We start from the raw sequence: 241,488 nt of genomic DNA, 5'->3' as shown, positions 1-241,488 counted from the left end.
TGAATGCTTTGTTCTGATATAAATCTCCATATTTTGTAGATTACATGGGAAATATTTCAGACCCAAAACTTTGGGCTGCCTGGGCTAAAACAGAGAGGTGGGAAACAGGTGGATAATCAGTTTAGTAGCACTTGTGCCTTGCCGTTTAACCTGGCCTGTTCCCCAAAGTAGTGAGCCTTGTCATCATGGCTGAGGTAGAGAATGAAACAAGCCCAAGTTCATGGGCTCTGCCCCTCATCCAAAACTACCTTCCCCACGGTAAGCGAACTTAGTGTTGCCATTTCTTCCTAACCTCTGCCTGTTGACTCTCTCCATGACGCCGCTGTAAGACCCCAAGGTGCAAGAGTTGGGTCTTGGCCTTCTTTTGCCTGGCTACTAGGGCTCAAGGAATGCCAAGGCAGGTGTCAGATCCGAGATCCCGTCCAGCAGCTGTTAGCAGCTGGGTTCATGCGGATTTTATTAGAGGGTTGTTGCCCAGTGAGGCACAGAAGACTGGAGGGGAAGGGGCGTTGGCAAAGGGCAGGGCGGATTACCAGAGTCAGGAAGGAGAGCAGAGTCACCCGGGCTTAAGCAGCCTTCCAGATGTTTCCAGTCACGGGCTCTCTGTGCAGACAGGGCAGAAGCAGAAGCCCTAGTGAACAGATCCTGGAGCACAGCCAAGGACCTAAGTGGCTTTGTTCCTCGCCCCTTTGAGCAGCATTCTCCAAAGGAGGCCTGCTGCAGGAAGTTTTTGGAGCTTAATGTTCTCTTCCAGGCCAGCAGGGACCACATCTCACTGATTTAATAAAGGCCTGCTGGGCAGTGGTGCCAAACCACAGACAGGCTGCCTCCTAACAAGGACTGGCCAGTCTGCCCGTGCTCCTCGAAGAGACCAGAATCTGAACATTCTAAAACCTCATACATCGAAGTTGGAAGGGACTGAAAAGGACCTGATTAGGCTGTTTATTTTCATTGCAGGGGAAATTTATGATGCCTGGCGTGGCGTCAAGTGCTTGTAACCCCAGCACTTTAGAGGCTGAGACAGGAGGACTGCTGAGAGTTCAAGGCCAGCCTGAGCTACAAGAAACAAAAACGGGCTGGGGAGATGACTCAGTGGTCAAGGGCACTGCCTGCTTTTCTAGGGGACCTGGGTTTGATTCCTAGCACCCACGTGGTGACTCATTACCATCTGTAACTCCAGTTCTAAAGAATCCAGTGTCCTCTTCTGGTCATGGCATGCATATGGTACCCAGACATCCATGCAGGCAAAATGCCCATACACATAAGATAATTTTTTTAATCTAAAAATAAAAATAGCAGACAGAGCAAGGAAAAAGTGGGGAAAAGGAGGAAAGAAAGGAAATAGCCCTTGGTCCTGGAAATTGTCTATATGTGGGAAGCTTTGAAAATAAGATGGCACAGTTAGATTCTCTAGAATATCTTACAAAGTGGCCAGTGAGGTGGCTCAGTGGGTTAAAGCGCTCACTGTGCAAGCCTGACAACCTGAGTGTGATCCCCGGATCCCACAGGGAAGGAGAGAGCCAGTTCCTCAGACTTGCCCTCTTCACACATCGCCGCCAGCAGTCAGAAGGTCCTTACAGAGTGTTCCGTTAACACTGTAATGTAGCTCTCTGTAGACACAGAGGGCTGAAGAGATGCCTTAATGGTAAGCGTGCTTGTTGCTCTTGCAAAGGACCTGGGTTTCATTCTCAGCACCTCCGTGGTGGCTCATAAGCACCTGCAGCTGCATTTCGAGGGGATCTGATGCCCTCTTCTGACTTCCATGGGCACCAGGCACACATGTATGCACAGGTACACATGCATACATGCAGGCCAAACACTCATATACATAAGAAATAAACTACAAACCAGTCCTGGCAACATGCATCTATAATCCCCAGTGGCCTTTCCCGGCTACTTACAGTGTGCCAAGCTTCAGCTGCTCTTCATGACTCCTTCATAGCCTTAAAACCCATGTGCTGACCCCAAGGAGACAATTCTCAGAAGATTTGCCTCTACGTTGGTCTTTTCTTAAACGCAACAGGTTCTTCAGCACGAACTGACCAGAACCACAGATTCTTAATTCAGAATAGCTCACAGCTCCCATAGTCTTTGAGGAACTTTCAAACTTCCCTCTGATACCTCATGAGCTAGACCTCCACCATCCTCCCTGCTCTTAGTATTATCTTCTAAGTTCCTGTATATCTTAGGGTTTCTATTGCTACGATGAAACACCATGACCAAAAGCAAGTTGGGGAGGAGAGGGTTTATTTGGCTTACTCTTCCTCGTAGTCCATCACTGAAGGAAGTTGGGACAGGCATAGTACACATACATGAAGTGAAAATAAACAAACCTTTAAAAAAGAAAAAAATAAGCAAATGGTTTCTGGGTTTATTAGCAGGCAGGAAAACTATTTCTGGTAACAGTATTTTTCTTTCTTTTAATATATTATTATTATTAATTACTACTACTACTACTTTTGAGACAGGGTCTCAAATCCCAGGCTGTCCTCAAACTCATTATATCTAAGTATGACTTTGAGCTTTTTTTTTGAGACAAGATCTCACTATGAGCCTTTTGACTAGCCTGGAATTTGCAATGTACGCATGACTGGACTTGAACTCACAAAGATCTACCTGGATCTGCCTCCAGTGTTGGGATTAACCAGTTCTTTGTCCAGTGTTTGTGGTGCCAGCACTCTCTCAACAGAGCTTCACCCCACACCCTGTGTAGAGAATGAACATTAAGTGTTGCAAAAAAATGGCAACAAGGTGAGATGTGTGTTAATTAGCTGGGTTAAAGCATTACACAATTAGTGTGTGTGTGTGTGTGTGTGTGTGTGTCTGTGTACTTTAAAGCAACACATTGTGTATCTGAGTGATGGTGGTACACGCTTTTAATCCCAGCACTCAGGAGCCAGAGGGAGTCTGGCCAGCCTGGTTTACAAAGCAAGTACAGGACAACCAGAGCTGTTACACAGAGAAACACTGTTTCAAACAACAACAACAACAACAACAAAAAGCATCGCGTTGTAATAATAGATATATAAACTTACCTGGAAATTTAGAAAATAAGTTTTGGTTGAGGAAACAGAATGATAACTGTCCTTTTATTTCTACTTTATGAGTTTTCCAAGTTTTCTAAAATGCTGATACCTTTGTATAAATCATAGCTTTTAAAAGTTTTGTTTCTATTTATTGTGGCTATTAGTAAAAGGCTTGTTTTATTTACTTTACTTTTTATTCTTGACTTTTTGAAAGAATACAAATTAAATTTTTTAAAGATGTATGTGTTTTTATTTCCTGTGTAAAGAGTTTTGCCTGAATGTGTGTGTACCACCTGTGTGCAGTGCCCAAGAAGGCCAGAAGAGGGCAGTGGATCCCCTGGAAGTGACACTCAGAGGTTGAGCGCTGAGTGTGGGCACTAGGAATTGAGCCTGGGTTCTCTGGAGCAGCCAGTGCTCTTAACCACTGAGCATCTATCTCTTCAGTTCGTTTTTTTTTTTTTTTTTTTTTTTTTTTTTTAGCTTTTTGAGACAAATCTCTTAACTATGTAGCCCAAGTTGTCCTCAAACACACAGTCCTCCTGCCTCAGCTTGCTGGGCGCTGTGAATACAGGCATGTGACACCACACAAGCTTAAAAGGCATGTTCTTGAGAAGAGAGGCTGTTCCTGTAAGAAAGACAAAACTGGTTTGGGTATGAGTAGAAAATGTTCAAAGTATGGCAAATTGTTTACAAGCAGATATAGTTTTTATAAGTATGAAGCTTTGGGGGTTGGAGAGGTGGCTCAGAGGTTAAGAGCACTGGCTGCTCTTCCAGAGGACCCTTCCTGAGTTCAATTCCCAGCACCCACATGGTGGCTCACAACCATCTGTAATGAGATCTGGTGCCCTCTTCTGGCATGCAGACATACATGCAGGCAGAACATTGTATACATAATAAATAAATAAATAAATAAATAAACAAATAAATCTTTTTCAAAAGATGTATGAAGCTTCAAAGGGCTGAGAAAGAGGAAAAGAAGGACCAAAGACAATGGAATTTTTTTCAATTAGAAAGGGACATTCACGTTAGCTATTCCTTCCCCGGCATCAGATCAAGCTTTATGCAGAAACAAAAGATGGGTAAAATGTGTTGTTATAAGGCTAAAATAATAACAGGTGAAAAGGCTGGAACCAGAGTTCTAGTTTCTGTTTATTCTAGAATGAACAGTCTCACTCTGGTCCAGGCTGACCTTAAATTGGAGGTGATCCTCCTGCTTTGGTATCCTGAGTGCTGGGGTTCATGGCATATGCCACCATACCTGGATTGGAGGCTTTAAAAGAACAATCGAGACATAATTTATATATATGAGTTATCAAATTTTTTGTGAGACAGAGAAGGTCTTATTACAAAGCCTTGGGTTGCCTGGAACTCACTTGTAGACTAGGCTGGCCTTGAACTCACAGAGATCCACCTACCTCTACCTTCCAAGTGCTAGGATTAAAAGCTTGTACCACGATCCTGGGTAGTACATCATTTTGAAAAGAATAATTTAGTAGTTTTTCTTTATTCACACGGATGTGTAATCATCACCACTACCTAATTTTAGAAGATTCTCAACACTCAAAAAAAGAAACTATCATACCTCTGAGGAAGCATCCTCGTGTTTTCTCTGCCGCCACTTACCCTACTTCCTGCCTGTAGATTTCCCTGTTCTCAGCATTTCATGTAAGTGGGATCCTGCAGCCAAGCATGGTGGTGCAGACCTGTAACCCCAGCACTGGGGGTGAGGGGGTACAGGAAGAAGGAACAGGAGTTCAAGGTCATCCTCAGAAGCTAGCAAGTCTAAGGCCAGCCTGGGCTACTTGAGACCCCTCCCAAAAAAACAATAAGTACATAAGGTGAATCACATAATTTGTGACTTTCATATCTTGCTTTTTTCACTTAACATGTGTTCAAGGTTTACTCATGTTATAATAATGTTAACTCATTCCACTTTTATGATCATAGCTTTGTTGAAATATAATTCATATACCATTTGAAACACTCATTTTAAAGTGTACACACTGAAGGGTTTTAATATATTAATTGAGTTATGGAATTACAATTTTAGATTTTTTTGAAACAGGGTTTCTCTGTGTAGCCCTGACTGTCCTGGAACTCACTTTGTAGACCAGGATGACCTTGTACTCACAGGGATCCACCTGCTTCTCTCTCCACCACCACCAGGTTAATCACCAGGCACAATTTTAGAGCATTTTAATCACCTACAATACAAAAAAACAAGAACCCATAACCATCAGCAATCAAGCAGTTTCTCTCAAACCTTAGGCAAGCACCAATCTACTTTCAGTCCCTTACAGATTTGCCTATTCTAGATTCACTATGTGGTAGATTTACACAATTTGTAGTCTTTTATGACTAGTATTTTCAGGGGTCATTCATTTTGTAGCATGATTTAATGCTTCATATTCCATAATTTTTCTGTTCCTTATTAAGTCGACCCAATTTGAGTTGTTCCCTTTTTTTTTTAGCTATTATTTTATTGGTTTTTTTGAAATAGGATTTCTCTGTGTAACAGTTCTGGCTGTCCTGGAACTTGCTTTGTAGACCAGGCTGGCCCCGAATTCACTGAGATCCGCCTGCCTCTGCCTCCCAAGTGCTGGGATTAAAGACATGTGCCACTGGGGCTGGAGAGATGGCTCAGCAGTTAAGAGCATTGCCTGCTCTTCCAAAGGTCCTGAGTTCAATTCCCAGAAACCACATGGTGGCTCACAACCATCTGTAATGGGGTCTGGTGCCCTCTTCTGGCCTGCAGGCATACACAGACAGAATAATGTATACATAATAAATAAATAAATATTTAAAAAAAAAGACATGTGCCACTACTGCCTGGCTTTTTAAGCTATTATTAAAAATTGTATTTCTTTGGGTATAACTAAATGTAGAGTTGTAGTATCAGGAGGTAGCTATGTCTAGCCTCTGAGTACTCCCAGACTGCTTTTAAAGTGGCTGTGCTTCTTACAGGCCCACCAGTGATGTCTGAGGACTGGGATATCTACAGAGCCTCTCCAACATCTGTTCTGTTTTAGTCAGTGTTCGGTTGCTGTGAGGAGACACCATGACCACAGCAACTTTTACAAAGGAAAACATTTCATTGGGGCTGGCTTACAGTTCAGAGGTTCAGTCCATCATTGTCATGGCAGGAAGCATGGCAGCATGCAGGTAGACACGGTGCTGGAGAGGTAGCTGAGAGTTCTACATCTGGATCAGCAGGCAGCAGGAAGAGACAGTGAGCCACCAGTCCTGGCTTGAGCTTCTGAACTCCCCCCCCCAGTGACACAATTCCTCTAACAAGGCCACATGTCCTAACTGCTTCAAATAATGCCACTCCCTATGAACCTTTTGGAGATTTACATGTATGTTTTAGTGTGTGGTCTAAGGTAATGGAGATTTACACATATGTTTTCTTTTCAGTACTAGGGATTGAATCCAGGACCTCATGTGTGCTGAGATGCTCTGCCACTGAGATGCATACCCAGCCCTCCTTTTATATTGTGTTGGAGGAAAGGTCTCACTAAACTGTCCAGGCTGGTTGTGAACCCACTGTAACCCAGGCAGGCCTTCATGTGTGATTCCACTGTCTCCTCCTAAGTAGCTGGGATTGCAGACCTTCATCACCAGCACCAGCTCTTCTAGGAGTTTAAAGTTTTAGTTGTGTTTGGGCCTGTCATGCATTTTGAACTAACTTTTTACGTGATAAGAAGTAGAGGGTCCAGCACCAGTCATACTTTGTATGTGATTATTCTGCTGTCTTGGCACTATTGTTAAAAAAATGATTCCTGGGGGGTTGGAGAGATGGCTCAGAGGTTAAGAGCACTGGCTGCTCTTCCAGAGGTCCCGAGTTCAATTCCCAGCAACCACATGGTGGCTCACAACCATCTGTAATGAGATCTGGCACTGTATCCTGGAAAGTGTATATATAATAAATAAATTAATTTAAAAAAATGATTCCTGATCTTGCCAGTACTCTGAAGGCATAAGCAGGTGGATATCTGGGAGTCTGAGGCCAGCATGGTCTACAGTGCAAGTTCCAGGACAGCCAGAGCTGTTTAATAAAAAGACTCTATTTTAAGTAGAAATCCTAACGTGGGTGTGTTATGCAGGGTACGCAGGGTGGGCACTGGGGGTTGCTCGTGCACCACAGTGCACACGCAGAGGTCAGAGGGCAATTGTGGAATCAGATTTTTCCTTCCACCTTTATGAGGGTTCGAGGGATTGAACTCAGTCTGTCAGGCTTGCATAGCACACACCCACGTAGTGAGAAGACAGCTCACCTTCCCTAGATGATGTCTATCTTTTTGTTTTGTTTTGATTGTTTTGTTTTTCTAGACAGGGTCTCAGGCTCTTGCTGTCCTGGAACTCACTATGTAGATCAGAGATCTGCCTACCTCTGCCGCCTGTGTGCTGGGATTAAAGGCATGCACTGCCGCATCTGATAATATATGTCTATCTTAATACTAGTGCTAGTATCACATTGTCTTTCTTATTATAGGTTTATAATAAGCATTGAAATTGAAAAGTGTGACTCCTCCAGCTTTGTTCTTTCTCAAAATTGTCTTGGTTATTCTGTGCTCCCTACATTTCCCTATGTATTTTATCTATTTATTCATTTGTTTATTTTTGATACAGCATCTCACTTTGTAGCTCCGGCTGGCCTGGAATTTACAAGGTTGGCCTTGACCTCACAGAGATCTACTTACCTCTGCCTCTCAAGTACTGGGACTAAATTAAGGAGAAGCCACAACATCTGGCTTCCTATGAATTTTAGATCAGTTTGTTGATTTCCACAGATAATTTGGCTGGGATAATTTGGCTGGAATTTAGGTTAGTGGAGTATTGCGATCTTCATAGTAGTAAATATTACAATATACACCTATGTCTTCACTTCTATGTTACCTTTAATGTCTTTCAGCAATGCATAGTTGCCAATGTATAGCCTTACATTTCTTTTGCTTATTCCTTTAAAAATATTTTAAGTCAGACATAGAGGCTGATGCTAAGTCAGGCTCATGCCTCTAATTCTGGCACTTAGGAGGCTGAAGCAGAATTGCTTCAATTTCAAGGCTAAGACAGACTATATCGTGAGTTTGAGGTAAGCTTGTGGTACAGTAAGTAAATTATGATCACTGAATAACAATTTTAATTGAAAATAAGTTGAGTTTTGCCTTTGATTTTTCTAAGAAACTTATACAAAAAAGTTTACAGTTTGCTAAGACAGTATTTTAAGGTAAGTTTAAGGTAAGCACTTTAAGCCTAACCCTACAGGGACCATAAAGTTCTAGTCTAATTTCCAAGCTATGGCTGGAAAATGTAGGGCCAAGGCAGAATCGTCAATGGTCAGTGTAAGTCCCAAGTCCCAGTCTCTGGCCTCCATCTTTGGAGGCCCTGTCCCTGTGCCCAACAAGCCTTAACCCCTCCCCAGAGGAGGGTCAAGACAGCCCAGCAAAATCTTGACTAAACCTGAATATTTTTTAATTTGGTTTGTTGTGATTTGGCTTGATTGGGATTTTTGCGTCGGTAGAGAGCTCGCATTAGGAAAATTCCTAACATCTTGGAGGTCCCACCATGTAGGGTAGCCTTTCTATGTGGCCATAGGCCACGTGTCGAAAGCCCCCTAGTCCACAATGTGAGCTCTCCACGCCACGCTAAAACCGGCTCTTGGTGAGTCCCTTTTTCTTTTTCATTATCTTATAATGTCTTTATTCTTTTTTTTCTCAGTTTTTTTATTGATATTTATTGAGCTCTACAGTTTTCTCTGCTCCCCTCCCTGCCTCTCCCCTCCCCCCTTCAACCCTCTCCCAAGGTCCCCATGCTCCCAATTTACTAAGGAGATCTTGTCTTTTTATACTTTCTACATCCCGTGTAGATTAGATCTATGTAAGTCTCTCTTAGTGTTCGCATTGTTGTCTAGGTTCTCTGGGATTGTGGTTTGTAGGCTGGCTTTCTTTGCTTTATGTTTAAAAACCACCTATGAGTGAGTACATGTGATAACTGTCTTTCTGTGTCTGGGTTACTTCACTCAAAATAATGTTTTCTAGCTCTATCCATTTGCCTGCAAAATTCAAGCTGTCATTTTTTTCTGCTGTGTAGTACTCCATTGTGTAAATGTAACACATTTTCCTTATCCATTCTTTGGTCGAGGGGCATTTAGGTTGTTTTCAGGTTCTGGCTATGACAAACAAAGCTGCTATGAACATAGTTGAGCACATGTCCTTGTGGCACAATTGAGTATCCTTTGGATATATACCCCAAAGTGGTATTACTGGGTCTTGAGGAAGGTTGTTTCCTAATTTTCTGAGAAATCACCACACTGACATCCAAAGGGGCTGTACCAACTTGCATTCCCACCAGCAATGCAGGAGTGTTCCCTTTTCCCCATAACCTCTCCAGCATAAGTTGTCATCAGTGTTTTTGATCTTGGCCATTCTTACAGGTGTAAAATGGAATCTCAGAGTTGTTTTGATTTGCATTTCTCTGATGGCTAAGGATGCTGAGCATTTCCTTAAGTGTCTTTCAGCCATTTTAGATTCCTCTGTTGATAATTCTCTGTTTAGGTCTGTACTCCATTTTTTTATTGGATTATGTGATCTTTTGGTGTCCAATTTCTTGAGTTCTTTGTATATTTTGGAGATTAGACCTCTGTCTGATGTGGGGTTAGTGAAGATCTTTTCCCATTCTGTAGGCTGTCATTTTGTCTTGTTGACCATGTCCTTTGCTTACAGAAGCTTTTCAGTTTCAGGAGGTCACATTTATTAATTGTTTCTCTCAGTGTCTGTGCTACTGGGGTTATATTTAGGAAGTGTTTCCCTATGCCAATGTGTTCAAGTGTACTTCTCACTTTCTCTTCTATGAGTTTCAGTGTGGCTGGCTTTATGTTGAGGTCTTTGATCCATTTGAACTTGAGTTTTGTGCATGGTGATAGATACAGGTTCTATTTTCATTCTTCTACATGCTGATATCCAGTTATGCCAGCACCACTTGTTAAATATGCCTCATTTTTTCCATTTGATAGTTTTTGCTTCTTTGTCAAAGATCAAGTGTTTGAAGATTTGTGGATTGACATCCGGGTCTTCTGTTCGGTTCCATTGGTTCTCCTGTCTGTTCTTATGCCAATACCAGGCTGTTGTCAGTACTGTATCTCTGTAGTAGAGTTTGAAGTCAGGGATTGTGATGCCTCTTATATTGTACAGGATTGTTTTGCCTATCCTGGGTTTTTTGCTTTTCCTTATGAAGTTAAGTACCATTCTTTCGAGGTCTTTGAATAATTTTGCTGGGATTTTGATGGGCATTGTGTTGAATCTGTGAGTCCCTTTTTCTTGTCTATGATATAGTGTTTTGGGGGGACCCATTCGTACTTACTTTTGTCAATTATCAGACTCTTGTGGATGCCGTGGGTGTAATAGATTATTAAAAATTGCTGAGGATCCCTGGCGGTGGCAGTCAGCAGGCCCTGAGAGCAGCCGGTTCTAGACAGGGACGGCACATGAGACCTCGCGGCAGGTCTCTGAAGGTGGCTGGTCAGTGGTGAGCCATGTGGCGGCAGCAGGCAAGAGACAGACGGATAGACATACCATGCAGAGTGAGGTTGGATATTTATTTAGTGGTTTTGGAAGGGAAGGGAGAGGGGAGAAGAACAGAGAGGAAGAGAGAGAGAAAGAAAGAGAGAGAGAGGAGACCAAATTTCCCCTCCAAGAGCTGGAAAAGAGCGAAGACCTGCCTGCCTCAGGGGATGGGGGAGGGAGTGGGTGTGGCTTGTCTCTTAAAAAGATAGAACAGTCATTATAGTGGGCCCAAGCCAAGAGTTTGATCTCAGCTCAGCAACTAGATGGGCAAGACTGGTCTGAGACAGACTTTGTTTGCTTTAGGGACGCCTAGCATTCAATTTCCCTGACCCCGTTAGGCCTAAGAGCTATTTTAGCAGATGCGCTGTAATAGACTTAGGCCACGCGGTTGGACATGGACTTTAAAATAGGCACTTGCAGTTCAACGCCAGATCTGCTGTCACCCCTAGGATGCCTCTTACAAAATCTTTATAAATTGGGGCTGTCCAATACAAATTGACAGAGCTTACATATGTCCATGGTTTTTTGGCTCTGCGCTCTCACCCTTCCCTTAGTAGCCAGTGTCTTGCGGCACTGGTCTTGGTAGCTAAGGCCGCAATGCCTCCAAATTCCCGGCCATCCGGGACAATTCCAGCTGGACAATGCAGCCAGAGGCACTGGCCCCTCCCCTCCTCCCTCAAGCCCACACTACCCAACCCCCTTCTAGGGAGCAACATTCTCCACATTTCTCTCCTTCCCTGTCTACCCCCTCCCTGCTAATCTGGAAGTTCAAGGTCAACTTCCACCTTACCCACCTTCCTCCTCTCCTCCCCCTCTTACCTCATCTCCCCACCCTTGGACCCCTTCTGCGCACTGGGGAAGCCCCTCCCAATTCTCCCCAGTCTCCTCTTGTACCAGATCCCACCATAACTCTGCCCTTCTCTGCCCTCTCTGGGAGGTGGCAGAAGTCAATGGCATTATGAAAGTTCATGTTCCCTTTTCTCTTCCAGAGCTCTCTCAGATAGATCTCTCGGCTAGGTTCCTTTTCTACAAATCCTTCTGCTTATATCAAAGAGTTTTGTTATTTGTCCCAGACCTACAATCTAACTTGGCATGACTATTACGTCATCCAAGCTTCTACTCTCACTCCTGAAGAGTGAAATAGAATTCAGGTAGCAGCTAGGCAATATGCAGACCAGACTCTTTTGATAGAGAGTACGGTCCCTGTGGGAGAAGTGGCTGTGCAGGCCAACCTGGTCAAAGCGGCCAACAGAGGCGGGATATCATGGTTCGTTGTCTCCTTCAGGGTATGGAAATGGTCTCTGAAAAAGTAGTTAATTTTGACAAACGCTGAGAGGTTACACAGCTAGCAGATGAAATCCAGCTGTTTTTTAAAATCAGTTACAAGGGACCATGGTCCAATATACCAGGCCCTCATGTCATCCATGTTGAACTCTTGTCATCTTAGCCTTTGGTCTGACTCAGTTCTTTACTAACTTGAGGACTGGAGGGTGGTGCCAACTTCTTCCGGCTGCCCCCTTGGGGCTGTATGTAGGTAGGCAGTCAGAACTTTCCATAACCCTCATTCCACTCGGCCTTGTGTAATCTAGAGTGGTTAAGGCACCTGGGAGAGAGAACGCAAAGACACAGAGCATGACATCACAACTTTCCACATCCTTTGGCCTGAGCACCCCAGGGACAGGGCGGCCTTCTGAGTCCTTCCCGTATCTCCTCCAATGCCACTGAGGGTTTGCCACCCGAAGCTGAATAGCTCCCCTCTTATCAAGCTGCTGGAAAGATCCTTGGGCTTGCTGAAGTAAATGATTAGCTCGAAGATTAAAAACACAGCCTGTGCCTTGGAGCTGGGGTGTACCCTGTGGGGGTTGTGCGCCGAAGCCCTGGGAGCCAAACAATGGAAGGAAAGGAAACCACCCAGTGGCCACTGCATTTTCCTTCAAGGCTAAGTCTGAGCAGACCTCTCCTGGCAAGGGATAGTTGTACAGTTGTCCCCAGGATAGGAGGCAGTGTTTCTTCAAATGCTTTTCAAACTATACTTATATGTACCTGAGATTTTGGACGAAACAGAGGCGTGAGAAGGAGCAGATCTTAGAAGGCTTGAACACCAACCGGAGCTTGGATTCCCCCCACCCCACAAGAGACAGGATTGAACTTTGGATAGCTCTCCTTGACTGCTGAGTGGGTTGGATGAGATCAGACATGTTTGGGGTGGTATGGTTGTAGACTTGTGTGGGTTTGACTCGAAGGCCTACCAGCGGAATGTCGCAACAAGGCCTGAAGTGGGGAATGTTGCTGGAATCCTAGAGGTCAGACTCTAGGGATCCTGACAAATCTGACTCCAAAACAGAGAAACTGTGAAAGGCAGGAAAGGAATTTCCATCAGCGTAACTATACTAGGAAGACAAGGCGGGCAATGTCTTCAGCCCTGGTATTAGAGGTGCTCGCTCCTGGATTATGTTCGAAAGGGTCAGAATCCAGAGCAAGAGGAGTGCATTTAATCAACCTTGGTCCAACTGTGGTCTGGTTGATCATTATCTCAGGGTTGGTCTGGCAGGCCTTGTTCAGTTGCCTGGGGTAGGGGTGGCTTTGATCCTTGTCACAGATGTTTATGGGGGCTGTGTTCCTGGAATCCACCAGATTGTGAGAGAATGACTGGGTGCAAAGGAAACAGGTGCACAAAGGGGGCATCGACCAAACTTTCCTTCTGTCTTTTTAGTTAGCCCATTGCACACCTGGAGGGCCAAGGGAAGAGTCAATGCTTTTAGCAAACCGCCCTTTAAGCCTTTGTTCAACAGGGGCCAGATGGAGAGGCCAGTCTCACCCTGGATTTGGGGAAGAAGGGTCCCGGGTGCTTGTGGAGGAGAACCAGCAGAATGCTTGCTCTGAGAGCAGGAATCAGAGACACTTTACTCAGAAGTGGGGAATGACGGCCAAAATTCTCTTAGAAAACTCACTTGGCTAAAGCTTAACCCATTCATAACCTATCCCAAAGTCCCCGTCAGTGGCCATTCAGGTTCTCCCCATTACCTCTAGAGAAGGGGGTTCCAGATTACTGTTTGTCACCCCCACAGACACGTAAACAGCAGCCTAGGTACAGGGAGAGACCAGCGAGTACAGGCCTTGTGGAGCAACATTAGGCTTTTAGAACCAATGCACAGGGAGAGAGACAAATTTGGACTGCACAAGAGGTGCTGGCAGGGGTGTGGGGGGACAGGACAAGGCCAGAAGGGGCTGGAGAGGTGGTTCAGCAGTTAAGAGCATTTGTTGCTCTTACAGAGAACTGAGTCCGATTCCCGGCACCCACATGATGGCTCACAACCATCCATAATGCTAGTTCCAGAGGATCTGTTGCTCTTTTCTCACCTCTGCAAGCACATGCAGGCAAGACACTCATATGCATAAAATAAGTCTTTAAAAATCCCAGCCGGGCGGTGGTGGTGCACGCCATTCATCCCAGCCCTTGGGAGGCAGAAGCAGGTGGATCTCTGTGAGTTTGAGGCCAGCCTGGTTTACCGAGTGAGTTCCAGGACAGGCTCCAAAGCTACACAGAGAAACCCTGTCTGGAAAAACCAAAATAAATAAGTAAATAAATGAATAAATAAAAACCCAAAGAACCCTTGTTTTTAAACAAGAAAACAACAAGCACCACAAGAGCCATCTTTTATTGAGCACCTGCTTTGTGCCAGGCACTTTCTGTACATCTGTGCTTGTTATTAAAATGGCCTCGGAGGTAGGCATCGTCATCACTTTCACAGAGGCTCAGCAGGGTTGAGCGGCTTATTCAAGGTCGCCCAGCTGATTGGCAAATAAAGACCAACTGGGGAAGTAGCTCACTGGAAGAGAGCTTGCTTAGTATGCTTGGGGCTCTGGGTTCTGTCTTCAACACCGCCAATGAAAAGGGACAAAAGAATTGGCACTGGAGAAGGACATCTGTGGGAACCCTGAAGCTCAGGGCTTCTCACCCAGGCACAGGCGCTGTTGTCAGATCCACTGAGGGAAGCTGAGAGGTGGTCCTCGGGGTCCACCTTCTCTGGCAAGCCGCTCCCCCAGACTTAGCCAGAGTCAGGAAAACCTGACTGGAATTGATCTTAGAACAGGAGAATTTCTGAGATGAAAGACCTTCCCGATACAGGTGTTGGCAGGAGTCAGTGTAATGCCATTCATGTGCCAAACACATCACGACCAGAGGCCACACCTGAGCATGTGTGCAGAGTGAGACAGCTATGTAATTTTTTTTTCTTCTTTGAAACAGGGTTTCTCTGTGTAGCCCTGGCTGTCCTGGAACTCATTCTGTAGAACAGGATGGCCTTGGGTTCACAGAGATCCACCTGCCTCTGCCTCCCGAGTACTGGGATTAAAGGCATGTGCCACCACCCGGCTGACAGTTAAGTAATTGTTAAGGGCTGTTTATTTCCTTTTACAACATGACCTAGGGATTGAATTTAGGTTGTCAGGCTCGCCAGTAAGTGCCTTCACCTACTGGAGTCACCTTCTCAGGCCTGCTCTAGTGTTTTGAATCCTTAAACTTGGCTGGCGTCCTCCGAGGGAAACCATCTGGGAAGGGGCTAGCTCAAGAATCGAAGTCTTGAGTTTGCCCCTGGATCCTCTTCTCTCTAGGCTTATCCAGCCACAGGGATATTCCGTTCATTCTGTGGATTAGAGACCCCACGGTGGCGCTCTCTCTCTCTCTCTCTCTCTCTCTCTCTCTCTCTCTCTCACACACACACACACACACACACACATACGCACACGCACACACACACAGACAGACATAAGTATGTGCACACATACACATAGACACAGGTTCTTGAATTAAGGCATTGAGTCCGGCCTGCATGGCCCTGCAAATCTGCCCACTAGGCACTTGCAGCCCAGGGCTGGGTCCAAGGTTGAGTTCAGAATATACACAAACAGGTTAGTGCAGTGTTGAGTCTGTTCACAGAGACAATTAGTTCAGGCTGAGCCCAGCTCTCCTGCTGCCTGGGAAGAGACCTTTTGCTTCCTTGTCAGCTGGCCAAACCAAACGTCTGTATCTTTTCTTCCCCAGATGGAGTAGGACCAGGTCAATCACTGTTCAGGTGTGTGTTAGCAGCTCAGGGCCTCGCTGCTGTCGTCAAGAAGATACACTTTCTTTTTTTGTTTTGTTTGTTTTTTTTCCAAGACGGGGTTTCTCTGTGTAGCCCTGGCTTGTCCTGGAACTCATTCTGTAGAACAGGATGGCCTTTAACTCGGAGATCTGCCTACCTCTGCTTCCCAAGTGCCAGGATTAAAGGCAGGTGCCACCACCGCCCAGCTAAAGGTACACTTTCTAAATATGGTAGGAAACTATTTGGGAACTTTCAAAGAGAATCGGTTCCTCATCTCAGAGGACAAAGGCCAGGGGGAGAAGAGGTTTCTCTGTGTGCTTTTAAAACCAGACCCTGTGTAACAGAAAGAACAGACCTCTGTCCTGAGTTCTCTGGCCTCCGACCCAGGGAAGAGGTTTTTGAAGACTGGAGTCAATGTCGGGGTGGGGTGGGGCTGTTAGGATTGTGCACTGGGGCAGGGGGTTGTTCCAGCACTTCCAACTGTTGGCTGGAGCACTTTTAAGTCAGTGCCCACTTCCTAGGAGGAACATAAGTGGGAACTTCCTGAGGGTGCACCATTTAGGTATGGTAAAGGATTAAAACTCTGCATGAAGGCTGGGATTAGGGCTGTGGGATTCCTACTAGGTCTCGAAGTGGGTCAGGACGCCCAGGTGAAATATGCGACCTCATCCAGGTCAACCGGGTAATCCGTGAGCAGCACCGGTGTCTTGTCAAAAAGTTCACCCTTGTAGCTGCGCCACTTGCCGGCGGGCAGATAGACGTCACGCTCCTGCTTACCAGGCTCCAGCACCGGCGCCACCAGCAGCGTATCCCCGATAAGGAACTGCGAGTCGATGCGGTGAGCCGTTTCATCCCCCGGTGCGATCCACCATAGGGGGCGCACGATGGGGTCACCAGTGTCGGTGACCTCACCAGCGAGCTCGAGCAGCAGTGGTGCCACGAGTGAGGCGCGCAGAGCGGCGAACTTGTGTGCGATGGCTACCACTTCTGCGTCGTACTGCCAGGGCGGGATTGAAAACTGCATGGCAGGCATGAAGGCCGCCACCTCCAGCCAGCGCACGTAGAGTTCGCGCTCCGGCCCCAGCCCATCCTGGCGGCCGGCTGTGCGCTCTGGCACCGCGTTACCACCCACCATATCGGGCAGGATGAACGGATAGCCCAGCATACTGACCGTGAGCACGGCAGGGATAAGAGAGCGCAGCCCCAGGTCGTAGCCCCATACCGAGTCGCGGTCCACCAGGCGGAAGAAACAGGAGATGTTTTGTGACTGGTACCCGACGCGGACCTCGGCTAGCGAGAAGAAGGGCAGCGCCATCTCGGTGTACCGTCTGCTCCACACACTGGGGTCGGGCAGAGGCCTGTAGGTGCTGAAGTCCCGGGGCAGGTAGCTGACCTCACCCGCATCGAACTTAAAGGATTCCACGTTGTAGCGTGAGCGCAGGCGCCGTAGATGTCCCTGGAACCAGTCTCGGGCCTCTGGGCGCGTGAAGTCCAGCACTGCTCCAATGCCGTTCCACCAGCGCACCAGCGCTGGCAGCCGGCCCGTGGGCTCGCGCACGAACAGCTCACGCTCCACGCCCTCGCCGAAGCGCGACGAGTTGTAGTTGACAAACGGATGCACCCAAAGTGTGACGCGGAATCCAGCCTCTCGCAGGCGGTGGAACATGTCAGTGGCATTGGGGAACTTGCCCTCGTCGAAATCGAAGTCGCCATAGGCGGGTGTGTACATGTCATCGATTTCCAGGTGGCTGCTGTTGAAGCGGTGCTGACGGATCTGCTGGGCGAATTGCAGCACCTTGTTCTGGTCCACGGCGCGCCCATACAGCGCCCACGTGGACCAAATGGGGTCTCGGAAGGCCTCTGCTGCTGGTACCCTGGATGGCTTGTTGAAGTAACGCCGAACCATGTACTTATGGATGGAGGTGACATCTGAGCCCACGCACACGCGATAGCTAAGCTCTGGCGCTGCAGTACGGCCAGCTGGTGGCTTGTAAGACGTGTCATGGTAGCGTGCCTGCAGCCGCATCGAACGCTCCGTGCTGTTCCAACCCAGGTGGAAGGGCACGGAGTCATTAACTTTGATGGCGGCCGCGCGTGAAGATAACCAGTAGCGCTCGAGGATGCCCCCGAAGGCGGCGTCAGAAGAGTAGACGTCGCTCGTGACAAATGGCTGCGGCTCCTGCTGGCCATCCAGGCGGATAGGCCAGTGTTGCGTCCTCATCTCTGCGCCGCCATACCAGTGTGCCGCAGCATCTCCCAGAAACATGGCGTGCTCCACAGCACGCCCCGGTGTAGCTTCCTCCCAGCGCACACGGTAGCACATGACAGTGTCCTTGGGTTTTACAGTCTGGATGAAGAAGTACAACGGGCGCTCGTCGACCGTTCGGGAGCAGCCAAGCCGGGCACCTTCCCGGCTACAGGAGTCCAGGTCCAGCTCACCTGAACGGAAGGCCAGGCGGAAGACTTGCTCACCCTTCTGGTTACGGATGGAGAAGCCGCCAGGATTGAGGTCCAGCAGCTCTGCGCGCAGGCGTTCGGCTTTGCGTAGCGAGGCGCTGTAGTAACACCAGGCCACAACCGCCGCCAGCACCAGCAGTAGTCCCAACACCGCCGAGCCCAGCAGAGGCCTCAGTTCTTTGGTGGGCTTGGGTTTGGCAGGTGAAAAATTGTCAGGCAGGAAAGTGTACATGGCTGCTGCTGGGGTGACTTCGAGGCTTTTAGGGCCTGCGTTGCTACTAGGTCGGTGTCGCCGGTAGGCCTGGCTCTTCTCCCCAAGGTTCTGGGACATTAGTCCCCAGCTAAGGGAGGAACCACCGCACCATGCCCATCTGAATCTGGCCTGCTGGAGTCTGCAAAGGGGAGAGAGAGGACACTGAGCTTTCTCTTCCAGCGTATTTCCATTTCTGCAGCCTAGTAGAGGGGCCTAAGAGCTTGACAAACGGCAAAGGCGGGGTCTTGTCCAGGACAGTCGGTGGCTTACCCTCTTTCCTCTCAGGCCCCACTGCTTGCCAAATCGGTGAGAACTCTGTGAATGGGGAGAACAGTGTGAATTGGAGCATGCTTCTTCTGCCTTTTCCCTGAGAAGCGGGGCTCTGTCCAGGATCACAGCGGAAGCAGGCAGCCCCTGAAGAAGGAGCACTCAAGAAGCCCTGGCTAAGAAGAGGGCCTACTCTATCACATGTGAGGCCACGGTAAGAGGGGGCAGATGGTCCAGCCAATCCCTTGAGACCTTTAACAGGGCAGCCAGTATGCTGGCTTCCCTGTCTCTAGGGAGGCAATGACAAGAGGGACGGGGACAGCTCTGTCATGGAATTTGATCTTGAGTCCAGCTAGATAGCTATCTGGAAATTAAAGAGAGCACTCACAGAGACTGGTTTGGAGGAGGGTGGGCCTGGAGTCCAGCATTAGGACTGGGGCAGGAGCTTGGCCAAGGATCTTGCTTCTCTGATCGGCCCCTCTTTGCCCACAATCTCTACCTGGCTCTAAGCCACTACCATCAAGCCCATTTCTCTGCTCATCTCTCTTCTCTGCTCCCAGGAGAGCAAGCAAGCTTTGTACTCAAGGCTCAAGACCTGATGGGGTTCCGGTTACATTTCTATGCAGTCCAGACAAGTGGCCCTGACTTTGGGTTCCTTCTGTCCTAACTTCTGGACAGCTGGAATTACAAGCATACGTCACCACATTTGAGCTCAGTTCCTCTCTGATTCCATGTAGAGCCAGGCCTATCCCAAGCCTACCAAGCTCATTCCCGAGCCTAAACCCTCAAGTCACCTCCTTTGGGAGATTTCAGCCATCTAGCCTGATAACCTCTTCCTTAGCCTATCAGCTCTTCAGGGAACAAGTACCCATCACCACACATAGAAATGTTCACATGAGAGATGGCTCGGTGGTTAAGAGCACTGACTGCTTTTCTAGAGGACCCGGGTTCAATTCCCAGCACCCATATGGCAGCTCACAGCTGTCTGAAGATCCAGTTCCAGGGGATCTGACACCTTCACACCAATGCACATAAAATAAAGTTAAACAAACCATAAAAATATTTAAAAAATAAAAAATAAATGTTCACATGATATGTCTGCAGGAAAATTTAGGCTTGGGGGACAGTTTGTCTCACCCTTCTGCTAAGGCCACTAAGTCTTCCTGTCTCAACCCTCAAGGGCAGAGTCCAACAAAGAAGCAGCACCTGCTACATGCAAACACAGGCAGACAGACACACTACCAGCCAGAGGGTTGCTGAACTCCCCAGCTGGGGAGGGGGGGAGAGACTGGCAGATGGTAATTATCCGCTTCCCAGATGCCAATGTCTGTCTGTCTGTCTCCAGTGACTTCCAAGGGGAAAAACTATCCAGGCTCTTCTACTCACCCAGCTCTCCCAGGGGCAGGAGAGTACTTAACTTCCAGGGGATCCAGGGTTCGAATCCCACCACTCACACAGCTGCTCACGACTGTCTGTAACTCCAGTCCCAAGGGATCTGATGCCCTTTTCTGGCTTCTGCAAACATGGTGCACATACAGTCTGGCAAATACCCATACACACAAAATAAAAATAAACGAGTCTTAAAAACAAAGTCAGGTGCAGAGCAGAATGTTGACCCTGGAAGACAATGCTCAGCGTCATTCTTCTCTTTTATTTTTTTCCTCTCTTTTTTGTTTCTTTTGAGACAGGGTTTCTCTGTGTAACAGTCCTAGCTGTCCTGGAACTCTCTTTGTAGACCAGGCTGGCCTGAGAGATGCACCTGCCTCTGCCTCCCTCTGCTGGGATTACAATTTTTATCCCCCACAATCTTTCATCTCTCCAATCACTGCCCAACCCCAGCCTGGAAGAGCCTCTTATTTCCTCTCTGCCTACACAAGTTAGAGCGCCCTAGCCTCCCGGAGGGAGCACTGTTGATCCTCTTACAAATCTAAGTGGAACCAAGGCTACATTTTGGGTACTAAGGGATTAAAGGAGAGGGGCTGGTTCGAAACAGGAAAGTCTCCCTCAACTTCAAAACATCCATATTAAGTTGGCCTTCTCTTATGACCCCTGGAGGCCTGAAAAGCTCACTTTGATGGCCTCAAAGGCCCTTTCAACACTTGGGTTCTGAGAAACAATGTTTAGAATTATTAGGTTCTTTGATAAAGGAGCCCACAGATTTAAGTACCCACTTTGATGGGGCCTCACTGTGTTCTTCCAGAGGAACCAGTAGTATCTGATACCATTAACACGGTGAGCTATTGTGTCCCTTTTACAGACGGGAAAACAGGGCTTGTCAGTAATCACCCAGATAACGACTCTCCTGGGATCCGAAATCCTGCCTCCACCTTCCATAATGAGAGATGGGCGTGGACCAGTGAGGCCGGTCTTCTCAAGGGCTGCTGTAGCTTCTGCTTGCCGCAGGCAGATCAGGAAGATGTTAGGGGGCGAAAGGGGCAATTTAATGGCATCTGGTATTGCAGCTGTCGGGGAGGAACTCTGTGGTTCCAATCTTAGTGGCGTTCAAGACCCCTGTAATCTGTCGCGTCTGCCATCTGGCCAAACACAGGCTAAAGCTAGCAGGTGGGATGGGCCTCCCTATAGGCTCAGCCTAAGAAGCCTCTTCCCGCTCGCTTCACACTCAACCGCAGATTTGGCTGCAAGCCCCTAGCTTACAGTTTAAGGGCGAGGACCCAGCTCAGCCCAACTGAGCCACTTAAGGCCGAGTCCTTTGTCGGACACTATTGGGAGAGGAGTGGAAATGTCAAAGGTAATTCGATCCTGCCCATCTCCCTCCCCTGCTCAGGGACAGGATCCGCAAGGATCAAGTGACTGCACCCCACACAGCCTGGAATACTTCACACCCACCCTTGGCGCCACACCCAACACGGCCCAAAGGGGCAGAGGAAGGTCAAAGGACCGGTCGCCCGCTGGGAACCGCTGGCCTAAGGAGGGGCTCAGGTGTCCAGGGTCGCTCTACCAACGAGAGAAAGTTCAGGAACTGTGCTCCTCAGGCAGCTCGGCACCCTTCGGCCTCAACGTCTTCCCACTGGGCTCACTCACCGCACTGACCACCACACGTAAGAAGGGGAGAAGCGATCCACCGGCAGATTCTCTCCACGCTAGCAGAAGTTGAGCAGCCACAGACCCTGCGGGTTGCTGCTAGCTGGGCAATGTTGAGCCCCTCCTGCGCCCCGCCCTCGGGCTACCCGGCCACGCCCAGTCGTCCAATGTGGCTTCAGGCCTGGGACTCCAGCCCCACCCCTGTCGCCCGGCCCCTCCCCCCACAGTCTCTTGAAGCTCCGAGGGCCTTGCCGGAACTTTCTTCACACCGCCCGAGCTCTGCCCTTTGGGCCCGCCTTTAGATTGGTGCCTCGGGTTCCACCTCCCGCCTCAAGCACCGCCCAGCAATGAGCTGGCCACCCGCTAGCCTGATTTATCCCCAGGCCTTATGGGAGATGTAGTTCTAAAGGAAGAAGGAGTTGCTGAATGTTGGGGTTCTTGCAACTCCAGACTAGGCTTGCTATGTGTATGAGGGCACCTCAAGGTGAGGGGCAGAGGTAGCTGTGGTGGTTTGAGGATGACTCCCATAGGCTCAAATATTGTGACTGCATAGGTACCTTAGGTACCTAGGTACTGTTTGATAGGATTACAAGGATTAGGGGGCATGACTTTGTTGGAGTAAGAACGGCCTTGTTGGCGGAAGTGTGCCACTCGGGGCGGGCTTTGAGGTTTCAAAAGCCCATTCCAAGCCTTGAGTCTTTCTGATTGTAGCCCAGAAAGTCTCATCAGAACTCTCAGCTACTTCTCCAGCTCCATGTCTGCCTGTTGCCATGCTTCCCCAATGATAATGGACTAACCTCTGAAACTGTAAGCAAGCCTCCAATTAAATGCTTTCTCTAATAAGAGTTGCTGTGGTCATGGTGTCTCTTCCCAGCGGTCTTTGGGAATCCATCATTCCCTCTAAATTTGGGCAGATGGATACTTTAACGAACTAGTGCAGGGCAAGGGATGGGAAGCAGGCAAAGGCACTTGCCACCGTCAGCTGACCCAAGTTTGATCCCTGGAACCCACGGAGTGGAAGGAGAGAGCTGACTCCACACGGCACATATAATAAGTGGAAGAACAGGTATCACAATTCCTACTGCTCACCACTAATACCCCAGTCACAAGCTTCACAGGGGGAAGACCCAAACAGCCCGTGTTCTAAGCCTTCAGTTCTCACGGGACCAGACCAACTATGTCCCTGTTTCTGCTCAGTGTGTGGCAGTGCCCACTCTCTGACCCATAACGTGTAGCTCCTGCTCTCAGTGACAACCTTAGTTAGAAAGGTCTGTGCTGGCTGGGAGATAATGGCACACTCCTTTAATACCGGCACTCAGGAGGTAGACACAGGTGGATCTCCATGAGTTCAAGGCCAGTCTGGTCTATAAAGAGAGTTCCAGGACAGTTACACAGAGAAACCCTGCCCTGAAAAACAAAACAACACAAAAAGCTGGTGCTGTGCCCATACCCTTTTCCTTAAAGCAAGCAGTGGGGCAAGAGAAGATTCTAGAACACCCCACCCTCTGCTCCCTTGTAGGACAGAGAAACGTGTTACAACGGGAAGTTTCTTGATCACGAGTCTTTCCAAAAATGATGTTCTGTAGCTCTTAGACTGGGCAGGAGAGGGTGGCAAAGGTGTCTGAGCAGAGGGAGCCTTTGGGAGGTGAACGGAGTCTGTTTATGGGTACATTGGGGGAAATGTCGGCTAGAGGGTCTTCAACGTTGATGGAGCTACATGCCTAGCTGGGCTCAAGCTCTGAGGTGATGGGGAGGAGGACATCAGCAGGGTTACTTCTGTATCAGGAGGGCACTTAGGGGTGTCCTGAGGTGACTGGAAAGGGGGGGAGGTTCACATCCAGATCTTTCTAGGTAAGGACACAGGAAGCAGTCTTTGCGGTGAAGAGTTTATTGCTCCACCGTCTTCCTTGACCTGGCCAAAGCGTTACCAGGAATGATAGACAGGATAGGTCTCAGACACAAACTCAGGGTGGACAACATAGTTGTTTCTCTGGGGACCACCAGTTTTCTTGAAGTGGCTTGTGTCCCATCTGCAAGGAGAGACGAACCTGACTCCAATTCTCCATATTAACCTTATCTCAACATTTCACCTCTAACCTCCGTTCTCCTGTTGATTTTCTGATATCCAAGACATACCTTCTCAACCTTGACTTTTATCCTTTATATAAAACCCTGAACCCAATTCCATTGACTTTAAGTCCACTGCCAAATCAAGCCCTCGTTGATGTCTTCTGGTCTCTCGCAACCGTTGACTTCCCCATGGCACTAGCGCCCCCTGGCGTTAAATTTCCTGTCTGAGCACCTCAACATGCATTTCCCACCCCAACTAGTCTCCCCGCTCATCCCCCACCGCCACTAAAGGCACTGTCTCCAGCGTACAAGTGAATGCGCCAAACTTACTTAAGGTTGGGAAATGGGTAGTATGACGGCGGGGGAGTTGTAACAGCACATTGCATTCCGGGCCGGTGAACGTAGGGCGAGACACTCCTAGTGAAGGAAGAAAGAGCAGGGAGAGGTCTGGCTTTTTGATATCCTCATAGCCCAGTAGTCCAGACTAAGAACGTGGATACAGTATCAGTCCTGTGGTTCCTTCTTTGGCCCTTCATAAACCCATTACAGCAGGGCCTCTGAGAAGGCTCCAGGAAGTCCCCTCCGCACCAAGGCCTGGCTTTTGCTGCCAGGAGTCTGGAGAGGATCAGATACAGCCTTTGAGGATCCAGCACGCCCCCGCCCCTTCCGTGAGACCGCGAGTTCTTCAACTCAAGTAGGTAGCATTTCTAGGCCTTCTAAAGGCTGAGACGCTCCCCATACCCACACTCCTTCTGAGGGAAAAGATTCAATTTTTGACAATGAATCAGGCTTGAGGAGGGGTAGGAGATCATCATAGAATTAGGGAGAGCGTTCTGGGCCTTTCTGTAAAGCTCTAAACAGTCACAGACTTGAAAGTTTCTCCCCAGACCCAACTGGTATTGTCTGCTGTGTCTGGATGCAGTGCTCCTCTGTGCGCATAGCATTTAGCACTCAAGGAAGCCAGGAACCCTATGGGAAAGCAGTAACCACTTCCTTTCTCCCGATGATGAACCTGCCCCCTGCTGACGGTGCTCCCAGACCCAGGCTAGAACCTCTGCCTCCAGTCCCAGGAGTCCAGTATGGGCCAGGGCCCATGAATGTGAAAAAGATTGCGGCTGGTGTGAGGGCTTTAGAATCCCTCTTAAACTGTTTTTGCTGGATCTCGAGAGTACAAACACTTATCAGGTTGACCTTGAGCACGCTAGGAAGGGACAGGATTGAGGACTTGGGGTAACCTTCACGCTTGTTTTCCGCCTTAGCTGTTTGCTTGTGCCCTGGGGATGGGGGCCTGGCGTGTTAACAACAGAGCCAGAATGAGGCAGAATGCGGGACTCTAGGGGGGCAGGGCTCGTTTGTGAGTGGAGCCCGGCCAAGGCGGGCGGATCCCTGCGAACCTTACAGTCGGCTCCTCGGAACACAAAGGCCGCAGGCGGCGTTCTCTGCTAGGCTCCCCGATGGTGCAGTAGTCCATCCCGCGCAGACAGTAGTGGCGGCCGGAGCAAGGGCTTTGGTATCCTTGGAATGGCAGGCGGCCCGGCAGAGGGTCCATGCACCCGCAGCGGGGCGCAATCTGTGGCAGAGTCCGGTTCCGGGACAGCGAATTCAGCATGTTCACTACTACCTCGCGCTCTGAGCCCAGAGTCCAGGATACCCAAAGACAGGGTCAGAGGGACGAGGGGAAAGCAGGATCAGCGTCCGAGGGAGAGACAAAACAGGGACAGACTCACAACTACACCCTCTCTTGGTCCGCCATATCCCCTTCCTGCCATCTGGCTTTCTCCTTCGCAGTCAGTAAGCCTGCCCAACCCGCCGTTTACCGTAGGCGTTGAGGCGCTCCGGCTTAGGAGGGTACTCCAACGGCATTCCTCGCACTACCGTCTCCATCCCGGCATCCTGGAAGCGGTACACAGTCTACCTTAAGCTCTGTCACGAGACAAGTTGCTTCTTTTTTTTGGGGGGGGGGGGGCTGTCTTCCCTGAATGCCCAGACTGTCTTCAGGCGGCGCAGTCTCCCCTCCTCAGCAATTCCCCCATTCTTAGGGGTTGTTTGGAGTTGTTGCTGGGCAACGCATTTGCTCCGCCTACGCCGGCAGGGTGAAGGTGAGGATGCTAGAACCCGAGTCAGGGGTGAGTGGTAGAGGTGCTTTTAGGCCTGGGACTCTGACAACTCTACTTTATCATTTGCCCATATGCCCTCTGTGTCTGGGCGTCTCTATAATTGGGGGCTCTAGTTAATATTGCTTGTTCATCAGAATCTCTTGGGGGAACTTGGGCGGGGGTGGGGGAATCCGATTCACGAGAAAGTTCTCTTTCAAAAGGGTTCAGCCAGCTTTCAGCCTCCCATTAAACTGGGCTACTCTGGATTTCAGTTTGCCTTACATGGCTTGAAACAGGCCTGGAGACTCCATTTTCTTTGAAGTCTCGTCTTGCTGTTGAGCAGTCTCGTCTTTCTCCTATCCTTGTTCCCATCACAATGGAGGGGGAAAGTGGGGCAGGAAGGACCTACTTCTTTACTGACTCGAGGGTAGCAATGGCGTCACAGTAGCCAGACCAGATGAGGCAGGGCTACTTGGCAAACTTCAAAAACGGTCAAGGAGTGCACAGTAACCATGCCGCCACCAAGCTGGGTCAGAGACTGGAACCCAGGGGTCTATCCCAGGCCAACTCCTGGCCGCCATTGTTAGCTAAAAAATAAAAACCCCAATTTTATTGATGGAGAAGAGTCTCCACCGTGTGGAGATGGTGTGCGTGTGTGGGTGCATGCCTGCGTGCGTGCGTGCATACGTGCGTGCGTGTCCCAGACCTCAGGTAGCTGTGGTCGGAACAGTAGGTACCTTAGGCAGTCGGGGGAGACAGGTGGTGTACTTGTTCCAGTAGTTGCTGTAAGGTCCTGTCCTCCATGTGTTGTAGCGGTCATTGTCCAGGTAGCTTGAACAGCATTTGTCCTCTTCATCATAGGAGTGGAGGCGTCAGGGTTACTTCTCAGTCCACCCAGAGCCCAGGACCGTCTAGATGTTTCTGATCTCTCTCACAAAGCTGACCCTCACTGACCCGGGTTCCCAAGTCCAGACCTGCAGATCCCCTACCAATTGGTTATTCACTTTGGAGGCCGGATCTTACCAGGTAGCCAGGAGTTCTGTGTAGCTCAGGCTCCTTCCTCACCTTCCCTAGTCCTAGTGATGGGATTACAGGCCTGGAACACCATGCCACTGTCTACCATTTCTGTGTTTGGTTTGGTTTTGCCATTGAGCTGCAGAAAATGTCTCACCTAAGGGATGCTCTCGAGCAAAGTATGTATCCATTGGGCTATAATCTTCCAGACCGACTGCACCCTCTTTGTATCAGCCAGCCTGGAAATGGGGCCTCCCCTCCCTCTAGCATGTCCAGGTCCCAAGGTCTTCCTAGTCAACCTTAAAGCTACTTGAACTTCTTCCCTCTTCCTCTATGATCTCACTCCTTTATCCTTGTGTTGCCTTCACCAGGAGACAAAAATAATGTCATGGTTAGAGGTGCACTGCGGTGCAGTGCCTGGCTTCAAGTTTCAGCGCGGCAGGGGAAAAAGGTGCAGGATTTGTTGTGAAGTCTAGATGAGTTAATCTATACAAAAGTTTTAGAAAAATGCTGAACATAGTGGCTCCTGCCTGTAGTTCCAACGGGCTGAGGCAGGAAAATTGCTTTGAGTTCAAGGCCAGCCTGGACTATATAATAATATCCTGATTAAAAACACCAAAACAAAGAGACAAAAAGTCCGGACGAACCCAGGCCTGAGGAGGTGGAGGCAGAAAGATCAAGAGTTTAAGGTCCTCCTGGGCTACAGATGGAGTTCAAGGTCAGCTCTGGGCTACCTGAGACCCTGTCTAAAGAAGAGCAGCAGGGAACGAGAAGGAGGAGAAAAGAAGTAAATGAATGCTTGGCACATAGAAAGCTGTTGGGGTTAGCCTACATGTCTCCGCACTCCATCTTTGAATGCTTGGCACATAGAAAGCTGTTGGGGTTAGCCTACATGTCTCCTCACTCCATCTTTGAATGCTTGGCACATAGAAAGCTGTTGGGGTTAGCCTACATGTCTCCGCGCTCCATCTTTGAATGCTTGGCACATAGAAAGCTGTTGGGGTTAGCCTACATGTCTCCGCGCTCCATCTTTGAAGTCCTACAATCTAACATCAGTGTAGAAGTTACGACCCTTTCCCCCGAGCAAAATTTAAAACAAGATACTATTTATTCTAGTCCAAAGCCTTTTAGTACTGCTTCATCTTTTAACCATGTCCTACAAGGCTCTCTATGGTCTGCCCCCGCAAGTCTGAAGGACAGAGACAGATGAGGGACAGGGTGAATAAGAACTCTGGCCTGATGGTGCATTCCTGTAACCCCAGCGTTTGTGGGGCTTAGGTTGGAGGCTCACCTAGGGTTCGAGGCCAGCCTGGATGACACTGTGTATTTTAGGCTAGCCTGGGCTACAGAAGAACCAATGAGTAAAGGTATTTGCTACCAAGCCTGACAATCTGAGTTCAATCCCTGGGACTCGTGTGGTAGAAGGACAGAACAGATTCCGCAAAGTTGACCTCTGACCTCCACATATGGACGGTGATGTGTCTTGTCCCCCATACACGCATATGAAACCGATACATGTAATAAAAATATTTTTAAAGAATGAGCATGGTGACACAGCTCGTAACCCTAGCACTCAGGAGGCAGAGGCAGGCAGATTGCTATGGGTTCCAGACAGCTTGGTCAACATATCCAGTTCTGCACCGGCCATGGGTACATAGTGGGACACTGCTTCAAAACCAAGCCAAATCAAACCAAAACCAAAGCCAAAATTAACCAAACCAAAACCAAAATAACCCAAGCTCTAGAAAATCATAAAAGAAATCCAAGAAGAACAGCTGCCTGAGGGGAGGGAGGAGAGTGTTAAATTTTTAAAAAATATTTATTTATTATGTATACAATATTCCGTCTGTATGTATGCCTGCAGGCCAGAAGAGGGCACCAGACCCCATACAGATGGTTGTAAGCCACCATGTGGTTGCTGGGAATTGAACTCAGGACCTTTGGAAGAGGAGGCAATGTTCTTAACCTCTGAACCATTTCTCCAGCCCCTGAGAGTGTTAAATTTGCTGTTCTAAACCAGGGGATTTAGCATACTGAGTTTGAGGTGTTTGAACATCCAGGTCAAAGTGCAAGAGAGTGGGATACTAATGAGATTTACAAGGACAGTAACTACAGCCATGGACCGGCAGCGGGTGTGAGCACTGACTGCTCTTCCAGGGGACCCAGGTTCAATTTCCAGCACCCGCATGGAAGCTTATACCTGTCTGTAACTCCAGTTCCAGGGGATCTAACATCCTCACATAGACATACATGCAGGCAAAACATCAATGCCCAGAAAATAAAAATAAATAAATCATTTAAAAAAGTAATTAAAGCCATGTATGGATTACATAAAATGGCCTCAGGGGAGACAATGTGGGTAAAGGTGCTTGTACAGAAAGCCTGGTTTGAACTCCACCCCTGGAGCCCACTTAAAGGTGAGAATAGAATCCGGTTGCCCTGACCGCCAGATGTGCCGTGGCATATTTCTCCACTAGCTCTGCCTGCAAGTCAAAGATGGCGGCTCTGGATAGCACCCCAAGGAAGCTCCCATTTCCACACTGAGTGTGCTGGAGACAGGGAAGTTGAAGAAGGAGGTTATTTCAGGGAGAGCGTGGTCAGAAGAGTGGAATGCAGGACCCGTCTCAGAGGCTAAATCCTGAAGGTTCCCACGGGTGTGATAATCTCACACGCAAGTACAAGTTCAGTGTTCCAGGCTCCCAGTGTCAACTGGGAATTATCAATTTATCCAACAAAGCTTGGAAATAAATGTACCAATAAAGTCCACGATAGAGAGGGTACAGCTGTGAAGAAGACAACATTTTGTCCTTTTGAAATAGACAGGGAGACAGATCCTAAACATGTAGCCAGGGGAGAAAGGTGTTTTTTAAGAAACGATGTGAGTCTAGACTATGTCTCTGTGAAAGAGCAGAGCAAGATAAAAAACTGTAGGTGGAAAGAAAATGCCCCGGGCTGTAGAAGGGCTGAGAGACAGGCAGCTGGAGAAAGCCAATGGAGAAGGCTGATTAAGGGGATGGAAGAGACAGGACCTGTAGGAGGCAAATCCTGTCCCCACCTTGCTGAGAGTGAGACTCCAGGCCTTGCCAATGATGTTTGTCTTTCCAATGGTATCTGGCCGTGTTCAAGTTGGTCTCAATCTGCTAGGCTCAAGTGATTGTCCTGCCTCAACCTCCTGCGTGCTGAGACCGGTACCTACTTGCCACCATGCCTGGCTAGATTCCAGCTCTATTTTGAGACTGCAAACTCCCAAAAAATATGGGTTTGAGTCTTCTCTAGGGTCAAGGACTGGACTAGGTGACGGTATCAGGGGGTTGATTAGGGAACTGGTCTAATTCATGAGTAAGAAGGTCAGGACAAAGATCAGGATCCAAACTGGGCTCAAGTTGAGGGTTATTGCCGGGGCAATGACCTAGGGTCAAATTAGGAAGAGGTTGAGAGCCTACCTTCATCTTGAGAGAGCCAGTATTTCTCAGGCAAGTAAGGGTGGCCGGATATGGAGTTCTTATAGGTGTAGTCCTGCGTAGCACATTTGACCATCTTCTGAAGAGCCTCGGGATCCACATGGCGGTGCATAGTCTGAGTCAGACCCTGGCAGGAGGGAGAGAGGAGGAGACATGCAGAGAGATCCCAAGCCTTGGAACCTCACTGCCGTTAGAGCTAGCCTTTCCTGAAAAGTTCGGCCTGCCTGGATTCCCACCTACTCCCAATACAAGAGGGATGAATTCTAGTGTCTCACTCGCCCTCCTGCAGAGACCTATTTTTGTTTTAATTTTAATTTTCTTTCTTTAAAAAAACTTATTTATTATTTCTTGTGCATCGGTGCCTTGCCTGCATGTATGTGTGTATGAAGGTGTTGGACCCCCTGGAGTTGGAGTTACAGACAGTTGTGAGTTGCCATGTGGGTGCTGGGACTTGGACCCAGATCCTCTGGAAGAGCAGCCAGTGTTCTTAACTTCTGAGCCATCTCTCCAGCCCTTAATTTTAATTTTCTGGGTATGAGTGTTTTGCCTACACGTGTGTACACGCATCACATAATGCAGGGTCTGAAGAGGCCAAAAGAGGGCACCAGAACTCCAAGAACTGGAGTTACAGGCATTGGCGAGTCACCATGTGAGTGCTGGGAACAGAATGTTTGCTCCACAAGGGTAGCTGGCATTCTTAACTGAGGAGCTGTTAACCTAGACAGAAGGCTGGCTTCCTGGGAACTGACTGCCCTATGCAGATTTCTGGGGCAGGGAGGACACCTAGCACCTTGAAGCCAAAGGATGGATTTGGTGGGACATCTGCTTTAACGTTTAGCACCCTGTCTCTACAAGACCCAAACACTGCCGTGGCTCTTTCTCTGACAATCTATGACCTTGAGACTCACTTTGTTCTGGTCATTATCTATCCTTGATAGTTTTTCCTGTTTTTCTGTTTGTCGTCTTCTTCTTCTTCTTCTTCTTCTTCTTCTTCTTCTTCTTCTTCTTCTTCTTCTTCTTCTTCTTCTTCTTCTTCTTCTTCTTCCTCTTCCTCTTCCTCTTCCTCTTCTTCTTCTTCTTCTTCTCCTTCTCCTCCTCCTCCTCTTTTTTCTTCCAAGTCAGGGTTTCTCTGTACTCTTAGAGCCTGTCCTGGAACTAGCTCTTGTAGACCAGGCTGACCTCGAACTCACAGAGATCCACCTGCCTCTGCCTCCCGAGTGCTGGGATTAAAGGCATGTGCCACCATCACCTGGATATTTTTTTTCCCAAGACTGGGTTTCTTTGTGCATCCCGGACTGTCCTGGAACTGTAGACCTTGATTCACCTTGATCCGCCTGCCTCTGCCTCCTGCGTCCTGGGCTTAATGGCCTGCGCCACCCTGCCCCCGCTTTTTTCCTTTTCTTATTCTTGTCTCTGGAGTCTTCTACTTATTGAAGTTTATTTCACCTCGGCCCAGCACTCCTTGTTTGGATAGGTCTATGAAAACCTGAATGAAGACTTCCTTTTGGGGTCCCTTGTCTTCAACTGAGGGCAGAAATCCAAATAAGGCATAGGTCCCATGTCCCATAGCCAGTCTGAAAAGCTAGCTGAGACCCTTGACCCTTTGATTTCAAAGGCAAAGACTTTTTATGTGTGTGTATGGCTGATGCCTGGTTGCTCCCAGAAAAGTCCTTAGTTCAGGACCTTGGGGGATAATGTGTGCCTAGCTGATGATGTTCTGCCATATCTGTGGGTGGAAGCAGCTTTATGTGCAAGGGAGCTATAGTTCAGCGCTTCCCTGAGCTTTATATACATAGTCTAGCTGCATTTAAACACACACACACAGATGTACATTCTTATATACACATACTAAATATTCTCCCTAAACCGTCAGACTCACTCACACACACACACACACACACACACACACAGAGAGAGAGAGAGAGAGAGAGAGAGAGAGAGAGAGAAGCAGCCATTCAGGGCTGGATCAGTGAAGTGTCAGCTGGGCAAGCATGGAGACCTGAGTTTTGGATTGTAAAAAAAAGCCAGGTGCAGTGAAGCATGCTTATTTTTTTTAAGATTTTATTTATTTATTTATTATGTATACAGTGTTCTGCCTCCATGTATGCTTGCATGCCAGAAGAGGACACTAGATCTCATTGTAGATGGTTGTAAGCCACCACCAGGTTGCTGGAATTGAACTCAGAACCTCTGGAAGAGCAGCCAATGTTTTTAACCTCTGAACCCTCTCTCCAGCCCGTGAAGGATGCTTATAACCCTCATGCTGAGAGCAGGGAGCAGAAAACAGGCAGATCCCTGTAGCTCATTGACCAGTGAGAACAGCTGAGTCTTTGAGTTCCATGTTCTGTGAAAGGCGCTGTCTCAAATAAGATAGCTAGATGGAGGTGCGAGAGAGATAGCTCAGTAGTTAAGTCCCTTGCTGTGTTTGAAGAGGACCTGGGTTCACTTCCCAGAACCCACATGGTGGTGGCTCAACAGGTGGAACCCCTCTTCTGACCTCCAGGGACTTGTGCACAGTGCACAGATGTGTGTACAAGCAAAACATGCTTTAAAAAAAAAGGAGAACAATTGAAGGAGACTCCCAGTATCAACTTCAGGCCTCCACTGGTACAGAACACACACACACACACACACACACACACACACACACACACACACAGAGAGAGAGAGAGAGAGAGAGAGAGAGAGAGAGAGAGAGAGAGAACCATTTAGAAGAACTCACAGGCATCAACCATTTTTCTGTTAGAGGTTTTCCTAAGATGTCTGTGGTCTTTGCTCACGTTCATAAATAGAAAGCTAAGAGAGTTTGTATCCGAGGCCTTGAGCGATCTTGCCCGGGTAACTGGCATGGCGCCCACCCCTAGTCCAACTGGACTGTTGCCTGCAGAGTCTAACACCAGTGTTCCTCACACCTTTCCTCTTGTGGGGATGGGATTCTTTGGGAAGGCTCCTTTAATCTTTGGCGTAGTGAAAAGACCCAGCTGTCAGTGCAGAGAGGGCTGCCGGGGGTTTTGACCGTCAATATACGGATGCGCATCTGCTTTCAAGATCCTTGCCAGGAAAAAGAGGACAGAAAAAAAAAGCCTGTGACTTTTCTAGAGACAGAGCCAGGCAGTCAGCCCGCAGCAAGGAATAAAAACGATGAGTAGGTTTAACTGCTTAAATGACTTTCAAATACCCATATTTTAGCCTTGGTCCTACTGCACCTTCAGTTCCAGAGAACCCCAGTGGCCTATCTCTGAGCCTTTCGGAATTCTGTATCCGAAAGATGTCGGCCGTCCCACTCCTGGCTTTCCGACCGCTTTCTCAGGTGTGCTGTGCTAGGCCAGTTGCTGCTCTCTGTCATTCTTCCCGCTTGCCAGGTTTTCTTGCCACTGGCGTTTTCTCACCGCCCTTGTGAAGCTGGGTCTTGGGTGTCTGTTTACTGTAGTTTCGGGCAGGGGTCAGAAGGCATGTGTGTTCAATTTTAACCCAGAGGATTATACTTCTTTATGTATTCTGTATACTAATCAGTTACATGTTGCAAATCTCTCAGTTTGTGGCTTTTTTTTCTTTAATGTGTCTTTGATGAACAGAAGTTCTTCATTTAAACCAGCTGAATTATTAATCTGTTTGATGGTTAATGCCTTTTATGGCTAAAGAAATCTGGCCATACTCTCAGATAATGGAAATGGTGTTCTGTGTTCTCTTCCGAAAGTTATATGGTATTACTTTCCATATTTAATCTGACAGGACTTTCATTTTGGGTGTGGTATTAGATATTAATTTTATTTCTATCCATATGAATCACTAGCTTTCTTATCAAGCAGTCTATTTTTCTTTCGTGGATTTGTCATGCCGCCCCAAGCTCGATGAATCCTTTTCCATAGTTTTATTGTCAACCATTTTTACTTAATATTGTTTCCGTATATGTATGAGTCTATTCTTGATGTATGCTCTTTTGTTTAACTCATCTATTTATGGTTTTGTATAACTTTTTAATTAACATATGTGATTAATATCTATTTGGAATTTTAAAAAGATTTATTTACTTATTCTGCCTGCATATACATGTCCAGGCCAGAAGAGGGCACCAGATCTCTTTATAGATGGTTATGAGCAACCATGTGGTTGCTGGGAATTGAACTCAGGACCCCTGTAAGAGCAGCCAGTGCTCTTAACCCCTGAGCCATCTCTCCAGCCCTTGGAAAATTCCTTATCATTTGTGTGTGTGTGTGTGCAACTGTGAATATATAGATGTTCGTGTGAAGGCCAAGGCAATGTCCAATGTCTTCCTTTATTAGTCTCTGCCTTACTTTTGAGACAGGGTCTCTCACTGGGCCCAGAGATCTGGTTGAGTGACTTGCCAAAGGGCCCCAGGGGTCCTCCTGCCTCAACTTCCCCAGCTATGGCATTACAGGCGTGAGTCACTGCACCTGGCTTTTTACACTGGGTGTTGGGAATTGAATTGACATCCTCATGCCTGTACAGCAACCACCTTACCAACGCAGCCGTCTCCCCAGTCCCACTTATCCTTCCTTCCTCCTTCCTTCCTTTCTTTTTCTTGTTTTTTTATTTTCAAGACAGGGTTTCCCTGTAGCTTTGGAGCCTGTCCTGGAACTTACTCTGTAGACCAGGCTGGCCTCGAACTTACAGAGATCCACCTGCCTCTGCCTCCTGCTTTCTTATCTTTTTTATCAGTGTTGGGGATGCAATCTAGGGCGCATCAAGCATGCTTGGCAAGTGTTCTACCACCAAGCGGCACCGCCAGCCTTGATTTGTCCTACGTCTTATTGTGAACATATGTTGATTTGTGGCACTTTGGATACCTGAAGACCTGCTGTGAGGGTATTTTCTCCCATAGAAGTTATACAGTGGTTTGTGTGTGTGTGTGTGTGTGTGTGTGCATGCAGGTGTGAAAGTGTGTGTGTGTGTGCAGGTTTGTGTTGCATGTATGCAGGTGTGTGTGTGCATGCATGTAGGTGTGATGTAGGTGGGTCTTCTATCTATCTGTTGTTTCATTGGTTAATTAATAAAGAAAACTGCTTGGCCTGATAGGTCAGAACATAGGTGGGTGGAGTAGACAGAACAGAATGCTGGGAGAAGGGAAGTGAGGCAGACGCCAAGGAGCCAGCGGCCAGGTCAGACATGCTGAATCTTTCCTGGTAAACCACCACCTTGTGGCGCTACACAGATTATTAGAAATGGGTTAATCAAGATGTGAGAGTTAGCCCATAAGGGGCTGAAACTAATGGGCCAGGCAGTGTTTAAAAGAATACAGTTTGTGTGTTATTTCCAGGGCTAATCTAGCCATGCGGGAGCCAGGTGGGATGAAAAACAGTCCTGCAGCTCATCACTACATAGGTATGTGTTATGTGTGTATGCAGGTGTGAGTATGTGTGTGCATGTAGGTGTGTGTCGTGTGTGTATGCAGGTGTGTGTTGTATGGACATGCGTGTGTGAGTATGTGTGTGCATGTAGGTGTGTGTGTATGCAGGTATGTGTTGTATGGACATGTGTGTGTGTGAGTATGTGTGTGCATGTAGGTGTGTGTGTATGCAGGTATGTGTTGTGTGTACATGCAAGTGTATGTGTGTGTATGCAAGTGTGTATTGTGTGTGTATGCAGGTATGTGTTGTGTGTACATGCAGGTGTATGTGTGTGTATGCAAGTGTGTATTGTGTGTGTATGCAGGTATGTGTTGTGTGTGTATGCAGGTGTGAGTATGTGTGTGTATGCAGGTGTGAAGGTGTGTGCAGGTGTGTATGCTGGCGAGTGTGTGTGTGTGAATGGGTGTGTGTGCGCATGGGTGTGTGTGTGAATATGCAAAGGTTCAGAAACACTGGACCTTGAATTTCAGTCTGGAGCCCCCAGATTTAGTTCCTCTGCTTTCCCTAGTTAAGCATACGCGTCTCACGTGGCGCTGGCACTGGCATTTGTTACCAGGCAATTCTGTCTTTCTTATCACTATATTTATCACTCGTGGTTGTTCAAAATAGAATAAAAATTAAAAATTAACTTCATGTGAGACTTAGGGCTTTATACAGGTATCCGTATGCAGCCCAATTTAGCTCAATTTGCCGTCTTCCAAGCTCCCCCTTCCTCCTTACTTTTTTCAGAGCACATTTGGACAAAAATACTTTATAAATTTCTATTCGTGAATTTCTTTTGTTACCACAAGCTCTAATTCCCACACACTCATTGTTCCTCTCCTGTCTCCAGACACAGAAGGGACTGTGATGCCCAGGCCTAGGGTCAGCCTCTTGGGCCTTCCAGGCTGTCTTACAGGTAGCCCCAGGGCATTTGCACTTACTGGTCACGTGGAACTTTCAGCTCTCTTTTAACTCTTTACCTGCTTTCCCCTTTTCTTTCTCATTCCAGCTGAAGGTCACCTTGAGAGAAAGGCCTTCTGTGACCCGTGGGAGTGGGCTTCCTCCATTTCCATTATGATGTTTATTTGCTGGACAGCATTTTGGACAACTTAGAAATTCTGTGGCTTTATTCTTGTTTATCATTACTCCCGCCCCACTGTAGTCCCACGAGAACAGGACCCTATACTATTTTCCACACTGCTGGAGGGTCGAGGCAGGAGGATTACTTGGGAAACGGAGCGAGTTCAGGGGCAGCCTGAGAAAGTAGGTTACTGAGCCCTCATATCAAACTTTAAGAAGCTGGGGCGATGGCTCAATGAGTAATAGCACCTGCTGTGTAGGCACGAGGGCCTGAGTTTGGATCCCCAGTATTCATGTAAACAAAAAGGATGCAAACAAAAAATACTTAAAAAACTAAATTGAAAAAATTTAATAGCTAGTGTTATAGTTCAGGGAGTAGAACACTTAGCATGCTTGACACCTGGATTTGATTTCCAGCACCACAAAATGAACAATGACACACACACAAAAGAATAAAGGCAGGTATGGTGATGCACATGCTACAATCCCAGCATTCGAGAGGCTGAGGCAGGAGGATGAGGAAAGTAAGGCAAGTTACACTACAAGTTTAAGGCCTGACTGTGTTATTAGACTCTGTCTTAATAAAGGTAAAGCAGTCACAGAATGGCTAGGCATGGGTCATGCCTGCAACCCCAGGCAACGTGGGAGGTTGAAGTAGGAGCATTGTCACAAGACGAAGGCCAGCCTAGGCTATACAGTGAGGCCTTGTCTCAACAAACAAACAAACAAACAAACACATAAATGAAAAAAAAATACCAAAAATAACTACAAACACAGGGACAGCGGCATGCCAGTTATCCAGATACACGATTGTATAACCATGCCACCCGAAACCTGTACTTACTGGGGTCACAAACTTGTTGGCTTCCCAGGCCCATAGAGGTGGGTCCTTATAGACCTCCTTGATGGAGGTAGGAGCCCTGTAGGAGTCACTGTAGGTGCTGATGGGGGTCTTGGTCTTCCGGGAGAAGAGGAACATGGTGGAGTCTCAGGGATGTTCTAGTGGGCTCTGCCTTTCAAGGACTCCTGCTGGACATCAGTGACCACCCCTTCCCGGAGATAGCCCACACCTCCAGCCTGGAAGGTGCCCCAGCTGCTGTGACCCCCTCCTTTTTGGGGAACTCTCAGTGTCCTTCCCCCTCGGCCTTCTTGCTTCCACCCCACCTAACTTCCTTTTCAGGATGGGCAGTGCCCATTGTGATATCACTTGCCTTGGCCGCATCCTTTCCTCCCTATGCCAGCCCCTTCCTGCCTTGAACCTTTCAAAACCCTCATTTCCCAAGAGTTCAGAAGGCCCCTAGAAAACTTTTAGGCCACACTTCTCACTGCTGAAGACAGGCAGAGGTTAGGAGGGGCTTGATGGACTAGGGCCACACACCAGGAACAAGCAGAGGGAGAGGGACAATGTGCATCCAGGGGGTCAGTTTCCTCCCTTCCTCGGCCCACACCCCAGGTAAGGAGCTCAGTCTGGCTTGTTTGATGCTTTTAATATCATTATTTGTGTTACACGATACACAACCAAGGATGATGGTCAATACTGCGATGGAAATGTTAAAAAAAATATTATACACGGCTCATGTCTTCCACAACCTTCTTGGAAATAAATTAGTGAGCTCGGAGAAACCTGGCTGGGTGGCAGCCACAGCCGAGGGTGGGGGAGTGTTAAGGCAGTATCTACAAGGGGTGGGGGAGCAGGGGCAAGCTAAGGCCCTGGCTCTTCCCCTTCAACTTCCAGACAGTGAGGGAGGGCACCTTGGACTCTCCTTGGATACAGAAGCTGCTGGCTGCCAGCTTCCTATCCCTACCCGCTGTGTATGAACCACCTCAGTCTAAAGCCCTTGCCTGCTAATGAACAAGTCTGTCCCATGGGGAGGGCGCTTCCCCGGTTCTCAGGGCCACAGACATCGAATGGGCCAGAATCCCACAGTTAGTTGGCAGCAGAGTCAACAGTCTAAAAGAGGAGGTACCCATGTTCTAGAAGGCGAGCCAAAGAGCCCAGTGGGGTGGGGTCGTAGGAGTTCTAGTTCTGGGGCCCAGAGGATGGGTGGTGGGGATGCTAACCAGGGTCAGGGAGGGGGCCACTATGGGCCTTGTGGCCTGGCACATACTTTCTCTGACTTGCCTCCTTTGGCATTTTCTCATTATCTAGTTAGGATCTCTGCACTAGGGGAGGTAAGCTGGGCAGGAGGTGTGGGGGTTGGAGAGCTATACTCTGACACTTTGGAGTGGCAGCCCCAGTGTGGTGTGGCATAGGAGAGGTGCTCTCCCTCCTAAGCCAACAGCCCCACCCCTCCCTCTCACCATGTCCGCTCTAGCTCCCACCTCCCAGGACTGGCACCCAGAGCGTGGTGTGTGCGTAGTAGCCATGACAGCGGAAACACCAGCTGTCTGGGGTGTCAGCAGGAGGCCTGAAGAAGCTACACTTCGGCCACTTTGGCTAGGTGAGAGGAGGCTGGTGGGGCATAGACCTAGCAGTCTGAGGCTGTCTGTGTTTCCAGTTGTCTTCACACGAGGGCAGGTCTATACTGCCCAGCCAGCAGAGAGCCACCATCCCCTCCTCACTGAGTTACATCCTCAGCTTTCCCTCCCCAGATCAGCCAGAACAGCAGAAACAACAGTATGCATGACACCCCGTACAGCTGCGCGCGCACACACACACACACACACACACACACACACACACACACACTTGCATGTGCTCCCATGTCTACACAGGCACACACCCTCAGAGACAGATCTCATGGCTCTCTGCAGAAATTCCTTCAGATATGAAAAAACTCTGTCACTAATGTCAACTATTTTTATTTTTCAGTTGAGAGAACTGAAGCCCTAGAGAAGCCTGGGAATTGCTTAAGAGCTCAGGGAGAGGGACCAGAACCCAGGCTTCTGACTGGCAGGCTATGCCCTCAGCCAACAGTATTCCCGAGCAGAGCTGCCTTTCACACAGTAAACAGACCATAGCCATTTCCCCACCACAGACACCCGCCAGGTTGACCTGGACAGACAGGTTCATCCAACACATACACATACATACACATACACACACATACATACACACACACACACACACACACACACACACACACACACACACACGCACACACTACCACATACATACAGCCACTTGGTGCATTGTATTCTCCTAAGCTTGCTCTTGAAGAGCCTTTCTGGAAGACAGCCTCCTTGACCTTGGGCTAACGTGAAATGGGGACAGGGCACTGGAGGCCAGCCTTATCTCCTGCTTCCAGCCTGGAACCAATAACCAGAAGACTGGAGGAGGGGGGGAGACGGGCAGAGAGACAGATGCATTGCTTAGTGGCGCTTGAGAACAGGTCATACCATCCCCGAACCTGGCCTCTCTCTAAGGCCCACTTTATGAAGCAGGGAAATGTGATGGAGGGAAGGGAGAAGGCAGTGGACAGCTCTGCCTAGCATCCCATCTGGAGATGAGGGGGAACACAAATAGGTATACGGGCTGGCACCGGGTTTGGGGAGAGGCGCTCTGAGGTGTTGAGAATTGTCCCCATTGCTTGGGGCCTTTTCTTCTCCAACCCCTTCCCTTCCTTTCCAGGCTGGGGTTGGGAAATTCATGGCTTCGCTGGCATGAGGCCAAACCCCTGGCCTTGTGATCCCTTCACCCGACTGCTTACAGTTGGCCTCCTGGCCTTTAGTGCTGCCCCGACTGCAGCTCTGGGAAGAGGTGGCAGGGTGCTTGGGTGTGGTCTCTCCCAAGTAACTGAGCAAACAGCGTCCCCCCTCCTCAGCCCCGGGGCTGGAGACAGACCCGGTTTTGGTTTCTCCGGCTCCATGAACACACAGAGGTACACGTCCTACCATAGGAGGAAGCAATGACTGTTACGAGGTTGGCGGCTGTAAGGAGCTCGGGGCTGTAAGGAGGGCCGGTGGGCCAGCTAGGTAGGGGTCGGCCCCCGTCACTTCCCACCTGGCCCGACTCGGCCCTGCCCCGTGCGCCGCGGCGACCCCGCCCGCTACTGAATGTGGCAGGCGGTGGAGGAAGTGGCCTGGCAGCACATGCAGGTGGGGTTCACGGACTTGGGGGGGATGAGATCTAGGTCCTCGTCGTCGGGGATCTCGTCTAACCGGTAGCCATCCTTCAGCAGCTGGATGTTCAAATCTTGGTTGATCTGCTGTAGAAAAGGTTCGAGTCAGTTGGAAGGGCAAAACCCTGGGCTGGGGCCGCCACTGCCACCCCGAGGCCACCGTGACGGCCCCTTTTCAACCCAGATTTATTTCAAACTCCAGCGTGACTTGCGTCTCATTTCCTCCAGGCAAGTCTCCCCCCCCCCCACACACACACATTAGTCGAAGGTCAACTTCTCACGTCCACGCTGGCCCTGTTCGGGATTTGCCTGATTTCAGGTCCACTCCTGCAAGTTGTTGCATGCATTTCACACCTGTTCTATTTTACAGCTCTGCTTTAATAACCCCGGGCTCACTGCAATTCTGGGTAGTGATTTCTTCCCAAGCTCCCCGAGTCCAGGCCCCGCCTTAAGTGGAGCCCCGTCCCCCACATGGCTTGGCCCCACCTGCGTGCCTTCTGCCCCTAGACAGCCCCAGCCTTGCTGTCTGGCTCCGGTTGTCTGTGGAGGCAAGGGGTGGAGCCTCACCTCCGCAGAGGAGTAGCCAGAAGAAGAGTATCTGGACATGTCGAAGTCATCATCGCTGACCATGGAGAAAAAAGGAGAGGAAGTGATTCAGGAAAATTAAATAGAAAATTCTCGGCATCTTTGCCATACCCGCCGTCCCCCAACAGTATGATTTAAATAATCCATGCTTATTATGCAAATATATGTTCGCAAAGACAGGTTTCCCAGTATGACCTTTAAATAAAGTGGCTTCTTAAATCCTTCAGGATAGAACTGCTCCCAATCTTTCTTTCCTCCTCGTCCTCTGTTTTTGTTTTGTTTTAACTTTTCTCTCCCTAGATTCAAATCATCCTGTTTGGATTTTTCTCAAAGTCTCTGGCTAGCCAGATGCTCCCCTGAAACAGGGTTCTTCTCACTCTAACCTCTCTATGCCCAGTCCAAAAACAAACAAACAAACAAACCTCCAAAACCCCACCCCTTGGGAAATTTCACCCATGGAGAGTTCTGGCAAAATGGCAGGTGTAGCCCGTACAACCCCATCTGTGCTCACACAGGATCATAGGCTTGCCCAGCTGCCCCCAGGCCCCATACACACCTGTCTGTGTCAAGAGCTACCAGTGGCTTCTCATCAGGGCTCTGGTCAAGCGAGGAGTAGCCTTTATTAGGGACGACCAGCCTGGGTAAAGAATTGGGGAGTTGGAGTGCCAGCTGGAGCATACAAACATGGCAGAGGATTTGATGGGGTCCCGTCCTCTCATTTTCCTCCCCCTCCCCTTGGATTCCTGGAGGAGGGGGAGACTGGAGCCCAGGTGCTGGCCGGTAGGGTCTCAGTGGGGCAAGGATGCCTACCTCGTCCGGGCCATCACATTGTTCTTCTTGGGTTGCTGGTTGACAGGGCTGCCCATGCTGCCGTTCTTCAGGGAACCCTTCCGGGCCAGCTCCCGCTGCTTCTCTGCAGGAGAATATGGGAGAGAAGCTGTGTCCTGCCCCAGGGCTACCAGGCCTTGCTGCCTGGCCGGTGGCCTGCTCTGGGCCTTTTCTTTCCAGCTGGCAGAGAGCCCGTGGCCCTCCAGGCACCTGATGCTTACGGACATGCACTTGGTCCTGCATAACTTGAGGCTGACAGTGGTGGGTGAAGAGAGGAGCTGAGTCCTGCTCTGGGACCACAGTTCCTGTGTTAGGCAGCCAGTGTGTGCTTGGTGTCAGGAAAGGCTAGAGAGATGTGCACAGACAGCTGGAGCCACCAGGGAGGCCTTTCTGGAGCAAGAAGGAAAGAATGACCCAGGCAGTGATGGCGCATGTCTTTAATCCCAGCACCCGGAGGCAGAGGCAGATGGTTCTCTGGGTTCAAGGCCAGCCTGGTCTACAGAATGAGCTCCAGGACAGCCAGGGCTACACAGAGAAACCCTGTTTCAAGCCCCCACCCCCCGAAGAAGGAAAGCATGTAGGAAAACAAATCAAGAAGTGAACATAACTGTGGATGGACTAGAGGGAGAGGAGGGAGAGCAGTGAAGTTGGGAAAGTAACCATTTACTCAGGTAATTTTCATTCAACAAGCACCAGAATCGCCAATTATGCACCAAGTATCCTAGCACAGGGATGGAAGGCTTCCAAGGGCTGTGAGCTCAGACCTCACAGAGACACACCCCCATCGCAGAAAACAAAACAACAAACAAACCTCAGAGCACACAAGCCTTGACTGTGGGACTAAGGCATTTGAGATTAATGCAGACGGAAAGGAGTTCGCTGAGGGTTTCAGAGTGGTAGGGACAGAAAGGGGTCAGTCAGGGAAGGGGCAGGAGGCTGGAGGAGCCCATCTGGCCTCTGAATAGCCTGCAAGCTCTCCCAGATGCCCACCTATGGGGCTGGGCATCTGGTGACCCACCTAGTGCTACATGACCACTATTACTATCAGGAGCTGCCTGGGTTCGGAAGGCTCAACCGCTCTTTCTTACTCATGTCAAGTAAAGCCAAGATCTAGGAAAGGGGCTTGTTCTATGACAGAAACATAGGGGAAAGTTGTCTCAAAAAAAAAAAAAAAAGCAGCCATGCAGTGGTGCCACATGCCTTCAATCCCAGCATATTCAGGAGGCAGAGTCAGTCGAATTTCTGAGTTCAAGACCAGCCTGGTCTACAGTCAGGGCTACACAGAAAAACCCCGCCATAAAAAGCAAAACAAAACAAAAACAAAATATATAAGTAAAAAAAAAACAAAAACAAAGCAAGAGCATAAGGATGGGAGGGTCATTACAGCACCCACGACTCACTTGAAATGTTCTCTGATTCCCACACCTCTGAGCTCTCATGCCCTACTGCCTGCCAAACTGTCTTTGCCTCTTCCTCTACATGGGATTTTTCCAACCTCTCCAGCAGGCAGTAACAGCCATTACCACATCCAGCCTCTAGGGGGTGCAATTTGCCATAAAGTTCTTGATTTTCTTTATCGCAAGTGAGACAGGTTGTGAATTTTCATGAGCTTTGGTGGTAATATAATGGTGAAGGAAAAAAGACGCTATTTTAAAAGCACGCTAAGTTCGCTTGAAATCATGAAAAAAGATAAAGACAATAAGCCAGCAAGGCTCAGACTACGGACTACTATGCAACCATTTAAAAGAACGAAGTCATTCTCCATAGGGGCTCTGAGACATTATGTAGCGGGAGGGGACACGGCTCACAAAATGTGTACAACGCAATGCCATTTGTGCTAAAGTACAAAATGAAGCTCTGAGAACCTGCAATGGTTGCCTCTGGAGAGAGAGAGAGCTTATATGCACTTAAAATACTTTTACTGTTGCATAAAACAACAGTAAACAAAACTGGCTGTACTCTGAATAGAACACCCTAGGAAGACAAGCAATTCCACTGAGAGAACTGCTGTTCTATTTAGAAATCGGCCTGGATGTGGTCTAAAAGCAAAGAAGTAATGTCTGTTTTAGTTGTATTTTTTTGAATAGACTAAAAGAATAGGCTCTGTGGAAAGGAGTCCTGGCTGCTGTGGAGGGAGAAGCATGTTGAAGAGATAAGAGGCTCAGTCTTCTTTTTTTTTTTTTTTTTGTTTTTCGAGACAGGGTTTCTCTGTGGTTTTGGAGCCTGTCCTGGAACTAGCTCTTGTAGACCAGGCTGGCCTCGAACTCACAGAGATCCTCCTGCCTCTGCCTCCCAAGTGCTGGGATTAAAGGCGTGCGCCACCACCGCCCGGCTGAGGCTCAGTCTTAACTGAGGAAGATTCCAAGCTTTGGGGGCAGCTGGAGCCTGAGGTCTGAGAAAGGCTGGAAGGACGGAGGATTGAGGGCAGCAATGCCCTGCATCCAGTGGGCATCTCTTTCGTGTGTGAGAGGCTATAATTTTTCTTCAGGAAGTCAAATTTTCAGTGGAAGTCTGCTGTCTGTAGTAGCCTTGGGTCAGTGAGATTTTGGTCTATGAAAGGGGAGGGGCAGTGTTCGGAAAGAGGGGTAAGAACTGCAGCCAGGGGAGCTGTGGATGCTGTGGGAGCCGGGTGACTTAGAAGCAGGACGTGGAACCTACCCTAAGAGAAAGGTGATAAAATATCTGGGAAGGAGCGGGTTCTGGAGTTCACTAAGAAAAGACAATCTCCCCAGACAGGAGCCACCCAGGTCCCTCAATCATAGCAGCAGCTCTATCTTGGGAGGCAGGTTCCTCCTGGGTGGCCCTCCTGCGTCCTGTCCTGGGGTTCCATGCTTTACACCTGCAGCCGTCCCTTGAGCACCTGGGGCTTCCAGCCTCAGAGCCCTCTCCGGAATTTCAGGACCATGCTGAACATCACTGTCTTCTTTGTCTTGCAAGACATAAGGTGCCTGGGAGTGCCAGTGACTTACTTGGAGGTTTAGTCTTGGAACCATCTAGCCTGAGATACTTTAATTGTAGCACCTTGCTGTAAACCCAGCCCGAGAGCATCTTGTTCACTTCCCACATCGCCCTCCTCCCCCAGACACACTCACCCAGCTTCACTTGGAGCGGGGATGGTTTGTAATTCATGGCTACTGACTCACCCTCCCGGGCGTCACAGTCTCCGTCTGAGATAGAGGTGGCGGCTGGGTCCTGCTGGAGAGAAAGTAGAGAGACAGGGAACCATTAGCATGTGATCTGGGGGGCGGGGGTTGCCCTGAACCCTGAAGCAAACCTTCTCAGCTGCCCTCTGAGTTTCAGCAGCAGGCCAGTCTCCAGGGAGAGAGAGGTAGACTCATTTTCTACCTTAGTAAAAAAGCCAGGATGTATGTCCTCCCCACACGCAGCTGCACCAGAAAGCCCACCCTTCCCCAAACCCAGAGGTCTTCCTCTACAAGTTCACCTACAGGCTCTCTGGCTCGCAGGCTTTTCAACATATTTCTCAGGAAAAGGGTCATCTAGGTCCCTCTGGCTTAAGGGTAGGTTAGGTCAGAGCAGGTCTTCCCTGAGAGGGCTCTTCTTTGTCTGTTTCCTCTTTGCAGGATCCAGACAACTGACCAATCCAGGCAAGACCCCATGAGCTGAGCCACTGACTAAGGAATAAATCCTTGTGAAGTTTTCAGATGAGCCCTAGGGAGTGTGCCCTGGGGGCTGGCTGGGGATGGTGGATGGGAAGACACATCAGCAGGTGGCCACGTGTGCTGCCCTGAAAGCAGAAGACAGGCTGTTGCTGCTGAGGTAGGCAATCACCCATTTTGAGTGTGCAGCCTTTGCAATCGTCCTACACAAGATCTCACTAGCCTCCAAGTCTGGATACACCCTGTGCTGCCCAGAGTCCTTAGCTAGCCTTGACATCTCTCCCAAGTGCCGTCCCTCTTGCATGAGACCCATCCTGTCTCATGTCGTCTATATACAGAGAAGTGGATGACCAACTTCTGTTTCTGTGGGGGAGATTAAAGATTTTATTCAGGTTAAGAAGTACTTGCACACAGATTTGAGATGTTTCTTTTTACAATAGGCAACCTGAGTTTTGTTGTAATTTTTCTAGAACACACAAAGATGAATATTTTTTCATAATTTCTGATTTATAATGGTCAAATTCACAATTTTAGAGGAAGCTAAAGATGAGCTTCTCTTGGGACGACCAACTCTTATTTTAAAATGCTTTTATTCTCAGGCCTGTAGACGTGGCTCAGTGGGTAAGAGCATTTGCTCTTGCAGAGGATCTGGATTTGATTTCACCCACATGGAGGTTTACAACCTTCTGATTTCTCTTCTGACCTCTGTGGCACGAGGCACACATGTGGTATATATACATACATGTAGGTAAAATACACAAGTAAAATCAAATAAATGTAAAAATGTTTTTATTCTTTGAGAACTTCATACAATGTATTTTGATCATATTCATCCCTACTCCTGCCAGATCCTCCCTTACCTCCTCACCCTTCCCTCAACTTTGTGGTACCTTCCTTCTTTCCTTTCCTTCCTTCCTTCCTTCCTTCCTTCCTTCCTTCCTTCCTTCCTTCCTTTCTTTTTAAAGATTTATTTATTATGCATACAGTGTTCTGCCTGCATGTATGCCTGCAGGCCCGAAGAGGGCACCAGATCTCATTCTAGATGGTTGTGAGTCACCATGTGGGTGCTGGGAATTGAGTTCAGGACCTCTGGAAGAGCAGCCAGTGCTCTTAACCTCTAAGCCGTCTCTCCAGCCCCATTCCTTTTCTTTTTTAATAACTCAGAAGTTCAATTTGTGCTGATCTTCTACTTCTGGGTGTGGGGCTGTCCACTGGAGCACAGTTGACCCACCAACAGCCACAGTCTTAAAAGAAAATTGACTCTTTCTCCCCTCCCCAGAAACCACAAGCAGCTTATACACCCCAGTTAGGGGTGCAGAATCAAGAGCCCTCTCCACTCCCGCTAGAATATCGATGGGTTTGATCTGTGCAGACTTGTGCAGGTAACCACTGCTGCTGTGACTTCACGGGTCTGGAAGACACTGTTTTGATCTGGTTCTTCCTGACTTTTGGCTCTTATAATCTTTCTGTTCCCTCTTCCTCAATGGCCCTTGAACATTGTGGGGCTGTGATAAAGGGTTCCATTTGTGGTTGGGCATGCCACTGACACTTATTCTCCGCACTTCGGCTGATTGTGGGTTTCTGAATTAAGTACCAGGAGGATCAATGCAATCTGGGTGCTACCATCTTTAGCCAGGGATTAAAGTGGCCAAGTTAAGGTCTGAGAACTGCAGCGGATCCATGCTGCCTGCTCTGTCCCCGAAGACACAGAAAGCAGATAGAAGGCTCCAGGACTGGCTCCAGAATCAGGTCCAGGGATCTGTGTAGCTCCTGGTGACCCATTTAAAATGAAGTGAGGTCTGGAGAAGTGGCTCAGTGGCTGAAGTGTTTGCTGTGCAAGCATGAGGACCTGGGTTCAAATCCCCAGAACTCAGGAAAAGCTGGGAGCACTGAGTGTCTGCAGTCTAGGGTTCCTACAGAGTGAGATGGAGGCAGAGACAGGAGACTCTCTAGGAGCTCACAGTCTAGCTGGCCTGGTATGCGCAGCAGTGAAAACGACAGGCAGGACTCTGACCTTAGCACGCATGCCAAGACGTGAGCACACCCGCTCTCACACACACGAGTATGTGCACACAAGCAGATCATATACGCATGAAAATAAAATAAAAATGGGCAGTGGGCATGAGCACTGACTTGTTACTACTGTGTGAAGGAAGAGTCGAGGTGTTTGGGAGGGAGATCTTGACCCATCTGTTCCTGGGTGGGCTAAGCTGCCACGGAGGCTTTCAAGTCCCTAAGGGAAGAGCCTGGATCTCTGCCTCAGTCTCCACCCCTTAGCCATGGGTGAGGTGAGAGGGTGACAGGAGCCCTGTGGCAGGTGGGGTACAGCAGCACCCACATCTCAGAAGTGCTTGCATCTCAGATAACTTCCCAGGTGGCAAACCTTCCCAATCCTCGTCCTCCTCGCTCTGCAGAACTCCTTGGGACACTCCTTTCAAACTGCACCTTGGAAAAGCTGACCTGCAGTGGCCCTTATCTCGGTTGCTACCCATAGAGGAGACTTGATGGCTGGACACCGCCATTACTCTTAGGCTGTAGGGTGAGCTCACCCCCCAGACATCTAGAGGGAGGGGTTTTCAGATGGAAAACCCTGTAAACCTGCAGGTGTTACCATGCCAGGGAAGATATGGCCCATTTCTAGGCTCCCTAGTCACAGTCCTTCATCCTTTCTGTAATCTTTGTCAGGAAGGACACAGCACGCACATCCATTGGAACTGGCTTCCTCGGGATGCTGTGCTCTCATGGTCTGTCTTTTGCTTCTGATCATTTCTGTGTTTATCCACACCTCTTTGTCTTCTCAGCAGGGCCCCACCCTTCTGACTCCATTTTCTCCTTGAAGAAATTTGATGCCTCCTGCAGTATGGATTGACATGTTATGTAGATGGCTTCTAAATGAGGCCTTTTAACATGTACCTGTTCCTTGACCCTCCCTCCTCGACCTGACACATGAGTGTTTGGTCTCACTGTGTTTTCCCTGAGGTTGATTTTAGAGAACCCCTAGGCAACTGAGGCTGAGGCATAGTGCCCCGGAACAGAGAGGTGCATCATTTTCTTCTCTGAGGTTGCAGGTATCAGAGGTACTATGTGAGGCAGAAAACCTAGGCTGAGGACTGGGGAGCTGTTGAGCAACTCTGGTTGGTGACCCCATCATGGCTCTCAAGACCCACTGGCAGTTCCTGCTAGTATTTGATCTTGAGTAAAGCTTTAGGATCAAAGCCCTGGGCTGAGAGGCTCCATGCCAAACTCCCCTACTCCAGCAGCGCCTCCGTCACTGCCCATGGTAGAAGGCCATTTAAGCGGCAACTACAAAGGTCTCTGGCACAGTGCCATCAAACGGTGGAGACTTTGAGTGTCTTCTCTGAGAAATGCAGGCAGTGCACCATGACCACTGCGTAGAGATTAAATGTAAATTATTCATGAACAGTAGTAGAGAAGACTCAGGCAGAAGGAAGCGTCTGGCTCCAAGAATCAGAGAGAATTTAAAATGCTCCCTAAGGACTTCCGACAGGCGTTAGCTAGATCCGGGAACTAGAGTGGGGATTAACAAGATTATTAATAAACACTCAGCAGAGACAGACCTGGAAATGCATCTCTAACAGCAATCCATGTCTCTACAACCATTCAAACAAATCCTCCAAAGGCTGCAGAGAAGATTAATAGCTCGGGCTATAGGCTAATGGCCAGCACAACATCAACACAGTCAGAGGAAGCGAAGGAGCCAGAAGCATCCTTAGAGTAAGTGTGGTCCAGCAATTTTCATTAGCTCTGGGTGGGGCTGGAATGTAAAAGGGGTGTACATGTAGGAATGGAAGGATCCTGGGTTCCCTTTAACCAAGGAAAGCCATGGGAATTTACTTCTATATTGACCTTTCTGCAAAATTTGGGCTAGCAAAATCATTTTGTTGCTTAAGAAAAACCCACTAACTAGAGCCCTGAGAGAAGGCTCAGTAGGTGAAGGTACATACCCCTGAGGCTCACAATACCTGGAATCCACATAGTGGAAGACAAGAACCAACTCTTGCAACCTGTTCTCTGACTTCCACATGTAAATAACTAAATAAATAAAATAAAAATAAAACGTTAAAAGTTCATTGATTTAATTCAATCTAGTCTTTTTTTTTTTTTTTTTTTTGGTTTTTCGAGACAGGGTTTCTCTGTGGCTTTGGAGCCTGTCCTGGAACTAACTCTGTAGACCAGGCTGGTCTCGAACTCACAGAGATCCGCCTGCCTCTGCCTCCCGAGTGCTGGGATTAAAGGCGTGAGCCACCATCGCCCGGCTCAATCTAGTCTTTTAAAATGCTTTATGGAAAGTACAGAAAACAACACTAGTGAGATCCTGGGTACCAATCTGTGCACATGTGTTTATGAGGGTGCATTCACTTATGCCTGTGTGCATAGAGAGGTGGAAGGGTCCATGCTGAGTGGCTGTTTCTACCGCTTTCTCACTGAATCTGGAGTTCTACAATTAGGCTAGACTGGCTGGCCAGTGAGCCCGGAGATCTGCCTGTTTTCACCACTTTGTTCCCCCAGCACTGGGGTCACGTCCAGCTTTTACATGGGTGCCGGGGTTTGAACTCAGGTACATACACTGGCACAGCAAACATTTTGCCCATGAGTCATCTCCCCACCCTCTATCAATTCTTTGTTTCTTAAAATAAGGAAAAATGAGCTGGACATGGTAGCGTGCTCCTTTAATCCCAGCACTCAGGAGGCAGAGGCAGGCAGATTTCTGAGTTGAGACCAGGCAGCCTGATCTACAGAGCAAGTTTCAGAACAGACAGGGACACACAGAAACCTTGTCTCAAAAAATAAACAAACAAAACAAAATATCCAAACCAAAACCAAAAACTGAAACAATGGCTCAGTATTAAGAGCACAGCTGTTCTAGAGGACCTGCGTTCAGCTGCTAGCATCCACACTAGGCAGATCCAAGGGATTCAATGCCTTCTTCTTTCCCCACCCCACAATAAATGAGCAAATAAAGGACACCTGGGCCCTCAGAGGAGCTGAGGGAACCAACGGCCTTGCTCAAAAGGAAGATGCTAAGGAGAGACTGACCGAGACTGGGAACAAAGACAGCCCTCTGGGAGGCTGCGCCTCCTGTGCGGCCACACATCTGCCTGCATGCAAGCCTCCACATGTGCATCACCTCTCTGGGGCTGTACTAACTCTTCAAGGCTCTCAGCTGCCTGGGCTGGTCACAGCTGGGGTAGCACAGCAAATAAAAATGTATACTGCGACCCAAGAGACCTATGGTGAGCTGAATAGATGTAGACCGAGCAAGAGTGGGCACAAAGGAAGAAACTCTGTCTTCAAGGTTCATAGGCAAGAGGGAAGGGCCTAGGGAGGTGGCAGGAAGGAGTGCTGTCCTGGATGATCATCTACAGCCTGCTCCAGAAGAACTCTGGATGGGAAAAAAAGCACAAGAGACCTGTGCTGTAATTTCTTGTGCAGGTTCATGAGCCCCTGAAACTCACAAGCACCCAGTAGACAGTGTAGCTGTGGCTGTCTCCTGGATATTCACGCTCTACCTCTCCTCCACCGGGAAAAGGCTTGGGTGCTGTGACTGAACTCTCAGTGCCAAGGGGATATCTGATGAAGGGAAGACGACCCACCCAATCCCACCCTTTGTCACACGGACTGAGACAGAGATTGCAGTGGCAAAAGATAGAGGCTGTGGGCTAGTGAGATGGTTTAGCAGGAAAGTGCTAGCCAAGAAATTCTGACAATCTGAGTTCAAATCCTGGAGCCCGCAGTGGAAGGAGAGAACCATTTCCCAAAAGTTGTCCTCTGACTTCCACATGAATACTATAGCATATATGTTCTCTCTCTCTCTCTCTCTCTCTCTCTCTCTCTCTCTCTCTCTCTCTCTCTCTCTCACACACACACACACACACACACACACACACACACACACACATATATACATACAGAACAAGACTCTGGAGGCACTGCTCCTGGGCTTAGATCCCAGCTCAGCCATTTACTAGTGGTATGATTTTGTTTCTTCAATTCTAAATTGAGATGGATATTAATATGTACATCCAAGACGCATGTGAGGATTTACCACTCACTGCAGTAAATGCTGAGCACCACATCTGCATTAACACAAAGATGTTATCTGTAGAAGCTCAGCGTGCTCTGGGAGTGTCCAGCAGCCCACAGCCAAAGCTCTGGCACCACACAGGTTGAGATGTGGCTTATATGTGGAGCCCTCCGTGGGAAGAACCACCTCCACAGGGTTGGGGAAGGCCTGGGGAAGAAGAAGAGCCTTCTGTCTTCTCTCACCAAGCTATATCTTCCTATTCATAACAACTCTGCAAGCATCATAGAGATAAACAGAAAATAGGCCCATCTTCAAGTGTCTGGTAATTACCAATCAAGGTAAAATGAGCATAAAAAGTAGAAGGTTTGGGTGTGGTGGCTACACCTTTAACCCCAGCACTATGGAGGCAGAGCAGGCGGATATCTATGAGCTCCAGGGCAGTCTTGTCTACACAGGGAATTCCAGGCCAACCAGGACTACATATTGAGACCTTGCCTCAAACAGGCAAGGAACAGGACTAAGGGTGAAATGGGAGTGACGTCAAAATACCAGCTTGGCAGTTCCTGGGAAGAACATTTAGGAACAATTGCGGAAGTTCAGAGCCTGCAGCTGGCAAGACGCTTTCCAGGAGCAGTCACTTCTGCGACAGCTGAATCCTAGAGGGCAGAAGTGAGGAGGGCAGGCTCAGAGCGCAGTGGAAGGTGGGTCTTGAGTTGGATTTTTTTCTTAGATGATAATGGGAAAAACAAAACCTAAGCACAGGAGCTTACTTGAACATGAACATACTTGACATAAAAAACCCTCGCCAGCAGCAGTGTGGGGGACATGTAGTCAGGGAATGAGACTGGAGGAAAGATGATTTGTGCAAAGGAAAGGCAGCAGAAGCAGAAGCCATAACAATACTCTGAAGCCCAGTGTGTATGAGAGAGTGTCTATACGCCTCTAGTTTTCTGTCTGGAGTATGTAGAAAAAATACTAATTACTCAGAAATGCAGGGGAGGGAGGGCACTGCCAGGGAAAATCAGGTTAGCTAATTTGGAGGTACATTGTGTTTGCGTATATCTTTTGGGAAACATATCACTAGGATTTGGGGTTTGGGAACTGGGGAGAAAGGCTGGTCATGACTGAGGCTTAGGGGAGGATAAATCTTTCTAGAGAGAACGGACAAAATGGAAAAGCTAAGAACCCAGGCTGAAGCCTCAAGGAGCAGACAACCTCAGGAACATGTGGAAGAGACTGGGTTGGAGCAGTGGGATGAGGCAGGAATACAGTGGGGAGCTGTAAAGTTTCAAGTGCCCCAAAAAGAAACTTGGTCCACAAGATAAAGACAAAATTTAGAAACAAGGATATCCTGGCACCCCTGGACACAGTTTCAGCTGAAGGACAGGAGCAGAGATCATGTTACAAGGGAGGAAACAGGGAAGTGGAGGTAGTGGGTAGAAGATATTTCAAGGAGCTGCACGGGAGAAGGAAGAGACAGGAATGGATGACAGCCACAGGAAACGTCAAAGTTGTAGGACTTCTCTAGGGCTGGGGACACACGACCACTGTCCTACACTAAAAAGAAAGAGTTAGGTATCTAAAAAGAGGTTGTAATGGGGCATAGTGAGGAGTCTGGAGTAGACAAAACCAGACCAGAAGAGAGAAGCTCTTTCAGAAAGGTCAAGGAAGTGCTGACATGGGGTGGGGTGGGGGGAATGCAGATAATTGGGTCAGAAAGGTCAGTGGAAAGTTGAGGAAGTTCATTCCAAAGGCCTGGCTGGGAACAGGAAGAGGCGAGCACCAAGAGGATGCTGGTGGCTGGTCAGAAGGAAAGGTCTGCTGACACTTCACCTTTGAGCGGTGTAATCCAGCCTGGGGGGATGAAAGGCGCTCTCCGAGGTGCTGAACAATGCTGCTTCTGTCTTGTGAACTGAGCGTGGATGGTTCAGGTAGAGGAAGTATTCAATTTCATTTTCCCCGCGGGGGAACGTAACCTCTGTCTTCATTTCCAAGCAGCAGTTCTCAGGAAGAAGGGAACTGAAATGGACTTCGAATGAAGAGTGAAGTAAGATGCACACAGCAACATCGTCTGACCGTTCTTCACAGCACATAATGAATTTTCCTCCAGTGTCAGAGGGAGCTGGAGAAGGAGGTGCTGAGTTAGGAATGCTAAATGGCCACCTCTGGAATAGAGTCATGTATCTCTGGGTGACATCAGAAAGGAAGAAAGACAAACTATCAAGACGTTGGGGTCAGCAAAGATAATGCTGATAAAAAAATAGAAAATCAGGGGAGGCCCCAGCTCAGGTCACTCTCTGGCAAGTAGGTGTGTTGATGGGAGGTGACCAGCTCAGTGATTGTCACAGTTTGTCCAGAGAGCAGTTCAACAGTCACCTGTGGCTTTAGCACTCTTGTTCAGGTCTACACACCTGCCACTCAGACAACCCTTGGCGGTGGGTAGAATTAGAAATATTAAGATATATTAGGTGGGAGAGCTAGCAAAAACACATTAGCTTCACTGGGTGTCCACCGCTAGGGAGAGGCCTTCTCTTGTTTTGTCTCCTATCTCCCCTCCAGAGCTAAGCAACTGGCTGGAGCTTCTATCTTTCTTTCTGGGACATAGGAAGGACTTTAGGGATCCCATTTATAGGGAAAGACTTTTCGTGGGTTACGGTCTCTGAGGAGGAGGGAAACACAAGGAAAATGATTTCTCATGTTTGGCTCTTACAAAGATGAGGGGAACAGAAAGGCTGGAGGCTTTTAAAGTCTGAGTCTGGGGTGAGGGCAGAGAGTCCCTAGCTCAGGGAGGCTTCTCTTACTAATTTAAGTCTCCAGACTCCTGAGTTTTTCCTCGAATAAAACATTTAATTCAAACAAAATTAATACATTGTCCACTCTCTTCTATTGTGGGTTACACACTGGCAGGGGAGTGCAGAAGGAAGTCCATACTACACATGTGCAGAGCACCTGGGGGTAAGGACACGCATACATTCATGCACACATGCATATATGCAAGCTCACAGGCACTAACAAAGGATTCTCATGTTAGATCTGAGATCTAGGAACTCATGTTGGTCATGGAAGTAAGAAGTGGGCTTTTTTGTTTTGTTTTTGAGACAGGGTTTCTCTGTGTAGCTTTGGAGCCTGACCTGGAACTATCTCTGTAAACCAGACTGGCCTCAAACTCACAGAGATCCTTCTGAGTATGGGGATTATGCCCATCTTTTAATTTAATTATATATATATATATATATATAGGTTTTTTGAGACAGGGTTTCTCTGTGGTTTTGGAGCCTGTCCTGGAACTAGCTCTTGTAGACCAGGCTGGTCTCGAACTCACAGAGATCCGCCTGCCTCTGCCTCTGCTGGGATTAAAGGCATGAGCCACCACCGCCCGGCTTAATTTTATATTTTTGAGACAGGTTCTCAAAAAAACCTGGGTAGTTCTAACTTGGTATTTCTTGGTATTGTTGTGTATCCCAACCTGGTTTCAAATACATAATAATCACCCTGCTTCAGCCTTCCAAGTACTGAGACTTCAGGAATGTGCCACTATACACACTGTCTCTTTCAATTGCCTAGTCCACTACCAAACACAAGCACCAGTAAACCTTGGTGTCTTTAAGAAATACTTTAAAATATCACACACACACACACACACACACACACACACACACACACACACACACGCCGCGCGTGAGTGTGTATGTGCTGGCATGCTCAGGTCAAAGGATGGCTTGCAGGAGTCAGTTCCTTCCTTATGGGTCCCAGGGATTGAACTCAGATCATCCAGCTTGGTACCAGCAAGTACCTGTCCCAGCTGAGCCATCTTGTAGGCTCAGGACTTAGCATTTATGGTATCTGTCATTTGGAGCATCAAAATGGAGGAGAGTGCTGCTGACCCCAAGCCTAATGCACCTGTGGGAAGCGGCGGCAAGTCCAAAGCAGTTTCCTCCTATAAAGTAATCAATGTGAATTTAAATTCTTCCTTCCTTCCTTCTGTCCTTCCTTCCTTCTTTCCTTTTGTGGGCATGGATGTTTGGTCTGTACCTGAGTCAGCGAACCACATTTGTGCTTGATGTCTGCAGAAGCCAGAAGAAAGCATTGGATTCCCTAGGATAGGAGTTATAGACAGTTGCTGAGTCACCATGTGGGTTCTGGGAATCAAACCTGGTCCTCTGGAAGAGTAGCCAGTGCTTTTAATCACTGAGCTATCTCTCTAGGCCCCAATGCTTAGTTTTTAAAAACTGCGCTTATCCCACCACTTTGAGGCAACATCTATTACCAATCTAGCATACTGGTGTCTTGTGTACACTACAGCTGGTAGCTCTCTAGAGCTTCCTCTTCTCTTCAAGCTGGAAGAGGGCGCAGGATAGGCTGCTTCTGTGTAATCCCACCTCTCTGGATATATGCTTGGATCAGACAGAGCCAGCCAGTTTCCTCGAGAACTGTGAAGTGGGATTAACCGAGAACACCTGTGGACAAGGACACACAGAAGAGCCCGTGTGAAGGGGAGACGGAAAGGGCTCCCAGGCCAGGCTCTGGACCCACAGCTGCCTTACCCTTGAGCACTTCACTGCAGAGCCATAGTGTTGGGGTGAAGGGTATTGCTTTGTGGTAGAGCACTTAGCAGGCTCAAAATCCTGGGTTCAACTCCCAATACTGCAAATAGAAGGAGGAAAAGGAAAGCCCTAAAGAAATTCTACTGTCTTTGTAGACTGGTCTTTTGTTCTGGGTAAACCAACTTCAGTTAAATTTTGTGTCTATAACCAAAAAGCACAAACTAACACACATGCATAACACATTTAAAGGAAAACAAGATGGGCTGGATTGCTCAGTGGTTAAGCATGTTTGCTGTTTTTGCAGGAGACCAGAGTTTGGTTCCCAGCACCCACATTCATTGGTGGCTCACTAATGTCTGTAACTCCAGCTCCTGTGGATCCAACACCCTCTTCCAGCCTGTACAGGCACAAGCATGGCCATGCAATACACATTTTAAAAAACCTAAAAAGAAAAGCACATGGTATGTTATATTCTGATTGCCGTTGTTACTATTGTTTTATTGAGACAGGCTGGCACTAAACTCAGGCTTCTACCTCAGTTTCCAGCAGCAACACTGTGCCAGGCCTATTCTGTATTTTATTTTATTTTGGCTATTCATTTATTGAGACAGGCTATTGCTATGTAGCTTAGACTAGCCTGAGCTGTAGCCCAGACTGGCCTCAAACCCATGATCCACCTATGTCTTCCTACAGCATGCTGGGATTACTGGCATGTATTGCTACACCTGGCCTATTTGGTATTTTAAACAATTAGTATCAGAGGGATGGAGAGCTGGTCCATGGGTGAAGTTCTTGCTGTGCAGGTATGAGGACCTAAGGTTGGGTCCCCAGTACACATATGAAAAGCAAGGCATGTGGCACATCCTGTAACTGAGTCCTGGGAAGGCAAGAGGGGTTCTGGGGGTTTTCTGGTCAAACAGTGAGCTCCAGGTTCAGTGAGAGTGGACCCTGTCTCAAAAAATATGGTAATGAGTGACAGAAGACACCTAACATCAACCTCCAGCACCCACATGCTCGGTCATGCACACATGCACACAATGTGTACACATGTACACATACAGCACACACAGATTAGTACTGCAACACAGTTCTCCATACTCTAGAACTGCTTTTGTTGCTCTCTGTTAAATGGCTGCATAAGTATCCACAGGGAGAGGGACAATAACTTTGTAATCCTTTGGGCTGACATTCAGGATGTTTGTAAAATTTCACTGTTACAAATGATGCATTTGGAACCATTTCATAAATAAAGTAAAATTACAAAGTCAAAAGCATGAATGTTTTTAAGATTTTATATATATATATATATATATATATATATATATATATATATATATATATCAAACCATTTTCCCAAAGGATTGTTCCAATTTACAATGCTCCTAGTCATGAGTGAGAATATGGTTGCTTTTTAATATTTTATTTCATACTGTGTGCCAGGGAATTCCAGGCCACCAAACCTAACCATCATCTTCCTAGAGCTTCAGCTCTCATTTTCCTCTTCTCTCTGGGGAATCTTCTTTCAAAGGATCACCTGCCAGACAAAATATTCCTGAGGCTACTAGTGGGGGGAAAAAGGAGGGACAGGTCTGTCACACTGCAGTTTGGGGAGGCCTAAGTGGATCACCAGTATTGCCTGGTAGCTAATCATAACACTTATGCCCATTGGGTCCTTGTTTGTGTCAGAACACTAGCTACAGGAACCATGGAGATGGCAGAGCCAGGAGGGCAACCTCACAAAGCGTCTCCTTTGCCTTCAGACTAGGGCTGGGAGAACTAAGCAGGCTGACCTGGAAGTTATTGAAGCTTGTGTGGCAGTTCCTATGTTAACATTAAAACAAGTGTGTGTGTGATGTGTGACTGCACATACACGGAAGTCAGAAGACAACTTTGTGGAATTGCTTCTCTCTTTTCACATGGGTTCTGAGGATGAAAGTCAGGTCACAGGGTTCATGCACAAGCACCTTTACCCACTGAGTCTTCTCGTCTGCCACACTTTCCCTTCTCTTCTCTTCCTTCTTTTCTTTTTTTAAACTTAAAATTATATGTATGGATATTTTACCTGCATGAGTGTCTGTGTACCACATGTATGCCTGGTTCCTAGAGAGGCCAGAAGAAGACAACAGATCCCCTGAAACTAGAATAACAGAGGATTGTGAGCAGCTGTTTGGGTGCTGGGAACCAGACCTTGGTCCTCTGGAAGAGCAGCCATTGCTCTTAACCACTGAGCCATTTCTCTAGTCCCCTTCTTTCTTTTCCTTTCTTTTCTTCTTCTTTTTTTCTTTTGAGACTGGTGCCATGTAGCCCATGCTGGTCTCAAACTCACTGTGCAGTTAAGAATGGCCTTGAACTTCGGATGCTCATGCCTTCCCCTACCAAGTACTTGAATTACAGCCATGCATGACCATGCTCAGGTCTTTCACATATTAGTTTTCAGTTCTATGGTGGATACTTGAAAGAAATGTAAAGTCTGGGGTCGGGGGATTACTTTTACTTATTTATTTTTGTGTGTATGTTTTCCATGTATCGTGTACGTGTGTGGGCACCTATGAGTGCATACACATGTGGAGGCTGGAAGTTGATATTGGTAACCACTTTTCACCTTATACATTGAGGAAGGGTCTTTGGCTAAACCTACAGCTCATCAATTTGACTAGTTTAGGTAGCCAGATTTTGCTGGGAGTTGTTCCTTTCCACCTCCCCAGTAATGGCATTACAGGCCTGCCTGTCATTCATGTTGGTGCTGGAGATGCAAACTCAGGATCTCTTGCCTGTGTAGCAAACACTTTACCTGCTGAGCCACCTCCTCAGCCAGTCAGTGTATTTTAAAGATCTAGCATCCTGTTCTTCATAGTTAGGCTGTACATCTTCCAGATCAATTTCCAGATCCTCATTCTCTCCTACCGGAGTGAAGCTGCTTACTCCAGCTTGGGCATGAGCACCACCCTCTCAGAGCATCTGTGATGATCTTAAGACCCACAGGAGCGAAGGGAGTCTAGTAACGCTCTCATGGAGGGAGAAAGTAGGTATGATGCTCATCATACCTTCCCAGTGCCACCCCACCCCAAGATTCCAATTGCCAGTCTATGAGGAAACAACCTACTGGGATGGGATGCGTTAGTGGTGCAGCTACCTGGGACTTACCCTTGGGATCTCAGTAGAGGCTCTGTTTACCAAGTTGGATGTTGGTATGTCAGTGGACTTCTCTAGCTGGGGTGTATAGACATTTATGTCTCCCCAGGAAAGAAAATCATGAAACACTCACCAGAAACCTGGAACCAGGACTCCTTGTTTGGGAGATGGAACAGCTGCTTGAGTTCAGCAGCTTTGGTCTGGGGAAATCTGAGTATAAAGGCCAGGAGGTAAGTGCCAGGAGCTCAGAGCTCTTGGTTCCTTCAGGGAAGCCTGGTTTGGCTTAGCCCTGACCTTCAGCCCTCCCCATGTATTATGGAGGCTCCCTCCTTGTCCTGGTTATGCTCTGATGTGATCTACAAGGTCTTTGAATACCATTTATTCCCACCCACTTCATTTCAACCTCTTTAGAGAAAGGTCACCTCACTTAATTAAAGAAGTATAGATACAAAGTTCCTTTAAAAAGGATTAACAATGGGTTAAAATGGTAAATGCTATGCTATGCATACTTTAACACACACACACACACACACACACACACACACACACACACACACACACACACACACACACAAATTACCAGCAGGATCTAGGCAGGAGAATATGCTGTCAGGGTGGGCAGTAAAGTAATAAGTAGTCCCTCCTCTTTTTAAATTCAGATTCAATCAACACAGATCTCTGGGGAATGAAACTTTCATAGAAGAAAAATGATTCTATGCGCAGGAGAGCTGGAGGGGACCCAGGGTTTGGAGATGAGGCCCATTTCCTTCCAGGATGTGGATTCAGGTTCTTCAAGGTAAAGCAAGAGGTACACACAAAAGACACTGCCCAGAACTGTCTCATGGCGGGGACTTGGACTTGGTCATGGGCAGGAGGTAATGAAGCTAGAGCAAGAGAAATGTCAGCAGACACTGGGGTGCCTGGGCAGAGTCACTTGAGGATCCTCCCCTGAACCTTGGCCCTAAATTTCACTAAAGGGGATTATTTCTTTCTCTTTCTTTCTTTCCCAGAGCTGAGGACTGAATCCAGGGCCTTACGCTTGTTAGGCAAGCACTCTAACACTGAGCTAAATCCCAAAACACTAAAGAGAATTTGTTGTTGTTGTTGACTAACCTTCTTTCTTCTCTTCCTCCTCCTCGACAGTATCTTACTGTGTAAGACTTGTCGTAAAGCCAACTTACAGCTCTAAAGCTTAACTCTGGCCAAATGCTCTGTTATTACTATTATTATTTCTTCTTTTCCTCCTCCTCCTCCTCCTTTTTCTTCTCCCATCCTTAAGAATGTGATGTTTCCTGAACAACAGCAATGGGTAGGACATGCTCCCTCCTGGGGCGACGAGACTGGGCCCTGGTTTTTGCCACGAAGTGATTTATTGGCTTATTTACTTCTTTCTGTTCACTCTTTTCTTTGCTCCTTTGCTCCCCTCTCTGCTATCCTGTTTGGTAGTGCTGGGAATCAAATGCAGGGCCTTGGAATGCTCCCTCTGAGTGCTATATTCCCACCAAGAATACGTTAGATGTGGGGTGAGAGTCAGGCATGGTGGTGCACACCTTTAATCCCAGCACTAGGGAGGCAGAGGCAGGGGGATCTGTGTGAGTTTAAGGCCAGCCTGGTCTACAGGGCTAGTTCTAGGACAGCCAGGGTCACACAATTAATGGCTAGTTATGCAGCTCTCAAGAAAAATAATCAACTGCCCAAGTAGATTGTCGTGGGGTCTCTGCTAAAGGGTCTTCTCAGACTCAAAGTGGACTGTAGCCTATTCTGGCTCACCCATCACTTCCTGGCTGATGTGACCCTGACTGAATAATTCAGGGGTGCAACCTCATGCCCAAGGCTCCCACAGGGAAAGACTCTTGAAAGAAAAACAATGTGTGCAATCCCTAAGCCTCTGTACAAGTAACACACCTCAGAGGATGCCTCTGCCCTGGCTGCATTCCTCTACCACAGTCCCACCCACCTGTGCAGAATTCGCCTCTTCTACATAGGTATGGCACCCCATGCAGTCCACATCCCTGTTATCCTAGGCCAGCAACATGAATATGTGCACAGATCACCTGGGAATTGGTGAGGTGCAGAGCCTAGTTCAGTAACTATGGACTGCAGCCCAGGGTCCACATTTCATTTCAGATCCCAGGGGACGGAAATGTTAGTACAGGGTTATGCTTTTGAATGGAAATGCTCTAGGTCAGGTCTCCCAATGTCCCCAGACAGTTTCACAAAGATTCCTGTACCCCAATCTTAGCCTGGTTACATTCTTTTTTGTTTGTTTGTGTGAGTGTTTTGAAGCAAGGTTTCTCTGTAGCTTTGGAGCCTGTCCTGGAACTAGCTCTTGTAGACCAGGCTGGCTTTGAACTCACAGAGATTCACCTGCCTCTGCTCCTGAGTGCTGGGATTAAAGGCATGCACCACCATTGCCCAGCCCCCTGGCTACATTCTTAGTGGTAAGAGGGGAACAATCATTTACAGAACAGGGGAGAGACTACTTAAGCTTGTACTGGGGAGGCAGCTTTCTGGTCTGGTCATGTGCAGAGTTGTTCAGAACAATTTGTCCCAGGCATGGCTATCTTAAAGTCAATGCATCCTTTAGTAACTATTACTACATTACTTTATGGCTATATGTACAGCCATGGTGCTGTATCTTTACCTGTATTTCATGTAACCCCTTCCCCCGAACCAAGTAAGGCCAACAATACCCATTTAAGAGTGACAATCAGGTTGTATTGAGCACTCATAGTCATACCTAGAAGATTATTTGAACCTAATTTGTCCATTTTTTTTGCCTCCAGAGGAATCAGATAAGATTACACGATTAATGCCATGCCAGAACTTACAGGGCAGTCGTCTGGAAGGTGGGCACCCAGTCCAATCAGGGCTTTTACTCTCAGCTGGCCCCTGAGGCCCTTCTTAGAAGATGACAGTGGATGATTTTCATCACTAACTTCCTTCTGAGTGAAATCTCTACAGGAAGAAAATATTGCCACCACCGAAGCAGTCCCTACCTCAAGACGAGGGGTGAGGTGGGAGACAGCGTGCAAGGGGAAGACACAGGGGATGGAGAAAGATGAGCCCAGGGCAGAAAAGCAGAGGCAAGCATAGGACAGGGCAGTGAAAGGGATGAAAAGGAGGCTAAGGGGATCCTTTGGCCCTGTCAGGTTGACATGGGCACAGCAGGGTGAGGAAAGGGTAAAGGTGACTGAGCTGGAGCAGAGAGACTAGAGGAGGAGCATCAAAGGAGGTGCAAGAGCTCGAGCCAGGCATGTCCACAGGTTAAAGAGTGTGAACATGAGGATGAGGGTGAAGAGCTAGGCAAGGATAATCAGTTTCCTTGCTGATCTGGGCGACTAAGAGAATGATAACACCACTGGATAAGAGAAAGACAGAAACGGGTTGGTTTGTGATGACTATGCAGGAGGGTGTACTTGTTTAAACATTTGAAGGGCTAGAGGAAAGAAGCCACCAGAACATCAACATACAAGGGATGGACAAAAGAAGATCTGGAGCCATGGAGAGAGGGGCAGGGACCAGGGAGAGGGCGGTGGCAAGGATGTTTGGGTTTTGAGAAGAATAACGGCAGACAGAGAGGAGCCAGGACCAGAGGGCTGTTGCCATAATGACAGGCCGAGTCTGGTAGAGAGGAGGGTCAGTCATCTGAAGATACCCATGACACACCATTCTAGGCTTGCTGACATTTTCATGAAAACTTTATTTCATCCTCAACAATTATGGATCTGATCCCTGCAAGGCTTCAAGGTTCCCACAGAGCGATGTCTTTCAGAAGGCACATTCAACCATGGCAGGTTCTGCTGATTCTTAGGAAGCGTGATATAAAAGCAAGGGATGCTGAGCAGGCTCTGGCCAATCTAGAGGTGGGAGCAAGTGGTGCAGGTGGGCATTTGACTCAATTCTGGAAATCCCAGAGTTCCCTGATAGCCTCTGGCCATGCTCTCCAGACTATAGCAAAAAGCAGCCAGCAATGGTCTGAACTTCTAGTTTTTGGGACAGGGAGCCGGTACAGACTTCAGGAGGGGCCTGGGAAGCCAAGACAGATAGAAATAGTAACTCAATTTTCCCAGAACGTGGAACACCAGCTTCAGCAATTATAAACAGCCACACAGAGGCTCAGCCTGGGAACCTGTGCTCTGGGAAGTGGGTATCATAATTTCTTACTTTTCAAACCCTCAATAACATCCTTCTGTAAGCACAAAATAAACAACAAACAAACAAATATAAAAAACAATCATGACTTTATTAATTCATCTTCAGGTGTAGTAGATTCAGTAAACAACATTTCCCCACTACAGCCAGAGAAATTTAGACCATGCAGCTAAAGCTAGGGGTACATCTTTGCCCTTCCATCTCTTCATCTAGACACTGAATTCAACAGTGAATGGGAAGGCACTAGGGTGAGGGAAGGCAGACCTGAGCTATGGCACAGGACTGGCAACCTCACTGAGGCTGAATTCTTCTCAAAACCTTGACGTTGGAGAGCAAATGCATTTGGGGAAACAATCATGTTTTAGACATGAACAGCTTGCATTTGCTATTCATAAAAACTGGCCTATAAATACTTCCCAAGTTGAATGAATGTATTATGACATTTGATGCTCTTGAAATAACTCAATAATCTAAAGACTTTCTGCTATGAGAGGAATGCTTGCTCTGTAGAATTAAATCTTGGTTACAATCAGGAAGGAGACCCCAAGAGTTACTGTGTTCCCTGGCAGAGAAACAATGCTTTCTTTACCCACTCTACAACCTGGTTTTAGTGAGAACTCTGGTTATGAGACCTTCATACCTGGGCTTCAAGGAAGCATAGAATATTTATTTCTGGGACTACTTTGGCTTTTAAACATACAAATATAAGTGTGGTACCTAGTATCTGGAATCCTGGCATTGGAGAGGCTGAGACAGGAGGATAGAAGCCTAGGTTACAGAGTGAGACCCTGTCTCAAAAATACCACAAAAACAGGCTGGAGAGATTGCTGAGTGGTTAGGGCACAGGCTGACTTCCCCCACCTCCACCCTTCAGAGGACTTGGGTTCAATTCCCAGTATCCATATGGTGCCTCACAACTATTTGTAACTCCAGATCTGGTGTCCTCTTCTGGCCTTGATGGGCACTGCATATAAATGGTACACAGACACACACACAGGTAAAACATCCATAGAAATAAAATAAAAATTTAAAAACCTTAAAAAAGACCATAGGAACTGATCTTTTACATATTAGTTTCTACTCTTTCCTTGCCCTGTCCATCTTGACCCCAGAGGAAACCTTTTGAGCACACTGTCACGAGTGCTTTTGTGCGATTCAGCGTTTCAGAGAGCAATTTCAGCTTGTTACATCTAGGTCCATTAAGATAGCTTCTCTCTTTACAGATAGAAGAACCGATAATTTATGGAGAGAACCCCAAATCCCAGGTGCCTGCCCACAGTAGACTCTGGGGTGCTCTGGATTCTGAGAGAGTTTTGCACCTCCACTCTGACTCCCTCTGGCCCTGCTCCAGCCGGCTGCAAACTGTGTGGATCCAGCTGCTTTGACAGGCTGATGCTATCTGCCTCGTGGTGCCTGGAGCACACAGATAGGAGCAGGCAATGGCGCCGTCTCACCGTATGCAGTAATGTAATTTAGTTTCTGAAATTCAAGTATAGACTCTCGAAAGCTGATGTTTTATTTTTTTTTTCAATCCTCCTCAGGAGGGAGTGGGCATGGCATGGAAGTCCCAGAGGAGCCATCGAAATAGCAAAAATGGCTTCTGTTGTGTGTTCATAAACAGTTCAAAGTGATGGAGAAAACATGCAGAGAGGATTTGCAGGGAAGGTAAGTGCCTGGTGTGTCTACCTCCTTCCTTCCTCAGCTGTGCTGCTATGGAGCCCACTCCACTGGAAGGCTTCCCAGGCTAGGACTAGGCCCTTTTCCACAGTCTGCCACGCTAGGATGCTCACCTGCCCCAGGACCCACACACAGCAGCGGGAGTGAAGGAATGACTCAGATGGGCTGAGAATGGTGGGGGGCTAAGGAGCAGAGCCGGCTTTCCCTTCAGGCTCCCCAGCCCTTGTACCATTCTTCCCTGGCTTGCTGTACTCTGTGTCACTAGTCTTGTTCCCAGTGGGCCACCCCAAACGCTCCCACCTCATATTCCTCTTTTTGGATCTTTCGTCCTCAGCCTCCACTGGAATGTTGTCTCTAGAAGCTCCCCATGGAAGTCAGGGTTAGACATTTCTGTAATATACTCACAATTCCCTCCCTCCTCATTTTCATGCACTTAACAAATGTTATTAAATGATTATTCATACAATTTATTTGTTTAATAAATGTTCCTGGAGGTGGGGACTATGTCTTTCTCCACGGTGTCTTTTCCCAGTGCCTGGTACAGAGAAGTGTGGGCTATAATCTGACAGCAGACAATGCAGGGTAAGGCAAGGGTCTGTTTGTGACAGGTGACAAAGGCTGGTAGCTAGGGCTTGACTAGTGGTGACCCAGACAAATGTTGCAACTGTGTATCCTCTTAGGGCTTTTCTTAGAGCTAAAAGCTGAAAAACTGCTTTCCAGGAAGTTAATTTGGAAAATAATCCCAGCAGGAGTCCCCAAGCACTTACTCATCTGCAGGCTAGGCCTAGTTAAACCCCTCAGAAGGGGGCTGGGAAATTGTTCAGGGGTTAGAACATTGACTGTTTTTTCAGAGGACCTGAGTTCAATTCCCAGCAACCACAGGGTGGCTCACAACCATCTGTTACTCCAGGACCAGGAGATACCCACTCCGGCCTCCTGGGGCACCAGACACGCATATGGTATACAGAAACATGTGCAGATAAAACATTTGTTACACATAAAGTTCAAGGCCAAGGTAGCAATTTAGCTCTAGATAACTTCTCCTGCGGACCAAATGAACAAGCCGAGACCTTTTTGGTGACCAAGGTCCAGCTCAGCTATTTATTTACAATTATTTACTTCCAGGAGCTAACAATTAAGGCTCTGTTTGCTTGAGGCAGGGTTTCATGTCACCCAATTCTCCTACCTCCCAAGTGCTGGGATCACAAACTGTGCAGCCACAACCAGCTTAAGTCTCAATTCTTGTTGGGTATTAGAGGAATGGACAAGCAGCTTGAAAACAAAACCACCGAAACCCCTTGGAGGGAAACAGGTGGGCTGCTCTGATCTGTCCATTCACAGTGCTTTTGGATAACCCAGGGTTACAGCCATGCTTATCAGCCAGACCCAGGACCTCTTGGGAGTTCAGCACCTGAACAGGAAGGCTCCTGTGAGAAACCTCCAGGACAGTAAGTCCGTCCTCCGGCTGTGGGTTCCAGCTTGCTGTGAACTGCACCAACTGAGGTCTGACAGGTCTCTTCACCCCCTGACAGTCCCGGCTAGCTTGGCTTCTGGCCCAGGCCAGAGTTCCAGAAAGAGCCCCAGGTAGAGTAAATGAGTTGTCCCAGGTCAATGCCAGATGGCAGCCTTGGTATTAGAATTCATGGGCCCTTCTTTCTAGCCAGCTGCTCCCTCCCTTGAGTCCTGCGCTGTTTCTTCTGAATGCTCAGGGTTGTATTCAATTTAGTGAGGTTTGTGGTCACATAATCACAGTTCCTAAATAAAACAATGAGTACAGAGCATTCGCCATGAGGAAGGAAAACACAGGGGCGCCTTTGCCCCTGAGAACAGACGGAGAGCGAGCTCTGGCTGAGTTAGGATTGTTCTACTTGAACAAAACCCAATACAAATGAATCTCTTGGGACTGGGCAAAGCCCTCATCTGCTCTTATTTCTTCTCTATGAATACTTGTTGAGAGAGCCTGTGCTCAGCCTCATGGTAAGAGCCTCTTGGAAACTGAAATGAGGTGTTTCCAAAAGCAAGATGGAGTAGGCTGAGGAACAGCTCAGGTCAGGGCATTGAACGTTTTCTTTTTACCAATCATCAGTGACTGCCCTGCCAGCGGCTCCATTTGCAGGAGCGCTATCTGAAAGCACTTCAGCTGGGGTGAGAGCAGCCTTCGTCATCCCAGCCTAAACTTCACTAGGCCCACTCACGTCTCTGTAAACAGCGAATGCTCTTTCTCTACCCGTCTTGTCCCACTGTGGCTGGTTGTGCTAGGCGTGAGGGCCAGCCTGCATGCATTTGGCTGTTGGGTAGGGAAAATCATTTCTATTATCTGGGCAGTTTCTTTGACCAGTACATTCGTTGAAGTATAAGTTAGGCAGTGACTGTGGGGTGTAACGGATCCCTCACCAAAGGATCCAGGAACCTGAGTGTTGACAAAAACAAGGTCTCTGGAGGAAAGGGTCTGCACAAGGCCAGAGCATGACTGGTTGAGAGGAACGGCCCCAGAGCATCTTTGCTGGGCCTCAGTGCGGGTGCATTCATGTTCTTACCTCCTTTGTTGGCCCATTCACTTGGCTGTGGGAGAGACAGGAAGGGGAACTTTCTACTAGAAAATCCAAGGCCCATAAATGGCTACCCTCTCACGCCCTCACATCCCTCAGTATCACTAGGAGAATGGGAGAGGACCCTTCCCATGATAGTGGTCAATCAAAGATCCACCTGTGGGCTCTGGGCCACATGCGTGGCCAGAGTGGGGTAGGCAGTCGGGGACCCACATTTCATTTCTGCTTCTACTTGCTGGATATGCTCCTCCCATTCATGCCAGTGCCCGTCCCCTAACAATGTCTTACATCAGATGTGTCCTCACTGCCAGGCTGCAGTGAGGTGGAAGCCATGGAAGACGCCTCTGTCAGACTCTGAAGCATTCTCAGTGTCTCTCTTAGTGTCCCTCTCTCATGCTCTGGTTAAAGAGGAGGGTACCAGGGATATTAAGAGATAGAGAACCCTTGTTCCCCTACTCCTACAGAGTCTTACAGCCATGAGGAATTTTGGTGTCAGATCCTGGCCATGGACAGCCCAGGAGATGGCATGATGTCTCTGAAACTTACTTCAGATGGTGACCTCAGGAGAGTTCAGTCAGGCTAGGAGTGTATTTGGGGAAGGTAGCAAAGGTGCTGATGCAGAGAGAGCCTTTGCACTCACAGAGATAGTCTTGGAAAGAGAAGAGGCCAGGCCCTTGAAGTGAAAGACATGTTGAGAAAGGCTATTCAAATTAGAATAAACACAGGGCCTTAATAATGTCAGTGTCCTACTCAGGAGACAGAGGCAGGTGAATCTCTGAGTTCAAGGCCATCCTGGTCTGCAGAGTGAGTTCCAGGACAGTCAGGACTACACATAGAAGTCCTGTCTCTAAAAAAACTAAATGAATGAATGAATGAATGAAATGGGTCTCCAGGCTTAGCCAGGAGAAGCAGGGCTTCTTTGGGAGCTATCCAGCGTTCTGAATCACCGCCTGAACACATGGGAGGATCTGGACAAGGCCTGCCTACTGTTAGTGGTGACCTTAAATGCCGCCAGTTCATCTTTGCCCACGGCTGACACCAGCTGCCTGCTTGCGTCCATGGCCTGCACATCTGAAGTTGCTCCAGAATGACTCCAATCACTCATGGCTCCAGCCTGGGCTTCACGCCAGAAGCTTGACTCTCTAGCCAGATTTAATAAGGGTTGAGATTCAGAATCTTAGTGTGTATGTGAAAAAAAAATGTTCCCAGTCTCTATGGACTTTCAGGACCAAACAAACCTTGTCCAAGGGCAAGGTGACTATAAGGAAGGGAGAAATTCTTCGTGTGGCACTCATTAGCTCCTCTCCTCTCTCTCCCCTCCATGACTACCACACACACACACACACACATACACACACGCATGCACACACACATACACAGATATCACACACATGCACGTGCACATTTCATACACGTGCACACACATGCGTGCACACACATGCACAATACACACCGCATACACACATGAACACACACACACAACACATGCACGCTCCCACAGTATCAATTTTCCCTTCTGCCATTTCAGAGAAGATAGTCTTTCTCTGTGCCTGCTTTGTTCTTGTCTTAGATATTACAGGAAGTTGGTGGAAGTACCCAATCTTAAATAACATGATATATTTTCCTAAATTCAAAAGGAATATAGTCATTTAAAAAGTCCAGGTAAGAAAAAAGTAGAAAAACTTTACATTTAATCACACCATCTAGAGTTGTGGTTCTCAACCTGTGGGTCTCAAACTCTTTGGGGTCAATCGACCCTTTTACAGTGCTTAGGCCCATCAAAAATGCAGTTATTTATATTACAATTCATAACAGTAGCAAAATTATATATATGAAATAGCAACAAAAATAGTCTTATATTTGGGGGTCACCACAACATGACAAACTGTATTAAAGGGTTGCAGCATTAGGAAGGTTGAAAACCACTGGTCTAGAGCTACCTACTGTTAATGTCCTGGCACACCCCTCTGTGTGTGTGCGTCAAGAGCAGAAGTATAGTGTAATGCTCAAAACAAGTGGTTTTGAATTAAGTCCTACTTCTGCCATTTACTTATCTGTGTGGCTTCCTCCACAGCTGCGGCTGAAGCCAGGCAGGTTCTCTGCCACTGAGCTGCAGCTCTCCAAGTCCCACTAACATGAACCTCACCATGACCTTTCTGGCTCTCCATTTCACCTTTAAACGAGGAACGTCATAGGACCTGTCTCAACGTTATGGGGAGGAGTGTTTGCCATAGTCTCTGCCACAGGGTGAGCAGTCGAAAAAGCATGTGCATGGTAGGTGTGTGTTAATCACATAAACACATGTGCACAGAGAAATCACACGGTATGCTGTTTAGTACCCATTCCAAAACCAGATGATTCTCTATCTCAAGCACAAGCAGCACAGGAAATGGATAAATCCACCCTATTTCACTTTCTGTCCAGTCCACAGAGGATGACCTGGGACTCAGGTAACAGACTAGACTCTCAACTAAGGAGGGAAAGCAATAGTCCTTAATACATGGCCTCTAGCTTTTAGCCTGAGTTCTTCCACAGCCAGGTGGCAGGGGCATCTCCTCTTCTTGAGCTTTGGGGCCCAGGCCTATGGCTCACTTGCTCTGGACACCATTTTTGCCTCTCTGTTTAGGAGTATCCATTCCTTCTTTTTCTAGGAGATTTTTTCCCCTTGAGATAGGGTTTCTCTCTGTAGCTCTGGCTGTCCTGGAACTCACTCTGTAGACCAGGCTGGCCACAAACTCACAGAGATCCTCCTGCCTCTGCCTCCTGAGTGCTAGGATGTGCTATCATGCCTGGCTCCTGGAACTTCCATGAGTCTATATTTGCTTAGATTGGGCAAGTGCTCCTGCACTCTGCTTTCTGGGCCCTTGACTCCTGTATCCACCTCCCCCACACCTCTCCTTGTCTTCTCTCACTTTTTTAAAAAAGATTTACCTTTATTATTTTTAGTTATACACATGTGTGTATGTACATATGAGTTCAGGTGCCTGTGGAGGCCAGAGGCCAGAGGCACTGTATCTCCTTGGAGCTGGGGTTATAGGCAGTTGAGAGGTGTCTGATGTGGGTGCTTGGAAATGAGCTCAGGTCCTCCTTAAGTTGAACACTGTAAGCCACCTCTCCAGCCCTTCTGATAACTCTTGGGGCCAGTTCCAAGCTCCTGGTTAAAAATCCAGGGACCCTTTCACTCCTGCCCACTGGATGTGAGAATTTATTACTGAACATGATTTGGGAGGGTATAGGGCAGCACAATGGATCCCTTAGGTGTGTAGGGTCTGCCACTTATCTAGAGGACGACAACTGAGAGTAAATGTGACTCCACAGTCATTAGGGATGAGCTGCTTTTCAGCTACTATGTCTTCAAGGTCATCTGGGTTAAACCTGAAGCAGGGCCTCAGTCACATGCTCCTTATTCTACCATGATGACCTGGCCACTGTGCCCTGGGCCTTCCCAAAGGCATCTGCACTCCTGTCTGAAGCCTGCGCTGGGGAAAGCAAAGGGACTCGATACATGACTAGGCAACAGAAAATTATCTTCAAGGTCCCTTAGGCTGTGTGCACCCCCAAGGAGGCTGTGTCTACAAACACTGCACACCGTGAGAAACAGCTTAATTTGCAGCAAAGTCAATGGTCTTTTCCTAGGAGAATGTCCCCCACTTCAGAATCACTGGAAGTGTTGATTAGATCTTTTTGGAAACTATTTTCTCTTCAGTTTTTGTTTGTTTATGGACTGTGTAGCCCAGCTTGGCCTGGAGCCTGCTATATAGTCTTCATTTTCCCTTTAGCTATCCTCATCTTGTTAAAGGCAGCCTTTTTTTTTCTAGCCAAATACACTAAAAAATGGTGGTGGAGATATTTTTGGCCTTATATTTTGGTTATGAGCCTAGCCTTTAACAGCTGAGTCATCTCTCCAACCCATAACTATAGTTATTTTGAAATAATTAAAAATGTTTAAAATGATATTCATTTGTTGATGGGGGTAGGCAGTGCGCTACAGTGCCCATGTGCAAGTCAGAGAACAACTTTCAGAAGCTGGTTCTCGCTTTTCGCCGTGTAAATCCTGGGGGTCAAACTCAACTCATCAAGCTTGGCGGCAAGGGCCTTCCCCTGCTGAGCCATCTTCAACAGTCCTGAAATAATTCTATATTTATACATTGGGATAATTCAGAGAGTTCACCGTCTAGTTTCCCCTGATGGGAACATCTAACGCAACTATGGTACACGATCAGCTCTAAAAGGCCAATACTAGAACACTGCTATTCACTTAGCTACAGATTTGATGGGAAGTTTTCCAGGTTTGTACTAGGTCCTTTTTCATTTTCAGCCTTTTCTTGATTTTTGAGGTCAAGAAAATGCCTGGCTAGGCATTTCCAAGAATGTCTTTTCAATTTGCCAAAAGTTTCTGTAAGAGCTGTTTTATTTCATTTGTTTGAGTCAGAGTGTATGCATGCCTAATGAGCATCCGTGCCTGAGGAGGTCAGAAGAGGTGCTGGGTCCCCCTCGAACTGTTGTAGATGGCTGTGGGTGCTGGGAACTGAATCTGGGTCCTCAGTTAACTCATCCTAATTGCTGAGTCATTTCTCCAGCCCCTGGAACCAGTTCAGGTTATGGAGTCTGGAGGAGAATACAATGGAGGTAACATGTACTTGTGATGGCACACTGGGAAGTACATGTCTCATTACCAGGGGGATTAACCTTAATCACTTAGGGTGGTACTCGACAGATCTCTCTATTGTAAAATTACTATTCCTGTCATATTGTTTTCTCCTCATCAAAAACAAGTCCAGACCATATATTCAAGGTGGAGAGAATTAAATTTCCTCTCCTAGAGAGAGGTGTGTCAAAGAAAGTGTGGATACATGTTTTAAACTGCCATAGCACCCAATAGTAAGAGTATCATATAACTATTCAAATATCTTGGTTCTCCTTAAAGGGTCACCCTCTAGATTTAGCAGTCAGTGAATCTTGACAGCAGCTATCGTTACTATGATGTTCCATGGTAATTTTATTTCCCTCATTGTCTACAAACATAAAATTTTAGCCGGTTGTCGATCGATGTGGTGCCCTCGCTCTGTGTTCATTCGGGCTGGAGGCCTAAGGAAAAAAAAAATTTTAGCCAGGTGGTGGTGGCGCATGCCTTTAATCCCAGCACTCGGGAGGCAGAGGCAGGCGGATCTCTGTGAGTTCAAGGCCAGCCTGGTCTACAAGAGCTAGTTCCAGGACAGGCACCAAAGCTACAGAGAAACCTTGTCTCAAAAAAAAAAAAAACTTTAATGAAATATATTTCATGAAATTATATATACATATGTATGTATGTATACATAACATATATAATCATAATTCTTCTAAAAGGAGTATTTGTACCTTCTCCTTTGTTTATTTAACCATGTACATGTATCAGTGTGGGTTAATATTTATCTTACTTGGGGGTTATAACCCAGTGCTATCACTATTTTCGTACAGGTTGCTCCTGTCTCTCTTAGACCCAACTGTGGGTCTTCTGGCAAATCAATTGGAAATGTAATGTAGCACTTTCTTCAAAATACTTAACATATATTTAAAGACAGGGACTTCCTGTATAGCTCAGGCTGGTCTTGAACTTAAGCTTTCCCTACTGTAGCCTCAAGTTCACCACCATGCTTGACTATATTTTTGTCTGTCTTTCTTTCTTTCTTTCTTTCTTTCTTTCTTTCTTTCTTTCTTTCTTTCTTTCTTTCTTTCTTTCTTTCTTCTCCAAGTCATCTTGTGCATTATTCTTTTTCAAAAAAGTATGTGTAAAATGGATAAAGCTAACAATAAACAAAAAGTGTGTGTGTGGTGTGTGTACACGCACGCATGTGTGAGCACATGTGCCATGGCATACATGCGGAAGTCAGAGGACGGCACCATGGAGTTGGTTCTTTGTTTCCACCCTTACAGATTCTGGGGATTGGGATCAGGACTCCAGGCTTCCATGGCCTGAGCTATCTCGTCCACATTCATTACTCTTAAACACTGTGCTGAGAATATAACACTGATTACAGTACTGCTTTGCTCAAGACCCTCCAATGGCTCGCACTACTTAGAAACTCATTGACCTGACACTCAATAGTTTTCACAGTACGATCCCAATTTGCCAATCAAGCTGTTTCCCCGATTGCTTATCTTTCTAAATCCTCTGTTCTCTTTGCCCCAGCTGCCGACCTGTGTGGATGACTTCCAATGACTATTTCTAGTTTGATTATATTACCTGAAGCCATTAAAAAAAACCTGTATTGGTTTCCTTATCTCAAAAAGGTAAGGCATGTTCACTGGGGAAACAAGGCAGTACAGAGCAGAGGACGTGAAGACAAGCTTGACTCCCTCCCCCTCCCTTCCCTGGCTTCAACATTTTTAGATATATAGATGTTTTAACTGTGTGCACGCTGTGCACTTCATACATGCATGCTTGCCCTCAGAGACAAAAAGAGGGTGTTGGATTCCCTGGAACTGGAGTTACAGCCAGTTGTGAGCTGCCATGTGGTTGCTGAGACTTTACCATGGGTCCTCTGGAAGAGCAGCCAGTGCTCTTAATTGCTGAGCTATCTCTCCAGTCCTCTTAGGTTGGTTTTAAGAAGTGAGCTTTCAAGATTGTTCACTATCTCTTATCTTCCTATTAAACTGTTACTTCATAATAAGAAGATGTGGAAGTATGTAGACATAAGAGCATAACACATAGCTGAAAAGATTACATTAAAAAATAGACATTTATCTTTGTATTGCAACTTATGTTTTCTCATTTAATCTCTGACAATCATAAGACATAGAAGTAGTATCTGTTATTTATTACTATTTTGCAGAGGAAAAAAATTAGGCTGCACGTAGTCCCCGAGCCAAGAGTAGTTACGTTTTCTGGTCCCTTCCCTACTTTGCCACATAAAAAGGCTGCACTGAAAACACAAGCAGAAAGGAGAACACCAAACACGTGATCATGGCTGTAGCTTGGGAGTCTGAAACTAAACTCTCCTCCTCGCCTTTCTTTGCTGGTGAAGGTGAAGCAGGGAATTAAGAGGCAAGAATATGTCTGTTCAGTGTTGAGCTTTTCATTTCCAAAGAAAAGCCTTGTCTCCTCACAGCCAGGCTCTGCAGAGTTTGAGAAGGCAGAGAGATGTGAACGGAGTGTGTTAGGTAAAAGCTGAGGGGCCCGGCAGGGACAAGACGGCCAGATGCGTAGCTGACAGGTAAGAGGTGACATTTCCACTCTCAATGCATTTAGTCAACTTGTCCACACAATACCTGATTCTACACACACGCGAGTGATGGAGAACAGCTCTAGTGCCTGTGTAGGGCCAGGAGAAAGAGTGCAATTTTTAGCATTTGTTACACAAAAGAGAAAAAGGAATTATAAAAAATAAGTTGATTTCTCTTAACAGAGTCCAGTACAAAGGTGAATGAGGAAGAAAGTGAAAGTTCTCATATGATTAGAACTGTTGCTGCTCTATACTTTCAGACTTTAAAATGTATAGTTATACCTATAGACTTAAGCACAGATGGAATCAGACTACCCGCATTTCATATGTATCTTATGAAGGCAACTTTCATGTTATATGCTTTTTTTAAATACTACAAAATCTTTGTGGTTTTTTAAAAAATTTATTTAACTTTATTTTATGTGGATTGGTGTGAAGGCATCAGATCCCCAGAAACTGGAGTTACAGGCAGTTGTTAGCTGGGAATTGAACCTGGGTCCTTTGGAAGAACAGCCAGTGCTCTTTACTGCTGAGCCATCTCTCCAGCCCCTGTTATATGCTTTTTATGCCAAGGAAAAATAGCTTATAAATATCTTTTCATCTAAAAAGTACTCATTATTAGTGTGTATGGTGTGTGGGGACACATGTGCCACAGTACATATGAAGAGGTCAGAGGCTGACTGTAGAATCGGTTCTCTCTTCCATCTTCACGTGGGCTCTGGGAATCAGACTGCAGTCAACCAGGATTATCTAGCAAGGGTCTTTACCTGTCGAGTCAGCTCATCTAGCTGGCTGACTTTTATTTTGAATTTGTTATGTAGCCAAAGCTGACCCCGAGCTCCTGATCCTCCTTCCTTGGTGTCCCAAGTACTAGAATTATAGGCATGGGCTTACCATGCCTGGCTCACCTCTCCCACAAGAAACTCCCTAGGTGTATACTGTGGGAAGGGTGTTCCATGATTTATTTAATCAGTCTCCATGGCCAAAGGCTTAGGCTCTTTGTTTGTTTTTAGAGGGGGTAAGTTGAGACAGAGTTTCAGTAGCCCTGGAGCTCACTATGCAGACCAGGCTGGCCTTGGAGTTCAGAGAAATCCTCCTGCCTCTGCATCCCAAATGCTAGGATAAAAGGTGTGCATCACCATGCCTAGCCTCTTTTCTTTTTAAAATTTCCTATTCTCACTGCGATAATGGTGCATCTATTGTAGGTATTATGTTGACTGCAACTATTTTAATGCTACATTATAAAATTATATACATATTTGTTTTCATGTTTTAAGGCAGTGTCTCAGCACAGAGCTCACTCTGACTTTGAACTTGTGGTCCTCCAGCTTCAGTCTCCAGAGTTCCAGGATTATAGGAATGGACTGTAACACCTAGATATATTTATTAAAAAACAATTATAATGCCTAGTAAAGGGAAGTCTTTATACATTTGCCTATTTTTCTAGTTTAACCACATTCCTAAAATAGGAATGAGGCTCCATTGTTAGTTGTCTATCCTCACCAACTCAGTTTGGGGGATGCTCTGGTTTAAATCAGGAAGACCAGTTGTTGTACGACTTCTGGCAAGTCCCTTTACTAATGCCTCTTTCATTTTATGGGTGCAGTATTAACTAGTTTGCAAGGCTGGTGTTAGAATGAAGGCAATAATGAATGCAGAATGCTTTATTTACAGCATGCTTGGCATGATCAACAAATGGGAGCTGGGTTTTATATTTATGCCACCTATTTCTCATTTTCATGTCTCCATCTAGTCTAAAGTATTCACCAGTTCCAACTTCCCTGCCACCAGAGAAGCCCTGGGGTGCTGGATAACTTGAGCTTTGCTGTAATCAAGGTATTGTCCTCTCACTGGGCCTGAATTTCCCAGGAATGCCTTAAAGCTAAGTTCCAGAGTGCCGTCTTTAGTGACTAAATCACAAAAAGACAAACACTCCTTTTTCCCCTCTCAATTATTTTTATTGGGATCTTAATCAGAGCTGTTTACTCCCTGGACAGTGCAGATCAGGCCGTTTAAACAGCTGGCCCTTCTTTTCTCTGAAGCAAGATGCTATATTATAGCCCGGTGGTGGCAAAGGGTCTATGGAAAACATATGGGGCGACAGACCCTGAACTGTATGAGCCTAGAACAGCAGCAGCCCAGGTTGAATCTCACCACCCATGCCCTTTCACAGCCGGGCTCCAAAGCCAGTTCTGCCAAGTACTCATTTATACAGCTGAAATTAGCCAGGACCCAGTGGCAACTCTGTGACATGCCAAAAGGGGGCAGTGTGGTACTACGGTTAAGAGAATGGGCTTTGAGGTTTGAACACCTGGGTCTGAAGTGGCTTGTCAATTTGCTGAGTGACCTTAGGTTTCGGTCCCTTCTCTGTAGATGAAGAGGGGACTCCTTCACAGGGTGGTAAAGGTTAAGTAAAATGTTGCAGGCATGGAAAACGCTCACCATTAGCAGGGCACATATTAAATATGGTGGAATGACACCGGTTACTATTACCCTCCACTCATTCGTTCAATCGGTATTCAGGGAAAGAATACTATGAGATGGGCACTTTGCAGGGGAATAATGTAAAAACAGAAATGGTCTCCGCCCTATGGAACTTAAAGCTCTATAGCAATAGAACAATTGTGCACACATTTCTCAAGTTACACCTGTGAAAAGTACAATAAGGAAAGCTGCTCCCAAGGCAAGTTTAGGAGATGAGTTGGAGTCAGCCCAGACAACAAAACATTCCAAAAGCAAAACTATGTGCAAAAGCCCTGAAGCAAAAGGAAGCAGACCTCAGAGAAAATGCAGAGGGCAGAATGCAGTTGGCGGAGAAGGCTATGGAAGAGGTGAGCTGAACAGGAAGGCTGCAGGCAGATGACTTGAAGCCTTGCAGGAGCTGCAGGTAGATGACCTGAGGCCTTGCAGGAGCTGCAGGTAGATGACCTGAGGCCTTGCAGGAGCTGCAGGTAGATGACCTGAGGCCTTGCAGGAGCTGCAGGTAGATGACCTGAGGCCTTGCAGGAGCTGCAGGCAGATGACCTGAGGCCTTGCAGGAGCTGCAGGTAGATGACCTGAGGCCTTGCAGGAGCTGCAGGTAGATGACCTGAGGCCTTGCAGGAGCTGCAGGTAGATGACCTGAGGCCTTGCAGGAGCTGCAGGCAGATGACCTGAAGCCTTGCAGGAGCTGCAGGTAGATGACTTGAGGCCTTGCAGGAGCTGCAGGTAGATGACTTGAGGCCTTGCAGGAGCTGCAGGCAGATGACCTGAAGCCTTGCAGGAGCTGCAGGTAGATGACCTGAGGCCTTGCAGGAGCTGCAGGTAGATGACCTGAGGCCTTGCAGGAGCTGCAGGTAGATGACCTGAGGCCTTGCAGGAGCTGCAGGTAGATGACCTGAGGCCTTGCAGGAGCTGCAGGCAGATGACCTGAGGCCTTGCAGGAGCTGCAGGCAGATGACCTGAGGCCTTGCAGGAGCTGCAGGTAGATGACCTGAGGCCTTGCAGGAGCTGCAGGTAGATGACCTGAGGCCTTGCAGGAGCTGCAGGTAGATGACCTGAGGCCTTGCAGGAGCTGCAGGCAGATGACCTGAAGCCTTGCAGGAGCTGCAGGTAGATGACTTGAGGCCTTGCAGGAGCTGCAGGTAGATGACTTGAGGCCTTGCAGGAGCTGCAGGCAGATGACCTGAAGCCTTGCAGGAGCTGCAGGTAGATGACTTGAGGCCTTGCAGGAGCTGCAACAGATGACCTGAGGCCTTGCAGGAGCTGCAACAGATGACCTGAGGCCTTGCAGGAGCTGCAGGTAGATGACTTGAGGCCTTGCAGGAGCTGCAACAGATGACCTGAGGCCTTGCAGGAGCTGCAACAGATGACCTGAGGCCTTGAAGGCCACTCAAGGACCCCAGTCTTTTTCTTTTGTTTTCAGACAAGCTCTCCTGCAGCCCAGACTAGCCTTGAATTTACTGTAGCTGAGGGTGACCTTGACTCCTGCCTCCTCCACCTTCTAGGTGTCAAGACTAGAGGTGCCCATTACCATTCCCTGCTCACGGATTGAATCTTTACAGGTGGGAGCAGAAGTTGGTGTGTAAGGGGTAACAGACTTCCCTGCTACCTAGCAACACACTTTTCTCTACGTCTCTTTGTGCTTTTTTAGGGAGTTTGGGAAGTTCAGGTAGGTCAGGTTTTACTGTATGTTCCAGGTTCACCTGGGAACACTGTGTAGTCTTGGCTGACTTCAGACATGAAGTAATTCTCTTGCTTCAGCCTCATGAGTACTGGGGATCACAAATGTGTGCCATCACATCTGGTTCTTGTTGATCGTTTCGTTATTTTGAGACAGAAGGTCTCGCTATGTGGATTAGGCTAGCCTTGAACTCACAATCCCACTTCAGCCTCCCAAGTGCTGGGGTCGCAGATGCATGTCATTTCAGATCAATGACAATCTCTCCTCAAGGGGTGAAAGAGATTGGGTTTCACATAATTCTTGCTGGGGCCATCCAGGAGAGGGGAGAAAATAATTAATCCATGCTGGTCCTCTCTTGGAGCAGAATATGGCCCTTCAGGTTCTCACTGTTCGAGGAAGAGTGAGGGCGGGGCATCCAAGCTGCCTCTTATCAAAAACCCTATAGTACTGGCCCTGTGAATCCGTTCTGCATATGTTGATTCAACCAAGCTTCAACTGAAAATAGTAGGCAGAAAATATCTGTACTGAACAGGTACACACTTTCCTCACTATTCCTTAAGCAATATAGTATAATAACGATTTATACCCAGCACGGTGGTGCACACCTTTAATCCCATCACTTAGGCAGATGCAGGTAAATCTCTGAGTTTCAGGTTAGCAGAGCTACATAGTAAGACATTGTCTCAAAATCAAAACAAATCAAACCAAACCAACAAAATAACTATTTACATGACATGTACATTGTGTTAGTCATTGCAAGGAACCTTGGGAGGATTTCAAGTGTACAGAGTGTATGCCACCCTAAGCTTCTTCCAATTTTGTTTTTCTTTGTTGTCCAGGCCAGTACTGAACTCAAGTACTCGAGCAATCCTTGAGACTCCAGGCACTGCCACCATGCTTGACTATCAAATTAGTAAGGGTCTTGCATATGCATGGGTTTGGTGAAGGGTGGGGACACTGGTCCTAGAGCCACAGATGCTGAGAAGTGACTGCAATAGGCTCTGATACATTGGACATAGTGACCAGAGGACTAAGAGCTGGGTGTAGAGTTGTAGGACTTCTGTGGGCAGGGACAGGGTCTGTAAGCAGCAGCTCCCAGCTCTGAGTTTCCCAGTGAAAGTGGTGCATCTGCTTTGTCTGGGGTGCATGAGCACACAGAACACAGTGTCCATAGTCTCTCCTCTGAGAAGAACCCAACAGGAGCGGCAATCATGGGAGGCACAGGGATGCCAAAGTACCAGAGGATGGCAACTATTCAGGCCCTCATAGGCATCTAAACTTGGCAGGAGAGAGGACATGAGTGTTGGAGTTGCCCTTCCCATGCCTCCCTCAACCTCGCCCAGCCTGTAAACAGGAAGCCAGGCTTGGGTCCTTGCCAGGGCCCAGGCTTGGGCAGGAAGCTGAGGAAACAAGGGTGGAAGACTCTCCTCAGTACAGAAGAGGGCTCCTGAGAAATTCCTGAGAAGAGGAAATGAAGCCAGCTCCCTGCAGAATGCTCCCTCAGGAGGAACAGCCCAAGCTGCTCACACTCCCCTGGGTGGGTCAGTCATGGCTCTAGCATGATTCAGAAAGCTGCTGCAGTGAGAACAGACCCAAGTCAGGAGCCTCCCCTCAGGGAAGCACAGGCCACCAGGGAAACAGATGGAGTCCACAGGCCTGAAGAGCTACTGAGCATCTTGGGCTGATGAGGAAGGAAATGATGGTGTGGATTAAGGACAGTGTGGAGAGTGCAGATGCAAAGGAGAGGGGGCCGGGGATACTAATGGGACGAGGAACTCCTAATGAAATAATGGACCAAGGCAATGACCACCAGGGACTGCTGAGAACATTAGGCAAACGGATGTTGAGGAACCTCTGTAATGGGTTGTAATCAGGCTAACTACCCCATCAATCAGTCTGAACACCACAAAAAGTAGGACAACTGTGTTGAGGACGATGTGCACGATCACACCTCAGTGAGGAGAGGGGAAACACACAGTGCATCTACCAAGCATTCTTCATAAAAGGTTAAATCTGAACCTGGTCTACTACTAGTTTGCAGACATGCAGGAGAGAAAACAGGATTAAAACCACCACAGGGATGCAATCAACAAAATCCAGAATGTAGGAGATGGTAACAACAAAAGATCACCAAACAGAGAAATTGTCAGAGAAGAAAAAGTAGAAGGAAGCTCTGTAGAGTAAAGAAACATCAACCAGGACTAGGGAAAAGCCCATGATGCCCAAGCCGGACATGCTGGGTTTGATCCTGGAGCCCAAGCCCAAGGAAAGATGGAAGGACAGAACTGACTCCACAAAGTTATTCTGATCTCCACATGTGTGCAATAAACAATAAAACTTAAAAAAAATCAGCTGGGCAGCGGTGGGCATCTTTAATTCCAGCACTAGGGAGGCAGAAGCGGATGTGCATCTCTGTGAGTTGGAGGCCAGCCTGGTCTACAGACCAGATTCTAGGACAGCCAGGACTACACAGAGAAACCTTGTCTTAAAACAAAACAAAACTGAAAACCAAACCAAACAAAATAAGCAAGCAAGAAAGGTCAACTGAATGCAATGAATGGACTAGTTTCAAACAAACCAACTAAAACTAAAACTTCATGATTTAAAAGAACTATTCTCAGATAATGTGAAAATATTATGGTCTGTTATACCTGACTTTACAAGAGAAACATATGCTATGCTGATGCTAAGCAAGAAAGAATTATTTTGAATTATGTGTGTGTGGGGGCCTGGATGAAGCAGTCTTGTGCTGGCAATTGTTGATGCTGATGTGTACCTGAGGGTTCATCTTACTTTCTTCTCTACTGTATACATGCTTGAAGGTTACTCTGACAAAATGTTGGAAAGAACTCAAAGTCAGCAGTCTGGGGCTGCCTCCTTCTTCAGCCCACTGACACGGGAGAGGGGATTTTCAAATGTTTCCTGAGCACTGACCTTCGTAAACTGAGCTAGCAGCAGGACAAGGTCTTTCTCCATCAACAGTGAGCTCTCCAGGATGGTGCCCCTGTGACAGCAGGACTCAGACATGGCACAGGGGAAGGTCAGGGTCTTGGCTCCCCTTCACAGCTCCCGTTGCACCTGCCCTCTCATGGGATTCCCCTCTGAGAAGAAAGCTCTTTTGTCTCGAGGCTGGCCTCACCATAGCCCCATCACCTCTTCACCCCATCCCACAGAAGTTGTCCTGGGAACCACTGATGGGAAAGCCAACACCTTCATCACCATCAAACCCGGACTAGAAGCGATAGAGGGATTTGCAGTTCATCCACACGTGCTTGATCTTATCCACTTTATAAGTAGCCTGAAAGAGGCCAGGAGGCCAGCCAGAAGTCAAATTGCAGATATGGCTAGGATGTACCCAGTTGACTTTCTGGCACTGTTGGTCATACCTCCTGCTCCAAGGCCAGCGCCCCTCACTAGCTCCTTAGGGTCTCCCTATAATTAAAGATACTCAAACTAGTTCCTCCCAAGGATGCTTCCTGAGATTGCTTCATTGTTGTATTTCAGAACCTCTAATCGGCATGAGGTTCTGGCTGAAGCTGATGGAGAGGTTGATAAGTGGCCCAATCTTGTGCCAATGTCTTTGACTTTCTCACTTATCTCCCTTCCTGCTACCACCTAATTCTTCCTCCTTTTCCCTAAAACACTAGCCGAACATCATGATCCCTGCTTGGCGTTTCTGAGCCTATGATCCCTTCTAAGCCAGGACTGGGAGCAGCAGACCAGCTGAGAGCAAGGAAGGTTTTTTGGAAGCTCGCATCTTCAGGGGACTCTTCTGGGGCCCACAGGAAGCTCAGTAGAGGCTCCCCTCAACAGCTCTGCAATCTACAAGAAAGTGGCTGGTGGCTTTCCCACCAAGAGTCAGACCTGCCTCAGAAAGGATGCCTGCCACATTTAGCTTCTGTGCTAAGACCATGAACCTGGCATGCTAAAGACAAGCTGTCCAGGATGGTATTCTTCCTTCCCTCTTCCCACCAAGACCTTGGGCCCCTTTCCCATCTCTAGGAGGATATAAGCAAGACAAACAATGCTGGACGACTCAGGTAAGGGCTCTTCATCAACAGTGCTCATTAAATATTAAATATCACCACACTATTAATAGCTCTCCCAGTGCCACAACAGAGCTGGCAGTGTGGTTAAAGGTTCACTACCAATGGGAGCAGGGCTACACTGGCCCTCCCACGTGCCCATTTCTGAAAACTTACCCAGTGCTGCAAAGGGAGAGGATGGAGAAAGGCCAGTTTGGAAGGAACTCAGTGGGAAGAAAAAGTCACTCCCTGTCAGAGCACCCCAGGACCTTCTTATCCTGCAGCCTGAGCTCAGATAGCACTTCCTCACAGGCGGCTCACCTGACACCCCATCTCACTGTTCTCATCCAAGCCACCTTTTCTTGTGTTTCTACCACTCACCTGCTTCTCACTGTGATTTTGGTTGTGTGCTTTAGCTGTTTAGGATCTGTTTCTCCCACTGGCTTGCCAGGTTTGCTTTCTTGATTACTCTATTCCCTACTTCTGGGGCAGTGTCTTGCATACAGCAGATGCTCAGAGGATGTGCTCTGAATATGAATGAATTCTTCAATCCATATATCCCCCTGAAACTCCCACAAATCTTCAATATGTACATCTCTGCTCCCTGGCTTCCACCTACTCATTCCTCAGAATCCCCCAACTCCTGTCTGCTCTTACTCATCCTTGAAACAAGCCAGCTGTCTTCTGTAATTCCATTTCACAAGAACAGGTTTCTTCATTTCTGGACTGTCAAGCCCTGGGAGCAGATGCTTCCTGCCAGTGAGATAGAGGAGGAGCTGGGGACAAGACTTGGGGACAGCACAGCTCACTGAAGTGGACACCCTGAGCCAGAATGTCATATATACCATTTTAGGTGCTAGGCTAGACAGAGGTTAGAGGCCTTGAGACTAGTTGACAGTACACAAGAATAGCCAGGGAAGGCTTCTTGGAGAAGCAGAGTTGTCCTGATTTTGAAGAATGAATAATATTGAGTAGTCAGAGATAAGAGAGAGTTCTTAAGAGGAGAATATTCTCCATGTACCAATAAAGAGAGGGCGTGGAGGGGCTTGCTGGTCCTGCATGGGGCTGGCATGAATGGAAGAAATGAAGAGCTCTGAGGGATGACGCTGGTTTAGAGGCCTCACGTGGTGCTTGATATAGAAAACTGAACTAGGCCTCAAGTTGTAAAGGGGATACCCTGGGCCTGGGACCAGGTTCTGGCCAGGCTAATGCTAGGCTGGCCCCTGGGAACAGCCAAGCCTATTCTCTGTCTTCAGACCCTGCATACAGGAGTACACAATGGACAGCAAGAACCCTCCCAACCCCTTCCCAGTGTGGGTCAAGTGCTTGGGAAATCCATTTCTTCTCTCTTAAAAAGGAATTTAGGGTAGGCCTAACACCTTATACAAAAATCCCACACCAGGGTGAAAGAAGGCATGCTTACATCTTGTTGAAAGAAAGAAAGGGAGGCCAGGAAAAGATGGAGCCTGGAGGACAGACCTCAAAATACAGAGATTAGCAGAAGCTCCTCACAGGAACCAAGTGCTGCTCATAGTGTCGGGAACATGACGGCCTCACTCAGCCAGGTTTCTGCTCCAGCACAATTCCTGCTGCTTATTTTGGAAAGAGCATGGCATTTTCCAAAGAGCAGTGTGTCTCCAGGTGTCTTGGCCTCTGGCCAGCTTAAGAGCCACTACCTCAGAGAAGAGAGGGATATGCACCCCTTTATGCTCCCATTCAATGGGGAAGGGAAGGGGTAGGCAGCCCTTCATGCTCCCATCCAGTGGCCCTGCATCTTCTGTGAGAAGTCACAGATAGCTTGAAATCCAACCTTCCTTTCCCAGTCCCAGTCAGTGAGGACTCGAAGCCTTAGTCATGTGCTCTGCTCTCTGAGACTGTTTCCCCACGGCCTGAACAGCTGCAGCTCTTTCAGCTGTTCTCACATGACATGATTTTGGTTCTTTTTGTCACTCTCTTGGATGATGAGAGCAAAGAATTCATGGTTTCAGACAATGCTGACCAGAGCAGAACAGGATAGAAGAGAACCATCTCCTCCTAGGATCTGACTCCATACTTCCATCCGTGTAAGCCAAGAGTAGTTAGCTTTCCTAGTGGCTTCTCGAATGGAAGACTTGTATTAACTTCCTGTCCTCTGAGGCACCAGCTCTCTTTGAAGGTCTACCTCACCAATCTAATCACACAGCCTTACCTTGATTCTACCTTGATGAACTCAGATAACTACCTTTCCGAGAATAATGGTTCTATTACATGCACTAGGAATGTAGGCACATGCTTGTAATCTAATACTTAGGAAGTTGAAGCAGGAGAATTATATGCCTTTGGGGTCAGCCTGGGCTACATAATGAGTTCCATGTCATCATGGGCTACAGAGTGAGGACCTGTTTTAAAAAAAAACAAAATAACAGAAAAGATTTACATCCCACAATTGATGTAGCTCTTGATAGTATGAAGCTGCCCTTCCACAGCCCCTGTGGCCCCTCACCTGACTGCCTGTCAGCCCATCTTATGATGAAGTTCCAGGTTTGCCTCCTGATTTTACACTGTGAACAAAAAGGCCACCATATTTCAAATATGCTCCAAGTTTGACACGACAAAAGGCAGAGCTATGGAAAGAGATCATGAACTACAGTGGTAGTCACGGTGATGTGGGCTGCTCAGATCCTACGGACAGGACTGTGTGGAAAACCTTCCAAGTATCCATTTGTGTGGCTAGGACAGCCGGGGTAGGGTGGAGTGGGGGGAGGGGGAGGTAGGGGATATGTCAGCAAAATCCTAGAAGGAAAACTAGGGTCTCCTTAGCCTGGAGTAAAACCAGGAAGATCCTGAGGCTAATAGGGGCTCTTTGTGCTCCTGTTAAGGGATTATTTCATTTTATGTGAGGCCAGCCCCTCATATTAATGAGATATCTGCCTCATTCTGCTTCGTTTTCCTTCTCATCTGCTTGGCAGAGTGAGGGTTCCACCTTCTCACCTAGCCCACCAATTCCCAAAGGACCATTAACTTTGCATATTCTTCAAGACCTAACGCTGCAGATCTGGTTAGGGAGCCGGGCTAGGAAAGGTCAATTTTCAGTTCGTAAGTACCTATGTGACAAGACTGCAGTCTCAGTGAGACAGCTTGCTGAGCAGGCTCCCAGCCCCAGAGTCTCCCTTTCCTGTGTTGTCTGCCCAGGATAATGATGATGATTAAGGGAAGCCAGGATGGTAGGGCAGAGCATCGAAAGTGCTATTCCTCCCACTGAAGACCATGACAGACATGGAAAGTCAATAATGTCACTCTTCCCATAATACCAGGACTCTTTCTCACGCTCTACCTACACATTGCCCCAGACAGACACTACAGTTCAGTCAGCATTGGACTTATCACCCATGCTTTGTGTCACATAGAGACCAAGAGGGTGTGACGTGGTTGTGCAGGAACACCCTTTGGGCTGACACGAGAGGCAGGGCACTTAATAAGGCTTCAGATAGGTCCCGGCACGTCTCTTAAAGCAGGGATTCATTTCTTGTTTTGATCCCAACAGCATTCTTCCTGACAAGACATTTGGACTATCATCTTTATTTTCCATACTGTCTCGCTGAACATAAAAGGACAAATCATAGCCCACAGGCCAAAAGAGAAACAGAACTAAGGCATAGGTAGCCAAGCTAGAACTAAAAGTAATGTTTAAAATGGTTAAAGCATACAAAATATAAATTATATCTCAATAAATTTGTAAAAGCAAACTACTCACAAAACTGAACAAAAGAAAAGTCATTTTTTTCCTCAAACCATGAAAAAAACAAGGGCTATGCACATGCTTCTCTACCAAAGATCACAAGGCCATAAGTCAGGCCCTGAGTCAAGCTGACAATATCCACTAGGCCTCACACTGGGTAAGATGGTGTGGCTTCTGAGAAAGGCTCAAAAGAACAGGAAAGAGGCCGGAGAGATGGCTCAGTGGTTAAAAGCACTTGCTATTCTTTTTTTTAATTAATTAATTTATTTATTCGTTATGTATACAATATTCTGTCTGTGTATATGTCTGCAGGCCAGAAAAGGGCACCAGACCTCATTACAGATGGTTGTGAGCCACCATGTGGTTGCCAGGAATTGAACTCAGGACCTTTGGAAGAGCAAGCAATGCTCTTAACCACTTGAGCCATTTCTCCAGCCCAGCACTTGCTATTCTTGTGGAAGTCCTGGGTTTGACTCCCAGAGAACACACAGTGGCTCACAATCACCTGAAACTCCAGTCTCAGGGGATTTGATGTCCTCTTCTGATCCCTGCAGGCAAACACATGGTACACAAGCCAAACACTCATAAACATAAGATAAACAGACTTTTAAAAATAATAATTAAAGAACAGAGAAGAATATACATTTAAAGTAGATCAGAACACAGACTCTTCTAAACCAGAGGCTAGAGACAATTGAATAAAACATGTTTGGCTTGATAAGATGTGAGTAGTATAACATTAAAAATAATGTTCTGGGCTGGGTGTGGTATACTCCTTCAGTCCCAACACCCGAGAGCAAAGGTAGGCAAACTGCTATGGTTTTTTTTTTGTGTGTGTGTGTTGGGGGGAGCGGGAAGTCAGCCAAGGCTACATAGTATGGGAAAGGTTGAACTTAACACAGTTGGAGATGCTGCCTTACAGCAGGACTTTGCAGGGTTTTTCAATGCTAGTGGATACTCTAGCAGGCCAGAGTAGGTAGTGATTTCCTAGGAATTTGGGTAAGAAGACTTTTTTATCTTAAGTATCCCAAAGGATCAATATTATTAACAAAATACTTTAGGAGATGCAGTTCTAAGTCTAAGTCATGGCTATCACTAGTTTCTTTATATATAATTAATATGGGAACTGTAAATAACTCACAGATTGACTGTAGTTATAATAAAAGTAACTATATATTGAAATATATAGATTCTCACTTCACAGTTTGTGTGTTATTTGGTTTTTTGTTTTTTTTCCATACAGTGCTGGTATATTGCCCATGCAGGCCTGGAGCTTGCTGTGTATTCCAAACAGAACTCAAACGCAAGATTCTCCTGCCTCAGCCTCCCTAGCATTAGCATTAAAGGTGTACACTCCATGCTCAGCAATTCAGTAAAAAATTTAATGGAATTTTGAGGATTTATTTCTTAAATTTTATTTATTTATTTATTTATTTATTTATTTATTTATTTATTTATTTATTTTGTGTGTGTGTGTCTGTCTGCTATGTGTGTGAAGATGCCCACAGTGGCCAGAAGAGGGCATTGGGACCCTTGGAGGAGGAGTTATAAGTAGTTTTGAGTCTACTTGATGAAAATGCTGGGAATTGAACTTGGGTCCTCTGGAAGAGCAACCAGTGCTCTTAACCAGTGAGCCATCTCTCCAGCCCCTTGGGTATGTTCGTGTGGGTCACATGTGCATGCCAGTGTGTATATACATTTGTGTGAGCACATCTGGAGGTCAGAGATAAATGTTGGTTTTTCCCTTACCACTTCCATTTTATTTTTGAGACAGGCTCATTTGCTGAACCTGGAGCTCACAGATTGCCTAGAGTGGCTGGTCAGTGGGCTCCAGGGATCACCTGTTTCTCTCCAGCGCTGGGACTACAGACCCATTCCACCAGCCTCCTTAGGAAACAATGGCTCCAGACTTCAACCAGACTCTGGGTATCTGCTTTGGTCTGATTCTCCATCCCCAGCTCTCTAGGGAGCTCCTTGTACCAGTTTCCCCACAGTCAGCTGAAAGGCACAGCACAGCTAAGCCCTTTCCGTGCACAAGGCTTGTCTTAGGTTTCTATTGCGGTGATGAACACCATGACCAGAGCAACTTGGGAGGAAAAGGCTTATTTCAGCTTGTAACTCTCAGGTCACTCTCGGTCTCCAAGAAAAGTCAGGGCAGGAACCTGGAGGCAGGCACTGAAGCAGAGGCCATGGAGGAGTGCTGCTTACTGGATTGCTCCTCATGGCTTGCTCTGCCTACTTTCTCTACTTTCTTATAGAACCCAGGACCATCTCTCCAGCGGTGGACCACCCACAATGGACTTGGTCCTCCCATATTGATCACAAGTTAAGAAAATGCCCCACAGACTTGCTTACACGCCAATCTCAGGGAGGCATTTCCTCAGTTGTGGTTTCCTACTCTCCAATAGCTTTAGCTTGTGTCAAGCTGATAAAAAACAAACAAAAAAAAACCCAAAACAAAAAATCAAAACCAAAACCAAAACAAACCAACAACAACAACAAAAAAAAACAGGACAAGGTTCCGTCTGCTCTCTCTTTGTGTGTGTGTGGTTATGTGCTTGTGTGAATGTATGTGGATGCCTGTGGAAGCCAGAAGATGTGGGATGCCCTAGAACTGGAGTTGCAGGTCATTGTGAGCCTCACACAACATGGGTGCTGGGAACTTAACTATGGGTCCTCTGAAGAGCCAAACATTCAAACCATGAAGCCATCTCTCCAACCTATCTTTCTTTGTTTTTTTGAGATAGAGTCTCATGTAGCCCAGGCTGGTCTCAAACTCATCATGTAGCCCAGGATGACCTCAAACTTTTGATCCTCCTGCTTCCCTTTCCCAAGTGCTGGAATTACAGGTGAGCATTACTACACCCAGTTTGTGCAGTGGTGAGGATGGAACCCAGGGTTTCCTGTTCAAGCGCTCTGCCAACTGAGGTACATAACTAGCCTTCCATCTGTCCTTTCTTGGAGGGCAGTGGGGCCCAGAAGCTAATGAGGTTCAAGGGAAGAAGTCTTTACCTTCCATTCCTATTCACACAGGGCTAGCAGCAGTGGGTTCTTGGGCCTGTGAATGAATACTTCGGCATCCCTTGGCTGCAAGGAGTAGTACCCGGGTTTCAAATCAATCCAGCTTGCAGGGTATGAAGTGCTTTAAGAAAAGGGAGGCATATATATGCCCTTTCATCTTGTGACTCTTGTGGATGATGCTGTGGTATGCACACATTCATGGTAGAATAAACCAGTGAAACAAAACCATAAATCTGACCAAACAGATGATAAGTCAGGCCAGAAACTTATACCAGGTCAGAGGATTGCAGATTACACTGGAATCTCAGTGCCTCGAAGGTGGAGGGAGGAGGATCCAAAGTTCAAGGTCACTGTTAGCTGTACTGTGATTTATATTCTTAGCTACACACAGAGGCAGAGGCTGGAAGATCAGGAGTTCAAGATCGTATATAGTAGAGGCAGGAATATCAGAAGTTCAAGATTGTCTATAGCGACTTACTGAGTCTGAGGCCACCCTGGGTAACATGGGATTCTGTCTAGAAAACAATAAAAATCCCACTATGGTTTCTTGCTGCCACCAACTCTGTACTGGGCAAAGTAGGCTGCAGGGGAGAAATATTCAGAGGAGCTTGTACTCGGGGGCCCTGTGAGGCTGGAGGACTCACTGTCAGAAATATTCAGAGGCGCTGTCTTGGGGACCCTATGAAGCTAGGGGCACTGTCATCATGTTTGGCTTTCTAGAACTCCTGAGTTCCCCATAATCTCAGGAGTCAAGCAAAGAAAAAGAGACGCAGTCTTTATTACAAGAAGTCCTTAAAGAGGGCCAGGCCTTCATATTTCCTGAGATGGTTAGTGGTGGTCCCTCCTCCATCCAAGTGTCCACATCCGAAACCATGGAGCTGCCTCTGCTTCCCTAGCTCTCCACCCATCTCTAAAGAGGCTCCATCTTCTGCCCTGGCATTTTATTCACACCTGTCCCCTCCCTCACCCTGCATCTGCTTTAGTTCAGCCTCATCCTCTTCACCCACCTCCCTACTGACATCTCACCCTCCAGCCTCACCTCCTCCAACCTCTCATTCACCACTAGAGTAACCTAAGCTCAGATCTGTTGCCCTTAGTTACAGCCTTTAATTCATCCCAAATGTACTCTGTATTTTTTTCTTCCATGTCTGGTGCCTGGAATTCTTGCCTTTTCTGCACCACATCAGACTTGTGTTCCTAATTCTCTTCGAAGAGCTGGTTAGCAGTGTTGACTCTGTGAAGTCCTCCCTTACCATTGGATAAGAGCCCCATCTTTGGGCACTGGGCCCTGCTTCTTGGTTCTCCTGTGGTGCTCATGGTGCCTCAAACAACCCTGCTCTGGGCATACTTCTACAATGAGAATCTACTTGTTGAGCCCAGCCCAGCATCTAGGTTCTTTCTTAGAATTTTTTTTTTTTGAGAAGGAGCTGTGTATGTAAAGACTAAGGTTCTGGCAAACCCAAACCCAGTTTTCCATAGAGGAAGATGGAGAGGGATGTCCTCTCTCCAGGAGCCACATGGACACACTGGGAGAATCCACCCTTAACTGAAAAGCCATCTGACTACAAGGCACATAGACCAGAGCAGACATATAGGCTAGTCTTCCAAAATGCTCATCTACTATCTTTGTGATGCTCTGTCTTCCACTTTCAGGATATGGCCCAGTCACTGAGTTGACGCCCTGGCAATCTCCATCCCTTAGACTCAACAGGTAACAGCAGTCTCAAACTCCTCTTTCAGCTCCAACAGCCAAAAAGTCAGAATGGCAGCATCCTCTCACTCTCAGGATCACCATGCACTGCTATTCATGCTGACATATACCTATAAACTTTCCTGTTATCATTTGAGCCCATCCTTCTCCTGGAGCTGTTACTAGTCTCTGCATCCTTTAAGTACCAGGGACTGAGCAGACATGTAGCAAACACTCATGAACTAAACAAATGAGTTAATGGGTAATCTGGTTTCAGTGAGGCCAGACTAGCATTCTCTCAAGCGTGCAAGGACCACGTCTGCTGCCATATGCCACTCTGTATCTTATGCCTCCAACTGCACAGGAGGCAGAGAGTTGCTTGATGAAATTAAGTACTCAAAAGCTCTATTTGTTTTTCTTGCAACAAATCTCTTCCAAGATGTAGACTGTGTGGCTGCACCAAACAGTTGAACAGACAACAGGCCAGAGGGCTGCCACTCATACCAATAACAGCCCAAATACTACTCAATTGCTCAACAGAGCCCTGGGAAGCAGGGAGTTCCCCAGGATCAGTGAGGTGTATGGCACAGCTGTCACACAAAATGGGTCATCCCAAAGTTTCTGAAAGACAGACACAGCAGGAGCAGAGCCCAGGGAATAGATCATCAAGAAGAGCTCCTGTCTCTTTCCTAAGGAGACAAGAAGAGACCCTGGGGAGCCCAGAGATAGGCTGGGACCTGGTTCAGCTGCTGAGATGCATCCAGGCCAATTAAATAATTGGCATGATAGGGAAAGAAGGGAAGCCACTCCTTTTGGGCAAACTCCCACCCCACACAGGAGGCTCAAGGCAGCTGTGGTAATAGCAGCAGCAACAACAAGGCAGGGATTTCTTCCTCTGCCTCCCACTAGCTGAGAGCTAATGCTTAAATTAGCACCTTGGAAACACCCAGATCTACTGGCTGCACCTTCTCTCTCAAGGGCTGCCACTCCCCCAAGCCTCTTTTTCAAGATGAGTTTCTCTTTCAAGTAAAAATAAAGAAAAAGATGCTTCTCCTAGGGGAGGGCTATTGTATGATGGGGCCCAAGACACAGGCCTCTGTCCATACATACAGGTCCTGAAAGGGGCAACGAAGCCAATAATGGAGCTTCCATTTTTTTCTTGGGGTCTAAGGAGGCAGACTTCACTCTGCTCTCAGGGAGCTCACTCATGGAATGAGCTAGAGAAATAAGCTTTTTACCGAACTGTGTGTTCCAGCAGGGCATGGCCCCATCTAAACTTATGTGGCTAATCACTGTATTCCTGATACCTTGTGTAGCATTTGAAACAGTGTAGATGGTCAAATTGGTAAATCAATTTTCTGAGTCAATATATCAGACGCCGTGGTATTCTTTGGAAGGGAGAATGAGGAACTATTGTTTGCTAGGTGGTGGTGGCACACACCTTTTATCCCAGCACTTGGGAGGCAGAGGCAGGTGGATCTCTGTGAGTTAGAGGCCAGCCTGGTCTACAAGAGCTGGTTCCAGGATAGGCTCCAAAAAGGAACTATTGTTTAAACATTAAATGAATAGTTTGTCTTCATTTTTGTAAATGGAAAACCAGTTCAAAGAGAATGAGAGACTTCCTAGAGGTCACTATAAATAACAGCAAAAAGTGGAAGACATCCCAAGTGCATCTGAGCCTGGGACCCTGCTTTTGATGGTCTTTCCCTAAGCACCCCACAAAATTGTTCTACCCTCTCCTTCTGTGGTGTGTACCTTGATTCCTTATGACCCAAATGAAGGTCCCTGGGGGAAAGGCTACACAAGGGTCTGCTGCTCTCAACAGAATAAAGGGCCCTTAAGGATTCTGGGGTGTCTCTAGACTTGAATATAGGAGCAGAGTCAAGAAACAGGGTCTATGACCCACAAGTGTTGGGCTATATTGTTATTTCTTTAAGATTCACTCAACCTCAACACAGTCTTCTCGTGCACACTACTCTAGCTTTCAAAAAAGGGTGTGAGCAGCTACAGCTATCCTAATGAGCACCCCCTCACCGCAAACTCCTCCTTCTTCAGGGCCACACAAACCAAAACAGCTCAGGAGTCTTCCACCCGTGATTAAGAATAATACCAGGGCCGGGCGGTGGTGGCGCACGCCTTTAATCCCAGCACTCGGGAGGCAGAGGCAGGCGGATCTGTGTGAGTTCGAGACCAGCCTGGTCTGCAAGAGCTAGTTCCAGGACAGGCTCCAAAACCACAGAGAAACCCTGTCTCGAAAAACCAAAAAAAAAAAAAAAAAAAAAAAAAAAAAAAAAAAAAAAAAAAAGAATAATACCAGGAAATAACCGTCACCAAGGATATCTGCACAAACCTGATGGCCTTACCCCTTCTTCTCTTTCTTGAACAGCTATTATCTCAGGAACCTCAGATGAGAAAAAAGAACCAACTCCTTTATTCGACTTACTAGAAGCTCCACCCCTTCACCCACCCTTCCACACAGGATTAGCTTAGATTAGCTTAGAACTGGAAGGGCATTCTAGTTTGGAAACAAGGTTAGCTGAATAGGGAGCCTATAAGCAAAGTTCTAACCCAATCAAGGTCCTTCTTTACGTTCATAGCACAGACTGCTCCCTGGGGGATTTTATGGTAGAGGAATCAATGTAGGAAAAAGTCCTTCAGGACCTCTCTCAGTTTAATGCTGTACACTTCTACAAAGCCCAATCTGTTCCAATATCACAAAATGTAGAAGCCATGAATCTCCAGCTAGATGCCAATTATCCAGCAAACTATGTGGCATGGGGATTGCCATAGCTCCCACCTTCCTACCTTGGTCCATCTTAGCTACTGTAATAGGCAAGTTACTTATCTAGGAAACCATAAAGCATACTGTCAATTGTGAAGCTGCAGACCCAAGAGAAGAACCTATTCTGGGCCACCCTGACTAACACCGAGGGAAGAGACCTAGGGAGCCCCGGAGCTTCAGAGGTGGAAGAGCAAAAGTCAGTGCCAGCAGAGAGCACGGAATCCACATCTTTTGGTTCCCAGCCTCTCCTGCCTCCTTTTAGCTCTTACAGCATGGGCCCCAAGGTGGGTGAAGTGAACGAATACAGCCTCAGCATTCTGCCCCTCCCCCTTCTCTAGTCCAGCTGGCTAGGCCTCTGACTTTCCTACCCATTTGCTGGCCCCAATGACAGCCAGGTAACCCTAGGGCAATGCCCAACAGGCATCATCTTCTTTAGGCCATGCCTCCACAAACCGGTATCACCCTCCCCCTTCCATCCCCTTGGCGCCGGCATCGATGACATCATTCCTGCCTGACTCCAGGACCGCGGACCCGAGGCAGGATCCCCCGCCCTGCAAAGACTCCAAGCACGTAGGCCTAAGATGACAAGGGCTCTTCCGAATTCCCAACCGGTCTGCACAGGCTGCTCCAGCGCAGCGCCACCTCCTATTCTGGAGGTATCTTAGTGTTCGCATGGACACCCTTGATCCTTGATGACATCTCGCCACCGCACACTCTTCCCCGATTCCAGATGCCCCCAGCTTGAACTGGGGGCGCTCCTCTCTCTCGAGAAGGGAATTCCCAGGGCCTGCACCGAACCTCTGCCCTCATCGGTGCCTGGTTCCCATTCAGCTTGCTATTTATATAAAGGACTGGAGGGCAGGCCTCTGCAAAAGCCTATTTGCAGTCCTCTTTAGACTGACTGATCTCCTGGCCTTCTCCCTCGCCCTGAGCATCACAGGCCTCGAAGGCTAAACGCCTTTCTTACCCACTCCCATCCCGATTCTCTGGGCCTGCTGCCAAAGCAAAGATGCCCTATGACACCCTCTAGATGCCCCCCCCCCCCACTAGCGGTGTGCGCTATCGGGCTTCTCTCTGTCCTATCCGACAGCGTTCTGCCTCCACTGACCGGGTCCTCCGCCCTTCCAGGTCCTTCGCTCTCACCGCAGGTAGTCTCCCACGGTTTTCTCGCTCTGCAAGACTCCCTCCCCCGGCACTGCGTTTTCAGGGCTCCCCCTGCCTTATCAGATGGCGCTCCCCTCGCACAATCCCCACGGCCTAGTTCCTTCCCTCCCCTCCGGCGGCGCCCCTCCCGGCTCTGGCCTGCCCGCCGCCCGCCCCCTCACCAGCGGCTGCATCTCCGAGTGTGCGGTGGGCACCTGGAACCGGTCGATCTCCTCCATCATGGTGCCGGCGGGCGAGCGGGCCAGGGGCCGGGCGCGGCCAGGGACGCCGACGGGACCGCGCGGGGCGGCGGCCCCAGAAGCCCGGCAGATGATGCAGACTAGGCCGCCCCTGACCAGTCGGGCGGATAAGCGGATGGAAGGATGGACAGGCGGCAAGAGGCTCGCGGGCTGACTGTGGCCGGCGTAGCTCCGTGGGGTTGCCTAGAGCTACCGCGGCACTGGCCCCGCGGAGCCGCAGGTCTTGCCTCGCCTCCTCCTCCGCCGCCGCCTCCTGTCAGCAGCTCAGCCACTGCGGTGACTCTGCAACTCCACTTCCGGGTCCGGGACACCGCCCGTATCTTGCATTATTCATGAGAAGGCGGGGTCTGGAAGCCCTAGCCCTGCCCACTTGCGGGAGCTCCCAGTGCGCGCGGCGGGAGGACGTCTTTTTTTTTTCTGCGGGGGCGGGGCTTAGCGGAGCCAGAGGAGCCTGGAGGAGCCAGCTCCGCCTCCACCCCGTGCCGGGAGGGGGCGCTAGGCGCGCCTGCGCTTTGGCTGCCTGTCGGTTGCTGGGTAACCGCGTCAGGGAGGAGCCGATGCTGTTCTACAAGGGCGCGGGGGACCCACGACGACAGCTGTCCCTGAAGAACCCTGGTAACTGGGAATTGAAGTGGAAGAGAGTCTGCATTTCTTGTGTGTGGTCCAGAAGGAGAGAATTCTCCCCAGGAAAGGGAGCATTTTGTAGGCTTCTTTTTCAGGGTTTGAGGTGCTTTCCATTTTTGCAGCAATGCCCCAGAAACAGACTCGTAAGCAGGTAATGTCATACTGTGGCCTGCTGTCTTCTGATGACCTCTGACCTTAACCGCCAATTATTCCCTGTTGATCGCCAGCCTCTCTCTCTTGTGACTCCTGGCTTGTGTTCCCACTGACCTGATTCTCCCGTTCTCTCTCACAAATCTGTCCTTCGCTCCCATATTTTCCTGAACCCACTGTCATTTTATTTTTAGCCTCATCTGTCCTTTCCCTATTTCCACCTCTTCACTTCACAGGCCTATCCCGTCCAGTCCATCTCTCTTAGCCCTTCCACCTCTACTCCCTTCAGCCCCTTCCTCATTGCCCCTCTCATTCTTGTCCCAAAGGACTTTTTGTCCAGCATTCTGCTGTACAGTACTCTGAGCTAAGTGTGGGGACAAGGGGCCATTCGCCATGTGGGAGTTTTGAGAGAGAAGTCAAACAGACAAGAGGAGGAGAAAGACTCTTTCCCTGCCATCAAACTTGTCTCCTCCCTATGAGTCTCAGCCATGTGAATGTTGTATCTATGTCATCTGGCAAGATGTCATCCTTCCCATGGGAGTTTCCAATCAAATCACCCCCAGGATCACCACGGATGACAAGCTAGTCTTGGGTTCTCAAGGAACATTCTGGGATATAAAAGAATGACTCCGTCCTTCAGAAATTGCTTTTCTAACTTCTCTTAAGGCTTCATTTGTTTTTAAGTTTTCTACACTTTAAGCCTAGGTATATTGAGATTGGGAGGGCAGATCTGTATCCATGATGTTTGTGACTTTGCATATTTTGGTACATATTTTTGTATACTAACCTTGTGCCCTGTGCTTCTTTTACGTTGGTCATCTAAAGTTGGAGAGCCTATTATTCTTAGAGTTATGTAGCCATTGAGAGGTTATTCTGTTCATGTGTTGGCCATGCCCTAGTTTTATGTTGAGAACGAGCTGTGTTTTGAAACTATTGTAGGGTGCTTAAGGCAGGTGGTCCTTAGTTTATGGGCAGCTTGCTTTAATTTGAAAGTACCAAGGTCTAGCTAGTGATATGTAATAAAATTGATCCTTTTATATGTTCCGGGTTTTGACAGAGTTGTACACTTATAGATACAATCAAAATATAGAATATGTCCTCTATTACAAGAAAGTCTCTGTGCATTAGTCCACTTGAGCTCTCCCTCCCTCTTCACCCTAACAATTGGTCTAGCATCTTGGACTTTAAACAGGAGGCATATCTCCAGTCTCATTAGGGGAAGCATCGATGACTAGTTACATTGAGAGCAGAAAGAGGTGGCAACAGATAGTGAGGACAGCAACCTAGGTGAACGGGCCCACACACCTCAGCCCTGTCGGCTGGAGGGAAGGGTATTTCAGTACACTATGAGCACTAGTCTGCTGTAACCAAAGGTTAGGCTGTGTTTATCATGATCTTGTCTGGGCGAAACTCAATTTAGATCAGTACTAGATACTAAGGTATACTTAGTACTGGACATGCTTGGGATGTTGTTTCTGACTCTCAGGGTAAAGAGAGCAGAGAGAGAAGAGTTCCTGGGACTGAAGGAGAGGAAGGCATGTAGGCTGAAGCAGTAGACAGGCTTCAGGGAGGAGGACAGTAGGCCTTGGAAGCCCACAGTGGTGAGGAAAGGTCAGGATCAGGATAGTTAGAGGACAGAGAGAAGCTTACTGTCGGTTCATGACATGCCACTGATCATGTCTTTGTGTGTGTGTGTGTGTGTGTGTGTGTGTGTGTGTGTGTGTGTGAAGGTGGCTGCTGAGACGAGAGGCATCAGATACCCCTGGAGTTAGAATTTCAGATGGTTGCCAGCCAGCGGAAGTGGACTCTGGGAATCAGACTCAGGTTGTCTGCAGGAGCAGTTCATGCTCCTGACTGTGGAACCATCTCTCCCGTCCTGCTCTTTAGTATTTTCGGTTGCTCTTAAAGAGTCTCAAAAGTCTAACTAGGTTGTTTCAAAGGGAAGGACGACCCCAAATGGACTGCTACCCAGTCTACTTCAGACTTAACATTACCTACATGAGAATTCTCCCACGAGTACCCTGACCTGCCCTCTCCCTGCAGACCGATATCCACACTTTCTCCTTCAGGCCTTTGAAACTGCTCTTGCCCTGTGGCTGGTGCAGTCTTTCCCGTCTGCTGCCATCTGCTTCACCTTGCCCTGCCCTAAATTTCCTTTTTCTTTCTTGTATGTCAAGTTTCAACGCAGTATTCCTATTTTCCTACAAAGGACTAAGTCCACTTTCTGGAAACAGAGCAGGGTGACATGGCTACCCCTGTATAAACTCTATTGTGGCGAAGCTCAAATATGTATTCTCATTCATTGTTCCTCTCCGTTTCTTGGCTAAAACCTTGCATATATTTAATACTGAAAGAAACTGGTCGAATATCAGTCTGGATGCACAAGCTTGTCTTTGGAAGTTTTCATCTGAGTGTGTTTAATGGATGGGAAGGAGGAAGCCTGGATGAGACTACTAATAACAGGAAGCTTAGTGAGACCTGGAAATGCATGTATGAACGAACTCCTCTGGGCTCTGGGTGTGTGGCTGCCTTGGCAGCAGGGCTATGAATGACTTGGGTTTGAACTATGCTCATCTGTGGCTTAGGAGCCAGGTGTAAGGTACTAAGAGGTTAAAAACTTCATGAGGTAACTACTCCGTCTTATGCAGTAATTGCAGACGGAGGGTCTTCTCTATGCCAGGTACTGTCGTAGGTATCGGTGACACAGAAGGTGACAACACGCATGCACAAAAGATAAGCTCTCGTGGAGCTTATCTACCATGTGCAGGGAAACTGTCAACAAATAAATAAGTAAAGCACGTGGTATGTTAGACAGTAGTGGGTGCCGAGAAGAAACACAAATCAGGGTGATGTAGTTAGACATTTGCCTTCAGATGATTGTAATTTAAATAAAGTCTTCAGAGGCAACAACAGAGCAAAAACCTTCAAGAAAGGCAGGAGGTGTGGTATCACTGGGGGCGGGGGAGTGGGGAGCCTTCCAGACGGTTGGCACAGCAAGTGTAAGGCTCCTGAGGCTGGGACCTGCTATTCATGTTCTGGCTCAGCAAGGCAGAGAGGCAGGTAGTGGGGACAAGGTCAGAGAGGTGTCTCTTGCCTCTCATGCTTTTACCCCCTAGAGTTAATCAAATAACTCACACCATATTAAAGCGGTCACGATGGCACTCCATGAATCATAATTTGTAATTAAAATGCATGAATGCCAGGCACCATAAACCATGACCAGCTCCAAACATCCCTGGTAATGCCCCATGACAAACTGCCCTTCCTAAAAGTGGTGAGCATGCCAGCTAGCTGTGTGTGTTATGCGCAGGAGCTTTGCAGCGTTGCCAAACATTGCCTGGCAGCCAGACTTCTTAGTAGAAAACCAAATTAGAGTCTTCTGTGAACTCCAGTTAAGAGCTAATTTTAGTTTATGACTAACAAATTTTAGTACCCCTTTATAACTCAGTTGGTTATCATTAAAAAAAAAGACCTGGAATTTTGCATTGTTTGCTTATAAAAGTCCCCCCCCCAAAAGGACTTACATTTAGTCAACTTTGTGGTCTTTCAAGAAACCCCCCTGGGGCAACACTTTCAGAAATAGTGATCTGGATGAAAACTTACTAGGGAGTAAGGGGCAGGATTGGCGAGAGATTGGAAGAGAGCATTAGATAAGTAATTTCTTCCCAGACTTTTCCACCTCACTTCCTTCTAAATACCTCTCAGTCTAAATCACTCCCATTCCCAAACCCAATCTATAAACCTCTCCCACCTAGAATGCTACAGAAGGCTCGCACATGCTCATGCCCCTTCAAATCCATTCTCTACACTGCATCAAAAATATTTTTTTTTTCACTAAGCATGGTAGCACACAGCAAGGCCTTGCTTCAAAAAACAAAAATTTGCGCTGATGAGATGTCTCAGTGGGAAAAGAGGAGCTTGGCATCAAGCCTGAAGACTCGAATTCTATCCTGAGAACCCATATGGTAGAAGGAGAAAACCAATTGCCAGAGATGGTCCTCTGGCCTCCTCATGCATGATATGGTACATGAGTGCCCGCAAGAGCGCGCACACACACATACACACACACACACACATAGATAAATAAACACATAAATGTAATTCAAAGCAAACCAAACCCCAAATCTTTCCAAACTGCCAACACGATTAGGCTATTCCCTGTTCAGAACTTTTTAATGACTCCCATTGTTTTCCGGATAGAGTCCCAATTTTTAGATAATCCCTTGGGGCCTGAATGGACTGAGGCTTGCTCATGCGTTAAAACTTAATGTGTACTGTTCTTCCCTCACCAATACTGTACCTCACTTGTGTGTGCAATCCCCTATTTATGATATTTTGTTTTGTTTGTCATGGGGCCCAGATGAAGCAGGCCTTGAGCTCCTGAACCTCCTGTTTCTGCCTCCCAAATGCTGTGACTACAGGCATGCCTGCCTTTCCCTCCGTTCCAAACAGTCTTCATATCCTCACTCATACATGTAATCCCAAGATTTTTAAGTCAGATGTTAATCCCCACAACCCGTTCTGATGTCTCCTGCCCTGTTACTGAAGATGGGGCTGAAGTTCATAGTCGTTCATATTTACGTCTGCATTATTATGCTGTATGTTCCTTTCTCCCATAGCGTGAATCCAGGTTTGTGATTATTCATTTGGTTATGTAATTGTTTGGTCGTTGTGTGTCTCTTGTGAGATTGTATGCCCCTTGGAGCAGAGCTTGTGGATGCTTGTGTTTACAGCTGTATTCTCAGGCTAACAGTGGCTCTCATGTCAGAAACTCTCAGAGAATGGCTGAGCGTTAAGTGAATGAGGGAATACAGTAGGGGGTGTTCCACACTGTGTCTCTCACATTGACCCTGGGAGAAACAGGGAAGACGTGTGAGAGGAATGCCAACATCTAAGGTATGAACAGACACACATGCATCCAAAATGAAGACTAAGAAATAACCAAAGAAGCGAGACAGTGGGGTGGTGGGTAGTTCTTCAGCGACTGAGGGAAAGAGTGAGCTGCCAGCCATGTGGCCCGCTACTCAAGTGTCAGTGGAGTAACCACAAAGATGTGGCCTTCAGATGCAAGGATTAGGAATTCATTAAGGACTTTGCAGAGAACAACTTCAGAGGTAAAAGCGGGACTGTGAACTAGAAGGCAGTGAAGACCATATGGGCAGGGATATTTCTTTTTTTTTTTTTTTTTTTTTTTTTTTTTTTTTTTTTTTTTTTTTTTTTTTTTTTTTCTGTCCTTGGAGGGTGTGGAAGGGTGGGTTTCAGGGATATTTCTTTTTAAGATGAAAGTAAAACTTGAATATATTAAGCCCTGTGGCAAAAGATCCGGATGGAGAGAAGCTAAAGATAAAGGAGAGAAAAATTGAATTATGACGACCCAAGTTTCTGAGAAGGTGGGAAGGGATCTGTACAGATGGGAGGGGCCTGCTTTGAAACGGGGGAGAGGAAAGGAGGGTGCTGACGATGGTAATTTTGAGGTTTCGTGGCAGGAAGTTGAGAGGGTTTTCTCTTCTCTTCCCCTAATAGTGTTACGGAATTCCTTCTGGAAGTGATAACTAGAAAACAAATTTTGCCAATGGCTGTTCCATTTTGTTATGATTGCAGTCATGCTATTTTCAGAGTTATGGTCTGAGGTTTGTCATGCGCAATTATCAGATTACAAAACAGCTGTGAGCGTTTGAGGCCAGAACCCAGCCCCACCCCCACCCCCCCCTTCGCTTTGGAGCCTAACACATTGTTAGGATTTGGGACATGCCAGGTACTCGAATAATAATGACAGAGCACCCTTGTGCTTATCATTGGGCTTTACAGCCTGCCAGCCGAAGAGTAATGTGGGTTCTTTGGTTCCAGCTGTGCGCAAGCCACATGAAATAGTTTCTGCCAGTTAGGAATGTGTATGGCGTGCTCAATCTTCCCAGTTGCTGAGCACTGACAGGGTGGTGTGAGAGGAGCAAAGAATGTAGCTGTTGATCAAACTTTAGTTCCACTTCTTTGAGTGTCACCACGCTTTGGAGTCGCTGGGTTTTAATGTCTTCCATTTATCTTGCCTCCCTGCTTTGAGAGCCCTCGGGAGTGGGAGCTAGCCCAGCTCTGTGCCTTTAGCTCTTGTCCCAGGACCTGCACCATAAATACTGGGTGGATCAGGAGATGAGTGGCTCATGATGGAATGACGGATGATGGAAAGGTACGTATGGCAATACTTTGAGCACTAACTTCTTGCTGCCTAGAGAAGTTGCTCGTGCTGCCTTTATCCTAGTGAAAGCAGACCAATCCCGCATAAAAGGAGGGACCCTGACTCTGGTGTTAGCTTAGGTTCCTCCTCTTCCTCTATTATATACCTCATATTTATTTTCTTATTTACTTGTTCTTTCCATGCATGTATTCAGATCCAGCCCTGGAGGATAGATAGATCAAATAATCTGTGGATCCTTGAATAGACGACACCTATGTCTATGCTTCTTGCCTTTGTGATGGTTTTGGCCTCTCTCCCTAGAATGCTTAAGCCGTTTCCTTTACTCTTATAAGAAATTCTAAGGAATATATACCGGTGTTTTGCTTTTTTCTCTTCAATAGGTTTACAGCCATATAAACCCACTGCCAATGGAAAATATTGCAAGTTGAATGCATTTACTACACATCACTTACCAAGCGTCATAGTTTAGCAACACAGTTCATTGTAGAGTATGAGTTATTTACCCTTAAGATCGCTTAGCTGCTTGGGCGTTCTGCCTCACCGCTGCTGCCTAGCATCTGGAGGAAGTATACCCTATGGTGTGGCACAGGGAGGGACCAGAATTTAAAGTGTTGTCTGTACAGAATGCATATCACTTCCACTCATCATAGGATGAAAACAAGTAAGTCAAAGCATCATCAGTCAGAGTCTGTCCACATTGTAGGTAAGAGAACAGAGGTCCTCAAGTTAGCTCAAAAGAGGCAGGAGGGAGAATGTGCAATGTGTCTATGTGGAGGGCTGTGTGATATCCCGCAGAGATGCATCACGTATAGATAGACGTATAGATAGCCTGGCACTGGAGTTGGAAAGCCATCCAGTCTGAAACAGGTGTAGAGATCCATGGCTTTGTCCACATCGCTCGCAGCCTCTCTACCTCTCTCAGCAACCACTCTTCTTTCCCAACTAGTCAGTGTTTTCACGTCTGCTCCCTTGTAACCTTAGTGTGGTTCTAGTTCATCATACCTGCTCTGGCTGGTCTCTCCCCCCTGAGCATTCCCATCAGTATCTCCAGCCAACTACCAGCTCTCTCTCTCTCTGTGGCGCTGGTTCAGACTCTTAGGGAAGGGGTCTGTCTGGCCTTAGCTTTGCGACTTTAGTTCATGGAGTCTGTTATCAGCACGAGACAAAAGCTGGGAGCAGGGCAGTTTGCCTTAGATATACTCTTTTTAAAATTGTTTTCTTCAATGCAAGGTATAACTCGGTTTACACTAAAGTAACTTTTGTGTTGTTTCTGGTAAATCTCTTCTTTCTCATGAATTGTGCACGAAGGGGCCTCAGATTTCTTCTAGTCCAATGCCTTCATTCAGGGCTGATATTTACATTACAAAGGGCTCGTATGACCTTTACAAAAGCCTTTACTGTAGAACTTAAAAAAAAATAGCACATTTCTGTGTGAATTTTAAGATACCGTATAGTTTCTATATAACCCTTAGAGATGTTACCATAGGGGAGTTGTAATCTTGCCATCCTGAAGCATTAATCCCTGACTTGCCTCCCAGGGTGAGTTACTATAAATGTGGACACGGTTCTAAGGCAGTCATTTTAAGGCACAGAGCCATGAGCAGCACGGGACATTGATTCCTGCAGGAAAGGAAACACCCGATACAAGTCACACATTTTACCCTTGTTCTTTGCCTCAAGACAATTTCTTGGTCATGGCTGGGGTGTGTGTGTGTGTGTGGAGCAGAAGATAGAAGCATTGAAGAGCCTGGCAGTGCGAGAGATGAGCTATAGGTAGTGGTGAGAGCAGGCAAAGGTTCCAAAGCAGTCGTCTTACAGAATGAAAGACATCACTGTCTTAATGGATGGACAGACGGGAAACCTCAGCAGAAATATAGAAGTAATAGGAAAACACACTATCAGAAGTGAAAATGTACTTGGATGACCTGACCGCTATCACAGCCGACTGTGTTGCTAAGCAATGCGTTTGGTATCTTAGGTGCAGTGCATGCGTTTGGCTTACAGCACTTTTCATTTACAATTGGGTTTGTCTGGCGTAAGCCTGTTGGAAATGGAAGAACAGCCGTGCGCATACCTTCCAGTGCGCTAGGCCCGGAAAGGTGCATTCTGGGTACGTGGGTGAATGGGAACAATCTAGATCGCAGAACAGAAGGAAACACGGATTTTAAAAAAGGAACTTTAGTCGCCTGTGGGAATGCATCACGTGTATACTTGGAATATGTATATTATTGGACTGCTAGAAGGAAAAGTAAAAGAGAAAGAAGTAGTGTTTAGAGTTTCCCCAAATGATGGGAAACCTACGGAATGATGAAAAACTCACTGAGTCCAAGCAGCAGGATAAATGCAATAAAGTCAGATCCCTTATAATAACACCTTTGAAAACCAAAGATAAAAATGAAACCATTCACTCTGCCCCTGGACTGTGCTCCGCAGTTTCCTGAGGACTGCGCTCAACAGGCCTGGCAAAGTCTGGCACTTCAGACATCTTGGGGTTCTGTGCTGCTGCAGAGCCCTGCACCGCTAGTCACAGGAAGCCAGGCAGTGTCCTGGCCTTGGCTTGTGTTCTTGCTGCTTCACCAGACCCTCAGCCCCTTTCCACCTTGTTTCCCAAGAATTCCCTGAAGGTGACATGACCCTGGTCTGCCCAGTGCCCAAGGCACAGAGGGAGCAGAACAAAGAGCTGGCTCTAGGCTTTTGCACCCCACACCCCTTCCATTTGCCTCAGTCTATATATTTGCCACATCCTGGAGCCACTTCTAATCCATCCAACTCACAGATTCTTTCTAGAGATCTTGTCGTTTCAGAGGAAGGTGGGGGGAATCAAAGTATCTAAGATGTGGGTGTAGGAAGAGAGGAAGACGTATTGCATACAGTGAACAGCGGTATAAATTATGTATTACTTCTCAATGGAGTCCAGACACAAGGCAATTATATATTTAAAGCCCTGAAAGAAATTACTATTAACCCAGAATTCTCTATCCAGCAAAACACCTCTCAAGAAAAAGTAACAGGGCCAGTGAAATGTCTGTGAGGGTAAAGCTCTCACTAAGCGAGCTTGGCAGCCTAGGCTCAGTTCCCAGAGCCCACAGTGGAAGCAGAGAGCTGGCTCCCAAGAGTTGTCTCCTGACCTCCATCTGTGTGCACATCCACACGCATACACACTAATAGTGGCAAACAAAAACAGTAATAAAAAGGGTTCCTCAGAAAAGGATGAAACATCTTTTCAAGTGACCCAAAGCTGAGAGATTTATTATCGTCACACATCAAGACAGGAGCACATTGGTAATAGGAAACATGCTGGTAAAGGCATGCTGCCCCCACCCTTATATTAATTTTTTAAAGGGCGAGGAATTATTCACTGCAAAAGTAATTATTATTAATATTATCATGTGGGACCCATAATCTATGTGGAAATGAAATATATGACCATATAGGTTAAAGGTAGTGGTGACAAATGGAAAAAGTGAAAGGTGAAGTTATTGCGAGTGGGCTCAGTAACGCAGTCCGGTATTGGAAGTGCAAGTGTAAGCCTGACTACTTGAGACCCTGCCATAAACAAGACAAAATCCACTATTATTACGTTGTGAAGTGGTATGATGAGCCTTCTTAGTAGACAGTAACTGCATTGTGAAGTGTAGAGTGGCCTGATGTTCTTTTCTGTTGCTTTGTCCTTTCTTGAGACAGTCTGATATAGCCAAGGGTGGCCAGAAATTTGTCATGTACTCAAGACCAGCCTTGACCCCCAGATCATCCCTCCTCTACACCCCAAGTGCTGGGCTACAGGAGTGCACGGCCACACCTGGTTTAGCAAGTTATTCTTGGCAGAAGGCACATGCTGCAGACCTTCCAACAAACACAGACATAAACACATAAACACTGTGCAAAAAGGCACAGATGAAAAACCAACCAAGAAAATGAAATAGGCCACTGAAGATTTTTCTCAATCAACACACCCACAAAAATTACTAAGGATTAATAAAAATCAAATGATGAAAAAATAGAAAACAAAAAAGAAATATAACAGAGCGAGAGAGAGAGAGAGAGAGAGAGAGAGAGAGAGAGAAAGAGAGAGAGAGAGAGAGAGAAGAGCGACAAAGCAAAGATAGTCACACTAATCAATACCTTCACCAAAGAGGTAGTAGAGCTGATCAGGCTGGGGGACAAAGCTCAAACTCAAGCTGTATGTTGCCTACATGATATAGGGTTTAAATGTAAAGACATAAAGAGAGTACAAAAGATGGGAAAATGTACTGTGTAAGCCAGAGTTAGTGTAGAGGCAGGAAGATCCAGAATAGCCCAGTCTTGTGGCTCCATTGTGAGTTCAAGACCAGCCTGAGTTACCTAAGGCCCTGTCGATGATGATGATGATGACAGCATGCAATGCAAGTGGCAAGTATAAGCAGCTTTCTTTGTTACACAAAGTAACTTTCAAAATAAGAAATATTTCCATTTTATAATGATTAAAGGTTCGTTTAAGAAAGAAGAAAAACACAAAGTATATGCATCTATTACTAGACCCTCAAAATATAAGGGAATTAAGAATTGGCAGAACTAAAGAGAGAGAAACGGAGAAATAAGTATAGATTTTTAGCACTCTTCCCTCACTAATTGAGAGGTACAGAAGTCTGAACAGTACCATCAACCAACTTGACCTAATTAACATTTATAGAACATTACACTCAAGTACTACAGACTGTTCCCAGAGATCCACTGTACACTGGGATTAAACATAGCCTTAATATATTTCTAAAGATGGGAGGTGGTGGCGGGGAGGAGGCAGAAATCCTTAATAAATAAATAAATTAAAAAAATATATATGTTTCTAAAGATTAAGCTCCTGCAGGTTTCAATTGAATAAAATTCAATTGAAATTTAATATATCCACTGAGGACAAAACGTTTAAGCATAATTTAGACAAAATAGAGTTAAGCAATATGTTCAAAATTTCCAAACATTAAACCATTAAACTTCTAAATGATTCATGGACAAAACACACACACACACACACACACACACACACACACACCAAGAGAAATTAGAAAATGCCTTAACTGGAGGTAATAAATACTATAAAAATTGTGGGGTGCTGCTAGAGTGGGGCCTCTATAGCTTTTTAAATGCTTTATTGGAAAAGAAGAAAGGCTTAGACCCCCTTTAAAATGATTTATTTACTTTTATTTTATGTGCATTGTTGTTTTGCAGTATGCATGTCCATGTGAGGGTGTTGGATCCCCTGGAACTGGAACTACAGGCAGTTGTGGGTACGAGGAATTGAACTCAGGTCCTCTGGAATAGCAGCCAGTGCTCTTAACTGCTGAGTCATTGCTCCAGCCCCATGCTGGGAGTGGGGGGAGCGTGGGGGAGGGCAAGGAGAGGTGCTCAAGGGTGCAGTGTCTACCTTCCTTCCAAAGGACCTGAACTCAGATCCTAGCATGCATATCAGGCAGTTCACAGCCACCTATAACTCCACTTCCAAGGTAATTCAATGCATATACCAGCACACATGCACACATAAATAAAAATAAAATTAACCTTTAAGAAAGGAAGAGGCCAGTGAGATGGTTCAGTGGGTCAGGGCACTTGTCAAGCCTGATGAACTTAGTTCACCTCCTGGGCCCACACAGTGGAAGAAGAGAACTGATTCCCGCGAGCTGCCCTCTGCCCTCCACATGTGTGCTGTGACAATAAATAAGGAGATAGATAAAGAAATGCAAGTAAAAGTATTAAAGAACATAGAAAAATAACCAAATCAAATCTAAAGTAACTGAATCAGTTTTTATTTGACATCTGTGTTTTTTTGATGAATTAATTTATTGTTTTGGAGAAACGTGGAAAGAAAAAGTTTAGCAGAGTCAGAAGCTGGGTCTTTGGAAGGAGTAATAAAGTTGATTTTTATTATTTATTTTGTTTTTGAGATTATAATATAATTACATCATTTCCCCTTTCCCTGTCCTCCCTCCAAACCCTCTCACACTCCTTGCTCTCTTTCAAACTGATGGCCTCTTTTTCATTAATTGTTATTGCATGCATAAACGTATATGTGTATACATATACATTCCCAAACGCAGCCTTCTCGGTCTGTATGATGCTGCTCGTCTGTATGCATACAGGACTGACCACTTTATTGTGGCCAGCCGATTGGTGCGTACTTGATGGGAAAACTTGCTTCCGCTCTCAGCATTCCTTTGTATAGAGCTGAGGCCTGGAGGTCTTCCCCATCCTCTTTGGCATGTCTGTTGTTGTTATCCTTGTTCAGCTCATGTCTAGGCAGTCATATTAGTGAGACTTCATACATGTAGCTTCTGATGTTACTAGAGACCCAGTCTCACAGCAGACTCCCTGATCCTCTGGCTCTCACAGTCTTTCCACCCCCCTTCCACAATGTTCCCCGAGCCGTAGCTGCACGAGTTATTGTGTTGCTGGTGTATCCATTGTGGCTGGGCTCTACAACGTTGATTTTTTTTAAAAAAGAATTATCACGCCTTAGTGAGATTTTTAAAATGATACAGTAGCCAGTTTCAGGTCCTATAGATATTAAATGGATAGTAGGAGAATATTATTAACAACTTTATGCAACATATATGAAATGGACAAACTTCTTGAAAAATATAATTCACCTCAGCTGATGTAAGAAAAAATGGAAAATACCCTTATCTATTAAAGAAACTGAATTCATGATTTAAAACCTCCCCCAAACGAAACTTTAGGTGTAAATGATTGGGAACAAAGAACTTCAGACTTTCCTGCCTTGGTGGCATGAATTATAACCCCAGCTACCCAGAAAGCTGAGGAAGGAGGAACAAAATTCAAGGCCAGCATGGTCATTGTGAAAGAGACCCTGTCTCAAATCAAGCAGTACTAAACAAAACGGCAAAACCCCAGTCTTACACAGTATCCTTTTACAAACAGAACGATGATGTAGCAGAAGGCGGGTAGCAAAACCAAACTATTATACACAAAGAAAGTTGTGAACTGATTCTTAGAAACATCAATGCAAAAGAAGATTTGACAAAATGTTATTAAAGCTGTTCCAGCAACATGCCAAAATACATATTAGATCGAGTGTGGTTTGCCTTGAGAATGTCGAAGAACTCAAATCAGTTTAATGTGAAAACAAACAAACAAAACCAAAACCGAAGTCTTTCTTGACATTAACAGAATAAAGGAGAAAATTCATATGGTGGCATCTCTAGATTCAGAAAAAAACACTGATAAATACAACATCTATCCCTAAGTATTGTTATAAGGGTCAGATGGGATTGTGTACTCAAGAATGTGTGGCAAATTGAAAGATTCTTTATAATGTAAATCATTGTTCTTACTGTGACACCCTGAGATTTGCAGATTACTCCCTGACACGCTTCTTGGGCCCAGGACAACACACTCTTCAGTTATCTGCCCTCAGAGAGAGACTGGTTGCCTTGTGTAGCAGACTGTGCTGTAATAGTAATAACAGCTGTAAAACCTATATCACCACTCATGGTTGTGGAAGAGAATAACTATTTAACTATAAAAGATGTGTTGCTGTTTTGTCTTGCCTGCCTAAGGCACCTGATTGGTCTAATAAAAGCTGAACAGCCAATAACTAGGCAGTAGAGGGATAGGCTGGGCTGGTGGCCAGAGAGACTAAGTAGGAAGAGAAATCTAGGCTTGAGAGAGAACAAAGGAGAAATAGAGGAAGAGGCCCAGGACCAGTTAGCCAGGCAGTCTCCAGGCAGCCAGACACAGAGGAAGCAGGAAAGTAGGACTTACAGAATGAAAGAATGGTAAACAGCCCCAAAGCAAAACATGGATGAAGAAAAACAGATTAAATTAAGTTATAAGAGCTAGCGGGATATGCCTAAGCTAAGGCTGAGCGTTCGTAACTAAAAAGTCTCCGTGTGATTTGGGAGATGGCTGGTGGGACAGAGAAAGTCTACATTAATGGATAGTTCAGAACTTGCTGGTGCTGGGCTCTGGATGAGCATTCTTTGTGTGCTACCTGAGAGGATATGTTCTGTGAGGTGGGCACTGATATTCTCCCCTGCTCTGTAGACAAGAGCGAGGACCAGAGAGAGTTGTGGTCAGTGACCACATACAGTGTGTGGCAGAGCCAGGGATCCAGCACGGCTTGTTTGGAGCTTTGTTTTCTTCTCACTCCCTTCTCTTCTTCATTCATTCATTCATTCATTCGTTATTTAATGTGCGTGAGTGGATGCCTCCAGGTGAGTGACCATGAGGAAGTCAGAGGACTGCTGGGTAAATCTCTCCTTCCACCATGAGTCCCAAGGTCTGAAAGCTTGACCCCAAATGTCTTTGTCTCCTGGGCCATCCATCCCCCCTAGCCCCTGAGCTCTTATCTTCTAGACTAGACACTGCTTCGTCTCCAGCCTCATATCTGGAAGAAATCCATAGAGTTAGTTGGCTTTGCCCTTATAGGTTTCCAAGGTGATCCAGGGCTGAGCTTTTGTCTCTTTCTTGTCCACTGGGTTCTGGTGGCAGGCGCCTTTACCTGCTGAGCCATCTCTCTGCCCCCCTAGACACATTAAAACAAGGGACCTCTATTCCTGTAACTTGTGTGGTTTTTTTTCTTTATTACTTCTTTCTCCTTCCCCCTCTTCTTCATCTTTTTTTCCTTACCTCTTCTCTCTTTCTTTTCCTGTGCTAGCGATCAAGCTCAGGGCCTTACACATGTTCTAGTGAACTCCATACTTAACCACTATAACTTGCTTTTTGTTTGTTAAGCATTATGAAGTTTCATTTTATTTTTATATTATTATTATCTTACAAATGATTAGGTCACATTGTAGCATTTGTTGGTCAGTTTGGCTTTGTCATTTCTCACCGCTTCTCCTCCCTTGTGCCTTCATCTCCAGGCATCTCCCTTCTGCTTTCAAGGGCCCACCTTTTCTACTGTGTCTTGCTCCCTTTGGCCTCCAATCTAGTTTCATAGTCTACATCCACTCCTTTTTTTTTTATTAAAGATTATATATATATGTTATGGACAGATATGAGCCAGCATGTGGGTACTGGGAATTGAACCCCAGTCCTCTGGAAGAGTAGCCAGTGCTCTTAAGTGTTGAGTCATCTTTCCAGCCCTGGCACATCTGTATTTTAAATTTTGGTATGCATTACCAAATTACCCACAGAACGTTTGCATCAAGTGTTCTCTCAGAACAGTGTGGGACAGTGCTTATCACCCTGCAAACCACTGTTCCCAAACTCAGGGTCTCTCATTAAACACTTACTGTGTGCTTCTGTGAGCCTCGGCTCAGGTCTGAAATGCATTCTCTTTAGCTGGATGAAGATGTGTTGGTGAATTGCCATTCCCGTGGGACCGAGGGCTTCTACTTTTTTAGAAACTGAAGCTGCAAGCTGGTGAGGTATTTGGTTTCAATTGAGCTTAATGGAGGCCTGTTAGTGAGTTTTAAAATAAGGACCAAGACAACTGAATGGTAAACACGGTCTCCTGGGCCCCAGGAAAGAGGAAGCAGCGTCTGTGGGGTTGCATGCTTTGAAGAGCCCCCTTTCCAGGAACAATCGCATAGCTGCGTGGGTTCTTGGTGACACGTGAGTTGCTGAAGACTAGTCATTCCTAGAGTGGGTGCTCCCTAACGGGCAGAGGCGCGCACAGATTCTTCAGGCGTAGGGCCCAGCAGTTTCCACACACGGGAGCGTGGATGCCGCGAGCCACCATTTGTCATGGCGCATCAGCTGCGCATCAGCTCACTGAATCCTCACAAACCTGTGATTGCTTGGGAGGGGATTTCTATGATGCCTGTTTTAAAGACAAAGGCGCTGCGATGGAGAGGACTAGTGTTTGTTTCTCCTAGCCTCGTGGAATTAGCCCGCGACACAGTGGATGCTCAAAGTAAGGTTGGCGTCAAAGCCCACACTTTGTCTCCATGGCTCCGCCTAGTTGCACCCTCATTTTAAAAATGGTAAGGAATGGCTTACTTTTTTTTTTTTTCGAGACAGAGTTTCCCTGTATAACAGTCCTAGCTGTCCTGGAACTAGCTCTTGTAGACCAGGCTGGTTTCGAACTCACAGGGATTCCCGTACCTCTGCCTCCCCAGGGCTAGGATTAAAGGCCTGCACCACCACTGCTGGCTTACTTTTTTTTAAAGGCAGGGTTTTACTGTATTGGCTGCCTGTCCTGGAACTCACTATGTAGACCAGGCTGGCCTTAAACTCACAGAGATCTGCCTGCCTGTCTCCCAAGCGCTGGAATTAAAGGTGTGCACTTTACTCCTTTTTTTTTTTTTAGTCCTGAAGACTTAAGAAATTTAAAATTACTGGGTGTTTCCATCACACGGCCTTTGACCCCAGCACTTGGGAGGCAGAGGCAGAGGCAAGCAGATCTCTGAGTTCAAAGCCAGCCTGGTCTACAAAGCAAGTTCCAGCATAGCCTGGACCACACAGAGAGAGGGAGGGAATTTTTAAATTAATTTCTTTACGCTAAATTATGCTAAGGGATAGGCAGGCTACTTGTGCTGTACCAAAACAGTAAGAAACAAATTAATACTAAGTGCTGGAAAAGGCACAGCAGGCGGCAACAGTCACCGTCAGTCACCATGACTGGGAAGTTTGTTTTCAATGTATTCTTGCTTTGTGCACATCATTTGTGTGAACTGCTCTCAAGAGCCTTATCTTTAAAATGAGAACCATTTTACCTGCTTTGTAGGAGCCTCTGAGGAGCAGGTATAATCACTGCTAATGCCTGATACGGAGTGCTTGCCTGAGTGAGTGCTCACCAGACTGCAGCTAAGGATGCTGGTGCGGCCAGCTGGTTCCTACCTGCCTCTTCCCCACCTCTCTCCCCTTTCTGCACTGTGCCAACTGAACAGATCTTGGTTCATTACTGCTATAATGAGAAGGTCTCTTGTTAGCTGTCTTGTTCTCACTCAGTTCCCGTCCACAGCCCTGGAAACTGTTCTCTGGCCTCTGGCTTCCTCGAGTATCCTAGGACACACTGGGCTACACTGAAGGCTGGGTAGAAACAGGGCCAGCACTGGAAGTCAGAAAAGGCCAAGAGATTTTTTTAATTATTTATTATTATTAAGTTATTAATTATGTGTGTATGTGTACTTGTATGTGAATGCAGGTGCCTACAAAGGTCAGAGGCACGGAATGTCCCAGGATCTAGAGTTAAAGGCAGTTGTAAAGTGCCTAATGTGGCTGCTGGGAATGGAAGCATCCCTGTCCTCGGAAGACCCGCCTAGGAGCAATCTTAATGTAAAAGATCTTGCAAAAGCATGCCGAGCCGAGAAGGTGATCCAGGGCTCTGCCCGAGGAAAGAGCTGGTGGTGGGCAGAGAGGCCGAAGCTTTGTTGTTTGTTTGGAGACGGGGCCTGGCTGTTCTGGAATTCACTCTGTAGACCAGGATAGTCTTGAACTCACAGGGATCCGCCTGCCTCTGCCTCCCCAGCGCTGGGATTAAAGGCATGTGCCACCAAGCCCCTCCCCGCCCTGTCCTGCTTCCAAAAGGCAGCATCTTAATGACCAGAAGGCCAGCTTGACAGAAGGGTGCTAATTGTGGCCGGACATCATGGTTGGTGGTAGGGGAGCAAGAAGCTTAGCACAGAAGAGAAAAGTCAGATGCCTCAGAAAATGGGGCACACAGCAAGGAGAAAGACTTTGTTTGTTTGTTTACAGAAGTTAGGTATTAAATGTGTGGCACACTCCAAAACACCACTTGGTTGTAGTTTTGATGATGAAAGATGTTTAGATAGGAATGGGATCAGGAGTCACCATCATCCTGGGACAAGGAACACCTTACTTTCTGCTGGAATTCTTGGCTTCACCTGTGGCCAGGCTACTCCTTTTGTTTCTGCACCAAAGTCTTATCTTCCTCGTGTCTCCTTGGCCAGCCTTTTGGGCTCTGTCAAGGCTTCATTTGGCCTCCTTCACAGCTGGACATGACACCCACAACTCCTACTCCAGGAGAGAAGTCATTTTATGTGGGCAGCTGTCGCCTAGCGGGGACGGTGCCAGGGGACATGTCCACCATCAGACACATAGGCTCAGGATCCCTGCTTTCATGGCTCTCTCCTGCTTACACTTGGGAGTCCTCTAAGTGACTGAGTGTGGCTGTGAGAAGAAAAAGAATGAGGTCATGAAGAAGGCATGGGCTCCCTCTCCTACCCAGTGGAGACTTCTTGGAGAGCATAAGTCAAGGGAGTGCCAGATTTACATTTGGGGAAGACTATAGTGACTGAAAGTGTGATCTCAATTGTGTTAATTTGGGACCAGTTGCTCCATCTCTCTAAACCTTCATTTCCTCGCCTGTAAAGTGGGGATGATGATGCTCTAACCCCAAAGGCTAATAATAAATATTAAATGTGATAATATACATAAATAGTTTAGTGAATGGCAATCCCAAAGCAAGTCCCACGGACTGAAAATGGTATTAGTGATATAGTTAGAGGGGAGAGAAACTGGAGACAGGGAAATCAAATGTAGTTAGGCAATGACAGTAGAAGAATGTCCTGCTGTAAAGACGTTCTGGCTGGGACATCTCACATCTCACTAACAACCAGAGTTACACCGCTTGCCATAGTGGGCTGGGTACGCTTTTTCCTGTCTTGCTCCATAGATAGCTTCAGTGGGCCATACAGAATAACCTGCCCAAGAGAAGAGTGCCTTCTTTGAGCAATAACACAAGAATAGCAGGCTGTTTGTGTTGGGAGTTGGAATTTCTCGGCCACCTCCCGTATGTACTGCAGTGTTATGATTCTTCTCCCAGCACTGTCTCCTCTTGTAAACCAAAAGAGACAATAGAGTATCTAATTAAAGACTAATTGGGTCCTTAATCTCACAACAGCCAGTGTTTGTGTGGTAATCAAAAGTGGAAGGGAGCCTGCTCAGGAGGAGGGCGGGAAGGGCAGAGGGTAGAGAAGGTGGTAAAAGCAGTTAGATGGAGCAGAGGCCGGGTGAGTGGGTTTTTATTAGGCAGAGGTGTCAGCAGGTAGGAGAGGCGGGAAGGCCCAGGTCAGTCTCAAGGACTAGAAGTAGCCTTGATAGATTACCTTAAAGTTCTGATGTCAGAGGGGAAGGAGAGGCTGGAATGGAGACATGGGGCCAGACTGATGACGTTCCAAGGGCCCGGGAAGGGGCCTGGGCTTTCTTCTTCTGTGGTTTGATGGCTTCTGGAAGTAACCATCAAAAGCTTTTCAGGAATTCAGGCTTGTCTGTCTCAGGCGTCTCCTTCTGGAAGACCAAGGGCCCAAAGTGGCAGCCTGACATTCAATCTCCTTTGCCATGGTTGGGAAGTCAGGGCTGTAGCTGATTTCATTGGCCTGTTTTGCATTTATTATAGTGTGGCTTTTATAGTGTGTTAATTGAAATATTTCCAACTGCCAAAAACAATCACACTCAAAGTGCCCTGTCAGTTCTTTCATTGCCATATAAATGTTTTACAGACATTTGCAGGGCAGTGGTAACCGGACACATTCACAGGGCAGTGGTAACCGGACACATCCACAGGGCAGTGGTAACCGGGGACATCCACAGGGCAGTGGTAACCGGACACATCCACAGGGCAGTGGTAACTGGACATCCACAGGGCAGTGGTAACTGGACATCCACAGGGCAGTGGTAACCAGACACATCCACAGGGCAGTGGTAACCGGGGACATCCACAGGGCAGTGGTAGCTGGGTCTTATTTTCTACTTAAGGCTGGTGGTATTTTCTACTTAAGGCTGGGGATTGGCCCTTCATTGCTCTGTTGTGGGCTATAAAGCTGTTGGATGTTATGATGCTTCCAACCTTAAAGATCAGAGTCTCTTCAAAGGAAGGCTTCTAGGGCCTAGCCATCGCTGGAAACCTTGGCATCCTAGATGAAATCTGAGCTCTGCTGCCTGCCTTCCCAGCCTGAATCCCAGCCCTGGCTGAGAAGTGCTTTTTTCCTTCACCTACAACCCACTCTTCTCAAGGTCCAAACCGTTCCCAAGGACCCTGTGACTGTAAGAGCTGTGATAGATGGTCTAGTCTACCCCTTCATTTCACATGCTAGATTTTGTCTGATGAAACATTTTTCTGTCTGTGTCATTGTCCTTTTCTCACCTGATGTTTTTCCTTAAAAAAACAAAAAAGAAAGAAAGAAAAAAATCTCTGGCTGAAGAGATGGTTCAATGATTAAGAGTCCTAGCTACTCTTCCAGAAGACATGAGCTTGGGTCCCATCATCCTTGTGGTGTGGCTCACAACCACTTATAAACTCAGCCCAGAGGCTCCTATGCCCTCTTTTGGCTTCATGGGTACCCACACACATGTGACATACATACACAAGATACATGAACATACACATAAATAAAAATAGATGTTAAAAACAACATCCCCACCATGACAATCTTGTTCTGTTGGCACCCAGTTAGGTGGTAACCTCTGGCATCTTTGTGTGTACCTCAGGCTGAGAAGGTACCACCCATACAGTACCATAGTACCCTAGCATGGAAGGTACCACCCATACAGTCCTATAGCACCCTGGCACAGAAGGTACCACCCATACAGTACCATAGTACCCTAGCATGGAAGGTACCACCCATACAGTCCTATAGCACCCTAGCATGGAAGGTACCACCCATACAGTCCTATAGCACCCTGGCACAGAAGGTACCACCCATACAGTCCTATAGCACCCTGGCACAGAAGGTACCACCCATACAGTCCTATAGCACCCTGGCACAGAAGGTACCACCCATACAGTCCTATAGCACCCTAGCACAGAAGGTACCACCCATACAGTCCTATAGCACCCTGGCACAGAAGGTACCACCCATACAGTCCTATAGCACCCTAGCACAGAAGGTACCACCCATACAGTCCTATAGCACCCTGGCACAGAAGGTACCACCCATACAGTCCTATAGCACCCTAGCACAGAAGGTACCACCCATACAGTCCTATAGCACCCTAGCATGGAAGGTACCACCCATACAGTCCTATAGCACCCTAGCATGGGAGGTACCACCCATACAGTCCTATAGCACCCTAGCACAGAAGGTACCACCCATACAGTCCTATAGCACCCTAGCATGGAAGGTACCACCCATACAGTCCTATAGCACCCTAGCACAGAAGGTACCACCCATACAGTCCTATAGCACCCTAGCACAGAAGGTACCACCCATACAGTCCTATAGCACCCTAGCATGGAAGGTACCACCCATACAGTCCTATAGCACCCTAGCATGGGAGGTACCACCCATACAGTCCTATAGCACCCTGGCACAGAAGGTACCACCCATACAGTCCTATAGCACCCTAGCACAGAAGGTACCACCCATACAGTCCTATAGCACCCTAGCACAGAAGGTACCACCCATACAGTCCTATAGCACCCTAGCACAGAAGGTACCACCCATACAGTCCTATAGCACCCTAGCATGGAAGGTACCACCCATACAGTCCTATAGCACCCTAGCATGGAAGGTACCACCCATACAGTCCTATAGCACCCTAGCACAGAAGGTACCACCCATACAGTCCTATAGCACCCTAGCACAGAAGGTACCACCCATACAGTCCTATAGCACCCTAGCATGGAAGGTACCACCCATACAGTCCTATAGCACCCTAGCATGGGAGGTACCACCCATACAGTCCTATAGCACCCTGGCACAGAAGGTACCACCCATACAGTCCTATAGCACCCTGGCACAGAAGGTACCACCCATACAGTCCTATAGCACCCTGGCACAGAAGGTACCACCCATACAGTCCTATAGCACCCTGGCACAGAAGGTACCACCCATACAGTCCTATAGCACCCTAGCACAGAAGGTACCACCCATACAGTCCTATAGCACCCTGGCACAGAAGGTACCACCCATACAGTCCTATAGCACCCTAGCATGGAAGGTACCACCCATACAGTCCTATAGCACCCTAGCATGGGAGGTACCACCCATACAGTCCTATAGCACCCTGGCATGGGAGGTACCACCCATACAGTCCTATAGCACCCTAGCATGGGAGGTACCACCCATACAGTCCTATAGCACCCTAGCACAGAAGGTACCACCCATACAGTCCTATAGCACCCTAGCATGGGAGGTACCACCCATACAGTCCTATAGCACCCTGGCACAGAAGGTACCACCCATACAGTCCTATAGCACCCTGGCACAGAAGGTACCACCCATACAGTCCTATAGCACCCTAGCATGGAAGGTACCACCCATACAGTCCTATAGCACCCTAGCATGGGAGGTACCACCCATACAGTCCTATAGCACCCTGGCATGGGAGGTACCACCCATACAGTCCTATAGCACCCTAGCACAGAAGGTACCACCCATACAGTCCTATAGCACCCTGGCACAGAAGGTACCACCCATACAGTCCTATAGCTCCCTGGCACAGAAGGTACCACCCATACAGTCCTATAGCACCCTGGCACAAAGCTAGCTTTCAAAAGAACTTGGGTTTATTGAGTGGTGGTCATTGACACCACTCCCCTGTCCTTCATGAACTCTAAGTAAACTTGAACAGGAGTCTCACCTTTTTGTCCTGTTTAGGTTACTGCACAGCAAATAGATCCCCTACAAATGTTTATCGAATCGAACTGAGCATGTCACTATATGTTAGACAGCTTCTGTCAATGGAGCAAACACTGGGGTTTTGAAGAAAAGAGGGCTTTTGTTCTTGTTGTTTTGGTTATTTTGAGACAGGGTTTCTCTGTGTGGCCCAGGCTGTCCTGGAACTCACTCTATAGACCAGACTGAACTCAGAGATCCACCTGCCTCTGCCTCTTGAGTGCTGGGATTAAAGGTGTGCCACCAAGTCCAGCTAGAAAAAGGGTTCATTTTCGCTCACAGTTTTGCATCAGTCTGCTGAGGTGAGCACCACATGGCAGAGCTAGCTCAGGAGGAAGGATCTCATCTTGAGTCAGCAGCAAAGGGAGAAGGAGGTGCCAGGCTTGCTCCTTTTATACGGGTTCTGAGAGCTACAATGTTACAGGTTACAGCATTGTCCTAATGCCTTCCGATGGTGTGTTCACAATATCCCAAGGGTTTCCAACTAGGACCTTTAAAGGTCCTATTGCTTCCCAGTACCCAACCTGGGGACCAGGCCTTCAAACATGTGAACTTTGGGAAGACATTAAAACTATATTCTCTTGGGAACATAACATTTAAATTTTTCTTTTAATTCATTTACATCGTGTATGGGTATTTTGTCTGCATGCATGTCTGTGTACCATGTGTGTGTGTGGTCCCCTCAGAGGTCAGAAAAGGTGTCAGGTCTCCTGGAACCAGAGTTACAGATGGTTGTAAATCTCCGTTGTGAGTGCTGGGAATTAAGCCCATGTCCTCTGGAAGAGCAGCCAGTGCTCTTGACTGCTGAGCCATCTTTCCAGCTCCACCACTCCAGCCCCTGAACATGAAGTTTTAACATACAGAATTGGAGGTTATCATGTTCCATTCTGGACCTTTCACTGATGAGGAGACTGAAGCTCAGAGAGGAAAACCTTTCCCAAGGTTGTCATCACCTATGAGGTTTGATGGAATTCTTTAATCTATTCTGTAAGTCATCCAAATACCTTCTGTGTTTGGGCATTACAGGTACTGGGGATATAATAATATTTCACCCAAATAAGCATCTGTTCATATGATTTTATATTTACTTCAACAGGTTATGTTTATGAACATAAATAAGATGCCTTTGAAGTCAGTTCAGTGCTGAACACTTGGTATATACTTTATTTTCCTGCCGCTACCTCCCCAGGGCTGGAGTACAGGCTTACACCACCATGCCTGCTTGCTTTGCATTTGTTTGGTTTTTTTGGACAGTCCCTGACCTGAAACTCACTATGTATACAAGGCTTGTCTCAAATGCGCAAAGATCCACCTTTCTCTGCTTCCTGAGTGCTGGGATCAAAAGTGCAAGCGTGTGTGTGAGCATGTGAGTGTATGTGCCACAGCACTTTTATGGAGGTCAGAGACATTTGTGGGAGACTCTTCCCTCCTTCAACCATGTGGGTGGGTGCCAGGGATAAAACTCAGGTACCAGCCTTGGAAATAAGTGCCTTTACCCACTGAACCATCTCACTAGCCAACCAATCCTGATTTTATGTGTTACTAGGGAGTGAATTCAGAGTTTTGTGTATAGCAGTTAGCATTCTACCAACCAAGCTCCATCCTCGACTCTTAGAATATATGTCAAAAATATTTGTTGGGCTGGAGAGATGGCTCAGAGATTAAGAGAACTGGCTGCTCTTCCAGAGGACCCAAGTTTAGTTCCCAGCATGGCAGCGCACAACTGTCTACAACTCGAGTTCCAGGGGATCTGACACCCTCACACAATACACATAAAATAAAATTAGATAAATTACTTTAAAATATATTTGTTGAATTAGTTACAAGTAAGAAATTCCCAGTGCTAACTTTCCCGGGATACTACTTATGGATTAATTGTGGTGATGCTAAAACAGGGTTGCCTTAGATACAGGGCCTCCTTGACTCACCTAAGAAGCACCTGCTGCCATTGCAGGTGACCCCAGGATGGTTTCTGAGATCTGGGAGAGTTCACAGCCCTTTGCGGTGAAGTCCTTGGGCAGAAGCCTCCTTGAGGCATAGTTGATGTAGTTCTTTTGCCATTTCACCTCTGACTCACCTTTTGTTTTTATCCTCCTTTAGAGTATCAGTGTGACCAGAGGAGCCAGAAAGAGAGTAAGTGTTGGGACCACCAGGCACCAAGCAAGATGTTGGTGGCATTTTGGCTATTGAAAATTAACCACATAGTTTTAGAAAATTTGAACAAGCTAGAAGGACCTTAAAATTATACTTAAGCTACTACCCTAGGATTGCTTTTTATTTAACATGCAATGTCATATATTCCCAGATATTTTTATGTACATAAAATAAATATATACATATTTAAAAGTAACAAAACAGTATTTATTATTTTATAACCATTTTAAATATAAATATTTGGGTACTTTCCATGATATATATATATATATATATATATATATATATATACTTTATTATAACACTTGAAATTATTGCACAAGATTCAACCATATATCGCTTAAGGTCATGTCTTAATAAGTTCCACCATGCCTCACTTTAGAGGAAAAATGTCAGCATTTCCCCTTTTTCACTATTATGACCATCCTTCTATCACCTGTGTCTTTGGGCATGGTTGTGATTTTCTTTCTTTCTTTCTTTCTTTCTTTCTTTCTTTCTTTCTTTCTTTCTTTCTCTTCCTCCCTCCCTCCCTCCGTCCCTCCCTCCCTCCCTCTCTCCCTCCCTTCCTCCCTCTCTTCTTTCCTTCCTTTCTGAGTCAGGATTTCTCTGTATAACAGCTCTGGCTGTCCTGGAACATGTTTTGTAGACCAACCTGACCTCAAACTTCACAGAGATTCACTTGCCTCCGCCACCCAAGTGCTGCAGCTAAAGGCGTGCGCCACCACTGCCTGGCTAGTTATTATTATTATTTTTGTAAATTCCTGCGTATAAATATTTGAGTCAAAGAATATAAACAATTATTAGACTTGGGTAAATATTTCCACGTTACTCTTTAGAAAGGTTGTGCCCATCCCTGGGAGCCCACCTTTCAGAGGCTCTTCTTGTTGTTTTCCAGTTTCACTGTTGCTTTGTTTCGAATGTCTTTGACTGTTAGTAAAGATGAGCATTTCAGATACCCCATGGCCACTTTGGCAAGGCATTTAACAATGCAGAACTTCTTTTTTTGGACTCCTTTTGGCTTCAAGGAGCAAAGTACAAGTCAGTATTTGTTTTAAGAGTCTTTTTTTTTTTAAATCTTGATGTGGCAGATTGGAAGGTCAAGTACAAATTTGGATCACAGTGGTTGGAGAACAGTTTGGGCTCTCTCTGGCTGTCTAAGCACATTGCATAAAGTATTGGGCAGCTGGTCATGGACTTCAACTTCTAGGCTTTGTGGAAAGCAATAGGAAGAGCCGGTTCTTCTGATGCCCTGCTGGGGCCAAAAGGCCCACAACAGTGTTTCAGGTGAACCCTGACCCTGACATAGAGGTGGCTATGGTCTCCCAGGCACTGAGAAACCTGGCATCCGCAGCTCCTTTAGAGTCTTCCATGAGTAGTTTGTGTACAGTGGATAGAACTTGGCTTCAGGGAGGACTTGTGAATAAAGGGAATTCCTGCAGCATTGCTTGCTTGCTCAAGCAGATTGGGCCCTCCTGACCCTACTGTGGTTTTGTTCAGGATGAAGATTCAGGGACGGATGTGGGAGAAGGAACTGATGAGTGGTCCCAATCCAGGGCCACCGTTCGACCCCCTGACCAGCTGGAGTTGACTGATGCGGTGAGTGAGCAAACTCCATCCCTTGTTCATCTCGGATGTGGGGTCTTCCACAGGGTAGATGAGAGGCTTTCACAGAGCTTACAGGTACCCCGGGGGGGCCCAAGTCTCAGAGGCGATGGGAGGGAGAGCTTTCTGCATGACCCCCTTTGTGTTTGTCTCCCTCAGGAGTTAAAGGAGGAGTTCACTCGCATCCTGACAGCCAACAACCCACATGCACCCCAGAATATTGTCAGGTACAGCTTCAAAGTAAGTCATGCCCTCCCGGGCAGTGGCTAGGCACATTGCACAAGGCTCCAGGCCACTGTACAAAGTCACTTGTAAACTGAGGTCCTTGGCTAGAAACCTCGGGTTTTGCATGGGATGGGATGTTCCAGAGATGTTTGGTTTTTTTTTTCATTTTAGCACATTTTATTTGGAGAGGGGGGGAGAGAGAGAGGGAGGGAGGAAGGGAGGGAGGGAGGGAGAGAGAGAGGGAAGGAGAGAGAGAGAGAGAGAGAGAGAGAGAGAGAGAGAGAGAGAGAGAGAGAGAATACACGCATGCACAAAAGAGGGAAGAGCAGGAGAGAGGAGACAGGATTCCAGTGTGCATGCGGAGCTCAGAAGTCAGAGGACAATTTTCCAGAGAAGATCCAGGGGTTCAAACTGAGGCTGTCTGCTAAGCCACCTCACAGGCCCCTTTGGAATTTTTCAGTGAAGAAGTCTTGTTAACTGCAAAGCCTTCAGTACCTGAGGAGTTGTTTTTGTTTGTTTGTTTGTGGTGCGGGGACTGAATTTATTAAGCCCAGAGCTTTGCTCATACCAATCAAGTGCTCTGCCACTGATCCACATCCCCAGCTTTTTAATATATTTTTACTTTTAAGAATATTGAACCATTTAGTTAGAAAATGATTTTTTTTCCAAGCAGGTGGATCTCACTGAGTTTGAGACCAGCGTGGTCTACAAAGTGAGTTCCAGGAGAGCTGGAACTGTTACACAGAGAAATCCTGTCTTGAAACCCCACTCCCCAAAAAAGAAAAGAAAATTTTGTTTCAATGTTTCCAATACACAGAACACATTTTTCACCAACACAAGGTATTGGATCTTTAGAAGCTTAGCTTTTCCTCCAGCAAGGCACCTGGGTAGAACAGAGTCCTCTCTGCAAGAGATGTTGGCCTCAAATCACACAGGGCCTTCCCATCTGAGAGGAATTCTGGCAGGCTCTGGGCAGAGTCTCTTGATATGTGAGCCATCCAGGCAGGTGGATGACTCCCAGGGCCATCTTTTAGTGACCATGGTGTGAGCAAGTTCTTAGCAGATAACCTGCAGCATGTCTTCATAAGAGACAGCACCGGGCTGAAGAGATGGCTCAGTGGTTAAGAGCATTGGCTGCTCTTCCAGAGGTCCTGAGTTCAATTCCCAGCAACCACATGGTGGCTCACAGCCATCTGTAATGAGGTCTGGTGCCCTCCTCTGGCGTGCAGGCATACATGGAGGCAGAATGTTGTATACATAATAAATAAATAAATAAATACATTCATACATACATACATACATAAGAGACAGCACCATGCTTTAGACCACGGCAGGTCAGCTCCTGTAAGGCCTGGAGAGAATTTCAGAATGCTTTTGATCTAAAGTGGAAGTCATGCCTCTGTTTCTTACTTCACTTTGAGGCCTTTTAGTTCCACTCCTTGTGCCAGTCTCAGATCCTAGATGAAGTATTTTTTTAATTAATTAATTAATTTATTTATTTATTTATTATGTATACAATATTCTGTCTGTGTGTATGCCTACAGGCCAGAAGAGGGCACCAGACCTCATTACAAATGGTTGTGACCCACCATGTGGTTGCTGGGAATTGAACTCAGGACCTTTGGAAGAGCAGGCAATGCTCTTAACCACTGAGCCATCTCTCCAGCCCTAGATGAAGTATTTTTACGTAGGATGCCAGGTACAACTCTCAACACAACCTGTTTCCATACATTTCTGTCCTAGCTTTGTTTCCTAGAGACAAACTCTCTTGTAATCCAAGATGATCTTGAGTTTGCTGTGCAGCTGAGTATGACCTTGAATTCCTGGTCCTTCTGCTTTCACTCCTGAGGCTAGGGTTATAGGTGTGCACTGCCTTGCCAGACTTAGAACATTTCCTCCCAGAAAACGCCACACCCCATAGCTGTGACTACTCAACTCTCCATCTCCTCTAGCCCTGGGAAGCACTAGGTTAATTTCTGTCTCTAGACTTGTGTATTCCGGACATGTGAAGAGATGGGTCCTATAGTTTCTAGTCTTTTGTGACTGGCTTCTTTCATTCAGCATGTTTCCAACTCATCCATGTTATAGCACATGTCAATACTCCATGTCTTCTTATTGCCAAATAATATTTTATATTCTATGAATATGCTCCATTCTCTTTATTGTTCAGTTGATGGACATTTGGATTGTTTCTTCTTTGGGCAATTCTAAATAATGCTGCTAAATAATGAACATCTGTGTATGTCTTATGAAAATTTCATGAATATACTGCTTCTTATTCAGATTGTGTAGTCGGCTCCTCCACAAAGATGTTGAAGCAAATCCAGATATGTTTCCCAAAAGAAGCTATTCAAGAGTTTTGCTACATGGCAATTTACAGAGGTTGGAGGAGAGCTGTCTTTTACTCCCTGAAGTCATGTTAGACAGGGTTATACCTTCCTGTACCCTGTCTTGACATTAGAAATAGGGGCCTGCTGGGACTCAGTGGCCTGGCTGTGGAAGGTGCACCTCAGGGCAAGCATTGTTTTTCCACTTCAGTATCCTCTTCTTGCTCTCCAGGGACACTCACCTTAGCTGTGCTTGCAGTATCTCTTGGCCTGTCGAACATTCTCCCACACAGCTGTCTCTACACTGTTGGTTCTGAAAGGTCTGGTTTTAGGCTCCAAAGCTGCTACTCTTTCTTGTTGTGCTAAAGAATTCAAATTCCATCCCTAAATTGAAGAGGAAGTTCCCAGTCAGCTGTTGAGGACAGGATTGAGGTGATGTCTTAGAGGAAAACTGGATGGATCATTTGTTCTCATGGGAACCTCCATCAGATAATCAGTTACTGTTCATTGAGCATTAATACTGGGCACCTACTGTGTGTTAGGATTGTGTTAATGGATTGCTTTCATTATTGCCAAAACTTACACTTCCTTGAAATTGGTTATAATTATTTTATTTGATAGAAGAAAGAATCCAGGGCCTGGGGGTTTAAGATAAGGTCATGAAGGTAATGACAGCAGACCGAGAACTTGACTCTAGCTCTGCTCACAAGGACCATGCTTTTAACCACACTTCCTGTCCCTCATCCTTTACAGAGAGAAAGGGCTTCATAGGGACTTTGATTTTGTTTTTTTTTTTGTTGTTGTTGTTGTTTTTTGTTTTTTTTTGTTTTTTTGTTTTTTGTTTGAGACAGGGTTTCTATGAGCAACAGTCCTGGCTGTCCTGAAACTCTCTGTAGACCAGGCTGGCCTCAAACTCAGATATCCTCCTGCCTCTGTCTTCTGAGTGTTGAGATTGAAGGCCTGTGCCACCACTGCCCAGCAAGATTTTTTAATCTCATGGTGCCATATAAATATGATTATTTTCCACATGATGTAAAATGGTTGAACAGAACTGTCTTAAAAGAAGGGAAGTGGGGGGGCTGGAGAGATGGCTCAGCAGTTAAGAGCACTGCCTGCTCTTCCAAAGGTCCTGAGTTCAATTCCCAGCACCCACATGGTGGCTCACAACCATCTGTAATGAGATCTGGCGCCCTCATCTGGCCTGCATGCAGACAGAACACTGAGAATACAGTTTACATAATAAATACATAAATACTGTATATATAATAAGTACATAAATGTATGCATAATAAATAAATCTTTAAAAAAAAAGAAGGGAAGGGACCTCTGGTCTCCAAGTCCATTTTTGGGGTTGCTAGGAGGCCAATCAACACAATATCCACAGGAACTCCAGACCATGGGCTCTGCAAAAGCAGGAACTGTGTCTGTTGTTGCTCAACTTTATGTCCTGGGCACCTAGAAAATACTTGGCTCATGGTAGCTGCTCAAAATTATTTGTTGAACGAACAAATACGGTTTCCTGGGCTTGAAGCCCAGCCCTGCTTCTCATCTGCTGTGTGACCTGGACAAGTGCCAAACCCAAACTTTCTCTGGACCTCTGTGGTCCTCTTGAACAGAAATAGCAGGCAAGAGATCTGGTCACCTCTGATGTTCTGGTCCCTCTGACATGCATTAAAGTAGCATGGCGAGGCTATGCTAGGTCTTTGGACAATTATTCTGACCTGCTCAAGGTGAGGCAGATGAGCTAGGAACCCCTTGGCATGAATGTAGGAGACAAAGCTCCTGAACCAGTGATGGGTAAATGTGGGACACTTCAGGCTGCATGCAGAGGATATTTAAAAATACGTCTTTAAGGCTGGGTGTGGTGGCACGTACCTTTAATCCCAGCACTTGGGAGGTAGAACTAAGCGGCACTGAGTTTGAAGCCTGCCTGGCCCACAGAGAGTCCCAGGCCACTGTGGGCTATGTAGTCAGACCCAATCTCAAAAAAAAAAAAATTAAAAAATGAGTCTTTGATGAGAACTTACAAAAAAACCCCTCATTTATATGTCTTTTTTCACCTTAAGCAGAAATTTAGTGAAAACATTAGGATTGGGGGTTATAGTCCCTGTAGCAGAGGTGGATTGCTAATTTAGAGCAGTGGTTCTCAATCTGTGGGTCACGACCCCTTTGGGGGCAAACAACCCTTTCACAGGGGTCTCCTAACACCATAGGAAAACATATATATTTACATTACAATTCATAGCAGTAGCAAAATTACAGTTATGAGGTAACAATGAAAATAATTTTATGGTGGGGGTCACCAAAATATGAGGAACTGTATTAAACAGTCACAGCATTGGGAAGGTTGAGAATCTCTGCTCTAGAGAATTAAGGCAGACTACATTCTGATGCCAGCCCTTTGTGGGATCCCCTCTTTTCAGGAAGGCACATATAAACTTATTGGCTTTGTGAACCAATTGGCGATTCACTTCAGCCAGGTGGGAAACCTGATCCCCAAGGACTCGGATGAAGGGCGGAGGCAGCACTACCGAGAGGAGCTGGTGGCAGGTAGGACACGGCCAGCCTAGGGCTGCAGCCCCAAGCCTGGATCTCTGAGGAGCTGGTCTGGACAGACCTGGGAGCTAACCCAGGTCATGGGGAGCCCAAGGGACAAGCAGGCAGGACTGAGCTGGCTTGGACCCTGAACTCATCAGCAGTATCCTGTCAAGGTTCACAGGAGTCGGCCAAGGTGGTGACTTCAGACACAGAGATCATTGAAGAGGATGAAGAACCCAAAGAAGCAGAGACCGAAGCTGGGAGTCAAACAGACGTGCCTGCTGCAACCGAGGTGCGACAGCATTGCTCTTTGTTCCCACCATTCCAGGGCAGCTATGGATGGAGGCTTTAGGGGTGACTCAGGGAAGAACGGTGAGAGAGGCTGCATGTGCCAGCACTCCTGGCAGCATCCTCTGCCCGCCCCATCCTGCCGGGCCAGGGCTTCCTTCCCCTTACTCCTGACCGTCCACTGTCTCCCTCCCACAGCTAAACCCTGGCTTCCTGATCTTTGTTTCCAGACCACTGAAAAAGTGACAGAAGAGGAACTGATGGCTCCTGTGCAGCCCAAGGAACGGAAACTCACTAACCAGTTTAACTTCAGCGAGAGAGCATCCCAGACCTTTAACAACCCCCTCCGGGTAGATCCCCCCACCCCTTCCTTTACAGATCTTCAGCAATCCCCCTCAGGGTAGATTCCCTCACCACACCCCTTTACTTTGAAGTTCTCTGGCAGACCTAAGCCTAAGACCAGTACTTGCAGGCCTGAGCCTGGAGAGGGGCGACAGGACAGACCACAGCTTCCCTCTCCAAGGAAAACTGGAATATGTGTTCAAGTCCCTGTAAGCCATCTAGTCATTCAGAGGAAGGCCAGAGCCCTTGGACTCCACTGAGAGGCTGCAACTTGGGCTAGACTGGGAAGATGGAGTAGAAATCAGGACCACAGTGTGCCAGGGGGATGGGGAGTCTAGAAACAATATTAATAGAGGTTGATGGTCTCTGTGGTAGATCAGCTTGGAAAATCTAGAACATTCCCTGATGATGAAGGGTCCTGAGAAGCAGGCTGAGAGAGCCTGACAGGGTTTTAGGTAAGGGATGCTCACTAAGTGTTCTACTTGAACACAGTGCATCTATGATGGAGGCAGGGTCTCCAGGGTCAGTCAGTCTTGGGCAGCACCTCATCACCCTGTGTGGTCCTTAGGTTGATATTGGATAGTCGGGTTATACACAGTGTGGAGCAAGCAACTTACATGCTGGACGCAGAGAGCCCAGTTTTGAGGAGAAGCCTTCTCATGTAAGGGACATTAGCCCTGGTGCTTATGGGAGGCTAGCCTCTGTGCATTGTGTCTGGAGACTGGTGACAGGCTGACCTCTTGCAAGTCTGTCCATCTCCAACCTGGACCTCTTCTTGATTTAAAACTGGCATAATTGATCTTCACTGCCCTTGTCCTCCAGCTTAGGCTACTGAAGGAGGCCAGAATGGAAAAACAAATGTGAGATTTGAATAATTCCGTCTTTCACCAGGCTCTTCTTTGCTTCTCCAGTTCTGTCCCACCCCTTCCTCAGCTCCAACCAAAATGCTTCTCCTAAAGCTGTCTGTCTGTTGGGTTAAGGGAGAGGGAGGAGAGACCATCTGTGGGTCCCCTGTTGTCTCTGTTCTCTAGGATCGAGAGTGTCAGATGGAGCCTCCACCAAGAACAAACTTTTCAGCCACAGCCAATCAGGTAAGATCCTGGGTCAGCCCGAAAGCTGTCTCCATCTGCCCTCCCATGCGTCCTGGAACACTCAGCAGCACAGGAGACTGGCATGTCTTCCAGTCTGCCTTAATTATCCATCCATCTCCCTGCATGTCGTCCTGAGCTATCAGTCCCGAACACTGGGCACATCACATTAGGTCCCCCATAGTGAGTGCTGAACCTGCTTCGTGCCGCCATGCTGGAGGCATGGATGGCTTCTGGAGCCTTCCCCAGGACATGGTAGAATGCTTGTTCCCGTGGACTCTGTAGCCTGTGGCACCCTGTGATTGACTTTAAAGTGCCAACATTCTGACTGCCTTTTGTATTCTTGGGGACTCTCCTCCTTCCCATTAAGCCCTCCTGGCTGTGGTGCTGACTTGGACAGGTGCTAGAATCAGGCCCAAGTTCTGCTCTTCCTACTGTGGGATCCTGGACATAGTATGCTTGCTTCTTTCTTAATCCTTCTGTTTCTTTCTTTGTCAACAAAGGATGGCGGGCTCTGAATGAGATAACAAACGCCGCCGAAGTGCGGCACAGAGAGGGGAGAATTTTTAAATGTAAGGTGTGCCTATCCGGCCTCCAGGTGGCAGTGACTGCCCAGTCTGGGAAGCATTCCCTGTGAGCTACTGCATCTGCCCAGCCCCAGATTCTTGCTGCTGCTTCTGCTACAGCTGCTACAGCCCTTGGGTTTTCCTTTCTCCAGCTCTAGTTGGCAGAACGCCTATTTATTATTATTCTTTCTAATCTTGAGATGGGCAGTGAAGTAGATGGTCAGCTGGAGCCAATATGTTTTTCCACTACCGCAGAAGCAGACATTTTTCCCATTAATTCTCTCTCTCTTCTCTCTCTCTCTCTCTCTCTCTCTCTCTCTCTCTCTCTCTCTCTCTCTCTGTGTGTGTGTGTGTGTGTGTGTGTGTGTTCCATGCATGGAGGTCAGAGGGTAGCTTTCAGAAGTCAGTTTTCCTTCCAACATATGGGTCCCAGGGATTGAACTCGGGTCATCAGGCTTGCTGGAAAGGGCCTTTAGTCTCCAAGCTATCTTACCAACTGAGGAAGATTTTAAAAAAATATTTCTTAATTCAGTCTTAGATATCTTCAACAAATTATTAGTTACCAAATGGATGCCCATTTTCTCTTCCTGTTGTGGGTTGAAACCTAGAACTGACCTCCAGCTTAAGATGCAGACCCTGTGCTTCAGGGTGGCTAAGCCCAGCCCAGAAGAACCCTGAAAACTCCTTCCTTCCTGTTCTAGAGCAGATGCCTGGTAGGGAAGATGGACTTTGAACATGTAATTCAATGACAGGAAGGTGCCAACTTGACAGGTTAACACAGCCGACTCCTGCAGGCTGAAGAGCTGGCCCTCTGAAAGCTCTGCCCTCTGGTGACTCTTCTGTCTTGCTCTCCCCTAGTGGGAAATCTATGATGCCTATGTAGATGAGCTTGAGAAACAGGAAAAGACCAAAGAGAAGGAGAAGACAAAGACTCCAGTGGCTAAGAAGACAGAGAAGATGGCCATGAGGAAACTGACATCTATGGAGTCCCAGGTTTGGTGGGGGTGTCTGCAGCTTGGTCACAGAATGTCTGAGTGGGGCCTTGGGCTGTAGGTAAATAAAAGCTTGCTACATAGAAGGGGTTCACAGACGCTCAAGGGGGAAGGCTGATATTGAGGTGTGGGTAATTTCTTACCTCAGGAGAAGACATAAGGACAGCTAGAATTGTCTCTGGCAGTTCCCATCTTCCCCCTGATTAATATTCTTGAAAGTCAGAAGGGTTTGGGAGTCACTGGCCTAGGACGGAGTTTCTTGAAAAGTCTGTATTATCTATATCATAGGAAAGTCACCAAGTTGTGTTAGGGGTGAGAATCTAAGGATAAGTTGTCTTCGCTGAGTTTAGGGTGAGTTAAGTTCTTCTGCCCTCAGTCTTTGATTTAATTACGTCTGATAGTTAAAGTGAGTGACATGATCATTTTAGTTGTCAACGTGACATGATCTAGCACCTGGGAAGAGTCTCAAGGGGGTTGTAGATCAGATTGGCCTGTGGGTGTGTCTGTGGGGGCTGTCTTGGTTACATTAATGGGTAAGGAAAGACCCAACCCACTGTAGGTGGCGCTATTCCCTAGGTTTGGGTGCTGGACTGTGTAGCATGGAGAACGTGAGCTGAGTATTAGGTGTACATGCATTCATTGTCTTTCCCCGACTGTGATGTGACCAGATGCCTCAAGTTCTTGCTGCCTTGAATTTCCAGCTATGATGTACTGTAACCTGGAATTTTGAACTAAAATAAACCATTTCCCCCTAAGTTGCTCTTGTCAGGGTATTTTTATCACAGCTACAGATGTGAAACTAGGTCAGTGAGTCTTCAAAAGTTGTCTTAGGTACCACCATCATCAGGCCAGTGGATGTGGCTGCCTTGAGTTGGGTTGACCATAAGGAGCCAAGTGGGAGTTTTAGAAAGACCATGGCTGGGGACTTAGAAGGGTGAGCCTGCAGGAGTTTAGGGATCACCATAGAGTAAAGGGATGCAACCATGGGGCAATGGTATGGGGGATAGCACCACAGGAGATGCTGGGGACCTCATTTATTCCTAAAGAGAGAGAGAAATCTAGGTTTGGAGAAGGAGTCCCAGAGTGAAGATTCTATGGATGTGACCTGCTTTGGAAGAGGGTCACAAGAAGCTAGGGGCTGGTTTCAGCACTTTGGAGAGCGCCCAGGGCACTCACAGGGAAGTGGCTCTGCTCCTCTCCAACCGCACTAAAACTCAGCTCAGTTAAGAAAGTTTTCTTTACCCGAGCTGTGCCCATGTCCTCTTAGTTCTGTTCCATGACCCTGATGTCACACTTGACGGGAGGTTTGAGGGTCCCCTGCTATGACTTAATAGAGACTTTCATTTCCTTTGAATCACTGATCAAACACTGAGTGGTCATGGCCATCCTAAGAACACAGTCTCTGTGGGATAGAGCTCCTGCCTCGAGGGCTGTGTCAGTATCCTTGGCTCCCTCGCACCATTCCTCAAGGCACCAGAGGAGGCTCTGGTCTGGGTTAGGCTGAAGATCCTTGAGAGTTTGGGCTATTGGCCCTGCTGGAACCCATAATGGCAGAAACCCCAACTAGAGTCATCAAGACCCAGAAAACAGAAGACTCTGTGGCTGAGACTGAAAATTGATGTGGGACCTAAAGCCTGCCAAAGCTGATGTCAACACTTCCTGTCACTCTGGTTCTTCCAGTTTGCTGACATGGGAAACAGGGATATGGGCAGATTCTGATGTGTAGTTGCTTTGTTTTTTACTTCTTTTACTCTTTGCTCTTTGAGGGGCCTGCCATCCAGCTCCCAAATAACCACATGGAGACGATTCTTTCTTATAAATTCCCGGCCTCAGCTTGGCTTATTTCCAGCCAGCTTTTCTTAACTTAAATTATCCTGTTTACCTTTTGCCTCTGGGATTTTATCTTTCTCTATTTCTGTATATCTTTTCTTTTCTTCTTATTCCTTGTCTGGATGGGTAGCTGGCTCCTGGCATCTTCTTCTCCTTCTTTTCTTCTTTTCTCACTCCCCCTCTTCTCATTCTTTTCTTTATTCATTCTCTCTGCCTGACCTATCCCTCTCCTGTCTAGCTATTGGCCATTCAGCTCTTTATTAGTCCAATCAGGTATTTTAGAGAGGCAAAGTAACAGTTTCACAGAGTTTCACTTAGATGAATAGATGAATGTTCTCCCACACTGATCCGCTAGGCCAAGAAGCCATGGTGAGGTAGGACACTGTGTGAATAATGTACACCATTCCTGGGTGAGTATCTTGGCAAGAACCCTTTCCCCAAAGGAACTGAGTTCTAGCTGGGAATGCCAGGTGCTGAGCCCAGTTGTCTCTAAGAACGAGTGAGGATGGCGGCACCTTCCCTTTTGCCTAGACCTAGAGCTATAGCAGAGAAACACGGTTTCCTCAAAGACCTCTGTCTGTTTAGGTTGGTAAAAGGCTCAGGTGTGGGCAGGGAGAAAAGAGAGTAAGTTCATGATATCCTACAAGAAGGTCTCAGGTTCATTAGTGACTTGGCTGAATACACAGAAATGAATGCAAGCTTGTCTGGTCTGGAGGATTTGGCAGGCATAGGGGAATGGGATCAGAAGCTACCAGGTCAGTCAGAACCCACAAAGAGCTGTGGCTGCTCCAGCAAGATGGCATCTGGGGCAGTGGAGGTGATACCCTCTATACTCTCCTCTGGGCACATCTAGAGTCCGGCCTAGGTCTCCCAGGACAAGGGTAGTGTAGTCAGATGGAGTAGGGACAAGAGCATGGCCTCTGAAGCCCACAGACTCACGATTCAAGTCTGGCTTTGATAATATGAGCTGGAGCTTTAAGAAGCCTCAGTTTCCCAAAGTGTAAAGCCATCTGAAATGACGTCACACTTTGCAAGATTGTCGACGAGCCACAATAATGTGTAGACACAGGGCTAGCAGCATTGCCACTGTTGGTAATAGGCCACACAGGCTTGTGGAGCTTGGACGAGATTGCAGTAGGGAACGTTGACGTGGGGAGCTGAGGCACTGCAGTGCAGCATCAGAGGGGTTACCTTCAGGTCTGTAGTTCAGATTGTAGCAGAAGAGCCAGGAAAGCTAGTGTCAGTTAACTGGCTAGCTGTCCACAGCAAGCATTGCCGCACACAGGGAGAGTCAAGCTGGCCCGGAAGCAATGAAAGGAGAGCTTGTGCTTTAGGTCAAGAAGTGGAAGGGGGAATCTGGGAACAGGTGAACTCTGAGCGCTATACTTACAGACTCCAACGCTGGCCCTCCTTGCCCAGTTTTCTGAGATAGAGTCAGTCTGAAGAGTGGTGAAGGGCCCTTCAAGAGCCATTTCCCAGATGCCAATGCGTGAGCCTCCACCACTCAACTGTGTTTCCTCCAACTGCGCTGCCACCAGGAACTGAGTTAAATCAACGTTGCATTGTTGTGTTTACCCCCCACATGGTCTCTGAGTGAGAGGCCACCCATCCATCCTCACTTTGTCCCAGGACTCTGCGACCCAGAGAATCAAAGTAACTTGCTCAGGGTTGTGTCTAACTGGGAAAGAAATACACCTGTGTGATCTAGAACCTTGTCTCTTCTTAAGGTTTTTAACTAGATTTTACTTATTTAATTTGTGGAAAGAGTGTCTCACACGAGCCACAGCATGTGTGGAAGACAGAAGTAAATTTGTGGGGGTCATTTCTCTCCTTCCACCATGTGAGTCCCGGGGATGAACACAGATCTTCGGGCTCTACCCGAAGCAATCTTGCCACCCCCACAACCTAGTCTCTTAATCCCAGCAAGCATGGCCTCCCCCAGCAGTGCTAGTCTCCAGGATTCGTACATCCAACCGTGGTCACTGTCTGGATACATACTTAGCTTGTTCCCTTCTGCCACTCATCCCAAACTCTTTGTTCTTTTCTTTTTTTAAAGACTTATTTTTGTATTTTTAATTATGTGTATGTAGGGGAAGAGGGTTGTATGCACAGGGAGGCGATGTCCTTGGCGTCTAGAGGCACAGATTCCCCTGGAGCTGGAGTTAGAGGCTGTTGTGAGCTCCCCAGAATGTGTACTGGGAATGGAATTCTAGTCTCGTGCAAGAGCAGTAAGTGCTCCTAACTGCTGAACCGTCATCTCTTCCCCTCCTTGTTTGTGCTTTTCTTGCCAGCCCTAAACCTCTTGCATCTCTGTTAACTTGCCAAGCAGTTTACTTCTCTGGAAGCTGCTTCTTGGTTCAGAGGGAGTCGTTTCCCAGGGCAGAACTCGCCGCTTTGTCTGTGGTCTGGGAAGGGCCCTGGCTTGGCAGACACAGTTCTGCCTTGCATTCCACCTGAAGCTTATTGCCCCGCTTGGGCCTCTGTGACTCCCTCACCCTGAGACTAAAGAAGTAAGGCGTTTGGGCCAGACCCTCCCTTAGGCCTTTCATGGGAATCTGTCTTCCCTGATCTGAGAAAGCCTCTCTGCCCCACCGAAGCCTCTAACAGGTCCTTGAGTGTACTCTGCCCTCCAGTGCCTTCCTGGGCTCTGTTCCATGCCTTTTCCAAAACAAACCGGATGGGAGAATAAGAAGCAGCTTTATCCAGGGACTCTCAGACCCTGCGCACCCATGAGAAAAGGGCTCCCAGAACGTGGTGGTTGTGGGAAACTGGGCTGTGAGCCATCTCTGAGCCCTTTGAGATAGGCAACAACAGGGGTCTACTGCCAAACCAGTTGCAAACCTGGGCTTTGGCTCAGGGCACATGGCATGGCCTTGCCAGGCACCAGCTGATGAGGACGTGTGACTTCTGTATCCCACAGAGTGATGATATCACCAAAGTGTCCCAAGCTGCTAAGATTGTGGAGCGAATGGTCAACCAAAACACATATGATGATGTTGCTCAAGGTAAGACTTAAAGGGATGTAAGTTTTTATTATTTTTATTTATTTTCTGTTATGTGTGTGCCTGTGTCTGTGTGCATGTGCTCATGCCCTTGGTAGATCTGTTGACAAACCACTTCATCACTGGCTAAGCAGCCTCCGAGCTGGAGGAGGCATTTCACAGGAGCACACTCTGTGGGAGTGTCATATATCAATCTGTTGATTTCTTTGGCTAAGCAATAAAGAAACTGCTAGGCCCATTGGATAGGCCCACCCTTAGGTGGGTGGAGTAGACAGAACAGAACACTGGGAGGAAAAGGAAGTGAGGTCAGACTCGACAGCTCTCCTCTCCAGAGCAGACGCAGGAGAGACGCCATGCCCAGCTCCCAGGCAGACGCACGTGATGAAGCTCCGACCCAGGATGGACTTAGGCTAGAATCTTCCCGGTAAGCGCACCTAGGGGCGCTACACAGATGATTAGAATTGGGCTAAATTAATATGTGAGAATTAGCCAGTAAGGGCTAGAGCTAAGGGCCAAAGCAAGTGTTTAAAAGAATACAGTATCTGTGTAATTATTTCGGGCCATAAGCTAGCCGGGCAGGGCAGGTGGCTGGGGTGTTTGGGGACGCAACCCCGCCGCCGCTCCCTATTACTACAAATGACGTCCAGACGTGTGGCTAACTAAACCCACTTAAAAAACCTGAGAAGGCTTAAAAATAAGGGAGAGAGCATTTAACACAGATTTTTGCTGTTTGTTGGTGGCGTGCTGTAGAGAGATTTCCTGATTCAGCAACAGCAGCAGAAAAAAAGCTGCGTTATCTTAAAGCTGCTTCCTGGGGCTTTGCCGCCAGTGCAAACTCTGGCTTTATGTTTGTGTTCCCGCTTGGGATCGGAAGGAGAGTGCTCTGAGACGGTGCGATGACTCAGAGCTTCCCGCCTGCTCCTGGGCAGAAGGTAGAATCAGGCTTAGGCAGGCGGAAGAGCATGGCGGATTCCTGCTGCCATACAGAGACGTGTTTTCAGACTGCGCAGTGCTCTGCGTGTCAGATTTGGATGTAACTTGGATGAAAAGAATTTCTGTGCTGCACGCTCAGTCTCAGAATTAAAGTGCTGAGTGCCGCTCCTACCTGGTAGCCCCAGAGCTAGCACAAAATGGTACGTCCTCCATTTTGAAATTTTCTTGACTCAGCAGCAGGAACAAGCCTGTGTTGTTTTAAAAATGCCGGCTTTCTGGGCCAGCCTGCCAGGGCACACTCTGACTGTTTGAGGGAGGAGGGCCGGCTACCGATAGAGGACTTGAGTATTGTCTGTTGTAGCTTGCTGGCTGGCAGGGACCTTGAAACGCCAGGTGTGGCTATAAACATGGCTGCAGCCTGTACATCAGCCATGAGGCTGGAAAGCTAAGGAATGGACTGGATCTAGCTGGCAAAGCCACGCCTTCAGTCCTACTGATATTGCTTGGTAAATTAAAGACTCATGTGGTCAGAAAAACAGAGAGAGATACAGTAAAGAGATTCAAAGACAAAGAAAAATTTTAAATGATTTACAGTGTTAAAAATATATACAGACTAAAAGTTAAAATTCTTAAAGTAAACCTCTGTGAGTTCAAGGTGTGGTAGCACACGCCTTTAATCCCAGTGCCTAGAAGGCAGAGACGAACAGATCTCTGTGAGTTCAAGGTGTGGTAGCACACGCCTTTAATCCCAATGCCTGGGAGGCAGAGACAGGAGGATCTCTGAGAGTTCAAAGACAGCCTGGTCTACAGATGTACGCTCAAAAAGCAAAAAGTTAACTTAGGAATGTCACAGCTTAGATTCTTAAGCGCCTAGTGATTTAAAGGCGCAAATCAAAAGTGCTCCTGGATAGTAAAAAATTGCAGATTCACAATAGGACAGATTCAGACCACTAAATGAGTTACACTGTTGGATGAATGTACGTAGGCTTGGGACAGAGAAGAAAAAGAATATAGAGAAAAAAGTTAATGGTTTAAAAAGAAAAAAGTAAAAGTAAAGTCTTTAAAGAGACAGAATAAAGTAAAGTGATAGAGTAAAAATAAGCCGCGTAAAGATGAAAAATTCACAGAGAGTCTGGATTCTTTGTATTATTGTGTTTTCTTTAAAATTTTTGACTGTGAAGGAGCTAAGTACAGAGAGACATTTCATTATATGGGCTGCCAAGTGGAACCAGAACGGATATCATGAGGGTATGATTTCAGAATTTGGGTTTAAGGACATGATGCTTTGGAAAGGAGTTTCTTATTTTGTTTTCACAGAGGATGAGACCCTGTTCATTTCTTCTATTCTGATTTGGTATGATGGACCACGTCCTCCTGAAGGGTTGCTGTGAACATCTTCAGAAAATTGCTTTGCTCAACTGCCAACTGAGATAAACCTGGCACACAGGTTACACCCTAAATAATCTGATTAACAGCGCCCCCATTCAGCAGGAAGCAGTTTGGAGAGAAAAAACTGCGCCCATGTTCCCAAATATGGTTTATAAACGTTCTTTTACATTTAAAGGGGGATATGATATAGGTATGAATAATTTGCATTAGTATAGATTTTGCTTTATTTATAGAGATTTAAGGTCAATTTTGTTATATGTATAAATGTTTCTGATGTAACTTTTACTTGATAACTGTTTTGTTATATGTAATTTTGCTATGTTAAGGTTAAAGCCTTCCTTTTTTTGTTTAAACAGAAAAAGGGGAAGTGATGTGGGAGTGTCATATATCAATCTGTTGATTTCTTTGGCTAAGCAATAAAGAAACTGCTAGGCCCATTGGATAGGCCCACCCTTAGGTGGGTGGAGTAGACAGAACAGAACACTGGGAGGAAAAGGAAGTGAGGTCAGACTCGACAGCTCTCCTCTCCAGAGCAGACGCAGGAGAGACGCCATGCCCAGCTCCCAGGCAGACGCACGTGATGAAGCTCCGACCCAGGATGGACTTAGGCTAGAATCTTCCCGGTAAGCGCACCTAGGGGCGCTACACAGATGATTAGAATTGGGCTAAATTAATATGTGAGAATTAGCCAGTAAGGGCTAGAGCTAAGGGCCAAAGCAAGTGTTTAAATGAGTACAGTGTCTGTGTAATTATTTAGGGTAAACCTAGCCCAGGCGGCTGGGGTGTTTGGGGACGCAGCCCTGCCGCCCCATATTACTACAACACTCAGTACATCTACCTTAGCAATTAATTAGTGACGAGGGGAAGATAGAAATTGATTCAAAAATGCTCCAATCCTGGGGGCCTGGGAAATTCTGGAGTCTCTGACAGCGCCAAGGAAATGGCCTCCTTCCCTGGTACGAAGAGCACATTCCCAAGTGGCTTGTGTCTCCCTGAGAGGCTGTACACTTATGTGGAGCAGCTGCCTCCCCAGAGTTGGCAACACCATGTGGCTGGCTGGTCTCCTCTGCTGACAGCCTCGGGCCCTTCTTGGTGACTTGATGCTCATTGCTCACCCGTGGGACACAGAACTAAGGCTGCCAAGCCCGGCAGCCTAAACAAGCCCCCTCGTTACTGTTCAGGCTGGAAAACGACCTTGAGTGGCTTTCAAAGCTGTCAGAGTACACAGCCGCTGTGAATGAACCTGTCACTCACACAGCGTGGCTTCCCGAGACCCAGCCTCAGCAAGTGGCCCACCACAGGGCTGCAAGCCTGATTAATATCCATGGAGAAATTGGCCTTGTGAACCGCTTTCATTTGTAAGAGTGCAGTCACATAAAAATGCATTGAACTTTGATTTTTTTTAATTGCTCAGTGTTTTCCCTTTGGGAAAGTGTAATCGTGAAGGAGAAATAAAAATAAAGAAGTGTTACCAATTAATCCCGCTCTGAAATGAGGAATTTTCAAAGCTCCCCCAAGCTCAGGAATCTTGATGTGATCAAGGCTCACACCTTTCTGACTGGCCACTTAAATCTTTGTGGTTGTTGTTGTTGTTCCAAGACAGTTTTGAGGTTTAAATGTAATCCTACAACAGCCTCAAGGTATGCGGCATTGTGGGAGGGTCCAGGCAATGCCTGGGCGTGTCTCTGACTGTAGAATCAGGGCGCTCCTTCTAATTGGCCGTTCCACTTGAGAGAAGGCAGAACCATTTCCCACCTGACTTTGGGGCCCTGCTGTGTGGCTGTCCCTGCACCACGCACTGGGGACGCGCTGAGGGATGTGACGAGGTAGGTCCGGTTCTCCAGGAGCTGCGCAGCACAGAGGGCAGGCCAAAAGACTGATGGATGTCTCAGGAGAGGAGAGGCAGGACTGGGATAGACAGATTAACAAGAAAGAGCCAGGTATGCAGGTATAGTGGCTTATGCCTGAACTTGCAGCATTCAGGTAGTTGAGACAGGAGGATGGCCACGAGTTCCAGGCCAGCCTGAACCACATAGTGAAAAAAAAATGTAATGGCACACACCTGTAGCATAGAAGGCTGAGGCTGGAGGATCACTTGAACCCAGACGTTGCAGTCCAGCTTGGGTATATAGTGATAATAGGTTACAGACCCCCAGCTGCCATGCACAGATTCTCTCTCTCTCCCCAACCCCTCCCCCGCAAATCAGACCACACTCCTCTGCCACTCTCTTGACAGTTGATAGGCGACACATGCTGTGGCCTTGCAACTGAGATCCCACTTTAAAAAAAAAAAAGGAAGGAAAATGAAGACCCTATAGAAAAGGAGGATAAAGACTCAGAGAAAGAGCAAGAAGAGTCATCCAGGTGGGGCAAGGCATTCTAGAGCTGGAAACGCATGAGGAAACACGGGGAAACACAAGAAAAAGTGGTGAGAAAGGATGTGGAGGTGGTGCCAGGAGCCTTGTTGAAGGAGAGCCATGAGAAGCGTATGGAGAGTGGCACGGAGGAGGGGGAGTCTGTTCTTGCTCTGCTGGCCCTGAAGAGCATGGACTGATGAGGGAGGAGGAGGGAGACCAACTTGAAGAATACAATAGCCAGGTGATGGGTTTAGCGATCTCAACCTAGGTGGTAGCTATGGGTTAAAAAATGGATGTAAAAAGACAGGAGAACAAAAAAGAAAGGGTAGAAAGAGATCAGCCAAGGAATCCCCACCTTTCTAGCTTAGGTAAGCAGAAAGGTGAGTCTTCTGGATAACTTAGTGAAAATGGAAGCCGACTCTGAGGATGAAGCTTGAGTTTGGGGAACCCACGGAGGAGCGTCCTGGTGCCTTCATTACAGTGAGGCTTGGCAGTGAGCATAAAGTCGGGCTGTATTTTAGGAATCTAGGAGGCAGGATGAATAGAACTATTAATCAGCCGCTGGCAGCTGAACCCTTGAAATCTGGCCGCTCTGGCCCGAGCTTCTGAAGCACTGAGAAAGCTCACAAGGACGAGGGATACAACCTGGGATTCTGTCCACGCACATATGGATGCATTACTAGTATACAGGGGGAAGTTCTGTGTCAGGCATTTTTCTAGGCACTTTGCATATATTATACTTAACCTATATTCTCACAATAGCCCTTTGAGATGGTACTGCTATTATTTCCAGCCCCAAACACAAAGAGGTTCATTGTATTGCCCAAGGAGGTATCGATTTGCTACAGAGTGGCAGCTCCTGGCTGACTGTGTCTGTTTGTGTTTAAGATTTTAAGTACTATGAGGATGCTTCTGATGAATACAGGGACCAGGAGGGTACGCTGCTGCCTCTCTGGAAGTTTCAAAATGACAAAGCCAAGCGCCTGGCCGTCACCGCCCTCTGCTGGTGAGCACAGATATTGCAGCAAATCTAGGGTCCCCGAGCACCCACTGCGTGCCAAGTCCTGAGCCCTATGTCCTTCTACTGCACTTTACATCTTGACTGTGACACGTGACAAAGTAGGGGGGAAAAGGACCTGGATTCTTATTGGATTTCAGGATTATCTAATGTCTACTATTGGTGAGAATCTAAGCCGGACAGTCAATGTCTGCAGTGTAGGTAGTCACCATGCTCTTGGGAATGTTCTTGACCATGGGGGAGGGCCATGTCTGTTTACTGTGCCAACGAGTTCACATTTCCTTGGCAGGAATCCGAAGTACAAGGATCTCTTTGCAGTGGGACACGGCTCCTGTAAGTGATCTAGCAATTCATTCGTTCACTCGTGCATATACAGACCCTAGGCTCCTAGTGTGTTCAGAGCTTTCTCTGGCAGGTGTGTGAAATACAGAGATGACCAGGACATTGTCACTGGCCCTCTGAGAGAGCTCACAATCCAGTGTGCAATACTTCTCGACCTTCCTGTGACCTTTAGTACATACAGCTCCTCATGTTGTGGGGACCCTCACCCATAATATTATTTTCATTGCTACTTCATAACTGTATTTTTGCTGTTGTTATGAGTCAGAATATAATATCTGTTTTCCGGTGGTCTTAGGTGACCCCTGTGAAAGGGTCGTTCAACCCTCAAGGGGTCAAGACCCACGAAGGTTGAGCATTACTGTTTTAATGAGAAGACCCACACTCATCTGAGCAATTAGTGTTGGTAAAGAGAATACAGCTGAATATGCCAACTAAACCTCAGAGAATGAAGGAGAAGGCTTTGTAGCAGAGGGGCCAGTGTAGACCAAGCCTGTGGGCAGGAGAGAGATGGTGGGGCCAGCCCTCAAAGGACCTGGTAAGCCATTCAAGAAAGAAACTGCTGAAGGAATTCTAGAAGAGGCAGAAACATGTCCAGTACAGGAAGGAAATGCAGGCCTGAGACGAGAGGCTGGGAGACCTGGTGCAGGTGTGCCAAGGAGAAATGGCAAGACCCTAGCCACTCCAAGAGGGGGATGGAGGCCCTTCCTGACTAGGCCTGAGGCAGGGTAGGGGTGAGGAAAAGTGAGTACTTGAAGTTCATTCTTCTGTTCCTAAGACACCGGAGACCACAGTTACCTGTGCTCTTGGCCCTGCTGGGTGGTACCCAAGGTGGGGGCAGCATGGTGGCACCTGTGTCCATGGTACCGGGCCAAGCAGGAGCCCCCGCCACTGAAAGGGGATAGTCCCTGCTCCTAACAGCAAGGGCTCTACACGGCAAGCCAGGCACAACTCCCTGATGCTAACAGCTTGTTCTCTGGCTGGGAGGATTCGCTTCTGCGAACAGAAAAATCCTTCCGTTCTTTAAGCTGCTGCTGGCTGGCAGGCATACAAGCTCCTGGTCACTGCCCCTTAGATTGCCCAGGGTAGGGATCCAGGGGAAGGGGGAGGAGTCGGTATTTGTTATTCCTCTCAGGGAGGAGACATTGGAGCTGCTCCCAGCCCTGTGGTCTGGGCTGCCTTTGAGGGTGCCCTAAATGCCTGCTTTGTGTCCTTACTCCTGAGGGTGGCTGCCAAATGTGAACCCCCTCCACCCCCCCGGCAGGGACCGAGCACATTCTCTCCTCTCTGCCACAGCTACTGGGCCTGGAACAGAGCCTGGGGGTTGGGTAGGCCCTCCGGGGGAGTGGGTGTGGACCTCCAGGCTCCCTGCTTGAGACTGAGGTGAGAGTGTGGGAGCCTCCCCAGAGGGTGGAGGAGAAACCCCATAAATTCCAGCCCATCTTCCATCCAGGCCATGTGAAGCCATCCACGGGAGGTAGCCTTAGTCAGAAAAAGTAATACCTTCCAGGAGGGTTCGCCGAGCTCCTTTGGGCAAGTCCTTACCCAGGAAATGCTTGTCTTTCCTTAGCCTTTGGAGGCACAGGCCCAGTGGTGCCCACAGTTAAGGACCTCCCTCTGCGGGAGCACTTCTCAGTGCCTCTGTCTCCTTAGTGACATGGCAAGACTGACACCCAGCCAGGCCTCCATCTGGAGCCATCTCCTAACAGGCAGGAGGAGAGACCCACGAGCTCCAGGAGCATTTAGACATACAGGCCAAGAACATTTTCCTGTTCTCTCCCCGGCAAAACCCCTTAGAGGGCCTGAGCAGAGCAGAGGAGATGGGGACCTCTTCAGAAGCCGTGGCAGAGGCAATGCTGTTCTCCGCTGTCCCTGGCCAGTTTTCAGATGACCATCTATTACAGCACCAGCCTCAGGCCTGAGCTGGGCCAGCCGAGGTGGGGCCCCAGAAATTCTGCACTGGCTCCTGAGATCACCTGGAGCAACTTGTGTTCTCAGATGTGTGCTCCATGGAAGGAAAAGCGGAAGCTGAGGCAGCACCCCGGTTGTGCAGCACCCCAGTTGCGGACAGGGTCATCACGAGGAGCAGCTAGTCCTATCAGCCTCTCTCATAGCCTTTGAAAGTTCCCAAATACCACTAACCCAGGGGAGAAAAACTGAAGAGACACTGAATGAGACTTGCGGTTTATTTCCGAGATTGAGTCTGATAAGTGCAGCTCAGGCCTTTGAAGCTCCCGTTCCTCCTAAAATTCAGATGTTTATTTTATAACCCAGCTACAGAAAAATTATGTAGTGTCTTAGTTAGGGTTACTATTGCTGCTAGAAAACACATGGTCAAAGTGACTTGGGGAGGAGGGGGTTTATTCGCCTTGTGCTTCCACATCACACACAGTTCATCATCAAAGGGAGCCGGGGCAGGAATTCAAGCAGGGCAGGAACCTGGAGGCAGGAGCTGATGCAGGGGCCATGGAGGGTGCTGCTTACAGGTTTGCTCCTCATGGCTTGCTCAGCTTGCTCTTTTATAGACTTCAGGCTTGTCTACAGCCTCATCTTATGAACACATTTTCTTAATTGAGGCTCCATCCTCTCAGCTGACTCTAGCTTGTGTCAAGTTGACATAAAAACTAGCCAGTATAAGAAGGAAAGGCATGCATTCTAGGAAGGACTGGGGCCTGTCACATCCTTAGGATACAATTTCCTGGGGTTAGATATGGAGCAAGAAGAAAAAAGGAAGCCAGGCCTGGTGGCATTAGCCTTTAATCCCATTTAATCCCAGCACTCAGGAGGCAGAGGCAGGTGGATCTCTGTGATTTGGAGGCCAGCCTGGTCTACAGAATGAATTCTAGGACAGCCAAGACTACTCAGAGAAACCGCGTCTCAAAAACCACCCCTGAGAGAGAGAGACAGAGACAGAGAGACAGAGAGGGAGAGAGACACACACAGAGAGAAACAGAGAAACAGAGAGACAGAGAAGTATAAACTGTAATACTGTTTTCCCACTATGTAAATCTGCCTTCCCGCTATGGCTTCTGGTACCAGCATGCTCGGCTACTCAAAGCGCATAGTCAGGGATGCCCCATAGTTCAGGCTCCATGTCACAAGCTCAAGGGAGAAAGAGGTTGTCAGCAGGTGAGTGGGGGTGAGGAATACTGGAAGATAAAAGAAAGTCAATTCAGGAAAAGATGGTCTTGGACAGCGGGATGGACTGTGCCAGCATGTGCTACCGAAGGGGTCCAGTCCAGCTCCTTAGCCCGTGCAGGGAAACAGAGACTCCTCAGGGTCTGCCAGGTGGGGTGGCCTAACAGATTCTCTCTGTGGTCCTGAGACCATCCTACAGGAGATGGGGAAGGAAGCTTCCCAGCAGGTCCCACACTGGAAGGGCAAAGGAGCCAGCTGTCCTCCTGCCCAGCCTTTCTCTGGGGCAGTGCCTCAGAGGCCAACGGCAGTCCTCGGTTCCGAACACTCAACTCACTGCTGCTCTGTCCCTTGAACTTGCCCAGGCCAGAGATTTACTCGTAAGGATTTAAATCTTTCCCGGTCATTCATTTGTCAGCCTCACTAATTAAGCAGTGTTAATTTCATTTACTGAAAATGGAAATTCATCCACCTCATTTCTCCCTGTTCATCCTCCGCACACAGAATCCATCACTCCTTAGCTGCAGGCTGCGTAAAATTTACAGGACTAATTATGTTGTCAGGTCTCTTTGTAAATACAGTCCATAAAGGCCACTATGCTTGCCGGGTTGCAGTGCAAGGGCATTTCGTTGTTAGTTTAATTACTGGTTAGTTATTTAGGTTCTCAAATGTTTGCCTCATTTTCCCTAAATCAAATTAAATGTCCCAATTGATGTATTCTGTCTCCAAGGCCTTGCTCTTACTTCCCACACTGTTTAAATACAACTCCCTATCTGACAAGGATGCCTAGGAAAAGTCCCATTGCCTGAGAGCCTGAGCCCCGCCTGAGTCCAGTGCCTCTGGCCATGCTGAGGTTCGGAGCTCTCCTGGATTCAAGACGCTTTTCCATGGCAGCCTTGGGCCGGTCCTCTGCCTATGGAAATTGTGGAAATCCCAACACAAGGGGGCATTTCTGTTCCCAGAGTCCAAGGTGGCAGGGGGTGGGGTGGGGGTAGGGATGGAGAGCATTTCACTGCTGGTATCAGAGGCCGAGGACCCTGCAGCTATCCATCTGATGTCTGTGTCACCCAGAAAGAAGTGTCGTTGCTCTGACTTCTAAAATTAGCGTTTGGTCCACCCTTCCCCAAACGCCTCTGATGTTTGGTTCCTGTTGCTGCAGCAGCAAGTGACTAAACACAATGGCTTAAGTAACACATTTCTTCTGAGTCCTGGAGGCTGGGACCTCAAGGTGGATTCCACTGAGTTAAAATCAGGTGTCAGCAGGGTTGTGTTCCCTCTGGAGGCCCCCCCAGGGAGACCTGTTCCTTCTTCTGTTTCCAGCTTCTAGTGGCTGCCTGCATTCCATGGCTTGTGGCCCTCTTCCAGCCACAACAGCATCACCCTGACATCGGCTTCTGCCGTCATGTCGGATTCTCTGACTCGCTTGCCTCCTTCTTTCCCTTATAAGAACTCTTACGATTACATCAAATCCACACGGGTAATCCAAGATAATCTCCCCATCTCAAAGTCTTTAACTTAATCACATCTGCGAAGTCCCTTTTGCCATACAAAGTGACATATTTATAGGCTCTAGGGATTAGGATGTGGACATTTGTGGGGGGGGGCATTATTCTGCCTACTCCACACCCCCTCCAAGTGCCTCTTGCATGACTTAATAAGGGAGTCATCAGACAGCTGCTGCCTTGGAACCAGTCCTAGGCTGGCCTCGTTTAGGATGCCACAGTACGAGAAGGGGCCTGTCAGCCAAGACTGGCATGGTATCTTTGTCTCTGCAGTTGGCATTTACTTCCTACTGACCGCTGACCTGGTGTTAGCCTTGTGCCCCAACATGCCCTCCACTTGCCTTGCTCTCCTTGAGTCAGGATAGTTCTGCAACCAGAATGTTCTACAGTGCCCGCCCCTTGTAACCCAGCACTGCAGCAGATGGGGTGGCACTTGTGGGTCCGAGGCCCCAGTGATAGATGTGGTTTGAGAAGATGTTGATCTGTCCTGCTCATTGGAGATTGTTCTGCCAGGGCTCCAGGTGCAGAAGCTGATGACAGTCAGAGCTTTGGTCTGTGGTAGAATTAAGACATATACATGAGGCCAGGCCTAGTAACCTAGACATGTAATCCCAGCTACTCAGAAGGCTGAAGCAGGATGGCAAGTTTATGGCCTGCCTGGACTACAGAGTAAGTTCAAGGCCAGCCAGGGCAACTGGCTGAGATCCCTGTTTCAAAAGAAAAAGAAAAAAAAAACAAGAGAGCTAGGTTCAGTGGTATAGAACTTGCCTAGATTTGGTCCCCAGTAAGAGTAACTGTCTGTCTGTCTGTCTTTCTCTCCCTTCCTCCCTCCCGTTCCTGAGTTTTAGAAGAACTGTCACATAAGGCTCTGTCAATAGGGTTGAGTCTTGTGGATCATTGACAGGAGAGTCATGGTGACAATACAGTGGAGTGGGGTTAGCAGGAGACAATCCCAGTCACCAGAAAGAGCCAGATGTGTGCTGAGATGTGTTCCATTATTGACTTTAACCTTTTTCCATTCTTTATACCGATGGTGGAAACAGCACTTTCTCAGAAGCCAGAGCCCCAGTAGCTGAATGTTCTGGAAGGATTCCCAGAGAATATCAAGACTAGTAGACTCTCTCACTCCTAGACCTTTTCCCTCCCTCTGATCCACTTCTTGTTATACCCAGCCACACATAATTCCTGAAACCCTGTAGTCCAGAGGACTCTAGAATTTCTTCATTGGCCCCAAACTAGAGTCTTTGTCTTGTTATACAAAGCTGAGTGGCTCCCATCTAGGGTCACTGGAACTAGGAAATCTGTGGCGTCAAGAACAAAGTACCCCAGGGACAGAGATCCAAGGCTTCCATTCTCATTGGTACCTGATGCACTATATGATCCTAATGTCACCCTGGACTGCTGGCAACTTGGCTAGTGGTGTACTGGGAATATTGGGTGGCTGAGCAGTGACATCATCAGGCTTCTGGTGTTCTGGTTGGCGATATCATACTAAGAATTTTGGATGATTTGGCAATGATGACACCAGTCATTAGTAATGATGATGCTATATGAGGACCACTGGTGATTTGAGCAATAATGTTGACTTAATGGTTTCTAGATAAGATGATGATATCATGGGGTTGCTGGGGGTTGGAGCTGTGATGTCACACTGGGTATACATGTAAAGAGGAATCATGAGATCTCAGAGAGCCATTGGGGTCAAGAATGAGAAGTTCACGGTACAAGAGTCAAGAGGAAATCCCAGTCAGATGAGGTTTTTCTCAGCTTTCTTGATAGATTTTGACAAAAGGATCCTTGAGCTAAAATTCACAAAACACATACTCTAACCAGGAGTAGGAACTGTGCTCTGTATCAAGGAGGACTCCTTTTTTGGGGAGGGGGTTGGAGACAGGGTTTATCTGTGTAGCCCTTGCTGTAGACCAAGCTGGCCTTGAACTTACAGAGATCTCCCTGCCTCTGCCTTCTGAGTGCTAGGATTAAAAACATGTGCCACCACCACCCTGCAAGGAGGACTCCTTTACTTTCAAGTAACAGAGATGTCTAAAGCCAGGAGGAGATAGCACAACTGAATCCCAGCATGCCTGTGCCCACCACACTGTGTGATTGCTTGCTCCTTGTGTACCTTATTCATGAAACCTGCTTCCCTCTGGGCAGCCATTCCCTTTACTGTGCTTGTCTGCCCTGTGCCTTACACGTTGTCTAATCGAGAACCTGGAGATTTGTTTTGGCTTTGCCAAGAACCACCACTGTTGTAGCTGTCTCTGCCCCTTCCTCTGTCCTCTTCCATGTAAAGACCAAATTACCAGGCCTGGAGGGATGGCCCAGCAGGTAAAGGTGTTTGCCACCTAGCCTGACAAACTAAGCTTGATCCCTGGAACCAGAGTAGAAGGAGAGAAGTCACAGGTTGTCCTCTGCCTTCCACACACTTGCCATGCATGTAAGTGCCACACACATGCAAATAAATAATTAAAAATCACTTCAGAGACCAGATTAACAGAGAAAGGTAAGCCCAACTACTAAAAGGATACCATGTGACATGTGGCATTATGTGGTATTATGCATGCAAGTAGACCATTTTTCCCCTCTGAGACTCAGTTTTTCCATGTATAAAGTTAGGAGGCCACGATTCCTGCGTGTTGCAGTGGTTCAGGAAACAGGGCAGAATTGCCTTCCATTCAGCTACTGAGCAGCCCAGGGCTCCCTTTCCCCTTTTCCTGGCTTCACAGGTCATGAGCACTGTGCATGTCTACAGGAGCCGGGGCACCAGGAGTTTGTTCAGAGAAAGTAGCTCATCACCACGGCCTGTCAAGGGGCCAGGCTGTATGCTGCTCTTGGCCTCACCTGCCGTTTGTCCAGTCTCCCATTCTCCCTCTTACCTGTCCATGTCACACCCTTTGCCAGTCTTGGCTAGCATGGAGGACAGATGGGAATCAGAAGCCCCAGTGGCTCACCTCTGGCTGGTGGCCAGCTGGAGGGCCCAGCGATGAGCTGTCTTAGACCTTGCAGGGTGAACCAGGAGTGACGGAGTGGGAGGTAGGGAGAGGAAGGCGCTCAGGGTCTGTCTGATAGACATAGGGGCAAGGGTGACAGTCCTAGCCCTTCAAGAGTAGCAATGGCCTTGGCCAGATCTAGATCTTTTCCCTTGGAGAATAACCCTTGGGGACCACCTAGGAGCTCACAAAGGGAGGTACTGCCAGCTTCTCCCCACCAACTTCAAGGCAACCCCCTATTGTGACAGTGGCTTCAAGGTGTTATGGGGTATCTACCAGAGAAGACTGCTCAGAAATGGGTTTAAGCCAATAGAAACTCTTCCTTAGCTTGACTCCATTGGGTGCTCAGGGCCCAGTGTAGCACCAAGCCTTTTAAGCACAAAGGGGGAGCTTTTAAACACAAAAACCATGTCCTGGGTTGACACTCTTCAGTTAACAGGAACAGTTAGTCAGAAGTGAGACTACAGAAGCCAAAAAGCAAGTTAGTACATTTAGAGCCTTTCCCAGTATGGACTGTGATGGATTAGGTCTTTGTTTTCATTTTGGCAGGTGGTGCTGTCAATGTGCTAAGTTTTATGGCCTGCATGGCTCTTCCATCATGGCGTCAGTTGTTCTAAGATCTGGGTCTGTTATAAGGAGACCATGAGGACCCAAGTTTGCTTCTCCTAAGACAGAAACATTTTCCTTCCTGTACCACCTCCTCCATGGCTCAGGCTGAACCCTAGAAGCCTTCGCTGTCAGTGTGGCTCCTCCTCGCATGCATGGCCTGCAAGGGGTCCAGAGGGGGCTCCTGAGCAGAGCCTCAGAACAGCAAAGGAAGGTGGGCTTTTCCATAGGCCGGGCCTTTGCGGAATCTCTGGGGTGGCAACACCTGGAATATAGACGATAATAGCCGAGGTCATGTGAGCCCAGGGACTATGTGGGATGCCTTAGCAATAAGACAGAAAGACATGACTAACCCAAACTCCTCAAGTTGCCCGCAAGATAACAATTTCCTATCTCTCCCACACCACTGTACACCTCAGGACTGGCTACTTAGCAGCTCATGGCCAGGCTCTGTAGTCGTCAGGCTAGAGGAGAAAGCCTGGGGACAGGGAGAGTGCAAAGGTCAAAGGCTGCCTGGGGTAGGAGGTGCAAGATGGAGAGCCATACTGGACTGTCTTCTACCTTCCCAGCTCTGGCTCCCTCAGCTTGGGAAGGCTGGGAGGTCTGGATGCGAGGGCTGGGTCTGTGTGCTAGTTGCCTATCAGGAGAGTCAGGAGATGATGTGCAGGAGAGGATGTAGGGCGGGTAGGAAAGAGGACCTCCTCTGAGTGCTCCATCACTGATTACCAAGATCTGCATCTGAGCCGAGTGGGCCTTTGGACCTTGACCTGTTTGGCTGGAGACTTCCAGATATTGGAGGTCTCTTAGAGCTCTTGGGAGCTGTGTGGTAAGATTATGAGGAAATGCTTCCAGGTGACTGCCATGGGCTGACCGCAGACAGCAGCAGGCCTTTGTTGCTCTGTCCTGCATGCTGAGCTGCAGACTGAAGCCTGGGCTTTGTGTGCTCCTCCTCCTGTTCCTTTTTCCTTCCTTTCTCCTCTCCCCTTCTTCCTCCCTCTCCTTGCTCTTCCTCCCCCATCCTCTATTTCTCCTATATCCCCCTCATCTTTCTCCTTCTTTGTCCTTTCTTTTTTCTTCTTCTTTAATTTTTGAGGCAGGGTCTGAACTAAGTTTCCCAGGCTGACCTTGAACCTGCACTCCTCCTGCCCCAGTCCCTAAGTGATGGGATCACAGGCCTACATCACCATGCCTGGTTAGACAATAGCACAGTAGTTCAAGCTGTTCCTATCCTTGACTGGAGATTTGTGAGGAACATGTGCTTGCCCCTAACCTGGGTATCCAAACCCCTGCTGAGGGAACTCTGCCTCCCCAAATCCACTCACATTCTTCAAACAGCGACAGTCTGAGCTTGCACCCCCGTTCTGTACCCTAGAGAGACTAGAGAGTGACTATTGGTGATTGGCCCGGTCACCTTTACCAGGGCCAAGTTCACACTTCCATGTCATAGTCATAGAATGAAGGCCAGAGGTATCCCATCTCTCTCATAGGCACAGCCAGGTCGGGCCTACTCATCTGGTGGGGCGCCCGCCTGGGGGCTCCCCTGGTAGAACGGACCGACCTTCATCTGTAGTGTCTCATCTTCCCTGGGCAGATGACTTCATGAAACAGAGCCGGGGCATGCTGCTGCTCTACAGCATGAAGAACCCTAGCTTCCCGGAGTACATCTTCAGCAGTGAGAGTGGCATCATGTGTCTGGACATGCACGTAGACCACCCCTACCTGGTGGTCGTGGGCTACTATGATGGCAATGTGGCCATTTACAACCTCAAGAAACCTCATTCACAGCCCTGCTTCCGCAGCACCTCCAAGTCGGGCAAGCACACGGACCCCGTATGGCAGGTCAGACTGGGACCCGGTGGGAAGAGCATGTGGGCTTAGGAGCCATGAACAAGGGTCTTTGGGGAGGAGACAACCACAAGCAAGGGTCTGGGGAAGACAGGTATCTGGCCCAGGAGCTGGATGTGAGAGGGGACAGAGAGGGGCAAAGGTGAGACTCAGGAGTCCAAAGTTTTCTTTTAAAACTGGTGTCTATGGGAGGCGCCGTTAATCCCAGCACCTGGGAGACAGAGGCAGGGAGATCTCTGGGTTTGAGGCCAGAACTGACCCAGACCAAGCAGTCTGTTCCTATCCTGCCATGCTCTCTAAATCAAATAGCAGTGTGGGAGTAGTCCCAGAACACCCAGTTTATCTAGACAGGATGGTCTGCTCTCCTCTGTCCTGCCAGGAAAACAGGGCAGCTACCTTTGCAAAATCCAGGGTCAGGCTACAGTCACGGCCTGTAACGTGGACCCATTTGTCACTCATCTGTCCACTTCCTGTTTCCTTCTTTTTCGCTCACGGCCTCCATCATTCATCCATTCATTAACTCTTCCCTGTTTGCTCCTTGGTTGCTGAGGATGCTTAAGGGTCTCTGGAGTTCTTGGACTGGATATCTCTGGATAACCGCAGTCTGACCAGGGCGGGGCAGACTTCTCAGTGCTCGGTAAGCGTGCACAGAGGGAACAGAGGGAATGCTGTCCTCAGTGGGCACCAAAGGCAGGAGGCCAGGCAGATCTTTCTAGGGGACCTAACCTCTGATCTGGATTTTTATTTTATTTTTTGAGACAGGGTTTCTCTGTGTGGTTCTGGCTGTCTTGGAACTCACTGTGTAGACCAACTTGTCCTTGAACTTATAGAGATCCTCCTGCCTCTGCCTCTGCCTCTGCCTCTGCCTCTGCCTCTGCCTCTGCCTCTGCCTCTGCCTCTGCCTCTGGAATGCTGGGATCAAAGGTGTCGGCCACCACACCTGACTCCTGATCTGGATCGAAAGGACATCACTGTGACAAAAGGAACCAATAATAAAGGGCTTCGAGTACAGTAGTCCACTGGGAAACAGTGCGTCATTCAGAGCATGCGCAGGACCAGAGCATGCGCAGGAAGAGGGACGGTCTGCACCCAGCAGGCACCCAGCTGGGAGTGTGCTTAGCTTGGGCATCACAGATCAGCAGTTTCAAATGTAAGGTTAATACAAAAGTACAGTGTATCAAAAAAAGATGAGAGCGGACCGGCTCTGATAAAACCAGGGCCTTGCTTACTTAAGGGTCCCCTGTTGTCATTTTCTGCTGCCTCCTACGGTACTTCCCAGGGGTCCTAAGACATCCTAGGAGCACAGTTTGACAATCACACCCGATCATCAGAGGACCGGGTGGAGATGTAACAGTCACCACAGTGCTTTGGAAAGGCTTTCTGGCTGCAGCATGGGGTCTGAAGGCTGGAAGAGCGCAGAGTTCGTGGAGATGGAGATGCGGACATAGGATTGGAAGCTGTTGGGGCAGGGGCATCAATAGAAGGAGCTGTTTAACTATGCGGAAAGGGAAGAATTGTATTGCTCGGGTTTGGGGTGCCCAATAGGGCATCAGTAGATGTGGGAAACGACAGAGAGGAACTTGTGTGACCAGAGGTTAATAAAGAAGGCAGAGGGAAAACTCCAGGAAGTGTGCTATTAAGAGCCAGGCTGGTTGAATGAGATACCCAAGAGCTAAGAACCAGGTCCTTAAAGGGACTGTGCCGTGTGTCTGGACACGAGAGACTTCGTTAAGGACTTCAGTTAACAGTCTGGGGCATTCGGACCTGTTGTCTTTGGAAGCCACAGGAGGCTGCAGAGCCCGGGTTTTCAGACTGTGCTCATGTCTGTCCTATATAGCACAGGCTCCTTCCCCAGGCGGCCCCTGGGTGTCTGAGTCCTGATCAAACCCTACTGTGAAGCCTTAACTAGCAACCACTCTGTACTGTACAGTTCTAGAAAAGGAACAGGAAGAAAGTATGAGCAGAGGCTGGTCCCATGCTCAGTCGTGATCAGGTAAGGGGAAAAAGAAGAATTCAGGGCAGTGTTCCCATGCTGGTCCCTGGGGTCTCACTGATCCTCTGGACCCTGTTGGTAACCCTTTCCTCTCAGCTTTATTCCTTCTCTCTCACCTCCACTCTAGGAAAATGTGTGTGATCTGCACACACACACACACTCACACGCACGTTCACACAGGCACACAATGCACACACTCAAACGCGCACACACGTGCACACGCGCACAAGACACACATGCACACGCATACTCATGCACACACTCACATGCACACAGGCACACACACTCACATGCTCACACACATGCACACACACACGCTCACACACATGCACACACACATACACGTGCACAAGTGCACAAGGCACACATGCACATGCATACGCACACACGTGCACACATGCACACGCACACAGACACACACACTCACACACGTGCACACACACTCACATACACACACGTGCACAAGGCACACATATACATGCATACACACACGTGCACACGCGCACAAGACACACATGCACACACATACTCACGCACACACTCACATGCTCACACACATGCACACACACGCTCACACACTCACATACACACACGTGCACACATGCACATGCACACAGACACACACATGCTCACACACACGCACGCGCAGCCACACACATGCACACTGGGTATGAGGCTGCTAAGTGGGGTGTGAAATACAATTTCCATGAGTGCTAGCGTCTGCTCATTAAACACTTCCCTTTGCAGCTCCCCTGCGCCTCTTACAGCCTGGCCTTTGACACTGTTGTCCCCTCCCCCCTTTAAAGGGACCATGTTTGCACAGAAGGGGAAGTGGTCTCAAGATCCATCCGTATTGTGCCTTACAGCCTCCCAGTGAAAGCACAAAAGAACCCGCTACCCAGACAGGCCCAGGCAGGACTCAGCCTTGCCTCCTGCAGCAGCTCCAATCTGATTCACCAGGCCTAGGGGCTGGATGGAGAAAGACAACCCCCCCCCCCCCAACAGCCATGGTGACAGCTGCGGTTGCAGGCAACAGCAGTTACAGGCAACAGGCCTAGGTTCTTGGCCTCCCTCTCTGGACCTCAGCTTGTGACAGAGGGAGGGGACTGGACAGGGGTCCCAGCATGGGGGGTCTGAAGGGAGTCAGAGGCTGGAAAGCTCTGGGCACCCAGCCCCACCCCGGCTTTCTGGGACTTGGCTTGGCCAAGCCTCCACATCTGGCAGTAGAAACTTGAGCCTCAAGCGTGTCATCTTCATAAGACAACAGCTCTGTCTCCAAAACACTTTCCCATATGTTTGCTTCCAGCCCTGAGAAGACGGGTGGGGCAGGGTAATTAACCCGGATTTGCAGATGGAGAAATGCAGCTCAAATCTGGGATTTGGGAGCAAGATTCTGGGAGCAGGAGCTGGTGTCGGATTGAAGGTGGGAACAAAGGGGACTCTCTCAAGGAAAAGGTCAAGCCTAGAAGAGGGAACCGACTCCTTCCCTCAGTCATGGAGCAGGGAACAGGCCCTGGTTTGCAGCCCTCCTTCCTAGGATGATGGTGGTAGTGAGGATACTAACTAGCTAGAGACTTTGTTTGTTTTTGAGACAGGATCTTGCTCTTTATCCCAGGCTGGTCTAGAACTCATGATCTTCCTGTCTTCTGAATGCTGGGAGTCAATTCACACAGATACCATGAAACTGAAGGTTTGGCCCCATTAGCTAGTAGTTTTTGAACATTTACTATATCCAATGTTCTGAAGATTTTACATACAAAAGATATTTTTACTTCTCACTTGTTATCATGACTTCCATTTTATAAGTGAAACACTAGTTGTGGGGCTCTGACTTTTCCAGGCCATGGCTGTGTGGGGAGATTAAACCAAGATCCAGGACTTCCCACAACCATACTGCTCAAACCACTACTACCCAGAGCGCATCTTAGGCAAAGCTCTGGCTGATACTGCGGAGATTGAGAGGTCTCATCATACAGTTCTGGAAAATGGGCCCTAACTCAACTCTCTAACAGAATTCCAAAACTTGTGGCTTGTGATGCTTCAGGTCAAATGGCAGAAGGACGACATGGACAACAACCTTAACTTCTTCTCTGTGTCATCTGATGGCAGGATTGTGTCATGGACCCTCGTAAAGGTGCCTGTTTCCCAGAAAGGGTCATGGAGGGGGAGGTGGGAGGAGCTAATGGCAGAGCTCCTGAGCCAACCCACCCCTCACCTCTCCCCATCCCTCTCTGACTATAGAGCGAGCTGGTTCATATAGATGTCATCAAGCTGAAGGTGGAGGGCAGTACTACTGAAATCCCCGAGGGGCTGCAGCTGCACACTGTAGGTAGGAGCCCCAGCCCTCACCCCTCCAGCAGGACAAGACCACTGACCCTCAGCACCTCAGGATCGGTGACAGTGGCCATTTACTTTCCCAACGCTCTCTCCTCATTTGTACTGGAGCCTAGAGTGGAGGAGCCCAAGGAGCCCAAAGAGCCCAATCTCATGGGCGGAGCCCTTGAGCACCCGGCACACACCCCTATTCAGGCAGGTCCTTTCCCGCGAGCAGACCCCGCCCCCGTTTATGCAGATCAGGTGCTGCTCTGCAGAGCCATCCCCGCTTAAGCAGATCTAAGCCCTGTTTACCCAGATCCCGGCCCTGTTTACTCAATTCCTACCCTGTTTATGCAGACTCCATCCCTGTTTGCACAGACCATGTCCCTGTTTGCAGACCCCCATCCCTGTTTACCATGACCCTGACCCTGTTTAACTCAATTCCTGCCTTGTTTACCCAGGCCCCCATTCTTGTCTGTAGAGTCCTAAAGGCCTAGGGCAAGCAACCCGCAGTCCAGTTTCTGCCTTCCTGGCCTGAGCCCAGTCCTCACAGCGGCCCAGTTCTATCTGTCCTACACTGAGCTGGGTGGGAGGTTCTCTCTGTGAACCAGGCTAAGTCTGTCCCCTACTCTTCCAAGGTTGTGGCACTGCCTTTGACTTCCACAAAGAGATCGACTACATGTTCCTGGTGGGCACAGAGGAGGGGAAAATCTACAAGGTGAGGCAGCATGCCCCATCAGCTCCTCACAGGGGCCTCCAGACCTAGGGCGGGTATAGAACACAACAAATCTTGTGCTGACACCATCTAGTGTTCACTGCTCTGAAGCCTTTGGGGGGGGAGAAAAAGGCATTTCTTTTTTAAATGTTTTTAATTGTTACTTATTTGTGTGTGTGTGTGTGTGTGTTATGTGTATGTGCACATTCATGTCACACTGAGCATAGGTGGTCACAGGATAATTCTGTGGAGTTGGTGGGGCTCTAACTCCAGTCTTCAGGCTTAATGCAAGCACTTTTAGCCACTGAGTTGTCCTGCAAGCTCTTTTTTGTTTGTTTGTTTTAACATTTATTTATTTGGTGGTGACCTACATGCGTGCCGCGTACATAGATGGAGGTCAGCAGACAGCTTGTAGTCTTCCTGGGGTTGAACTCAGGTCATCGGGCTTAGCAGCAAGCACTTTACCTGCAGAGCCCTCTCACCAGCTGAACAATGCTTGTCTTGGTCCACTCGGGTGGCAGGAAGAGGGGCTACAATCAGGAAAGGTGATGGAGAATCTAGAGAGCAACTTGAGTCCATCTCTTCCCTTCTCTCCTAAGAGGCAGATATGAGAGTAGGGGCTTGGGGGAGCTAGAACATTCTGGGCAGACTTCCTGGAGGAGATCTGAACTCAGCTGGGCTTTGAAGGCCAGGTATCAAACAGATTCATCTCTGAGTATGAGGGGCAGAGCTGCCAGCAGGACACAACCTCACAGCCGGTGTTCTGCCGTGTCTCAGTGTTAGTAGGTGAACATCCCTCTGAACCTCCATCGTCCAGAAATAGCTTTGCTGTGAGCTTTTCTTAGGCTCAGAGACTCAGAATGTTAATTACAGACAGCCTCCCGGGAGCCCCAGAGGCCCAGCCCGAGTTGGTCTGAATGCAAAAGAGGTCCCCACCCCCTCTCCACTTCTCCCAGTGGCTGCGAGAGAGAGAGAGAGAGAGAGAGAGAGAGAGAGAGAGAGAGAGAGAGAGAGAGAGAGAGAGAGAGAGAGAGAGGCAGGGGAAGGAAAGACTAGTCACTGTGTCTCCTGGAGGGAGGGAGAGAGGCTTGCTGGCCAGGACAAACACTGAACGGGAAATCAGGGGATCTGAGTCCGCTCCTGGCTCCACACCTGCTCTTGCCTGTACAAGGTGGGGTGATGCTCACTGTGGCATGGATGATGTCTGAGCTGCGGGGAATCCAAGGCTGTGTCCACCAAGGCGCTCGCCTGGACAAAAGATTAGGCTGTGTCCCATCCTTGCCCAAGGTGTGAGACCCATTTTGCCTTGAACAGAGAGGAAAGTCGCTTTCTTACTCAGTCACCTGCCTTCACCCTCCAGGAGGGCTCCATGCCCAGCCTGAACCCCAGTCCTTAAGTGCTTTGGGAATTCGGGAGTTTGGGAGGTGATGCAGATGGATGATGGACAGCCGGGCTCAGGTGCTGATCCTCTAGGGCTCCTAGGGAAAAAGGTTACAGCTGGCTTTGCTCTCACCGTTGAGCCCAGCTTTCCTGAATCATCCATCCCCTACCCTCCATAGTGCTCTAAGTCCTACTCCAGCCAATTCTTGGACACCTATGATGCTCACAACATGGCAGTGGACGCTGTGATATGGAACCCATACCACACCAAGGTCTTTATGTCCTGCAGCTCTGACTGGACAGTGAAGATCTGGGACCACACCATCAAGTGAGAGGCCTGCCTCGGCCCTGCCCAGCCCCAGGGCCTCCCCTCAGCTCTGGCACTACGAACCCTCTGAGTTATGGGCTTGACCTTTTTGCCACTGCAGGACCCCCATGTTCATTTATGATCTGAACTCAGCTGTGGGTGACGTGGCCTGGGCACCATATTCTTCCACTGTGTTTGCTGCGGTCACCACTGATGGGAAGGTGAGTAGTTCTTCCTCACCCTGCAGAGCCACCATGGAGACCCAGAGGTGTCTCAGGCTCTCTAGAGAGCCTGCCACATGCTACCCCAGGTCAGTAGGGGACCATGGGACATAGAACTGTGTATTTTAAAGGGCAGGCTATGCAGGGAGGTGTGGAGGAATCCTTCATCACAGGGGGCCTTAAGGAAGGACCTTGGGGAGCAAGCCCTCTGGAAAGCTGAGATGCCATCCAGAAGTTGTCTTCCTTGAGGTCCCGTGAGGGAGTTAGATGATGCCTAACCTCTGGGCCAGTCGCTGGTCTGTAAGGTAGTAACCCCACCCTCATCTCCAGAAGTGCCCAAGCTGGTCTGAGGAGCTTGAGTAGAGTGTGACAGACACTCGGAAGCCACCTTGGTGGGGGACCTTCTTAGGTGCAGGCTTGTTTTCTTTATGGAATTTGACAGAACCTGACGAGCACCTGCACCCAAGGAAAGAATCTAGCAATTAAGGTATCGCCCTCATGTCAATCAGCGCCCATGAACATGTTACTAAGGGCCAGCACGATGCTCCGTTCCAGGCTAGGATCTGACAGTTCAGGCACCCGCTTTTATGAGCTCACGTTATAGTAAAGAGGAAGACCGAAAACAGGCACCATGTTCTCACCGTGTTAGAGCCGAGGACCAAAAGAGAGTGGTGCATGGATGCAAATGTTTATATCAGCGTTATTCATAATGGCCAAACAACGAAAGAAGCCAGTGTCCATCAAGTCATGAATAGCAAGCAAGGCAATGTCTATGCAAAAGGATCGTATTCAGCAGACAAGGAACATATGATAACATAGATGGGCATGAAAAGCTTACGCTAAGTCAAACAGGCCAGACACAAAAGAACAAATACATGGTATGTCCAAAATAGATTTGCCCTGTATGCCTCATCTCAAGAGATGGGTCTCTAGAGATGCAGAGTGGATTTGTGTTTGCCTCAGAGGGGTTGAGAAAAATGGGGAGTTAATGAGTACAAAGTTTGCCTTGTGGGTGAAGAACACACTCTAAAATTGCTTATGATAATGGCTTGATAAGTGGGTATGCCTAAAACCAAGAAGCATATACTTTAGGTAGGTTAAATGGATGAGACTTATAGAATATGAATTATTATTTCAATAAAGCTGTTATATCGAACAGAGAAAGCCAGGCTTGGTACTTCATGCCTCTGCCTATAATTCCAGCATGCAGAAAGTAGAAGCCAGAGATCAAAAGTTTGAAGCCGGTCTGCATGACGTAGTAAGTGCCAGCAGGCCAGCTATAGAGTAGGGCCCTGGGGTGGCAGTGGGAGCCAGGTAGTTTCTTAGAAAAGGCTTCTTTGGTGAGGCGAAACTCATACTGGAAGCTGAATGGCAAGTACTAGTCTTGAACCTTTATTTATTTGGAGGCGGCGTCTCTCTATTATGTAGTTCTGCCTGTCCTCTTATGTAGACCAGGCTGACCTCCAACTCACAGAGGTCCACCTGTCTCTGCCTCCTGAGTGCTGGGATTAAAGGCGTGTGTCACCATGCCCTCCCCATAGGAGCAGCATTCTGAAGATGAGGCGGGGAAGCTGTGCACACTGAGGCTCCAGGGAGACTGGGAGAAATTGTTTTAAAGGGAAGTCAGGGTACTGCATGGAGCACAGACTGTAGCTGGGCAAGAGCAGAAGCAGGGGCACTGTGAGCTGTCACAGCAGGGGCTGATAGCGATTCGGACTCCCGGTGAGCCAAAGATAATATCAAACATTACTGGGCACTTAGGCATCAAAGTCAGAGCACTCCGTATTTATTAGCTGGGATAAACCCTGGGCTCTGTCACTTACAAGCAAGTTAGCCTCCAATAGCTTCCAAATCCTCATTTATAAAATCGGGATAGTAACAGAACCGCCATATGGAATGGTTGTGAGGGGTATAATTAGATGATCCAACCTTGGAACACTCCTGCCCAGAGCCTGAAACATGGTAAGTTTATTAGACTGGATAAATGGTAGCTGCCATTACTGGTTCGTTTTACAAAGCTTCGGGTTTCTTTGTGGTATTTTTATACATACATGACATTATAGTTTGTCCCATCTTCTTCCCTCACTGTCCTCTCCATCCCTCTGACTCCCCCTTACCTGCTCCCTTTGTCCCCTCTAACAGCCTCCCCTCTGCTTTCATGCCACCTGCCCCCCCATAGCTGCTATTAATATTTAGTCTGCATAGACTTAAGGTTTCTAATCTTTTTCATCCTCGCTCCCTCATCATGGGAAGAAAGGTAACTGACATGAAGCCCCACCCCCACCCCACCGCTGTCTCCAACTCAGCCTGCTGTGGGGTTCCCAGAAAGCCCAAGGTGGGAGACCAGGACCTCCTTTACGTGACTGGTGACACTAACCTCTCTGCAGGCCCATGTGTTTGACTTAGCTGTCAACAAGTACGAGGCCATCTGCAACCAGCCCGTGGTGGCCAAGAAGAAGAACAAGATCACCCACGTGCAGTTCAATCCCATCCACCCCATCATAATCGTGGGTGATGACCGTGGGCACATCACCTGTCTCAAGCTCTCTCCTAACTTGCGAAAGATGCCGAAGGTATGGGCTCTGGGAGTCTGGCTGCCATCAAGAGATAGGGGGTGATAGGGAGGATCAGAGGCCACCCCAAGTTTCTGGAACGAAGGCTTCAAGGTAAGGATAGTGCCACTGCTTGAATGGAGAGGCTGGGGAAAGGTTTTGTGAAGTAAGAAATCAGTTTGACCTGCTGCGTGTGAATTTCCTGGAGGGTTGGGAGGGGGTGATTTCCAAGGGGCAAGTGGGCTTGGAACATGGGGGAGGCAGGCATCATTGGCTTATTGGAAGTGCAGGATGTTGTGGGTATGACAGGTCACCAGGAGAGGGACTCAAGGCTTAGCTGAAGCATCATTGCTGGGCTTAGAGTTTCAGCTCCAGTGATCCCTGAACTGGGAGCCAGGAGTCTACCCAGGGAAGGAGGAAATGAGCCAGGAGCAGGGTAACTAGGTCAGCAGCGATGCAGGCCTCCTTCTGAGTTCTGGATTCTGTTTCTTGGGTCTTTAATGATGAGAAGACCCAGCCCAAGGACCCCAAATGTATGACACAAAGCCCAGAGCAATGACTTCAAATCTATACCTGAGCCCAAATTCAGATTTAAGGCTCAGGCCTCACAGTGCAGGCCTTAGAATCCAGAGCCTTGGGACCCAACAAAAAAATAAAACAGAACCCATTTGTATGTGAAAGCAGAAATGACTCTTTGCTCTCTGCCCAGCTTTGGGCCAGGGTCAGGGTCGGCCAAGTAGCCCTGACCATTGAACCTCCAGGGTATAATCTGAGGCATATACTGCAGTTTGGGGCAGGGTCTGGGGCTGTCTTGTTCAGCTACTGTCTTCTTCCCCAAGTGTTCCTACCCAGCCAGGCACTGTGCACCATCCTTTGGATACTGGCATAGACTATTCCCCACCATGGCCAGGGAGGCATGGGCTGGAAGTATGGACGCCCGTAATTGTAGCCAGCTGGGGGAGGGGGTGGACTTGGCTATAAATACTCAGAAGGCTGCTAAGCGCCTGCAGCTGTGGCCCGCAGGCTGCGGTGGGCTCTGGGGGTTGGGGGAAGTCAGGCATGGTCTAAATCTCTTTGCTGAGCCCAACTCCTTGGCCTCCAGAGGGAGAAAGGAGGCAGCAATGTTTGTGGAACAGATAAAATCTGTTCTTAATTTAATGAGGGGCAGGCTTAAGATGGCAGAGCTGGACAGCCCCCTGGGAGGATGATGGCCACCCTTTAGGAGAGGGGCACAGCCCTGACACCGTGAGCATGGTAGATATTAAGGAATGCTACCCAGTTGATCCTGGGGAGCAAGATTTATCATAGTTCCATCTCCTCACAAAGCAGGGGTCAGTTATGACTGAGGGAGTGAAACTCTGACTCAGGAAACCTAAATCACCCAGGATCTGAGCAAGGACAGCGGGGGCTAGCACTTGGGAGGATTAGAAGTTCCTGTGAGGTGACCCTGTCAGCACTCAAGTGATTCATACAAAAGGAAGTCCCCTGGGCATCCCTCCTGCCCTTGCCATCATAGGTCAAGAGCTGCCTTTCGTTTCCTCCTGTATGGTTGGGAAAGTGAGGCTCAGGAAGGAACTTGTCCGATCTTGGGGGACTAATGACAGCAATGGAACTAAAAATCAGGTTCCTTAAATACCAAAGGATGCAGTAAGACTGAGAAACAGTTTAATTATGGAGAGAGAATGGGAAGATAGAAAAGACAACCATCCTGTGCCTCCCCCAAGCGGATCAGTGAGCCACACCAGACTGTACGCCAGGGGCTGCGGGAACAGACCTGGGAGCAGGTGTGGCGGTCAAGGCCAGAGGAAACTGGAGCTCTGCAGAGTAGCTGCAGCTAGATGGGGCCAGGAAGGAGCCCACTGGCTCTCAGGCTCCCTTGACCTTACAGCCCCAGCAGGTGTGGCTGGGCAGGTGCCAGGAAACAGTGGGCACAGGTGGCAGAGAAAAAGGGAAGGCAGGAGGGAAGACAGCTGCCCAGACTGTCTGGGCACAGTCCACATCCCACTGTCTGGACAGCAGGGAGAATGTGACCGATGTGGCCTGCTACAGAATTTTTAAGCCTGTGGGCCAAACATACCTGTGCCCAAACTCCATTTTCTCAGGGCCCAACTTAGAAGTGGAGGCACTAGAAAGCTTGCAGGTGGGACCAAGGGTCAGATACTCGGGACCTGAGAGACAGTCCCCACCGCATGGAGTTGCATGGAAAATTGTCTGCTCCCGTGCGGCTCCTGGTGCTTTCCCCAACCCTGGGTACGTGACACATCAGGTCTAGCTTCGAGTGGCACCCCTTCTCGAGCCGATGAGGACACCTGTGGCCTAGTCCTTGCCTCCCTCTCCTGCAGCAAGCATCTATTTCCTCTTTGCAGGGCTGAGCCTGGGTGGTCCTAACGAAAAGCTCTCCCCGGAGCCTGCAGCTCTCCCTGGCCGACTTCTGAGAATCTAGGGATAAAAATGCCGTTTCCTACTCCTGCCGGCATGGAGCCCCGGCTGAGCCTCAGAGCTAGAGTTGGAATCCTCCTCCCAGGCCCTCCGATGAGGCTCCCAGTCACCTGACCTGAGCAGGGGAAGGGCTGAATGCCAGCACCAGGAACCCAATATTTACTGGGCAGGGGAGGGTCAGGGAATAGCTAGGGCAGGCAGGGCAGAGGAGCCAGGGTGGCACCTAAGAAGAGGCAGCTGGTCCTTCACCATCCCCACTGTTATCTCCCTCTCCCCAGGAAAAGAAGGGGCAGGAGGTGCAGAAGGGACCAGCTGTGGAGATCGCAAAACTGGACAAACTGCTAAACCTTGTGAGGGAAGTAAAAACAAAAGCCTGAGAGACTGGCCCCAGGCCCTGCCCTGCTTTTTGAATCCAATATGTCCAGCCCTTTGCCTGGGTACCAGGGTGCCTAAGCACTAGGGATGCTTAAGTACCTCACTTTGATCAAGTCCCAGTATTTGCTTTCCTTGGTCATCTTCTTAAGATCACAGCACCTTTTCCCATGACTTGACCCTCAACCTCCATTGCACTCCCTTTACACAAATAAACCTGTTTGAAAACTCACCTCGTCCCTTTGATTTTTTTCTATCACACAGCCCCCAAGAAGAGGAGAAGTCTCAGAGTAAGCCATAGTTCCATTTATTATCCAACAAACAGTGGGAGGACCAGAGAAGGGGCCCAGCCCGGACACCCTCCCATTATTGCCATGGGTTCCAGTTTGCTTCCCCAACCTAGAGAGCCCAGAGGCCCTGAGCTTAGGGAGGTAAACAGCCCTTGGCCCTTGGGATGGAGCAGAGTCCAGATGGCCCTGACCCTAGCACCAACTCCTAACCCCCCACTCCAGGTCTGTCTCTGAAGGGCTACTCAGGGCTTTCTGAGTCAGGCTGGCTACAGTCTAGGCTGCTGGGTCCAGCTTCAAATAGACTGGACTCTAAATTCCGGACCCCAGACTGGCTGAACTGGATCAGACGCCACACTCTGACTCTGGTACACTCAGGTCCAGGACTCCAGGGTAGGCCAGGTGCCTTCAGGGCTGCAGCAGGTAGCTGCCTTCATGGCTAGGCTTCTGGGGGGGTGGTGCCTTCTCAGGACAGGGGCCAGGGCTGGAGTTGGGACTGGATTCTGAGAGAGAATCGACGTCAGTAGAACGAGAGTGGCAGGCCCAGCAGAGAATGACCCAAAGCAGTAGCAGCAAGAAGCCTACAAGGCCGTTGCAGACGATGGCGATGAGGGCCCCCTGGGAGATGGCTGCCCCCATGACAGGCAGCACCCTCAGGCCAGCGCAGTTTGCAGAGCTGCCTCAACGGCAAGGCCCATGCCGAGGCACAACTCTGGTATGGCCGATGTTCCAAGGAGGCTGTCCTGTCCACACACAATGATTCCTGGGCAGTGGAGATGCCCACATGCAGTCCAGAGCCTGGGGAAGTACAGAGGAAAGTAGAGGGAGGTGAGGAGGAAGAAGTGGGCAGAAGCCTAAGGGGACAGCTCCCCTCTCCCACCTCTGGCCTCTCAGGCAGAGGGCACTGAGTCCCAGCAGGCTCAAGTACCTCCATCCTCGGGCCTGGCTCCGAGCACCTGGTGCTGTGGCACGGCCAGAGTGGGCAGACAGTAGTAGGCAGGCAGCCTTTATCTCATTTTCTTCGGAACTGGTGGGTATAGCCTAGCCCTGCCCACCAAGCCTCTAGCTTTCAGACATGCTGTTGGTGGGCGGGATTGAGGTGGCCCAAGGCCCAGGAGGAAGAGGATTATGACCATCATTGTAGAGGCTAGGGCATCCTCTCTTTCCCAAGGCTGCAGTAAGCCAGTCCAGGAAACCTGCAGAGGTGCCAGCTCGCACAGAATGGAACTTTGTGGAGGCCCTGGCAGGAATGTGTGGGTCTTGTATATCCAGGGCTGTGTGCCGAGGTGTGCCTTTCCCTGGAACTTTGCCTCCCTGGGTCAGGTGTGTGTGTCTGAACGTTACACCTTCCTGCCTCTCTGTCCCTTGCTGGATCTGCATCCTTGTCCCTCCATACCTACCTCTGTGAAGGTGTGTGGCTGTCTGTCTCTGTGTCCCTATCTCAGAGTGTTTTGAGTGTTTCATGTGTGTCTCATTTCTTCACCAGTCTGTCTCTGTGAATCTCTCTTTTCACGACTCTATGCCCCTCTGCCCTCTGCCCTTTCTCCATGGGGTCGGCATCTGTGGTTCTGTGCGTCTCGCATGTGTCTCTGTCTTTGTCTATCTCTCCTCCAAGCTATGTCTCTTGTCTCCGTGTGGGTCACTGTCTCTTCATCTCCGTTCAGGATCTCTGTATCTCGACCCCCTGCCCGTGGGGGAGCACCCCCCCTCCCTTACCTGAGTTAAGCCCGGTGCGCGCCCGCGGGAGGGTCCGGGGCAGCGGGATGCTCAGCGCCGACTGAGGCTCGAAAGCCTGCGGGCGGGGGGGGGGGGACGGTGGGAGGCGGGCAGGGGCGACGTCCACTCCCCGGGCCCTCCCCCTGGGCCGCGCAGCCTCCGCCGGCCGCTCCCGCCGGGGCGCGACCGGGCCGGCCTCTGCCGCGGGCGGTCTGCGGAGAGCGGGCACCTCCTCCCCCTGGGGCGGCGCCTCCTCCGCGGCCGGGGCCGCTAGCTCGCTCGCTCGGCGGCGCTCGGGCGGCGGCGGCTGGAGCGTCGAGGAGTTCGGCTGGGCTCGGCTGAGTTCGGCTGGGTTCGATTGGGCTCGGCTACGGCGGGAGGGAGTCGGCTGAGCTCGGCGGAGCTCGGCGGGCAGCAAAAACAGCGAAGAGCCCCGCCTCGTGAGTGGCCAGCGGCCTGCGGCCCTCGGGGGCGGGGCCATCGCTGTGCCGCTGCCGCCGTTCAATTGGCTGGTCGGGCCAAGTTCCCGCACCATTGGTTGTGCTCTGGGGTGGGACACGACTGTCCTGGTGCAGGAGAAAAGGAGGGAGGGGCGGAGGGGGGTGGCGAGAGTGGTGGTGGTGGTGGAGGGGGGGGGGATGAAGGGGCCACTTTGTTTTGATCCATCCCTTGAGGGTGGAGGGCCAGGCTCACCTTTTTGCTGGGATTTCTTGCACCTTCCACACCTGGAATGCACCCCAGACGTCCACCCCTCCATATCTGGGAGAAGTCTGTCCCTGTTATCTGGAAAAAGTCCAAGCGTCTCCACACCTGACCCTCCTCCCCCCCTTATCTTCCTACACCGCCCGCGCCCACTCCGCATCATCTCCTATAGATTGCCCCTTGTCCTAAGAACAGTGTGATCTCTGGCAACACTAGACCTTTGTTGCGTTTTACTGATTTCTCACCCAGTGTTGGTCAGGAGCTTGTGCTTTGCTTGCTGGAGAGACACCTGAAGAATGGCTCAGCTCTAGTTGAACTAGATCCGCGCTTGGTGGATGCCTGCCTCTTCGTCCTGATAGCTCTCCTGAGACGAAAGCAGTTTGGACAGGAGCGGTCAAGCAGGCCTTCCTCTTCCTGACCCTCACAAGGGTTTTGGACTCATGCATGCCACTGAGCTACATTCCGAGCCCTCCAGTGATTCCTAAGTGTTCTTGTCTGAGCCCTCTTGCCTCACTTACATATTGTCCACCGACGATCAGTTTTATCATGGCGACTCTCACTGCCGCATACTCGGCCTTAAGTTCTCTGTGGAATACTACACTCACAGCAAAATGTCTACTGGAGTCGTGGTGGTGTTGGTTCACAGCTCCACTTTCTAACTTTGTGACGTTGGGCAAATTTCTTGACTCTCCTAACAAGGGCTTTCTTCTCTACAAGATGGTTATAATAATAGCTATTTCTCAGATTTCTCATTAGTACCACACCAACTGCAAGAGCAAATGCCGGCTGACATAACCCCCAGGACCAGGTGGCTGAGGGGCAGGGTCCCTCCTTCCAAGAAGCCCGCTGGAAACCTGGGTACGATTTGAAGAGGAGAAGGGGAAGTAATCTGGAGGGCTGAATCATCTAAAGCTACTGTGTTAGAGGCTGTCTAAAATAAACTACAGACCCCGTGGAGTTTGTCAGAATGGATTAATTTTAGTTTCCTCCCTGTTACCCAGCAGGGTGGGGGTATTGTGAGGAAGATCAGATCAGTGATAGGAAAGAGAGGAGACATATGGCCGCACAACTGAGTGTGATGTGAGCGAATTTGTGACCCCGCCACAGGGGTCCGGATTTTATCCTGGAAACAGTGGGGAGTCACTGAAGAATTCTGAGCATCGGAGTGGTGTGATCATATCCAGAAATTAGAGGGATGATTTGGGCTGTTGGGTGGAAGGGAGTTTTGAAAGCATTTGAGGGTGAAAGGAAGACAGGGGTATTGATGAGGAGCTAAAAATGTGCCTGGCAGAGTGGGAGGGCATTTGGGGTACTCAAGAGCATCAGTAGGCAGAGCTCAGAAAACAGAGGAAGTTCGAAGAGGACATTTCGGGGTAGCTGGTTAGTAGCTGCAACACTCTGATGCAAGGTCTAGTGATAACGAACACACAGGAGGGGCTGAGGAGATGACTCAACTGGTAGACGCACTTGCCACCAAGCCTGATGACAAGTCCAGTCTTGGGATCCGTGTGGGAACTTGAGACCTGACCCAGTTGTCCACTGACTTCCACGCTCCTCACGGTAGTACATGTGTGCCCCCCACACCTAATAATCACTGTAGTACATGTGTGCCCCCAACCTATTAATAATCACTGTAGTACATGTGTGCTCCCACACCTATTAATAATCACTGTAGTACATGTGTGCCCCCACACCTAATAATCACTGTAGTACATGTGTGCCCCCACACCTATTAATAATCACTGTAGTACACGTGTGCCCCCACACCTAATAATCACTGTAGTACACGTGTGCCCCCACACATATTAATAATCACTGTAGTACATGTGTGCTCCCACACCTATTAATAATCACTGTAGTACATGTGTGCCCCAAACCTATTAATAATCACTGTAGTACACGTGTGCCCCCACACCTAATAATCACTGTAGTACACGTGTGCCCCCACACCTATTAATAATCAATGTAGTACATGTGTGCTCCCACACCTATTAATAATCACTGTAGTACATGTGTGGCCCCACACCTATTAATAATCACTGTAGTACACGTGTGCCCCACACCTATTAATAATCACTGTAGTACACGTGTGCCCCCACACCTATTAATAATCACTGTAGTACACGTGTGCCCCACACCTATTAATAATCACTGTAGTACACGTGTGCCCCACACCTATTAATAATCACTGTAGTACACGTGTGCCCCCACACCAATTAATAATCACTGTAGTACACGTGTGCCCCCACACCTATTAATAATCACTGTAGTACATGTGTGCCCCACACCTAATAATCACTGTAGTACACGTGTGCCCCCACACCTATTAATAATCACTGTAGTACATGTGTGCCCCCACACCTAATAATCACTGTAGTACATGTGTGCCCCACACCTATTAATAATCACTGTAGTACACGTGTGCCCCCACACCTAATAATCACTGTAGTACACGTGTGCCCCCACACCTATTAATAATCACTGTAGTACATGTGTGCCCCCACACCTATTAATAATCACTGTAGTACACGTGTGCCCCACACCTATTAATAATCACTGTAGTACACGTGTGCCCCCCACACCTATTAATAATCACTGTAGTACATGTGTGCCCCACACCTATTAATAATCACTGTAGTACACGTGTGCCCCCACACCTATTAATAATCACTGTAGTACACGTGTGCCCCCACACCTAATAATCACTGTAGTACATGTGTGCCCCCACACCTATTAATAATCACTGTAGTACACGTGTGCCCCCACACCTATTAATAAACACTGTAGTACACGTGTGCCCCCACACCTAATAATCACTGTAGTACATGTGTGCCCCACACCTATTAATAATCACTGTAGTACACGAGTGCCCCCACACCTATTAATAATCACTGTAGTACACGTGTGCCCCCACACCTAATAATCACTGTAGTACACGTGTGCCCCCACACCTAATAATCACTGTAGTACACGTGTGCCCCACACCTATTAATAATCACTGTAGTACACGTGTGCCCCCACACCTAATAATCACTGTAGTACACGTGTGCCCCCACACCTAATAATCACTGTAGTACACGTGTGCCCCACACCTATTAATAATCACTGTAGTACACGTGTGCCCCCCACACCTATTAATAATCACTGTAGTACATGTGTGCCCCCACACCTATTAATAATCACTGTAGTACACGTGTGCCCCCACACCTAATAATCACTGTAGTACACGTGTGCCCCCACACCTAATAATCACTGTAGTACACGTGTGCCCCACACCTATTAATAATCACTGTAGTACATGTGTGCCCCCACACCTATTAATAATCACTGTAGTACACGTGTGCCCCCACACCTAATAATCACTGTAGTACACGTGTGCCCCCACACCTAATAATCACTGTAGTACTCGTGTGCCCCCACACCTAATAATCACTGTAGTACATGTGTGCCCCCACACCTATTAATAATCACTGTAGTACACGTGTGCCCCCACACCTAATAATCACTGTAGTACACGTGTGCCCCACACCTATTAATAATCACTGTAGTACACGTGTGCCCCCACACCTAATAATCACTGTAGTACATGTGTGCCCCCACACCTATTAATAATCACTGTAGTACACGTGTGCCCCCACACCTAATAATCACTGTAGTACACGTGTGCCCCCACACCTAATAATCACTGTAGTACTCGTGTGCCCCCACACCTAATAATCACTGTAGTACATGTGTGCCCCCACACCTATTAATAATCACTGTAGTACACGTGTGCCCCCACACCTAATAATCACTGTAGTACATGTGTGCCCCCACACCTATTAATAATCACTGTAGTACACGTGTGCCCCCACACCTAATAATCACTGTAGTACACGTGTGCCCCCACACCTAATAATCACTGTAGTACACGTGTGCCCCACACCTATTAATAATCACTGTAGTACATGTGTGCCCCCACACCTATTAATAATCACTGTAGTACACGTGTGCCCCCACACCTAATAATCACTGTAGTACACGTGTGCCCCCACACCTAATAATCACTGTAGTACACGTGTGCCCCACACCTATTAATAATCACTGTAGTACATGTGTGCCCCCACACCTATTAATAATCACTGTAGTACACGTGTGCCCCCACACCTATTAATAATCACTGTAGTACACGTGTGCCCCCACACCTATTAATAAACACTGTAGTACACGTGTGACCCCACACCTATTAATAATCACTGTAGTACATGTGTGCCCCCACACCTAATAATCACTGTAGTACACGTGTGCCCCCACACCTAATAATCACTGTAGTACATGTGTGCCCCACACCTATTAATAATCACTGTAGTACATGTGTGCCCCACACCTATTAATAATCACTGTAGTACACGTGTGCCCCCACACCTAATAATCACTGTAGTACACGTGTGCCCCCACACCTATTAATAATCACTGTAGTACACGTGTGCCCCACACCTATTAATAATCACTGTAGTACATGTGTGCCCCCACACCTATTAATAATCACTGTAGTACACGTGTGCCCCCACACCTATTAATAATCACTGTAGTACACGTGTGCCCCCACACCTATTAATAAACACTGTAGTACACGTGTGCCCCCACACGTAATAATCACTGTAGTACATGTGTGCCCCACACCTATTAATAATCACTGTAGTACATGTGTGCCCCCACACCTATTAATAATCACTGTAGTACACGTGTGCCCCCACACCTATTAATAAACACTGTAGTACACGTGTGCCCCCACACGTAATAATCACTGTAGTACATGTGTGCCCCACACCTATTAATAATCACTGTAGTACATGTGTGCCCCCACACCTATTAATAATCACTGTAGTACACGTGTGCCCCCACACCTAATAATCACTGTAGTACATGTGTGCCCCCATACCTATTAATAATCACTGTAGTACACGTGTGCCCCCACACCTAATAATCACTGTAGTACACGTGTTCCCCACACCTATTAATAATCACTGTAGTACATGTGTGCCCCACACCTATTAATAATCACTGTAGTACACGTGTGCCCCACACCTATTAATAATCACTGTAGTACACGTGTGCCCCCACACCTAATAATCACTGTAGTACACGTGTTCCCCACACCTATTAATAATCACTGTAGTACATGTGTGCCCCACACCTATTAATAATCACTGTAGTACACGTGTGCCCCACACCTATTAATAATCACTGTAGTACACGTGTGCCCCCACACCTAATAATCACTGTAGTACACGTGTTCCCCACACCTATTAATAATCACTGTAGTACACGTGTGCCCCCACACCTAATAATCACTGTAGTACACGTGTGCCCCCACACCTAATAATCACTGTAGTACACGTGTGCCCCACACCTATTAATAATCACTGTAGTACACGTGTGCCCCCCACACCTATTAATAATCACTGTAGTACACGTGTGCCCCCACACCTAATAATCACTGTAGTACATGTGTGCCCCCACACCTATTAATAATCACTGTAGTACACGTGTGCCCCCACACCTAATAATCACTGTAGTACACGTGTGCCCCCACACCTAATAATCACTGTAGTACACGTGTGCCCCACACCTATTAATAATCACTGTAGTACATGTGTGCCCCCAAACCTATTAATAATCACTGTAGTACACGTGTGCCCCCACACCTAATAATCACTGTAGTACACGTGTGCCCCCACACCTAATAATCACTGTAGTACACGTGTGCCCCACACCTATTAATAATCACTGTAGTACACGTGTGCCCCCACACCTAATAATCACTGTAGTACACGTGTGCCCCCACACCTAATAATCACTGTAGTACACGTGTGCCCCACACCTATTAATAATCACTGTAGTACACGTGTGCCCCCCACACCTATTAATAATCACTGTAGTACACGTGTGCCCCCACACCTAATAATCACTGTAGTACATGTGTGCCCCCACACCTATTAATAATCACTGTAGTACACGTGTGCCCCCACACCTAATAATCATTGTAGTACACGTGTGCCCCTACACCTATTAATAATCACTGTAGTACATGTGTGCCCCACACCTATTAATAATCACTGTAGTACATGTGTGCCCCACACCTATTAATAATCACTGTAGTACATGTGTGTCCCACACCTATTAATAATCACTGTAGTACATGTGTGCCCCACACCTATTAATAATCACTGTAGTACACGTGTGCCCCCACACCTATTAATAATCACTGTAGTACACGTGTGCCCCCACACCTATTAATAATCACTGTAGTACACGTGTGCCCCCACACCTATTAATAATCACTGTAGTACACGTGTGCCCCCACACCTATTAATAATCACTGTAGTACATGTGTGCCCCCACACCTATTAATAATCACTGTAGTACACGTGTGCCCCCCATACCTATTAATAATCACTGTCGTACACGTGTGACCCCACACCTATTAATAATCACTGTAGTACACGTGTGCCCCACACCTATTAATAATCACTGTATTACATTTGTGCCCCACACCTATTAATAATCACTGTAGTACACGTGTGCCCCCACACCTAATAATAATCACTGTAGTACACGTGTGCCCCACACCTATTAATAATCACTGTAGTACACGTGTGCCCCACACCTATTAATAATCACTGTAGTACACGTGTGCCCCCACACCTATTAATAATCACTGTAGTACATGTGTGCCCCCACACCTATTAATAATCACTGTAGTACACGTGTGCCCCCACACCTATTATTAATCACTGTAGTACATGTGTGCCCCCCACACCTATTAATAATGACTGTAGTACATGTGTGCCCCCCACACCTATTAATAATCACTGTAGTACATGTGTGACCCCACACCTAATAATCACTGTAGTACATGTGTGCCCCCACACCTAATAATCACTGCAGTACACGTGTGCCCCCACACCTAATAATCACTGTAGTACACGTGTGCCCCACACCTATTAATAATCACTGTAGTACACGTGTGCCCCACACCTATTAATAATCACTGTCGTACATATGTGCCCCACACCTATTAATAATCACTGTAGTACACGTGTGCCCCCACACCTAATAATCACTGTAGTACACGTGTGCCCCCCACACCTATTAATAATCACTGTAGTACATGTGTGCCCCCCACACCTATTAATAATCACTGTAGTACATGTGTGACCCCACACCTAATAATCACTGTAGTACATGTGTGCCCCCACACCTATTAATAATCACTGTAGTACACGTGTGCCCCACACCTATTAATAATCACTGTAGTACACGTGTGCCCCCACACCTAATAATCACTGTAGTACACGTGTGCCCCACACCTATTAATAATCACTGTAGTACACGTGTGCCCCACACCTATTAATAATCACTGTAGTACACGTGTGCCCCACACCTATTAATAATCACTGTAGTACACGTGTGCCCCCACACCTATTAATAATCACTGTAGTACACGTGTGCCCCCACAACTAATAATCACTGTAGTACACGTGTGCCCCACACCTATTAATAATCACTGTAGTACACGTGTGCCCCACACCTATTAATAATCACTGTAGTACACGTGTGCCCCCACACCTATTAAAAATCACTGTAGTACACGTGTGCCCCCACACCTAATAATCACTGTAGTACACGTGTGCCCCACACCTATTAATAATCACTGTAGTACACGTGTGCCCCCACACCTATTAATAATCACTGTAGTACATGTGTGGCCCCACACCTAATAATCACTGTAGTACACGTGTGCCCCCACACCTATTAATAATCACTGTAGTACACGTGTGCCCCACACCTATTAATAATCACTGTAGTACACGTGTGCCCCCACACCTATTAATAATCACTGTAGTACACGTGTGCCCCCACACCTATTAATAATCACTGTAGTACATGTGTGGCCCCACACCTAATAATCACTGTAGTACACGTGTGCCCCCACACCTATTAATAATCACTGTAGTACATGTGTGACCCCACACCTAATAATCACTGTAGTACATGTGTGCCCCCACACCTAATAAACACTGTAGTACATGTGTGCCCCCACACCTATTAATAATCACTGTAGTACATGTGTGCCCGCACACCTATTAATAATCACTGTAGTACATGTGTGCCCCCACACCTATTAATAATCACTGTAGTACACGTGTGCCCCCACACCTATTAATAATCACTGTAGTACACGTGTGCCCCCACACCTATTAATAATCACTGTAGTACATGTGTGCCCCCACACTTATTAATAATCACTGTAGTACATGTGTGCCCCACACCTATTAATAATCACTGTAGTACATGTGTGCCCCCACACCTATTAATAATCACTGTAGTACACGTGTGCCCCCACACCTATTAATAATCACTGTAGTACATGTGTGCCCCCACACCTATTAATAATCACTGTAGTACACGTGTGCCCCACACCTAATAATCACTGTAGTACATGTGTGCCCCACACCTATTAATAATCACTGTAGTACACGTGTGCCCCCACACCTATTAATAATCACTGTAGTACACGTGTGCCCCCACACCTAATAATCACTGTAGTACACGTGTGCCCCACACCTATTAATAATCACTGTAGTACATGTGTGCCCCACACCTATTAATAATCACTGTAGTACACGTGTGCCCCCACACCTATTAATAATCACTGTAGTACACGTGTGCCCCCACACCTATTAATAATCACTGTAGTACATGTGTGCCCCCACACTTATTAATAATCACTGTAGTACATGTGTGCCCCACACCTATTAATAATCACTGTAGTACATGTGTGCCCCACACCTATTAATAATCACTGTAGTACTCGTGTGCCCCCACACCTAATAATCACTGTAGTACACGTGTGCCCCCACACCTAATAATCACTGTAGTACACGTGTGCCCCCACACCTAATAATCACTGTAGTACACGTGTGCCCCCACACCTAATAATCACTGTAGTACATGTGTGGCCCCACACCTATTAATAATCACTGTAGTACATGTGTGCCCCCACACCTAATAATCACTGTAGTACACGTGTGCCCCCACACCTAATAATCACTGTAGTACACGTGTGCCCCCACACCTAATAATCACTGTAGTACACGTGTGCCCCCACACCTAATAATCACTGTAGTACACGTGTGCCCCCACACCTATTAATAATCACTGTAGTACACGTGTGCCCCCACACCTAATAATCACTGTAGTACACGTGTGCCCCCACACCTATTAATAATCACTGTCGTACACGTGTGCCCCACACCTATTAATAATCACTGTAGTACACGTGTGCCCCACACCTATTAATAATCACTGTAGTACACGTGTGCCCCCACACCTATTAATAATCACTGTAGTACATGTGTGACCCCACACCTATTAATAATCACTGTAGTACACGTGTGCCCCCACACCTAATAATCACTGTAGTACACGTGTGCCCCCACACCTAATAATCACTGTAGTACACGTGTGCCCCCATACCTAATAATCACTGTAGTACACGTGTGCCCCCACACCTAATAATCACTGTAGTACACGTGTGCCCCCACACCTAATAATCACTGTAGTACACGTGTGCCCCCACACCTATTAATAATCACTGTAGTACATGTGTGCCCCCCACACCTAATAATAATCGCTGTAGTACACGTGTGCCCCCACACCTATTAATAATCACTGTAGTACACGTGTGCCCCCACACCTATTAATAATCACTGTAGTACACGTGTGCCCCCACACCTATTAATAATCACTGTAGTACATGTGTGCCCCCACACTTATTAATAATCACTGTAGTACATGTGTGCCCCCCACACCTATTAATAATCACTGTAGTACATGTGTGCCCCCCACACCTAATAATCACTGTAGTACACGTGGGCCCCCCACACCTAATAAATATAATTTAAATATAAGTTTCAGCAAAGGACTTGGGCAGTGTTTGGAGATGTCAAATTTGAGGAGCCAAGAGATGCTTTAGTGGAGCTGTTCAGTAGGTGTGGGTAAGTGACTCTGAAGTCCAGCAAGGATGTCCAGTGAGTGTTTACAACAGGGTGAAATAAAGTTAAGTCAAAAACACTATATGAGCTCACTTAAGGAGAGTCAGAACTGGTTTAAACTCTCCCAAGAGCCTGCTGCATGCCCTGGTCATCCCCACTCTCGTATGGTCTCTAATGTTCACAAGGCGAAAAGAAGACTTCGAGCAATTCCAGATATCAACATCTTACTGTGGAGGTAGTCAAGGGGAGACAGGTGGAGGGGCTGCTGCCGCCACTGCTACTTTTGAGATGCAATTTGAAATCCCTCAGAAACTACTCTGATTTGCTTGACTTTGAACTGCCCAACAGAGGTCAAGAAAAGGGAGTCCAGCCGGCTAGCGTGACCCACATGATAACCTTATGGAAGTGGGGTGGGTGGCGTCCAGAAAGGTCAAGAACAGAATGGCAAATGCTCGCTGTTTCTATACATTACTGCCAGACACGGACACATCATTTTGTCTGTATACAGTTCCAAAATATCCCCAAAAACTAGAATCTGGATCTAGAATGTCCCTCAAGGCCAAGTGTTACAGGCTTGAGCCCCAGGTTGGCGCTATTGGAAGGGGGGAAGTGTTGAGTTACTGCAGGGGTGCTCTTGCAGGGGACTGTGGAACTTGAATCTTTTCCTCTGTTTCTTTTCCTCTGCTTCTTGTTGCAACAAGAAGCAGGCCCTGATCTTTCTGCCCTGATGTACACAAGCCCCAAAGCAACTAAGCTAGGAAGTCACGGATTCCTACAGAACTGAGAGACAAAATAAACCTTTTTCCTTTAAAGTTTTTATTATATGTATGATTTCTTTATTGTGTGTGTGTGTGTGTGTGTGTGTGTGTGTGTGTGTGTGTGTGTGTGCAGGAGTCGCACAGTGTGGAGGTCAGAGGATAACTTTTAGGAGTTGGTTTTCTCATCTCATCAGTGAGTTCCAGGAATCAACTCAGATCATTTAGGCCTGGTGGTAAAATATTTACCCACTAAGCCATCTTGCTCTTTTTTATTTTTTTAAAGTTGACTATCAGCCAGACATGGTGGCTCATGCCTTTAATCCCAGGTCTCGGAAAGCAGAAGTAAGGGGATCTCTGTAAGTTCAAGGCCCGCCTGGTCTACATAGTGAATTCCAGGACAGCCAGGGCTACATAGTGAGACCAAGTCCCAAGAGACAAATAAATAATGTTGAGTATCTCAAGTGTTTGTTACAACAATGTAACTCACTGTCTTAGTTACTTTTCCTGTTGGGGTTGTTAAATACCCTAACAAAAGCAACTTAAAGAAGAGTTAAGGGGCCGGAGAGTGACTGCTCTTCCAAAGGTCCTGAGTTCAATTCCCAGCAACCACATAGTGGCTCACAACCATCTGTAATGAGATCTGGTGCCCTCTTCTGGCCTGCAAGAATACATGCAGGCAGAACATTGTATACATAATAAATAAATCAAGAAAGAAAGGAAGGAAGGAAGGAAGGAAGGAAGGAAGGAAGGAAGGAAGGAAGGAAGGGAAAGAAAGAAACCCTGTCTCAGAAAAACAAACAAACAAAACAATGACGCCAAACCAAACAAGAGTTTATTTTGGCTTTCAATATGAAGTTGTAGTCACCATGACGGGGAAGCCACATCAAATCCACAGTCAAGAAGCAGGGAGTACTGTATAATTGTGTTAGGCTTACTTTCTCCTTCTTATAAAGTCCTGAATCATCTCAGCTCAGGGAATGGTGTCACCCACAGTGGACAAGTCTTCTGACGTCAACTAACCTAATGGAAGTAATTGCCACAGCCACACCCAGGTGGTTCTAGGTCTCATCAAGTTGACAATGGGAGATTACATATGTGTGCGTGTATGTGTGTGTGACAATAAATTCACCCCCTTGCCAATGAAGGGCAACTCAGCCAATACCTCTGAGGGTTATTTTACGGGACCACCATTCAAATACAGGTTCTCTGGGTAATGTCCCTTCATGATCTGCTTAGGTTTCCATGAGATAGGAATATGGTTTCTAATAAGCCCAGTACCCTTTGACTACCTTTAAACTAATGCTCTGTCCCTCCCATGAGATGGAAAAATAGAGAATAAAATAGAATCAAAATGAAACATTACGTACTTGTCACTAATCCACAGCATCATCTATATGTCGGCGGCCACAAATTATAAAGTACTGAGACTAGACAACTTCACGATGCCTGTTTGCTGGCTCAAATCTCTGGTTGTGACGTTCCTTGGCCAGCCTGTCCAGCTTTTATTCACAATGATGATATTTTTCTTCAGTGTTAGAAAGGACTGTTACAAGGAATACTGCCTTTCTAGTGTTGTTTTAGGGATTGTCCTGAGATTGAGTGAGCATAGATTTCTGCGTTGATGAGGATTAGGTGTGGAGGTCCCTCTCCAGATGATACAATACACAGGTACAGGGTGCTGTCTCTGTCTCTTGTGTGTGTGTGCCAATAAAGGCATCTGAGAAGTCTGATGACCTGAGCTGGATCCCTGTGACCCACGTAACGGAAGGAAAGCACCAACTCCTTCAAGTTGTCCTCTTATCTCCACTGCTCTGGAATGCCACCGCCACCGCTGCCACAACCACCACCAACTAAATGTAAAAACTCAATAAATAAAACAACAATAAACAACTTAGCAATTTCATGGTTTTATGGGTGGAGGTCCCATTTGCTAAAATGTGTTTCATTGATCCTAAGGGTTTTTATTTCTTCTGTAGCTTAAACAACTTTGGAATCAGAAGGGGTTTTTCAAGTAATGGCATGTAATAGATTTCTAGTCCCTTTTCCCCTTAGGAATTCACAAAGTAACTTGCCTCTTGAAATCAATGGGATATAAACTTTTTAAAATATAGTAATTTTGCAGGCCAGGGTTCTTTTTCACAAACAATAGAATCTACACTGGATAGTTAGAGCAGAGAAGGGACTTGCTAAAGGAGATTATTTAGCCCAGAATTGTTAGGGGAACTGGGAAATGGTCTTGAGGCTAAGCTACTAGGACCAACACCCAAGCCAGATCACAAAGCCCGATGAGGAAGCCACAGCCATTGCCACTCTGAGCTCCATTGCCTGCCAATGTTACAGCCCACAGCACTGTTGTGGTAGTAACTCATTATTGCAACCACTGGGAAACCACAGCTGTTGCCACTACCAGCCCCAAAGCTGGACACTTGCGTTCCTACCAACAGCAGAAACCAAAGTCCTATGTCAGCATGCTTCCTATCTGTGTCAATCAAGACTATCTAGGAGGCAGAATTATTACAAACAGCTCTCATATTGTACTGACTTCAAACCGCACAGACACATTTCTTGCTTGAACTATAGTTCCAGTGTGGGCCAGGCTGCAGGGAGTTCCACCCTTTATATAGTCAGGGTCTTACTCTGTAGCCCAGGCAGGCCTGGAACTTGCAGAAATTCTCCAGTCCCAGCCTCCTAAGTGGCAGGATTACAGGCGTGAGCCACCATGCCCATGGATGCCACCTTCCTAACGGAAATGTCAGGCTTGCTGTTGCTATGTAGACACACACACACACACACACACACACACACACACACACACACACACACACACACACACAGCGTCTCCTGAGCCTTTAAGGCCAGGACTTTGGGAGGTGAAGGCAGAAGGATTAGGAGTCCAAGGCCAGCTTCAGCTACATACCAAGTTTGAGGCCAGCCTGGGCACATGAGACATTGTCTCAAAGAAAGAAACAAACAAAAGCAATCGGACAGTGGCTTCTGCCGTCATTGCATTGATCAAATCTCACAGCCACACCAAACATCAAAGGACACAGGAAGTCGATCTTTCTGTGCTCTGAAGGAAAGGGAACCAGAAATACTAGTCTACTTTAGTCAGATTATTTTTGTTGTTCCCCTCCACTCAGAAGTCTCACATGCTGGTGGCCCAGCAGCCCGAGCTGCAGAGAGCTTACGCCACTTCCAATTTCCACCCCCTATGGAGGCAGGATTTGTTTTCCTTTTCTGGAGACAGGTTATCACTGTGCAGCCGTGACAGGCCTGAAACAGGAAGTGAACCAGATTGACCTTGAACTTACAGAGCTACGCTCACCTCCGGTGTGCACCAACACTCCTGATAAGATGTCAGGGAGACGGGGTAAAGCATAAGTAATTTTTATTTCTAAAGGTAGGATTTTAAAATTGGACATTTTCCATGTGGAAAACTGTCTGGAGGATGAAAGACACTCATGAACATCAAATATTTCTACTACTGTACAATAGAGCAACACAAGAAATTAGTGGAGCCAAGGTCCCCGAACCACCAAGAAGACCCACAGTCTGGGCAAGGTTCTGAGTGATTTTTCCTGATTCCTCTCACCATGCCTTCGGGCTTATTGGGAAACACAGGCTAATGGCCTTTTTTTATACTGTCCAAGAATAATGTGCTCATTTTATCCCACCCTAGCCAATGACATCATAACGAAAGTGTTACCCCATTTGCCCATCAGGCTAGGAACACCAAGTGGAGGTTCCTAGTCTTCAGATGGCTCGGTGTATCCCGGCCCTGATTGCTGGTAACTCACAGTTTCTTAATTAGAGAGGAACAAATAACAGCGTCTGAAACTCGGCAAGGCAGCATAATTGTCTTACTCCTAGCAATCTGGGGTCAAGGCGAAATCAAATTCTCTTCTCCAGATCCAAAGCACTCTGTTTCTCCTAGCTGCTAGCGACCACCCACTCTGGAGAGCTTGGCTTTTTAATCACTGCATCTTCAAGCGAGTCAGCTTTAGCTGGTGCAAGCTCTCCGAAGAGACAACTGTAGTAAAGTAATTGCACTGCTGTCATGGAAAAAGGACTCCCAGAGCCTTACACTGGGGTTATTGCATTTTTATGTATGTACATATGTATGTGTGCATGCATGTATGTATGCATGTATATGTGTGCGTGTGTTTGCCGAGTGTGTGTGTGCAACTTGGGTGAGCTGGTTCTTTCTTTCAACCATGCAGGTTCTAGGTATCAAACTCCAGTCATCAGACTTGGGAGCAAGACTCTACGCACTGGGCCACCTCACGGGCCCCTCTCACACTGGGATTAGGAGATGCCCACTACCTTCTGTCCACCAGCTCAGTCAGTCTCTCATTTTCAGGTCTAGTTTTGAGAATATTTTAGTCCTAATACCTGTTATGCTCCACCCCCTGGCAATCAATCATCGATAAGTATAAGTTTTTAAATGAAATTTTAAATTTCTTATGTCTACAGATACTGGTGGGAAGGAACCAGAAGGAAGGATAAACTGACAGCTATTGAAACCATTACCCGCTTCCCTTGTGTTGTGCAGGATCAAGGACAGAAGCCAGAGCTGGGTCACAAGATAGGAGCCACTTTCCCAAGCTGCAATAGAAAGTAGGACAGGGAGAGGAGGTGCCTGGCCTCAGCTTTGGGTGACCCAAGCCGTAGCCATGGGAGCACCAGGTACCCAGACAGAGAAGCATTGTGTGAAGGACAGAGTTCCAGAGCTGGAGCCAGGTCTCCCTGGTAGGGTTGGGTAGGGCAGAGCCACTTCATTCCGGGACAGCACTTGCTATGTGCTGACTTCCCTTCCCCCCAGTGCCTATCACTGTCCCCACTCCCTAACTCACAGCTCAGGCTCCCCAGCCCTTACCTCCTTTCCTAGCTCCACCCTCCCACAGCAAACCTCAGCACCCTCCCACCCCACCCCATCTCAGCCTTCCGCTCTCACTATCCCCGAGGCTGGCTCACCAAGGTCCCTTTCATACCCGTGTCGTTTCCAGCGAACACCTTTAGCCCCTTATCTGTGTGGCCCGTCTGGCAGCTCTGCAGCCAAGGATACCTTTTGAAACTGTCCATTCTTGTCTCCCAGGCAGGTGCTTTCTCCGACTAAAACAACTCTTGCTTATGAAGCACCAGTACTCTGTTGGCGCTTTACATCCTTGTAGATACTCCTCCTCCACGCGAGACAGGTGGAGGGGACAGGTGAGGAAACCAAGGCTCCAGACGACCAAGGAGTTTTCCCAAGGCCTCATAGCAACAAGTGATGGAGTCTGTATTTGAACCTAAACCACTCCTTTGCCCTTGACTCTAGCTCACTGGCTCCCAGACTCTCTAGCCCTCCTTAGCTCCTTCGTGGACACTGCTCCCTGTGCCCACCCTCCGTCCCTTCCCTGTCCCCTCCCCATCCCCTTCTCCCATCTGCACCAAGCTTCTCTGCACCGCTTCAGTGCCCACTTTTGTCTAGACAATGCTTTACCACTAACCCAGATCTCACTCCCCAACTCCCAGATGCTATTTACTGTTGCTTCTGTTGTTATTAAGACCCGAGGTTTGTAGTGTTACCATAGGTAGGTGCAGTGCCAAGCTCATTATGTGTGTTACTTTATTAAATCCCCAGAACACAGAGAGGCAGATATTAATACACTATTTTCCTAAAACAGAGTAGTAAAGAGGATATCAACTTGTCTCTAGGTCAGCAGAAGCCAAGATTTATCTGACCTTAAAGTCATTGTTTGAAACATGGTCTTGCTATGTAATGCAGGCTGGCCTTGAACCTACCATCCTCCTGCCTCAGACTCCCTAGTTCAGGATTTACAGGCACCTAGCACCACCCCAGGCTTAGTCAGCATCTTACCTGCTGACTCTTTTATCAGGAGGTAGCTTTAGTAACTGGTATCTGAAAGTCTCAACCTGTCTGTCCCTCACCAGCTGTGTGACCCTAGCAAGTGATAGGATATTCAAACTATAGCCCAAATCTTGTCTTCTCATACCGGCTATTTTAGTAGCTGGTCTTATTATCCTCTCCCTCCACTCTCCTTCCCAAAACCTTGTTCACCAAGATTTAGGACCGTGTATTCCAGTAAGCACACTTCTCAATGCCCAACCCTAGTCCTTCTGCCTGAACATAGCAAGAAGCCGAACTTTGTGTTGCCGTAGTTGGCTGGTTGCTAACTGAATGGACGGAAGATGATTACGGACCTATCAAAGCGTGTTGGCCCTTGCTTCCACCTTGAGACAGGGTCTTTGATGTTTCTGTGTTGGCTATGCAGGTTAGCTGGCCCACATCCCGGCTCCCATCTTCCTGTGGGAGTGCTGGAATTATACTGTGTTGGGCTTTTATACAGGTCCTGGAGATTAGAACTTTGGTCCTCTTGACTGCATGGCAAGAGCTTTTGGGTTGTTTTGAGATAGGATATCTTCAAGTCTAAGATGGCCTCAAACTCACTATATAGCCGAGGCTATCCTTGAATTTATCCTCATGCCTTCACTTCCCAAACACTGGGATTACAGGCATATGTTGTGACACCCAGGGTTCTGTGCATGCTTAGGCAAGCATCCCACTAACTGACTACATTCCCCGGCAGAAGCTGCACGTGACTTTACACACCATCTAACCAAAGCTTCTCCCAGGACTTCTCAGAGCCCCCCCGTCACCAATAGTCCACATTCTTTTTCTTCCCTGTATTCCTACGCATAGTGCCCATGAAGCTGACCTATTGTCTCAGTCTCGAGCTCTCAACTGTCAGCGAAAACTTCAGAACCTCAGCTCGATTCCAAAACCTTGGGCATGTGGCCCCCATCTTCTGCAGTCCCAACTCTTACCCCAGCCCCCATGAAGCACAGAAGAGTCTGCTTTTTCCGCTCCTCTTTCTTCATGCGTTGCCCTTCGCAGACAGGTGGTGTTTTCTGCCTCATCATAGCCCCAATCTTTTCCCATTGACAAGCGTTTCCCACTGACATTAAATCTAATGCTGTGTGTGCTCAGGTGTACAAAATCTATAGTTTCTGTTTCATAAACACTAAGTATACGGGGCTGGAGAGAGGGCTCAGCAGGCAAAGACGCTTGCTGCCAAGCCCAGCAACCTGAGTTCAATCCTGGGTGGGACTCACATATAGAGAGGAATCCCTCAAATTTTCCTCCAACTACTACATGTGCACTGTGGAATTGTGTACTCTCTCAAATAAATAAATAATTGTTCAAAAAACCACTAAGTGGGGGCTGGAGGTATGGCTTCGCTGTTGTGAACACTTGTTACTCTTGAGGAGAACCTGGTGGTCTCCAGTTCCAGGGAATCCAACACCCTGCTCTGACCTCCAAGGGCACAAGACACACATGTGGCACGCATGCACACATTCAGGAAAAATATACAAACACAAAATAAACTAAAATAAGCCTTTGAAAACCCACTAAGTGTATGCAAACAAAAACACATGTTCACATAGAGAATGCACGTGTCTGACATTCATTGCCTAGATAACACACGAACAGAAAGTCTGACTCAGAAAAGTTCACCGGCATCTGGGAGTGAGCTACATGCTTGCTATGACGGTTAGCCTTTTGTCAGCTTCACATAAACTGGATGGAGTTATTTGGGAAGGAACCTGGGTTGAGAACATGTTTCTTATCAGACCAGCCAGTAGGCAAGTTCAGAAGGGGCATTTTCTTGATCAATGATTGATATGGGAGGGCCTGGTCCATTGTGGGTGGTGCCACCTCTGGCCAGGTGGTCCTAGGTTATATAAGTAAGTCATGGGGAGCAAGTCAGTAAGCAGCCTTCCTCCATGGCTTCTGCTTCCATTCAGGCCTCCAATTCCTACCCTGGCTTTCTTCAGTGTTAAGTTGTAAGGTGAAATAAACCTTCTCCTCCCAAATAGCTTTTGGTCAGGGTGTTTAACCCAGCAACTGGAAGCTTACTAAGACACCTAGAAACCCAGCACTTAGGAGGCCAAGGCAAGAGTATAACAAATCCAAGGCCAGGCTAGACTTCAAAATGAGACCGTGTCTAAAAACCTAATAAAATAAAAAAATAAAATTTTTGTTGCGTTGTTTTTTCCATAATAGGCTGGGCATGGTGGCACAGCCTTAAATCTCAGCATTCAGGAAGTCAGGTGCAGGAGGATATCTGTGAGTTCAAGACTAGCCTGTCCTACAAACAAGTTCCAGGTCAGTGGTCATAATATACCCATGTTAAAGTAAACTAATCCAGGAGTCACTCGACAAGTACCAGATAGTGCTTTAAATCAATGACAGGGACCAGCTTCCTAGAAATAATGCTCAGAAGAACATTATGTACAAGACAAGAGAAAAAGCAGGTAGATGTAGAATAGGGAGAAAGAGGGAGAGAGGCCGAGACCCTCGAGTATCCACAACAGGCAGTGACAAGCACAGTTGAAGGTGGGAGTGTCTTAATTGGCTGGATGAAAGGTCGACTGGGCCATGGGCAGGGTGTGCAGGAAGTGCCAATGAGCTTCTTGACACCGCTGTAACAAGTTTGTAGAAACTTAGTGTCTCTGAACAACACATGCCTTTACTTAGTCTAAAGGCTGGTGATCTGAAGTCCATTTCACTGGGCTAAGGTCAAGGTGTCAGAGAAACTGATCTCAGCTTCTGGTGGACGCTCCTGCTCCCTGGCTGTGGACGACGACCTCATCCTCAGAGCACAACATCCAGCATTTGCTACCATCATTCTGGCACCTTCGCTAAGTCCCTCCCCTCTTCATTAAGAACCACCGTGATTCCCAGGCACGTCAGGACAGTCCAGAGTAATCTTTGCATCTCAAGATCCTGATCTTAATCACGTCTTCAAGCTTCTTTTCTCAGGTGAGGTAATAGTCACAGGTCTGGGAACTCAGACTTGGACATGTTGGGCACCATTATTCAACCTAGCACAGGAGGGTGGCCGATTATCTCACGATCTTCAAAATGCCCTCTAATGTGTGTTTAGTTATCCTGAAATTTAAACCTAGCACTCTGATGTTCATATAAGTTAAGTCTCTCTGTCTGTCTGTCTGTCTGTCTGTCTGTCTGTCTCTCTCTCTCTCTCTCTCTCTCTCTCTCTCTGTGTGTGTGTGTGTGTGAGAGAGAGAGAGAGAGAGAGAGAGAGAGAGGAGGTTTCACTATGTAGCACTGTTTGGCCTGGATCTGGCTGTGTAGACCAGGCTGGCTTCACAGAGATCCATCTGTCTCTGCTTCCTGATTGCTGGACTTAAAGGCATGTAGCACCATGACTGGTCTTAGGCAGACATTTTTTTAAATACACCAAAAAAATGTTATTATTAAAGTTGTAGATAATTTTTAAAAATTGCAAGTCAGTGTCACCATCCTAAAACAGTCGGTGTTAGATTTAGCATATGCATACACAGAGAAAGAAGCATTGAGGTAAGAGGGAACGGTGTGGAGCTAAGAATGGAACTGTTCATACAGTTCTAATTGCACATGATACAGCAAATTTTTTTTTTAACAGAAAGCAAAACATTAACTTGAATTTAACCGGGAAAAGAGACAAGTAAAAATACAATAAATGAACTCAGGTTGAATTATTTCTCAAAAAGCAGTCATTCCTAAAAGACCACTCTTGAGTTTAGAAAAATACTTTCAATTAAGCTGGGGTAGCTGGGCAGTGGTAGCACAGGTCTTTAATCCCAGCACTCGGGAGGCAGAGATAGGTGGATCTCTGTGAGTTTAAGGCCAGCCTGGTCTACAGAGGGATTTCCAGGACTCCAAAGCTACAGAGAAACCCTGTCTCGAAAAACAAACAAAGAGGCTGTGGTACCTAAGATTCCTAGCAACAGTAGAGAGGGTGCCTAAACTGGCCTTCTCCTGTAATCAAATTGGTGAATACCTCAATCCAGTAACTGATGGAACCAGATTCAGAGCTCCACAGCCAAGCAACAGGCTGAGCTCCAGGAATCCAATCAAAGAGAGAGAGAGGAGGGAACATGTGAGCAAGGGAGGTCACGATCATGACAGAGAAATTACCGAGACAGCTGAACCAAGCTCGAGGAAACTCATGAACTCTAGACCGGCAGCTGTGGAGCCTCCATGGGGCTGAACTAGGTCCTCCGTATGTGGGAGACAGTGGGGAAGCTTGGACTATCTGAGGGGCCCCTGGCAGTGGGCCCGATGGTGCATGAGCTAGCTTGTTGGAGCCCATTCCGTAGGATGGGATGCCATGCTCAGCCTTAATGCAGGGGGGAGGGGCTTGGTTCTGCCCCAACTTAATGTGCCAGGCTTTGTTGACTCCCCATGGGAGGAGTGGATGGGGGGTAACCTGGGGGGGTATGTGAGAGGGGGTAGGAGGAGGGGAGGGGGAGAACTGTGGTTGGAATGTAAAATGAAACTTAAAAATAAATAAATAAAAAATTTTAAAAAGCTGGGGTAGGATTGTACCATCATGTTTCAGTTTTATACACTGTTAATTTACTCTGCACTGGGGAAGAAAATGTGACCAGCACCGACCTCCTCCCACCCTTCTCTCCAGATTGTGTTGCCAATGTTGTTTTTATTTTATCAAGATTTATAATATTTACATTTTGTCCTACAACTGAAATTCCCACAGTTTAATCTTAACCTAAATGGAATTAATGTCACCATCAGCCCTTTTCCTACAACCATCTTTCCTCCAGTTGTGGTTTTCATTAATTTCTTGGCTGACTGGATTTTGTCTTTCAAAAACAAAAACAAAACCCACAAGGTTTTCTGTATCCCAGGATGGCCCCAGACGCACTACATAGCTGAGGATGACCTTGAACTCCTGATCCTCCTGAGTGCTGGGATTATAGGCCTGTATCTCCACATCTTGATTTAAGTGATGCTGAGGACTGAATCAAGGGCTTCACGCTAGGCAAACTACTGAGCCACATCCCTAGCCCTGAGTTCTCAGCCCCACCCTCAGGTTCACGATGACCCCTGAGCCCTGTCGTTTAAACTTCCGTAGATGCCATTACCTTCGTACAGCACAAGTCTGGAGCAGTGCCGGACCGGTGAGACCAGCAGGCCCCAAGGTCAACCACTCTGGTGTGTAGGTCATCTTCTTCAAGACGAGTATCCGGTTCTTCACTGGGGGATTTCCTCTGTGTAGCACCTTCTTGTGTTCCATTTTCAGAGCCTTCACTTGTTTTAAGGATGTTCATGGCTACGCTTGTGGTTTGGTCCTCTTGCCTGCCTGGTGCTTTCCTGGCCTCATCTTTTTCTCCCGGATGATTCCATGTCACTTCCGACCACTGCACGCTACTGTTTCTGGCTTCCTGGCTGCACCGACAGCATTACTGCTTTGGTTCTCTATTATTCCTGTCCTCCACTGCCCCTTCTCACCTCATTCTCTTTTACCATCTTGTCCTTGGGTTCTTTGTCCTATCCATTTTATATATTAGCGAGACCTACATAGGAAGAACTTGTGGGAAATCTGCTTTTATTCCTTATTTATATTTCCTCCTAGATTGGTGTGTGTGTGTGCACTCAAGTGTGCAAGTGTGTATATGTTATGTTCCACATTCCTCCTTCTCCTCCTTCCCTCTCTCTCACTTTCCTTCCTGCCTGTGTTTTGCTTATGGTCTTTGCACCCAAAAGCCACCCTCTTCTTTTTCTCTTTCTGCTACCTGCCAAGGCGCATGCTTAACAAACTTCTCCTTTGCATTGTAGACCCCTCCATCCCTACTAATTTATCCTCCCCTGGAAAACAGATGTTGCTTTTGGCCGGCTACGCCTCCTAATTCTATGGCTAGATGGTGGCCTGGCTGAGACTACCAGTCAACCTTGCTGTTGCTTATGTATCCGTCTACCCAGGACCCTACTAGACATTGGCTCCAAGTGAAGGGGGAGCATATTCCAATCTTACAGTTTTAGCTCAAGCCCCTGGAACAGCAGTCCGTACCATGGAAGATGCCATGTTCTTCTTGTTTCTGTGGGGGTGTCACAGAAGGGCACAGGGCTTCTACTTAAAAAGTTGCTTTATCAGAATATACTGTATCCAGGGCCACGGTGTCCTTTGGGCCCAGCCTGTTGTCAAGGGCCGTGTCTGAGTCTGTGGCCCTATAGTGGCCAGGGTTTGGATGGGCGTATGTGGCTCCTGTTGCCACTGGAGGCTGTGTGGATGCCCAAGGTCAGGTCAGCCACCTGAGTCCTTGTTGGGGTCCGAGGACCAACTTCCATGATGAAGGCCTGGGCCATGCAGATCTGAGTGGCCTGTGTGACTACCCAATGTCATGGTGACAATCATGTCTGGGTCCATGGCCTTACTGCAGCCAGAGTCTGTGTTGACGTCCAAAGCTCCTGGTACCATCGAAGGCCATGAGGATGCCTGAGATCTGGGACCACGTTGGTGTCTGAGGGCCACACTGCCTCTGGGGCCGTGGCTATCTGAGTGGCCTGCACTGCCACTTGGGGCAATGGTGACATCCAGACCTGGCTGTTGTAAGGACTATGTCTGGGGCTGTGATCCTAGAGCAGCTGGGGTCTGTGCTGGGGTCCAAGTCCCGTATTGCCACCAAAGGTTGCACAGAAGCCCAAGGTTGGGGCTGCAACCTGAGGCCTTGGTGGTGTCTGGGGTGCCATGACGCCACTGGCGCCATCCCAATCTCAGTGCCCAGTGCTTCCACCCAGAGCCAGGATGCTGTCCTGGCCCAGGCTGCTGCTGAGGGCCATGTCTGGATCCATGGTCCAGCAGAAGTTGTGGTCTGTGGCCTGTGTCTCCTCAGGAAGACATAAGAGCCATGCATGATAAAACCATAGGGCCACGCTGAGCTGGCCCCGCCCTTCACTGGCCCAAGGAAAGCTGGCCCTGCCTCTTGCTGGTCACTGCAGCAAAAGATCTGGCCCTAATCCCCATGGGAGAGCTGACCCGTGCTCTTGGGAGAGAAGGCCCCACTCCTCACCACAGGCAAGGGAGAACCAATCCTGTCGGCAAGGGCAAGGGCATTGGGGAGCTGGCTCCACCCCCTCACCTGAGGTGGGTAGCCCAGGTAGCCTGGAATGGCCACCTAGGACCACAGCCCGGCTTGAGTTGGTCCACCCTAACATCTACCCCATTTAGGACTTGCTGGAGCTCATGGAGGGACTGGTCCAGTGGAACAAGACCAGCAGGATCTCCATGACTTGGGAGCAACTGTGGGATATTCCAGAGGAGCTCGGTGAGGGTGCAGGGATGACGGTGTACCAGAAACCAGACCAGTGACTCACTGCAACACACATTTGCTAGTGAAGCTGATGGGACAAAGTGTGTACTGTGTGACACACCACTCCCAGTGCCACCAGGACGAATGGAGAGGTGCTGGAGAGGCGGGAAAGACAGAGAAACAAAGAGAGGTGGGGTTTTTGGGGGGTGGCGTGGGTTTGTTCTTGTTTTTCTCATTTGCTTTGTTTTTGTTTTGCAGGGGTGAGGGGAGGATATGGAGGGACCAGGAGGTGAGCAGAATTAGGGTGCATGATGTGAAATTCCCAAAGAACCAATAAAGACATTATTACTTTTTTGTAGTTCCTTCATTACGATGCCCGACTTTCCGTGTGCTTATGAGCTCACCTGTAGGGTCACTGTAAGTATAAAGTCTCGGGCCAGTTCACCCTTTCCGAGTGCCGCTTTTGTGGAAGGGAAGGGTCACTGCACTAGACTCTCGTGTTACTCTGACGGGGGTTGTCATATTTAAGGGTTTCCTCTAAAGTCCTTTGGTCGGGCATGGGCAGTGTTCTGTGTTGGTTTTTGTTCATTTTCTTCACGGGGCCGGGGTGGAAGGATTCTATAATGGCTTCAGCCCTGTCTCACCCTCGCCCTCCTTCGTCCTCTTCCCAAACCCCTTTCCTCTGCAGTTACGTTCACCTACATCCCTATCCTAATAAGGCCCCAGGTGTTCCTGATCTTTCCACAGCCACAGGCAAGGCCTCAACTATGGCCACACCGGACGAACAACAAGCCAGCATACCACACAGCTGTACCCTGTCCACCAAGTCAGCCAACAAGTAACGCTGCATATCTGCACATCACCACAGTTGGCGTGCCAGGCCACAGTGGCATCTGCTGTTGTACCCATATCCTTTGCACACAGCCCCAGGCCTCTGGCTTCTCTGGGGCCATTGCCTGAATCTCCTGAGAACCTGCCCTGCCCCCTGGTGGCCACCCCCGAGCCACCACCCTGGAAGTACTCCATACACCTTCTTGGCCTGCTATCCCGTCAAAGAAGTCTGGCCCAGAACAGCCTCCCTCTCAAAGTAAACTATCCGATTAGAACCCCTAAGCTATTTCCCACACCAGTCCGTCCACTCAGATTGGGACGGGCAGCAAAGCCATTGCAGATAGAGAAGCTGATTGTCCCACTTAACCTGGGATGGGTTTTCCGAGATTTGAGATATTTGGTACCGAAAATGGGCAAGTCCCAGGCAAACCAGGACCATCTGGAGAGCTTATTCCTTTGATGCACTGTGCCTTCAGATACGTCTCCTCAGCCAGGACCTGTCAGGCCTCCTCCTTCTGACTAGTCCTTTCAACCACCATCTCCCAGGATGCACCGGCCAGACAGCTAGGCCCCCTCAAGCTGACCCTGTTACCCAGGCCTCTCACGCGGCTCACCCTCATGTTAGCCCCCCAATCCAGAGTGGCATTACCAGATAAGGTCCCCCTGCTGCTCTCCTCACACCTCCCTTTTCACCTGGAGAAGAGGTGGAAGTAGAGGGAATTACGCCCCGATCTTTCCTGCCAGGGCTCTAGCACTTAACTGTCAGAGATGTGACGTTCCTGAAGGCTAGGAGCGCTTGGCTGTGGGTACGGAGGGCACAAAGACATACAGGTGTAGGGCATACTGCTAGAACCTGGAGCCAAGCACTCTGTTCTCTCCTTGTGGCAATGAGCTTCTTGAATCGCCTCACACAGAGGTAGTGAGCACCCTACTCTCGACAACTCTCAGGGTCGAGGGAAGTCCAGAAGGAGCCATGCCTAATCGTTACCTCTACCCTGGCTAGGGCAGGAGACACCGGATTTCTATGCTGATAGCCACTAGCCTCGGAACAGGAATGAAGGGCAGGCAGGTGGCCGAGAGGGGGCAGCAGAATCTAGGACAGACCCTGGCTAAGGTCAGAGAGGAGCAAAGGCCACAGACTAGGGTCTGGATGTGGGGCAGGAACTCAGAGGGAGGCCAAGGAAGAGAGGTTGAGTCTGGGAAGAGGGGCCAAGACTGAGATGGACATAGGGATGGAGATGGTGGTAGAGAAAGACACTTATACACAGAGACGGGGATGGAGATATGAAGAGACAGACCAGATAGGGTTGGAGGCAGAGGGAGATGGGGAGAAAGGCAAAGAGAGGGACCAGGCAGAGAGACCCTGGGAAAAGGAAGGAGTCTGAGGGCAAGAGATGAATAAAGAGGGAAAAGAATATAAAAGACAGAGGAGGAAAGACAGAGAGATGTACAGAGATACAAAAATTGGGACCGGGAGATAGAGAGAAGGCTCAGTAGGTAAGAATATGTACTGATCTTCCAGGACCTGAGTTCACTTCCCAGCGTCCATGCCAGGCAGCACACACTGCCTGTGACTCCAGTTCCAGGGATCTGACTCCATGGACAGTCCTCCACATATATACACTTGATTAAAATAAAATAAATCTTTAAAGAATGGGACCAGTACAAATACTGATCCAGAGGGAGACAAATATAGAGAAAGGAGTCAGGTCAGGTCAGGTCAGAGAGGAGAGGCTTGATGTTCTAAGCATACAGCAGCCACACTGAGAGGAGGGATCAAGACACAGAGGGTACCCCATGCCCAGTGTACTTTGTGGGTGCAAACAGAACTAATGGACTGGAAGTCTGGATTGCTGCTACCCAGGCTGCAGATCTGAACCCCTGCTCCCCTGGCCCCTCAGAAATATTCTGATTCTTTGAGTTCTGTTCCAGCTCCAAGAACTGATGCCTGTCCTCATCCCAGGCTCTTGAGAACTGCCCCTGCAAAAGGCTGTGGAGAGATGGTGCTCAGAAAGGCAGCCAAGACCCCCCAAAGTGAATGTTCTCCGGGGCTAAGGGGTGAGGGACCTGAAAGGAGGCATACTCTTAGCCAGAGTCAATGACACTAACCAGAAGGGCTTGGGACAAGGCTGATACCCCAGTTCTCCCTGCCACCAGCTTCTAAGGCTTTAGCAGGCCCCCTCTCCTCGTTCTGCCCCCTCCTTCCCAGGCCCAACATAATTGCTTTCCCATGTTGCTAATGGAGGCCAGATTGCTGATGCCCAAGCCCTGGGTGGGCGGTGGGTGGGTCAGGGCTGACCAAGGCTCTCAAGGCAGAGAGGCAGCACAAGTCAGAGACCCCCTAACTTCAGCCCACCCACCTTAAAGATAGGCAAAGTTCTAACACACTGCAGGAATATGATATTCTTGGCAAGGGAACTGGTAACCCCTGATCACTCTAACCCTGCTGTTCTTGGCAAGGGAGCTGGTAACCCCTGACCTCTCTAAGCCTGCTGGACCTAGGATGCAGACTCCAGCCTGAGCCACACCTCGCCGAGCCCAAACCAGCAGGCAGAGTTCAGGGTGCAGATGCAGGTCCACAGTTACTTCTCAGGATGCCCACTCTGGGAGTCTCTTCCTGTGCCCAAGGTTTGAAAAGTCACAGGTTAGCCAGGCAGTGGCACACGCCTTTACTTCCAGCACTCAGGAGGCAGAGACAGGTGAATCTCTGTGAGTTTGAGGCCAGCCTGGCCTACATAAGTGAGTTCTAGGGTGCCCAGAGATGCATAGTGAGATCCTGTAACAGAAAAGCCACAGTTTGCCCTGAATCAGGTCTTTTCTACTCACAAGTCTCCACCTGAAACTCTCTCTCCGCTAGCTTCTCTCCTTCACTCTGCAGTCCCAGCTCCGGGACTAACTTGGTCTGGACCTTGTCTAGTCTAGGCCTGATGCACCAACACTCCAGGTTCTGGGATCTCCCTCCCAAGGCATGGCCTCACACGGGCCTGGTCTGAGAGGGTGGGGTTGTGTCGCCATCAGAATTCTTGGTGGCATCTAGCACCCACCTGCTACGGTGAGTGCGGGCTATAGTAACGCACTGGTGTATGGGACTTTGACGACACCTCCCTTTACTCGAAGTACACAGAACAGCCTGGCTTTCAGGCTAGGACTCTGGCCTCTTCCCACTCTACCTCAATAGTCTGTCAATCTAACTCTAGCCCTGGGTATTTCCAGCAAAGAAGCTCTGGTACGATGGCTTCTGTAAGAGAAATTGGGTCTCTCTCCACATAGCCCTGGTTGTCCTAGAACTCACTATGTACACCAGACTAGCCTCAGACTCAGAGATCTTCCTGCCTCTGCCTCCTGGGTGCTAGGATTAGAAGAATGTGCCACCACATCTGGCTGGAATATAATCTAAATCTGAGACTTAACCCCTGTATAATGCCCGTTCTGAAGCCCAGGTACAGTTCCTATCCATGCTCCAGGAAGCCTCTGCCTTCAGGCTGCCTTCTTGCTTGGCCAGACCCAGGACATTGTGTTCTGAACCTCTGTAGCCTGGCGGAATCCCTGCTGATCCATCTGGACTATGCCCCTTATCTGGGCACTTCTAGAAGGAATCTCTGGGGATAATCTATAAGCTGCCAGCCAGAACTTCAGCAGCCTCTACAAGTGACTGGTACCCAACATGGGTCCAGCTTGCACTTGGGCCCATTTCCCACAAGTTTGTCCTTGGATGCATGCTCCAGGGAAGCCTAAGCCCTTAAGAAGCAGAGCACATGATTGTGACCTGAAGGCTGAACCGTTTTCCACCTTCCCCAACCTGGCTTCTCTCTCCTTCTGTGCCTGCAGGGCAGAGGTCCTCGGAAGAGTGGTTCCCTCCCAAAGCGGTTCTGTTCCAAGGTCTCATGAAATGGTGACGTTTAATGAGAACCCCTACCCCCCACCCCTGTATATACATCTATAAAAAATTCAAATACAGCAAGTTACCATTGAGTCAGACTAGAAGGAACTGACAGGACATTAAATACTGGGAGGAGGAAAGGGTCAATGGAGGATCGTACAAAACAGGGGCAGAGGTGGAGGGGACTGAAAAGTGTGGGCACTGGGGGGAGGGGGATGGCTGGGCCCCCCCAGTGTCAGGAGCTTATAATCTGATGGTGGCAACAGAGACCCTGGGATAGACAGGAGGCTGGGGCAGGAGGAGAAAACTGTGGATATGGGGGGTTCCCCTTAGGTCCCCCAAGGGCTCCTGGGAGTCGCTGGCGTTGGAGGGTCCAGCCCAAGGGGGGCAAGATGAGAGGGGTCTTTGGTGGGTGGGTTAGCTGCATGGTCCTCCTCCGTGGAAAGAAAGGAGGGCCGGCTCGGTGTGGTGGGGCTAGGTGACGGCAGGCCCGGGCCTGCCCGGGTCTCTACAAATTGTGTCTGAAGAGAATGCAAAAGATCCTCCTGCCCGTGTGCAAAATAGAAGCCGGGGTCTGCAGGCTCAGCTCCGGCCTCCTGCTCCTCTGCAGGCGCTCTGGCATGTCCTCATGGGATGCCCGGCTCTGAGGAGACACGCGGGAGGCGGGGGGGGCGGGGGGCTGTGAGGGCTGCGGCTGGGATGGAGGTCCCTAAGGCCCTCCCTTCCACAGCCGCCAGCCTCACTACACCTACCAGATCAGGAGATTGTTGGCTGTGACAGCAGCGGCAGCCAGGGCCAGAGTGACAGGGACACCGGTCAAGAAGGGTATGGAGGGTCCTCCGCCGCTGCCTAGCTCTCCAGGGTCACAGATCTTCGTGGTGGGTGGGGGTGCCAAGGAGCTGGTGGTGCTGGTCGTGGTCTCTGGGGAGCATGGGGAAAACTCAGGGCCGGGCCAGGACTGGGTCCCACCCAGAGCTGGGGTTTCCTGAGGTACATTGTCCCTGCTTCCTCAGATTAGTGTTGTCTTTCCCACCCATCCTGCTTCCCAAGGCATATAGGCGACCACTGCATACGAGGAGGAGCTTGAGGGGTGTGTGCGCAGAGGACAGGGCAGGGGGCAGGCAGGCTCACCGGGGGCCTGGGCTTCAGTGGTGAGATGTCGTGGCTCCTCTGTCCAGGGTGTGGCGTGAGCAGCCACGCTCCAGTCACTCCACGTCCCAATCTCGTTGTCCTTAGCTGCCACCTGGATGATGTACTCCTTCCCAGCATAGGCGTCCGTGATGGTGTGTGCTGTGCCATCTGACAGCTCTACCTGCAAGCCCGATCACGGGATGGGGTAAGAGACACCTTTGGGGTGACAAGTGAGTCACACATGCACACACACACACACACACACACACACACACACACACACACATCAAAAGAAGCAAAGATACATCTGGGGAGGGGAACATGAATAGATCCCTGGAGGGAGTGAGGGCTTCCTGTGGGGAGAGGGGCCATAATGAGCGACCTTTCCTGTCTGTGGGAGAATAAAGACGTCTGGAAGAAGAACCTAGCTTCGAGGAGGGGACCTCAGGCTCCCAGAGTAACTCTGCTCAGTAGCCGTGATGCTGTTGTCCAAGATGCCATGGTGTCAAGAGGAAGGCTAGCGGCAAGCAGTGTGCTGGGTAGGCTGCCTCCTCTTGGGGAGCCACGGGGGAAAGGTCACAAGCACTGATACTGGAGAGATACCTAAGATAAAATTTTGCTCCATCTCTTGCTAATTTGGAGATCAAGCTACTCATCCTCCATTGGCTTTGTGTTCTTATCCATAAACTGGTGTTCCTGACAGGTCTACCTCAGCGTTATAATGAGGACTAAGCTATGAAGAGACTGCCAATCAGGCTTCAGCTGACACTGTCACTCTGGGTTTTATCCAGAGCCAGTGTACCCACCACCCAGCCCCAGCAGGGCTCTCCCAGGAAGGCTTCCACGTGTTATCACTCTGCCCTAGGGTGACAGGACTGCTGCTCCATTCCTTCCTGGAGGCATGGCATCACCACCCCACCCCCGTTTGCTGGCCTCATCCTCCTGGTCTCCCCTCGACTCTCCAGGGCGGCCTGCCTGTCCGGCGCCCCTCCCAGGCCCAGGCCGGGCTCTGGTTCATCTCAGCAGCACCCGCTGCCTCATTAAAGCGGCCTCGTAAACAGGGGCAGCCGGTGGGGGTGAAGGAGGGGGCTGCTCTGGGCCACGTCTGGCGTTAGGGCCTTTTGGTTCCCGTTCCAATATTCTCCACAGAAAAATAAGATCTAGGCCACCTGACGTGCTGGTCTGTGATATGCCTGCGTGCGTGTGCGTGTGCATGTACGTGCACCTATCTGCAGGCTGGCCCATGTAGAACAGGAAGCCTCTGTGATCCTGACGCTGGAGACCCTGGGAAAGGTCAGGGTCATGCTGAAATACACTCAAGCCCAGACCCTGGCACAGTCAATCCCATTCCCAGCCCTGGAATGTGGGTGGGCACCACAGGTCCTCCTCTGTCTATAAAGATCCCCTCTGGCTGATTAGCTCACCTCTCCTTTCTTCTTGGCCTATAGACCTCCCCAAGGTGAGGAGAGAGCCAAGGTGGGTAGGTCACTGGTGGACTCATGACACTATGCTTTTTGCCCCTGATCTCTGGGCAGTGACAATCCTAGGCCTGGACCCTCCTTGAGAGGTTGTCACTAACCCTTAAGAGAACTCTTCAATTAACAGGAGCTGTCACTGCCGCTCACTTGAGACCCTTTCCTCAGTCGGCTGCAAATGTCAGATACTGATTAGGTGGAGTTAGGGCCACAGCAGGTGACAAAGGGACCCACACTGGGTTCCAGTTCTTGCCTTCCCCCTTGTTCGTGCTGAGACAGCCTCTGCCTTACCTCCTGGCCCCTGTTCTTATTTACATATCCCTAGGCTACATCGGCCCCCAAAAATCCAAGTGGTGTTTTTCTCTGCTCTCCTCTTGCAGACATACACCTGCTACTCCCCAAAACCAAAGACAGGGAAGATGCTCTACACAAAAATCAAGCTGATAGAGCCACAGATCTAACCTGTTCCGATGACTATGAGACACGGACTAGGGTACATGTGCCATAGGACATGATGTTCTCAGTGTAGAGGCGTGTTCTGCCCACAGCACAGGCCAATGTACGGTCCCTGGCATGTCGGTCTCACACATGTATGCGGCATGGTTCCTGCTGGGAGCCACGTGTGTGTGTGTGCATGTTCCCGTGTGTGTGGTGGGCAGGGTGCCAGGTCCACTGCAAGGCGTGTGCACTGCGACGCGCAGGGCTGCTGCCTGTAGCTCGTTAGCGGGGGAGGGGGCTTGTGAAACCAGACCCTGGTTATTAGCAATGCATTAGGCGCGGGCAGCTGGCCAGGCAGGAGGGACTCCGGACTCTGTCAGGGAGCACGTGAGAGTGTGAGTAGCCTTTGTGGGGGCCAGGCCTACAACCAGGACAGGCACCTAGGAATCAAATTACGTACTTTAAAGGCCAGACAGGAGAAAGGCATAAGGAGATGGCACTGGAGTCTGGTGGGGGTTCAAGCTGACCCCAGCAGACAGGCTGGCTTGCCTCATGCAACACTCCCAAACGGTCCTAGCCCAGAGCTCAAGGGCCACCCAGAGTGCCCACAGCCAAATAGGCCCTGGGCTCTCGATATGAGAACAGCCAGAAGTCTTCACAACCCTGGCTCTTTCCTAGAGTTCTCTGTCACAGCTTGACCAATATCCAGACCATAGCCTCGCCCCGGATTGCCCCCTTGTCCACTGTTTGGTTCCCAGCCCAGGCTACTACCTGACCTATAACCTTAAGCTGACCTTTAAACTAGGCCTAACTTTGGGGCCTGAATAGCCATCATGATCTAAACTCACCCCCTAGACCAAATGTGACCACAGTGTCTGGTCCTAACCCCTTGGGCCCATCTGCCAGTCTCTGAGGGGTGGGGCCATCCTGGTCTTTGGGTCCATCATAGACCCACTGTGGCATGGGAGGCACCTGGTCAGGGCTGACAGCCAGAGATTAGGAATAGGGGACATCAGGAACAGGCTAGGAGACCCTGTTGCCTTCCTCTAAGCATGTCTTCCTTCCACTGGGAGCCCCAAGAGACATGTTCTGATGAGGACGCCTCCCTCAGCTCCATTCACTTTCCCAAGCCTACCTGATCCCTTTCTCCCCATGGCAAGCCTCTTAGACCACCATCGGGTCCCTCACCGGCACTGACACTTCCTGGGGCAGTCTCCTCTCTCACCCTACTGCACACTCTGGCACCAGGATCTGGGCAAGGCCGGACACTCACATGCTGCCACTGGTCCAGGATGAGAGGCCGGTAGCGCAGGAAGAACTTGAGAGGAAAGGACTCGGGGTCAGGCCAGGTTGAGGGTGTCTGCCATGTCACCTCCAGCCGACGAGGGTTGCTGGGCACTGGCCGGGCTACTACGTTTTCTGGAGGATCGGGCTTCACTATTAAGGAGACATTGCTTCATTAGTGTGTTAATCCCTGGGAACAGCACCATACTGTCAGCTCCAGCCACCAATCCTCCATCTGTGTTGCCAACCGTTGAAGCTGCCACAGCTGCCATCCCTCTTTCCCGCTGTCAGCTCTGGCAACTGCGGTGAACAACCTCTAATTACCAGCTCTGACCTCCCCATCATCGTCCCTGGCTGTCGCTACAGTCAGAGTCACCGGCTCTTGGTACCAACATCCTACATTCCAACCAACCTCCATCACAACTCCATCCTCAGGCTGTCCAGGACGCCAAGGACAAAGTCAACACAACCAGATCACCCTCTTACGCCAGAGCCCGACGGCTGTCCCTCAGTTTTTTCCTTTTCAGCTCTAAACTGAGATTGGACACCCTTATTAGGGTCTAGATTTGAGGATGCTCTGTGGGGTGTGACGGTGGCGGCGTCTGAGGACCCAGCTCGTACAGAAGTAATCGGACTAAAGATCCAGCTGTGAGGCTTGTGAGGAAGACGGAGGAGAGGAAGGCAGGAGACAGTCTCAGAGACCAATAAAGGGTCTGACTGGGATGGGGTAGAGCAGGCAAAGCCTGTCTGGCACAGGGCAAGGGCAAGCAGAGGGTCTGGATGGGATAAGGGGTGGGTGAGGGCAGTGTCTGTCCCACTCCTGTCTCCTGTACTGACGCCTCATTTATCACAGACCGTAAGGAAGCCATTAGCATGGGGGGGGCTGCAGCTGCACAGGAGTCTGGCCCAGTCCTCCCTCCTCCCCCCTCCCCCCTGTTGCATGTTCTTTGAGCCAGAGAGACAACGAAAAGAGCCGTTGGAGAGAGAGGTCTCTGCCCTGCGGGTAAGGCTAGCCATTCGTACGATCACAGGTGTTTATGAAGGCATGTTTGGCAGTTCTGCACATGTGAACATCCCCCCATGCTCATGTAGACCTCTGACACACCTTCACATCCCAGAGTATGCAGCCCCCCCCCATCACCACCACACGCACCGATGGTGAACTCGTCAAAGGTGATGGCCGTGGCATTGTGGCCCAGGGCATTGCTGACACTTATGGAGACCTTGTACTTGATGGTTGAGAACAGGTGCATGTAGCGGATGTGGCAGCGGTTCTTGAGGGCTGGGTCCTTCTCACAGACCATAATTTTGGAGCCGTGCCTGGAAAGGAACGAGGCCCAGGTACTGTTACCGACATCAAGGGTCAGGTCGGGGCAGGCTGGGGGAAGGTGAAGCCCCAAGGCTGGGCTGGGGTCTTGGACTCGGGACATGATGAGGAGAGGGAGAGGTCAAAGGTCAGGGCTTGAACAGGGTCAAGAGCGCAGTTACTCACAGCACAGTCACATTGAAGGTATTGGGGATGTAGGTGGGGGTGGGCAGATGCCAGCTGCAGTAGAAACCCTTGGGGTAAGTGTTGGAGCGGCAGCTGAGGACAGGCTCTCTCGGCGGCACTAGGGGTGAGGAGACGGAGGTCAGGGCTTCCCCGAAGCCTCTAGTCCCCTGTACTAGTCTGGGGACAGGTGGGCCCCAGAGCCCCAGCGCTCCCCCCTTACCTATCATCGATGCCAAAGGTGGGGGGGGGTGCTGTCAGCAAGGGTCTGAGGCTTCCCAGGCCACAGAGAGCCAGATGTTTAATTAAAGAAAAACAAGGCTGTGTGGAGGATTCCCCCCCACACCTGCTCCATGGAGGCAGGAACTGGGGAGGGGGCAGCAGGGAGGGGGTGGGAAGGGGAGGGGGCTGTGAGTCCCAGCTCATCAATCACAGCACGGAGGCGATGTCTCAGGGACTTGTCCCTGCCCATGTCTCCTGTCATAAATGTGTTCACTTCCAAAGAAGCGCCCTGGACACTGAAGGGATCCGAGTGGTCCTCCAGGGTGACCTGTGCACCTTCTAGAGAAGAGACCCATCCCCCGGGCTTCCCGTCTGTGGACTGCTGTAAGGACAGACTTGGTAGCTGCACAGGAGTACAAGCTGCTAGCCACGAGCATGTCCTCGTGTGTACATATCTGCGTGTACCAGCGTACGTGAACACATTTCCCCGACATGAAGGAGTGACTGGTAGCATAAAGCGTCCAGGTCGCTCTTGTCATACACGGCCATATGTGAATATTTATGTGTACAAAGGTGAGCTCCCCCTCCCCCCACCCCAGCCCCGGCTCCTGGCTCCAAATGTTCTGCCACCCTGAGAAAGGCTGTGACACGATCGGTGGCTGCCCTCAATTGGGAATAAGGAGATTCAGAGAGGACACGTGGAAACCCAGAATTGAAATGCATCTCACAAAGGTATCACTCATCCACAAGACTACATTGGGGGAAGTTCTTTCTGTTGTCTGTGTTTTTTGCTGCTGTGAGCATTTAGCCCAGGCATTGGGCAAGGCGTGAGCACAGGCGGCTCAAGTTCCTGGAAGGAGGCAGCCTCTGTGATCTGACCCAGGCAAGGAATGTCTGTCTGTGGCCCCAGGGACACTGACACCTCCCTTCTGTGCCTCTCCCCTCCCCGCCTCCTGCCTGACAGGTGGACAGGAAATGGGAGGGGGTAACTCAACAGGCCAGGGACAGTGAAGCGGAGTACATGTCTACGTCTGTAGGCTGGCTGCAGTGACCCTCAGGAAGCTGAGGTTTCCACAGTGTCCATGAATTGGGGTGACTTCCTGCACACATGTAGTATGCAAAGTCTGTGTGAAAATGTGGATGAGTCTGAGACACAAGCCCGGGAGTGCAAACCCGCCTGGGCGGGAGATGAGGAGCGGGAGGGGCACCAGGTGGAGACACAGTGGGCAGAGCAGGGGAGAGCACACAGAGGCCTGCATCTGCCCACCACGGCTCCCGGTTCACCCTTCCTGGGGAACCTGCCAGTCGTATGTTGGTCTCACATCATCCAGTTTGCCTGTGGTGTTCCTGCCCTCTCTGCCCCAGGGGTATAGAGTGCTGTACGGGGGTGGCCAAGGACACAGGAAGTGCCTTCTGGGGGCCTGTGGGCCAGGCCAGAGTTGGCAGCAGACTCGAGGAGGAAAGGACATTCTGAGGTCGCTGAGAAACCTCCACTCCCCGCTCCTGCTGCCGCCCCCCCTTACCCCCAGCTTCAAAGGAGAAGAGCGCTGGGGAGGGGGGGTGAAGCTGCAGAGTCAGCGCCCCGCTGCCTGCCCGGGGTGTGGAGGGCAGAGCAGGCCATGGCACTGGACTCACGGCCCCCTCCCCTGGACAGGTCACAGGAGGTAGGGGCCGAGCAGGGGTTTGGTCTGTCATCTGGCTACTCCTGCCTGGCCCCGGGCCCTGAGAAGAGGAGGATTTGGGTTCCCTGACAGGGACCAGGTTTCTCAGAGGGAAAAGGAGGAAAGAAAAACAAAGAAAAGGAAGAAAAGGAGTTGACTTGCTGCAGCTGGAGCCCAGCTGAGGGGCCGGGTAGGCGGGGATGGGGGTGCCGAGAGAGACCAAGAGTGAGGCTGTGGGACAGTGTGGGACTGGGAGGCCCTGTTGCTGAGTGTAAGCTCGGGAAACCTGTTTTTAAGTCACTGTGGCTGCAAGGGTGCTTCACACGCAGCTCTTGGTGGTGTAAAGTGGAGGCTGTGTGGGGCAAGCTGACGTGGGGTGAGACTGTTGGCCAGAGGTTGTCTATGAGGGCAAGGATTGGTATCTTATGTCCCCAGTGTGTGATTGTGCCTGAAACACAGCCAGCCAGCTACACTGTAGATGTGATGAAGCTTAAGTCTGAGTGCTTTTTTCCCCCTGGAGACAGGTCTCACGTAACCCCGACTGGCCTAGAACTCACTCTGTGGACCAGGCTGGCCTCAAACTCAAGAGATCCACTGGCCTCTGCCTCCTAGTGCTGGGATTAAAGGTGTGCGTCACTACACCTGGTTCTGTGTGTACTTTTCAAACCAAGGGTATGAGAAGATACCCTGAGTTCCCAGGAAGTCCACAGATGGGCTGGACCTGACGTGAGAGTATGTCAGGGAGGTTGAGCAAACTCCTCTATACACAGGACAGCGTCCACCTGGTGTGCAACGTGCTCTTAGATGCGCAGGCAGCCCACGTCTCCCCTAGCGGGGGTGACTGAGATGCCAAAGTGACTGTGTCAGCTGGGACAGTGTCTGAGTCCCATACAGGGCCGTGTGCGTGTGCCTCTGCTGGCCTGGGGTTTGTTTGTTTTCCTCCTAATTGGCTTGTTTTTCCATGTCCAGCCCACCAAACCGCATGTTTTTCCTCTCATCTAGCCAGCCCGCCTGGGCTGGAGCCCCCAGCACGCATGAGGTCTGCCCGCTGGCCTAGAGAGGAGGAGAGGCAGGCTGCCCACACCCTGAGCCAGACCAGATCAGGCCAGGGTGGGGCACACTGACCCTTCCACTGCAGCCCTGCCCACACCACACCCACACTCCTCCTGCCTGGCATTCAAAGCTCATGGCCTGTCTTAACCTTTGCTTGTGGGATCTCTTGAGGTACCCCAAGTTCTGGACTCCCAAACACCCCCTCCTTCCTCCCACGCACTTCTCCCTGACATCTCTAACCACAGTCCCGTGAGCTACTCTTTCCTTCCCAGCCAAACAGAGCTGGGGGCAGTGGTGCTGAACCAGGAGCTTCTCTCTGATGACTCTCGGTGGGAGGGGCCGAACAAGAAAGTGTCCATTTAAAAATTATTTTAATCTCTGGTTTGTTTTAGCTTAAGATTGGAATGATAGGCAGTGTCCAGTAAACAAACAAACAAAAAAAAAGATGCTCCTAAAAGGAACATTGTGATCCCATTTCCTAACACATCCGCAGGCTCTGCCTTGCTGCTGTGTGAGGGGTTCACCTGCCGGAAGGGCAGTGGTCAGGAGCAGAGCTGCCTGGTGAGGGAGTCCTCCACCAGAGTATCGCCATGACAAAGTCCCTTTGGAGACTTGGGAATAAAGATGGCATATGTTTAGGATAAACATTCAATAATAATTCTAGGACTGAAGGACCCACAAACCACCGGTAGTGTCGCCATGCCCTTGGGGCACTGGCGAGAAGGAGGCCTGCACACTGAGCGTTGTCAAACTCTGCCTCTTGTTATTACACAGTGACCGAGATGATCGTAATTAATATCCCGTTCCTCTAGACGGAAATAAGGCAATGAGAGATAACTACCTGTTATAGATGTTACAACCGGTTCATTCCAGCCCTCCCCCGAGGGCCAAGGGCAAGGGAGATCTAAATGGCCTGGACCCTGGTCACAGTAGAGATGCTGTGGCCATGCCCTGTTGGTGAAGACTATGGATGTGACTTCAAAACTCAGTTTTCCTCCAAAGGCCTCTCAAAGATCACAGCACCAGAAATCGAGTTAAGGGCTACCAGACACAAGCCATTACCACCAGTCTTCTGCATCATTTGAGGAGCCAAACTGAGAAATAAGGAAGAAATAAGGAGAGTGGGCAACTGAGGAGGACAACAAACAGCCTCTCTCCAGTGTAAGGGTTGGAGCGAATCTGATTTCCACTGTTGCTTTGTGCTAAACCAAGGAGGCTCTGGTTGAGCTGGCCCTGCATTTCTCCACAAGGACAACAGGGGTCGCTCCATCTTTGGCTCACACTTAAAATGAATGTCATCTCTTCAGAGTAAACAGTTTGAAAAGGTTTCTTTCCAGTCACTGGGCAGTAAGTAGCTGCACACACCTTTAATCCTGAAGGGACTCTAGACCAACCGAGTATGTGGCTCTGGCAGACTCGCCCTTCTCCTCAATTCCCTCTGCCTTGCTAAAAACTGTTAGATTACATTCTGAAGCTAGCCCCTGAGGTCCATTCCCTTATTTGGCCAAGATTTATCTATCAAAGTACTAGAGTCTAGGAATCAGAAGCCCCCTTTGGCTCACTTAATTAACATGCCCAATTAAAATTAAACACCTCATCCTAACATGCAGTTTCCCCTTGTACCTTTGCTTGTTTGGTTTTCGAGACAGGGTTTCTCTGTGTTACTTTGGAGCCTGTCCTGGAACTAGCTCTTGTAGACCAGGCTGGCCTTGAACTCAGAGATCTGCCTGCCTCTGCCTCCCGAGTGCTGGGATTAAAGGCGTGCTCCATGGCCGCCTGGCTCCCTTGTATCTTTATATGCCACCATTTTCCTATATGCCATATCTGTCCCCTCTATCCAGAGGCAGTTCTTTGCTGCTGTCTGCCTTCCCCAGGACAAATACCCCTGCCCCCTCTTCCTTGTTCCCTTCCCCTTCTCCCTGTCTTCTATCTCCTGCTTTTGTCTCTTATCCCCTCTGTTCCTCTGGAGTAAATAAATCTCCTTTGTGCTGAGAACTTGGCCTTGGGATGTCCTGACTGATACTTTTCCTTCCAAATCCCAGAACTTAGGAGGCAGAGGCAGGTGGATCTCTGAGTCTGAGGCCAGTATGGTCTACCCAGTGAGTTCCAGGACACAGAAGAAACCGTCCCGAAAAAGAAAAAGGGTTTTCCACAGGAAAGGACGTCTCTGCTAATGTACTCTCACACCTCACTCAAGCCCAACGAAGGTATTTTTTGTAGTCATTCCTAAGTAACTTTTCAGCCTAACATTTCGCATGGCTGTCCACACTGACAGTGAACAGGGGCCTGCTCCCAGGTAGCTTCCAGGGGATAAAAAGAACAATCTGTTGGCTGTGGGGTAAATCCAAATGTGACAAGGACAAAGAAGCTTGACTCTTTAGCTCAGATGCAGACTCTGCCAGGAGAATCCTCTATCATGATGGCAGGAGAGGGTTAAACACTCCAGTTCCCAGGTCTTCCAGAGGACCCGAGATCAATTCCCAGCACCCACAAGTCAGCTTACCACTGTCTGTAACTCTATGAGGGTATGTCCCTCATATGGACATACCTGCAGGCCAAACACTGATGCACATAAAATAAGAATAAATAAATTATTTTTAAGAATTCTAACTATCCTTACTTCTCAGGAGGACAACTCTGAGGATGCCTTTTCCGTCACATACCCAGAGTTCCCTCACTGGTGGCTCTTGTCATCAAGAGACAAGACCACCCTGGTGAACCTCCCCCCTTTCATGACAGGTGTGACCAGATGGATAGGCTGGCCTTAAACCTGCAATTCTCCTGCTTTTGCCTCCTGAGTGTTGGGAATGTATGTATGTGCCATTATGCCCACTAATAACTTATCCTTTTTGTTTCTAGTTATTACATTTAGTGTGTGTGTGAGGGGGTGGTGGTCCATTCTTGCCATAGCATGTATGTTTGGAGACCAGAAGACAGCTTGCAGGAATCTGAAGACATGGGGTTTATTTGCTGAGCCATTTCATCTTCCTGATAACTCATTTCTTATTAAATAACCACTTCCCTTTTCTATGTCTCCTTCCCACTCTTTAAGAGCTTTTTATCCCGTGCAAAATAAAATACTTGTCTTTAGAGTCTCATTTTCAATCTGAATCTAGAGAGACCCAAGTCCAGACACTGCCCAAACAGAACACACTTTTTCTCTCGTTCCTTCCTGTCACGGACGTGTCTCAGTGACCATGCCATCAGCCCTCTCCACCTTTCTGCCCCCAATTCTCTAGCCTTTCCTGTCTCCAGCTCATCACCAGTTCCTGAAGGTCCCACATCTTTATGTCCTTTACTCCATCCTCTGGTCCCAGGTCCTCACTGTGTCTCCTGCATCTTCTACGGCCTCCTTTCTGCCCTTGCCTGGTCCCCTCCAGTATACTTCCCTTCACTGCCTGAACCAAATTCCAACCGTATCACGCGCCAGTTCCCAGGACCAGGACTGTGATCTGGACTCTGTCACTTCCCTTAGTGCCCTGTCTCCACAGTCATCAACCCAAGTGACTTTGAGGCCTGGTCATCTCTCGGTGAAGAAACGATGTTCCCAGCTGGGGGTGGTGGTGCATGCCTTAAATATCAGCATTCAAAGGGCAAAGGCAGGCAGATCTCTGTGAGTCTGAGGCCAGCCAAGGTGGCATAGTAAGACCCTGTCTCAAAAAAACAACAAAACTATAAAGAAAAAGGGAAACAGATAAATTCTGATTCCATATATCTTCTAAATCTGGAGTCTCCATGTATCTTCTCCCGTAGGAAGCCTTCTTCCCTCCCTGGGGCCTCCCAGCTGCTCCTACGCGTAATAACCTTATGTCCTATTTCCTTCCCTCCAGCATGTTGACCGGCTCCTGTGGGAGCAGACATGGGGAGGCCACTCCAGCTCAGAGCTGTGACCCTAGGATCCATTTCCACCCACTAAGCCTTGCCGGCCCTCTTCTGCCCACTATGTCGTAGGGGACAAAAGGACTTCGGGACTTAAAGACCTTCATGGATATCTGTAGAATATATAAAGTGACCAGGGTTTGGACTCGTTGAGCATGGTGAGACCCAGAGGTCAGAAGAACAGGTTAGGTAGGATCAGAAAGCAAAGGTCAGGCTGCAGCCTCTCTCCTTCCCTCCCAACAGGAAGGGAAAGTGTCCGAGAAGAGGTCACAGCCCAGGATCGTACTTACAGCCCACATGTAGGAGGACTTGGTGGCGCAGGTGCCAGGAGTCACGGTGGAAACAGGCGTACAGGCCACTGTGGCCTAGTTCTAGGCTCCGTAATACCAGCTGAGAGCCATTGAGCAGGTCAGGGGCCAGATCTGTCCCGTTCACCCTCCATGTGACAGTTGCATCCCAGCTTGCAGTCCCACACGGCAGCATCACATCTGAGCCCAGGCGCTCATACTGCACGTGGGGTGCTTCTGTGGGGCCAGGGAGGGCAGAAACAAAAGGCGCAGGTTAGAGTCCTTCCCGGAGACAGAAGGGGCCGGAGTGAGAGGGTGAGGGTCGCTGGACGTGGAACTTGGCTGTGTCCGTGCAAGTGCGTGAGTGTTTTCCTTCTGGTATGCACAGGAGACAGTGTCTCTGTTGGGAGAGGGAAGGCAGGAGTTGTGTGGCTTTGGAAGGATCTAGTCTCAGTGAGATTTCAGTTCCTCTTCAGATTCTGCATCTTTTACAAGGGTTTCCTGACCCTTATCACCCTAACTAACTAGATAGCTACTTCTTTTCCTTTCTCGTTTTTTGTGGGGGGGGAGGGGGCAGGATGTGGTTCAAGACAGGGTTTCTTTGCGTAGAACCTGGCTGCCCTGAAATTTGCTCTGTAGACCAGGCTAGACTCAAACTCAAAGATACCCCTGCCTCCTGGGATTTAAGGCGTGCGCCACCTCTGCCTGGCTGACTCTAACTTATTGTCATCAAGGAGCCCAGCTCATCACTTCCCAGGACCACTATTCTTTGGACTGGAACATATGTCCTGCTGGCTGCCTCTGTCACTCTCCTTGTGCCAAAGTCTATGTCTCCAGGTCTGTCTCCTTCACTGACATTACAATGGTGCGGGAGGTGGCCCCCCTGGACTCTTTTCTCTGCCTCATTTCTCTCCCTCATTCTTGTCTTTCTGACCTGTTGTCTTTCCCTTATCTTTCTTCTAGTCCCCCCCTCCACCCTTAACTTAGTCCACTCCACATAAGCTCCCTGCCCCCACCTTAACCATCCAGGGCTTGGGCAGCGGCAGCAGGAAGAGCAGGCAGGCCTTGAAGAAGGAAGCCCTGGGGACTTCTGGCAACTGTCAACTTTGTGAAGCAGAGACCGCTTGCGGTGGGGTGAGGGCTGGGACTGAAGGAGTACTCTGTCCATTCCTCCATTGCCCCAGGAGGAGCCTGTCAGAACTAAAACCAAACTCCTGCCCTGGTCCTGGCAGCCCAGGCCAACCGAGGCGTGATGGACTGAACCCAGGAGACTGGAGCTCGGAGGGGAGAAGGGAGCACCTGTCGGAAGGCAGCGCCAGGTGGAGGACGGGAGTCAGAGAGGCAGCTCTCCAGGCAGCAGCAGAGGGGCAGGCATGCAGAATTGGAATCTTCAGACACCCCCACCTCCTGCCCCCTGAGCCTGGAAGGACAGATGCTTCCCTCATCCCAGCCAGATCTGTGTAGTGAGGGTGGGAGGGAAGAAGGGAGGAGGAAGGGGCAGCAAGGAGGGGGCTGCGGGATCCCTCGTTAACACTCCCTCACATCTCCCCTCCAGAGAGCCACCCCGCTGAGTTGGGGGATTTTCAGAGGCAATTCCTGTTAACGAGCCAATTAAGTTGGGCCAGTGGCCTCTTAATTAGACTTGTTAACACCACCAGGACTTCGAGGGGAGGGGGAGGGACCCCTCAAGGGCCTCTCAGTCATCCTCCTCAATGTAGCCCCCTTCCCAGGACTGCTTTTCTCTGGGCGGGAACATTTGTCCAGTTTGCTGCCTGCAACCCTCGCTGGCCAGGGTCTCCGTCTCTCCAGGTCTGTGTCCCTTGCTGTCTGTCTCTGCCTTGCCCCTCTTTGAGCCTCTCTGTCCTTGTCCAGAGGAGGGGGAAGCAGGGAACAGAGCCAGCCCTGACCACTAGTCTGTGGGGCTTGGGACCAGCCGAACAGAGGATGAACAGGCGGAAGGGCGGTGGCTGGGGGCCTTGGAGGCCACAGCTGTGAGGCTGGACCAGAGGCTGAATGGAGGCCTCCCCCTGATCAGAGGCCCAGTGTCCAAGGCTCAGGCCATTGAGCCCCCCCTCAATCAAATAGCTCCGGCCACTGAGCCCCCTTCCAACCTCCCTTCCAAAAACCTGGAGCTTCCAGGAAACATGCCAAGCCCCTCTCTCCACACAGCCCCCCCAACAGAGACTCTGCATCCAGCTGCCTGAGGAGGAGGTTGAAAACTGACCGTTGGGGAGGGGGCGTGGCCGTCAGGGTCCCAGCGGCAACACATCAACACTGACCAAAAGCCGCTCGGAACAAACATGGACGCCGTGTGGTCCTTTAGTGCTGGGGCAGGGTGGCACAGCCACAGAGGAGGAAACATCTGACAAGAAATGCCACAGCAGTGGACGAACGCTCTCCCCCATTGCACACTGTCTGCCTCGAAACCAAACCATGAAGCCACAAGCTGGGAGCAATGACAAAGGAAGGGCAGAAGAGCCATGTAGCCGCCGAAGACAACTGCAGGCCATGGTGCTGAGACAGGAGCAACACAACATGACAATCACACGGTGCCATGACCGTTTCACTACCAACAACAATACACACTGCCGCGCATGGCCATGCGACAGCTTCAGAAATGGCACTGGTTTAATAGTCTGTCTCTGGACAGCCCTGCAGGTGCCCCTCCTGATGTGCTGTCCATTTCAGAAATTAAATCAAGCAGCAGGGGGAGGATGGGGTTCTTGGCCCTGACGCAGTGACAAACGCTCCAAAGGAATCAGCTGTGAAAAGGTTGTTAGAAGCCAGGATGAGAGACAGAGACAGGATGAGGTCATGGACATGGAGAACACAGAGGGACAGAGCTGACGCCTCCCTCACACCTGCACACACAGACTCACATGGGGACTACATGCCGGAAACAGTCCCCCCGGGTGTCCTAAGCAACTTCGCATCACCACACATGCAGGAGGAGGACAGTCACCCACAAAGAAAGCAACAGCAGCCGCTCATCACAGGGTTACAGTCACACGCAGGTTCAATTGCACAGAGACTCTACGCCCTTTCGGGGATGGGAACACCTTACACAAGATCACAGGCATGGATGGAAAGGGAGCCGTCACCTAGAGGCTCCGTTACTCACGGGGACAGGGTCTCATCAACAGGGGGAATCTCAACAAGGGCAGAAATACATGAAGAAATACATGCTCTCACAAACACGGTATAGTCTCAACTACAAAGATACAGCATGTAAGGGGCAGTCACCCAGGTGATGCACAGCCCATAAAGACACAACCGCACAGAGACACCCAACAGAGCCATGCTCTCCCCTACACAAAAGAAGTCTCATGCACTCTGAATTGTGATCCTCTGCCAGGGCCCTGGCCATACGCAGCCCTCCCTTAACGTGTAAGCAGAGATCTTTACACGCAATAGCAGAGGCACCTGGCAGGCCCTGTGCTGATCCAGCCAGGAGCTCTGGGACTGATCGGGCTCTCTCTGGGCCTCAGTTGCGAGTCTCAGAAGGAAGAGGCCATGGATTCCTTGACCCCACTACCCTTTCAACCTACAGTCTTGAGGACAGAGGTGCTCAGTCCTTAAGGTCTGTTCAATGCCTGGAGTTACTTCCTCTCATGTTCTGCGTCTGCCTCCCCCAGCCAAGGAGAAACGGGAGAAACCTTACTGGAGACAATTTGCAAGTTCAGACTTCAGGGTGGCTGGTTAAAGAGCTGATAGTTGTGTTAAGAGAGCACATAGTTCCCCAGCAGAAGCTATGGGGACTCAGGCCTCACTAGACAAACAGGTGGAAGATGGGTAGAGAAGCTACCGACCAATCACCCAACTGCAACAGTCCCGCCCCGCCCTCTTCAGCCAGGGCCCACCCTTAGTGCACCAGTCCCCTCTTACCTGTCTTAATCTCTGTCACTACCCTTCAGTGATAAAGATGACATCAGGAAGTAACCTGTAGTAGTTTTGTCTAGTCTCTTAAATGCCCCCTACATCCCTACAAAATTTACCTAAATACCGTTCAGAGGCCCTGCCCCTACCTCCATTCCCAAGTCCTATCCCACCTGCCTGTATCCTCTACCTTCCCTACAGAACAAACTATTCCAAGCCAGAGACACAATCAGCATGTGACAATCCAGGTGTGACTGTGGGGGGCTGTGCCCATGAGACACCAGCTTATCACTATCCCATGACTACATGTCCTTTGGGCGACGCGTATGTGACTGTGCACCAGTGTGATTCTGGGGGGCATCCATGTGCGGCTGTGCCAACAACGACTCATGCACCGTTCTTGAGGAACTGGCAAGCAGCTCTCCCAAACACTCACCCTGTGGACTGTGTTTCTGGGTGTAGACAGCGGCGGCGGCGGCAGCAAGCACAGCACAGCAGGCCCATGGGACAGAAGCAGCCATCTGTTGGGAGAAATGGATTGTGGAGGGGCAGCATCAGCCCAGGCAGGAACCCCCTGGTGGGGCTGGGGGTGCTGCTTGGAAAACTGGTAAATCTCAGCCCTGAGGCCGGGGCACCTTGACACCAAACACCCCTCTTAATGGGGCTTGGGGTTCCCTTTCCAGCAACGTGGGAAGGGGTTGTTAAAACGGTAGGAGACAGCTACGGTGGTTTGTCATTCAGTAAGAGTGCTGACTGCAGAATGTAGTCAACCACGGATGAGTTATAGAGCGTCGGTAATGCCAGGGCCATTCTTCAAAATTAAAAAACATATCTCTACCAGTGAGCTTAGCTAATTAGGCATCCACACCACAAACTACAGGGGCGATGCTTTAGCTTAATTGAAGGTCTGTACTTCTCCAAATTGCCTTGAATATAAAGCCCCCCGCTGTACTCCTGGGTGGGGAGGGGAGCCAGAAACCTGGATGTTCAAGAAGAGTCCCTTGGATCTATCACTGGCCTCTACCCAGACTCCTACTGGGCTCTGGGAAACTCAGGGTACAAACAGTGTCACACGAGCCAAGCCAGAGGTAGCTTTGGCTTTATTGTGTATCAGTGATCAAAAGAAAATGAAGTCTGTTCATATCTCAGTAGCCAGGGACCCCTAGCCCAGGAGAATCAGTGTCTACATGTACTTATGTAGGTACATAAAGTACATCCAGGACATGTCTCCAGAAACCAGGCAGAATCTAGTGGTCTCCCCCACTTAACATCCTGCCCCTGGAATCAGTCCAATTTCCCCACCACAGCACATGCTCAGATCTGAGGCAGGGAAATAACCATTTCCTGTAGTACAGGCTCTCACTGTGATAACCTCCCTTTTGCAAAGCAAGGAGAGAAACCAAGGGGCTGTCAACCATGCAGAAGTAGAGACCCAAAGATAGACACCAGCAGATACTATGACTGGTCCAGTCTGGACCACGGCTGCTGTCACGTCCAGGCAGCCTCACAGTAGACCTTGGCCAAAAACACTGCCCAAACAACCAGACGTAGCCCCAAACAATCAGCTCCACACTAGAACTGTCAGCGAGAGCATCAGACGATGGATACAGCCAGATAACCAGACAGAGAAGTGATCAGAGTATAGCCAGCACAACAGAGAAGCAGCCAAAAACACAGCAAGCTGCTCAGCCAGACCCCAGCCGAGGAAGAGCAAGAGCTCAGGCAAAGAAACCAGCAGCAGCGACACAGTCAGTGCCAGAGACACCGTCAGAAACACAGCCAGGGAAACTCTGACACACAAGCAGAGAAATTGCTAGACACAAACAGGCATACACTCAGACAAAAAGCTAGAGAAAGAACCAGAGCCACAGCCGGATGCTCAGTCAGGAAGTATCCGCACCACTGAAAACACTGCCAGAGACACTGTCAGGGACACAGCCAGAGATAGCATCAGAAATACTGCCAGAGACACCCAGAGGAAGAGCGGGAGAGACCACAGCTATAACAAGGGAGAGGACGGTGGGCATTAGCTGATGTAACTAGGGTGGAAGTAAACCTGACTTCCTGGGAGCTCCTTTACGGGAAAAGCCCCCACTTGCCTTCTGCTATGCTAACCCACCCCAGATTGTTCAACTCCTCTGAGCCTGCTTGTCCTTATGGTCATAGCGGCAGGCACACTTTACACTTTGACGGTGTGGTCTTGACTCCTTTTCCACATCGGTGACTCCTAGAGCCTTGGTTACCTTTTGGCCAGGTTCTTTATGACCCTCAACCTGCCTCATTTTCAGCCACTCCTTAGGCCTAGGAGGTTAAGACCAAAGATACCTAACTAGCAGGTTACAAAATGAACCCAGTCAGCTAGAATTCAGAGCTGGTTCTAGAGAAAGAGACAGACTGGAATCCTACCTGGTCCCCCCTGCGACAACCCTCATGCACCCTTGGAAAGTAACCTTCAGACCCTCCCCCTCCATCTTTGCCATCTGTCCATGCTTTTCTCCTAGATCCTCTGTCTCGGTGCCAGTTCACTGACCACCACCTGGGAACGAGAACCAGGACACAGGCAGGCAGGCAGAGTGGCAGAGAGGGTAGAGCCAGAGGGAGGGTTAGAGTATGGAGAGGGACACCTCTGCTCCCTACTCCTTCTGGGTCCTAGTCAGTCAGGCTGGAAGGGGAAGATATTCAGGACAGGCACACATGCATCCTCCCCAGCATGTACACGCGCGCGCGTGCACACACACACACACACACACACACACACACACACACACACTTTCAGGCCCCCACAGGGGGAGGGGAGACTTCTTCATCAAAGTCGCCTCCATCAGCCCGATGAGTTACTGTAAGGGCCGGGCCCTGGGCCAACGGGGCTGCAGCCACAGGAGACGGGTGCTGCAGCGAGCTAGTGAGCAAGCTAGTGCTGCAGAGTGGGGGTGGGGTACCAAGACAGACACTGCAGGGTCTGGGCACACAGAAATGGGAAAGCCTTGGGTAGGGGAACAGGCATGGTGAGACAGAGTGCTGAGCCGATACTTCAACAGACAAGGAACGGAGGCTGGCATGGAAGAAGAGATAGAGGGAGGAAGACAGGGCACACTGGGAACTGCAGATACTCCAGGGCAAAGGGAAGACAGGCGCAAAGGCTCTCTCTGCCCACCCTGGATCATCTGGAGGATGATCTCCTGGAGCTGGTCAATGCAGCAGCCAGGACAGGTTCTTTCTCCGCTTGGAAGGATTCCCACTGGGGATCTGGAAGCCTAGCCTCTAGGAAACGGGTGAAATAAACCCTCATCCCTCTGCTCCAGCTGATACAAAACAACAAAAGGACTCAGGAAAGTTCGGCTCCCACCTCTCCCCAAAGTCCCAGGAAGGCCCACTCTCCAAATGGGGAGACTGCAGCCAGAGGCATCCAGAACCCAACACCACCTGCTCTTTCCCAGGAATTTTCCAAGTCCATACTCCGTGAGTCTAGGATCGATGTAGATGATAAATGTCATACAACCCCAGGGAAGGAAGGATGCTGGCCTAGGCTCCCTTATGGATCATTTGAAGATGTCAGCCCCCGAAAAAGATGGACAGAGTGTTCTAACAGAAAGAACAGGTTCCCAGCACTTCTCACATGGAACCCCAGGGTCATCATTATTTATACATACAAGTGACATATAAGACAAATCCCAGGGCCCAATTTAGTGTCACTGCCCCAGTGGGACACAAGATACTATCACACAGTGAAAATAAATCTGTGAAAATGATACAATTGCAATGTGAAATGATACATTGTAAAATGCACTGTTCAAAATGACACACAAGGATGCTGACAGTCATCACAGTAACAATGTTGCAGTAAGTGACAATCACAAGAATACCAACAATGCACTAACACCTGCTAAGATGGATACAGTCACACAGAGTAGCACATGGTGACACAGAGATGTTGACAGACTCAGTGACATACGGAATGATACCAGTTCACAGAAATATTAGCGCTCATGGAGGCTGACAGTCACCATTAGTAATACTGCCAGACACAGTGACAAGCTCCACCCTGGGGATCTCAGTTACCCAGTTTTGGAGTCTGGCTTAGGATCCAGGACCCTAAGACTACTCTTACCAGCTTCAGTAATGTCCCAGTTGTCCTATGACCCCACCTCACTTGTTACCTACCTAAAGGTACAATCTTGGGGAGGTCCTTTGGAAAGCCCCTATTATGCCTGTAGAGCAACAGCCAGAACTTTGGGGAATCCCTGCCAAAAGCAGGTTGGGGTGGGGGTTAGGAGCACCGCTGACTGTGTCTCAGCCTCAGTTGTGAGTGCTGATCTGCAGTAGCGTGTCCTGAGCTTTGGGTGGAGGCTGGCAGGAGAGTCAGGAATGTTCATTCTGGCCTTGACAGAGAAGAAGGGCGGTCTCCTGCAGTGACCTCAAAGCAAGGTTACCAATCCATCTCCAAGTTGGGTAATTGAGATTCAGTGGTCACTGGCCAGGACTCCTTTCAGTGCCCAGTCCAGGGCTGAGGGACTCTCTCACAGCCTCTTGTCCCCTTCGACAACTCCAGACTCCAAACTCCCACAGGATGAGCAGGAAGGGTACACTGGTTCTCCATTTCTGCCTCATCTTCTCACAACAGCCCTAACAGTCCTATGTATACGCATGAGTCAAACACACACGGGAAACTGATTCAAACGCCTGGGAGTCAGTAAGCCTCCGACCTGTGGAGACATTGGGGTGGGGCAAGGAAAAGAGTGGACACAGGGACAGGGATAGGGTGAGCAGGGAAAAAACGAGCCCTGTCCTGGACAAGAGGGAGCTTGGGAGAGACAGGGCAGGAAGCTCTGGGAGGGGGAGGGGGAGTCAGGGCTGGGAGGCCCCAGATCCCACCAGGCCTAGACAACCAGGACAGTGTGGGCGGTGGGGCTGGTGTGGAGGCCTGAATGGTTCACAGGCTGAGGGGGGTGGGGACTAGGTCAAGGAAGGAGGCCTGGCTCCTGGCAGTTGGTCTGCAGGTCCCCTCACCAGGGAAGGGGAGGGCACAGGTCAGGGGCCAGCTCAACACAGCCTGACTCCCTCCTGTGTTTCTGACTCTCTTGTCTCTGTCTTTTCCCTTCCTTTTGAATCTAGACCTCTTCTTCCTCTCATCTCTTAGGGCTTACCACCTCAAAGGACCCAGGACCCAGAAGCTGTGACTGAAGTTGGAATTCAAGCCTTGTTCTCCTTCTGGGCTGCCACACCCCCTCCCACTATGGAGCAAGCGTCAGTACTGGGGAGGGGGAGATGCCACACCATTACACGTGCCCTCCTCCTTAGAAGGGGCAGGACAAGCTGAACACCAGTGCGGGGGGGGGGGGAGTTGGGCAGGAAGGAGGCAGGGGGAGCAATCCCCCAGCCCCAGCCGCTGGCTGAGGTAGCAAAGGAGGCAGCCCAATGTGAGTGAGTTGGGGGGTGGGTATCCGCACCTGCTGTTGTGACCTCCACAGCCGGAGATGAGGGCCTGTGGGGGGGGGCGACACACAGATTCCGATGGATTTTGGCAGCAGCCTGGACTCTAAGTGCTCCCCCCCACCAGCCTTTTGTACCGTGGGGACCCTGAGTTCAGCATGTGCGTGCCCTGCTAGCTGCACGTGTGTGCAGGCATGTTGGGGGAGCCTGGGGCCCTCACATGATGAGCCTGGCTGAGCAGCTGGAGATGTCTCGGGAAGATGGGAATCCAACCACCAGCCTGTGCCCAGGTGCAGAGGTCCACTTGGAGCCCTGGGAGCTGTGCTCAAACGGCCCTCTATGTGCAGAGGGTCTGAGCTTTTTCCTTCAGAAGTCAATGGCTCCAGTCCCTGCCTCTCACATGGAGAGCAGCACAGGGCAGGTGAATTCATGTCCTTTTTTAGGGCACATGCTCTGGACAGCTTCATTGAATCTGAGGCACAAGTGACAAACTCCCTATTCTGCAAGCCCAGTCCAGTCTATGGATCCCAGGAGAATCAGGGGGACCCCTCCACCTAGGAAAGGCCCACGGTTGGGTGAAGGGTTGTGAGGGGTGGGTGTTGCTCCTTCGGAGAGACAGTAGCAGTAGGAGGTCAGATGGCCAGAATGCCATGATCCCTGGGGGATGGACAAAGCAGGAGGGAGGAGGGAAGACTCTGTAGCCAGGGCAGGAGGAGAGAAAGGGTCTGCAAGTGTGGCAGCAGGAAAGAGACAGGCAGTGCCCTCCATGGAGGCGGGATGAACAAAACAGCGCTTCAGACTTGGGACCGAATTCACAGACCTGTTTGCTTCAGCATCTCTACCATCCCCCACCCTCACCCCTGCCAGATCACTGTCATAGTACAAACACACATGAGCATGGTGGCACACACCTTTAATCCCAGCACTGGGGAAGCAGAGGCAGGCAGATCTCCACTGAGTTAGAAGCCAGCCTGGTCTGCAAAGTAAGTTCCAGAACAGCCAGGACTAGGTAGAGAGACCCTATAACAAAACAAAAAACAAAACCACCACCACCACAACAAAACTCACTCCCCCTCAGAAAAGAAGTCCCTGCATGTAAGCATGCACATCTCACACACATGCAGACACACATGCACGCACGCACACCCAGCAGGGCATGTGAAGCAGGAATTTTTAATGGGAAGAACTGAGGATGGTGTTTTTGGCAGAGCCAGAGTTGGTGGGGGAAGAAGTTTCTTTTTCCTTACGGAACAATGTTCTGTTTTCTCTGCCCCCTTTGCACGCACGTGTACCATGCATGCTCCTTCTGAAAAACCTTCTGGTCTGCTGGGTAAGAGCAAGCCACCCTCCCTCCCCCTCCCTACTCCTCACAATCTGTTCCTGATGGTAAACACAGGCATGAATACACACACCCACATGTTCACACACACCAGCAGCGCAGGGTGACACAGGACCCACTGTTCACCTTATCCCAAGACAAAACACATGCTAGAGGGCTCTCAAAGTCACCTCCAGAGCTTCCCAAGGCCCCATCTCCACATACACACAGCCAGCACCCCGCATACATTCCCAGGAGCCACACACACACACACACACAAACACACACACACACAAACATTCAGTTTGCTATCACAACTGCATATCATGGCCTCCCTGTGGACACCCACTGCCACAGCTTCATACACTGGTTCTCTCTCTCTCTCTCTCTCTCTCTCTCTCTCTCTCTCTCTCTCTCTCTCTCACACACACACACACACACACACACACACTAAAGTCACAGTTGCACACAGAGACTCCCTCACAGAGAACACTCCCCTTTCACACATGGATGCCATCACACTCAGAGCTGCCAACCTTCCACGCAGACGCCACCCTTACCTCCAGAAACCCAGAGCTCCCTGGTCACCCCCAGCCTGCTGTCCTCACAATGGGAAACACACAGATGCTCACAGGCAAACACACACACTGGACCCTGGAGGTGCTTGGGTGAAGGAGAGAAAGCAAAGCTGCTGAAGTCAGGACGGCGAAAAGGGAGGAGAGGGTTCCCTTCTTTTAAAAGGTGAAGGCCAAGAGTTATTTCCCAGCCAGCTCCTCTTCCTCCAGCCCAGCTCTCCACAGCATTCTGGGATGGAGGGAGAACCAGGAAGGCTGCCTGTGCCTCAGGCCCTTCTGCCTCCAGGACTTCTCCAGGCTAAGAGCAACAGGTCTCCCTCTAAGGATCCATCCCTTCCCCCGTCCGCACATGGTGCTCCCTACCTGTCCCTGTCGCTAATGCATCCAATGAGCTGGCCTCCGTGAGAGGAGGAGAGGGGGAAGAAAACGAAAATGTCTTTACCTAAACAATCACACCCAAGCCCTCTTCTGACTGTCAGGAAGCCCAAAGTGAGGTGGAGACAGGTGCTCAGCAGAAACCTGGGTGCTCGCCCAACCAACCACTGAGAACAAGAGTCCTAAAGTGTTCTTGGGCACAGGAGTTCCACCCTCAACTCCTATCACCGGAGCTGACACCAGGTCTTAAGTCACAGTCCGGGCAGAATGGAATCCAGGCTGAGCTGGCCAGTCCCCAACCTGGAACAAGCCGGGATGCTGCTGACATTCCTAGCACTTGCCACTCTAGCTGTGGACAAGCCTGCAACGGTCCCTAGCTAGGCATGAGAGCAGACACCAGGACAATACAATACCGGAAGGAAACCAACGATGCAGGGCAATCCCACAAAGGCCAGGTGATCACCAATTGAGGAAAGCAGAAGGAACGAGGCACAAAAGAAATCAGGCAGTGGGGTATAAGGGAGTCATGGGACAGGGCGCCCAAGAACGTAGGCACTGGGGCCAAATGAAGACAGGTACTAGGGACTTCACCGAGCTAGGAGGTGTGGACAAATGAGGCCAGGCACTGGGGACTAACAGTGAGCTGGGAGGTGTGGACGAATGAAGCCAGGCTTCGGGGATCAAATGAAACTAGGCAAGAGGCCCACAGGATGTGAGAGAAGAGAGATATCAGGAACTCATCCCCTGTCTAGATGTCACCCCCACTGCCTAGGCCTCCCTCTCGGTAGCCCCCTCCCCCAGGCCGATGGATGCAGCCAGAGCCCCCTCCCCTCTCAGAGGCCTGGTCCGCCTGCAGCCAATGGGCCCCGGCCCCATCCCTGAGACCTCAGGAAGTCCCAGTCCCTCCCACCGGCTGCTGAGGCAGGGGGGCTGGGGAGAAGGCGCAGAGAAGAGAGACAGCTTGGCAGGGGGAGCGCCGAGCAGCCGCGGGGGGCGGGGGCCGAGGAAGGAGCGGGAAGCGCCGCGGCGGGCTGGCGGGCTGGCGGGCTGGCGCGGGCGGGGGCGTCTTCGCCGCGGCGGGGCGGCGGGGTGACAAGTTCTCGGCCCCGCGGCCGCGCGCACTGACCTGGGTCCCCGCGCAGGCGCCCGGCCGGTACTCGGCGCTCCGTGGGTCCGCCCGACAGCCCGCGGGCATCGGTCCCCAGGGCTTCCCCACCCCCGAGGGGCCGGGCAGGAGCGCCACGGCCGCGCCGGAGCCAGCGGGCGAGCGAGAGGGCGAGCGGGGCGGCGAGCGGGCCGGGAGGGGGAGGCAGCGCGCCGGGAGCCGAGCGAGCGAGCCGAGGCAGCAAGTGAGGGACGGCATGCAGTGAGGTCATCCTTTGAATCTAATTGTCTGAGTCAGGAGGAGATGTGGCACTTGATGCTGGGGGAGGGGTGGGGACCCTTGGCACAGTCGGGGGTGGCGGGTCCCGCTCCCCCCAATCGCGGCGTGGATGTGGGGGCTCGGGGCTGACCCCTGCTGCCCGGGTATCAGCTAGCAGGGAGGCGCGCGACTGATCCCAGCTCAGGGCCACCTTCCTATTCTCTTGGGAGTGATGGGGACCTGCCGAAGCCCGGGTTATCTGCATTTTTTAGGAAATGGCAGACATCCCCAACTCCCAGCCATAATTTTGCCCTCGAAGCAAAGGGGAGACTTCAGCCTTCAGCCTGCTTTCCACTGTGCACTTCAGGAAACTGGGCCTGGGACTGTTCTCCTAAGTTAACTACGTGCACTGGGAATCTGATGGAGTGGAGAAATTGAGCCCTATTGACTGCTTTGCACTCTGGAAGGACAGTGTAAAGGCCACCGGACTTCCACTCCAATGACCCCCACACACACTTCTTGCTCTACTTGCCCAAGCCCCATTCAGGAGGGCCAAGCTCCTAGGGTACCAGAAAGCTACCCAAAGGACTCAGCTACTCACATAGTAGCGGGCCAAGACAGCAACTAGGCCTTGGGCCGGTCAGGCTCGCACACCCACGCATGTACACGGGAGCACATGAACACGTTTGCACACACTGGCACGGGGATGGACCAGGCAGCCGGGGATGCTCACCAAGGGCCACATGCCCCTCCCCTCGCCCCCGTGGGGGAGGGGTGATAAATATTTAAGGGGCTTTTAGCTTAGAAGGGGCTGAAGTCGGGGGAGGGAGGGGGATCCACGCTGCCTGATTAATGGGGTTACGGGCTTGGATCAATCTGTCCGCCTGCCGCTCCCTCCTTCCCCCCTCCTCCCTCCCTCCGCCTAATGCGCTTTATCAGGAGACGTTTTTCTGACTTGGCAGCGTCGGGCGTTTTAAATAGACCCATTTAGAGCTCGGGTTGGGGGAGAAGAAGGGGGGGTGGAGTGAGACAGAGATTGAGACGGGCAGGGAGACAGAGACAAATAGGGGGAGAGACGCCCGGAAGAGAGAGACAGGGAGGAGAGAGAGAGAGAGAAGAGAGAGAGAGAGAGAGAGAGAGAGAGAGAGAGAGAGAGAGAGAGAGAGAGGATGCAGAGGACTGAGAGGGGAGAAGACTAAGGGTAAGACTCCTGTGGAGGCCGAGATGGAGAGAGGTGATGGGAGGCCATAGCAAAGGTGGGGGCTGCCGAGCAGAAACAAACACAAAAAGACAGAGGGGAAAGCAGACACCAGCAGCAGCGGAGACCCAGGGAGAGGCTCTCTGCAAGGGCTGAGTGCTAGCCTGGGAGACAGCACATATCTTTTATTTCCAAAAACAGTTTTTCATCCACTTTGTTAAATTAGAAAACTGTTTTTAAAGCGGGGCTGGAGGTGCTGTTGGGGGAGGGAGGACAGAACTGCCAAGCCCTCCCTCCTCAGCCCCACAGAAGCTGCTGCAGCCTGAGCCCCTGGGGTGTCTCCAGCTCCCCTGCTCTCTGCGATCCTCCGAGATCCCCAGGGACAGGGTCAGGGCATCTGAGCTACTGTTCACTGGCAGGAAGTCCTTCCTGCTGTCTGGCCTCAGTCCCTCTTGCTGCAGGGAGCTCATTTTTTTCTCCTGAGCACCACCATCTCCTCTTCAAGGCTCTCTCCTAGCTTCCTACAGGGCTCCCAATCGGGAGGGGTATGAATTATGTCCTCTGATGGCCCAGCAGTCTGTTGTCCTCACAGAACATCAGATTCCCGGGTACACCCAAAACATCACTTATTATTCTGCAAGTCCATTTCCTAGCCCCTCCCAATAAGAGCTGCTAACATAGGCCTAACCCACTTCCTTGGATCCTAACACTACAGCCATCTTCCTTCCTCTTCTGGGCCCCCGAACCACCTAAGTTCCCTGTAAGCCCATGTGCCACTCTGAATTGCAGTGTGATCAAATGTCCCGCCACATTGGGATACCCCACTTAATAACATCCTTAACATGAACTCCTGGTTTTGAAGGGTTGGTGTCCGCTCCCCCGCTCCCCAGCAAGCAACACCCCCCCAGGCAACCTACACCCCCCCCAGCGCCCCAAGCCGGGAAAATGGCCAGTCTGTTTGGGAACTGAGATGAAAAGCCTAGCCGGCCTTTGTGGGCTTCTGGCCTTTGTAGGCCTTTGGCGGGTTTTGGACAATAGGCCCTTCCGTTCCGCTTCAGTGCCTCAATTCCTCAGATGCCCCCACCCCGGGGCTGCCAATCCAGGGGCCTTGCCTGGCTTGAATGAGAGGCAAGGGGAGTCAGGTTCAGAAGATTTGGGGCCTTCCCACCTGCTGGTCCACCTCCTCCTAGCTCAGCTGCTCCCTGAGGGCCAGGGAGATGGTTGAGGGGGGAGAAGGATGTGGAAGACACGAAGACAGCAACAAGCGGTCCTAAATCCGGCCTTCGGATCCTCTGGCGAAGAAGTGTATTCTGACCTAGTGGTGCCCTTTCCTGTGTGGAAGGGGACATGTCCCTTTCCTTCTCGGGGTCTAAACCAGGGGCGTGAAAGGCCTCCAGCCCCGCCTGGGCTCTCAGCACCTACCTCTTCAACACCAGTTGTACTGCAGGCACATCAATATTATCCTCCTCTCCAGACCAAACTCTTCCCGGGACTTCCAACACCAAGAGGACAAAATGATGTGGCAGGTCTCTAGAAGGGCAAAGGACACAGGTCAGGTCTCATGTAGCTCCTTCCATCCTCAGAGGCCCACTGAAGGGGAGACTGGCCATCTCGGGGTTCTTATCTGGGAAAGGGAAGCAGGGTTTCCTTGGAGCACTGTTTTAGTGATTCAGCACAAAAACGTAACTGTAGGACTTGGGGTGTCTGCTGAAACAAGAGCCTGAGCCATTGCCAGTGGATGAGCTGAGTCTACAGCTCTGTGAGAGTGTGCACCTAGCGTGGGTTCCCCAGCACTGCCCGTCCCTGCAAGCTAGCTGTTATTATCATATATCTGCAAGAAGCAGATATGCCTGGAAGAGAAGAAAACTGTATAGCGTTCCTCTACCATTTCCTCGCTGACTTCAGTTCTAAACCACAGGGACAAACAAAGGGCACAAGGCAGGCCTGACACCACTCACAGATACATACCACAAATTCCCACACACGCAGGGCTCAGACGGAAGGACCTCCCCGCCACACGCGCCTGTGCAGATATACACGCACGCTTACACACACACACACACACACACACACACCGAGCACTGTGGCATCATTCTGATACCCTCTCCATCCTCACTACAATTTGCTGAGCATCTACCAAGTGCCAGGAAAGGCTATGCTCATCTGCACCATCCCCTCTTGGTGATCTCTCAAGAGCTAGGTGCTAATAGTCTTGCCACTTGACAGCTAAAAAGTAACCTGGTGTTCAAAGATGTTAAATAACTTGGACAAGAATGTGGAGCTGATCACTCCTGGAGCCTAGGGTGGAGTCAGTACCCCCTTTTGAAGCCTTATTTCTACCAGCTTGCCTCTGTGGCTCCCACCCATTTACACAGTGCCTTTCCAGAGCTACACACAGCTAGTATTAGTTCTTCATGCCTGCAGTGCCGGGGAACCGGTGCTAGGATGCACGCTCACCGAGTTACACTCGTGGCCCGCCAGCTAGGAACTGCTCAGGGGCTTGGCACGGAAGACTTTATATTAAGTCCTTAACTGACTTCTGACTTCTTGTTTTTCAGACAGGCTCTTACTACACAGACCAGGCTTGTCTAAAATTCTCAAGAGAGCTTCCTGCCTCTGCCCCCCAAAAGTATGTGCCACTACACCCAGCTTAACTTACAGATATTCTTCCTTTTTATAAATTTTTGGTGTTTTTTTTCTTGAGACAGGGTTTCTCTATGTAGCCTTAGCTGTCCTGAAACTCGCTCTGTAGACCAGGCTGGCCTCGAACTCACAGAGATCTGACCGCCTCTGCCTCCCGAGAGCTGGGATTAACGGCATGTACCACCACTGGCCTGCATCTTCCTTTACTTTTTGTAGAGCTGTCTGCTTTATGGTTTCATGTGTCTGAGTATTCTGCCTGCATTTGTGCACACCATGTGAGTGTGCATAATCCTGGACCTCGGAAGATTCCCTTGGGACTGGAGTTCCAGGGCCACATGAGCCGCATGCGGGTCCTGGGTCTTTTGTGGGAGCAGCAATGCTTTTAATAACCACTGAGTCCTGTCTCCAGCCCTTAACTTGTGTCATGTGTGTGCATGCTAGGTGTGTATATGTATGTGTATCACATGCATGCAGGAAGTTGCAGAAATCAGTAGAGGCATCAGACTCCCTTAACGGAAGTCACAAGCCATGTGGGTGCTGGGACCTGAACCCGGATCCTCTGCAAGAGCAGGAAGGAGCTCTTCAAGGCTGAGTCATCTCACAAGCCCCTTAAGTTACATTTTTGTGCTGAATCATCAAAACAGCATTCTGCGACAGCCTTATTTCTATTCTGTCGTGAGAACCCTGAGACTGCAAACGCAGCTTGTCCCAAATCACACAACTGGCCACTGGCAAGGGCCCTGGGAGTTCAGGGTAGTCGAAAAGCTCCCATGAAATCTAGCCACTCAATAGACCCCTCGCCTTCTACAAGTTCCCAGGAGATATCCAGGGTCTGACTGCTCCCTCAACAGGTCCCAGAATAAATCTTCCGGTATGATTAGGGGCCTAAATGCACGCTCATGAGGAAAGGGACTCTGTCATGGAATCCTGCCCAGAAACCAGAAACATCACTAACCAGAAAAGGCCAGTAACTAAAACAGTGTGTTAGAGAGACAGGCTGGCTGGTGGTGACAGATACCAACACACCAAGGCCCAAAGAGAGGGAGATGGAAGACAGGCAGACATCGAGCAGAATGACAGGTAGCTTGACAGAGACAATAGCACAGAGGGGACAGGCTAACACGAAAACAAAGACTGATACGCACTGATATACAGACACAGACAGATATAGAGCCATCTGACCTTCACTAGAAAAAAAAGCCAGCTAGGCTCAAGCTGCCTGTGTGTGGCATGTATGTGCGTGTGTGCGTGTTGGGAGAAGCATGCAGTATCGCAACGCACATTACACCAGCTGCTTCCAGCAATTTCATCTGATTAATAATAAATGCCCTGTAATTACAGCTACTCCCCCAGCCCTTCTTCCTGTTTTTTGTCAGCTGCCGCCAGACCAGCCCCCTCCCTCCCTGCCGCGGACCCCTGACCCTCTCCAGCCTCACCTGCAGCTTTCGAGGAGGAGACCGAGAATGTGAGCTGACAGGCCAGATTCCCGCTCTGCAGGGGGCCACCCATCTCTCTAACTTGGCCGAATGCCCTCAGGTGCCAAGGCAGACGTCATCCCACTCAGTCTCACGCGCACCTCCCCCACACCTGTGTTAGAACCCTGACGCTGATGTGGCCAAGGAGCCCAGGCTGAGATGCAGGCAGGTGAATTCTCACGCCTACTATAGGCATAGGTTTAGAGACAGGCGGCACCACCCACACTTGGTCTCAAAGGAAAGGGGCACCAGGACAAGGGACCTCCAAACCCCACTCCAGCGCTCCGACCACTTGTATACCCTCCAGCTTTGGATGCTGGGTGGTTCTGGCTCCCCACTTTTCAGTGCCTCCCTATGCCCCCCCACCCAGTGTACCTCCTTACAGGCCTCCCACCCTAAAGCTCCAAAGCATGTCTATCAGAATCAGCTGCGGGTCTGCGCTGATCTGTTTCTAATCGCTGGGGCCTGGTTCACGCTTGCCCCCCCACCCCAATATTGATTCCATTATTTGGAGAGACATTGACGTCAGGGGCCTGGATGGGTGCCAAAACTGCCTTCTCTCCAGGCCTGGGCCAGGGCCCAGCCCCCCCCCCCATCCTGCAATTTCACGGAGGGGCCTGGAAAGGTCACAGGCCAAGGTCACGTGGCATCTGCCTTTTGATACTGGACCCTTGCCTTTTTTTTTGGGGACCACCATGCAGAGTAGTTCCTCCTTCTGAGGAGAGAGCCACACAAAGGCCTGAGGTCAGAAGTGAGGTAGAAGTCTACAAAAGGGGGTCTTAAAACCCTTGCTGGAACTCTGCGCTAAGAGGGCCAGGGATGCGCAGCGCCTCAGAAGAGGGTACTTAGGGAGTCTGTTTACTTACCACACACTTGCTCAGAACTTGAAAAGGTGCCTACTGACAACTTAATGTTTAGTTCTGGGTGCTCTCGGCCTGCTGAGGAGGGAGTCCTGTGGTGTTTATGACCGCCAAGGGCCCTGAACGCTGCCACAGTCTGACTAATTCACACAACTGATTTTATAAACTTTTGCTCCGTACAAATCAAAGGCTCCGTCTCTGCTGCATTTCCCACCCGAGCATGCTCGGTTTCCCCACACTCATATCCACCTAGCTTTCCCTAGGAGACTCTCACTGTAACGTGGGTGTGAGTCTCTCCTTTTCTCTCTTCATCTCAGGTGCAGCCATGCTCACACTGCCCCCCCCCCCCCGTAACTCCCAGGATCCAGGAGGACTGAGTACTTCTAAGGTCCAAATGCTGTGTTCTCAGACATTAATAATCAATATGGACAGTCCACCCCGCCTGAAACAGCTACCAGGCTTCAGAGCCAAGTTTTGGTGACTCGGATCTGGGCTCCATTCTCTGGACCTACAGGGAGTGAGGGGATACATTTGACACTATCCCATCATCAGAAAATCGCCTAGGTGGGGAGGGGCAGAATGACCTCCAATCAGCGCCTCAGGACCAGGTTACTGTCCTGTTGCTCTCAATCAAACCTAACGAAAGAAATGTCTAATTTCTACCCTCATTCTTAAGCAAAGTCACTCATAGACCCTGTGGACCAAAGAGGGCTGTATAGAGGAGCTGCTGGGCCTCGAACCCCAAACTCTTCTCCCCATAATCAGACTTCAACATGTATTGAGAACCTACTTCCTGCAAATACAGTGCTGCTCACAAGAAGCACCTGGTTAGACGTAAGAGAAAAGATGCTGTTCTCCTACTATATACCCATCTGTGTCACAACAGGTACAGTGCAGAAGCAGCCAGACCCAGAGCCCACCAAGTTCACAGGCAACTCTACCACCTCGCTGAGCTACGCAAGGCAAGAATACATAGGGGTTTGGCTGGACGCTGCTCTGGGAGATCTGTCCCACAGGTTCAGGGGCTCTCCAGCCCATTTCCCCTCCCCCCCTCCCCCCCCCCCCCCCGCCACACAGGTCCTGGTAAGTCACCACCACAGTCTAACTTCAGTTGCTTCTGCCGTAGCCCCAGCCCCTCCTTTCACCCTTTGGCAGCCAGAGTTCCTGCCTCTGGGGACCCCCAGCCCATACTTAAGGGGCTCCCCTTGCCTATTGCAAAGATAAAGGGGGACAATGACCCCTTGCCCTCCACCCATAGTCCCTTCCCATAGGAAACCAGAGCCTATGTGGGTGTGGTCACCCAGGGCCACGGGAGTTCCCCCACCCGGTAATGGTTCTGGAGGAGGGGTCAGTTCACTTCAGCCTTCTTGCTTTCTGGGACCCCCCCCAACCAGGCACACATGGTCCCCCCCCACAACCAATCTGCATTTCAAAGAAAATCCACTCCATATGTTTCCGATTCATTTACACTTCAACTCGCCATGGGGGGGCAGAGTGCAGGACGCCTCGCCTCCGAGCCCCCTCCCCCATAGAGGAGCTGGAGAGCACGTGTCCAAAGGGGTACATCCTTCAAGGCTGTGGAACAGTTCAAGCCTGACCACCTCAGCCTGCTGTGTCCCCTCCAGGGACCACGGCTCTACTGTATAAGCTCCTAGGGGTGGGGGCAGTATGCCTCGGGTGGCCCCACCCACTCGCCTCCACAGTGGGCTTGTGAACTCTGGGATCATTTCTCTAAGGCAGGTAAAGTCCCAGGGCTGGCTGCAACCCAGACTCCCTAGGGCTACTGTTCTTTCAGGGAGCGTGCACGGGTGGCGGGGGAGAAGAAGAGGGGGGGAGAGTTCCTGGGTAAACATTGGAGCCAGGAGACGAACAACATGGCCCCTGCCCTTCTCCCAGCGAGCAGAGGTAGAAAGAGAAGGACAGGCGGTTCTCCTCTCTTAGCATCACAAATGCAGCACCTGGGAACTTTCCTGGTGCACCCCATCCCCCCCCCCAGGATGAGTGGGTTGAGGGAGGGATGTCTGGGGAGGACAAGAGCCTCATTTGCCCCCACCTCACCCCGCTCCTTTCCTCCAGGGAAGTGGTGCCCACAACTATTTGAGGAGCATGTCCATGGCACATGAAGGAATCTGACGGTTCACTGACCCTCGTACCAACAAACCACTCAGACACCGAGGGCTTAGCTGGCTGTGGAAGGCTGCTAGGGAGGCTTGACCAGTCAGCGTTTCTCACCACCGTAACCAAAAGTATGCCCCATCTTCATCCAGTCTTCAGGATGGCTCTGTTTCCGCTGCCTCGGTTGCCCTGATGCAGCACCACAACCCGAAGAAAGACACGAGCACACACGTGACTAAGTCTATGTTCCAAACCGGAACTGTGAACATCGCACTCTTAGTAAGGGTCTGAGTACGAGCCACAGGACAGAAGTATGAGTTTTGTGTAAGCACCCGGCTCTAACGTCAGTCTGAGTGAGAACTCTGCAGCCCGAGTGTGGGTTTCTTTTGTTTATTCCTTTGGCTGGTTCTCTGGCAGTGCTGGAGACCCAAGAACTAAGGTCCTGAGGTGTGCTGGACTGTAGGCCCCAGGGGGTCAGAAAGTGAGCACAGAGAGTTCAACTGAGTCCTGGGAGCCCCAGACAGTTCCCTGTTAAACAGTGTGAGCTCTTGGCCCTCGAGGCGGTCGGTCTGGGTGTGAGTCCAAGCTTCCCTTTTTAAGGATGAATGTTAACCCCACGGTGTCTCCGTAGATCCAAGTGTTCCGTCCCTGCGCTACGGTCTACTCGATCTACAGGACAGAAAGAGAATCCGTAGTGTGGGCACATGAGTTCTATTATGAGTCTGAGTAGGAGCTCTCAGATCCTTCTGTGGGTCTGAGTGTGAGTCCAAGGCTACCCCCCTCAAGTTCAATGCTTCGATTCCCCATGTGAATCTGAGTGTGAACCAAAGGTCCTCATATGAGCACTGCTGAATCTGAATGTGAGCAGAGATGAAAGTCAGAAAGCAAATGCCACAGAGCATGTGGGCCTGACTCGAACCGCAGAGTCCCAAAAGAGTCCTCGAGTTCACAAATGGGCTGTCCCCCCAACCCCGCTGCACCCCCTGACAGCCCTCACTGTCCTGGAACTTGCTCTGTAGACCAGGCTGACCTCGAACTCACAGAGACGCATCTGCCTCTGCTGGGATTAAAGGCGTGCGCCATCCCCCTGGCTGGGTCCCATGCCTCTAATCTCTGTGAGCCAGAACCTCGGAATAAAAGCGTCAATCTGAAGATGCTCCAATGGTTTTAGGAGGAGTCAAAGTACTAGTCCTTGAGCCCCAGCGAGCTTCCGTGGGCTAGCTCTAAGTCTCCACGTAAACCCACAAGCTAAAGGGTAGAGATATATATGCAAGTATGAGCCCCACATGAGAGCAGACCCAATAGGAGAGCAAACCCCAGGAAGGAAATGCAAATCTGAACGTGAACCCTGCTGTCCTGGTGTGATTCTGAATGCAAATCCATGAGTGTAATCCCCCAAGTCTCTGGAAGGAGTTTAAGTGTTCCAGTGTGAATCAGAGTGTGAATTCCAGAACCCCAGGAAGTCTTGAGTGTGAACTTTAAACTCTTACTCTTTGGGTAGACTCAGTCCCAACTGGAGTATCAGTTCTGACAGGGGCTGAACCTTTAGCTCCATCTTAATCCTTCCTAGAGCTGCAGGAACCGACAGAAAGGATTTGTGTGGGCTGTGAGAGTGGAGATAGGGGCAAAACATGAAACTCACCGTTCGGTCACCTCCCAGATCCAAGCTAGCCCTGCATCTCCACGTAATGACAGACACCCTGGTTAGATGCACAAAAATACACCCTATTTTTCACTCCAGAACCCACAACTGATGCACAAACACACTCAGTATTCCCAACTCTTCCCACCTCGGTGAATATGGCACACAAATACATCCTGTGACTCAGACACAAATATATCACAGGCACAACAACTTGTGTTAAAGACACAGAATACAGACCCACACCCAGTGTGGCCGACAAGATAAGGTGCCAGACACGCTTGCACACACACATACATACATACATGCGGGGGTGAGGGGGGATGAATTCTCAAACAGAGAGACTAGACAGAAAGAAAGAAAATCCTGAATTTTCAACAAGGCGTGAAATAGTCCTGCCCGCCTGAAGCTACTGGAGGGGGAGGGGGCCCGGGGAGCCAGCGAGCTAGACGCTGGAGAAGCTCGGCAGAGGAGTCGAGGAGAGCTGTCCGTCTGGTGACCTCCTCGCGGCCCAGCCCCCCACGCACCGGGAGATACACTACTCTGAACAACCTGGGGACACCCAGCCGCACCGGAGAAGGCACACATGGGCAGACTCACAGAAGAGACGCTTGGGGGTATGCCACAGTCATGGAATCACACAAACCAGAGGACTTACAAAGAGACACACTGAAGGGGACTCACTGCGTGGAGATACATCTAGGCGGACTCATGAGAAAACCACAGCAGGATCATACCTACACACACACACACAACACATGCGGATTCACACGGAGACCTGGGCACTGGAAGAAGCGCAGCCATCCTTTTACACTCCCGGGCACTTTCAAGTGCAGATTTTTTTTTCTCTCCGAAAAAGAAGCAAGCTTTGGGTGCGTGGGGGGGGGGGCACTGAAATCCCCCAGCTCTAGAATTTTCCCAGACCCCGTGCATGCTGCTCAAGGGTGGGAAGAACAGGGACACTAGGACCAACCGCCCTGGCCACCTCCCTCCAGCCGGTTGCCCAGCTTCACCAACACCACCACGCCCAACCCCTGGTACTCCCGGACGTGGGGGGCTGCTGCTCGTGCGCCCCCGCCCCCGAGTTTGCGGGCAAAGTTTCTCATGAACTTTCCTACCTCCCCCGATCGCGGGGTCCACGCGTGTCCCCTCACTCTCTCTACCCGCGCGCACGAGGGCCGCGGGTCCGCGGGTCTGTCCGCCTGAGCGTTCGAGGGTCTAGCCTCGCGCAGACGGCCACGGAACACTCACCGCGCCCTCGAGCCACCCGGGCTCCGCGCCGCGCCCTTCGGCCGCTGCAGGCGGAGAGCGAGGCAGGAGCGCGGAGCGAGCACCGCGGCCGGATCCCACTGCCGAGCCCCGCGCCGCGCCGGCTGGAGCCGCCGCCTCCACTGCCGCCGCCGCCCGCTCTGCACCGGCTCCTCGGCTCTCCGCGGCTTTAACCCCCCCATCCTCCTCCCTCCCTCGCGCGCTCCCTCCCTCCTTCCCTCGCCCATGTGACCGCGGGCGCCCGCTCGGCCGCGCGCGCCCTTGCTCCCCTCCCCCTCTCGCCTTGTCTCCCCGCGCCTCCGCGGCAGCGCGCCACGACCCCCCTCCCCGCCTCGGCCCCCGCGCGCCCCCACCTTGGCACGTTCCCGCGCCTGGCACGCGCGGCACGTTCGCGGGGGCACGCTCGCCCGCGCAGGCCTGTGAGCCCCCACTCCCACTAGCCCCGCGCAAGCAGGCGTCCTACCCCCCGCTGGCACGCTCGCCCGCACTGGCACGCGTGGCCCCCTCGCGTTCGCCCTTTCTCCAGCGTGCCCTCAGGACGCCTATGGACCCTGTGCTTCACGCGCAGCCCGGGCCGCGGGTCTCGCAAACGCGCGCGCACACACCCACACCCACTCCGCCCGCTCTCCTAGGGCGGCGGGGCCCGCACCCACCCCCGGGATCGCTCAGCACACTCTCAGCTTTGGCCAGATCTCCTGCACACACTCCCGTCCGTTCTGCTCTTTGGTGTCTCGCACCGAAGCTCTGGCACACCCGAGATCAACTCCAGGGTCCTTCTAGCATCCCCGAGAGGAGTACGAGGCAGAGCCCCCCCAGTGCCCACGAAACCAGCCCTCTCCTCCCCTGTCCTACCACACTCCTTCCTAGTCCCTCGTCTGGGGGTTAGCGGGCTTTACGCTCCCATGACTCGAAATGGACCAGGGTGGATGCCCAGGCCCTTGTCATCACCACTACTCTCGTCCTGCGTCCCTGGGACACCGGGCCTGGAGAGCAACCTCCGAGAAAAGGGTAGGGAGGCTGTGACTTAACTGCCTGAACTGACAGTTCCAGCGCAGAGTACACCCCTCTGCTAGCTCTGCTAGCTAAACTGTGCTCTGGCATCTCCGCCCCCCCCCCCCCCCCCCCCGCTTCCCTGGACCTAGGCCTCTGTTCTGGCTACAATGTGGGCGATTAAGGTTAGACAACCTGATCAACTTCTGAGGCCACACGAAAGCGCGATAGAAAAGGGAGGCCAGAGGCGGAGAAGCAGAGGTCCACCCCCTTGGATTTTTCAAGTGGCCTTTGACCCATAATCTCTGGGCCTTGCCCCTCTGGGGGAACTGTTCCACGGCTGAGGGCGAGGGGAGGGAAAGATCTCACTGTTTCTTCACACCCTTCCCCAGCAGGCTGCCTACAGCGCCCGGGCCCTTTCCCAACAAATGCCTCAGAGACTCTGTTGCAGAGGAAAACCTTCCCGCCACTGCTGGGGCTTTTCGCTTTCACTTCCACGGCTCCACCGTGCCGCAGTCTGGACTCAGGAAAGACTTAAACTCAGAGAGGGCGGACCAGGGCTTAAGGACTCACAGCGACGACAACGATGAGCCAAGCTGAGGTCAGAGCATAACCACCGACTACAGCAGATTTTTCTTGACTTCTCTGGGCCCACCTCAGGTCCCCCAGGCTACAGACCCTAGCAACATAGTGGGCTGAGGGAAGGAGTGCAGGAGGTGCAACGAAACACGGAGCGGTGGAGATGGGGAACACACACAAGAATGTCTTTCTTTGCTGATGGTAGGCCTGGATCAGGTTAGGTCCTGCAGAAGGAGATGATGCTGATGAACTCATGCGCTGCTATTAGACTCAGGACAGGCAGACAAACGGACACGGAGATCGGCGGGTCCTGAGTGGGCCGACTTGGCTTTTCAGATAATCCTTCTGAAGGTTGAGGGCAGTCAGGAATTACGCCCCGACGACACACCTCCCCAAACGACACCAAGGCACAGGGAGGCTGCTGTCATCACTGCCGCAGCCACCTGGTGCGGGTCAGGGTTCGCGCCAGACGTCACGAGTCCAGGAATACGACTCAGCGTAGGGGAGGACGAGGAGGGACGCACGTCGGACCCGGGGTGGTAGTAGTGGGGGGACGTTTGTCGGCTGGCAGCTCCTGGAGCGGGACCAGCAACCGCGCTCGCTTCCCCGGGGCCGCAGCGACACCTGGCGGGCAGAGCGGGGCGTGCGTTCTTGGGCTGCGACTGCAGCTGGGCTCTGAGGCCTTGGGGACCTATGGAACAAGGGAGGGTCTACCCCCTTTCCATCTTGTGGTCGACTATCTCAGAACCCACGATCTTTCCTCTGAGCCGGGCCAGCAGAGTACTGGTGGCTTTTCACTACTGCCGTTTCGGATGCCCGGTCTACTCCCTAGCCTCTGTGCTTCCTCAGCTAGGCGCTTAGACCGGCCTTCACCTTTGGTCACCCCCTTCCCAGCTCTCCTGGAAAAAGAGTTAGCCATCTCATCTCCCCGCCAGCCCCTTCTCTTATCTTAAGGTCAACCCCACTCACGGACACCTTCCCTCAAACCCTCAGCCGATTCTCACTGTCCTTCCATTTTCACCATCTGCCTCACCTGTGACAGAGTGGCAGGAAGTCATACCCCCAGACTACAGTCCCCACAATAATGGGGATAGTGTCCCCAGATCTGTAAGCTTGAGAGGCCTTGGGACACTGTAGGGACTGAACCCAGGGAGGCAGGCAAGCGATCTACCGCTGCGCTCCCCTCACCTCCCTGGCCGGGTCTTCAGACCTCAGCCTCCTGGCAGAGCGACCTAAGCAGAATCTCCCACCGCTGGAGTTGCCTGTGTCATCTCAGGCCTTTAGGCAACATTGACACTTTCCCATTTATATTGATCTGTCTCCAGGAAGGAAGGCGACTTCTGTGGTCTCACCTTTTCAAGTGCTTCCACAGAATATCGTTCCTTTTCTAACCAGTTTGCACCAGAAGGTTCCATAGTGAGGCAGCCTCCTGGCTAAGAGCTCCATGCTCACACGGGCTACTTTAAAAGAACCAAACAAGGGGTCACATAAAGTCACACGCCCAGCCTCACAGAACATTCAACCTCACTGTGGTACAGAAGGAGTCACAGGACCCTTGCTTGGGCTAGGAGCCTGAGGTCCTGGAAGAATGGGACTGAACCCATTGCATAGACATTGAAGGCACAGCCACGGTACGCTGTGTGTCACACAGGCTCACAGTCACACACGCTCTCAATCACTCTGGGGTTGGCGGGGCGGGGCGGGCTCTGGGAGGCAGTTACGTAAACGCCCTCGCAGCCCCCCCTCACTCCCCCTTACCCCCCCCCCCCCGCATCCTCGCACAGTGCCAGCGCCCGGGGCGGCTTGGCCGGGGCCCGGGAACAGCTCGGCCTCGCGGAGGCTCCAGGCGCCGAGAAACCCGATCCCGACACAGCCCCGGGCCGAGCCAGGGAGGGGGGCCCAGAGGCCCCCCAAGTCAGGGACCAGCCCAGCCACCCCCATGGGCGACTCACCGCCCCCCATCCTGAAACAGCTCCAGCACCATCTTGGGGCAGCACCTGGAGCGCACTCACAACAACACCCCCCTCCTGGAATCCTACTGTGGAGACCGCTGCGTCTCTGGGCCCTGACCCTTCCGATCTCTAGTACCTCAAAAGGGCAAGCATTCTCTCTCTGAAGGTGGAGGGGGGGGAGACGGGAGTCCCAGTAGCGAGGCTAAGCATCCAAAGTGAAATCATCCAGATTCCCTGGAACCACCTTCCCTTCCCACCTTACTAGAGCTTTTAAATCCACACTGATACAGGAGCTTCCACTACTGTCCTAAACCCACGTCAGATTTTTTCTTTTTACCTACCAGATTACCAATTCCAACACACCCTATCAAAATCCTAAATTATTCAATAGGCCCAAGGCCTCCTTCCTTCCTTAATCTTTCTTTGCTCCCATCAGGAAGTTCTAACTCCAGTCTAATCATAGTTCCTCATGCTTCGCTAAGAAGGAATTCTGAGGACAGATGGAAGCATTGGGAATCAAATCCCTGGAAGGAGGAAGGATTAAGGCCTAGGAACCCCCAGGAAGCCAGAAATCTGAATGGAGGACGGAGTCTGCTCCTGTTAAGGTCTTCAATATAGCCCTTACCCTACCCTGCAGCCCAAGGCTCTGTTTTTCACAATAGCTTTTGAGTGTCCAATTGGGCTGCCCAGACCCAAGAAGAAAGGGAATTTCCTCCCATGTTCTCTGCTAATGAACAAAACACTTCGTGTTTCTCTGTCCTCCCCCACTCAATATGCCTGAGCTGGGGGACCACTAGGAGGGGCTCAGAATGAGAGGGAGCTCCTAGAGGAAGCATAACTTACATTGGGGGCATCTTTCAAAATAAGTCATTAAAATGTCTTTCTTTCTTTCTTTCTTTCTTTCTTTCTTTCTTTCTTTCTTTCTTTCTGCTTTTGGCTAAAATTACCCACTCCTGTGGCTGCTTCCCAGAAAGGGTGGCCGGAGCTGTCCCAAGGCCCAGGACATGGCCCCCCTCCCCTGGGCAAGGAGCCTTCCCGAAGTTGTTTTCCTGGTCTCTTCCTCTTGGATGTTTTTTTGATTATTAATCACATTTTCCATCCACAGACTCAGTCCAGACCCCTTCCCCCCGCCTGGGGTCAGGGCTGGACAGGAAGGAGAAGGCGGCTCTGGGAAGATGAGTTAGGGACTTGATAGGCAGTGACCCTGGCCCTGGGTGACCCGAAAGAGGCTGTCAGTGGGATGTCACAGGCCACCCCCTCTGCGTGCTGGCACTTAGTAGGTGGCATCCTTACGCAGCACAAGTGAGATAAGTAGAAGAACAGGTGGCTAGTTTTTCTAGCTCCCAGCTGGCACTGGGCAGCAGGGCCCTTGGTATCGGAAGTTCTGTTACAGGTAGGAAAAGATCCGGAAGCCAGGGAGACAGCTGCCAGTCACTGGGCAAGTAAATGCTGAACTCAGAGCAACATATAGCAATGATGACGGCACCTCCTGTTCTTGAGTACACGTGTGTCCTACTGTGTGCCAGGCATTGGTGTAAGTACGTCAGTGAGCCGGACGCTGTCCTCTGAAGGATGCAGAACAACCGTGCATGGTTCGTGCTGGCCCACTCGGCACATCTTAGAAAATGGCAGGAGCTACTAACATGAAAGAAGATCCCAGGACCTGGCAATTCTGTTTCCAGATACACGCCTCAAAGAAAGGATCAAATGTGCTTTATTCATTATATTCCAAATTTGGAGACAACCCAAATAGATACATAGTGTCCTGGTCACAGCAATGAAAAAGAACCAACCACAGCTGTGCGTGACACCATGCTCAAACCTCAGGCACAATGCTGAGCAAAAAGAGGAGAAGAGACTCAGAGAACAAGCGAAGCTAGAGTTGAACTTGTAATTTGAACAATATATCCTTAAAATTTGTGCACTTTACTGTTTACATTTTGCCTCAAATTTGCTTTAAGTTACCACCCTCATGGGGCTCACTTTCTAATCAAGAAAGATGGATATTTTAAAAAAGAAAATACAAATAATTGTATAGTTAGCCCATGCAAAATTCCCAATGCTAACTTCCAGCCTCTTCAGCCAAGAAGCGAAGCCTCGATGTCTCCTAAGAGAGGCATGGCCCAAGACCCTTCCTTTCCTCTCCTGGTACCATATTCCTTTGCCTAATATGGTCAGTGTGAAGTCTAAATTCATGGCTAATGTGGCATCTAGCTAATTGCCTAGTTAGCTGTGTGCTGTCTCTGAGCTCTGGTGGGTGGTCCTGTGGCCTTTATGGCTAGTGCTGGATCTGGCATAAAACGGGGGATTCTGTGTGTATTGTACTGGAGGAACTTCCTACCACTGAGTTATACCCCCAGTTCTCTTTTTATTTATATTTATTGATTTATTTATTTTGAGACAGCATTTCTCTATATAGACCTGGCTATCCTGGAACTCACTATGTAGACCAGGCTGGCCTCAAACTCAGAGATCTTCCAGCTCTGCTTCCTGAGTGCTGGGATTAAAAGTGTGTGCCACCTCAGATTTCTTCTTTTTAATTTTCCATTTTGGGAATCTCACCAAATTGCTCAGCCTGGCTTTAAAGTCACTCTCTAGTCCAGCCTTGAACTTGGGATCTTCCTGTCTCTGCTTTCCGAGTAGCCAGGATCACTGACTTGCATCACCAGACCCAGCTTGAAATAAATTTAAATAAATCTAATTCAATGTTTAAATGCATAAATCCTTCAAAATAGATCAAATGAGTGAGTGGCATGAGGAGAGTGGGAAGGCTTTGACCTGTGAGAGGTGACACGGGGGTGCGAGCCTTGGTGTGAGGGCTTCTGCCATCACTGATGAGAAGCAGGCTTAGTTAACTCCATGAGGACTAAGAAGAGGCCTGGGAGGCAGGCTGAAGCAGCAGTGGTTCAGAGACCACATCCTAAAATACCTTTGGTGCCAAGACCATGGTGGTCTGGAAGGCATAAAGTAGATAAGACTATAGAACTTTGACAGTTAGATCTTTCTAAAATTTCTCTCTCTCTCTCTCTCTCTCTCCCTCTCTCTCTCTCCCTCTCTGTGTGTGTGTGTGTGTGTGTGTTTGAGTGTGTGTACATGTACCACATGTATGCAGAAGCCTGTGGTGGTCAGAGAGGGCATCAGATCTCTGAGAACTGGTGGTATATGATTGTGGGTCACCATGTGAGTGCTGAGAACTGAACCAGATCTACCGCAAGAGCAGGCAATGCTCTTAACCCCTGAGCCATCTCTCCAGCTCCTGCTAGTGAGATCTTAAGCTGCTGTGTACAAGGTCACATTTCCTGGCATGGACAAGATCCTGCGGCTGGAAAGAAAGGACCATCAGTGGCTTGGTGGAGAGAAGCCACTCGTATGTCTTTCCCACCTCTCTCATGAACCTGGCGTGGGGTTCACATGTCAGGTATACACAGAGGACAAGTCCCCTGGATACCTAATCCAGTGTCTGTTCTCCTGTGGATCTTCCCCCATGAACCTGGGGGGTGGCATGTCAGGTATACATGGAGGACAGGGCCCCTGGATTCCTAATCCAACTCTCCTGAGGATCTCCCCATGGTGATTGATCCTGGGGTCTGACAAGTTTGGAAAGAGAAGCTGGTGGGAACAGAGGATCCAGATGAGAAGATGGGGAGGGCCAGGGAGAGCAAGGACATTTAAGACCAGGGGACCTTATGTTATTTTTGTTTTCTTTCTTTTTTCTTTCCTTTTTTTTTTTTGGAAGTCAAAAACAGGGACACAACACAGACTTGCAAAATCACAGATGAAATTTTCATTTTGCAAAAATTCGCATGAAACTAACTCACTACTCAGAAATTGCCTCTCCGCCCCTGCAGTCTCTGATTCCCCCCTCCAAGTTTCACAGTGGAGACATCATCTGTCCTCAAGGGACTGTCCCCTTGCAGTGAGTCCCCACTGCTGATAATGAGGTCCTCAAGACTGTTTCTCTCCCTTTGCCTCCCCTTCATTGCTGACGAGCCTGTGACTCCTCGGGTAGAAAATGAGGGGAAAGAAGCACTGACTCCCCCCAAATTCAACAATGGTGATTAGGAAGACCAAGGCAATTAAAAGATCTGGAGACTTACTCTAGCCACACCAAGTACCAGGGATTAGGCAGAGGCAGAAGAGGAAGTCCAAGAGAGAAAATTGAGTTAAATTCAGTTCAACAGACATTTATTAGCGCCTACTGTGTGCCAGGCCCAGAGGGAACATTGTGTCCAAAAGCACAGACGACTCCCAGGCTTTTGGCATGAGTGACTGGGAGATGCTGGTGCCATTCACAAGGACTTGACATGTTCAGCCCAAGGGTCTGTGGAATGATGGCTAGGCAGGGACACAGCTAGGGCGGGAGAGAATGTCCTCAGAGCTGAGTGAGGGCAAGCTGGCTGGAGGTGTGGGATCCAGCTCAACAGTTCTCAGGGCCCTCTGTGCCAGCTCATGGGAAGGCTTAGGTATTCACCGAAGTCCTGGACTGACCTGGGCATTATGACAGTGCTGGGGATGGCAAGATTTGAATAAGGGAGCAGGCATGGAATGAGACAAGATATGGGGCAGGGTTAAGATAGAAACTGTAAACTTTTGTTAAAAGACAGAGAGAAAGACAGACAGACAGACACAGAGAGAAAGAGAGACCAAGAAAGACAGAGTGAGTCTCTCTCTCTCTCTCTCTCTCTCTCTCTCTCTCTCTCTCTCTCTCTCTCTCTCTCTCTCTCTCTCTGTGTGTGTGTGTGTGTGTGTGTGTGTGTGTGTGTGTGTGT

The 241,488-nt window shown here is 49.1% G+C and overlaps 6 protein-coding genes across 31 annotated transcripts; 1 reads left to right on the top strand and 5 right to left on the bottom strand.

The window, feature by feature from the left end:
* Nucleotides 1-14,230: 14,230 nt before the first annotated feature.
* On the bottom strand, nucleotides 14,231-22,078 carry Myorg (myogenesis regulating glycosidase). Of its 5 annotated transcripts, none has more exons than XM_075967478.1 (4): nucleotides 21,692-21,965; nucleotides 20,036-20,188; nucleotides 18,653-18,697; nucleotides 14,231-18,521 (listed from the first exon to the last, which is right to left on the bottom strand). In XM_075967478.1, exon 4 carries the CDS (start codon nucleotides 18,458-18,460, stop codon nucleotides 16,310-16,312), a length of 2,151 nt encoding a protein of 716 aa, XP_075823593.1. In that variant the 5' UTR covers nucleotides 18,461-18,521; nucleotides 18,653-18,697; nucleotides 20,036-20,188; nucleotides 21,692-21,965; the 3' UTR covers nucleotides 14,231-16,309. The 5 variants fall into 5 exon arrangements, with proteins under 5 accessions (XP_075823593.1, XP_075823594.1, XP_075823595.1 ...); XM_075967479.1 differs by having other exon boundaries at nucleotides 20,036-20,266; nucleotides 21,692-21,803; XM_075967480.1 differs by having other exon boundaries at nucleotides 20,036-20,164; nucleotides 21,692-21,803.
* Nucleotides 22,079-23,572: 1,494 nt separating this feature from the next.
* On the bottom strand, nucleotides 23,573-38,120 carry Spmip6 (sperm microtubule inner protein 6). 2 transcript variants are annotated; one of them, XM_075967462.1, is made up of 7 exons: nucleotides 37,608-38,120; nucleotides 30,315-30,459; nucleotides 26,595-26,707; nucleotides 25,579-25,654; nucleotides 25,156-25,390; nucleotides 24,092-24,178; nucleotides 23,573-23,721 (listed from the first exon to the last, which is right to left on the bottom strand). In XM_075967462.1, exons 1-7 carry the CDS (start codon nucleotides 37,740-37,742, stop codon nucleotides 23,616-23,618), a joined length of 897 nt encoding a protein of 298 aa, XP_075823577.1. In that variant the 5' UTR covers nucleotides 37,743-38,120; the 3' UTR covers nucleotides 23,573-23,615. The 2 variants fall into 2 exon arrangements, with proteins under 2 accessions (XP_075823577.1, XP_075823578.1); XM_075967463.1 differs by lacking the exon at nucleotides 25,156-25,390.
* A 109-nt stretch (nucleotides 38,121-38,229) lies between these two features.
* Fam219a (family with sequence similarity 219 member A) lies at nucleotides 38,230-96,253 on the bottom strand. Of its 12 annotated transcripts, none has more exons than XM_075967466.1 (6): nucleotides 95,883-96,253; nucleotides 45,330-45,432; nucleotides 42,220-42,322; nucleotides 41,966-42,046; nucleotides 41,392-41,446; nucleotides 38,230-40,908 (listed from the first exon to the last, which is right to left on the bottom strand). In XM_075967466.1, the coding sequence occupies exons 1-6, from the start codon at nucleotides 95,940-95,942 to the stop codon at nucleotides 40,753-40,755; spliced, it is 558 nt and encodes a 185-aa protein (XP_075823581.1). In that variant the 5' UTR covers nucleotides 95,943-96,253; the 3' UTR covers nucleotides 38,230-40,752. The 12 variants fall into 12 exon arrangements, with proteins under 12 accessions (XP_075823581.1, XP_075823582.1, XP_075823587.1 ...); XM_075967467.1 differs by having other exon boundaries at nucleotides 45,330-45,429; XM_075967472.1 differs by having other exon boundaries at nucleotides 45,381-45,432; nucleotides 95,883-96,252.
* A 229-nt stretch (nucleotides 96,254-96,482) lies between these two features.
* Dnai1 (dynein axonemal intermediate chain 1) lies at nucleotides 96,483-165,039 on the top strand. Of its 2 annotated transcripts, none has more exons than XM_075967459.1 (20): nucleotides 96,483-96,735; nucleotides 121,542-121,574; nucleotides 123,093-123,191; nucleotides 123,357-123,437; nucleotides 128,173-128,299; nucleotides 128,461-128,579; nucleotides 128,806-128,925; nucleotides 129,949-130,008; nucleotides 131,430-131,564; nucleotides 136,314-136,398; nucleotides 141,963-142,080; nucleotides 142,382-142,425; nucleotides 152,259-152,506; nucleotides 156,550-156,639; nucleotides 156,747-156,834; nucleotides 157,460-157,539; nucleotides 159,096-159,244; nucleotides 159,345-159,444; nucleotides 161,832-162,017; nucleotides 164,714-165,039. In XM_075967459.1, exons 1-20 carry the CDS (start codon nucleotides 96,709-96,711, stop codon nucleotides 164,810-164,812), a joined length of 2,088 nt encoding a protein of 695 aa, XP_075823574.1. In that variant the 5' UTR covers nucleotides 96,483-96,708; the 3' UTR covers nucleotides 164,813-165,039. The 2 variants fall into 2 exon arrangements, with proteins under 2 accessions (XP_075823574.1, XP_075823575.1); XM_075967460.1 differs by lacking the exon at nucleotides 164,714-165,039 and adding an exon at nucleotides 164,363-164,443.
* Nucleotides 165,040-165,098: 59 nt separating this feature from the next.
* On the bottom strand, nucleotides 165,099-167,249 carry Enho (energy homeostasis associated). 2 transcript variants are annotated; one of them, XM_075967435.1, is made up of 3 exons: nucleotides 166,811-167,249; nucleotides 166,023-166,290; nucleotides 165,099-165,892 (listed from the first exon to the last, which is right to left on the bottom strand). In XM_075967435.1, exon 3 carries the CDS (start codon nucleotides 165,731-165,733, stop codon nucleotides 165,503-165,505), a length of 231 nt encoding a protein of 76 aa, XP_075823550.1. In that variant the 5' UTR covers nucleotides 165,734-165,892; nucleotides 166,023-166,290; nucleotides 166,811-167,249; the 3' UTR covers nucleotides 165,099-165,502. The 2 variants fall into 2 exon arrangements, with proteins under 2 accessions (XP_075823550.1, XP_075823549.1); XM_075967434.1 differs by lacking the exon at nucleotides 166,023-166,290.
* A 28,893-nt stretch (nucleotides 167,250-196,142) lies between these two features.
* On the bottom strand, nucleotides 196,143-233,785 carry Cntfr (ciliary neurotrophic factor receptor). 8 transcript variants are annotated; one of them, XM_075967429.1, is made up of 10 exons: nucleotides 233,662-233,785; nucleotides 224,617-224,724; nucleotides 213,372-213,456; nucleotides 209,063-209,296; nucleotides 201,961-202,078; nucleotides 201,622-201,788; nucleotides 200,458-200,621; nucleotides 197,272-197,452; nucleotides 196,893-197,061; nucleotides 196,143-196,783 (listed from the first exon to the last, which is right to left on the bottom strand). In XM_075967429.1, coding segments are annotated over exons 3-10 (1,119 nt in total). In that variant the 5' UTR covers nucleotides 224,617-224,724; nucleotides 233,662-233,785; the 3' UTR covers nucleotides 196,143-196,782. The 8 variants fall into 8 exon arrangements, with proteins under 8 accessions (XP_075823544.1, XP_075823539.1, XP_075823543.1 ...); XM_075967424.1 differs by lacking the exon at nucleotides 233,662-233,785 and adding an exon at nucleotides 233,048-233,369; XM_075967428.1 differs by lacking the exon at nucleotides 233,662-233,785 and adding an exon at nucleotides 233,181-233,369.
* Between the last annotated feature and the right edge of the window lie 7,703 nt (nucleotides 233,786-241,488).

Source organism: Microtus pennsylvanicus, chromosome 3 (assembly GCF_037038515.1).
Source record: "Microtus pennsylvanicus isolate mMicPen1 chromosome 3, mMicPen1.hap1, whole genome shotgun sequence".
NCBI lineage: Eukaryota > Metazoa > Chordata > Mammalia > Rodentia > Cricetidae > Microtus > Microtus pennsylvanicus.
This window is presented reverse-complemented; position numbering and strand designations above follow the sequence as displayed.

Excerpts from the sequence above, each read along its gene's own strand:
- Dnai1 (XM_075967459.1), top strand. The coding sequence starts at position 96,709 with ATGCCCCAGAAACAGACTCGTAAGCAG. Across the intron at positions 128,300-128,460 it reads CCGAGAGGAGCTGGTGGCAG|GTTCACAGGAGTCGGCCAAG; the intron begins GTAGGACACGGC and ends TATCCTGTCAAG. Across the intron at positions 130,009-131,429 it reads TTTCAGCCACAGCCAATCAG|TGGGAAATCTATGATGCCTA; the intron begins GTAAGATCCTGG and ends GCTCTCCCCTAG.
- Enho (XM_075967435.1), bottom strand. The coding sequence starts at position 165,733 with ATGGGGGCAGCCATCTCCCAGGGGGCCCTCATCGCCATCGTCTGCAAC.
- Myorg (XM_075967481.1), bottom strand. The coding sequence starts at position 18,460 with ATGTCCCAGAACCTTGGGGAGAAGAGCCAGGCCTACCGGCGACACCGA.
- Spmip6 (XM_075967462.1), bottom strand. The coding sequence starts at position 37,742 with ATGTTCCTCTTCTCCCGGAAGACCAAGACCCCCATCAGCACCTACAGT. Across the intron at positions 30,460-37,607 it reads CCAACAAGTTTGTGACCCCA|GGTCTGACTCAGACTATGCA; the intron begins GTAAGTACAGGT and ends CCCTCCTGCCAG. Across the intron at positions 26,708-30,314 it reads CTGGCTCTCTCAAGATGAAG|AGGACAAATGCTGTTCAAGC; the intron begins GTAGGCTCTCAA and ends CCTATGATGAAG.
- Fam219a (XM_075967464.1), bottom strand. The coding sequence starts at position 95,942 with ATGATGGAGGAGATCGACCGGTTCCAGGTGCCCACCGCACACTCGGAG. Across the intron at positions 45,433-95,882 it reads ACTCGGAGATGCAGCCGCTG|CAGGACCCAGCCGCCACCTC; the intron begins GTGAGGGGGCGG and ends CTTTCTCTCCAG. Across the intron at positions 42,047-42,219 it reads AATGTGATGGCCCGGACGAG|GCTGGTCGTCCCTAATAAAG; the intron begins GTAGGCATCCTT and ends TTCTTTACCCAG.
- Cntfr (XM_075967423.1), bottom strand. The coding sequence starts at position 221,828 with ATGCCCGCGGGCTGTCGGGCGGACCCACGGAGCGCCGAGTACCGGCCG. Across the intron at positions 209,297-213,371 it reads CCAGAAACACAGTCCACAGG|AAGCACCCCACGTGCAGTAT; the intron begins GTGAGTGTTTGG and ends CTGGCCCCACAG. Across the intron at positions 202,079-209,062 it reads AGTCCTCCTACATGTGGGCT|TGCCGCCGAGAGAGCCTGTC; the intron begins GTAAGTACGATC and ends CCTCACCCCTAG.